General features: G+C 32.1%; 11 protein-coding genes and 2 long non-coding RNA genes across 17 annotated transcripts; 6 read left to right on the top strand and 7 right to left on the bottom strand.

Annotated features, from left to right (window-relative positions):
• The first annotated feature begins 33,669 nt into the window (after positions 1–33,669).
• On the top strand, positions 33,670–56,042 carry LOC129915286 (homeobox protein slou). The gene is made up of 4 exons (XM_055994772.1): positions 33,670–35,850; positions 38,991–39,228; positions 54,747–55,057; positions 55,124–56,042. The coding sequence occupies exons 1-4, from the start codon at positions 34,759–34,761 to the stop codon at positions 55,337–55,339; spliced, it is 1,857 nt and encodes a 618-aa protein (XP_055850747.1). The 5' UTR covers positions 33,670–34,758; the 3' UTR covers positions 55,340–56,042.
• Positions 56,043–74,872: 18,830 nt separating this feature from the next.
• LOC129913247 (mitochondrial import inner membrane translocase subunit TIM44) lies at positions 74,873–153,540 on the top strand. Of its 2 annotated transcripts, none has more exons than XM_055991827.1 (3): positions 74,873–74,882; positions 151,947–152,025; positions 152,089–153,540. In XM_055991827.1, coding segments are annotated over exons 1-3 (1,287 nt in total). In that variant the 5' UTR covers positions 74,873–74,880; the 3' UTR covers positions 153,295–153,540. The 2 variants fall into 2 exon arrangements, with proteins under 2 accessions (XP_055847802.1, XP_055847801.1); XM_055991826.1 differs by lacking the exon at positions 74,873–74,882 and adding an exon at positions 151,664–151,816 and having other exon boundaries at positions 151,948–152,025.
• Positions 78,913–79,572, bottom strand: LOC129913248 (agrin-like). Its single transcript, XM_055991828.1, has 3 exons — positions 79,363–79,572; positions 79,132–79,290; positions 78,913–79,001 (listed from the first exon to the last, which is right to left on the bottom strand). Exons 1-3 carry the CDS (start codon positions 79,556–79,558, stop codon positions 78,922–78,924), a joined length of 435 nt encoding a protein of 144 aa, XP_055847803.1. The 5' UTR covers positions 79,559–79,572; the 3' UTR covers positions 78,913–78,921.
• On the bottom strand, positions 121,288–146,234 carry LOC129913246 (leucine-rich repeat serine/threonine-protein kinase 1). Of its 2 annotated transcripts, none has more exons than XM_055991825.1 (30): positions 146,087–146,234; positions 140,400–140,559; positions 138,279–138,444; positions 137,837–138,220; positions 137,602–137,780; positions 137,461–137,550; positions 137,146–137,406; positions 136,923–137,081; positions 133,262–133,538; positions 132,889–133,196; positions 132,551–132,817; positions 132,302–132,488; positions 130,570–131,081; positions 130,389–130,506; positions 129,903–130,330; positions 129,604–129,843; positions 127,294–127,417; positions 126,987–127,220; positions 126,310–126,915; positions 125,833–126,243; positions 125,585–125,773; positions 125,340–125,521; positions 125,125–125,281; positions 124,879–125,064; positions 124,683–124,815; positions 122,496–122,736; positions 122,182–122,424; positions 121,807–122,119; positions 121,622–121,741; positions 121,288–121,557 (listed from the first exon to the last, which is right to left on the bottom strand). In XM_055991825.1, exons 1-30 carry the CDS (start codon positions 146,103–146,105, stop codon positions 121,339–121,341), a joined length of 7,113 nt encoding a protein of 2,370 aa, XP_055847800.1. In that variant the 5' UTR covers positions 146,106–146,234; the 3' UTR covers positions 121,288–121,338. The 2 variants fall into 2 exon arrangements, with proteins under 2 accessions (XP_055847800.1, XP_055847798.1); XM_055991823.1 differs by lacking the exon at positions 146,087–146,234 and adding an exon at positions 140,645–140,994.
• A 3,491-nt stretch (positions 153,541–157,031) lies between the features above and the next one.
• Positions 157,032–163,038, bottom strand: LOC129914474 (uncharacterized). The gene is made up of 4 exons (XM_055993743.1): positions 162,899–163,038; positions 162,555–162,687; positions 158,565–158,791; positions 157,032–157,897 (listed from the first exon to the last, which is right to left on the bottom strand). The coding sequence occupies exons 1-4, from the start codon at positions 162,941–162,943 to the stop codon at positions 157,631–157,633; spliced, it is 672 nt and encodes a 223-aa protein (XP_055849718.1). The 5' UTR covers positions 162,944–163,038; the 3' UTR covers positions 157,032–157,630.
• A 1,556-nt stretch (positions 163,039–164,594) lies between these two features.
• On the top strand, positions 164,595–194,348 carry LOC129913945 (phosphatidylinositol 4,5-bisphosphate 3-kinase catalytic subunit beta isoform). Its single transcript, XM_055992949.1, has 11 exons — positions 164,595–165,235; positions 174,278–174,919; positions 189,014–189,750; positions 189,811–190,011; positions 190,264–190,470; positions 190,530–190,940; positions 190,995–191,171; positions 191,294–191,600; positions 191,663–191,833; positions 193,881–194,000; positions 194,058–194,348. Exons 1-11 carry the CDS (start codon positions 165,089–165,091, stop codon positions 194,184–194,186), a joined length of 3,249 nt encoding a protein of 1,082 aa, XP_055848924.1. The 5' UTR covers positions 164,595–165,088; the 3' UTR covers positions 194,187–194,348.
• On the bottom strand, positions 185,437–186,631 carry LOC129913946 (pickpocket protein 28-like). The gene is made up of 2 exons (XM_055992950.1): positions 185,799–186,631; positions 185,437–185,698 (listed from the first exon to the last, which is right to left on the bottom strand). The coding sequence occupies exons 1-2, from the start codon at positions 185,978–185,980 to the stop codon at positions 185,437–185,439; spliced, it is 444 nt and encodes a 147-aa protein (XP_055848925.1). The 5' UTR covers positions 185,981–186,631.
• A 6,778-nt stretch (positions 194,349–201,126) lies between the features above and the next one.
• On the bottom strand, positions 201,127–213,135 carry LOC129914660 (retinol-binding protein pinta). Its single transcript, XM_055993994.1, has 4 exons — positions 211,913–213,135; positions 201,847–202,039; positions 201,536–201,765; positions 201,127–201,474 (listed from the first exon to the last, which is right to left on the bottom strand). The coding sequence occupies exons 1-4, from the start codon at positions 212,107–212,109 to the stop codon at positions 201,279–201,281; spliced, it is 816 nt and encodes a 271-aa protein (XP_055849969.1). The 5' UTR covers positions 212,110–213,135; the 3' UTR covers positions 201,127–201,278.
• On the bottom strand, positions 205,255–208,230 carry LOC129914661 (uncharacterized). Its single transcript, XR_008772225.1, has 3 exons — positions 207,587–208,230; positions 207,346–207,531; positions 205,255–207,085 (listed from the first exon to the last, which is right to left on the bottom strand). It is a non-coding gene; the product is annotated as an uncharacterized LOC129914661 (long non-coding RNA).
• Positions 213,136–224,961: 11,826 nt separating the features above from the next.
• LOC129916092 (ras-related protein Rab6) lies at positions 224,962–226,393 on the bottom strand. The gene is made up of 3 exons (XM_055995874.1): positions 226,324–226,393; positions 226,192–226,255; positions 224,962–226,124 (listed from the first exon to the last, which is right to left on the bottom strand). The coding sequence occupies exon 3, from the start codon at positions 225,826–225,828 to the stop codon at positions 225,199–225,201; it is 630 nt and encodes a 209-aa protein (XP_055851849.1). The 5' UTR covers positions 225,829–226,124; positions 226,192–226,255; positions 226,324–226,393; the 3' UTR covers positions 224,962–225,198.
• A 7,352-nt stretch (positions 226,394–233,745) lies between these two features.
• Positions 233,746–239,707, top strand: LOC129916536 (TATA box-binding protein-associated factor RNA polymerase I subunit B). Its single transcript, XM_055996538.1, has 4 exons — positions 233,746–233,992; positions 234,054–234,249; positions 234,307–234,418; positions 237,305–239,707. Exons 1-4 carry the CDS (start codon positions 233,794–233,796, stop codon positions 239,351–239,353), a joined length of 2,556 nt encoding a protein of 851 aa, XP_055852513.1. The 5' UTR covers positions 233,746–233,793; the 3' UTR covers positions 239,354–239,707.
• A 2,325-nt stretch (positions 239,708–242,032) lies between these two features.
• Positions 242,033–282,653, top strand: LOC129916537 (protein phosphatase PP2A 55 kDa regulatory subunit). 3 transcript variants are annotated; one of them, XM_055996539.1, is made up of 5 exons: positions 242,033–242,557; positions 249,987–250,194; positions 278,269–278,420; positions 278,534–279,337; positions 281,962–282,653. In XM_055996539.1, exons 2-5 carry the CDS (start codon positions 250,038–250,040, stop codon positions 282,328–282,330), a joined length of 1,482 nt encoding a protein of 493 aa, XP_055852514.1. In that variant the 5' UTR covers positions 242,033–242,557; positions 249,987–250,037; the 3' UTR covers positions 282,331–282,653. The 3 variants fall into 3 exon arrangements, with proteins under 3 accessions (XP_055852514.1, XP_055852516.1, XP_055852515.1); XM_055996541.1 differs by lacking the exons at positions 242,033–242,557; positions 249,987–250,194 and adding an exon at positions 257,046–257,995; XM_055996540.1 differs by lacking the exons at positions 242,033–242,557; positions 249,987–250,194 and adding an exon at positions 258,039–258,283.
• Positions 251,277–252,667, top strand: LOC129916541 (uncharacterized). Its single transcript, XR_008772493.1, has 4 exons — positions 251,277–251,675; positions 251,736–251,970; positions 252,020–252,482; positions 252,547–252,667. It is a non-coding gene; the product is annotated as an uncharacterized LOC129916541 (long non-coding RNA).
• Positions 282,654–288,358: the final 5,705 nt, after the last annotated feature.

The raw sequence follows: 288,358 nt of genomic DNA, 5'->3' as shown, positions 1-288,358 counted from the left end.
CCAATTAATATAGACAATACCAAAACAACCCTTTTCAGCTTGTTGTTAAGCAATATTGATATTCCATTTTTACCATCTTCTTTCAGCAATAAAATACTTCCTAAAATATCTGTTCTCCCAGGATATTTTTTACCCTTAAAGAGTGTGTGTATTCGTTAAAGCAAAAACGCAATTTTGCAATTACGATTATCGCCTGAAAAAATAAGTAAACATCAACCCCTATACAATTTACCATATATCGCTACTAGAATTCTAAGTGTTTTGTTGAAAATCAATTTGGTTTAAGGGTATACTCAGTTTGTGGTTCTAATCAAAACAACCCTGCTGCAAAATCAAATGCATATAACAAATAAATGCAAACCGAATGTTAGGTTGAGATTTATTTTCATCCCCTTTTTTATTTTTAACAAATTTCATCCCTTTACACAAAAGTTATGTACGGGTATTTTGGTTGAGTGTGCCAATTAACTACCATCGGACTTCAATTCAATGTAATAGCAAAGTAACTGTTATCCTGCTCAATTTTCTGTTTGCCTAGTCCATAAAGGTTGAATGGAATTACGTCGTAACTGTAAAGTAACTTGGCGCCTTACTATCCAATTTTACAGCAGAACCAAATGTAAGTAGACCTTCAATTAAGGAAAAATATCGAATAACATTCTGAATTTTATGTTTGCCTAATATTCCTTGGGCGTTACCTTGAGAAGGGTTAAGCAACTGATGGACACGTGTCTAAAATTGTTCTTTGACATTCAGATTTCAAGGTCATTTAGTTGGAAAGAAATCATTAGCAGAGATGAGATATTCACGAAACGATTTAGTGTAAATGGCTTGCACCTCACACACACACACTATAGAAACTTACATTTTCAATCCTTGAAAAGGTTCTTTAATGAAAAGCGAGGATTGTATACGTGTACGAATACGAAATTGAACGACGAGCTGGAATGCCTAAAGACACTTCTGTGAAATGTGAGCGCCTGTTACAAATTCTGGTGGAATTCCGTTTTACTGGGAAAAAGTCACTCGGAGAACCGTGGAAGGTGGATGTTTGTTTAAAAAAATCCAACGAAAGGTGGTGAATGCTTTTTATAAGGACATTCACGTGGTTTTCTTCTAGAGGATGAGTGCGAATAAGGTTGACATCTGGAAGGGTGTCTTTTACCTCGAGAAAAGTATCTACATTCACTGCATCATAGCTGTTAAAAATTATGCGCGCCTATTAATAAATCTGGTGGAATTTAATTTTGTCGGTTAATAGAGGTTTGTGGGGATGGAGGAAGCTGCTTGCTCCATCTAGTTTGTTTTAAAAGAAACAATTAAATATTTGTAGTTCATATTTCTGCCGTTGGTAGTACATTTTACAACCGGATACGTTATATTGTAATGGTTTGAAGATTTGCTATATCGTAAGTGAAAGTTCTTATACATTTTTGTCTTTTTGTAAGGTTGATTTTCAATACAGCGGGAAATAGCTTTTTAACGAAATTTGACGCACCATTGCGTCAATTTTTTTGATGTATTTCCGGTATAGAAGGTTCTTGTATAACATTTTTTTTATATAGCAAAAGCACACTGAGAGTGTCACAAAAAGTATTACATGTCACAAGGAAAGTTGTGAGGTTTTTGAAAGTTGTTATTTAGCAATGCTTACTTAGCGACGTCGTCATCGCCATTCCGATTTAAGCCTGTTAATGGCTGAAGCTGTATCGAAACGTCGTTCTCAAATAAATAAATGAGGAAGGAATTATTAGCAACTAGTTAAAAGATCTCAAAGGATTCTAGAGACAGAAGATGCATTCGAAATTCTTGAGGATTCCTCTAGAATTTTGAATGCGGACGAAACGGGTCGACTCTAAAGATTGGAAAGGTCATTGTCCCAAAGGAAATAAATAACCTGTAGAAAATCAAGACAGCGAATGAAAAAGTAAATTTAACTGTATTGATGACTTTTTGAGCGGATGGGAGTGCGGAGTGCACTTCTTCTTTTGGAAGTTTTGCCACATAAAAGATCACCTAACTGTCTGAAATCTATGCAAAATAGGAAGCCTGGCTGGGTTTTTGGCAAAACGTGGATGGAGGCGGGGAGAAACTTTTCTTCAATAAGTGAACATTTAGGTTTTCAGCAATAATATTAAAAGTGCAATTCTTTTTTTGTGGATAGACAACTGCCCACATGTCCCTAGAGCTAAGTGACCTGCAGTAGCGACCACATCATTTTGTATGCAAGCAATACTGTTGCTGATATTGAAGGTGATGTAATTAACAATTCCAAAATTAATAATGATGGTCATCCTGGTGACAAATCTGGCGGTGGATCTGGTGTTAATTTTGCTGGCGGCTCTGGAAGCAATCCTGGTGAAGATTCTGGTGGCGGGCGTTTCAATTCATGGTGATTCTGGAAGCCATTCTACTAGTCACTTGGAGGGAGTAATAATTCACTTAAAAGATGATCGATTACAAAGTTTTGCCTGACGTTATTGCTGAGACTAAGCGGTTCTTTTTTTATTTATTTGGGTGGATGTCTTGCGGTCCGACGAAACTATGGTGAACTTATTTGGATTCGACTTATTTTCAGCGCTGCCACCCCAAAGATAATTGAGCGCAGTATATTTCATGAAAAAGCGCAGTAGATTGCAATATACCGCAGTAGATTTTTAAATATACAAACAACATTCAAATCACAGAAATATATTTTACTACAACACAAATCAAACAATTAGCTCAATAGTAAAAAAAAAAACAAAACAGCTCTATCTTCGGTTCCACGTCATTGCACATCATTTTTTTCGCCCGAAATCTTAACAGGTATTGCAAGTTTCACTTTTCACCAGTAGCCAAAATAAAACTGAGCTCAAAGATGTCGGTAACTTCTCGAATTACCTGAAAAAGAGTTAACCCCTTGTAGCCCCATGTGACATTTCTGTAACAAACAGAAAAATATCGCCCAAAAGCTGTAAAAAACATATTTTTATTCTTTTGAAGCTTCTTACATAATCTTTAAGAATTGCTTTATCGAAATAATGCGCCATATTTTTAATAAATAGCACCAATAGTTTTTAAATGGCAGTTAATGTTGAAAGTTTGGCTTTTTTTGAAAATAAGCAAATTTGTGTAAAAACAACGAAATTCAGAAAAAATATTTTTCCTGCATAAACTAACGCGATTTTAATTTTTGGATTTTTGAAAAGTGCCTAAAAATAAATATTAGATAGTTTTTTGTTTGAATTTTTGCATTTGTATATAAAAATAAATTATTTAAACTTATTTTTTTACTCCCTTACGGCCATATTATTCACTAGTTTAAAAAATACATCTGGATGTAAAGAAATTGAAATGTCAAAATTAAATCGAAATCCATGATATTCACTATCACACAGAGATAAAAATAGTCATTTTTAACTATTTTTTAACTATTTTCATAGTTGAAATCGGAATAACTATTTTGGATTTGGATTTATTTTTGACATTTGACAATTTTACATCCAGATGTATTTTTTAAACTAGTGAATAATATGGCCGTTAATATCGAAATAACTAAGTAAATAATGAATTTATTGAATTTTTAAAAAATATGTGGTTTATTTTAGGTAAAGCCCTGTCAATTGACATTATTAAATTTAAAATTTACGATGTTGGGTTACAAGGGGTAAAAAATACGGCTAGTTTCCCGAACATAAACAACTTTTCGCCCGCAACTCAGAAGTAACAAGTGAAATTCAATCTTTCGTTTGGAGTTTTGTTCACGTAAAACTCACGATAGGGCTGCATTTGAATTTTTCAGTGAATACATTTAGAGTGAGTTAACGTGGCTCAGTATTTGAAATCTTAAAATGGACAACAATAGGTACTATTAAAATTTTTAAAAGGGGAGTAGATTCGTTTTGCTGCGCAGTAGATTTTCATTTGGGCTAAAACGCAGTAGATCTACTGCTAAAGGAGTAGGGTGGCAGCCCTGCTTATTTTATGTTAGACGGCCAAAGAATTCAGAATTCAATCTTAAAAACCTACACTTAAAAGTCAGGTTAACACTGCAGGGGTTATATAATGATCTGGGGATGCTTTTCTGCACTTGGAGTTAGATCAAAATGTTTGCATTATATTACGTTGGAGTTCTGAATTCTGGATTTAATATTGCCATTCACCGATGAGGGCATGCAAGTTAGGACAACGATCCCAAGCACTTATCAAAATAATTTCGTAACTTAAACTTAATCCATTTTGGTTTACAAAAAAGTATTAAGGGCGATTTTGTTCACTATTGCTCAGCATGAAGCAAACTCTCAAATTGACAAACTTGAGAGTTGACTTCAACTCGAGAGTTAAAACAAAAGCTGAGAATCTATTTTTTCACTATTTTTTCTTAACTCTCGAGTTTAAAAAACAAAAGTTGGCCAACTTTCAGTTTTGAAAATATCCTTGAGAAATTTGTGACATTCAATACTAATTCTGTCAGTTTTGAAAACCAAACGAGTAGTTGAAGTTTTAATTTAAATATAATTAAGCAAAAAAAAAAAAAAAAAAATAAGCATTGATTGCAAGGAAACAACAAAAAGAATTTCAAAAGTGATTTATAATCCCGAAGAACAAAAGTTTATTGTTCTCTGAAATTGATTTTTTAGTTTATTTTCAAACAAATAAAAACATTAGGTATCCTACATAACTATACTTACTTCAAATGTTTTGCAAAACAAACTTCTCCATTAATTTTTTGGACACTACGATTTGAAATGGTTAGCAAATAAAAAATTAAAAAAACAATGGCGTTGTTAGTGTATAGTGTAAATTTAAAAAAGCAAAAATCAAGACAATTTTGCATTTTAAAACCTTCATATAAATGCACATTAGGGTGTCCGTTATTTCCCAAAGTGATGTTTTCGGGGGAGACACCCCCCAGATCGAAAGTTTAGGGCCTAAATAAGGGGAATTTAGCAAAAAAAAATTTTTTGGAGGTCATTAACCCGTGCCTCTAAGGTCATACTTTCCCCATACAAATTTGTATGGGAAATTTTTAACTCATACATACAATTTTTTTTCTCTTGAGTTAAATCATCTATTTTTAAAATGTTTGATAATTCTGGTTGATAAAACTGGTACTTTAAAAGATCACATTCAAAATTTCCCGTTAAAAATTTGTTTTATATTTTATTTCGGTTTTTGAAATTATTAGCTGTTTTCGTTGTTTTTGCTTTCACCAATCAAATAATTTTAAATGCAGTTTTATTGGTTTTTAATTCTTTTCAAATACTTCATTCAAAAATTTGTGTATAAATCAAAAAACGGCAAAAATTTAAAAAGAAATTAAAATTTTTGATTTATACACAAATTTTTGAATGCAATATTTGAAAAGAATTAAAAACCAATAAAACTGCATTTAAAATTATTTGATAGGTGAAAGCAAAAACAACGAAAACAGCTAATAATTTCAAAAACCGAAATAATATATAAAAAATTTTGAATGTAATCTTTTAAAGGAACTATTTTCCAACCAGAATCAACAAACATTTTAAAAATAGATGATTTAACTCGAGAGAAAAAAAGTTGTATGTATGAGTTAAAAATTTCCCATACAAATTTGTATGGGGAAAGTATGACCTTAGAGGCACGGGTTAATGACCTCCAAAAAATTTTTTTTGCTAAATTCCCCTTTAGGCCCTAAACTTTCGATCTGGGGGCTGTCTCCCCCGAAAACATCACTTTGGGAAATAACAGACACCCTAATGCACATGCACATACAAACATATGTATGTGCAAAACTAATATATTTTCTATATTTATTTTTCTCTTCACATAATTAATAAAAATCGTTCACTTACAAAATTGTCTCTGAGCATATGCGACAATTAACCGGTACTAAAGTAACCGAAAATCCAATTAGTAGCGATCTGTTGAGTGCAAGATGCTTAAAGGAAACTCTCGCCCCATTCCACTTGGGCAAATGACAAATAACTTAGTTAATAAGAAATGTCACTCATTTCCCCATCTAGTTTGTCGACTCATTCACCGGCCGTCTCACAACCCTCCCAAGCCAAAAACTATTTTGGATACCACAATCACCAAGGAGACAAATGATCTAATTAGACGCGAGATGGCTTTCCGAACACCTTCTTCTGTCATTATTCTTGATGGTAGGAGTGGAATTGGTTTCCACCGACGACGATGCTCTTGCCTCTGCTTGCTATGCCTTCTTACATGGTTAACATGTCAGGCAATAAATTCACCAAGCATCAGACAAAGCATCTGGAGAGTAATCTTTGAGAGATGCGAGTTGCGACAGGGTCGTCGTGTTCGTCGGCGGCATTTCCTAAGAAGTTAAATCATCGTGTGTCGCTGGCATTAGAATAAATGTGAGAAGTCGATGAAATTTGTTCCTGTCTGATGTTTGGTGGAGAGGGCGTTTGTGGACAAAATGTGACAGACAGTCAAACAAGAGCAAGATCATGAGGGAAGTAAATCGTTTTTGGTTACTGTCACGGTATTCTTGTTGTGATCCTGAGAAATTCCTCCAGAACTAATTAGCTGAGTGGAATTGAATTTCATAAATACATTTGAAATTTTTCTTTTAATGAATGTCCCTATAGAATATTATGACTTGTTCTTATGAAATCTTTTTCAAAAAGAATCTATGAATGTACGTTTTGGTAAAAATTAAGGTATTGACTCAAAAGTTACTAACGACTCTCTAATATTTTAATATTTGTATTCTAGTGATTTTATTCATATTTGTTATTAAAAAATTTACAAGTGGTCTTTATTTACACGTGTAATCAAAAAATAAAGGGGAGAGTGGGGTAAAAAGGAACAGGGGTAAGAAGTAACATTTAAAAAAAATGGGGTTCCTCTCAATAAATTGGGTAAAAGACAAAACTATCTACTGGCCCGGCACATTTACTAATTTACTATAATCTATAACATGTTAAAACTTACCCCATATACTTTTTTTTTAATTATATTTGTGAAATGTTTACCAGAACTGTTGCTATGTTTTGTTTTTCGTTTTCGGCTGGTGAGTGGTGGTGGATGAGAAAAATCCAGCAAAAATAAAAAGGCCTTATCCAAAGGCCCAACCCCGAAAAAAAATAACTTTGAGAAAGTCTGCGATTTGAACTCATATCCCGGAAAACAAGCACTTCTTGAAGAAATTAACAAAACCTTGGCCAAAAGTGGGTAGCACAACACCCAAAAAAGAAAAAAAAAAAGGTGAAGAAAAAAGTTTTAGCTTCTTCAATCCGAAGAAGATGAACAATATTTTTGCCTTATTTGCTCCGAACCATTTTCACAAAGATTGCCTGGGGAAAAATGGGTCCAATGCATATTATGCAAAAAGTGAACAAAAGGATCAGTTCCAATTTTCACAGCACACAAATCTGTGGCCACAAGCCTTAACCGCCTAAGTCGAGATAGGATTTTTTAGAGATCGTCTCACTAAAATGCTTGCCATTTATTAATTTGCTGCACTATCAGCTGAAATTTTTCTTAACTCGACTAAGGTTGTTTTGCCCTAATATTTTTTTGTATCAAATAAATTATGCGAGTGCAGGTTTACCTTAGGGAGGCAATATAAAATCGTTAATTCGTCGTTTTCCTATCTCGACTTAGGCGGTTGAGGCTTGTGGCCACAGAAATATGCACACAAAATTTAAAAATTCGGAGGCTATTTACACGTGTAAATATTATAATATAAAAATATACTAAAACGACCTCATTAAATAATAAACTAATGGTAATCCACTTTAATTTTTTCACTTTCTCAAAATATCTATGTAAGTAATTTATCGATCCTGTAAACAACTTCTTGACAATTGACCTACTCTTTCATTATGCGGTTAAGGGTCAAACCAAACTGTCAACTGAAGTGTTTTATTTGTAGTAAAAAGGATGGTGAATCCCTTGAAAATAATTCAAGTATGGCACACTCCTTTGAATTCGAAGATTTCAAATTCCAAGTGGTGTGTCAGTACCAACCTCTTCTTCTTCTGTTTGGATGAACAAACGCTCCGCATATAATCTATTACGTTAAACAAAATACCTTCTTCAGAAGCAAAGGGACCCGCACCAGATGTGGATGGGTGACTTTTAATTTTCTTGTTTGGTTCATACCCATATCCCAAGAATATTGCACTCAATAGTTTTGTTCTTAGAAAACAATTTTGTAGAGATAATTATAAAAAATAAAATCTATTAGCCACTGTTTGATGTAGAATTGATATTGAAAAAAAGGAAATTTTACCACAAAAACACAAAGTTTTCTAAATTTAGTCCCACTTCTTAAATGAAGAAGAAAAAAAATAGAAACAATCTGTTTGACAAATGATTCTTCTTATTGTGATATTACGATATTACGTACTGCAACCATAAATCTTAACCATGAACTGAAAAAACATTCGATGCAAAGATAAAAACTTCAAGAGATGATTTATTAATTACTCCACATAATGTGGAGCTTGGATTTTTTGTTTATTTTTAATAAACAAATTATAAAAAGAGGGTTCCACTTTGGAAGAAATTTGTCTCATTCCATTGAAAGATTAAGTTCGGATTATGGTTTTGTATAGACGAGATGATTTACGATTTGTGATTTAATCACGGCAAAGGCAGTCCTTATTTTGAATATTGTTTTGTAGAAGATTGTGTTGTTTCATTATTTCGTGATTGTATATGGAAATTTTCTGATAATCCCTATTTTTATAATTCCGGTCTTCACTTCAAAAGACTGAAATATATTTTAATTAATGAATATTTCAATTGTCTGTTCAAAGGTTATTCAAAATCTTATATCGAAAATTTGCTATTTATGAAAAAGTTGGCTTCTCAGGTTTAGCATGACAATGACAGTTTTGTTCGCACCTTGAAGCTCACCATTAAATTTGTTGAAATGTTGGCAAATATCAATAAAAAAAACATCAATTTTGAGATACACGTTGCATTCATCAATTGATAATAATGATCTATTTTTCCTTCCGCTTAACCAGCGAATATTGTTATATGAACATCATGCCGGTGTACATCGACTTCATTCGATTATTTAAGGCTTGAGGCGAAATGATATTTACTATTTTTGTCACTTTTTCTATTATATTGTTAGTCCAGTCATTTTATACATTTGGAAATGCAAAATGACCGAGAAAGCTAAATTTTGGATATGTTGTAGGGGATGCTTAAAAAAGCTTAGCTTGAAGTTTTCGACCAAGATTTCGTATGAGCTTTTTCCGCAATAACTTTTTTGACAATAACTCGGCTATTCTTCGAGATACGAACATTTTACAAGGAGCTTTTTTGTAGCTTTTACCATGTTCTGCAATTCATGCATACACATTTTTTGCGTATCATGAACCGTTTTCGAGATATCAATCTAAAAAGTCAAAAATTTACGATATGCGATTTGTTTTTTGACATTATCTATTTTTTGGTGATGAATTTACAAAAAAATATTAAAATCAAATTTGTAGACCCTGTTCAGACCTACAATTTCGTATTTTTATTTTTTTTCCCCTGCGCTTAAGATGATGACGGAACTCGAAATTCTCAATTTCAATTATTAGCGAATCATCAGTGTTTGAATCTAAAACTAAAGAAGGAACTGCGTCCGTTTTTAATTTATTTCTCCCATGAATTCTTTTGGAAAATGACTTTCACAAATAAATAGTTTTTTTTGTCCCTCAATGTACTTCACTAACTTGCCTTCAGATTTTCTTCTGAATAAAGCATTCCGGTGAAAATTCAAATATCTTATTTCTTGTTGAATTTTTCAGATATTTTCTGCAGTTTCAGAATGTAAATTTTAATACCCCAACGTCGCAAAAGAAGTATAACTTCAAAAATAATAATAAATATAGGATTGCTATAGTTGGTCTGCAAAGTACCACATTCTTCATCCTGATGGGTCTAAGACAATGTCACTAGAAAGTCTATTCCGATTAAAAGATAACTTCGATGACGATGACCCTTTCACTAAATCATTACAAGTGAGACAGTTAGGTCTTATGTATCCGTGCGCTTTACACTTGTAAAAGTGAGGGATTTTTTCTACATTCATTGACTGTGTGCCCATTACTTTGCAGAATTACATCTTTTGTTTTTCAGGTTGTCTAATTCTGCTGGTTCTTTCACAGCTTCTTTTTTAGATATTGAAAGTTCAGCCGCCCTTGCTTTTGATAAGGGGTTCTTAAAAGTTGTTATGCTTTCCCGGGATATAAAGACTCTGATTTGAAGACTGAACTGACCATACACTAGATCAATCAATTTTTGTAGGGCTTGCTCGGAAAGTTTTGATGATAAGGCTTATTTCTTGCAGGTTTTTGTTTTGTTGCCAAAAGATCCATGTAATTTCATTATGTAGGCGTAGTTCGAGCGTTCGCACTACGTAACAATGTTAAAACATCCATCACCAAATTACCACCAATTCACAGCTTTAACTTCTAAGCTTCTAACATAAAATGGAAAATTTTATTTTATGCCTATTTTTTTATTCCAGGCTATATTTTATAATTGAAACATGATTCACTAGTTGGGCGTTTATTTTTTTGACATTAAAGAAGCCTTTGGGTTTTATTATGTTCATTTAAAATAAAACAACGGCATCAAGGGCCTAGAAAGATTTTAGGCAAAAGGTAGTAAATTGTTTTCACGAAGTCGGTCTGCGTACAAGGCATCCAGTTCTGTCTTCGATGTTGACAGTGAGACATAGGAGTCAGCTTAAGCGGCCCATAGACAAGACACTTGTGTGCACACTTTTGCGCACATTTGTGTGTATACCGCACCGATCATGACACCGACACCAAAAATCAAAAAGTTTTGATTTTGTCGCTCCGGTGTGCACACAAGTGTGGTGTGTATGGGCCGCTTTACGCTATCGAGCATCAACCGAAGACACACAGGTTTTTCTCTTTATGGAAGCGACAGACGGCCTCGCGATTCATCCAAATACATAAAGAAAGATTGCGAGCGGTTCTTCAACTCCGGAATGGTAACACGAAATACTGAACCTAGACGCATCAAAATCAACAATTACACCAAACACAAACACTCATCTTAATGGACATACAAATACATAACACTAACATGGTAAAAAAATTAAACTTCAGATTAGTCTTCATTATATTTTATGCCTATTTCTTTTCTTATTGAAAAATTCCCCAATGGCACAATCATCATCTGTGTTACATATTGTTTCATGGTGGTTTTTCAACGGTTCTTTACATCATTAAATAAACACTCATAATAGTAATATTAACAAATTATAATTTTCGGTCCAAACAAAAATAGTGCCAATAAAATTTCTTATACCAAAATACTAGCCACAAATTCATTAGGTAGGTAATTGCCAAAATAACTAAGAAAAATGCTATTTTAAATAACAAAACTAATTTGCTTTGCATTTAATTTCGAAACGCTTAATTAAACTTACCATATAGCTATCCAAAAAATAAACACACAATATAAATCATCTAGATATTTTGCACTAATTGCTTTTCAGTATTAAAAACGCCACTCTTCCACTCTGCTGTTCTTCGTATATTTTATTTGGCAAAAGTTCAGAAAATCTTAAAACGCCCGCCCCGCGAGAAAAATAAAGCTACAAAAACGATTACACTCTGGCAATTTTCTATCCACCCACTTTTAATTAATAAGCTATCAAGGAAATATGTGTACAAGTACATAAATAATTCAGCTTCCATAAAATTTATTCCCGGGTCCCGTCCCGGCAATTTCCAGATTTTACCCATTACTTTTGCAACCAAGAGTAGCGTGTTTGGTAGCGAGGTACTGCAGTAGTTAGATGGAATGGAATGAAGAGATATTAATACCACACAGACACAAATACGCATTTTAGCGCGTAATTAACTTTGAAATTTATAAGCGAACGAATAGGAGCAAAGCATGAATACGGTCGGTTCAGTGGATCGTGTCAAGGAGAAACGGTGTAGCAGCAGAAAAGCGCTTTACTTTGCCTCTAGCAGCAGCCAAAAATGATTGAGAAATGAGTTGTGGAACCAGAAAGTGACAGGCCGAGCATAAATAAGACGAAATCAGGCAATTTATCTCCACTCATCCATTTAATTCAAAATGGTATTTTCCCTGAATGCCACAGAGCATTAATAAAAAATTAATTTTGACGTATGTGACAGGCCGCAGGCTCGCAGCTCTACCAACTATTATATGACTCTTAAATGTCAAACCTTTTGCTGTGCGTATTACTCTTAACTTTAATTTCAAACAACAACAATTTCCGTTTGTGAGCGATGATAGCTCTCTAGCATCTGGATTCGGGATTCTGGAAGCGACAAAGTTGTGGTTTCATTATTATGTGTAAAAGGGTAGCTCCATTTCAATATTGCTCGCGACTCCCCATCCAGATAGCTACATAATCTGAATATTGGAAACGGATAGCAAATACTGTGCGTTCCCGCTCATGTTTTATGATCCATGAAATTAATTTATGAGCGATTTTAAATGTGTTTTGTTGTTGAAATTCGTTCGTCGGTTGTGTTATGTGTTGGGAAAGTGTTATACTTCATGAGCTTCTGAATGGGCTGGCTGCCTGATGAGTTGTCGTCGGTCGTCGTCGTCGGCGACACTCTTTGGATGTTTTGATGTGGTGCGAAAGTGGCTTCAAATTGCCTCTTTGAAATGGGACAGAATTTATAGGGTTTTGAACTGTACCACCCTTCCTTTTGAAGCTGTTTGTTTTATATAATGTGTTCGTTAATACACACACCTGCGTCTGCTGGTGAGGAAATTAAGGAACTCTCTTTCATCGAATTTGAATTTAATAAAGTCATTTTATAAATACACGCGTATGTTTTTATGACCGGAAAGGCGGACATTTATATGTATAATCCGACTGCGTAATAAGATGCATTTCCGGAAATAATTGGTTTTAAGTATTTATAAGTTAATGTCGATGATAATATGATGATGATTAGTTGATCATTGTAAAGCATTTGGTTTTCAAGTTTAGAGGATTTTGAAATAATTAGGAAAACCTGAAGTTTTAGAAATTTTTTACGAATCGTATTTGAATTCTTATTTTCGATCTTGCATAGTCATATACATAGTTGGATCATTCGGTTTGATCGATTCGGTTTGAATCCGGTCATATAAACATAATACAAAAGAGCATAGAAACGAACACATTACATGATTTGGCTTGGCTTGTCTTTGTTCACTTTACTTTATCCTTTAACGTATTCAGTTATTAGTTAAAGTTTTCCGTTTGGCGTGCTTCTCCATCGTAAATCGGACCTAATACATTATTTATTACATATTTTAAAGTTAATGCATATGAAAGAAGGAAAAAACAAGAAATATTGAACACAATGAAATAAATAAAAAACACCAATATTACTAAACGGTACAAAACTAACTGGACCAAAAAAAAAGGCCAACATTCACACTGTTAGAGATCAGAAGTTCAACAAGAATTTTTCATAGACGATGCACGTGGAGGTTTGTATTTCTATCCATTGCAAGATCTAGTAATTGGAGCACTTGTAAAATGCATAAGATGATCGGCAATCCGGAATACAAAGGAGAAAAACAACGAAAGAACGGTTTTTTTGGAAGACTGGATGGGTCCATGTGCATTAAGCAGTGTGCACCCCAGAGAAGGCCAAAGCAAAGGCTCCTGCTTCAAATCATACTTTACTCTAAACGCCGCGGCGCGCCGAGTAGCAATGTGAGTGTAGCAATGCTTGGACTTTTATTGAAAGAAAAGTTTATGAAATGAATATAAATTAATAAACGCCCTTGAGTCCCATGAAGTGAGTCCTTATCTTATTCTATTTGCAATTTGAATAATCAATGCCTTGTTTTTAGTCTCAAAACGAAATGCTTTAAATGTCTAGCCATCTTGCCACAGATTAGTCATTAAGATTTTCATATGAAAGATGTTCATTTATTACTAAGGCTCTAAAGCCCAATGATCCAAAGACATACAGTTTCAGACTTAATAGTTCCTGAAATTCATTTCGAAACCATTTTAATATATGTCATTCATCAAGTTAAACGGAAAACGAAGCAGAAATTACTTCAAGGAAAAATATATCTAACAACGAGGCAACAAATGTTACAAAAAATTAAGATGAAGAATTTGTACTGGAAAATGGGCCTTACTGCCACGTTAAACAAGTCAATTCATTTCAACCGAATTCTTTGCTTTGTTAGAAAGCAATGTATTCTGTATTTTGAAACAGCAAATAATAACGGACATAAACTTGATGGCAATCGCTTAAACGAATTTAAAAACGAAAACATAAGCGTTTAAAGTTTTTAGAAAAATATAAAATTTTCTTTGGTGAATCAAATGTGTTTCACTGGATGGGTTTTGAAGGAGTTTTTGAGGGGTGCCAATGGTAGCTGAGGTCCGGTAAAAATACTATGATCTGAAACCGATCATCCACCATACTGGGGTGAATCCAAACATGGCCGCGGATTCCCATGGCTGGAAGGATATAGGCCACGCAGCATTGACATCAGCAGTGCCGTTGAGATGATGATAGTTCGTCTATACGTCGGTTTTTTTAAATTTTTGTTCTCGGTCTGATTTATTTATTGTCACGCGAATTTTTAATTTTCACACCTCAAAATTGATCCTCATGTGGGCAAATTTTTTTTCCGCTTCCCATTAAAATTCGGGTTCCGCTTCGCATTTGAACATCGGAATTGAATTGAATATATGTACTTATTTTACTACGAGTAAGTATATAACTCAATTTTATTTATTTTGAATTTCTTAAATGTATTCTTGTTTTTACTTATTTCTTAAAAGTTTGTACTAGAAAAAAAGAGTGCAAAAACTTTGTGAAGACCCGCGATTTCCCATTTTTATTTGCAGTGCAGACTTTAAAAAAAAAAAAAAAATGTGCCAAAGACACCTCATCTGATAAGATACAGTATTAAAAAGAAAAATTATTTACCACCTCCCACTTCACCCAAAAGTGAATTTCGTTCCGAAAAAAGGAGAAAATGTTGTTCTCACATTCATTGAGAACTAGCTTCCCAAAAAAAAGTGAAATTATTTCCTATGTGAATTATTGTCCCATAAGAAAGCCGCATCCCCCTTCCATATTCTTCTCACTTCTTATTACTTAGGAACTATGTAATTCTATATTGTAACTGAAATAAGGCCCGTCGGGCGTTATTTCGGTTTTTCCATGGAAATAAAGCCGCATTTCAAATGGGGCCTTATTTCGTAGGGCGTTTATTTCACGTCACCGTTTGAAACTGTATTTTAAAGCTTAAGAATAGTAATTTTTGAATAAATTAAAAAAAAAATACGTATTAATTATCCCTGAATTAAAAACAATTTTTGATAAACTGGTAATTTTGCTGATTTTTCATGGTTTTAGACTGGCTCCAGAACCTTGGCTATTATATGTAGGAGACTGATACTTATCAAATATTAAATATAGATATTTTTCAACAAAAGAAATCTTAAATAAACTTGATATCTTCAATAGACGCCAAACTATAGTAACATGAAAATGACGTTTTGCAAAAGTTCAAATGCGGGTAGCGGGGAAACCACGCAACTTAAAATTAAACCATCATGGATTTGCTTCCTCACAGTCCTAGACAACATCTCTACCAAGTTTGAGCAAAATCTAAAATGAGACAGCAATTCCGATTGAATTGACAGTATCAATGAATCATACGGAATGACAGTAAACGGTCCTTAAAAATTGTTGTAATCGAGAGCGGTGAAATTTTTTTTTAACTTTCTTATTTGACCTTTTATTAATGCAGCCCTATACTAGTTTTACAGATTCATCTACTTTCCTTGGATTCCGAGATTTTACCAATTTTATGCTGAATTTGACTCGACTATAAGATATTCTCATTGCTAGTGAAAAAAAAATATATGAACATAATTAACAATATGAATACATATAGCTACACAAAAATTATTCGCCAAGCTTGGTGATATAAAATATCTACTCGGCTTCTCAGAATAGATAATCTTCTTTCATCGACCATTCGCCTGAAATCAAATGTTTTTAATACTTTAAGAACTAAACGAAACGAATATCGTAATGAAATATGAAAACCTTTTGCCCGAGTGCAATTCGTTAATATAAATAACTGTAATACCAATCTCACTCACAAATTACCTTCCATTAAATGGATTCCATTCTGAATGTTGAAATCTCTTCTGATGGAGTATTATTTATGCAGAGCAATTCGATTGAGTATGAATAATTGATGTCACATGTAATGCCATGATGATAGGTGCTAATTTAACTCTGCTCCAATGCCCCCGGAGCCCGAGTTGTAATACATTTCATTCGAGGTGAATCCATAATTCACCCACTCAATCCTGCCATACTTATTCAAAAATATATTCGATTTGATTTGTAGCATCAACATCTTTTTTTTTTGTTTGTTTGCCTAGCTATATATGTTACATCAGCGTGATACCATCTAAGCTGGTTTCGACTATTTATGAGGTGGTATTTAATTATTTATAGGACACGACAACACACTGACTCCTGGATAAGCTAAAGGACTTAGAGGGAAAAGCATCAACAGCATTTGCTGGGAATAAACATAAAAATAAGTTCAATGGAAGCTCAAATCCCTCCTCACTCTCTTCCCGAAGAATAAATAAATAAAAATACCTATCTCTAGGAGGTTTCTAGTATTGCATGAAAAAAAGTCTAGGCTGATACACACCGCACCAACACCACCGTCATAAAAGCGTTACATACATCATATTGTATACCCTTTCGTAAATGGATTGTCATTTGTGTTGGTAACATTGTGGATGATATGATGGTTGGACTTCCGTTCCCAAAACATTGGTGGATATAAATTGCGAGAAGAGCTTCTATATCATATCAAAACACGTTGTACCTCTACTTAACTAACAGTGAATAAAGCGAAGAGCATTTCATCAAATATTCATTTTGTAATCTAAGCTTCCGCGTGAGAGCCGTCCGCTGCCACTACTATTGCATTTTTCATAGGGTGGCCAGAAAATAGTGATGATGGTTTAGATGTAGAGTGTAAGCTTCTTGAATGATTGAAGTTTCTCCCAAACGGCTTTCATGATTAATGGTGATGGTTATAGTTCTATTTTTTTTTATTTTATGGAGGCCTTAATTAAAGGGTAGTATTCCCAGGAATTTAGGAAAAAATTCACATGAATTTTAAATCTCAGCCAATAGCTACTTAATTCATTCTACTACAACAAATTAAAAAATAAAGTTAAAAAATTGCTTTTAATACTAAAATAAAACTACCATAGTCAAAACTGGTTTGTCCCGTTTTAAAATGAAAATTGAATTTTTAAAGACTAATCAATTTTTGACCCCTGAACCACAGTTGTTTGGTGCGGTTGTGGTTCGGCGAACTAGTAATTTTCTATCAAAATTCCGCTTTCAAAGTTCTGTTTTTCAAAATGCTGCTTTTCAAAACTATGCTTTCAAAACTCTGTTTTCCAAAATTCTGATTTTCAAAATTCTGCTTTACATAATGTATTACAAAACTGTTTAAGATCGCGTGCTTTTTAACATTTTCCAAATCCTTTTTTATTTTTTTGCACAATTTTGTAAAACAGAACAGAAATTTTGAAAGACAGAATAGAAAAAAAAGAAGGATTTTGAAAAACAGATTTTCGTAAAAAAAACAGGATTTTAAGTCAAAATTTTGACCTGCCCCTTTTGTTAAACATGACTCACTACTCACTATATATAGTAATACATTTGAAAGTTTTTGAAAGGCTTTAAAAAATTCCAATACATAATCTCTGGAAAAAAAACAGCTGACCAAAATCATCTGACGTCATAATAAATACACTGGGTAACTCGCTTACTACCCAAGTAGTAACGCGTTGGAACTCAACATATGATGCTGTTTCCAAAATTTGATTTCATTCAACTAAGCTAAACGATTTATGCAAAAACCTGCCAATTGATGAATTTTCGGAAAATGACATGCAGTATTTGAGAGAATATTGCATTGTCATGAAGCCATTAGCAGATAAATTAGGCCATACGCAAAAAGAAAAAAAAAAACAAACTCTTTGGTGACTTAATTCCAACTTTGTCAACTTACAAAATTTAAGAAGATGCGAGTTTCTGAAACTTTAATACTTTTGGATCCTACAACAGTAGTCCAAATGGAGGAACATTTAATACAAATATTAAACACCTATTTTTCTTTGAGACCCGAAGCAAATGATGCCATAATTGCAGCTGTTTTGTGTCCAAATATAAAAATAAAATGGTTTAAGGTATTCAGCGACATACCCCCTGAAGAATATTAAGTACCGATTATGGTACTTAAGTACCTAAATAATTTTAATTTTTAAAGAGGAAAACATGATGATATCTGCGATAAAGTTGAGTTATTTTGTAGAAAAAAAGTCAAAAGTTTTTAATGAAGATTTCAGAATGAAGATCAAGCTCATGACAGTTTGGGTAGTGTGAAGGTTTTAATATGGACTCCGTCGGCGTCGATTCGACGAAGGATGACTTTAGTGTGCTCTAAACAATGATAACCTTCCGGGGATGTACATAGATAAAAATAAAAAATAGGTATGACAACGGAGGTTAAAAACCTGCCTTCGAATAAAAACACAACCAAATACCTACCAAAAATTTTATAGAGTATAAATTAAAATTTCTAAGTATAACATGAAACACATTTTTCTTTGCCAATTGCTTTTGCTTTATGATCTGTTGATTGAATTAAAAATAAGATATTTATAAATAATTAAAAAATTTCAAGAAACAAAACCTAATTGTAACTCCTTAATTACCTACAATTTTTACATATTAATTATGTTGTTATTATTTTATGCAACTATTCCGCTTAAAATAATGAGATTTATTTTCATTTAATTTGATGCAATTACAACACTTGGCAGTTGGCACTCACACGAATGTATAAAATGAATACAAAAGTCAAAACCGTATGCCATCCACAAAATTCTCCCTTTCTCAACCAGCCAAAATGTTTTTCATCACCTCGAGCCAATTAATTCCTTCGTTTTCAACGACAAAAGATGAATCATCTGCGAATTCGGCAATAAAGCCACATGATGTGTTGATATTTTCATTATTGCTTGCATATACACACACGTCTCTGAGACTAATTTTCGAAAAACAAAAAAACAACAAGGAAATTTCATCGATGAAAATTAAAAACTTGATAAAGAAAAATATTTTGTTTTTTTTTTTTCAAAATATAAATGCTTACATATTTTTGAATTAGTCAATTAAAAATTATAGTTCCGGTGTGGTTGAAAAGATGGTAGCGGTAGGTACCTGTTTACGTTCTGGAGAGACGTGTGTCGGTGTGTGAGAAGGAAAGTCGTAAATACGGAACAAAACTTAATTTGGTTTGAATAAAAAAAATGTCTCCTTCAATGTTTTCAAACTAAATGATGTTTATCGTAAACGACTTCATTTGATGTTATTTTTGTGGGGGATGTTAGCCGCTTGAGTGGGTAGGTACATCTATTTTTATTTCTCCTAAATTAGTCTGCATTTGAATATTTTATTTTCTATAACTAGAAAGCCAATTAGGAGTCTTGTGTCTTTTGTTTTTCAAATGATGAAGAACTTGCTACTTAGTAATATTGCAATGAGGCTTGACAGTTTGTGTGTAAAGACTCTAGGCAGGGGCAATGCAATCAATTGCATCACAAAAACAAATACATTTTGGAAGGCAGATTAAGTTCTTGTACAGGAGCTTCATGATTCAGCAACCCGAACTCCTACATACATTTGGTTTTCAGTTATGAATAGCGTCTAAAGAGTGCTTTCTTTTGATGTCTCATTCGATGGATTTGGAGAAAATTTTTGAAAATCCCGTTTTTTTATCCAAGGGGTACCCCTTGGATAATATATGTTTCTATGTTTTCTAGTTTTTGAGAAAATTGAAAAATTATTTTATCAGATTTTTCTTTTCTCAAAATACAGGGTGTCCCACAGTCACCGCCCCAAATGAAAACCATGGATTCCTGAGGTAATTTTAAGTCGAAAAACATAAGAGGTAATTTTCTCGTTTTCGTCCCGTTTTCGAGTTACCACGGATTTTATGAATTTTGCTCTCTTGTCCTTTAACTGGCCTTATCTTTGCCAAACTACGTTTGATTTGAAAGATTTTTTTTGCAACCAATCAAGAATTTATTACAGTTTAAGTTTGTCTCAAAACTTTTTTTTCTGCGGACAACCGTTTCTCCACAATTTTGCATCAAACACAATTTTTTTCGTTTTTTAAGTTGTTTTTTACACTTTCATATCATTTTAGTCAAAAAAACACGTTAATGAGTATACATTTTTTGTGCTTTTTATTAAAGCCCAGTTCATTTTCATAAAAAAAATAAGTTTTATTTCATAAAAAAGGCTACTGAAAATAATTTTAAAAAAATAAACAAACTGAGTGAATTAAAAAAAAAATAATTTTTAAATAAAAAATTAATTTAAATGAGTTAAAAACTTTTTCTGAGCTATTGTGGTTAAGAAAAGAACAATAAGATAAAGCTCAGAAAAAGTTTTAATTCATTTAAATTAATTTTGTATTTAAAAATTATTTCTTTTTTAATTCACTCAGTTTGTTTATTTTTTTTAATTACTTTCAGTAGCCTTTTTTATGAAATAAAACTTATTTTTTTTTTATGAAAATAAACTGGGCTTTAATAAAAAGCACAAAAAATGTATACTCATTAACTTGTTTTTTTGACTAAAATGATATGAAAGTGTAAAAAACAACTTAAAAAACGAAGAAAATTGTGTTTGATGCAAAATTGTGGCGAAACGGTTGTCCACAGAAAAAAAAGTTTTGAAACAAACTTAAACTGTAATAAATTCTTGATTGGTTGTAAAAAAAATCTTTCAAATCAAACGTAGTTTGGCAAAGATAAGGCCAGTTAAAGGACAAGAGAGCAAAATTCATAAAATCCGTGGTAACTCGAAAACGGGACGAAAACGAGAAAATTACCTCTTAAGTTTTTCGACTTAAAATGACCTCAGGAATCCATGGTTTTCATTTGGGGCGGTGACTGTGGGACACCCTGTATTTTTTGTTTTCATTTTTCAATTTTCTCAAAAACTAGAAGACATAGAAACATTATAGTTTTCACTGTTTGATAAGGAATCAATTGAGGCAGTTTTTTGTGTGAGTAATTTTTTTTATTAAAATTCACAGTCTGGACAAAAATAGTATAAAATGAGTTTTAAAAAAAAATTTTTCGCCTATTTTTAACTTTGAAATCGATTATTTCAAAATCTATTGGTTATAATATATTGATTTAAAACTTAAAATTAAAGGTATAATTTTGCCTTTCGGAAATAGTATCATTTATTAATGTAAGTGTTGCCGTTGTTGTTTAATAATTTTTTTTTATTTTGATAAATTATTTTAGGAAACTGTACCTCCCACCTAAACGGGGAGGGATAGACCCCCCGCCTGAAGAAAAAAATGTTTGTATTGATCTCCTCTACAAAAACCCGTAATCAAATCCTGGCGCCCAAGTTATACTACTACTACCAAAACAACATTTTTGTTCTATACCTAAAAGTTCGAATTTCTTTATCTGGGTTGAAATCGTAATTTTTTTTTTCTAAGCCAATTTTAAACTAATTTAAAAAAAAATACCTCGTTTGATTTGGAAATAAATATTATTTTAGAATATATTTTTAAAACAGCATGTTGTTGTGAAATGTATACTTTAATTTGATGTCGAAGTTGGGTAAATGACGAAAAAAATGGATTTTTTTAACTTTGACAGCTTATAAATTCTAGGTGGCTTAACCGAGTTACATGTTTTATACATTGTTGAAAAGTATATTTATCTCCTATCAGAAACTGTTAAAAAATCGAAAATGGGTAATAATTTTACGAAGCTAGATTTTTTTCAATGGGTGACGGTCAAAAAAACAGTTTTTTGCCCATAACTCCAGATTTTGGGGGTGTTAGGGACATTTTAAATACCGTTTCGTAATCAGTGCGACTAGCTCTACAAAACGTGATAGGTCTCCGCCCGCGTATATTTTGAAACCTCATTTTTGTAACACTGTGTAATTTTCGAAAATCTTAAAAAAACAAATTTGTAATTTTTTAGCTTAATGCATGAGCCTGTTTACTGTGATCTCATATCTGTAAACCAAAACTTGTTCCGGGACTTTGATCCGAAAATATCTGCTTTCGAATGAAGGAGGAACAAAAATGTTTCGATGGCAAATCCTACAAACTTTTGGTTTTCAGTTATGAATAGAGTCTAAAGAGTCCTTTCTTTTGATGTCTCATTCGATGGATTTGGAGCAAATTTTTGAAAATTCCGTTTTTTAGACAAGGGGTATCGGGTACCCATTGGAAAATTTTCGAAAATCTTAAAAAAATAAATTTCTATTTTTTTTAGTTGAATGCATGATCCTGTTCACTGTGATCTCATATCTGCAAACCAAAACTTGTTCCGGGACTTTGATCCGAAAATATCTGCTTCCGAATGAAGGACAAAAACTAAATTTTTCCATGGAAAATAATTCAGCAACTCGAGCTCCTAAAAACTTTTGGTTTTCAGTTATGAATAGAGTCTAAAGAGTCCTTTCTTTTGATGTCTCATTTGATGCATTTGGAGCAATTTTTTGAAAATTCCGTTTTTTTAGACAAGGGGTAATTTGGATAATTTTCGAAAATCTTAAAAAAATAAAGTTTTAATTTTTCTAGCTGAATGCTAGGTCACTGTGATCTCATATCTGTAAACCAAAACTTGTTCCGAACATATCTGCTTCCGAATGAAGGAGGAAACAAAAATTTCGATTGCAAATAATTCAGCAACCCGAACTCCCACAAACTTTTGGTTTTCAGTTTGAAAATTCCGTTTTTTTAGACAAGGGGTACCCCTTGGATAATCTTCGAAAATCTTAAAAATATGAATTTGTAATTTTTTTAGCTGAATGCATGAGCCTGCTCACTATGATATCATATCTGTAAACCAAAACTTGTTCCGAGACTTTGATCCGAAAATATCTGCTTATGAATGAAGGGAAGAAAAAATATTCTGATTGCAAATAACTCACTTGGTTCTTTGAGATATAGCTTTGCTGCTTAAATGCCTTGTTGGTCCGAAGAAACAGCGATTGGCAAGAGAGATTCTTCGCCTCAGTCTTGTCTTCTGGAATCTTAAAAACCGCGTGAAAAATCTACATAGCGACCTTATCCATATTGCCCGTAATATCCCTGTTTTTATAGATTAGAAAACTTTTTTTATCTTACGAATCCTTATAAAAGAAAATAACACAAAAATGGTGTTGAATAATGAGTTTTTTTAAGCAACTTAAGTCTCATGAGTCCTATTCCTGATAAAAATGCCTGATAATTGACTTGATGTTTTCTCATTCAGCAGAACAATATTGCATTGAGGTTAGATGATACATTGCATCTTGTATATTTGTTTTGTGCTTTTTTCATCCCTGATCCTATCTATTAACCTTTCCCAGTTCTTTTCGTTACTTTTTTTAAATTACTCTATTTTTTTGTTTTGTATTTGACCCTTTTTGTAAAATTTCTTTTTTTAAGTCCTTTTACAAAAAAAATATTTATTTTGTATTTTTAATGTCACCTAATTAAAATGATTGACCGCTTAAGTTTTGTTTTATACAAAACTACAAACAAACTGCTCTGGGGTGGGGTTCATTAATTAACCGCATGAATAGTAGAATATTGTGTATTATGTTGCTGAAATAATTTTGATTACTTTTATGTGCTATCTAGGTGTTATTGTTATCAACAGCTAATATGAACACATCAGGGACAAGCGGGTGACATGAAGGACATTTTTAATATAATAATATGAAAAGCTATTCCCCTGAAATGAAAATCACAAAATTATTAGGTATTTGGTGGTTTGCCATAATAATCTAAACGACCTCATTTTTCATCAGCAAAGTGATTTTACAAAATGATTTCCATAAATCATTAAAAATGAGTTTAAAAATTTTGCGAAAGGCTATTTGAATTAAAGTATAAACTTGTTTAAACTAAAATTCATAAATAAAATCATTATTTTATAATTTAAAAATTTAGGACGGTATTACATTATTGTATTTATAAGCAAATTGGTTCCAAACTTCACATTGAATAGTGATTGTACAAATTTGAATTGTCTTGTCAAATATGTATTTTAAGATGATTGATATGTATTTTAAGATGATTGCGTTGTTTCATTTTTAGCGTGGTTTGCGACGTGCTACTGCGTCTTGTTAGCTTTCTTTGTTGCTGTTGCTGGGTGAGCCTCTTTGTTTGGAACTGGTGGATTAGAATTGGTCGAACTCGATGTTTTGGCCTGTGACTTCCTGGACTTCCTCCTTTTTTTTTCGGGTATCGGTTTTTGCGGCTTTGCTACTGCCGTCTGTTCTTGAGAAGTCCGGTAACTCCGGTAGAAATATAGCTTTCCTGGCTGGCAGCGATTTCATCTTTCGTGGTAGTGACGAAATACGCTTCCACGGCTGAGCTGTTTCCTGCGTACTATCTTCACTTGAGTTTTCCATTTTTAGTCTTACTTCTTTTAACTTTTACAAGGAGTTGACTTTGTAAAAATGTTTCCTAATTGTTTGATGTTCTCTCTGGCTCTATATAACTCTTTTAAATGAGCATCAACTTCATCCTCTTTTGTCTCTAATTTTCTTATCGCCACGATGCGATGACTGGCAAATCGAAACGAACGACTTCAAAGTCAGCGACACCGCTTAGCCAAGAATAAATTTATGTTCAATTGGCAATTGGAGTTTTTGAAAACCTTTTAATCTATATCACAAGTTGATTGGTAAGTATTTGTTGATATTTTTGGATGAAATAACATTTAACTTTGATGATCCTGATGAGTGAATAACGTTCTGTTGAAGAATAAAATGTTTTGAGTTCCAGAATTTTTGCTGACTGCGTCTCTCGTAATCTCTCAGAGAATGCACCACCAGGTCCAAATGCAGAGGACAAGTGTACTGTCAAGGAGCTATCAGAAGTGTCACATCGGACGTTACAGGTTTCAATAGGCGACCAAACCGAAACCCTGCTTCTAGTGTAAGACAGGGAAGAAAAAACCCAAAAAATACCAAAACGATACACACCATTTCTCTTAATCGGTTTTAAAGTCGCCTATGCTATGATAGCGTAAATAGAAGCCCTGTTCCTTTGGGAGGTGGCAAAGTACTACTAGTAGTTTACTAGCGAACGCACTTTCAACGAACTCAATACAAATCTTATCTACTCGGGAAGAAGAGCATGAGTAGATGATAGTACTAGATTAACCAAAACATCTACCACGAGTAGACTACCACCTCCAATGGAAGAGGGCTAGAGATGAGCTATGTGTATCGAAGTATTTCGCTACTCGGCATTCCTGCCAAAATTTTTCGCTCGTGCAGAATGAAAATTGCAGAATTCTCGCTGCTCCGTCAAAGTCGGCCAGAACCTAGAACATCATCGAAGCCTTTGAGGTCGAGACAGAGGCGGCGAAAATGGCTTTGGCTGTGAATGAGACGAAAAAGAAGTATATGTTGACATCGAGATGAGAGGAAAAACACCGCCGACTCGGTCAGAAGGCAGAACATCGCAACATTTTTAAGTAGTCAGAGACTTTGTATATTTGGGTTCCATTATAATCCCGCATCATATCGTGGGCACAAAGCCAAAACCACGAATCTGCAAAATTGTAGTTTTGAGAAAAACGGCTTCAAAGTGGACTGTGAGCGCCATCTTAAGTAAAAAACTAAAATAAGTGAGATATCAAGCTGGAGTTTTCTTTTGAATACCAACCAACCATTTCCAACTGTTAGAAGACTGGAACTGGAAGATTCAAACGAGAAGACTCGAGCTCTATCAATCTATGTAAACTGCAGGTTCTTATCCCGCATTTATCCAAGTAGATATGGATCCCGTAATTGATTTTGGATAGGAAAAATAAAAAAAAATTCGTAATGTGTGTGATGGGAAATTTAGTAAAAAGGCTTTTTATTGTTTGCCCTTTTTCTGTCTGCATTTATACTTTTTACGTGTATGTATCTGTTTATACCAATCCAAAACAAAATCCGATAAGAAAAAAGAAAGAAGAAAATTAAATAGATACAACATAATTGTGGACGCTTTTAAAAACGGGACCCTGAAGAAAGAAAGAAAACACCTATCCCTCCTGCTCCTCTTCACAATTTACAGTTATACCCAAAAATAGAAAACTCTTAATGCATTGCCGCGAGGAATGATACTTTTCTTAAAGCCGGCACATCGAAGTGAGAAAAAAAAGAAAAAAAAAGTTCAAAGTTCATTGCAGTGGTATATAGCTATTTATAAGGTCACTCGATACGATATGAGCCGTCGTCGCCGCCGCCATTATGCGCTGACAAAAGCTCTTCGATTTTCCCCTCGTTCCGATTGGTTGCACAGAAGGGCGTGACTTACAATCATTATGAGAGCAGCCCCAAATCAATCTACGCAGACTCGTTTTTAGGAGAAATAATTCCTCCCCTACCTCTCTCCAGATCCGAATCTGAACTTTTAAATACGCTCCATAAATGTGTATAGCTTTTTCCTGTCGCTTGGTACCTAGATAGGTAATGATGCAATCTTCTAATGTCATTTACCCTACAATGACAGCCATTTATGGCAATTAGCACTTTAACTATTTGTTTGGGCAGGTGAGTGGGAGGTTGAGATCTAGGTTGTTAGTTAAGAATTAGGTTCAGTCCAAATGTTTTTGCAGGCGTTCGGGTAGGTATCGTGTTTGAAATGAGGAAGGGTGGATTGGGAGAGGTAAAGTCAAAATAAGAGCGTATCTGGATGTAAAACTTTAGCCAGCAATCAAAAGAAGCAAATGTTGCGAACACTCATTTGCCTGGATACATACCTACTCCTCGCATACAAACATTATTTGAATGAGGCAATCACTAGATGAGATGGGGACGAGCGACGCAAAGACGACAACGGCGTGGTAATGCCACGGCAATATAGGGGTGGCAAAATTTTGGGGGTGTTGTTTTCGTGTAGCAATCATTTTGATTCGAAAATCAGCTTAGACGGAGGAAAACGCTGGATGGATGGTGATGGTGCTGGTGGATGGTGTGTTTGCAATGAGTTTTGTGGTTTTCTGCTGTTGCTCTGAGCAGGTGATTAGGGTTGATAGCAGAAAAGCACCTACACCTCTTGTCCATACTCCTGGCTCTACAAGCATCAGGACCAATATTGAATATTTAATTGCAATTAGCACGGCTGTTAATGGTGGCGTTTAATTAGGACGCGAGAATGACGTGAGAAATTGTGATGATGTTGTTGTTAGGTTGGAAAGGGTTATTTCGTTAAACATACCTACCGTTATGTAGGTAGGTAGTTATGTATGTGTAGAGCGTATAGATATTAAGTGTGCAGAAGTGGTTGTAGAGTGTAGAGTTATAGAAGCGGTGCCTATGAATTTTGGTCTGTTTGTTTTTTAATTAAGCCACTTGCTAACTATTAGAATTAAGTATGCTTTTTCGTAGGTTACTCTAGGTAACTCCAATAGGAAGTAAGGTAGACAACAAAGATAGCAACATGTCAATTTTAACAAATTTTAAAAAATTGTTCAAACCATAATTTTTTAGAACAACATTTTTTTCCTTAAATGTTAGAGATGAGCAAAAAATCACGACCTGTGATTTTTAACCTGTGATTGACAAATCACAATCACTACCTGTGAACAGTTCTCAAATAAACTGTGATTACCTTAACCGTGAATTGGGTATTTACTTTTCACTTTACAGTTCGCATTTCGCTCAAATAGAGCATTTACCCCGAATGTCATTTTCGACAAGTTCGTTTAGGATATGGCGTGATCTCATAGATCAATCATAAAAAAGATCTCTATGTTTTAAGTTTACACTTTACACTAGAAGCGAGGCAAAAATGTTTGTCAAAAGTAAATGTCACAGGTCAAAAGTCATTTTCAATGCGTTTTCGTGAATTCCGCGGAAAATAATTCACGTTTACACTTGACCTGTAGCAAAAAGTTATTTTTTCCAAAATTACAGGTCAAAAGTCATTTTCAATGCGTTTTCGCAACAGTTACTGTGTAAACGTGAATTGTTTTTACCGGAATTTACACAAGTGCATTGGCAATTATAACCTGTGATTTTTCCCAAAACAACTTTTAAACAGTTCTTGTTCTTGTGTAAACGTGAATTCACTTCACAAATGCTTTGGAATTATTTTTAACCTGTGATTTTCCCAAAACAACTTTTGCAATAGTTCTTTTGTGAACATGAATGTTTTGACCATAATTCACGCAAATGTTTAGGATTTTTTTAAACCCGTGATTTTGTTCAAAATAATTTTTGCACCAATTCTTATGTAAACGTTAGTTATTTAAAGCGGAATCCACGAAAATGCATTGAAAATTACTTTTGACCTTTGATTGGAAAAAATAACTTTTGCAACAGTTCTTGTGCAAACGTGAACTGTTTTTATCGGAATTTACACAAGTGCATTGGAAATTATAACCTGTGATTTTTACCAAAACAACTTTTCAATAGTTCTTATGTAAACGTGAATTGGTTTGACAGGAATTCACTTCACAAATGCTTTGGAATTATTTTTAACCTGTGATTTTTCCCAAAACAACTTTTCAACAGTTCTTGTTCTTGTGTAAACGTGAATTCACTTCAGAAATGCTTTGGAATTATTTTTAACCTGTGATTTTTCCCAAAACAACTTTTGCAATAGTTCTTTTGTAAACGTGAATTGGTTTGACAGGAATTCACTTCACAAATGCTTTAAAATTATTTCAAACCTGTGATTTTTTCCAAAACAACTTTTGCAACAGGTCAAGTGTATAGGTGAATTATTTTAAGCAGAGTTCGAAAATGCATTGAAAATGACTTTTATTTTGGCCAAAACAACTATTTGCAACAGTGTAAAAGTGAATTATTTTAGCCGGAATTCACGCAGATGCATTGAAAATTACTTTTAACCTGTGATTTTGGATAAAACAATTTTTTGCAACGTGAATTGTTTTTACCGAAATTCACGCACGTTCGGTAAAATAATTGTTTTGTTAACCCCTTACAATAACGTATGGCTCCAGAAGAATCACGGTTTGCACCCGAATATTTGCTGTGAAATCGCAGGTTGCCCTGATTAGAATAAGGGGTTTAAAAGTTACTTTTCCCGTGAAATAATAAATTTCTTCCGTAAAATCAAGAGTCGCCTAGACAAAATAATGTTTTCCCCAGTATAATCACTAATGGCTTTGGTAAATCGCGGATCTGTTTGCTTAAACCAGTTTTCCTTGTAAAATCAGCTCCATTGTTTCAAATATACTCGTATTTGAGCTTCAATAGTACTTCCTACGTAAGTATCGTACGAAAATACAAACGTTAAAAATGCTACGTTTTTTTTTTTTTTTTTTTTGGGATTTTCATTAAAAAAAATTGAAATCACGGTTAAAAATCACAGGTTAGAATCACCGTGAATTAAAAATCACAGTCACAGGTATACCTGTGATTGAAAAATCACGACTTAGCTCATCTCTATTAAATGTTATAATGGCAGGTGGGAATTGTTAATTTTGGTCTGGAACAAAAAATGTATTCTCTTTAAAACAAATTTATTATTCTAGAAATACCCAATAAAGCAATCTGGATGTTAAATGACTTAGAAAAATTGTTCCGGTTTTATGATCTTACTAGCTTTCGAACAATCTCTTTGAGATAATAGAATTTTAGACTCCGTATCATGATTATTTTTTTCCAGATGTTCTTTCACTTTTGAGACAAAGTTTATTTTATTAAATTAGTCAAGGAACAATTTTTGGCTTGCTTCTTGGTTTTGTCAATAAATTGAAAGCTCTGTAGAACGTTTTAATCTCTATAACCTCTATTGGGTTCTCGTGTCAATTTTGCCCCATTTTGGGTACGATATCAGTTTTTTTTGAAAACTTAATTCTTAAGGGGTTTAGAGTTTCATGATCTTTCCTAGTTTTGAGCTTAGTATGTTAAGCAAATAATTTTATAAAAATATATTTTATCTTCCAACGTCAACATTATTTTAACGTCGTGGACCTCGGATGAATTACAATTATTGATTTACAAGCTTTCAGATGTTTCCCGAAAACTTCTGAATTCTGACGATGTATTTAAAAATTTTTTGGGTCAATTTACTGCTTCAGTAGTCTTCACACACTCAGAGAATAAAAAAAATTATTATCGGGATAACTATTTAAAATAGTTAAAAACAATAATTATATGTGACTATTTAAATAGTCAATAATGACTATTTAAAATAGTTATCCCGGTTTTAACTATTAAAATGGTTATTTTTTTCTCTGTGCAGTAAGAGTATAAAAGAGAAGCCTACACAAAACCATAATGTGGACCGTTCGGGACACATTCGGGACACGTTCAGGACACATTCGGTACACGTTCGGGACACTTTCGGGACAAATTCGGGACACGTTCGGAACACGTTTGGGACACATTCGGGACACATTCCGGACACTTTTGGGACTCATTCGGGACACATTCGGGACACGTTCGGGACACATTCGGGATACGTTCGGGACACGTTCAGGACACATTCGGGACACGTTCGGGACACATTCGGGACATATTCGGGACACGTTCGGGATACATTCGGGACACGTTCGGGACACATTCGGGACACGTTTGGGACACATTCGGGACACGTTCGGGACACATTCGGGACACGTTCGGGACACATTCAGGAAACGTTTGGGACTCATTCGGGACACATTCGAGAAACATTCGGGACACGTTCGGGACACGTTCGGGACACATTCGGGACACGTTCGGGATACATTCGGGACACGTTCGGGACACATTCGAAACACGTTCGGGACTCGTTCGGGACACATTCGGGACACGTTTGGGACACATTCGGGACACGTTCGGGATACATTCGGGACACATTCGGGACACATTCGTAACACGTTCGGGACTCGTTCGGGACACGTTCGGGACACATTCGGGACACGTTCGGGACACATTCGGGACACATTCGAGAAACATTCGGGACACGTTCGGGACACATTCGGGACACGTTCGGGACAAATTTTCCAATTTAAATAAAAAACACAACCTTTAGTTTGAAAAATAATTTTGTAATTTTTTATTGTTTATAAAATGTTTTTAAATTGTTCTTAAAAAGGCTCGAAGGACCAATGAAAAATCATCCCCCAAAATGCCATTATCTCAATCCGGGACACCCTGTATAGCAGGTGCTTTAACGATGAAATATTTTTAAAATGTTCTTTTACAGCTCAATATAAGTTCAAGTGACCTCAACTCCAAAAATTAATAAAGCGTTTCGCCTAGGTACGACAGTGGGCTCATCTTTATTAATTTTTGGAGTTGAGGTCACTTGAACTTATATTGAATTATATTCAATCACTCCACTTAAAATAAAAATAATTTAAATAATTTTTTATTATTTTTGTTATTTTTTTCTTCGTTCTTTTACAGCTGCTTATTATTATGTGTTAACCCAGTTCGTGTCATTTTCTTGACTTTATGTAAGTATTTTGGTTTTCAGTGTTCATGATTATTGCTGATCAGTTCTTAAGCGGTAGGTTGTACTAAAAATTGAATTTTTATCAATTAGGTATACTTTTTTCTTGTAAATTTGATTATTTATTAATGCATAAACACTTTTTGTAAGTTTTAAGAATTCAATTTTTTAACAAGTGTATCTTTAAATTCAATTGCGTTCAATGCCGGTCATATGGCCAGCGTTACCCTCATTGCTGTGACCGGTATTGCCTGGTTGGTCTGAAAATTCCGACTAAAGCAATATTTATTGTGTATTATTTATTATTTTTAATGAACTGAACCCGTTTTTCGTTATTAAATTTTAATATTAAAGAGAAAATATTAAAGTTCATGTTCATTTAAAAAAAATAATTCTTCCGTTTCTGTTTTATTGGCTTTTTAGCTTAATTGAATTATCCCTTCCCACCCCACGTATAGAGGTAAGGATTATTACAAACAAGAAACCTTTTATATATTTATTTTCCTGTTGCAAAATTTAATGAAAAATAAATAAAATAAAATAAAAAAACGAAAATAATATAAAATGGATAAAATTGAATGTTGGTTTCAAGTTTTTACGGTGAACCTTTATGCTAAGTATAAAAAACGACAGTGATTATATTTCTGTGGCAACAATAAATAACTACATAAGTCAACTTATGTCAAAATTGAGTTTTTTTTACAAAAACTGAACCGATTCCGTCTGACATATTTTTTATCTTAAGCGGTTTATTAATTACATATAAAAGAAAAATTTCATAAGCATTGATTTCTAATGGGAAGCCAAACATTCAAAACGCTTTTATGAAAAGTTGTAAAAACTGACTTATGTCGTTTTTCCTTATTGCCATAGATTTTATTAATCATTTTTAGTTAGTTCTATTTTCCATCGGATCAAGATTTCTATAGGTTTGTACACATTCCACATTAAATTAAGCGGATTTCTGCATGATTTTTGCCAAGCTGACTTACGTCTTAAATTGAGCGAACAAATCTTCTTAATCTCTAGAATTCTAAAATTAAGAAGAAATCTGCTTAATTTAAGCGGAAAATCATTTTATTTTTTTTGTGGAAACATTTTTATAAAAAAAACTGGCAGTCACTGAGGATTGAACCTACATCAGTTGAGTCACTTGACGAGTGCCTTATCATCAGCCTATGGCCTATCTCGCTGTTTTAAATAAGTATGATAAACTGCAATTAAAGCTGAAGTCTGACTATAATTTTTAAATTTTTATTTACTGTGATTTTTTTAAGATAAAAACTCACATTAAAATGAAATGAAGTTCACCTTAAAATTTAATAATTTAAGCGGATTCCAATTATTTTAAGCGGAAATCGTATTGTTTTAAGAGGCTTTGATTTAAGGTGCCCTTTATTTCTCCGTCTAACTGTATACAGACAGAACAACCATATCTACTTAACATTGTATAATTAGCTTCATCATATCAATTTATTGTGTCCATTAATTATGTCAATTAACTAGGCAGTTTACCTAAAATATTAATCGGCTTAAGCTTATTCAACTTGCCTCATTTGAAATTATCAACATAATAAAATCTTATTGACCCTGATGGTTCTTACGTATACATAGGCAGGTATATACCTATCTATCTACCTATAATATAATTATCCATCAAAAGTGATATCCAGACTCATGTGGATGTGGCCCACCTGCCCCCATCATTTCCATTAAGTACCTAGGTAAGTATATTGCGATTTGCAAGTATTTTTTTTTATTCTTAGTTTCTTTCAACAAAAATTAATTAAATGAAAATCAACTCCTCGAGCATTTAATTAGTGGCAAATAAAACGGTTTTCACTTTTATGCCATTTAACATGAAACCGCATTATACATGAATCAACACTGAGAGTGAGAGAGTATAAAGAGAGAGAGCGGAAAAAAACAGAGGAAAGATCTTATCGAAAAGAGGGAAAATAAAACAAAATTAAAAAGCAAAACTAATTAAAGTATAACATTAAATAGGTACCCATACACCAACACCAATACATCCCCACAGATTTAAATGTTTTAAACACACACACACACCTAAATATGGAATAATGTATGGATACTAACACACACATCGTAAGATGAAATTTCCATAAACGGAACCATTAATATGACTACATAACTACCATCGTCGTCGTCACTGTTAAGTGGATCATTTACTTGACACAATTGACAAACATAAAAAAATGACAAAACCGTTATACCGCAAATTGGATGCGATATGAAATTGGTTGTATAAAAGCACATGAACACACACCCATGCAGCTATAATCGTTCGAAAGATACAAATTCTCTCCCCCACTCGACCATCAAGCAAACAACCAACCCCGACCAACCGTATAAACAAATAAAAACGTTATACTACTAAATAATTTGATGATGCTCCTTTAAGACACAAAAGTACATACGGCCATAGAAAATCCTTGAGAGGAAGCGGCAATAACATAAGATATGAAACCATAGATACAATATCTAAGGGTAGGTATAATGCTTGGGTGAGAGGCAAAAATAGTTGTAGTAGTAGTTATGTTGTCAGGCCATTACACTCCTAACGAGGGGAAAACAAATTAAATCATTAGAGACGACATATCCCGCTGGCCGCTGCTGCCACCGTTCCGTTGTGCTCAATTGGATGCAAATACCACCGCCATTCCGGATAGAGCCGATAAACCAAAAGGCGGAGTTCTTAATCCAGCATCCAGCAACACAACGCACAGAGTATCTATTGGACTTTATATCCAACCACGAGGGGAACTGATGGTGAAAGGCGTGTCTCGGATTTGTATTCTAAAAATACCCCATCTCGGTGTATGAGATGGGTTGAGATTGCGAGAGTAAAACACACCCCAATCACAGAGAAAATATTGCTTCTTCTTCGTCGTCGGTTGCTGGGAAATTCGCCCTCTGCCAGTATATCTGAATCAAACGGCTGAAGAGGATTCACTTTGTTGGGCGAAGTTGATCCATTCTGTGTTAATACAGATTTCGGAAGTTCAAGGGATGAATGTTATCCCGGTCGGATGAGTTGATTTTTAGTCGTTACAGTGCGTTCGATGAGATAAGAGTGAAAAGATTTTTCCGTAAGAATAAAAACTGATTTAAAAAATTCCGGGAATAGTTCTGGGTTATAGAAAAGTGAGAATTCCTCCCGTGAGTGATCGATAGATTGTTAAAAAATTTTCTTTGAAACAAAAAAAATAATAACAAAAAAATCAAGTGAAGTGTACTATGGTAATGATGCAAACAATCCATTCGGATACCTCACATACGGGCGGCGGCCAATTAAGTCCGAACTCAAGTCCCGATTCTCCTAAATCAAATACCTCACCCGACACTAACCCTAAAATGACCCAACAAATGAATAGCTTGCTGTTGGTGCAATCACAACATGCCAGTGAAGATTTCAAAATTGATCGCTTCTCATTTGACCGTTTGAAACAGTTGACCGATCATAGGATACTTAATAGATTGAGTCCACCATCATCCGGCACTGATACGCGTAAAGAAGATAGCTCAATGTCTTCTTCTGTCAATAACAATAACAATAATTGCATTAGTAGTTTTAGTAGTAATAACAATATCAGCAATAGTAATAATATAATTATTGATCGTCGATCTCATTCGCCATCGCCTAGAAAACCTGTTGAGCAGCTTGAAATTGGTACGAATGTTAGGAAACTCATTCGACCTGAGCCGAGCCATCATGTGCCCAGTGGACTTTTACATCATCCGCAGCATCTGCAACATCATCCTCATCAAAATTCATCATCGCATCCACAACTTCCGTCACATCTTGTTTCACCGCATCATCAGTTTCAATTTCGTAATTTACACCACGTTGTTCAGTCGCCTTCAATTTCCCCAAATTTAACAGACACTACACCCGCTGAACAAAATAGTCCAAAAAGGCATTCACATCAACAGTCACTGTCGCTGTCGCCAACGGAAAATATTTCTGCACAAACGTCGTCATCGACACCTGCTGATATTATTGGATCAGTTACATCGACTACAATTACTACCGTTACGCCTGTTGCCACAACGTCCAACACAGGTGCTGCGAATGACCTTGATATGGAAAGGATTAAGTTGGCAGCTGCTACGGTTGCAGCGGCCCGAACAGCAGCAATATCAGCGGCTAATGAGAGGGATCTAAGTGATTATGGATTTCGGATACAATTGGGTGGGCTTTCTGCGGCGGCAGCAGCAGCCGCAGCAGTTGCTGGTCAAAACAAAATGTACACTAGGAGTGAAACTAGCGAAGAACTTAACGTGGATGGTAATGAGGATAGTAATGATGGATCTAACGATACACCGTCGGTAAGTTTACTTAACAAACTATGAAATATTACCAAATTTATATGCTAAGAGTTACAAAAAAGGTGTTTGTACGTACATTTAATGTTTGTTTAATGTAGTCTGCTTGAGTAATAACCATAAGTTTAGGCCCAGTAATCTAGGCGATAACGAAGGATTTCAAATTTGCAACTTCCCGTAGCTACTCCTTCGCTATAGTAGCCCTGCATATATTTGTACTTGCTTTATCTTGCTCAATGATAAAGAAATGAAAACAAAAAAATATCTTCCATCGTAATTTTTAGCCGGTAAATTCTGAACGTTTTCTTCGAAAATCTTTGAGCCTGCAAAATAGCTTGACAGAATTTCGCAACAAATTGTGACTAGAATTTGTAGAATTTCTTTGTTATGGAGAAATTATACATTGCATTCAATCCATATTTTACAATTTTTCTTGTATTGGCATTTTTTCCGTTCAAATCAAAGTGGACTTAATTTCGTCTTCGTCCACCCTTTGGAGGGATTTCTAGAAAAACTGCAAGGGAATCGTAAGGCATGGTATAAGAAGAGAAGGTATGATCATTAGAAAAAACTCAGTATCGAGAACTGTCAAATGAAAGAAAAAAAGATGGCTACTTAAGGTTTTGACAGCCCAGCCCATTGAAATTGTTGTTGTAAACAAATTTGTCTTGGAAATTGTTGTTGCTTTTGACTTTGCCAAATGCCAAACGTCAAAACACTATTACCCCATTTTGTAAGATGGCGGCTCTAATGATCATACCTTGTCTTTTTATACCATGATCGTAAGGTGTGTCGGCTGTAATTCTTCTGGTGATTGATTCAAATAAGAAAATCAATCAAAATTCTTGTGAAAAATGTTGCGCGTTAAATGACTGGTGATACACATTTTTGCAAAAAAGTTTGTTGTGGAGGAGATTTTGATGGCAACGCATTCAAATCGCTCGGCAAAAATCCTAGCTAACACTGACTTTTCACAAGTCGATTTTTGTCGCGCTGCGACGTAAGTCGACTTGTGTGAACGTTAGCCACAGGTGACTTAAGTAAAAATCACCATAGCAAAATCCTAGTCGGATTCAGCCTTGTGACATATTGTGCGGCTAAAATCGATTCGTGAAAAGTCGGCGTTATTCACCAAACTATGGCCATCTATAATAATTATTTGTTTTTGTTTTGCTTCTCGTTCCAAAACATAACACGTGTTTTTCTCACTTACTTGCTGTGAGAAGTGTCAAGGCTGTGCGCTTCAATCCATTGTGGATTTTACCAACAAGCTCCAGCCTAACGCTATCCATAGCCTGCTGATTTCATGATTTATATGCCCTTTCACTGGCGATAGCATGCGCCACCTTGCACCTTGTACATATTTTCTTCTCCAATCACCATCAATCCAGACGGGACCAAACTTCACCCGAAGAACTTTTTTCTCGAAACAATCCGCTTTCGTCAAAGTTCATGAGAGGGCAAAGTAGCAATTAGCAGCAGTTGACAATCCTTTGTTTGATTTTAACGCTGGTGTTGTTGCCTGTATTAATATCGGGGCCAAGGTAGACGAAGTCCTTTACTACCTCGAAGTTATGGTTGTTCATGGTGACGTTTTGTACAATACGGAAGCGGATCAAAATTCTGGTTTTTAAAATTTTGTTTTTCAAAATTCTACTTTTTTCACCTTTAAATTTTGTTATAATTTTCTTCTTTCCCATAAATGGATCTATCGACAAAGGACCCCGCACATTTTGCATGGGAAGTGGCCCTCGGTGAAATTGTCTGAAATTTTAGTATGTTGTTCTCTTGAAGCTCTTGATCAAAAGTCGATATGGGCAAAAAGTAAAAAAATGAACAGTTTTTAAGATAACGGGTATTTTCCGATGACTATCTCAAACCATTTATAAGGGATAGGAACTCTCTATATTGTGTTTTGCGTCATTTTTTAGTGGAATTCATAGGTTTTTAGGGTCGCTGAATCCAAATCTGAAGTCCATTTTGCCTTATTAGGTCAGGTTTTCAAGATAACCTCAAAAAGTGTCACAGCCTCAAAAAATTTTTTTTTTGATCTAGGAGTGCGACTATATTAATTATATGTTTTTTGGGTAGCTGAAACCAGATTCAAAGTCTATTTTGTCCTATCAAATAGGAAATCAAATAAAACGGTTTAAATCCTTTCCACATTCCACTCAATTCTGAAATTTTGTATGCTTTTGCATCAGGAAATTTTAATGATTAATGATTTTGAGTGGATTCTGAATTGAAATTGAGAAGAGAATTATTTCTCCTCTGATAAGCGTTCTATATGTCATTTTAGTGCCAATGAAACACTTTCGTCCAATCGAAAACGGCATAATCAAATGTCCCGTTTTCCGGTACTGAATACTTAGCTCAGTAAAATTTTGTACTTTAACCAACAAAAAACAAACAACCAAAGTATTCGTTTGTTGTGGTTTAGAAAGAAAATTGTTGTCCAAACTAATTAATTTTTGACTCTTCAATAACAAAGGATTACGTATAATAAATAAAAGCAATCGTTTGTTGTTGTTTACAAGTACTGGGCTACCAAGAAAACACGACACAAAAACAATAGGATATCCGCTTAAAATAAGTGGAATCCGCTTAAATTCTGTTAAATTTAAGGTGAACTTCATTTCATTTTAATGTGAATTTTCATCTTAAAAAAACCGAATAAAAATAAAAATTTTAAAATTATCGTCGGACTTCAGCTTTAGTTGCAGTTTTTCATACTTATTTCCAACAGCGAGATAGCTTGATGGTAAAGCATCCGCCTAGTGACCCAAAATGTGTAATATCGATCCCCAGTGGCTGCCAGTTTTTTTTTTTTTAAACTGTTTCCACATAAAAATAACATGATTTTCCGCTTAAATTAAGTGTATTAATTTCTTTCAAATTTGCACAGCCAAGAAATTAAGAAGATTTAAGACGGAAGTCATCTTGGCAAAAAAACATACAGAATTCCGCTTAATTTAATGCGAAATCCGCTTGTTTTTAGGTGGTCTTTTTTCTCCGTATATTGAGCTCATAAGGTATTTTGAACTAGGTACAGTTCTTATACTTGAGGTCTTTTCATGCATTTAGTTTAATATCCGACTATTAAAACATGATAACAATAATTTTATCTTTACATTAACTACTAGGTATGTCCTGTGGATCTTACCCGTTCTGTCACAACCAACACACCTACAGATAAAGAAGCCGCCAAACGTTTAGCATTCTCCGTGGAAAACATATTAGATCCAAACAAATTCACAGGGAAAAAAGAATCCATATCATCACACCACTTTAATCCTTCGCGTCAATGGAGTTGTAGCAGTAGTAATTACGATCGGGACGAACTACAAGATCGGCTGGATGAAGAAAGTGAAATCATGTCTGGTAAGTTTAAAGTTACATTTTATTATTTTCATAATTATTATACTGGCAAAAACAAATTCGAGATCAAAAACTGGGGTCGAATTACGGCACACGATTACGATCATACGTTAACGTTTTGATTATTTCTGTCTCTATTTAATTATTAGAAAACGATAGCGACACATAGCAACCATTCGTTAACGAACGTATGCCGTAATTCGACCCCTGCTTTCGGACTTTTTAAGACACTTCGTTTTAACTCTTCTCATAAATTACCTTAGGAGCAAAAAAATGGAATCAAAATTTTCGTTCTGTAAAAACGATAATTGGTCAGGATGTAATTGACATATATGAATGTCAATTGCACCATTAAAAAGCTTGAAACAACAGCTTTAAATTAATGCTAGGAACTTAAAAACCCGTTCACTTTTTAAAGATCCAATCAACATAAATGAAGTATGTAAGGAAAAAAGACCTGAATTTGAAACAGAGAGTGTCTGTAAAATTCAACATTAAAAAAAAATTAAGTGGAATTTATTGACAGGCAAAGTCAATAGAAACGTTAGGAAAAAAAAGACTGAAATTGAAGCAGCGAGTATCAAGAAAATTTAACATTTACAAAAAAAAGAAGTGCAGTTTATTGACAGATAGTGATGATACTATCGTATGCACTTTGATGTTTTTACCAACAATTCAAAGTACAAAATTCAAGCTTTTAAATGAGACCATGAGACTTGAAGAAACATTATTTTATCCATTGCAATTTTTGTTTTTAATACAAATAATTTATTTGATTCCGTTTTTTTGCTCCTAAGTGTAGTTTCATAAAAATAAAAAGTTTTGAAAAATCAATACCTACTGTCTTTTCAAAAAAAAAAAAAAATCATTATGATGCCGCCATTTAAGCTTACATTTTTAGAGAAAACGTAGCCAACCTAATCCGATGTGAATCTGAATAAATATATTGCATTAGTTTTCGAAAAACCGATCTGAATGCGGGTGGAAATCCTTTTTTCGAATTGTCATTTTCAATTGGTAAAACAATAATTGATATAATGTGGTGTGGGTGCTCCAATAAAAAAAGCCACACTTCTGCGGTTTATTCAATTTAAATTTTTCAAAAAGAACTCCATTGTGTCTTATGTTTTACGTATGTTTCCCATATAACTTTGTTTCCTCTCCCCCGTGTGGATGGTGGGGGTTCAAAAGCCAAAGTGGTTTTGCATTTCTAGCCAGTACTTTATTTTTCTACCGATTGAATGAACTCGAATCATTTTCCATTAATTTTCCTAAATGACGCAGAGTATTTCTGGACTTGTTGTTGTTGTTTTTTAAGATTGTGCAGGACATCATCCTACACATACACACATAAACTTCATTCAATTGATGTGCAGAAACAAAAGTCTAGCTATGTTTTCAATTTGCGATTCGTTTTTGAAATTTTTTGTTTTTTTTTTTTACAGGATGGGTGGTTAAAAAAAAAGAATTTTCTTCTATTTTGTGTTCTGTCGAATTTTTCTTCATTAGTGTGGAAATATATTTGAGGCATGGGAGAGAGGGATTCTTTTTTTTTTTAGTCTTGTTGTTTTGTTGATATCAGTCAGTGGTAGGTAGGTACTTTTGACGAGATAAAATATCGACACAGGTATAGAATTGACTTGAAATGGATCCCCTCTATGTGTTTGATGGATTTTTTGGGCTTCTGACCCAGTCATAGTGGTTTATAAATGAAGAACAATTTGATTGATGTTTTAATTAAAAAGTGTACTCATGCTGTTAAACATTAGATGTGATGGAGTTGAGAGCTTAAGCCAGTGGCCAGTGATTGATTTTTTCATTTGCATTTAAATTGTAAACAATTTCAATGACTAGTAGGTATAAATATTCAATAATAATTGTAGAAATACAATCGATCGTAAACTTGTTTGCAATCAGATTTTATCCTATAATAAAATTGAAATATTTTTTTGTCAAGTCAAATATGGCGAAAAAAGGGGTAGGTAAACCTCGAAATAAATGCTTAATTTTGGTATTTGATACATAATTTACCTCAAAATTCTAGAAAAATATCATTTCCGCAAGTTGCGATTTTCAAGGTCAAACTGCGAAATGAAGATTTACAAAGTTAACAAAAAATAAGCTATTGTTATACAGGGTGTCCCGGAATGAGATAAGAAGATTTTGAGGGATGATTCTTGGGTTGTTCTACAGTAACTCTCTATCTGCAAAGTTGATACCCTTTAGCGATGATTTAAGAAAACGCCAACTTTGGTATGCCTTTACTCATGTTAATGTTAATAACTCCGTTTATACTTATGATAAAAACTTCATTAATGTCTTGATTTTTAGAAGTAAAAGGCATACCAAGGTAAGCTTTTTCTTAAATCATCGCTAAAGGGTATCAACTTTGCAAATAGAGAGTTACTGTAGAACAATTTTTTTTTCTTAGAATATACCCAAGAATCATCTCTCAAAATCTTCTTATCTCATTCCGGGACACCCTGTGCACCCGATACACATAATAATACATGACTTTGACACTTTGAGGTATTTTTTGAAGCGTTACTGTAACTTCCATCAATGAGATAGACAGGTCCCGAAAACAATTTTCGCATGATTTGCTTTGTATTTTCGGACTTATTCGGTGTTATTTCCGAAATGGCTTATTCTACAACAAAAGTGTATATATGACAAAGATGTAAAAGTTTTTTATTTTTAAAAATTTCCTTTCCAGGATGTTATATGAATACATTCTTTTTTTCGTCGCCAATATGATGTTATTTTGGTCAATACCAACGTGTCAGAACGAAAAAATAAACCGTGGAAGGTGAAACTGACTACGGTCAATACTTTTACTAAATGTCGAAATTTCTTGGGTCAAAACAAAAATTTTTGTGTGTATACGACTCAACTTTTTAAATAAAAAAATTATTTTTTGCACCGTTACCAACTGTACCTGCCATAGGACGCTTTTTTTTTGTTTCTGCATATTTCGTACATGGGCAACCCGATTTCAACGAAAACAATAGCGTTTAAGAGATCGTAAAATTTTTAAGAAACACATTCATGGATTTTTAAAAAATATTAAATTTTTTTTTTTTGAAAAATCAATATTTTGAAAACAGGTCAGTGAAATATTTCGAAATTTCGTTTTTAAGTGTTAATAACTATTTCCAAAATAATGCGTTTTGCCCAGGCACAAGTTGGGCTCATCAGTATGTAAGTGTTGGTAATCATCAACTACAAATTTTGCTTCTTCTTCTAAAAAAATTCTTCTTAATAAATTATTTCTTCAAAATGGCACTCCAACTTTTTTAGGTGAATCTATTAGAAAGTATAACCTCGAAAATTATTCATCTAAAACTCTGTCACAATACCGTCGCCACCTGTGAAGAATTTCGTCGTTTTCCACAACTAGTTGTTGGTCTTGAGTATTTTTAAATCTCCTCAGCATTTCTTATTCTTTGAACCACTTTTTGAAGAAGATTGCGCTCTTATTCGTGTTTTCTCGTAGTTCTTAAATAGCACCAGCAATCGTACGATTAGGGTTGCCAACCGTACTCTAAAAAAGAGTATTGTACTCTATTTCACGTATGTGTACTCTATAATCTATAACTCTGATAGAGTACGTCAAAATACTCTTTTTTTACTTAAGGCTGAGTGTGCCACCACATAAACATAAGCATTTTAACGTTTACAAATTGGTGGATGACTTTCATATTTCTAAAGATAGAATTGAATGAAAAAAAGAATGAGGCTTAAAATATTCGACCTTATAATTTCTAAATTTGAACAAATGTAATTTAGAGAGTACAAAACACTATAATTTTTGTCGTTGTTTTAGTACGACCTATTTGTTTTGTGTTTGTTTCTTAGTCAAACTTAAAATTTAATTTTTTACTAAAATTAAAATTTTTTTTTTAATTCAAATTTTGTTCTCTATTTTACTTGGTTTTGTTTAAGACCTCAAAATATTAGATTTTTTCTTGTAAAATATCAAGGTATTTAAAATTGAGTAAACCTTCTTATATATTTTTATTTCGATATTGTAAGCCATATTATTCTATCTGTTCTTGCCACTTCAGTATTCACTGAGGGAGTATTTTCGGTCTTGAATATGAAGTGGCGAGAGGAGTGGAATAGGGCTTCGTTGAAATTGATCAAAAATGAGCTCTTAATGTATATGAATTTGTAATTTGAACGTTTAGTCATACACATATTTTAAAAACAACAAAAAATTGTTATGTACTATAAGAAGCAAAAAAAAAAATACATTTTCAAGACTTGAAATAAATGATACTCTTCTTTTTTCAAATGTACTCTTTTTTTTCGTCTCGGAAAGCAAATATACTCTATTCCTTGTTAAAAAAGTTGGCAACCCTACGTACGATGTTTGAATTTGGCCGCACTTGCTACCAGTGTCGTATTGAGAGGGGAGGCTCAAGCCCCCCCAAGCCTTCGAGATCATGTTATTATTTAACTGATTTCATCATAATGTACAGGATTAACTTAAACTTTTACGTAAATCTTAAAGATTTAAATGCAGCTGCTGCTAAGCTGCTTAGATGCTCGTGTCCCCTCCAAATTCTGAAACGGCTGTTGCTTGTGTTTGTTTGAATAAGAGGAAGAGCATAAGCTGACGTTGAGGGTTGGCGTAAATTTTTTTCTGATTTTAGTCCAATTCGGTATTCTTCAGATAATTTTTTTAGTATTTTCAAATTACCGTTAAATTTTGCAAAATTTCTTATGCAACCTCAAAACTTCGTATTTTATCGTCTTTTTTTTTCAAAAATAATATTTTTCTTAAAGATATCGAAATAGAAATTTTTGATATTCCAAAATGTTAGTGGTCAACATAATTAATGGTTGCGCTTCTGATTTGTATTAAAAAAACAGCACAATACGAAAAATATATATTTCGGATTAAGGCTAGGCGCACACATGCGGTTTTAGTCGCGTGATTATTCAGTCGCAAATTAGATGACAAGAATTTCAATGACTGTAGACACAATTTTCAAATTTTTAATCGCGGGAAGCATGTGTTTTCACAGGCATTGAAATCCTTGTGATCCTTTTTGCGACTGAATAATCGCGCGACTGAAATCGCATGTGTGCGCCTAGCCTAAACGTCAAAAAGAATTTTATTGAAAACAAGTTTTTGAAACTTTCAGGTTCAGCATTTCACTTTTTGCGCATTCACTTGCCGAAAGTAAAATTAGGTGTTCTGCATTTTTTCACTCACTTAGATTTGCTGATGGAATTCAATTCACTTTTTTTCTGTTCGTGAACTTGTTACCTTTTTCAATGAATCGTAACTTAACCGAATTCATTTTTCTTTTAAAATTTGCAATTATATCGAACATGCTCTGCATTTCACTTAAGTACATATTTGATTTGTCTCGCAAAATGTGTCTTCTTATTATTTCTATTAAATTTTGCTTTTTCCATTAAAATTGCCAGTAAAATTGCATCCATGTTCAAAGCAGCAGTAATTTCAATTTCGAAATCGATCGAAATGAAGAATATGATATTTCATTTCACGTGAAATTGAAAAGTGATTTCAATTCACTTTCGGTCGAATTGCGGAACATGGGTGTTTATGTTTATATCGAAGATAGTGAAGTGTATAGCTCAAAAACTAGACATAGTAGGAATAAGTCTCTAAACACTTTTGAATTAAGCACATGGCAAAGTTCGAACGAAATAAAGTGTTTTTTAAGGATGACTCAACTCCTTGTAGTAGCTGTTTGTGTAAAATGTTTGGGACACAAGAATTTGAAAAAAAAAAATACTAGGTAGGTACTTTGAATGTAAAAGGAGGAGACAGTAGTACGAAGCTGTCGAGAACAGTAAAATGCTACTATACCAGTTTCAGTACCGCAGTACAGCGCTTCACTCTGGATCAAAGATGAATAAAAAAGACAGACAAATTTTACGTATAGGTAAATTTACCCTCTAAAAAATTTTTCAAAAAGTTTCCAGCCCCCTCCAATTTTTTTTTCTAGATACGCCACTGCTTGCTACCTTACCTTGTTGACAATACGATACTCTATTGATCAACTCATCATTTCTCTCCACATAATTGTGTGAAGAAATGATCATAATTATTTAGACACTCTTAATTAAGGCAGCGAAACATTTAGTAAAACTCTAACCATTCTTTCACAGACAATACTGAATTTCTCTTCCTGAACGCTATGGACGGGCGGGGGAGAGAAAACAATCTTTTTGCGGTCGGTGTTTTGAAACTTATCCCTTATCCAAACAAACTAACTTCTGAAAATACTACATAGAAACATATCTTTCAAAACGAAACGAAACAATTGTGTCTCCCATTTCAAATCATCATTTAATATGCATGTAACCCCCCATGATGTTATTAAACGGGGGTTGTTTTGCTGAGCAATATTGCAAAATGGATTCCATCTTAGGTAACACATTTTTGTGTGCATGAAATTGGTATAAGCAGTTGGTACAACCTGCTAACAACACAACTTCCATCTTCAATTTCCATTAACCCCCCTTTTTGGGTGTAGAAGAAGGGACCTCATATCAAATTGCTTGAGAACAAACTTCCTATTAGGAAATAGCTTCCCCTTTTATAAAGCGTATATTCATATCCAAGCAACTTTAGCTTGAGAGTGTTGCTTGCGGTTGTAGTAGTTGTAGGGTTGTGTAGTGTAGCAAAGCTTCAGCATCGTTTTGTCGCCACCACCGTTTTGTGCGGTTGTGCTAAATTGTGTGCTACTGATTTAATACACCCCGCACCGACGCACGACCCCCGACCGATCCATGCTGGGGGTAGTATGGTCATGTACCAGTTTACAAAAACAACGTCATCTATGTGTACGTGTTTTCAATGTACATATAGACAATGACGACAACGATGTGAGACTGAGGATGAGAACTTGAGGAAACTTGTGTATTCCAATTACGGATGCGCTGGTGCTTGCCTTCTTTCAGCCTCTCTGCTTCTCTCCTCTGGCATCTCTTTTGTTCGCATTCAATTCTTGTAGCTGAATTTGATTTTAATTTTCCCTTCGTTGTCGATTTTCCTAGAAACGAGACGAGAACTATTGAATGTCCTTTCTGTTTATGTGTATGTGTGGGGGAGCCACGTTTAATGTGACTGGAAATTTGATTGTGTTTGTAGGTTCTGGTTTTTCGTTTATGTCTCAAGAGGGAAAACGTTATAAATGTACCAGTGCTTTTATATTGCTTGCTTTTTGAATTTTCATATTGAAGAGTTGCCGTTTAAAGGTGTTTGTGTATGTGTGTGTCGCGACAGCGACGGAACTCAGAGATACATGCTACCATCATACAAACACTGTTATACTCATACAAACTCCATGTATACTATGGTATGTGTTTATGTCTGCCATAGCGAATTTTCATTGCATAGAGTAAAATATCATTATTATTCTTATGAAAATGAGACGACAAATACACCCTTGGGGCTTTGTGAAACTTTCACCAAATTGGGAGGAGAAGAGAAAGAGGGTAGAAAATTACGAACTGAATATGATGGCATATCATATGACCGGAAAGTGAGGGAATATGGGGGGTTTTATATGTGCTAACAATCAAAATTTGCCATTAAGAGATGGTTATATTAAGAAGGGAAGAGCCTCAGCCTGCCTGCCTGCATTGAAATTACTAAGTGGCAAATGGGGGAAACAGGATTGGGGTTGGGTTGGGGGGCCTGTTAAGTTGGAAGTGGAAGCTGATGCTTACACTTACCCAGAAGGATAATAGCAAATGGCGAATGGCGAATGGCAAAAAGCCCTGGTAATGGTAATTAACACTCTGATTTCGTAATTAAGTTTATGACTTAAAAACGACTCATAATTTAAATTGTTGTTTTACCCTTGGGGGTCGTTGATTATGTGATTTTATCTGTTGAAATAGCTACGTATACATGTACAATTAAGTTTTATAATGTGTTACGAGTTTGCCTCTCTGGTACCTCTTTATAACCTATGAATAGAAGTAGGTGGGTTGGTGAGAGGAAGGTAGAACGAAAATTAGGTAAGTTAAATTAATAGGTACACAGAGAAAAATATGACCCCCTAAAAACTAACAGATTGCCATATTGTTTTACCGTCCATACATTTCATAAGGAAATCTTATTAAAATCAACGATTAATAAGGTTTTTTTAAGGAGATTTCTTATTATTTTTATAGAGAAAATCTTATTAAAATTTGACTGAAAAGTTGATTTTTTTTGCAACTTAGCACTAGAACAAAAATCGCGATCAATATTTTCATGGCAGGTTGGTTCAGGTGGTAAGGTGGGCGACTGATGATTTGAAGTCTCCAGTTCGATTCCCAGCCTGGTCATCGTTTTTTTTTTATTTTTTTTTGCAGATTTTAAAACAATAAGGAAAACCCGATTGTTTTAATAAGGTTTCCTTCTTGGATGAAAACCATAGAGAAATCTTATTGTTTTTGTTCTATTTTATGTGGTCTATTTTTCTCTGTGTAGGTGCCTCTTTCGTAAGGTACCTAACTGATGTTTTCACATTGTTAGCCTAGAGCATTAGACAGCAATTAAAGTATAAATTAGGTAGGTATTTGTTTTTGGTCTGCGGTCCAAAAAAAATAAAGTTTAGACATGTTTTGTCTGTCGCAGTATTTTGGCTTGCGGCAAAGAAGGTACATACATATTTAGGTACTATTTATTACGTCTAGTTACAGATACATTCGTAAAATCAAATAGAATAAATCAAATTAAGATAAAAATTAAAATTTGTATCTATAATTAGAACTAACGGTAATTGCATTGCGACAAAAAAGTTTTTTTTTCAAAAAAATAAAAATTTTGTGTTTTGAAACTATTTTTTTTTTTTCGTAAATAGACTTTAAATAAATAGAGAAACAAGATAGTACAATATTTTAGCGAAAAAAAGAAGTTTTAGTGATTTTTTATGGTCACAAAAGGTTTTAACTACTTCTACCGTTTGCCTGTGTTGGCGGATAGGTTTTGTTAAATAGTGCTGATTCTCAGCAAAAGTTTTAAAAAAAATAATCTTCCCCGAATATGTCCGTATTTGTTTTTTAGTGTAAAATAAGACTTTCAGCGATGCACATCAGATAAAAAAATAAAAAGTTCTTCCAATATCTGCCATTTTGTTTTATGATTTGTTTTATGCATATGTTAGTGGTTAAAAAATACTTAACGTATTTTCGCTGCGATACTTACTTAATGGCTCCAAAATCTTACCATCCCGAAAGTAAAATTTTGAAATTTATTGAATGGTCAACAAAAGTGAACTGGTGAAATTGTTTAGTCAGCTATAATTTTTTAAAAATTATTTTGTTTGCATCCTAACTGCGGGTCACTGTGGCGTATGTGCAACTTTTTATATTGGAATATGTTTTTGATTAATACAAATTGTTCTATCCTTGATCAATCAGTCAGATCAGTTTTACTGACCATTCAGATTGCTTGGGATTGTGAGTAGACTCTTCGAAAGCTGGGTTCAGAAACACAAATGACGGTGATTCCGACCCAGAATCAGCTGCAACTATTACCGGAGAAGATTAAGTGCTCATAAAAATTCTTAAGGCTGTCCTAAAAGTTTTTTTGAGTGGTCACAGAATAGATCTAAATATGTTCGCTTTGTTCTGTAAATAGACAGCAAAACTTTATTTTGCGAGAATGTTTTCAAGAAAGTCTTGCAACACAGATGTCTTAAACATACTTTTATTGACCTCGGACCCTTTCCTTTCTTTTTTGCGGCCAAGGGAAACTACCCACAAGTACCATTTTTTGAAGAGGCCCTAAAATTTGTTTTGCCAATTGACTTAGAAGAGGCTGAAATGGAAAATAATTTCATGGAAAATGTGGCTCAGTAAAAAAAGAAACAAAAATGCATACCTTTTCATTTGATTTAGGTACTTGTTGACATTGTTTAACAACGCAGTGGAACGACAACCTCTGCCGACACATCAAGACGTTTTTGTTTTTTCGAAGGTGCCCCTTCTATCCTACTTCGCTAATTCAAAATATCCAGTTAATATACAGTTTGTATTAATTAGGTAATATTTTGAATTACAAAAAGTGTAAAAGAGAAAACCCACGACAATCACTAACAAAATTTAACAAACATTTAATGCGTTATTAAATCAGATTACATTTTTTTTAACCATTTGAAAAAAATATCCTTGAGCGATCCTTACTTAACAATCTTGTTAAATTAAATCGAAAACAACCCCCTTAAATGTATTACTACATTTATTGTGTTCTTAAATCGTCTTAGCACATCCTTTTTTAGCTTACTTTTCAGCAAAAGACCCTTTGAAGGAAGCCAATTCAACCCCTTTTTTAACTTTTCTTCGAAGATAAATAAAATAAATCAAAAGTTCATCGAAGCGTTATAGAATAATTTTCAAGTTGAGTTCATGCAACACTGAAAGCTATTTAAAATATTTGAAATAAATAAAAATAAATGGTGATTTTCTTTCGATGATGAATAAAGCAGTTATTATACAAAGATACAATTTATTAAGTATTTTGGGTTCTAGAAGAAAACCACAGCAACTGGCTTGGTTGGCCAGTTTATTAAGTTTGTCGCAAATAGGCGAGTTAAAGCGATCAGCATAAATACATCAGAAAAGAAAATTAGATAAAAAGGTATTTATCCTGGTGAACGATTTTAACACCAAACATGAAAATAAGTCAGTTATTTTTGTAGAAAATTCTTATGCACAAGAAATTTTTTAGTCGTTAATGATTTACTTGTCTATATAATTATGACAGTTTCCATTTTGAGTATTTCTACCGAGTCCGAGAAGTTTATATAGTTTCCACATAGATTAGACGTTATCTGCTGAACTTCGATTTGCAGACAATCACTATAAAACATTATATGATTGCAAGTGGATGAGAATCAAGAGCAGGGGCGTATACAGGTTTGCTTCTTGGGAGGGGGTCATGCCAATTTTTTTTTTTTTTCAAAAGTTTTGATAGCAGGCATAAACCTGAAAATGGGCTTTTTGAATTATTAAACATTAAAATTTGTGCGTCTTGTATTTCGAATCGAAAAGTTCCGAATGTAGTTCTAAAAATTACCAAACAAAAACGGTATGAGATTCGTTTAAGTTTAGCGTTAAGCCTTAAAGCCTAGAACGCTGCTGATGTGAAACGAAATTTTTCGTCGGTCTCCACGAGGACAACGAAATACTTGCGAAATCTGGACCGAAAAATACTCAAAAATTGCAAAACATAAATGAAAAAAAAGCAAACACGCATCGCAGAAAGACATGCAATTACAAAATGAACAACAAAAACAAACAAAAAAACTCAAAATGTCATTTTTCCACACACAATGAATGTCCCCGGCAATTGTTTGTGTGCGAAAAAGAAGTTTAGACTTTCAATTTCGTTGTGCCGAACAGCGTACTACAGAACGAAAAGTTGAACGAAATTTTTGGTTTACCATTTCGTTGTTTCATTTTTGTATGGGATTTTTCGTTTCTTATCAGCAGCGTACTAGGCTTTAATTTTGACCAATTGAGGCTATCCTCTCCTAAAAATAAAATGTACTGTAAGAGTATACTTCGATTGAATAATTTGCCTTAAAACAACTGTTCATTGTTTTCCGCTAGCCCAGAAAGTTAATATAAAAATCGTTTTTACTTAATAACAGTTTTAACTTTTGAATTAAAAGTTTTCCTAACCTCAGGCAAACGAATCGCAAAGTTTTGTAAAAAAAATTGCATTGAAAATATAATTTTTTTTAAATTTTGTTTTAAAATTGTATGGGAATTTAAAATACCTCTATTAAAATAGTAAAGACAAAAAAAATAATTTTGGCTATATTTTGGAATTCGTCCGTTTTCAGGTATTAATCAGCGGTTTACAATATAAAAAACATTCAGTTGTATTTATTAGATTAAGCCCTGCTTTTTCAATCGTTAGATAGACTATCAGAAGAATAAATGTCACTATAAAAAAAAACTTTTATTCCTAGGAATAAGCTCTAACTAAGGTTTATCTAACTATTCAAAAAATTAGCCCTAAGTGATATTTAATAATAATATTTAAATTGCCTTAGATAAGGTTGCTTACATTGCTTCTATAATTGGCTGGCCATTGATGATTAACAAATCGATAGTTGTTTCAAAAAATGCAACAGATCTAGCTAATTTAGTATGTACAAAATACTGTTATATTCTGTAAGCAAACAAAATTCGCCAAATTTTATCAGACGAACGTATTGAACTGGAACATTGCTTCTTCTTCTTCCTTTTTCTCGGCGCTGTTATGATCTCGATGTCGAGGGGATCATAACTATCCCACGTAACTGCTTCACACTAGTGATCCGCCTGTGGGGTTCGCCGGGTTGACCTCAGAAATCGGCGGCAAGCCTCCCGGTTTTGTATTGTTCCATTTCTAAGGCCAACTGAATGCTGGTGGTTTTGCATTTGCTTGTACCAGGAGTTTTTAGGCCTACCTTTCTTTCTATTTCGTTCTATTTGAACTGGAACATTGCAAAAAACTAAAAATATTTGAGAAATGATATCCTTCTTTAACATTTTGCCGATGACGAATTTTATCAACAGAATTGACCTCCACACAGCAAGGCCACAGAAAGCTTCCCTATTTAAAACATATTTTATTCACTTCATCATATAAAAAAATAGAAGATATGGCTGCTTCTTTTATTTGCTGGTAAGCAGTGTCTTGCCCTTAAGATATTATTTTTGTGTACCTACTAGATTCAATTTCTTTTAAAAAGCTTTGAATATAATACTTATACGGATTTTGTTTCCATACAAAACACTACAGCTCAACTAATATTATCGAACGAATCAAAATAATCCTAATCCAGCATAGCGTTCGCTAAAATATGACCACATCCCCAAAATATGGTAAAATAGTTTGTTTGAATACCAAACATTTTTTTTACTTTTAATTTTCGTTCATGTTCTAAAACTTCAACATTTTGAAAATAATCTTACTCAAGAGATTTCAGTATCACATAACAAATTCTTTTTTAAGTTCTGAGTTCTTGGGGGGGGGTCATGACCCCGTGACCCCCCCAACCCCCCCCCCCCCTTGTATACGCCGTTGATCAAGAGTCGCCAAATTCTTAATAAAGACGGTCCTTTTTAAGGCGACCATAAATAAACCCGAAAGTTAAAGAAATCATTTAGCTTAGCCAACATCCCAATAACCGTTATATTCTTGTTTTGCCCAGGGTGGTCATCCGAAAACATCGAGATTCAGGTAGTAAAATCAAATTAATCCAATTTTTTTCCAACCCATAGTTTGCTGGTCTCCAGACCAAGAAAAAATTTTAACGGTGTCACATGTTTGTTTGTTTGTTTTTTGAGGTCCCTACACAAATTGTCAGATTGTTCCTACTGATAAAGCTGCCTTGAGTAAAGCGCTGCTTGATTTTGAACTTTTGGTAAAACTAGATTTTTTTGAAATCAAATGAAAACTTGGGGTCTTTTTCAAAAACGTTTTGGAATATTTAGCTTTATTTTTTTGCTTTTGCCATTGTCAACACTTTTTTGTTTCTCTATGAACACTTAATAAGAGACTTTAATGTTTAATCTAATGCACTCCGAAAAAGCATCCATCTTAGGTGCTTCAAGATTGATGTTCCACAGTTATTGGAACGGTTCCAAAACTTAACGAATCCATGGCCGTATTTAGACATTTCAAAAACTAAAATTAAAAAAAAAAAACAAAGAGAATAAAAATCTGAAAATAACGCGGCTGGGCATTCTCGAAGAAGAAGCATATCCCAAATGAAAATGACCCAAACGAAAGAGGAAAGCAAATTCTCAAGTAAAACTAACAACGCGAAAACTACATTCGTTGGACCTTTGTCACCTAGTGTCACCCGTACCCCCTCGTTTTTCTTCTGGTGTTTCTCCAGATGAGAGATGATTTTTGCAAATATTTTAAACTCTTAAAATTCGATATTCCTGGAATTTGCAAAAAAGCGGTTTTACAAACTTGCAATAAGCCATCTTTCTTGGACTTTACAAAAGGTAACTTATTGAAATACCCTCGAAAGATGTTTCCTGTGCTTTATTTTACATTTATTTTATTTGATGTAGGATAAGTTTTGATTCTGTTTTTATCGCATGTCATTAGTTTGAATATTTGTCGCGGCAAATGCTATGGTAAATTTTCCGTTTTTATTCTGTATCTACAAGTTACTTGCTTATCTTTCTCATTGTAAATCATGATATATAGACACATTTGTATATGTCTACTTATTTTCTGCCGCATTTAATTTGATTTTGCGGTCGACGGGAGCGAATCGAACTGGAACCATTCCGAAAAGCACACAGTATAAACAACCCCAAACGAAGTCAGCCCCACTGCTCTGTGATGCTGCTGCTGATGGAATACACTTTGGTGGTCGTTTGTGCGCGGGTGAACTCGTTGAATCAACCGACCGTAAACGCCAGACGGCAACGACGGCAAGGTACTGCACCTGAGATTGCACATACAATCGACACCGGGGGGATATTGCAAGAGGTTGACCAGCATTGGATTACTATGTAGCAATTCTGCGGAGGCAGAAACAGGTATAATGTTTTGGTTTGACCACCACTTTTACGTGTCTATAGGCGTTTCACTTATTTATGATGGCGTCAAACCACTGACAAGTGTTCCAACCTAGTTAACTGTTATATGGACTTGTTTCTCTTTCAATTAGCGGGTCGAGGGAGGCAATTTCCAATAAACACTCGTAAAGACTATACGTTAGTGAATACTGATGGATACGGATCCTGCGGACTGCCTCTGAGTCCTCACGGCCGGCAGGACGAATCATGGTAATGCACGATTGATTCCCGATTGAGTATAATTAAATTATATGCGAGCGCATTATAAATTGCGTTAAATTGATGAGACCACAATTAGGGGAAGAGTGGTTAGCTAGCTTCGAGTTTATTGATTACGGAAGGGCACACACACATCTACTTAAGTGGTTTGGTGTTGATGAACAATTTAGAGATTTTATGTACAGGTATAGTAAAGTTCGGTAGGTCGAGAGGCTTATGACACCCTGTTATAATCTTAAAATTATGCTGATTAGTGGTCATAATAGTTAATAGTATGAGATGCTATCACTATCATTGATATTTTCATTATGAAATAGGCGTGCGTTAAACTTTAAAGTTGCAAGAAAGAATGGAATTTTACCTTTATACAGGGTGTCTCGTAATTAGATAAGAAAAATTTGAGATGTCTGAAAGTTTATACCACTTACTTAGCGATGATTTAAGAAAACGCTTACTTTGGTATACCTTTACTCATGTAAATGATAATTTCTCTATAAATACTTTTGATAGAAGCTTAATTAAGGTCTTCATTTTAAGAAGAAATGCTATTCTTTTTTAATGCGTTTATAAAATGTTAGTATCATTTTCGCTTGCTGATATATTACTTTTTGAACGCTGTTCATTTTTTCTTGCCCATGATATTTTTTGGCTTTTAGGCCAATTTTCTTCCAAATTTATTTTTTAATCCATCATATATATTATTTTTTTTTTTTTTGATATTCCAGCTCAGGATATCAACGACATGGACCAGGATGAAATGTGTGATGACGCAATGAGCAGTGATATCGACGACAGAGCCAGTGAAACTGATTCAAAAAAAGGCGGAAGTCGAAACTCACGCGGTAGTTCGAGTGACGGAAAAGGTCCTGGGGGAAGTAGTGGTGGCGGCGGTGGTGGTTCGAAGCCTCGCCGAGCTAGAACTGCATTTACATACGAACAACTTGTTTCACTTGAAAACAAATTCAAAACAACGCGATATCTGTCTGTTTGCGAGCGACTTAATCTAGCTTTGAGTTTAAGTTTGACCGAAACACAGGTAATTTCACAAATTTCTATATTCTATTGTTTCCATATATTAAACCTCACATATTTTTTTGTAAAGGTAAAAATTTGGTTTCAAAATCGCCGAACGAAATGGAAGAAGCAAAATCCTGGCATGGATGTGAATAGTCCGACAATTCCACCTCCAAATAGCGGATCATTCGGTCCAGGCGCTTATGCAAGTAGTTTACTGTATCCTCATGCTGTACCGTATCCACCTTATGGACCTTACTTTCACCCTCTTGGTGCTCACCATTTGAGTCATTCACATTCATAAGTAAGATGGCAGGACAGGGATCGATATGCTTGACATCCTGCTTTACAAAGGCGTGTGATATTCAGCCAGCCAACCGTAAAATGTGATGATGATGTTTTAGATTCGTATCATTAGTTGTAAGGATGATTATATTATTTTTTGGGGTTCCACAAACCCGTGGTGCTTTACAGTGGCCAACGCTTATAATTCTCCCCAAAAAGACTAATTTGATAGATGAAAACAGGCTGACTCATAATGGGACAGCTTAAAATTTTGTTTTGTTGGTGTATCCTTACTGACATAAATTGTGGTTAAGATTTATTCTACAATGCGCTAACATCACAGTGTCTTAGTAAATTGATTCTTGCCCTAGTTATCCGTCGGATCTCGGGTATGAAGTGAAGTAAACTAATCTTTTAGACAGAATGTAGCGACACATGGCCATTTTATACTACTTGTCGGGTCTTGTGCAAAATATTTACATTAAGATGTAATATGAAGTTTTATTCATTTTCAAAATATTGTATAAAAAAGGTCATGTAAAACTTCATTGTAGCTGAAAAGTTCAGCTTAAGCCAAATTTTTTTTGTTTGTTTTGTAAAAAAGAATTATGTTATATGTATCTTCTTATAAATATATATGTCTAAGCCGTAAAATTATTTTAATTAAAAAAAATATAAAAAAAAACGATTTATGTTGTTCTCTGATGTAAATATGTATTATCTTTATGTGTAGCATTAAAGCAAAATAAAAATTTTAGCAAATAAGTGAAAATACAATTTAAATTACCTAAAATCTTTTCTTTTCTTAAGTGTCCTTACTTTCACGGGCAGAAGTAAGTAAATAAGGTAAGCGAGAAAGAATGAGCGCAACTTTTCGATTGATAATAATTTTTTGGGCGAACAAAAGCGCAAACAATTAGCAAATTAATAGTTAGAACTTTTAGTAACCGCACACCTTCACCGTGTAAATGTTAACTGGAAGGATGTAGTGTGTTCTGAAGGATCAGATGGAAAATGCTATGTTAGACGGCCAAAGAACGCTGAATTCTGAATATAACCCTAAGTACACCAGAAATACCGTTAGACATGGTGGAGGTTGTCTATTTCTGTCTGGAAATGCTAATTTTATTGTTTGCTGCATCCCATTCCCGAGAAAAGCACCACCTCACAAATAAACAAACGTGAAACTAGTACCGACACATTCAAAAATCTTTTCAATCAGGCTGAGGCTATCGCAAATGAAATTGGTGCAATCATCACGGTCCGCAGAATCACCGGCCGTCAAACAAATCGGGCGAACATTCAGACTCATAGTCAGTTGAAGAATATTACCGACTTTCAGTATATATTCCTTTTCTGGATTATAGTTAAGTGAAATGTCATCCAGGTTCCCAAAGAATCGGGCAGTTGCAAAAGTTGCTGTCCCATTACTTCAGCGACGAACATGTAGAGGATATTTTGCAAGGCGCTGAAGCATATAAAGAAGACCGCCCTTGCTGTTAGCTTGAAAGAGAGAGCTAAAAATTTGGCAACAGATGAGAGAAAATATCCCAGTATCTCCAGCAGATGCCTACAAAAGAGCAACGGTGCTGCCAAAAGTTATAACTCTTTGTCAATTGCTGTGCACGTTTTCAGTGACTACTAGCACTTTTGAGCGATCTTTCTTTACTTTACGTCGATTAAAATCATTTCTTTGCAACAGGATGACAGAAGAGCGTTTGAATGGATTGGCTTTTATGCATATTCATCAAGACATTGCGGCCGAAATGGACGCTGATGAAGTGCTGGACATCCTCGGCAGGAAATATAAAAGAAAACTGTTTTTGATAAACATTAAATTTTTCTTTGGACCTTCTTATACATAAATAAATAAACTTGACTTTGAAGTATGATACTTCACTTTATTTCTATCTGTTATTTCTGATTTTTTTTTTTTTCAAAATCCGCCCCTTGTGCCCCCCAGAAAATCCTGGATCCGCCCTTGTTTAAGAAGGTGATATTAATTATAAGATTTGTTTAGAAGTTGTAGTCCGGTACATTCGGGAGAAAGATTAGTCAAAGCTCAAAATAAGCTGTGAAATCACCTGAATTATTTTTTAGCCAAACACAGTTTTTGAAAATAGCAAAAATAGTAAATTAGGTAAGATCGATTTAAAAAAAAAATAACACACATTTTTGCTATGTAGGTCAATATTGATTTTGAGCTTTTATAAAGTTTTTTCATGATGGCGCTACGCAGGAGTTACGTAATTTCTCGATGGTGACAGATGATGAAATTGCAAATTTTATGGACTCAATTTTAGGTGAGAAAGACGCTGACGGTGGAGATGACTTCGACGAAGACGACGATCTTAGAGATCCGGATTTCATTTGCCCAGAAGATGATTTGTTGATTGATAAATGTTCGATAATCTAACATTATAGTGCATCGAATGCAGATACGTCATCATCCCCATCGACGCACGTCCATTGTTTCAAGAATGATTATGGAATGGATGGTTGCTGCAAATTCTCATCGATCAAATTTTGTCTCAAATACCGGTCGAGATAGTTCTTGTAAGATATGCTGCACAAGATCTCAAACAAAAACAAGAATTGCTCCAGAGCGTGCTACTGAGCGGTCAAAGAAAGAGGTCCACGTATAATATAAATTAAACCTACATAATAATAAGAATTTTATAATTATATAAATGAGTTCTTTAAACAAAGTTAAAGTGTTTCTTTATTAAGATCACAACAAATCTGGAGACGAAGAAAAAGTTTTTAAAGTCGTGCAATTAAATAAAAAGAAAAAAAAGTCAGTCACAAAAACAAAAATATCGAGCCATTCTATCTGGTGCAAATTTCCAAGCGTACGAAGACAGAATCCAACAATTTTTCATATTCATTTATCTTCCGGAAGGAGCTTATATGAAGTCTTGATGCCTCTTACGATGCCTGATCTTCCAAGTACAAAGGATTTTTCAACCCTGATGACATTGCTGCGTAATCATTTTTCACCAAAGAAAAATAAACGAGCTGAAAGGTATGCAATTTATAAAAGTAAACTGGAGGCCAAATTTTTCTGCAAAAAACTTGCAAGTCTACTCCTAAAAATTCCATGTAGGACTTACATAGGTATATGATTTCAAAGTACAGACATACTGTTCCCAATCTAAAGGCTACTTGGACTTGAAAGCCTCGGTGTTGATTGGCTTGTTAAACATAGTTTCTTGCTCCAAAAGAATGGCGTAACGCCTGCACTACCTACCACAAAATCTTCTGGTACATATCTTAATATCCAGGTTTGCTTAACAGTTGGCGTTTAAAACATAATTATAGATACAAACGCGCCAATGTGATTAGATTGCGCATCAGTTTATAAATTTATAATGAACTTACTTTGTTAAAGTCAGACTTCGAACATTAAAAATATGTCTAACCCTTCTCATAAACCACTAATTTTAAAAAATACGAAATAATGTCCGTTTATAGTTTGAGCCTAAATCGTCGTCACTTTTGTAAATGCCCCAAGGACTGCTCTAATATTACTGTAATTTAAAGCACAGATGTCACCATTATCGCACTCACCCCTTCATTTAGTACAACAAACTATACTCGTTTCTGTACTATGATGATACCTACATGGTATCTATTTTTGAGGTAGTTCTCGAAAGATTCCAAACTGTTAGATGTGAGCCATCATCAAAATGCAATTTATCCTCCTAATGTTGCGAACAAAAATATCGTATTAAAAGACTAGATGCGGAACCAATAAATCCCTTCTTTCTCTGAGTCAAATTTACCCTCCACAACCAAGTCTTTGTGTACTCCGATGTCGTTATTGTTCCATGTTGCTTGTGTCAAATTTTCTATAAAGGAAAAACTCCCTGATGACATTAAGCAATGTCATGTCATCTCCCTGTTTCATATGATTGTACATTAATAGTCCTTGGGATTTCCTCTCTTAACAATATTATAGCAAATAAATAGAATAACGGTTCGTAATCGAGATGGGATATTTGTCATAAAAAAATAATACTCAAGCTCGTTGCATTATGTCATACGAATGAAATATAAACACTTCGGGCTATGAAATAGGCTAGAGGCCACTTGGGACCTTGTTTATGTCAAGTGTTGGGCTTTGTTCCTTGTGGAAAGGGAATATAAAACGAATAAATAGGAAATTAGTATGTGATTGTCGCATGCGGTCCTTAATCGAATTTACTTCAATTCCAATTAGAGTGGTTAGCTTTTTCAAATAATTGTTGAATGCTTATGTTGAATTTTTGAAGAGGTCCTTAAAAAACAAACATAAACTGACATTAAACTCTTACTAAGGGCCAGATGAACAAATATTTTACCTTGGTTAAGCAATATTATTATTTATATAATGCAGAATGGAACAACAGCTTGAAATTAGTGCACCTGTTCTGACTAAATTTTTATATTTTCGAGATCATAATAGCTCCGAATTAAAAGAAAGAAGGAGAATATTCTCTTTTTATCTTAATCCGCATTTTAAATAACATTACTCTTTGAAAAATATGCACAACATACCGCAATTAAAAAAAACGTTGCTTTCAGCGGTGTTCTTTGAACACATGCTAGAGCGAATTAATTTTCTGCATCACATTTAAGATTTTAGCCCACCCAGTACTTTTGAAGTTGTTGTATTTATGGATAGCTATTTCAACAAAAAGGATACCTCCAAAAATGTTTCCTTAATTGACAGTATAAGCGCCACCAATTAAGTCATCAAACATCAAGATGATTTTATGCTCAATGGATATTTCCTTTGTCGGCACCATAAGCAAACATAACGGGCCTGGCACTGAAAATAAAATTCATGACTGGGTCGCACGAACTTGTTCTTACGATAAAAGTAGCTGATTAAGTTAAATGAAACAGGTTAAAGAAAAAATCAACGTAAAAATCAATTCTTTATAATCTTGCGGCCTTTTCTACAGACCGACAAACTTTCGATTATTTATGTCATTTCTGCCTGTTATGTCGAGTTGTTTTTTTTTTTAAGAATCCTAAACTAGTCCTATAAAACTTACGTATACCGTAAGTAAAAAGGAAATTAAACAGATCTAAAATTACTTAAGTCAAGCATAATTTGAGATTATCTTTTCATCTTTTTTACTGTTGCAAAAGGACCAAATGAGAATGAACTAAAGAAAAAAGAACATTGGAATAGAAGAGCATCGCAGTGCGTCATCAATATAAAGAAGATGGTCTCATTAACAATAAAGATGAACAAGAAATTATTTCAGTTGATCTACAAAAGGTAAGATTTACTTTAAAAATATAATTGGCGGTGTAACTCAAATTTATCTCGTTAGGTTATATTGCTACCACGCTGTGATATGTTTAAGGAAGTTATATTCACTCTCCGCATTATTGATTGTTTTTAATAAATATTGGGCAGAAATAATATACAAGCTTCCTTTTGCCGAAATTTGACATGAAGCTATTGCAGGAAGATCGAAGGCAGATATTATATCTTCATTTTACGCTTTTTTGTGAACGAAACCTCGACAATTATGTAGTACAGAATAAAAACTGAGCATTGTTTAATTTATTTAATTTGTAAACTACGAGGAAAACGTTCAAGAAATAATAAATTTAAAAATTTTTTGACATACGTTTATGTCGCCCAATTCCTTTCACCATCAGGTTGAAACTTCATTAAAAAACAAAAAAAGTTTACGACATGATTGATTTCAAAAACTGCGTTCAAAGAAGCAATTCCGGTAAAGTTAGTTGAAGATTTTTGGGATTGTGAAGACTAAATTTCACAATACAAATTTAAAGACTAGACGCTTATATTTTATGAAATGAAAGGGTGTAGCAGGATGCAGGAGTGCCGAGTTGGTGAATTTGGCAAGATGTAACGCTGAGGATAACGAAGCATCTACAATAAAATTACACAGCTGGTAAATATCTTATGATCATGACACATGACCTATTTCTTATATATTTAACTTATGTCGTGAAATAAGCTGCATTTAGTTTTGTCGTCTTCAGTGCAGTGCTTGGAAACTACAAATACAGATAAAGAGGAGAACTTTACTTTAGATGAAACGACTGGTCAGTTTGTTTCTCAAGATGCAAAACCAGCAAAAAGCGATATTATCCATGAGGACAATAATTGTATTTTGGATGAAACAAACTGGTTAACTAAAACAAAATCCCTTTCAGGACTCTAGAATCTAGATTGACCCAGTTAGTGGTCTGTGTTCGAACAGAAAAGACAAGAGAGATAAAGGAAAAGGAAACAAAAACAGGTGGATAAGAAATCAATTGAACGTAGAAGACAAAAATGAAAAAATTGGGGGCTATCGTGCCTAAATTTTTTCTGGGAATGTTTCCCATATTTTAAATATAAACATGGGAATTAAAAAGATCATCAAATGTTTCCATCGGAATTTATAGGAATCGGCAATACATTTTCGAGGAAAATAAAGGTTTCATTTCATAAAATTTTTTGTTCCCTGGAAATAAATTCCGAGGAAGATTCACAATCGCACAAAAAACATAACTCCCCTGGAGATTCACGATAGGGCCCTCAGTAAAAAAAAAAGGAAGATAGGTGAGGGTATAAATTGGAATGGAAGTACGGAAACAGAGAGCAATGAAATACAAATGTAATCCAATAAAATATGCGAACAGTAAAACTAGAAAGTTAAGTGTTAAGTTAAGAAATAACAGAAGATGAGAGAAGTAAATTTTTTTATACTTTGAGACGTTCTTTCTGAGGACTGACGAAAACTCCATGTCAATTCAATGGTTGCACTTAAGAATGTTGAAAAACAAACCACGGGCATTCCAAGCAAAAGATCATATGCGCTCTAATATAACCTTAATGTTAATAGTGAGATGAAATCTGTGTGCAAAAAAAATGTTTATGAATACACTTTGTATTGGGGAATAGTCAGTTTTAAATTGGTTCCAGAGTGCTAACTGCTAAAAATGAAATCAGCATGATGAATCAACATGACAAATTCTTTGAGTGTTTATTCTTCTTGAATGAAATCCAAGTCACTAGGCATATATTAATTTTCACAAACATAAAAAAATTATTATTTATCCAACGCAATAGTGCTTTCACAGAAAGACTTGTTCAATTCCTGAACAATTCCTCCCTGTTTCTGTCAACTGTTGTCGCTTCGGTTATTGTTCCTTCAACAAATATTTTTATCCATCCAACTTCATGTGTGATTAATAGGACAATTTTTCCGTAAATGTCCAAACTCAAAATGTAGACGTAGAGGCATCTCTACCTACTAATCGGATTAGGAAATCCGTTTTTCACATAATTGAATGTTTTTGTTGTCAAAGTGAGGAACAAATTTAAAATTTTACACTCGACTTACTCCCACCTAGAAATAGGAATGGTTCCATTAATGGGAAGTTCTATCTGAGGAATATAAAAGTGTGAGCGAGTTATTAATTTTCACTGCTAGCTCTAAAGTACTTTTATCTGGTTCCTGTATTGACACAATACTCGTATATCTCACATTAAATACCAATGGGATCTGGGATTAGGTGTAGATATGCGGAAAAGTCGGATCTGCATAATTCCATCTAGCAGAGCAATGTGACACAATCGGCAGACGAACCAACGCAAAATAAAAGGGATCTAGATCTAGTAGGGTGTTTGCTTGGATATAAGGATGTGTTTTTTTTTTTGTATGTATGTAAGGAGGGGTGCATTTGGTGACACTTTACGACTACAGAACGAACGACTTGTTTAAGAATATTCCTTCTTATTGAAAATGGGCCTTGTATTTATAATTGAAGAGGTGGAATAATTTATTCAAATACGAATCTTCACTTCAGTGATTTCTAAAAAGTTTCAAAACATGTGCACCATTCTCCACCAACCCTATACGAATTGACTCTGACAATTAAGGTTGTTTACGAACAGTTTTTTTTTTTTCGTTTTCTTTTTGATCGGAATTAAATTTGGAACTGAATGTTTTTGTTGGGTGTCGGTGTGCTTGTGATTGAATGATTAACTTTAGGGATGAACTGAAGAGATATTTGTTGTTTTTTTATCAACGAAATCGGAAAGGATTTACCGAAAAGTTATTGTATTTGTTTAATTGAATTTCGAAATTCTCAGCCACTATGTCTATCAGAAATAAATTAATAATGAAGATGTCTTCTTTAGGTATTATAGATAACAGTGTTTGGGATATCAAACATAAAACGTGACCATATTCATTAGGATTCTTTTCGCTTGGTGATGAAAATTTAAATTATAGGAAACAATTTGATTTTGTTTTTATTTCAAAATTATCTTGGATTTGATCGAAAATCCAAAAAAAAAACATGTTTAATTGGAAATATCTCACTAACCAAATCTCCCAGAAACTTTTGGTTTTCAGTTATAAATAGAGCTTAAGGAGACCTTTCATTTGATGTGTCACTAGATAGATTTCGAGCAAATTTTTTAAAATGTATTTTTTTTCGGCAAAGGGTACCCCTTGGATTTTTTTCGAAAATACAAATAAATAGATTTTGTATTTTTTTGCCTCATTAAATAGGGTTGTTGATAATTCAAAACCCTGTTTCGAGACGTTGGTCAAAATATATCGGTCTAGGAATGTAAACAGAAAAAAAAAATATGTTTGATTGGAAATATCTCGGGAACCAGACATCCAAGAAACTTTTCCCTTTCAGTTATGATTAGAGCTTAAAGAGAACTTTGATAGGACAGTTAGGAGACCTCAAGCGGTCTCCAACATCTCTTCGAAAGAAGCCTTAGGAAAATACTACACTACTTACCAGAAGAACAAATGGAATCAATTTTGCCAAAGAACATTTGAAAAAAAAAAAATGGCGAAATATCTTGTGGCCGAAACAAAAGTAAATTTGGTAGGATGGTAAGAGGTGAGTAAGGCATCCAGAAAATGCTGCATATCAACCACAATACACAACTTAAACTGTGAAACGGAGAGGTGGGAATATCATGGAGCAGCTCCAATTTGTCGCATGGAAAAAAAAAATGGACCAGCATTTGTATGCACAGATATTAGAGGAGGTTATGCTACCGTATGCCGAGTATGAAATGTCTTTAAAGTGGCAGTTCATGCACGACAACGAACCGAAGCATACATAGCGCAGTCAAAAACTGGTTAGAAGAGAAAAGGGTGGATCTAGTGACCTGACCGGCTCAATCTCCAGATTTAAATCCATTGGAAAACTAATGGCCCATTGTTTTGTCTGCCACTGTATGTGGACATTTTTAAAAAGTGATTTCCTGGTCACTGGGCAAAAAAAGTCGCCCAACAGCAACACTGGTTGGTAGATAAAAGTTGATTTTAATTTAAAAAAACAGGAAAAAAATGAAATACCTATTTTATTTAACATAGCGAAAGTGTTTAAATTGATTTGAAATGCGAAAATTTCTATCAATACCAGTTTATTTTTTTGTTTTACAATTTAGCCATCAATCTTTTCAAAAAAGTGAATTTTTCAAAAAGATGAGGTCATTATCATCAGTCAGTTTTAAAAATGTTTGTAATGCTTCAATACACCATTAAGTTGTCAGTTGTCATGAATGCCAAGACGACAAATGACAAATGTACCTATTTTCATACAGGTTTTTTTTTTTTAACAAAAATCATTTCCAATTTGCATACCAAAACCAAAGCACTGAGATTCCCTTTCGTAGTTATGTATTTTAGCCCATTTTGCAGGCTGACAGACAAGCGTAACAAATCAATGATACTCTCTCACCCTCTCTTAATGGTAGTTGCTTTTATACGTAGTATAGTTTATTTGGTGAGAAAACATTTACCTAAATGCCACAACGCCGGCCGTTAAATTAATGGAATTATTATTCGCTGCATTATCATGTGTAACCAGTTGCGTTGTGGTAAAGCAGGTCCCATAGGATATAACTGCGATCTAATAGAGCTTTGACTTTAGGCAGCAATTCGGGAGGCCACACAGTCAGTCCAATTGCGTTTGTGGCACGTGTTTGCCACGTGCTCCAATTACGCGGTTAACTGCTTTCAAATGAGCGATGCCATCGTAAAAAGTTGAGCTGTTTTCATTGTGAAACAAAGACCCATTCAGCATATTATTTCATAGTGGCAGGCACAAGGGTGCAGACTACTGATGCGTTACTTTTTCTAACCACTTTATGATTGAGTTAAATAAAATGCAATTTCGGTGAGAGGCTATCGTTTTTTTTTCATTCAATTGTTCTTGGATCAAAGATAAAGTTGCAAATATTTAATCTACCTATGTATTTATGTAAACATTGTATATTTGTATATTTCGAATTAAAAATTACTTAGGTTTGTATAAAAAATATTTTCGTGTTTTGTTTTAATTTTAAGATATCACAATACTAATATTTTTATTTTCAATTAAGAAAGAACTTGAACTCGAATTCTCTAAGCCCAAAGTTGGTTAATTCTCTTCAGTATTTCTAAGTAGAAGAATCACTTCAGCAGTTGATATATCTAATATTTATGGTGAATGTTTCATTGCTGGTCCTGCTAAATTTTTTTGTATGATGTTCCCTATAATATTTGCAATTTATGTTTCTAATCAGCTTCTTGAGCTTGTCTGTGAGGTGGCCAATTGGAACTAATATTAGATCAACAGTCATTTTATATGATATTGATGGATTCTTGAAAAACCTTCGAGCCATATTACCTTCATTAATGACTGAATTTCTATTTTCTGTTCGCTTATTCCCGTTTTTCAATCCTCGTTGTGTTGTTGTTTTTCATTTATTGTAAAGGCAGTTTGTAGGAAATATGCAAGCATCATTCGAAAAAAAAGGATCCACACGTGGAGGCTTGATAGACCAAAACTTCTGTGTTGAGGTATCAAGAACCAATTTGTTCATTTCTTTTGAAGTTGATTTAATATGTTTGCGAAGAACTGTTACTAAGAGCAGAGAACACTTTTCCATCAAACATTGTTAAAAGTAATTTTTAACAAATTCTTATTTTCTTTACATAAAGAAGTCTACTTCAGTTGGAACTTAATTGTTGATTTGAGTCTGCTTTTTATCTTTGAGCTTTTTTGAAATCACAGCAGTTTCTGCTGATCTACATTAGTAGTTTATTTCCTAAGATTATGAGGGACTATAGAAGGCGCAAACAAATCACTATCGGTTCTTCCACAGTCGGCAAACTTTTGTTTGTATTGGCTCTAGCCTGAACTGCCAACAAAATCCCAATTAAATAGAGTTTATAGATCAGAGTCATAAAATATTTCATTGCGAAGCAAGCTTACAATTCCCTGATTAGTGTGATACAACAAAGCTTTTAATTCTAATTTGGTGGAACTTTTGGTATGACCATGTTTTTTGGATAACATTCTTTTTTGCCTTCCAGTACACGATAAAAAGGAGGATAGATTTTTAAACTTCTGAATAAGGCTGTCGTTGTGGTGTCTTGGTTGTAGGTTGTAGCCTTATGTTGTGGGTGATCTTGCTGTTTCTTTCAACATTTTGGGATGGCAGCATCTTTCTTGCCTGCTGCTCGCAAACTTGTCTCTGCCGCAAACAACAACTGTTATGCACAGTAATTTGAACTTAAAACGTTTTCAAACCTATGTTATTTTGATCTTAGGCTAGAATCGTTTAAATCATTTAAAGGTCTGCCTGTCGAAGAAAATACCAGATGGTATTGAGGTATTGAGTCAGATTCGTCACTTTTACACAGTGCTAGAAATGAAATAAATTCCTTATGCCACGATTCGTTCTTCTAAAAAAAACAAAATAATGTAAGTTTTTTTGTCTTTTGCAATTATTTTACCATTATTATTGGTTCAATTTTGGCACACTGCTATTAAAGTTTTTGAGATAACATCCAAAAACATTCTTTGATCGAGCTGTAGAGTCTCCAATCTCAATAGCTCTTTTTTTTAAACAAAATCTCGGAGCAGTTGACTTTGCCTTTTGTTTTAAATTTTCTGCCACTATTCAATTTAATCCGTTTTCGATGTATGGGGTTGATCTGAAAAAATAAAGTAATAATTTAAAATAAATTTCAAAATAATATTGTTTGAAATAGGTACTTACTTCCTTAGTGCCTGGCTACACGGTGATTTTTCAATCGCCTAAGCAGTGAGTTTGTAGACAAGAGGGATGAGGAGTGAAGGGGGAAGATGCTCAAGAAGGGAACTGAATTTTCTGAGGGTAGTACAGTTCCATTGCTAAATTTTTCCTCTTTTTGACGTTTGTTCCTAGAAAATGTAAAAGTGGAACGTTATTGGGCACAAAAGTCTGTAGCCACCGCATGTGATTTTTCAATCGATTGAAAAATCACTCTGTAGCCAGGCACTTATGTTTGAATTGATTCCTTGCATGTTTTACCTTATTTTTTTAATTGTTTTTTTTTTTATAACTCGATAACCGTATGTTCAGCTTAAACGAACTCCTCTATGTCTCTATAAATTATGTCCAATTGACTATTTAAAAAAGAAAAATATCACGCACATGTTTGTGTCGTCAATTAAAATACAATTCTACAGACCCTTCATTCTCAGAAAACTCACTGAAATATAAAATCAAATTAAATCAAAATAAAAAATGAAATAACAAAAAAAAAAGCTTAAGTGGATAAAAAAAATTGCAGAAAAGGTTTTCCATTTCATCACCCATCAACTGCCTTTGCCATTCCCATGCCTTTCAATAATAATACAAAAAAAAAAGTTTACCACTTAGCAGGACAATCACAACCAATTTAATTTCAGTTTAAAACTTACTCCTTATGACCTACACAATTTTAATTTTTAATTCAACCATGTCTAATGCGAGCCCTCGAATTCCTTTACGTTTTGGCCTTAAGCAATTCTTGGCATATCCTAAAGGGGATTAAAAACAGAGTGGGAGTAATATGTGCTATTGCGACAACAAGATAACAAAAAAAGGAGAATAAAAAATAAGAAAATAGGGTAGGATTTAATTCGTATGAAAAAGCAATTCAAAAGTGTTGAATAAGGCTAATGAAAAAATGTTTCGGTTATGCTAATTGCTATGGAATATTTTGAGAAAGTGTCTGCATACGAATGAGCAAAGTTCATAGACAAAAAAAAAAATTAGGGCTATTCTTCTTGACGACTATCATATAGTCGAATGTAATACTACCGCTTCGTCTATCGTTCTGATGTGCAATGGGTCGACATTAAGCATTGAAGTCGACATTAGCGTCCGTAGGTTTCTAAACCCTTTTCTAGGAGTGTTTTTCTGGCAAAGCTATCCGCAGTAGGATCTCCCAAATATCAACACTGAACAAAAATTTATATGCTTAAAGTTATAAACTTCGGGAAATTCTATTCATATCGGCAGCTGCGTATTGTTTTCGTAATGCATGTCAACGCCAACTGTGGACACGGATAGCAAAGCCAAAAAAACACAGCTTCTGTCTACCAACTCTTACAATGAGCATATGGTGCCTATATGTACCCCAACGCTCAATCTAAGATTCGGTTAAACCTCAGTGGGGAAGCAAAAGAGAGGGGGGAGGAGTGTTCTCACTTAGGCACTTCCTCTTGGATCCACGCGGTAGTGGAAGAGTTCCAAATTTGAAATTAACGGTGGCATCTATAGTTCTAGTTAGGATAGGGTCTCGGGAGCAAAATGTTTTCTTTTTAGAAAGGTCTCAAATGGACACCCTAAATTAGGGTGAACTACTAAGTGAACACCTTATACAGCTGTTTTCAAAATAATACATAGTAGTGCCTGCAACAAAATAAAATTTGTTTTATTTACGGTGCTTCTACGGTTAAATACTTATTTTCTTTGATGTCAAAGTTTGCAACGGTCAATTATAAATAAATGTTTCGTATTCTTAAAAAGAAAAAGAATGTGCAAATAGTTTGTCACTGACCTTTGGTTGTTCTTTTTATTTAATTAGACCTGTTCAAAATAATAGTAGTTAAAGTTATTTTTGAAGAATTTAAAAGCGGTTTATAACTTAGAATATTAATTTTTGGTTTAAGTAATCATATAATTTCAACAATTTTTCAAAAAAAAAAAAACGATTTGTTTCTGATATAATCAATTTTATGTGTATTATGTAGCCAAAGCAAAAAAATTCAACGAAAGACCCGAAACGCGCGGTAGAAAAAGAAAAAAGACCGCCGAAGACGACAGGCGTATTGTCCAGATGAGCAAAGTTGAGCCTTCTGCATCGTCTTTTGAAATCCAGAAGGCTTTAAGCCAATTCAGTGACCATTCGGAGACGACTGTTAGAGGCAAATGTGTACGCTCGAAGTTTACGAAAAGTTCCGCTGTTAACAAAGAAACATGTTAAAAAGCGTATCCAGTTTGCAAAAGATCACATAAACTGGCCAGCGAAAAAATGCCTAGTATGTTGTGGACTGATGAGAGCAAATTTGTCCTATTTGGTGGTACTCAGCATTGTATGCCCCAACCCCCTGAACTGCGCAGGCTACAGCCTCCTTAACTACGCCTATAATATCCTCTTTACCGTAATATGTGAACGTTTGAAGTTCTTCGTCAATAATCTGATAGGTCCCTCCCTGGCCATTGTCCACTGCTTTCATTTTTGTCTGATAAGGCCTGCTTTATGGTGAAGACGCATAGACTTTCACGAAGGCAGATGATTTCAAAAGAAAAATTCTTCGAGTGATATTTGGTTGCTGCACTGATGGTGATAGGAGAAGGAGGTACAATAGTGAATTGCACGGAAACTGGAAGCAGGTGACTAAGTACTGAACTGGCTGGAGAAGTTTGTTGGCTTATGCCCAAATTGAAAATAGATTGTAGCCGCCTAAAGCGCCTGCCACAAAAAGTAAGTAAGTAATGTATTTGTTCAGTACAAAGTGTAGTAGACGATCCGGTTTTGGTACCAAATCCGTTCATCTGTTGTATCTAAAAAGTAGAATTTCCATAAACAGTCACCACTACTATCCGAGCTTAATTATCAAACATTCGACCCCAAACATCAAATTCAAATTTACTAGTTTGGAACTTGTGCGTCGTCGCATCGCTGTCACGTAAAAAATCAAAATCCCTCCTTTGTTCGAATGGACTAACTTCAAAAAAAGGAACAAGTGGTTTTGTGCATTATTACCATGACAGCTTAAAGTGTTGTGACTGTCATTATTCATCACATCAATTAAATGTTACATGTTCACATTTATAGCCCAATCAAGGCAAATCAACGTATATCACGTTAGCGGGAATTTGCCACTTTACAGCCAACGATGTCAATCTATTGTCCAATGCTCGCGTATATGGAGAAATGTATAACCTATGCAAAAATCTATCATTTACGGTTGACATAATACCCATCAGTGCGTTATACAGGGTGTCCCACAGTCACCGCCCCAAATGAAAACCATGGATTCCTGAGGTCATTTTAAGTCGAAAAACTTAAGTGGTAATTTTCTCGTTTTCGTCCCGTTTTCGAGTTACCACGGTTTTTATGATTTTTGCCCTCTTGTCCTTTAACTGGCCTTATCTTTGCCAAACTACGTTCGATTTGAAAGATTTTTGTTACAACCAATCAAGAATTTATTACAGTTTTAGTTTGTCTCAAAACTTTTTTTCTGCGGACAACCGTTTCTCCACAATTTTGCATCGAACACAATTTTCTTCGTTTTGTAAGTTGTTTTTTACACTTTCATATCATTTAAGTCAAAAAAACACGTTAATGAGTATTGCTTTTTTGTGCTTTTTATTAAAGCCCAGTTAATTTTCATAAAAAAAATAAGTTTTATTTCATAAAAAAGGCTACTAAAAGTAATTAAAAAAAAAAAATAAACAAACTGAGTGAAATAAAAAAAATAATTTTTAAATAAAAAATTAATTTAAATTATTTAAAAACATTTTCTGAGCTATTGTGGTTAAGAAAAGAACAAATAGATAAAGCACAGAAAGAGTTAAAATTCATTTAAATTAATTTTGTATTTAAAAATTATTTTTTTTTTAATTCACTCAGTTTGTTTATTTTTTTTTAATTACTTTCAGTAGCCTTTTTTATGAAATCAAACTTATTTTTTTTATGAAAATTAACTGGGCTTTAATAAAAAGCACAAAAAAGCAATACTCATTAACGTGTTTTTTTGACTTAAATGATATGAAAGTGTAAAAAACAACTTAAAAAACGAAGAAAATTGTGTTCGATGCAAAATTGTGGAGAAACGGTTGTCCGCAGAAAAAAAGTTTTGAGACAAACTTAAACTGTAATAAATTCTTGATTGGTTGTAAAAAAATCTTTCAAATCAAACGTAGTTTGGCAAAGATAAGGCCAGTTAAAAGACAAGAGAGCAAAAATCATAAAAACCGTGGTAACTCGAAAACGGGACGAAAACGAGAAAATTACCACTTAAGTTTTTCGACTTAAAATGACCTCAGGAATCCATGGTTTTCATTTGGGGCGGTGACTGTGGGACACCCTGTATACTAGATCAAGTTTGCCTCAATGGCATCGGGATTGTTTTCTTCACTATACTCGTATACCTAATCATGTACCTTTTTTATTGGCATATAGTAGCTTCCAAATGGGCTACAAAATTAGGGAGATTTTGTCAGTGCAGGTGGAATATACTTATCTTTTTTTTTCATTTGTTTGCCTACTTGAATGAGTGATGATGTGTCATGTCGTACCTATCCTACTCTGTGTGTTACTGTGCTTTAATCAGTCCCTGTTGTCATGACGGTTTTATTTCTGCATCAAAAGATGTTCATTTGGTGGAAATCTTTAATGATACAACATGTTGCTGAGGAAAAAAGTTTTGGTGCGTAAACATATTTCATATTTGTACATACATACATTCGTATAAGAGATAAAAAAAACATGTCTAAGCGTTGTCATTTTGAAGTACAAATAATGGAAAAAGAATATTAGCAGACTTTTTACATGCTTTACAAAAACAATAGCCAGCTGCCGATAGGAATAGAAGCTAAACCAAGCAGCGGATAGAATTTTGATGAATTCTATAAGTTTACGTTTTCCTTTCTCTTGGTGCGTGCACATACGTTTTTGTTAGGTGTTGATTTTTGGGAAATCCTACTGCGGATAGCTTTGCCAAAAACACGCCTAATAAACGTTTTGTTTAGCAAGTACATTTTTTAGGTTTTTTTCCATCTTCAAAATTTATTCAGATAAGGGTATTTTCATTGTATCGGGTGTGACACAGTAACATCAGTTTTTGTTCCTGGGTGGTGAAAGTAATTAATAGCTGCAACACCTAATATATTCAGTTATTAATACATATATGTTTAAAATACCACTTTTTAACCTATCCTTCAACATCTCAAACTCTTAGGATTAGATGTAACGGGTGTGACGTTTGAAAATCGATTCAGCCTGGTTTGGGGACTTTAAGAAGCTATATTGTAGATTTTTGAAGGAAAATTCGTATTCAATATGATAGGAGATTAAATTACGTTTCCGGTAATGAAATTAATAAAAAATATGTAGCTTTATAGCAATTCAAAAATGTAACGGGTGTGACATATTTTTGTGACGGGTGTGACACCTTTTATAAAAGGTTTTTCGAATAAAATATCTTCAGGTTTATTGAAAGAATTTTCAACCTTAACAAAAATTTTTGCTGGGCACGCGTTGTAACGTATCACTGCATTGTTGTTGTAAGTTATTTTTATCAAGCGATGTGTATCCTTTTATGACTTAATCGTTGCTTGGGTTTCGGCTCACATCAACTTTTGAAGAAAAATTCGAGGAATAGACCTTGAAGATCTTAAGGTGAAAACCTTGATGTCCCAGGCTTGCAATTCAGAGACATAGGTTCCGAAAGGTTCCGTATAGCCTCTTTGAAGATGAACTTAATGTAAAAATCCTTGAAACACAAATAGACTATGTAGAGCTTCCAAAACAACTACATATTTTTGTAATGGCTACAGTGTCATGTTCAGCTAGGAGACTTAAATAACACAAAAATGACAGCGCACTGCGCAGCGTTATTTTATATAAATACCGAACATTTGGAAAGAATAGAGATAGCTAGAAGCTAACTAGGAACGGAATTGCTTGGAGATGTGTGTTTGTTTAAGCCAGGTACTCTTTAGCCTTAAAAAAAACCTTTATGAGAAAAAAAGGCTCATAATAAATACTTACACTGCTACTAGGAGTATTACAAAAGGAATTTACTCGTTTTGATCTTTTTTTTTATTTATAAGGTCAATCTATAACAAGTAACACCAGTTAACGCAATAATGTACACCTTCTCATTTTCACCCTCAAATAAGCAGAAATGAACTTTACGCTTAAAATGCACGTGCTTCCTACGCTATTATGTACTATCTATTAGCACTGGTTCACTTTGGGTGCTTCATTAATCATTAAATCCTTTGTAAGCATATAAAAAAGGAACAACCAAGACATTTTTCTGAATATGGCAAATCAGCTTACACGCTCGTTTACGATACTGAAAAAGATATTGACAAAAAAATAAAAACCAAACCCAAGCAAATACCATCCAACTTTTAAATTCGAAGTTCTTTCTTCCTTCGCCCCCTAAGAATAAAAGTGTGTAAGTGTATGTATAAATCCTTTTCAGTAAGTTCGCTTATTTTTAACACTCACAGAGCTAAGAATTATATCCGTACGTTTGGTGCACGTGGTGATTTTCCCAAACTCTACTTACCTCTGACGAAATTTCGATCAAGGATACAGGATGCAAACAGCAAAAAAAAAAAACAGCAACAACTCAAGCAGGAGCGATGTTCTCATTATACACAAAGGTTCAGGGTTAAATAAATTGTCAAATGACATACACAAAAAACTCTTAGATGTGAGAATCTTACCACTCGACAGGAGACTTTTTGTCAGTTGGTATTGGAATGGGAGACCGTCAGGACAATGATGGAGGCAACGACCCTGATGATGGTGACGGTAACTGCCAAAAAACCACTTAAAAATTACAGATGAGATTTTAAAATTCACACTTATATGTACACATTTTTTTTCGAACATGAAGAGGGGGTAGCTCCAGATGAAAATAAAAAGTCTTACCTCGAAGGGATATATAATGCCCACCCAATCTACATAGGTCTTTATAGGAAGCACAGGAAAGTGCTTTGCAGTTTGATACTTTTTCCAATATCTTTTGTGTGGGCTTGAGATTAAAAAACAAAACTGGGATATATACAAGGACCTTTTAAAATGCGGTGCAGCTTTGAAGGACTTTCAGAATTTAAAATTGTATGACGATGATGGTGGTGGTGGTGTGAATTGAGGGTGCAATTGTTTTTTGTGTTAAAAACATTAAGTAGCTACTTAACTTCGATCGGATTAGATTGTTCGGTTGATATTATTTTATTATTGTTTGAGAATTCTCTCTTTTTGATTTTTGTTTATTTTGTGTTTAGTGTAAGTTTATATGATTGTAATAGTGTGTGTGTGAAAACGTTGGATAAATCTTTAAAATTGTTTGAAATTTGATTTCAAATGGCTCTAAGTCCATTGTGGCGAAAGGCGAATGCAGGAATTTTTGGGGTGCTGGGATTTGGACTCTTATTTTATACTAAGGTAAAAGTTTTGCAAATTAACTAACCCATAGTGGTGAAAATTTGTGGTGTTTTGAAATGATAAAATAAAATACAAAATTGAATTTTTTTATAAATTTTTTCTAAGCATTAAAAGATAACAATTTTAGAAGAAGTAAAAAAAAAGAGAAAATTCATTTTCAACGGTTTTTATTAACTTTTTAAAAGTAGATGTGGGTCCCCTGGACCCACCACTATAGTTTAGGGTTAAAATAAGTTAAAAAATCACAGTGTGTTTAATATGGCCCATGTGTTAGTAGTTATATGGCCCAGTAGGCCATTTTTGCACGTTTTCTTTATTGAATTTTGGTTGTTTTTATTTGAAAGGTTGAATTTCGAAACAATGTTCAAAACCACGATAGATTTGGCTGAGGGACTAAGGAGGACATGAAAAAAAAACATTTAATGTTCCGAGAACTACATTGAGGAGTGCCAAATTAGGCAGAAAATCTTTATTTCCATCAGAGTTGGAAGAATACCTACCTACCTGCAAAAGAAACAAATTTATTTTGAAGCATAAATTTCCTTAACTTTCTTCGTTCTTCTGCCATTCTTCACTTAAAAATATGTTCTTAAGACACCACTTAATCGTATCTTAAAATTGCACGACGAAAAAATAAACAGTACCTGCAATGGTTTTTTCTAATAAGCGCCTTGATTAAAACGACTTATATAAATAACCCAAAATCTCATTTCACCCAACCCTAAAGTCAACCATAAACGACCATGATGTGGCAACAAAGACGTCCCATGAGCACTACAAAGACATAACTCCTAGGGCCATACAGCTCCCCGTCTGTGAAAAACAAATTAAGTAGTTCATTAACATTTACAAGCTTCTTACCGTGGTTTTACTTCAAAGAAACTTATTGGACACCAATACAAAATGCGAACCACTACACGTAAGACAGGAGTCATTCGTTCGTTTAGACAGAAGACATCTATTACAGCGCACAGACCGTAATCTCAATTACCAGCCAAACAAATTATCCTTCTCAACGAAAAGGATGTTGAGCAATTAAAGCAATCTGGCTTCTTCTAACCGCGAATTTACAATTAATACATCCTTGAGAACACCTCAGGAAAGAAAATTGACAGAAGAAGGATTATAGGTATGGTGGCGGTGGCGGTGTGGAGATAGACACAATTTTTCCTAGTTAACCAAGAGTCTTGTTGTTATTTATAATCAAAGGACGAAAAATATACTCTCTTCCTCTTTTAAAAATGGAATCCTTAGGAGAGTTAAAAGATGTTTGCATAAATGTTTTTTTTTTGCAGCAAAAACAGGATTTCCAATTTAAGCATAAGAAATAAAAAATTATTGAGATTTAATTAAAACAAAATAATACTGTAGGTACTAATTTTGAGGACAAGGAATTAATAAACACGGTCTGAGGACAATGGAATAATTCTTTTATCAGAATTTTGGTTAACACTCGAAAATACCCATTGATTTTTTTTGTTTTCTAATTTTGTATTAAGAGTGGCAAATTAACTTTATTTTATATTATTAAATGTGGCGAAGATTTTTTTTGTAATTTTCATTAATTTGATAAACATTGACATTGTCACTCACAATAAAGTTTTTTCAAAGTGAAAATTCATGCTTGGCCAAAAATGTGCTGTTATTTCTTAAAGAAAAAAAAGTTGGTTTTCAACTAGAGATAAATGCATTAACCTTAAGCCATTTTGTTATAAGGCAATATACTTGTATAATCTTTCAGTCTTATCTCGTCGCCTAAAACCCATTGTAAGATTGTAGCGGTGCACATTGGGACGACTCATGGTAATAATTAAAAAATACAACTATTTTAGCGGTACTTTAAATTAATTGGTATAAGTGATCCCTAATGAAAGCTTAAAATGCATTAAAATTTTTTGCATTTATCTATTGATTAATAAATTTAGACACGTGAACATAGTCTTCCGTTTTTTTTTAAGAGTTATGAGGTGATTTTTTGTGTTACATTTAATTGCTCTGCAAATGTATTTCGCGTGTGAAAATTTAATTAATAATGGAGAATATAAATAATCAAGATATTTATATTAATATACTTTTTTAAAAAGGAGATAAAAGGAGACACTTATTAAATCTAAATATTTGCATATTGTTATCGTTAAAATAATGAGGTTAAGATTTTGAAAAATTCTAAAGCAAACTTTTTCTGTATAGTTAACCCACAATACTCCGGGAACTAGCAATGTTGGAAGGCCTCATAAAAGCTTTGAAGAATGCTGTGAACGGACTAAAAAAAGACGTTTTCATGAACTAGTGTCGCGAAGGCAACACACCCAAGATGATCTAAGCTATGCTGCTAAAATCGCGACTTCAAAGTCTCTTTGCAAAAAAGCTTGTTATTATTCCTAGACTTGAGATTGTCAAATCGGAAATACACTTTGCTCAGAACTGTCGTCAACAGTGTAAGCAAGGACTGTTTTCCCAGCTACTACTAGCTTAAAAAATATAAAGCAGAACTTTTGCCTAAAGTGACTTGTGACTTCTGTATCGGAGACGGTTGCTGAAGTTAATGTTCAATTCCTTTTGAATCAGACAACGCAAAGCATTGTCCAAATATCAAAAGAAAATCAATGTTCAAACTGCTTAGAGAAGTCGGGATATTCTTTTGACCTTATTTTGAAGTGGGGACTCGTTGGCAGTTCTGGCCACAGCAATTACAAGCAAATTTTTGTCACTATGGGAAACAGCTTTTTGTTATGAATACCAGAGTTATGCGCGTCAATGTTATGAAAAACCTAAGTTATGAAAAACCCAAGTTATGAAAGGCCGATGTTATGAAAAACCGAAGTTATGAAAAACCGCAGTTATGAAAAACCGAAGTTCTGAAAAACCGAACTTATGCAAAAGCAGAGCTATTAACAGTAAAGTTATGAAACGTGTTTTTTGGGTTGGCAACCATTCCATTGGGAGTAATGATATACGGAATGTACCAAAAAACTAGACTATGTAGGAGCGTTACCGCGAAGAAAAAAGCAGAAATTTTTTGAGGGCCATTTGACAAAAGTGTGGGCCAAATATTTTACTAACAAACTTTCCCTTAAAACATAAAATTGCAATTTATTAAAAATTGTATTTATTCTTTTTTATTTGTTTAATGCATTAATGGCCGATTTCATTAACATTTAACAGGCTTTTAAATGACGTTTTTTTTATATGGAACAAACGTCATCTTAGGATTAAAAGCCTGATAAATATTTAAATGGGCTTTATTGGCCAAAGATGTACATTTTAAACTTTTAATTCACAGACATCTTTTAGCTTTGAGCCACTTATTAAAAATAAATAAAAAGAAAAGAAACGAGAATAATGAATTCAGTATACATACCTATTTATTTGTGGTGGAAACACATTTAAGTTGCGATGCATCGTGATGGTTTATACTTAATTTTGTAAAGCCTTTGAATTATTACTAAGCACGATATGAAGATAAATCTAGTAAAATTTGGATTCGTGGGCCATTTCTAATTGGCCCGAGCAAAGGGCCAAAATATAAAATTGGGGGCCAAATGGCCCGATCGGGCACTTTGTGGCAACGCTGTAGTGTAGGTTTAGGCAAGACAAGAACAAAATTGTATGGATGGGAGTGTCTATTAGCCTGGAATCGCAATTTTCTAAAAAATTTACTTAATTTGGAAAAAAATCAACGGTTGCACCAACAATAACGTGCCGTATCTTTTTGTAAATATTTTGCAATATTTCAAAAACTTGACATGCCAAAATGCCAGTGCAATTGGAAAATTGATTTGGCACTGGTGTTCAAGAAGCGTTTGAGTTTTTTTTTTTTTTTTTTTGAGAGAAAAGAACAAACTTGGTTATCGCATTTGTTGCGTTTTGAACAAACGAAATTTTGCTGTATTTAAAGTAAACACACAGGTTTTTATTTTTCTCTATCACAATTCCTTTACATATTTGTAAGCATTCAGTTACATTTGCACATACATACATTTGATTAACACCAACTTATTATTATTTTTTTTGTTTTGTCTTGACAAAAATATGTAACCATCGATATTTTTTTGCTCGTCAAAATGCTAAGCAATATTTTTTTTTTATTAAAATGTTTACTTAATAAATTTATTTCTTAACTTGAAGGTTCTTCTACTTCTTCTTCGTCTTTTGCATCAGCTGGTTCGCATGGTCCAACACCATAAACAAATAGAGCTAAAAAAGAAAATAAAAAGATTTAAATTTGATGATAAAAGTTCAGGAAATGAGTCGAAAAACTTAAAAATCAATCAATAAATATTTTTAAAAAATTAATTATTAACACTTAAATTTAGATCTAACTTACTTTCTCCAGTCTTACAAATATGTGCATCCATTTCGCATTGATTTGAAAATGTCTGCCCCTGAGAATGTTCATTATAATATCCACAAACTGGTTCATCGTCTTCGGGGCATTTAGTTTTGCACAACCGCTGACAATCTTCCTTCGAAGTAACTTCCAGTTCTGCAAACAATTTAAATTCATGTTTTAAAACAAATACACAAAAGATAAATAAGCTTTTTTTATTCTATTTACGGTGTTCTTTGTTGTTTTGATGATTGCAGTTGACATTATCTAGGAAACATTTGTTCCTAAAAGTATGACAATCAGTACCATTGATTGCCCAAATAACATCGTTATCTGTTGGACATTCGTGCGTTATGTCACAAGATTTTGAAGAGTTACACAAGATTAAAATAAAAAATATAACAATGATTTTGGGACTCGACATGACTTAGTCTTTTGTGATCATTAAAACAAATACTGAATAATTGAAGAAATCAGTTTTAAAATCGCAAAAATAATTAACATCGAAAGTGAAATCCATATACATCCAAACATATAAAAGTTTAACAAGATTCAGGTTTTGATCCACTTTTTTATTCAAAACAAGTTCGATTTTAATTGTTAATGCATATTAACATGAATAGAATCCAAGTAACTGTTGTCACACAACTTTCGTTGTTTCCATCATTTTTAGATGACTTATTTTAGAATAAATTTTAAACCAGAATTTAAGTTAAAATTCGACTCGTGTCTTTTTTGTTTGTAAATAAAATCACAAATGTAAAACGAAGAACCAAAGAAATTTGCATTTGGGATTAGGATAGCACAAAAACAATGAAATAAATGAATCATGTTATAAATGATTTAGTAGATTTCTTATTGAATAGTTTAACTAATGTTGTATTAATTCTGGTTAAATAAACAAATTTGATTTTTAATTTGGACGCGGGTCAAAATTCTGACTTGAAAATTCTGGTTTTCTAAATTCTGCTTGTAGATGTTTGAACAATAAATTAAGCTTTTTTTATTTTTTCATAGCAAAAATACACCACAGAAATGTAATTGTGCCTTTAATTATAAAAATGGACTTAGGGTCAGTTTGTTGAGAGTAGGTTAGATCGTCAATTTGGTTATTACAGATTCCCCTTAATTGAGAATTAAGAATCTTTGATTATCATAGAGCGTTTGTTAAATTTTTTCCACCTTGATTAATAAATCATAGTTTTTAAATAAATCGTTCCATTTTGTTTGTGATATTTTGAATTTTAATTTGAAAGCGCTAACACATAAGGAAGGTGAGTAAATACTTATTTATCTATCTTTTTATATTAGTTTATTTATGAATGTGTATTATGTTTTCAGAAATGTGTCAAATCGCTCAAAAAGGACATCAAATTTCTCAAAGAAAAATTGATTCGATTGGCGTTGCAGAAAAAAGATCTTAGAGAATAAAAAACAGGCGCAATTCCAAGCAAAAGGACGCAACTTTGGAGCGCTGGGCGGAAGATGGAGGTTAGGAATGCAGAGACAAATGTGACCGATGAAGATATTTAATATTTGTTAGAGGATATCTTAAGCACCGAAGAGCCACCCACAGAAGAAAAACCATACCTTAAAAATGCTGCGAACCAAACGACACAAGTGCCTTAACAATCACTGTACCAACTAAAAATTTTCCTATCTTTCTATTTCTTGTAACAAGAGCCGTGCCAGTAGTGAATCAATGAAATGTATGGTCGATTTCGAAAGTTGATATAAATTAGGAACATAATTAGCCCCAAAACAGATCCTTGAGGGACACCTAAATTTAAAATAAAAATTAAATAATTTTTCGAGAAGAAGTACCTACAAGCCCGTGCAGTTAAATTTTTTGGTATCCGTCTGAAGTCTTGATAACAAGTGATCTCGCTTTGAAGATGGAAAATGCTATGGTTCCATGGTATAAAAAGAGAAGGTATGATCATTAGAAAAAACTCAGTATCGAGAACTGTCAAAACTTATGGCTACTTAAGGTTTTGACAGCCCAGCCCATTGAAATTGTTGTTGTAAACAAATTTGTCTTGGAAATTGTTGTTGCTTTTGACTTTGCCAAATTTAAACGTCAAAACCTTATTACCCCATTTTGTAAGATGGCGGCTCTAATGATCATACCTTGTCTTTTTATACCATGCTATGGTTCCACAAATGACGGAAACACTTCTAGACGATTTTTTTAAGTAACGCGAAATCAAATCCGAAATTACAGGGTTCGGCTCAAATTTAATCAACAAATTTCATAGAATTTTAAGAGTTTTATCATTCGGGTTTCGGGATCTTGTTAAAAGATATATAATAATTGTACACAAAATTTTTTGAATTACCGATTGGTGCAAGAGTCAGAAGAGGCCTAGAAGCCCGCTATAAGGAAGTTCGGATGATTAGATTGCATCACACCATTAATATCAATTAATAGAAACACACACGAATAAATCGAATAACAATATTGGAGACATAAGGGTGTATAAATGGCTAAAATGGTAGGTACAGCTACTTTTCAAGAACTTCAATCAATTGTCAATGAAAAAAAAGAATGTGATGAAAAAAGGTCTACATCCTCACCAGAGTATAATATTCTTAAGAAAAAAAGAATTTCTTGTACAAATAAATAATAAAAAATGATTTTGTTCAAATTTTCTTGAAATGGCGGGCAGGCGTCAATATCTTTCTTTATTCAAAATTTATATATTAGTTCAATATTTTTTCTTCTAGTTTGAAACACGGTTGCAAAAGCTTGATCTCTTTTGTAGCTTAAACCTCCTTTAAATCGAGAGCCAGTATTAAACTTATGAATTTAGAAAAGATTCAATTCGCAAGGTAAGGTTTTCTTTAATCAGAAACTAGCAATAGTTTGACTCACAACCTACTTTTGAATTGTGAATTGGTAGAATATTTTACAAAAAAGAAAAATAATTGCCACGTGGAATTTAGCGTGATTGATCTGCTTACAAAGTGAAATTCCGATACTTGAAATAATTTTCCAAGTCATAATAATAGGAACTTAACTGAGACTTTCTGAAGCACTTGCGTTCTGAAGCTACATAATATTTTTTTTTAGCATTGCTAAAATGCATTGAAATAAAAATCTTTAAAACAGATTTCACAATCTATGAAGTCTATGAGTCTTTGAAAAAAGGGTAGTAAAATAGCCCATGAAAAAAATATTAAGAGTAGGTAAAGTAAAACAAATCAAAATGTTTTAGAAAAATTGTTGTCCCCTAAAACCTAAAAAGTTCTTACAGATTTTTGATATTAATTACTATAATAACTAATAATATGTATGTAGTATAAATTAATTACATAGATACGCATTACGCATACTTTTTTTTATATATTTTTAGTCTTATTTTGTAAGTTTTTAAATTTATTTGCATAATTTGTTTCAATATGTACGGAAAGTAGTATACTTCTCCTTAAAAACCTTTTTTTTTACTAATACCTACAAACCGCATCCCAAAATATTTTAAAATCGAAATTTTAAAAACCTTTTATGCAACATACACCTACCTACCTTCTGGCGGATCATTGATGATTCCATTCCGCATCCCCTTGAAAGCACATGAAATCCAACAAAGTGCAAAACTTTTGACTGAGTAAACACAAATAGCTTATCATGAATCCGCCAGATATGGCGGATATCTATAACCGAAGGAAAGCTGAAAGCATAGTGCTCCGCCCCATCGAGTTCAAAATAAATAATAAATTTTATTGTTTTGCGGCTGTCATAGATACGCCTCATACCTATGTACCTGTGCTACTGTTTATATATGGTGCTGTGCACAGATTTGTTACACTGTTGAAAATCATATCGTTGTTTTATAGACAACTTCTGAAATTAGGTGTTTTTAATTATGTGCTTATTTAGATTTTGTAACACAGTTTTTTAATTAATTTCAAGTAGATTTGCATTAAAAATCTTATTTTGAACACAAAAACATTTAAATGTAATCAAAAGTATTAAAATATAAGAAATTTGTATTAAAAACAAGCACCTAAATTCTAATATTATCTTAATAAGAATTGAAATTATATGTTTTGAATACAAAAGCAATAAATTTCATATAATTTTTGGCGTTGGATGTAACCCAAAAATACTTAAATGACAGCATTTTTAACAGTGTATACTCTCTACTGTCTCTACTCAAGTCCCTCAGTACGAATATCGAAACAGAATTTCCTCAATCGTACTTGAAAACAGGGATGGATAGCAGATGAGTGATGGGTTGTGCGCGAATATTTTAACAGTAGGTATTCCTTTTCATGATGATGGCGGGTGCCCGGATTTATTAAGCATTTGGTTTTGGTTCTCTTCCTCCTAAGTATATAGTTCCAGTAGCAGGCTGTTTTAACAGGGTATACCTATAAGATTTTAACAAAAAAGCCTTTGGATCGGTTTGCGATGTAGATGTTTTATTTTTGTGTGCCGTTAATAATACGTGTTTGTTTGCGTTTAAACTTTCTTTCAAAACATAATTTGAAAATGATATTACCTAGAAGAGTTGCTATTATAATGCCTTATGCATAAATTTGTTCCAAATTGAAATGTTCAATCACAAGGACTCGATATCTATGACTTCTTGCGAGTAACTGGGTACCTAACATAAAATATAAACAGGTATAAAAATAAAATTGAATTATACAAAAAATGCAGAAAAATTTTTAAAAACAGCAAAAATTTCGCTCTTTTCAGCGTTCCACAAATTTTGGCTAGCAAATCGAAATAAAGAAAACACAAGCAAATACCAAAAATCAAACAATTTCTTTATAATTCAAATCAAATTCACGCCATATGCGAATGATTAAATAAATATGAGTAGGTTATCTGTAAACACAATCAACGTACAATTGTCATCATCTCTTACAAAAGAATCTGTGTTTTAAGGGTGCTAACCCTAAAATCATGTGTACCTTTTGCCAACAATTAAAGAGAAATAATACCTACAAAAAAACATGAGTAGACAGTTAACAAACAATGATTGAGTTTAAAAAATAATGCTTTGTCTACCCGCTGCTCTGCAGCCCTTCAAACTATAATAAAAAATTTGCCTCCGGTATACTTTGATACAAATACTATTTTAATAAAAGGGGAATGGTACTTTAAATTGTTCATAGGGTTGAACTGAGCAATTTATAAGATATATGGTATTTCTATGCACTTAATCACAACATAAACTGACAGAAAAAAGGCAAATTAGCTAACCGGTCTCTCGTAATTTGATGTGCGGATATTTCTTGTGATATCGAAACATCTATTGATAATTTAATTTGAGTATCTAACAGTGGTGTGCAAATAATTCAAGACAGCTTTTTAAATGAAACTAAATATAATCGGATCTTTTCGTATTGCCTGAGAGGCGACCGACGAGCGTCGAGTTACTTAGCTCATAAAGTTAGAGATTAAAATTTGTGTCAAATGAAATGTAAGTTGATACTGAAAATGACAAAAATAGGTTCCTTATTTTAAAATCGGAACTTCTATATGGCAACCCTATTAAAAAAAAAACTGCCACATAACTAATACTGTCATATTTTTGTAGTTTGGTCAGATGAGAAAGTTTTTTAAATGCTGAAAATATGAAATAATATTAGGGGAGTCAGAAAATATGGCAACCCTATTAAACTAAAAAAAAAAACTACAAAAAATTTTCTCTGGTACAATTTTGTATATATTTAAGTGTATTATACACCAAACTCTAGCTAACACTCTCTTCAATCTTAAGTGTCGAGGTCCACCTTTAAAATACGGACAAGTACTCGGCAACCCTAGGCAAATACTAAAAAAACACTAAAAATAGTAATACTTATGCCAAAGTGTACGATATTTGAAAGAGTTAGGGGCTAAAACAAACATTCAATTTTTGATGGAACCCTCTTCTATCTTCTTTCCAGGGACTTGTTCGTAATTTAAAGGTAGCACGTGACTTTTTTAAGATAGAAGAGGACCTCATCTAAAATCTGACGTATGTTTTAGCCTTAACTCTAACAACTATCTAATCCTTTTCTTAAAAACATATTCAAACATTTTCGTGCACAGCCCTGTACAACAAGGGTGATAATATTTGAAACCACGTCCTTTTTGAAAAGTTTTTCAAAAGTGTGCTTCTCAATTTGACATAAGCCACCGACCGTTGTAAACTGAACGAATGACACTGTCTGCCCCAAGGGTAAATTCCTAAATGCCTTGTAAGGATACGTGTCTTTATATTTTCTATTTCAACATTTGTTATCCCTGGGTGATGGCTATAATTTAAAATTAGGTATAATTTACTCTGAATACAACACATGAAATCGATGCAATGCATCACAAAATGCATATAAATTTTACTTTATGGAAATTAAATGAGGTGGCAAGATTCAAATATGTTCAAAAATTATATCGTGTTTTGCATGTTCAAGGTACTTGTCTCATTGATTTAGGATATGTAGAAAAAATTTACAATTACTTGTGTGTACAAATTTATAAATTGTTTGTTCAAGTGGAAATTGCTTTCCATTTGCCATCAATTTAATTCAATTTTTTACCTTTTTCATTGTATCTCAATCCTCATTTTTTACCCTTTTATAACTACCTACCCTTCTTTACTTTTGGAGTGATTTTTTTGGTAATAATTTGATTGAAAACATCAAGTATGTATATTGACATATTGGATATTGGTTATCTGAAAATACACTATATAGGCTTTGAAGATTGAATATCTTTGAGCGATAAAGTAAAGGGATTAAATTCAGTGTATACCAACACTTTACACTTCTGAGGGTAAATATTTATCTAGGTCAACTTTAATAAAAAAGGATGTATTTGAATCTGGTAAACCAATGTATACCTATGTGGAAAAAGAAAACCATTTAGAAGGACATCTTATGGTAGATTATAAGAAAAGTATACGCAAATATAATATTAACTTTAAAGTGTGTTTGTAAAATACTTTCCCGTATTTACGCAACTTGTTATGGATTGTATTTATCACCTAGAACGAAAAAGAGTTTTGCCAAATAAGATAGAATATTATACGTTTTCATCAAAATTAAATCTAGATTTGGGACAGGAGATTTAAAATAGTGTTTTCACCGGAATGAAATGATTTATGAGAAGTCTTATTGTGACATCCTTTTAAAAATCTGATTCTGCATCCAGAAATTCTCAATTTTAACAATTCTCAATTTTCAGCTGTGTAAACGGGTTGGTGTCAAAATCCCGTAAACCCACAAACAGAACCCCGACAATCCAGAATCCCGAAATCCAAAATTTCGAAAACCCAGAATCCCGAATGGGATCCCGAAATACCGCATAAAAAAGGAAAATTTAATATTTAAGTTAGTTGTTATTTAATTGGTATTGTTGCCGCCAGCAGTAACAAAAGGAATTATCCTTTTGAAAGAGGAATCTCTAATAAAAAACTACGATTTTTATTTTAATTTTAGCTTTAATTTTTACTTGTTGGTTTTTAAGTTTTTTTTTTAATATTAAATTTTTGTTTTCAAAATATTTGTTACAAATTTTTTATTACCTATAAAAATGCCTTCTGAATTAAAAACTTTTAATTTTTCATTACCTATAAATTTCGATTTAAATATTATAAATATTGGAACACTTGGAACTCAAGAAAACATATTAGCTTTCGAAACAGTTATTTAATTTCATGTTTCTATTCAAGTTTCAGTGAACCCCTATTTTGAAGAGTTTTAACTTTTTCTGTTTTATTTTCGGGATTTTTTCCCTCTTTGGATTTCAGGATTTTGGTATTTGGAGGTTCTGGGTTTTCGGGATTCAAAATTTCTGAATAAATAATGTAGTTTTACCGACTTAATTCTAGCTGTTTTTGGCAGAATCTTGTCCAATTTAAACAAAGTAAAGTTTTTTTTTATTAATTTTCCTATTCTATGAATTTGAGCCTCAAGGAAATCACTTGGATTCTCAAAATCTTTTGTTAAAAAAATCAATACATAAAAATTATCATTGTTCATGAAGATGGTGAATTGTTGTGTAGGTGTGTATTGAAAAACATATGTACATTAGTCATGACCTCCCAAAGGTATTCCATCGAACAGTCTCGTGGCAAACGAACAAATTCGATTTGTAATTGATACTAAAAAGCCCTTAATTGGCACTCGCAATCTCTTCAGGGGTGAATTAATAGAATATTTGACACCAAATGCGGTCGTTGAACGACAGTTTTGTTCGTTGCTTGAATTAGCCACCACCCGCCCGGGAAATGGCAGCAGAAATCTCTTCCTTTTGGCAAATGTAACGACAATGATGGTTAGAAAATGTCCATGTCCCATGTGCAAGTGTGATTTAATCCTACGCATTTTCGAGCGCTGGCTGTTAAACCTGGGGCTCTTTGTATGGTCAGCAGGGAATTTCGCAATTCTGGATGAACATTTGGACGATACTTGTTTTGTGACCTGTGAAAGAAGGGCTGCTGTGCGGTACGCTCCCCATGTGGTTTTGTTTGATTCTGTGTCTTTGTTTTTGTTGTTGTTATGTTGTCGTTGACATTTGAATGTTTTGTCTGCGGTTGTTAATAATTGAAAAGGTAAGATGATCATGGTTAATAAATAAGTATACGTTGTCGAAAATATAAATGTACAAGGGATTATTGGAAAATGATATAAGGTAGTGGGGAGCTTACCTAAAAATTTGATTAGGTATAAATTTCATTTTCCAATTACGTTGCTTTAGGGTACAAATTCGTTTGAATAGATTTATCTATGTTATGTACTATAATTTAAAAAAATAAATATTTATGTGAAGAAGTTTGAAGTTTTTTTATTATGAATAACAAAAAAAAAAAAAAAACAGACGCAATCAATGAAGTTAAGTTGTTAGTTTTCGTAGGTAGTAGTTTTATAAAAGAGAGGTCTCTTTAAACCTATTCAAAACTGAAAACTAAAAGTTTCTCAGAGGTCTGGTTCCAACCAAAATTTTTTTCTTTCTTTTCCTTACATTCCGAAGCCGATATCTTTTGACCAAAGTCTTGAAACAAGTTCGGGTTTACAGATATGAGTTCAGAGTGAACATGCCTATGCATTTAGATAACAAAATTACAAATTTATTTTTTTCAGATTGTTGAGAAAAAATCAAGGTTAACCCCTTGCCCAAAAAAAATCCATTTTTATTAACTTCCAATAAATCCATCGAGTGAGACATCAAAAGAAAGGTCTCTTTAAGCTATACAGTACCTTGCCATATTATTAGGCCCAAGCGAAAAAAATACAATTTTTTGCTTCATGTTGCTGAATTTTTAAAGTTTTTGTCGAAATATCCTGAATTTTTTGTTGTCTCATTCACTTACTCTTATCATATAGATACCGATTGACTTAAAAAAATTTAAAGAATTCAAAAATTTTGATAAAAAATAACATGCAAAAGGGAATAAGCTCCAAAAGAGGTTTTCTTTGAAATTCATGACCGGAATATTTCCAGACGGGTCCAATACTTAAATTTTTGTATCGAGGAATAACGTGACATTCCTAACTTTATGACAAAAGCCCCATCTTGCATAAATAGTGAAGCTCTGATCGTCTGGTTATTACGTAAGATTCTTAGATTTTTGGTAGTTTATTCTTTCGTAGAAGACCAGGCGAGCAGACCTTCACAGTATATTATTCCAACTTTTTTTGAGTCAATCCGTATCTACATAATAAGTGTAAGTAAATGAAACAAAAAAAATTGAAGATATTTCGACAAAAACTTTAAAAACTGAGCAACATGAAAATTTGTAGTTTTTTTGCTTGGGCCTAATAATATGGCAAGGTACTGTATTCATAGCTGAAAACCAAAAGTTTCTTAGAGGTCTGGTCCTTGAGATATTTCCCACCAAACATTTTTTTCTTTCTTTTAATTATATTCCGAAGCCGATATCTTTTGACCAAAGTCTTGAAACAAGTTTAGGTTCACAGATATGAGTTCAGAGTAAAACTTGCCTTTGCATTTAGGTAACAAAATTACAAATTTATTTTTTTTTCAGATTTTTGAGAAAAAATCAAGGTTAACCCCTTGCCCAAAAAAATTCCATTTTTATTAACTTCCACTAAATCCATCGAGTGAGACATCAAAAGAAAAGTCTCTTTAAGCTCTATTCATAGCTCAAAACTAAAAGTTTTTCAGACGTCTGGTTCCTGAGATATTTTCAACCAAACATTTTTTTCTTTCTTTTCCTTACATTCCAAGCCGATATTTTTTGACCAAAGTCTTGAAACAAGTTCAGGTTTACAGATATGAGTTCAGAGTGAACAGGCCTATGTATTTAGGTAACAAAATTAAAAATTTATTTCTTTTTGGTTTTTGAAAAAAAAAAATCAAAAAAAATCCATTTTTATAAATTTACTCCAATCCATCGAGTGAGACATCAAAAGAAAGGTCTTTTTAATCTGTATTCCCAGTCACAGAACATCCGTATGCTTGAAATGCAATTCGAATTATATTTTTCATTCACTTTACTTTACGTCAAACATATGTATATTATGAGGTCGACGATGCTATCCAAATATTTCGAATTTTTATTCGTCCGACGACGTCCGACCATAGCACTTGTTTCCATTGATCAATGGTCCAGTTATTGTGTTGCATGGCGAATTCTCTTCTTATTCAGTGCTGGGTTGCAAAAGTCGATACGATTGTACTTTTTTCGATACACTTGGCTTGGCTAAAGTACACAAATACACTATTACTAAATTCGATACAGTTCTGTCCTTCCGCTTAAATCAATATAAAAGGTATTCTGGATCAATTTTTTCTTTTCAATTCATCTAAGATATTGTAAAAACTGCCACATTAGTCAAATACACGTTTGATTTGAATAGAACATTAAACGGTCAAGGGTGAATTTAAAGTATTTATTTAATTTTCTTCAAAGAAATAAAATTTTTTTTCATTACATTACTTTTTTGTTTACATGTGAGATTTATTAAAAAAAAAATTGACACAGGTTAGGTTTTTTTAATTTTTTTTTTTTTGTTGGAAAATTCACCTCAATTTTCATAGCCATTGACGATAAGATTAAAGCCTATATTTCGAAGTTCAATACACCTGCAATAATTCTGCATATTTACATATTTCACTGCATATTAACATTATCACGAAAGACCAAAGTTTTGAGTTGTAATGAAACATCAGTGTTTTGCAGTTGTAAACTGTAAATAGGATCACAGTAACAAAGAACAAAATCAAAAATGACCTTTTCGATTTTTTTGAAAAAAAAAAAAAATGAATTTAATTTTTGGTTTATCTTAAAGTTTTTCGTTCATTTAAAATAAATTTTTCGAATTGTTCTTTAATAAAATTTGAAAGATTCAAAAAGTACAATTCGATACACTTTTTATTTCACTTTCGATACAATGCTCAAAGACGATTTTTCAACCCTGATTCAGTGTTCGCGGAAGATGTTTTTTCGCAGCCACTTTCCCTTAAAAACTATTTTCACGCAGTCTTCGCTGAACAGTAGATACCGAAACTGGTAAAGCCAAACGTTTATTAATCTTGTTCCCGATTTTAGGAGCGATTCCAAAACGGTTAACATTATTGATGGTTAGTATTTTATCATCAACCCTTTTTGACGTTTTTCGAAATTGAGAAGATCGTTTTTGTCAGTATTTGTGCTTGTTTCCCGATCTCTCCTTAGTGTTTTCAAAATCGTTCCTTTGGAAATTTTTAAACTTTTGGCTATTTCGTTTTTCTTTCTAAATGGTCGTTTAAAATGATTGAGGTTTTAAAATTTATATTAAATGCTCAGATTAAAACACAAACTTAAGAAACTTTAACAAAAACATAGAAAAAAAATTGTTTTGAACCCGAAATAAATAATAAATATGAAAACGTTTTTTTATTCAGAGTTTCCAAACTTTTTACCGGCAGTGTACATTTGTATATTTGATGAATAAAATGTTTGCAATGAAAATGAATCTTCTTTAGTTAAAAAATTAATACTCATTTCATTTTCATTAAAATATTTTGAAATTTTCATATTCATATTCTAGAATCATACAATATTTTCAAATTCATATAGGTTTCATTACATGCATTCAAATATTTTGAAATTTTTAGATAAAATGTGCGTATAAACAAATTCAAACTCATTAATTTAAACGAGATTTGTTATCAATTTTAGAATATACAATATACATATTAGGGTGGGTCAAAAAAATCGAAATTTTTTTTTTTGATATGGTACTCCGAAAAATCGATTGCTAGACCCCTCTTGAATAAACACACCAAATATGAGCTCTTTATATTAATGGGAAGGTCCTCCGCTTTGCAATTTTCCATTTTTACATCAAGCTTCTACTAAAAAAAAATAATTTTTTTATTAATTGACTTTTCAGCAAATTTCTTTTCATATTCTTGTAGGAAATTGAACGCTCTACAAAAAAGGCCTTATACACTTTTTTCGTTTATCTAACCGTTGAATAGATATTTGAGGTCCAAATATCGAGAAAATCTTTAAAAATTCGTTTTTTGTTCTTAATTTTGTAACAAATTGAAAAATTATAATGATCAAACGCGCAAGACATATTCTTGTTGGAAATTGATTGCTCCACAAAAAAGGTCGTAATAACTTTTTTCATTAATCTAACCATTCTAAAGATATTCGAGGTCAAAGTTAAAAAAAAATATAAAAACATTTTATATTTTTAAAAAATTTCTAATTCACTGAAACTTTATTATTTTCAAATTAGCAAGATATATTCTTGTAGGGGCTTAAACGTTCTACAAAAAATTCCTTGGAATGAAATTGATTGCTTTAACCGTTTAGAAGATATTCGTATCCGAATCGCAATGCATACGGGTCATAAGAAAACTATTGAAATCAGTGAGCATTGGTTTGGATACGAATATCTTCTAAACGGTTAAAGCAATCAATTTCATTCCAAGGAATTTTTTGTAGAACGTTTAAGCCCCTACAAGAATATATCTTGCTAATTTGAAAATAATAAAGTTTCAGTGAATTAGAAATTTTTTAAAAATATAAAATGTTTTTATATTTTTTTTTAACTTTGACCTCGAATATCTTTAGAATGGTTAGATTAATGAAAAAAGTTAATAAGACCTTTTTTGTGGAGCAATCAATTTCCAACAAGAATATGTCTTGCGCTTTTGATCATTATAATTTTTCAATTTGTTACAAAATTAAGAACAAAAAACGAATTTTTAAAGATTTTCTCGATATTTGGACCTCAAATATCTATTCAACGGTTAGATAAAAGAAAAAAGTGTATAAGGCCTTTTTTGTAGAGCGTTCAATTTCCTACCAGAATATGAAAAGAAATTTGCTAAAAAGTCAATTAATAAAAAAATTATTTTTTTTTAGTAGAAGCTTGATGTAAAAATGAAAAATTGCAAAGCGGAGGACCTTCCCATTAATATAAAGAGCTCATATTTGGTGTGTATATTCTAGAGGGGTCTAGCAATCGATTTTTCGGAGTACCAATTCAAAAAAAAGAATTTCGATTTTTTTGACCCACCCTAATACATATATATGTATTTGTATATCTTTGACACAAAATTGACGTTTCATTGTTTTGCTCTATAAAAACACAAAAATAAAATGCACAACTTGGTTGCACGCACTTGCTCTAACTTAAAAGATTGCCTAGAAAACTAAAGCTTTTCATAATTATTGGCGCATAAAAGAACTTAGGTACTGGTTGTCAAAAATTTTCAAATCCAAATTTGCAACAAGATCGAGCTAATTTGCTTAAAGGCATCAACAACAGCAACAAGAGATCGCAGGATTATGCAAAACGCTGTGATAGTATAATTATCAAGCTTTCACGCAGTTCAACAAGCACGCAGCCTTAGTGACATTTCACAAGAAGCCGGCAACCGTATAAACAGCGCATTCTTATGGGTGCTTTCACACGAACAAATTGAACGAATGTTAACAAACCGGATAAACGGACTGTTTAGCCGGTCGCCGCGGGCTTCGTGTGTAATGCGGCTAAGGCTGCGTGCTTGTTGAACTGGAACCGATTGGACTCAAAGATATTCTATTTCTGTACTGTCTGGAAGCTTAATAATTATGTTAATGTTGAAGAGAGCCAGCTTTTCCCCTCACTACATTCGGTACATTCGGGACGTAGATTTTTGAAACTAAAAGACCGTCTATAAATTCACTCAAATGTTAATACTTCCAAGTTAAGGAAAGTCGCTTCAGCAGTTTGGGTTGCCACTTGCCAGTAGCTCGACGGACACACAGACTTTTGGGATCGTCCTTTTTCGCATTCGCTCTCAACTTACCTAAATATCATGTCTTATTGTTACGACAAATTCGATTTTTTTGACGAATCCCAAACTTGTCCAGTACTTATATCACAAAGTAAAAAAAAGGTATCCAATAGAGACTCTCATAAATGCAGCCAACATCCAGTCAGTTCCTAGCGGCAGAGTTTTCCACTCACTAGCAGAGAGCAATTACTTTTTATGGAACTGAACTGAGAATAATTTTCATTTTGATGGGACATTCATGAAGTCCTGTCCTGTCACTGTTGGTTGCGCTACAGCTAACGAGGACAATATGGTGGCGGGTGCCATTGCTTTTTCCGTAGTAATCAAATTGTGTGTCCTGTTTTTTTTTTTTAGTTCAGTTAGTGGCAACAAAAATCACGTGTAGAAATGTACTTGTATATACAACTACGAACACATATAAAATTGACAAAATTGCAAAAGGAATAGAGTTAACTCCTCTGGTGACTGTGTTAACTATGAAAGCAGAATACTACAGAAAGAAAGTCGAATGTCCAATGCATGTGCTATTAGAATGCACAAAGCAAACATTTTTGATTGTGCTTCTCCTGATTGGTTTTATAGTGTCCGTATAGAATTGTGTTAAACCCATACCCATGTAACAAATCATATAAAAGACATTTTTATTAAAGCGGTAGCTAAATCTAATTTTCTTAGAATAACTGCTGCTACCCTTGCTGAAAGAGAGGTTACGAGTATATTTTAAAACTTTGCAACCTGAAACCATTATTTTGTTCACACTTTGAAATTATATTCTGCTTTATGGAGACTGAAATTGTCCCTATATTAAATTTCAATTGCCCTATTAAACACTCTTCCATCGTCTTTTTATGTAATGGTTGTCTTTAAAAGAAAGCATGAAATTCATTAGGCTCATTAGTTGTACTAAGAAAGTCTATTATTTTTAATGGGTCCGACGTTATAAGTAAGTGTGAAAAACATGAAATGTATACTTATATGTATATTTTAAATATATGAATGTGTAGGCAGAGATTATGTTCATAACGTCACAGTTATTCAAGTTTCAAGTGAAATCTGTATCTGTACATATTTGCCAATTCGTTATGGTTGACAATTAAGAATTTGAATTGTTGGTTCGATATAATCTGCTCCCACATAAAACGCCGGTAAAAGGAAACCAAAAGGAAAATTTCTCTGAGTAAAGAATTAAATTTGGATTTTCTAAAATTACTGAGTCACGTGAAACAAAAACGAAATGTTAAAAAAATACTGCTCATTATTTATTATACATGTCCCTAAAATTGCGTGTGTATTTTTACTGGATAAATCTTTACAGTTAGTGATTATGGAAAAAGTACCAAGAAGACAAAAAAATGGATTGCATGCTGTAGATATTTCGAAAATGAAATTTCGAAAACAAAAATTCTGTTTTCTCTTTTTATAAAACGGAATGAAAACTTTTGAAATGTTAGCTCTCAAAGTGTAATTTTTTTACCTGATGTGGAGCACATGCTGCATGCTTTTCACACTCTCGACGTTAATTTTCAGATAGGTATGATTTCGAAGTTTCATTCGAAGTTTTTTTTTCACATTAACAATTTAATAGTCAATTTTGACTATTAAAATAGTTATTTGTGAGTTGTGACTATTTAAATAGCCGAAAGAAAAATATACTTTTCTGAAGGTTTTCGGTGGGTTGGACTCGAATCCGAAGTAAGAAAAAACTAATCAGCTCCCGTTTTTGAAATATTACTGTTTGAAAATGCAAAAAAACGTTTTTTTTAGTAATTCGGACCTTTTTCTTTTATATAAGGAAAATTGTTTTATCATATTTAGTAACGGTTTCTATAAAAACTGTTTTCCATTTTTCAAGACCTGTTGAAATTTTCCGATATCTTTTTTACTGCACGAGAGCCAAGATATCTTAAGATGAAGTAAGTGGACTTGGCTTCATATACCATAAAGGAGATAATGTTATAATTTTTATGGAAGATGTAATATGCCAAACAACTGAAGATATCTCGGGCTGTAAAAAAAGATATCGGAAAGATTTAAACAGGTCTTGAAAGAAGGAAAACAGTGCTTATCTATATAAATCGTTACTAAGTATGTTCAAACAATTTTCCTTATATAAAAAAATAAGCTCCGAAGTACTCAAAAAAAAGTTTTTTTTTTGCATTCAACGGTAATATTTAAAAACCGGGAGCTGATTAATTTTTAAAACTTTATTCGACTAGATCGAATTCGTTGTAAACAAGTAAAATTTTGGCTCATCTGAAAATGTTCAACGACTATAAAGGAATACAAAATTCATTTTTTTAAATTTTATTTTTAATTTAGGTAAAGCATAAAGTTAAAATTATTATGGGCAAAATAGTCTTTTAGTCCTAAATTCTATTTAGGTTTTAGGATTGAATTGTAAAAATTTTCAATATATTGTTGAGTTACTCAATCCAATCCCAAGCCTTTACAATTTCTGCTTTTAACTTTTCGACACAGTAGCATCTATACATCTTCTTTCTCTATTATGTTTAGATCAGGAGAGTTTGGAGGCCATTCCAACAAATTCACATTTTGCTCTTTAATCCACTGTTTTATAGCCCTTGTGGTGTGAATAGGAGCTTTGTCATGCTGGTACACTCATGAAATTGGTCTGAAGATGCTGGAAGAGTGTGGAAAAGATTTTTCCAGCAGGCCTTTCTAGATATTCGATTTTCGGGCTCATTATCGATGTTAGAAATTGAAGTTTGCAAGTGCCGTAGTAAGAAATCATTCTCCACAGTTTCCCAAATTTCCAGAACAGCTATGGTGGCGACTGAGATGATGCTCCTCTTTTCGTAAGACATGAAAATAATTTTATTCGTGTGGTCCCTCGAAATTAGTTTTTTTTTTCATTTCTTTCTTTTAAATTTTTAGCACTCTTAAAATCCACTCTTCCATCATTTTTAAACCTGTTAAACCTGTTTCACGAAAGGCTTTGATTTGTCCTTTTTCTTCTCCCGTTATAGGCTTTCCGCGACCCAATTTTCGGGAACGATTGAGATTTTTCAAATTGTTCTTCAAAAAATAGTCAAGTACGAAGTTTTGTCCATGATTCCATCGATAAATTCTAAATTACCAACACCGGCAGCGGGCATACAGGCCCAAACCATGACGCTGCCGCCCGGGCGCGCCTCCGTGATAGCACTGTAGGCTTGATGTTTCTTAATTTTGAAATAATTCTTTAACACTCCAAAAGTTCTTATTTACTATCTAACTAAGACCAGACTTAAAATCGAGAAAAAAAGTTATAGGTATTTGAAAAAAAAAATCATTGTACCTATTTTATTTACAAACGTATGTATGTTTTGAGGTTTACCGAATTTTAAATCTGTCTACAAACAAAGTCAAATTTAATTAATAGAACCATTTATTTTCTTTAGGAAATCGATCGGCCTGCTACGTTGCATTATGATGTATTAAAAAACCATGAAAATCCCAAAAGACTTTATACATCCTTGTTCTTCATCCCCCAGAGATCAGAAAACAAACGAAAACGTTCATTTTACCGTTCGCTAATGTGAAATAAACTGAGAAATGAAAAGACTTTCAAACTCCTGATAAAGAACGTGCGGTTAAAGAACCAAACAAGGACTGGCAAAAACCATATTTTATAAATTATGGTTAGCAAGATTTTTTTTTTTCAGCGATGTCAGGGAAATGGAGGCTGACAGAAACAACCCCTAATTTATTTTCATAAACAAAAACAGCGCCTGCCTGTCCCAAATGCCAGTGCCACTGCCACAACCAATGCCGCCGAAAAAGCCTTATACAGAGCCGAGGGTAATAGATATAAGTGCCCCCTTTTTAAATTATGTGATTGCATGTTTATGTACTTGTGTTATTGGTTTGTTGACTTTTGAAATTAGTTTTGAATTGAGGTAAATAAAGTTTTTGAGTGGTTTGCGAACAGGGGTGCAAAGTGGATTTTTTTTTGTTATAAAAATGATAAAGTTATGCTTCAACTATATGGCGTTTGAGAGTTGGATTTTGTGTTGATGTGCGATGATATTATGATGAGAGGTTGGATTCGTAGGGTGACAGATATATCATTTTCAGTTTTAAGGCATTTGATTTTCTTTAGAATTTGTTTGAGCGTATAAGTAGGTAGGGATAAGATTTTCACTACATTAATTTGTTCTTAAAATTTAAATCGTTCGCTGACTGGGAGCCCACAATTAATTTCAGAATTAATAGATCAATCTGGGTATTCTTTCCTTAATGTATAATATAAAAATATAGTATCAACAAATTTTGCAGTGTGTTTGTTCTCGAAGTGGCGTTGCCGGGAGTTTGACTGGCTCCCCAATGAGACCATTTATTAAGTCTCTAAGACTCACTGATTCCAGCTACTGTTAGTGTCCTGTGGTACAACTGGTCGCTGGTGGGGATACCGGTGGAATGGATAGTGATGCCTCTGTTGTTGGATCAGCCGGTATTTCTTTTTTTATGCTACCCCTGGTATAGCATAGAAGTCGTACAAACCAGCTGCGTTCCCTTGCAAACAGGAAGTTTTAGCCGGATAAGTAGGCAATCCCGCCAGTAGTTGTCACAAAACCTCTACTGGAGCCAGAAGGCTCCAGGAATGGGCTGGATTTAAGGATCGGTTTTCCAGCCGCCTTTGCTAGGTTTTATACCCGGCTTTTTATCTTGATCTTCAAGGGCGTGTCTTATTGAGGAGGGACTCAAACCTGGCTTAGAGCCGTTCGTTGGCAGACGCAAGGGTCGCTTCTCAAAAGAGCATGGCTTCCCGTGAATTGTCTCCGGATGCTGTTTTTCCGTCGTCATCCTTCCAAATCAGCCTGGTTTAGGTGTTGTTTGCTCCCTTTTCCGTAAGTCTGGGTGAGAAAACCTTTGGCTCTCAAAAAGTCGTGGATTTCCTCGTCTTCTTCTTTCATCTTGGCCGGGTTGCACTGCTAAAAAGGCTATTCCATTGGCTTTTTCTGGAGAGTTTTTAAATCAAATAAACAAGAAGTTAAACAGAAAAGCTTCCAAAACACGCTTATATCTTGAGGTCTATAATAAATAGTTTCGATAGATTATACAGTCATCAAGAATTCCATTTCACCTCATAAATTTTGTCCTTACAATAACAAGTTCTACTACGTTCACAATACATTATTATCTACAAATTCATCAAAAATATGTTACCCGGAAAATATTCAAATAAGTTTATATTTTCTACACTCCCACTGACCCTTCAAGGTTTTAATATATTCAAACATTGATTCAGTATCAGTTATTGGGCTATACATCAAAAGTTAACCGTTGTCTGACAGGTTTTAATTTGTTCAAGAATGTGTGTATTCCCAATTCGACAACCTCTAGAAACCAAACACATACTCTTCGGACTTCCCTTGACACTCCCCCGAATTGAAAAAAAAAAAATCAATTTAATTATCGTTTAATATTTACTTTACAAATCAGAAAAACCAATTTCCGGGTCTGTTCCGCCAATGATTTCTGCTTGCCAACTGATAACATTTGGACCAAATGTGAACAAATGCGGCGCTAACCACCCTGCCAGACATCCTTTTGTTATGTTACACATCCACATAATCTATATGATCCTCCACCCTATGGGAATGGGATATGTTGCCATCATCGTTCTCGTCGCTAATGACATATGAATGACCAATTGTTTTCCAATAAATCGGTAATCCATCTTCTGCACAACTGACAACTGACTCTGTCGACTCTTGGCTAGTTGTTGGAAGAGATTTTTATCCTTCAATTCCAGCATCCTGCCAAATTGAGGGCAACTTGTGGAACTTTACCCCAGAGTGTAAAAGGTCTTCCAAAGATACTTAACGTATCTTTCTTCTTTTTTTTCAATCGTTTTGTTTATACATGAATTCTTTGTTTGGGGGTGCGTGTTTCGCATTCAGGATGTGCTTTTGTGTTCTTGTGCCTGTGATGAAAGTTCAACCCCCAAAAGATAAAATGCCAATTATCTGCTGAACGGAAAATTGTCAATTTCTTGGTCAATAAGTGAAAGAAATAGGACTTTTTTTTTCATGTCTCGAAGGCGATTATCCCTATTATCCCAAAAGGTTTTTTCTCAACTTCTTAATGGCAAATGTTTTTTTATTCACATTTTATAATTAGCAAATTCATTAAAAAGTCGCTCCACCATTTCGTATCCAATCCAATTAAAATTTTCTGCACTTTAGTCAAAGTTTTCATTATTTTTTTTTTTTCGTTTTGTGGATGATTTCTCATTTGATCGTTAAATACGGAAGAAAAGCTTATTTTGCTAAGGGGTGTAATAAACTGAACGGTATAGAAATGAGCGGCCAAATAAAAATGTTTTTAAAATGCCTCTAGGTGAGGCACATTAAAAGATTTTTTAAGATTTTTGAGAAAAAGTGCTACAATTTTGTTTGGATTTTTGCTTTTTTACTGATTAAAATTCAAATGATAGCCACGGAATATGAAGACTGAAGGGGCATATCGGATATAAGGGCTTTTTTCTTGTGAGGTTATGTTCATATTCAATTCAACAATCCCACAGTGTCGCCCATGATGAAAAAATTGTCAGAAATTAATCTTCGTGATTAATAGTCCGGTCAAATTAGACTAAAATAAGGGGGTGAGGTTACATTAATTCCCAGCAAGCTGAAAATTGGTAGGATTGTTGGAAACACCATCATAAATTAAATCTAAAAAGTCCTCATCGATCCGAGGCCTGGAAAAAAATGTACGGGGGGTCAAAGGTCACAAAAACTGATTTTTCACGATTTTCAGCAAAACGGTAAGTCTTATCAAAAAATTTTCAATGCGAGAATTGTAGACCAGATTATTATATATAAAAAGTGTCATGACACTTTTTTTCCTAGGACCCACCGTTTCTTAGGTATAACGATTTAAAGAGTTCAAGTTGAGTTGTAATCGTCATAAACAGGCCTATTCTGAAAAAAGAACTCCTAACTGAAAAGTTCTTGAAATTTCATTATTTTTTTTAGCTTGAATTTCGTTCTTCGATGGTTAAGAATATGAGGAAAGCAAAAAAAAAATGAAAATTTTCGCCATTTTTCCGATTGGGGCCCTTCTCCCGAAACCATTTCCCTGGGAATTTTTGTTTAGAATATGTCTGAATATATACAGGGTGTGCAATAGAGAATGGACAACCCTAAAATGGCTGATAGCTATACTTATGACTGTTCTAAAAACAGATAGGAAAAAGTTCTATCGCAACCCGTTCATAAAATATTGGCTTTTTTTCTTTCAGTGTATTTTAAATTTTATGATTTTATGTTTTCGTTCACTGCAACCACGAATGAACGAATTTTATATATTTCTTTTTTTTATAATTTTCTACAATAATTGTATGAGTACATAAACGCTTTAAAAACTGCACAGCTATTGCACATTTTCGTAAAAAAAATGTTGAAATCTGTTTTTTTATACAAAATATAAAAAAAGGATTTTATGAAAAATTTTAAGCACCTGTGGTATAAAATAAATCTATGAAACCTAGGTGGCCAACTTTACTAAAAATATTCCCCTTAAACGAGAGTATTTTTTAGGAAAGTTGGCCACCTAGGTTTCATAGATTTAGCCAATATTTTATGAACGGGTTGCGATAGAACTTTTTTCTATCTGTTTTTAGAACAGTCATAAGAATAGCTATCAACCATTTTAGGGTTGTCCATTCTCTATTGCACACCCTGTATATATTCAGACATATTCTAAACAAAAATTCCCAGGGAAATGGTTTCGGGAGAAGGGCCCCAATCGGAAAAATGGCGAAAATTTTCATTTTTTTTTTGCTTTCCTCATATTCTTAACCATCGAAGAACGAAATTCAAGCTAAAAAAATAATGAAATTTCAAGAACTTTTCAGTTAGGAGTTCTTTTTTCAGAATAGGCCTGTTTATGACGATTACAACTCAACTTGAACTTTTTGAATCGTTATACCTAAGAAACGGTGGGTCCTAGGAAAAAAAGTGTTATGACACTTTTTAGATTTAATTTATGATGGTGTAACCTCGGATGTCTAAATTGACCGGACTATAAAGGATCAGAACAAGTTGATGGTTCATTGGTTTTTCCATTTGCGTAAAAAGCTTTCTCTGTATGTTTTAAAAATTTTTTTGTAAGCCTCCTGCGCTTCTTGACTGAGTTGCCCTATAAGAAATAAAGCCTTCTTTTATAATGCCTCCATGGATTAAAATCTTGTGCATTTACGAGACATAGGGTACCACAAATATTTCTCAACAAAGAGAAGGGCTTCTTCCAAGGCTTAAGTTTCGAACAATGGTAGTTTTATTGTGTGTCCACTTGCCATTGCTTTTAGTAAAACTCGAAATCTATTGATAAGACCAACATCAATTCCAGTAATACTTTTCGATACTTCCATGTTAAAAAAAACGTCTGGCAGTATATCCTATTGCTATTACCATTGTGTTTTTGCTCATAGTGGTATTATTTAATTGCCTTGATGCTAACCCACTTAAAAAGCATTTCATTGTTGAAGTCTTTTTCGTCAAAGCATTACATTTGCCATCGATCATTGTAAATAACATTTTATGATGAGCTTCAATCCTTCGCCCTTCATTTTCATACAATGTTGGTTGCAAAATAAATTTGTTTTTAAGTTGAAGGATACTAACTCAGCAAAATTAACTTACAAACAAGAAGGTATGTCAGAAAAGAGTTTTGACGAATGCGACCAAGGACTTAGAAATACAAAGTCAAACAACTAAAGAACAAAAAATTTTCAACGTATAATATATCTGATGGTGGTGCTTCTCGTTCAAATGACCGCAAACCCACAATTTGATCCTATTACGGCACTTGCTTGATTGCCAAGACCAAAATGTCCAAATATCAGAAAAAGTGATGAGGAAAACGTTAAAATCACCAAGAAATCTGAAACAGTTCCTATACGAAATTCAAGTCCGAAATGGAAATGAAAAACTTACGAAATTTAAAACTAGTTTTTCACACAAATGGGCATGTTATGGTCTTCCGGTTATAGAGCCAGTTTAATCAAATTGGAATCAAGAGGAAATTTAGGATTCCCAAATTTCTTGGAGTTTGGAAAAGAAGGAAGAAGAACGAGGTTTGCTTTTGGGAAAATTCTCGTCCGTCATCGACTAATTTTTGAAGGTTATTGAGTTTCAAAACCAAAAGAAAACTCCTGAAATTATTAATAGAAAGGGAAAGAGGTGACAGTTAAATTAGTAATTTGGAAGACACAAAAGTCATTTTGGAATAACTGTTAATGTTTACCATCAACTTTATTTAACTATGATAAAGTTGGTCAAGTTGTTTCCGATATTTTTGGAGCAAAGCTATTCTCGAGCCACTTAATGGACTCCATTCAAGGTCTTAGCATCCCAGTCTTGCTTTTTTACTTGGCTCCACTTTTATAGTTGTGCATTGTTTAATTGTTTTCCTTAGTCTCAAAATTATATAATGTGCAATTGACATAAACCTTAGTCTGTTCTTCTACAATGGTCGGAAAAAGTATTTTGACAAAATGAACATTTTTCTAACTGATGAGAATAATCTGTAACGGTTAAACATAAAATAAGGAAGTTGACGGTTATTTATTAAGTATATTATGGTGAATCTCACGATGGTCAATGTCAGTCATATAGTTGGTATTATGCTTCGTAGCTGCATTTTTTGTATAAAAAGTATTAATTTTTGAGGGAAAAAAGTATTTTGACAAACGTTCTTTTCCAACGTTGGTAAGGTAAGGCAATGCATTTTACGTGTTTCAAGCACGTATACAACTGACAGACTTGTTAAGGCCCCGATTTGTAAAAAATTGGGCAAAACGGCGGAACTTAACATTGAAATTAGTGCATCTTCTGTTGCAAGTCATAACTTCTGTGTGTCTGTTAAAAAATCTGTGGAGAACTGAATTTATCGCGGGAAACTAAAAATTACCAAATATACAAACACAAAAATATAATTATACTATTCAAAATTTACCACAAATGGACAAAAAAATAAAAAAAAATGCACTAAAAAAAATTTAAGCATTTTGAAGAATTCACTTTATCGCGGATTGACTCCAAAAAGTCTGAATTTGGAAATGCCATTCTTTCATCAAAAACTTTGTTAGCAAAAGTACCCTTTGCATTGAACTCAAAGAAGACAATTTTACCATGTTTATGGGAAGATAATACAGTATTTATCTCATAAAACAAAAATTGAAAAAAACTTAATTCTCAAAGGGACATGTTGTTGTGCTTTTCGCTTTTGGAATAAACTTGACCAAATTTTTACGGAGCTTCAACAGTTCCTTTTCGTTTCCCGGATCATTGAGATAGAAATTTGTGGGAATGTGGTCTATAAAACTTTGTTTTTGGGTGAAAGAAGCATAGGTACCAATATGTTCTTTTGAGAATTCAGTTTTTTTCAATTTTTGTTTTATGAGATAAATACTGTATTATCTTCCCATAAACATGGTAAAATTGTCTTCTTTGAGTTCAATGCAAAGGGTACTTTTGCTAACAAAGTTTTTGATGAAAGAATGGCATTTCCAAATTCAGACTTTTTGGAGTGAACCCGCGATAAAGTGAATTCTTCAAAATGCTTCAATTTTTTTTAGTGCATTTTTTTCATTTTTTTGTCCATTTGTGGTAAATTTTGAATAGTATAATTATATTTTTGTGTTTGTATATTTGGTAATTTTTAGTTTCCCGCGATAAATTCAGTTCTCCACAGATTTTTTAACAGACACACAGAAGTTATGACTTGCAACAGAAGATGCACTAATTTCAATGTTAAGTTCCGCCGTTTTGCCCAATTTTTTACAAATCGGGGCCTTAACAAGTCTGTCAGTTGTATACGTGCTTGAAACACGTAAAATGCATTGCCTTACCTTACCAACGTTGGAAAAGAACGTTGGTCAAAATACTTTTTTCCCTCAAAAATTAATACTTTTTATACAAAAAATGCAGCCACGAAGCATAATACCAACTATATGACTGACATTGACCATCGTGAGATTCACCATAATATACTTAATAAATAACCGTCAACTTCCTTATTTTATGTTTAACCGTTACAGATTATTCTCATCAGTTAGAAAAATGTTCATTTTGTCAAAATACTTTTTCCGACCATTGTAAGTGTAAAATTTACAAACATCCGTTTACTTTGTCTGTAACAGAGATCTTCAAAATTCGTTCATCACTCGTTTTACCAAATCACCGAACAAATTTATTCTTACAATATCCTTCGTTTTAGAACTAATCGCTTCCTTCTAAGTTCTAAGCTGCAGTTGTATGCATTATATGCCATACAGGGATGGGACTTTTTGAAAAAAATGTAGAAGTAGATTTGAACAAAAAACGCAGTAGATTCATTTTTATCGCAGTAGATTTTTATATTTTTAGAATTTCATAAAAAATAACAAAAACTAAACATTCATTTCTTTTTAGAAAATATAACAAAAACGGACCAAAACAAAAATTTATGCATTTTTGTATTAATTATACGTAAAAACACACGTTACGTATTAGAATGAGATTGACTGCATTCAGAATAACGATCAAACAAATAAAATAAATAATATGCTGATAGTATTTTTACATGAGATTCACGTGGAAATTTTCCACACGGAACATTTTTGTTCGCATGCAATTTTAATAACGGCAAAACTAGTTTTTTGTTCGCCACTAAATTTTAACCTCGCAGAGTGTTGCCAGAATATTTAAGAAGCAAGGAGTCGATTTTGAAAAATCTTGGAGCCAAAAATAGCCTTTTATATGGCATACAAAACGCATATAGTTTTGTTTTGCTATGAGATTTTTGATTCTTTTTTAATTTTCAGAAAAATTTTGGATATCAGACCTCAAGTACAATTTTTTTTTCATACCTATTTGATACCTATTTGTATATTCTGGTTTTTATGCTCATTGACGGGCATGAAATTAAATTAGTAGTAGTTAATAATGAAAAGTGTATGCAAATTGGTTATCTCTGTTCACATCTTTAATGGATTTTTGTTGTAAAATGCTTTGATTTCAAAGGAGCCTTAAGTCGCCAAGTTTAAAATTAAAAGGGCCAAATTCCGATAAATCGGAAATAAAAATTTTAAGTAGCGGGTGAAATGTTCAAGGAGCTTGTTTGGCGATAAATAGCCGGCTCTGGCAACACTGCCTCGCACATTACCTGAACGAAATACGAGGAGTTTTCTGAACGTCAACAACTTTCCTCATGGAACTCATAATAGAAATAAAAGTAATATTCCATTTTTTCGGGTGAAATCCTGTTCACATGAAACTCATAATAGGCTGATAATTTTTTTTTTGTAAAACAAAAAGTGCAGTAGATTTTATTTAAAGGCAGTAGATTTGTTTCTTGAAGAAAATGCAGTAGATCTACTGCAATTGCAGCAAAGTCCCATCCCTGTATGCCAACAACTGCAGTATTGGTAGGTACTATGGAGCATGAAGTTTGTTCGTAAAGCCATTTGTCGATGGAACAAGATGCCAAAAACAAAAAAATAACAGAGTTTCATCCTTGGAATATAAACACACGATACACGATACACGAATATCTCTATTCTCTATGATTCAAATTACGAAAGAAGAGAGTAAATAGCAATAGCCACCAAAATGATGAAAGCAGGGTGGAAATTTTCTTTGAACGTTTCTCAATTACACGCCTTCTTAAGCACAATGGAAAATCTCTTTCAAATTGTTGTCTTTCTTCTCGTTCTTTTGCATTTATCGTCATCTCTATATTTTGCAGTTTTACTTTGCTTACATTGAAATCTTTATCTGTTTATTTCGTTTATCCATCTTGTGTTGTTGTGTCCTCTGAAATAAAAATTAGGAAAGTAGAAAAAAAATATAATGTCCTGCTGTTGGGCAGATAGTCATAGTTGTATATAGTAAATTATTTAACTTGAGCTCCAAGACTGATGGAAAGACATTTGAGGATTTGCTTGATTATGATCCAACGCCATTTAAAAGAAGAGACAAAATCCAATGATGTTTATTTGGCGCAAACAAAATAATTTGCAACATTATTTCTTGTTCTTTTTGTAGTGTTGATGATATTCATTGCTTTTTATTTAGTCCTTTTGGATTATGCATATTTTAGCAATAAATTTGCAGACCTAAGACCTGAAAACAGATATAAAATAAACAAGTTTTTCACAATTTTTTCACAATTTTAAATTTTTTTTCGCGAAAGTAAAAAAACGCAATGGGCCGCAAGGGAAAAAATTCTTCCCTAGGTAAAAGGTGCAACCTACAAACAAATTTCAGAAATGCTGAACATGAAGGCTAGTACTGTTGGTGATATTGTTAGAAGGTATCGGGATGAGGGACGTGTCGACTTCATCAAGCACAGGGGCCAACCGAAAAAGTTAACAGCACATGAAGAACGGTTAGTTGTGAGAAAAATAAAAGTTAACCCCCTTTTGAGTGCACCAAAAATTGTGAGCGAAGTTTTCATTGATCCGGGAAGCATTTGTCGGAATCAACCGTTCGTCGCACCATTAAGGCCAAAGGAAAAGGTTTCAACGGTCGGGTAGCCAGAAAGAAGCTTTTTATAAATTTGCGCAAACGCCTCATTCGTCAAAAATTTGCCAAAGAGTACCAAAAAACGATCCAGTCTGGTGGGAGGATGTTATTTTCGCAGATGAAAGCAAATTTCATCTTTTTGGGTCTGATGGCAGAGTCATGGTATGGCGTAAAAAGAATGAAGAGCTGAAAAGCAAAAATTTGAAGCCAACGGTAAAACATGGGGGAGGTCATGTTATGGTGTGGGGTTGCATATCAGCCAATGGGCAATTTGGTCTTTATTGATGGGATCATGAATAAAGAGTATTATTTAGAGATCCTAAGAGAAAATCTCAAGCAAAGTGCTGAGAAATTGGGAATTTCGCGATCCTTTAAATTTTACCAAGATAATGATCCCAAACATAAAGCCCATATTGTCCGCGAATGGCTGTTGTTATACAACTGCCCCAAAGTTGTTGCAACCCCACGTTGCAACAATCTCGTTTGGCAGGTGTTGTAGACAATAAGGGATATGCAACTTAATATTAATTGTGTATACTTGGTTTTTCGCTAATTTTCTTTTGAGGAAAAATAAAGAGTCGTTCGTGGTAAGTGTGCGCATTGCTATTTTCTCGAAACTAGTGTAAAAATTTAAATTTCTGCTGATGCACAATTAATTAGGTATCTGATCTTCGTCGAAGTCCGTTATATTAATTCTTCTGTTGTTTTTAATTTTTCTAGAAAAAGCAAAAGAAAAAAAAGGTAACTTTCCTTAAAATTTTTCACAATTTTCAAACTCTGACAGTGATCTGGCTTTGACTTAAAGTGAAGGCAATTGATTTTTTTTATTGAGCTTACTATTTAAACTTTATGTTCCAATTGAATTGTTATTGTTTTTAGTATTTATTTATTAATATTTTATCAAAAACAATAAAAAACTGCATTTGGGGTAAGTGTATGCAAAAATTTGGGGGCAAGTGTGCGCATGCAAATGCATGGGATTCCACTGAAAATATATGTATTTGCATAAAATGCTTCAAAATGCATTAAAATTTCACAGTTTACAGAATAAATCAAAATAATGAGAAAATCGTATAGGAGCGGGGGTCTTACACCCCTCATTTGGGTTTTAAATGTCTTTAAAAGTTGAAAAAAAAAAAAAAACAATAGATATTCATCTAGATTACTAAGCAAAAGTACCTGCGCACACTTACCGTACACTCTGCGCACACTTACCCCTTCGAAGGGGCAAGTGTGCGCAATATGACCTGTTTTGGTTTTCTTAGAAAAACATAATTAATTTTATAAATATTAGTTATATTTTAATTGAATTTAAGAAGTCAAAACATGTATCTCTAATAATCAATTTACTTTTTTTATGTACATCCTATATTTTGCTTTTAATACTTCTTCAAAGTCAAAAGTGCGCACACTTACCACAAACGACTCTATGGATTTAAAGGTAATAATGTCCGAGGAAAAAAATGTGAGGAAATTGTGGTAATTGTACTTGTTAACAGACATCCAATTAATCTTAACAAAACATTTAAATATACAACCGAATATTAATGACAGTCACTGTATGTAATTATGTATATAAGCTCAAACAGGAGCTTCATTCCTACTTATCAACAAGTTTGGCATATGTAAGTATGTAATTGTAAAGGACTGAAAGAATCTTGACAAGGAAAATCCAAATAAACTTCCTGATGTTTCATACAGAGAATGCGAAAATAATTTTGCGATATATCAAAGCTTCTATGAACCTGAAGATGATTTTTACACGATTTAAACCAGCTGATTTGTTGATTATGATTGGTTAGACAAAAACGATAAAAAGTTCATTTCCGTTAGTGAAAGTTTTCACCAAGCCTTCTTTAAAAAAGTCTTAAAATGAGCTAGCTAGATTAGAACGTCAGACAAATGTTGGAGAGAAGATTGTATTGGAACTTGTGGCTAGAAAAATAAACTCTGGACGTAATGTTACAAAGGGCTAATTGAAGGAATCATATTCCATTCCTTGTTGGTACAGTTAGAAAATATAAGCGCTCTTTTCCAGCAACTATATTGCAGCATAAATTTTTCACAAAATTTGCTGTCCACAGAGAAGCAACAGTTCTTATATTTTACCGAAGTATTAATGGTCCGTCTGTCTTTGATGATCCACAAAGCATTCGTCATCCTATAGGTTCAGAATTCGGAAACAACAAAGCAAGAAATAATCATCTATAACAACAAAACTAAAGGTCTCCAAAGTCGACAACGAAAATGCTAACGAAAAAATATCATCGACTCTGTCAAAGTCAAAATAAACAAATTCAAAATTAATTTAAAATCAAGAAAAATCAACAGAAAATAATTTTTAAAGCAAGAAATAAATGAATTAAAAGTGAAAAAACGGTTAACACTGGTCTTGGAGATTGGAGTCAAGAAAAATGCACAGGACAGTAAAAAGTAAGTGACAAATGAGTGAAAACTCTCAAATTTTTCGCTAGAGCTGCGTAGTGGAAAACGAAAAGAAAAACGAAATTTTTCGTTCAAGATTTCATTAACGAAATTTTGTATGGAAAATTTCGTTTCGCTTCAGCTGTATACTAGGCTTAAGGAGAAAATAATTGAAGGAACTAAGCCACTAACTTTGCAAGCAGAATATAAAAGTCAGGACATTTTCGATTGGCCACTTCAAGCTGTTCATTGAAGAAGTAATTTTTAAAAAAGAAACACAAGTGGACGTCTTGCTTGCTGTGGTCGGAATTAACAATGTGTCAAAACCTCAAAAAAGCAAAGAAAAACCAGGAAAGCTTGTAGCAGTTGTTCACTACCGACTTGCGAAAATCAGTAAATCAGTCATTAATAAAGACTGATGTTCTATTCTTCTTCTTCTTCTCCATTATCGACGACAGTCATGATATCGAATGGGATCACAGCTCTCCCACTTTAAAAGACTGATGTTCTACTATCAAAAAAAAATATAAATTTTTTTTAAAATCCTTTCATTTTTCAGTTGATAAAAACTAGGCTTGACATTCCGTGCCACCTGTGCCCGTGGATAAAATCTTAACCAAACGAAACACCTGATAACATACCAAGACAGAGTAACCGTCTCTCAAAGGACTCAATATTAAAATTTCTCATGGCAACTGACTTGAAGGCATAGAGGTTAAAATGAAATCCTTTGCAATTCAAGTTGGGGCAGAAGAAACCTCAAGAGCTTTGTGCAATTTTCCTCTCTATAATTCTTTCAACCATTCATAGATTATGGCACTTGTCTTTTCCCCTCCCAAAATAATTTAAATTTTATCAAATTATCCGAGAACGCATTAAAAAAAAAAAAAGTTTAGTATAATTTTATCGAGTAAAAAATTGGAATTAGCATCTAGATTTGAATTATTTTAAATCTGGTTTAACGTTTAAGGTTGTTTTTGATCTATACCAATTGGATAATTTTATCATCTTCAAAGTAATTGAAGATTTTGAGTGTTTTGCTTTAGATCCCTAGTACAATTTTTTTTCAAAATTTGAATAAATTTTATTTGTTACTAACACATATATACTAATACCTACGCACACATATGCATCATCCCCCAAGTCTCTTACCATCTTAAAGCTAACCCCTGGTAGATGCGTCCTATTAAATATGTGCTAGTTGGTTTCTAAGCAGATAAGTCGACCGGAAAATTAACTTACACTTTACTACATACTTCATGCACACCCAGTGTGAAAGAAAATTTATTCGCATGTCCTTACATCCCTATTAAATACGAAATCTATTCGCTTACTCCTCATTGAACAGAAAGAAAATTCTATGCTCTCTATTCTATTAAAATGGCATAGCTCTGGTGCCAACAACAACAAAAAAAAAAGGAAGAGACTATCGTTCCACTTAGTTAAGCCCCATAAAAAGAAAAACACACATACATACAGGGTCATGTACTATACTTTATACGATAGCCAAGGACTCTGAGATAATTTGTCTTGGTTATGGCTTCAGTATATAAAATTGTCAAGCACAAATGAAGATCCTTGAATGAGTTGTGCAATTTCCCATGTAAATGGCAGTAAATGCGTCTCAATCTCAAGCCAATTTCCCAAAGACTCACAGATACAGAAATCATCATCAAGATTTAATCGAAATCACCAAATCTTAATGGCAATCCTATACTCTTCTTTTTTTTATATATCTATATCAAGGATGATAACGAGAATATCCTTTATACGGAGGAGAATTCTTGAAGCAAAACGAAGGAAGACCATTTTTACAGGAACAGGAACGACCGACCGACGACGACGATGGAAAGTTTTTGGTATATCCTATCTGCATATAGGAGTAGCAGATACCATTACCAGGATACGATGAATAATAGAGTTAGTGAATTCGATACAGAAAGTCTTAGATACACCACCCGTTTCAATGCAAATAGAGGTCAATCGTTGAAAGCTTTGTTTTCATTATTTATTCAATGAGAAGATAGAAATGAAATAGCATAGTCGAGTCGAGTCGGGTCTTCGTCGTCATCCTTTCGACTATAAATTGAAATAAGGTTGTACAGTGGGTACACTGTACATATGAATCCTTTTTATGTCGAGCCCAAGTATACTGAGATTGGAATGAGATTTTGAAGAAATCTCTTTCGAAATTGAAAACCACTTAAGCCAATCAGATCACTGTGAATGAAGATGATAGCACAGGAGACGATGATGATGATGGTGAAGGATGATGACGAGGGGTGTCAAACTGAGGATTCAAATGGGATTCAAATAATTAAATTTAATTGATATTCAGTTTCAGGCAAATGGTTTATATTGTCTTTCTTTTATGCTATAGAAGCTTGAATGATGTTTTAGGTTAGGTACGAGTATATTGGTTGGCTTTGTTGCAAATTTTAATTTTGTTTTAATGGAATTTTCTGTAAATGAAACGATTGATGTTTTGGTTTAGGATTGTAGGTACATTAGTGTAAATTTAGATTTGCTTTGAGTTTTTTAAATCCTTGAATAAACAAAATGTAGGTAACTATGTATCTAAGCTTGGAAAAGAAATACAATGTAATGAGTAAAGAAAGTATAATCTAGGGCTTTGGCTGGTTCTTGAACCAGGTTCCACTTCAAGCGCGTTATAAAATAGCCCAGTCTATACTTGAATTCAGACACACAAGTCCCAATTTCTCTACAAAACTGCATTAAAACTTGTTTTAAAATTTGTGTACCTACTGCTATAATGTACATATTTAATGCCCCATTTACACGAGTGACAACTTGCCAGCATTTGTGTCATTATTTTATTATTTGATTTTTAGTCATATTAATGTCGTTTTCTTTCACTCCAATGAGAGTACCCTTTTAGTACTTATTTTTGCACTTTTGAAGGTTTTGTGTTCTTTGACGACACAAAAGTGTAAAAAAAAAATTACTCCGGAGTAATTTTAGTACTACGGAGTACCCCACTTTTTTAGTCAGATTTACACCGATTTGCACACGCACTTGCACACACACTTATGAATTTGAAGTTTGACATTTTAAAATTTTGTTTGAAAATTGAAAAATGCGAAAAGTTTTTCTTTCAAACTCTTTTGTTATTAACAAAAAACTATCATTATGAATATATTTTCTACTGTATTATATTCCGCCAGATATATTTCTTCCATTTTTTCGTTAATTCTTCACTTTTTCCAAAATTAAATTGAAAACCGAATAAAAAAAATTTTCCGCCAGTGTTCTTCATCAATAAAAAAAAAAATCCTGTGCCATATAACAAAAAAATACCATTTTTTTCTGCGTTGATGGGATATTTTTATTTTACAATTATAAAATCAAACTAAGGGTGTGTGTCAATTAGGCTGAAAAAACCGGTCAGAAGCATAATGAAAAATATACCAAAAGTAAAACTAAGTCCGCTTCTACACCAGGGGCGTATACAGGTTTGCTTCTTGGGAGGGGTCATGCCAATTTTTTTTTTTTTTTCAAAAGTTTTGATAGCAGGCATAAACCTGAAAATGGGCTTTTTCACAGTTACTGGAAAGTTTCCCATAAAACATATTGTCAGTAGGTACAATACAGGCCATATGGGAAAGCTTTTTCAAATTAATAGGATCTACCGATTGCCCAAAACACTTACCAGCCCTTTAAAACGACATACGGAATCATAATCCATTGTGGATTTGGGCCTCAACAAATAGCCAGCCAGATTTCTTCTAAGCCAGCTGCTTCGTATGCCAAGTTGATTGAGGTCCCTTTCCACTTGTGTGCGCCATCTTAGACGAGGTCTTTCTCTACTACTGCGTTTTCCATCCAGGGATACCTCAGTTGCTCTAGAGAGAGGTTTGCTGGTGAATTGCCTTCTCAAACCAAAGTAACAGAGCGGTTGGCAATATTCTCTGTTTGATTTCAGGTATTGTTGTCTGTGTTTCTCGCGGACCCTAGGGAGACGAAGTCCTTTACTGTCTCAAAGATATGGCTGTTCAGGGTGTGGTCTTTTCCCACCTTGACGGAGCAGAGTGCATTTTCCATCGTCATTCTGTACTGGTAGGCGAAATTTGGCAGCGATGCCAAAACTAGAGATGACTCTATACATCTCGTCTCTTTAGATACTGTCAAACTCGGCATTAAAATCTATTAACAGATGGTGGCTATCGATTCGAAGTTCCTGGGATCTGCCGTAATGTGAATATTTGGTCGACGGTGGGCTTTCCTGAAGGAACCAGAGAGGATCTTATAAGCGGTTTTGAGGAGACTGATTCCTCTGTTGTTGGAGCAGTTCAGAGTGTCTCCTTCCTTAAAGATCCGGCACAGTGTCAGAGACGGCTATTTATTGCCAGACTCCTTGAACATTTTAATCGCTCCTACAAATTGTGATTTACAATTTATAAATGTTTAAATCATTTTATAAAAAAAGGTTACCATGGAGATATAAGCAGAGGCAACCAATTTGCCTACATTTCTCGTGCTTTTTTTTTTCCTAAGAACCCAATGTTCATTCGTTTTGTTTCGTTTGTAGAGCTAACGTTGAACTTCCTTACAGTATTTCCTTGTGTTGGCGATGATGGTCTGGATATCCGTATCAGTGCATTGGCTACTACTAGGCAGTGATCAGAATCATTGTTGGCTCTTCGCAACGTTCGGGCGTCCTGAAAATCTAGCGTCGATAATACAATTTGGCCCTGTTCTGTAACTTTATCACTATGGCGATAAACGTTTTCGAACGTCTTTGAAATCCATTTTCTTCGATAAATAAATCAAAACTTCCTTCAAATTCTGAATTTATGAATTAAGAATACATACATATATGATTTTCTTTTATTTTATTTTGATAAAATGGATTTTATAGCTATTCAAAGATTGTACACAGCGAAAAATATGACCACCTAAAAACTAACGGGAGCGTATCGGAATCCCGCTTTTTAAAATCCCGTTTTTCGAAAATCCCGAAAAAAAAGTTTCAAAATCCCGTTTACTAAAATACCGCTTTTTTAAATCCCGTTTTCTGAAATCCCGCTTTTTAAAATCCCGTCAAATCCCGAAAATCCCGATTTTTTTTACAAAATACATGCTTAATTCACAAATAAAAAAATCATGAGAAATAGACAAAAAATTAGTAAAACTGATTTTTTGCCCACACAATATGTACCTTCAGCACATTATGAAAACGTTATTTCTTTTATAAAAACATAAAATGATTAAAGCCTTAAATTGAGTTCACAAGTAAAAGAAATTTCATTTATTTAAATATCAAAATTGTTGAAATGCATCCAAATATAAGTTGAAATATATTTAAATGAAATTTCTTTTGATTATGTAGTGTGTACTTAATTTAAGGTGTTGTGATCATTTTATGTTATTATTAGTATATGGGATTATCACCATTTGATTGTTCTTCTGAAACTTTAAAGTAAATATTAGTTTGTTAATTGATTTCTTTTTAGTATCACATTCCTTACTTTTTCTTATTTTTGTATATTATATATTTTTAGTTAAAGGTTTTAATTAAATGCGTTTAGAACAATGTCTCATTTTTTAATTTGTTTTAGTATCCCGATTTTGCAAGCAAAACTAGTTGTTTTATTTTAAAAAATCGCGCGATTTTTTAAAATAAATCAACTAGTTTTGCTTGCAAAATCGGGATAATAAAAAACGGGATTATAAAAATCGGGATTTTAAAAAGCGGGATTATAAAAAGCGGGATAATGAAAAACGGGATTTTAAAAGCGGGATTTAAAAAAACGGGAATATAAAAAGCGGGATATCTAACCCAACCCAAACTAACAGATTGCCTTATTGTTTTAAGCCTGGTACGCAGCTCGCGCTAAATTTTAGCTCCCATACAAATTATCGAAAAATTTTATCTGAGCTAAAATGGATCCCATACAAATTATCGATAACTTGTATGGTAAAATTTAGCGCGAACAGCGTACCAGGCTTTACTGCCCATATGTATGTTTTATAAGGAAATCTTATAAAAAGAAACGATTAATAAGGTTTTTCTGTAAGGATTTCTTATTATGTATTTTTATAGAGAAAATCTTATTAACATTTGAGTGAAAAATTCTTTTTTTTTTTTTGCAACTTGGCACTAGAACAAAAATCGCGATCAATATTTTCATAGCAGGTTGGTTCAAAACCCTACAAGTGCAGATTTTAAAACAATAAGGAAAATCCGATTGTTTTAATAAGGTTTCCTTCTTGGATGAAAACCAAAGAGAAATCTTATTGTTCTGTTCTATTTTATGTGGTCTATTTTTCTCTGTGTATCGTCATTGATAAAAGTTTAAGTTACAGAACAGGGGCACGGTTGACGGTTGATTGATCTGAATATTTCCATGTCCTTTTATCAATGTTGTATATGCGTACCGCTTACTAGGTATGACAAAATTTTGCGCAGAGCAAAGTTCCGTCTGAGTCTACCTCCTTCTATGAATTCGCTTCGTACTTCACGTCGTACTTCTTGGGTGGCAGTGGCAGTTTTGTCTGCCTAACAAAGGTCTAGGGCCTTCGCTAACTGTCAGGTTGTACGTGGTTTGTTTAGATAACATTTCACGTGCAAATCCGAAATTCATGGTCCTAATTTCGTTTGCATGGTTCGTCTCAGTAAATCCGTTCGTATCCGAGGATTGTTGTTGTCGAATAACTATTTCCGAAGTACACCATATGAATTTTGATAATATGCTAGTCTTTTTTTTAAAACTAGCAACTCACACTCGTATATTGATTTCGATTACAAATTTATAAACATTTCATTATACTAATCGACCATTTGAACGATTTATAGATTTTAAAATCCTCATCGTGCCACCAATTTACACATCTGTTAAGCAATAAAATTCAATTACGAACCTGTTATTGAAATCGTAGTGGCGGGCAAATCATTACCAATTCCCATTGCATCATGTTAAGCAGACCGTAATCAAATTTCATTCAACCCCTTTTTTGATTGTCAGCAGTAATTGTATCGTCCATTGGCCAATTTACCATCAGTCTACAGCTACTGGTGTTGTTTTTACAACCCACAAGCTACCAGCTACCATCAACTGTCTTTAGCTGGTCTTGCTATTCGAGATTCGAATCGAATAAAACAAAACGAATCAATCGCATCTCGTTTTTTGTAATCGATTAGTTGCGCCCCGTTCCGTTCACACTAGACCAGAATACCTTTATAGCTAGCGCAACAATAAGGGTGGTATATTGTGTGTAATACTTTGTATACAGTTAAATGTATAGGGTGTTGCAATTACTGATTTTGTTTATGGTTAAGTTATTCTAAAAGTGAAACACACACTAGCGGAAGCGGTGGTTATATTTTATAGAGGCAGAGAACAAGGACATGCTTAATTGGACACATGTGCTCAAATCACCGCCAATATCCGCCCAAAAAAACAATGCCATATCGATGGCCAGAGGAAAAAAAAAAGGCTGCAGTACGTTTTCCCCTTACTACCATTTAATGATGCATGTGCAAATTCGGGTTAGAGAGATAATTTCCGTGGTAAATTAAGTTTGTTTTTATGAGATCAATGTGATATTGTAATTACAGAATACTTTGAAGCAATCCAAGTTTTTTATAAATTATTTCTTGGAAAAAATAAAACCATGAAATAAATATTTGAATTAAATTAGTTTTAAGGCCGAAAGGCATTAGTATTAAGAAAAATGAAGTATAACTTAGAGTGCCCGTATAGGGCCAGTAAGTTAGTTGTAAGTAATTGATAAGTAGGCTAGTTTTTATGAATTTTTGTCTAGCTTTAAGATAGTTTTAAGATGATGAAAAATAAAAATGAATTTAAAATTGAAAAAAAAAAAAATACTTTGAAGCATTTTTTTTTTTTCATTGATATCAATTGATACGTTTTGCAATCTATAGAACATCAGTTTACCGGTTAACCCTTTGTTTTATTCAAACATCTGCAAAATGTATGTAGCCCAGGGAAATTAGTAAATTAAATTGTATTTTTTGCGGGACAAAATTTTTTTCATGGAATGTGTTCGGGTGGTTGTCCTTATGATAAAAGTCAATTTGTTGGGATAATTGGTGGTTGGGAGCAGCCGCCATCTTGGAAAAGAGATAGGTATCGTTTTTATTGAATAGCTCCATTGTTATTCATTTTAACAAAAAATGACAAAGGTAAGACTTATTAACCCTCTGTAGACACACCTCTTTTTTGTGACGTGATAGGCACACGAGTGCGAATTTGGTTTATACTTTTTCATGTCGCTAGAACTTTTTTCGGTCACAATATTTTATAGAAAATCAAGTAGGAAATTGATGTAGAATATTCCGAGGAATTCGAATATTGTATTCACAATTCCGAAAAAAAATATTTTCACCCTTATAAAGAGACTTTTTTGTGACCACTTTTTTGAAAAATCGTAATTTTTTTATTTTTGTCCTGCCAAATTTTTTGTGTGCCGACAGAGGGTTAGCAATAAAATTATTTAAAAAATTATATAGTTGATTAAATAAAATTTTATAGCTGGTCAAAGTGCGGGTTTGTATCGTAAGGTCTGGGGAAAATGAATTTTGTTCATATATCTGACGAACTTTTGATTTGTTTGGATAATTTTTCAAGAATGATTTATAGTACTTATAATTATCTATAAAATGAGCCCACAATCGTTATTGTAACCATCGTATTGTAAAAGTAATCTAAGAACTCCGAAACTCTCCATGTACTAGTCAAAAGTGAGCAAAAACTAGTTTTTTGCTAGTAGGCCGAGCTAATTTTGGGAGTAGAAGTAAGAAGTATAACCAAAATATGAGTACGCAGTATTGCAGCCATACGCATAGCCGTAGCTAGGATTTCATTTCGGGGGGGGTTAGCTCAGACCAAACAAAATTTTTTTTTAGAAATCACAATACTTTGTATCAACTATATGTAACTGCAGTCGATTTTAAATCCCGCTAAATCAAATAGTCATTTGAACTGTGTAGAAGCGAAAAATTTGCCAATATCCTTTTTAAGTATTTTTAGGAGAGGAATTCGTAGTTAAAAGTTTAAAAAAGCCCTGCTTGCGGTAAACGTAATTTAAAAATGGCCGAATATTCAGCGGCATCTCTAGTTTTGTAGGTACAAAGAGTGATAAGTTGGTTGATATAAATTGCGAGCGTTAGCGAGCAAGAAAATTTTTTTTAAGAAACAAAGTTTAGCCAATCTAAGGCTTTATAAAAAAAATTGTTTCGTACAATTTAATATATAAAACATTGAAAAATGGACTTTTTCTTGCACTGAAATTTTGTAGCAGAAAATTGACAGGTACATTCTATCTATTGAGTTCTAAATGAAATTAGCAATACTTAAAAACCAAAATTTTAAATAATCCAAGTTGTTTGACATGAGCTAATTACACTGGTCAACAAGGTTTTTGTTACAGAAACCAGGGTATACTTTTCTATAGGCTGAGCTCGAATCCGAAGTCAGAAAAATTCTATCACATCACGTTTTGGAGATATTCCCGTTAGAAAATCGAAAATGCCGATTTTTACCAGTTTTCAAAGTTATTTTTTAGCGTTTACTTATTTTTTTTTAAATTAAATTTGTAACAGTTTCTAAAAGAATTGTGTCAAAATTTGAAAGCGATTGGTACAGAACTTTTCGATATTTGCTATTAAAAGCAAATAAATATGAGATGCCCCAAACACTTTGATTTCAAGTTATGATTTCTCGAGGAAGAAAATAGATATTAAAAAGATTTAAACGGATTTAGAGAGACAAAACTTAATTCTTTTAGAAACTGTTACAAATTCAATTTAAAAAAAAATAAGTAAACGCTAAAAAATAACCCTGAAAACTGGGAAAAACCGGCATTTTCGATTTTCTAACGGGAATATCTCGAAAACGTGATGTGATCGAATTTTTCTGAATTCGGTTTCGAGCTCAGCACACAAAAAACCCATAGAAGAGTATACCCTGGTTTCTGTAACAAAAAAGAAGTTTAATTTTGTTGACTAGTGTTATACTTCACTTTGAAATTTAACAATAAATTGAAATTGTTTAATTTTATAATTTGAAACAAAAGAATAACGAAATGTTGTAAATACAGTGCTTTGAAAAAGTATAATCGCACCATATAAAAATGCTATTTATATAAAACCGAGTATTGCAGCGACACCCTACTATTTTTTTTATTAAAGGGGATCAAAAAACAAGAATATTGAGAAGAACAAAATGTCCCGTTACTTTCTCTTATAATTTTTAGAAATAAAAACAAGTTTTTCTTCCATTGCAAAAGTATAATCGAATTTTTTTTATTTTGAGTATGGCCAACAAAATTTTTGTTACAGAAACCAAGACATACTTTTCTAAAGGTTTTTTATGTGCTGAGCTCGAATCCGAACTCACATCGCGTTTTTGAGATATTCCCGTTAGAAAATCGAAAATCCCGCTTTTTACCAGTTTTCGAGGTTATTTCCTAGCGTTGGTAGGCACTACAGTCTCTGAATAAATCGATACATTTATTTTCGCTTACATACTGGATTTAAGGTTAACATAGAACAAAAGTGGGTAATAAGCAACTGAAGAAATCTCGGACAGTAGAAAAGATGTCTGAAAGATTTAAATAGATTTAAGGGTAATATTTCAAAAACGAGATGTGATCGAATAAGTCCGTCTTTGGATTCGAGTTCGGCCACCGAAACCCTTTGAAAAAGCATAGTTTAGTCTCGGAACCAAAAACCCTACATAAGTACTTGTAGTATTTAAAGGGTTCTTAAAAGAGCATTTTAAGGTGTTAACATAGCGCTTAAGGAAATGGTCAAAGAGATAAAAACTCTTAGTAATGGACCAAACATTTTTTGTTTTTCTTATACAAACTTCATCGACAGCTTCTGCAACGATGCAAAATTGGTAGTGATTTTAAGGGAGATTTTCATATAGGTAATCAAATCACTAAAATACAAAAACAAATCATTAAGTGCTGCACATATTAGACTTGTATATGTTTATAATATAGGTATCTTTTGATTTCCTGAAAAAAAATTTCGGGGGGGGTTAAACACCCAAAACCCCCCCCCCCCCCTAAATACGGCTATGGCCATACGCGTCCTAATATCGATTTCAAATGTCTGACAACTCTAATTTTGTGCTTTATACGGTTTTCGGGGGGTTAAATAACGTAAGTTTTCCAGTTAATATGAATGGGATAAATGTATACTATTTGAAATTATAAATGCTGATGCTGTATCATTTTTCCTAAATCTGGACACCTCAATCTCGGCGATGGGGTTAAAAGAGCTCACGATATAAGCTTTTTTAACTAACCATATCAGGCTTTTCAATTCAAATAAATAAACAAAAATCTAAACAAAAAAGCCTCTAAAACATCGTGGGTACAACGCCAAAACCACGAATCTGCAAAATTGTAGTTTTGAGAAAAACGGCTCTAAAGTTTTGGAAATGCATGGGAACTCGTGCTACAGAAATTGATATTTTAGGCTTTTAGGCAACAGATGGATGATTGGGGTCGAAGCAGTGGATAGAGGGGCCGATAACAAGTTAAATGACGTATTAAAGTGAAAATGTCCAAAAATGCAGATTCGCGGTTTTGGCTTTGTGCCGACGACATAATCGCATAAACGGCTTATACCTATCTTGAATTCTATTGGTCACATCCTCCAGATTGGGTTGAAATTAATGTATCGTTTTGTGACCGTAATAACCCTTTTTTAACCCTTTCAGAGCACTTTTAGCCGCCAGCATCTTGAAAAGGTTGACCTTCGACCTGGCAGGCAAAAAGAATGTTTATAGGACTACGGTAGCTGTAGTTCGTATGGCATTAGTAGTACCTATACACGCGAGTCTCTGATTATTGACCTAAATATTAAACTTATCACAAAGAGAAACGAAAAAATCTTTTAAATTATTTCAGAAACATATAGAAAACATTTTATTCGAGACAAAACATCCTTTAGCAACCTTTAATACTCTAGTAAATAAATAAATTTAATGTAAAACAATAATAATAAACACAATACATTTACTGTTATGTCCAATTTTTTGCACGCCACAACAAACAATGAATATTGTGTTCAACATCGGGTGGCAAGATCTTTGGACTTTTGTGATGTTCAAAATGTGATGTGCTTGGTTGGCCAATGCTATCTATATTATCCATATAACGTGATATCAGTGATCTGTAACGACGGCCAATTGTGGCAATAAGTGGTGTAGTCTTACTTGGCACAGGTACAATAGCTTTAATCTAATACAAAATATAAAAGTCGATTAATATTAATATGAAGAAAAGGGAGATAAATATCGTTTACCTCATTTTCATAAGGGCGAAAAACAGTTATCGGACGCAAACTATTCACCTCAGCTATGATTAGGCAGCCCCAAGTCGTACCAACGTATAGTTCATTTACATGAGCTGCTAATGCTGAAATCTTTAAAAAATACAAAAATTTAAAAACCATAAAACAATCTCGAACCTTAAAACAAATTTGTTTACCTGACATTTAATTAAACTTAAATGTTCATCAATTGAGATGCTTTTAAGGCTTTCAGAACATGGTAATAACTTGGAACAATCTAGTTTATTTTCGATAGTTTTCGTTGATATATTCCATTGGTATACCATGAATCCAGGATACAGACAAGAGTAGACATATTTCTCATTCGAACATAACCGCGCAACTTTTACATCTTCTATGATATTGGGTTCATCACTGTGACAAACAGCTTGATGACCCGATACTCCAGACTTGCTTAGTGGAAAAATATTTATTTTGCCTCCTGTTTCGCCGCACCATAATTCATAGGTTCTATAAAGAAAAGAGTAATTTTAATTCCTTCTCTTTAAAAACTATTGGAAAAATATACTCACTCATCAATTAAGACAGCAACAGCACTATGAAGAATTTGTCCTGAACATATTTCGGTGAGAACAAAAGATCCTTCGGCAAAAGCACAATTTGTTGGCACTTTTGTCGAATCAACTAGAAATACCCGACCATTATGTAGACCAACCGCAACTCTTTCAATATTTTTCAAATAAACAAGACTAATAATAGGACTTTTTATTGACGGATCAAACATGTAGGAAAATACATGTGTGTAATTAGTTGTGCTATCATGAAAATTTAATTTTTATATTAGTCACAAATTTATTAGAAAAACAATCATTTATTGTATATTTACCTGTACACATGCAAATTTCCTGCTGAATCTCCTGTCCAGAAAGTATCCTCTATAATGCAACAGCAAAGCATATTTATTTTGTAGCCTTTCCGTTTAGCTTGTTCCCGTGGCGATTCCAAATGGATTTTATTCTCACAGAGAATACTACTGTATTGAAGATAGTTACCAAATGGGGATGTGTCAAGTATATCGATGCGTGAATTGTTGGTCGGAAGCCAAAGCTCAAACCCATTGGTATCATCTGTAAAAAAAAAGAAAACATAAATAAGGAAAAAAAGTTGTCTGGGCAGTTTACAAATAACACTATGTGACACAAAAAAAATCATATTTTGAAAATACTTTTCTCAAGACTTATGCCTGATTACAATATTGGGTGACGACGAGACGAGAGCGAGACGAGAGTTTTTCTTGGTCATTTAATTCGTAAGCCATTCGGTAATGCAACGATTTTTTTTTTGGTAATTGTTTATTTTTGACAGAAGAAAACTATTTGACCAAGCATCGAAAACTGGATATCAATTTTACTCTCGCAACGCTCTCGTCGTCTCGCAATATTGTGAATCAGGCATTAGTACACTCTGTAAAGCTTTTCAATACAGTGAAACGGCATATTTTTTTTTATAATATACCCCCAAAATCTGGTTTTAGGGACAAAAATATTTTTTTCGACTTTCAGCCATTGTAAAATTCGATCGTCGTTAGTTTTCAACTGGAGTTAAACAAAATAATTCCGCTTAATCCGAGCTCGAAGTTTGTCATAAATAATTCTGTGTAGTATTCTGTCCATGATCTCGTAAAGGCCCTAACTACAAAATTTTCGATTTTGAGTTTTTTGCATATTTGGAATTAGGGCATTGTCTCTGATTTATCCTCATTTATTTTTTTAGCCTAGGTCTTCAAATACGTCAGAAAATTAAAAATGAACTTTTAATTTTTTTCATTTTTATATGCAAATTGCTATATTAGATTTACTGTTTCCCTCTATAACTCAGAAGTAAGAAAAGTGTAGTTAGGGCCTTTACGAGATTATGGGCAGTATTGGCTCTTGAGAATAACAAAAATCCATTGCGCGTTTTTACGACACCAATACAAATATTTTCAAATTTCACCCACATAAATTTGTCAGCAAACTTATAAAACAAAAAAGATTGATGTGGTGAAATCTTTTCTTATTAAAAGATTCGATCTTTCAGAATTATATGCAGATGTTCAAAATAAATTAAATACATAATCAGTTAAAAATTTGGTGCCGAGACTCAGCAATGATCAGTATGGTCTAACATTCTGTCAAACAATGACCTTTCATCTTCGAGTAAGGCGCAAACTTTTGTTTGTGGACAATTTATGTTCAAAATAAGCAAAACGTAATAAAGACATGTGGAGGTCTCACAGCTGTATCGGACCAAATAAAAAATCTAAATCTGGTGCCAAAATCTGCGCAAGACTTAACTCTATATATATGCTCAAAATAAGCAAAACTTCAGGGACTATCCTAAAAAGGTATCACATGTTATTGTACGAGTAGGCAGAGCCGTTGTTATTTTAATACTATTTCTTCTATTTTAAACTATTTGTTAGAAAATTTGTGCCAAATGGAGGTCCTCTTCAGTAATTTTTTTTTGTGTCGAGGCCAACCTACCTTTTTTTTCATATTTAATGTTGATCAACATGAAGAAGAAGAATAATATTTTTAAAATGCGGCAACCCTAAGACGTTCTCAAGGCAAACTTGTGTTAATGTTCATGAAATAAATTTACCAAGTTTAATTAAATGTCAGTGGTGTTCTTGTAGAAAAGTGATATTTTCCAAACATTCTTTTTGGGCCCGTCATTAAAAAATATTTCAAATTTTTTTTTTGAAAAATCAATTTTCATAAACATTTTGAAAACAACGGCTCTAACGATTTTTAATTTTTTTTTCTAAAAATTCTTTTTTTGTGATCAAAATCATTAAAAATGTAGTATCATTAATATTAAAAAAAAAGTTTTTATGTATTTTTTATCATAACAGAAATATGTTACAATAAAATCAAATTATAATTTTCCCCAACTTTTTTTTACAAAAACTTTGAGATAGGAGCTACTTTTACCATAAGAGCGAGTACGTGCGACCCAGTCGTGCATTTTATTCCTTTAACAAAGATATTCAAACAAACAAACAAAATATCTAATATTATTTAGAGCTTACCTTCACCTTTAAGCAGTGTTTTAAAAGCACCACAAACAACTTTTTCACTATGTGACAATGCTGTTACATCCAACAAATGTATGCACTCTGGAGCTGTAAGAATAGAAACAATTTGGCTGCCTGATGGTCTTTTCTAAAAAATTCAAACGAAAATTCATAAATAAACTTTATACAAAACTGAATACAAAAAACCTACTTTTGGAAGTTCATCCCAACAAAGAACCATTAAATCGAGACAATAAGTTGGAAATTGAGTTTCTCTCTGTGTCAACTGTGGACGGCTTCCTTCTAAAATACATTCTTTGATAGATTCTTGACCCTCAAAAGGTTGTCGCAAGCTTATATTTTCATAGATAAACATTCCAAATGAAAAGCAGTCAACCTAGAAGAAAAAATGGTATTAGAAAAATGTACGGAAACAAACTTAAATCGAAATCCTTACCTTTTCGGTATATTCTTCCTCTCCATTATAACGAATTATCTCTGGGGCCATGAAGCCTTCGGTACCACCAAATCCTTTGGATCCACTTGGCGCCGTCATTCTGCTAATACCATAATCAGCTATTTTTATATGAATACTATTTCTCGGACTATCCTCACTGTAAAATAATTTGGTTTTGTATTTTTGTATAAACAAAGAGTTTAAAAAAATCAAACCTGTGGGGAAGAGGGAAATCCCAGACTAGAACATTTTCCGATTTCAAATCACGATATATAATTCTTCGGCGATGAAGATATTCAATTGCTCGTGCAGCTTGTAAGACTAGAATTTGGAATGTATGTGGACCAATATGGGCTCCACTTCGACGATATTGTCGTAGAATTGAATCTAATCCACCCTTGAAATTATAGTTCGTATTCGTTATTTGAAAAGTATTAAACTTTGAGTTTTATCAATTTACCATTGGAGCGAGATCAAGAACTAGGGCTAGGGGTTTGATACAAATTCCCACCAAAGGAACTATATTTGGATGTTTAAGTGTAAGAAGAACAGCCAACTCCTGCCTTGCTGTGCAATAGGCCTTGCATGAGTGCTGCAAAGGATCACGATCCCATTTCCCAAGTGCAACTTTATAAGCCATAAGGGCACTCTAAAAGATTACGATATTGTAATAACACATTTTCTATTATTAAATTTATCTGCACTTACATCTTTGGCTCTAGGACCAGGTGGAACCGGTTGTAACATTTTCATCGCAACAGATCTAAAAGATCTGGAACCTTTTACTTTACACGTTGCTTTGAAAACAAAACCAAAAGCACCGCGACCAAGTAGAGAACCTTTTACTATACTTTCTGGGTTTATAGTATACTTCTCTGGTATATCAGAAAAGATCACATCTGGAGCAATTTTTATCATGTTTACTTCCAAATGTACTGGGCAGGATATTTTTGTTTGATTATACACCGAGAGTATGCATTCTTCAATCATCCAGGTATAGCAAACATTTGATGTATCTGGAATATTATAGAGAGGATGTCCGTCGACAGATGTATTCCTTGATGATCCAGCTGAATCCGGCCCAACGCCAGAATCAGCATCAGATAGACACAATGAATCCTTAAATGGTTATTCAATTATATTAAGCTGATAAAATATAAATACAAAAACTTTAATTTATTTTACCTCAGATCTTCTTTCTCTTCTAGCACTAAAATAATCCGGATCAAGAACACCAGCAGCAGGACTTCTTCTACGCATCCCACCAACATTTCGAGATCTAACAAGATTTTCTTGTGTGGCATCCAATAAAATGCAATTATCACTAATTTTTCGCAAGCATTTTGGACACAGTACCAAACGAGTGATTAAGAATCTGCCCTCGGATGTGTGAACAAAACGTGTTCCTAGCGATGGATACCAGTCTTCTAGAAGCAGATCAATATGATCTACAGAAAGTGCCAATAGCTTGGAAATAACTGGCAAATTAGGTTCAACCGAGGCAACCATTTGCTTGACATTATCATCGAGTTCTTGGCTAATGTTGACACTCAATAATGGAAAATATATTTCCAATATACTGGATGTTGCCAAATTAACATCATTCCATACACCATCTAGCTTTAGTTTGAAACGATTGCTAGTACTTCGAAGAATTGAGTTATGAGTAAATGGAACTTCCCAGATTTTCATAAGCAATACATTTCCAAAATAAAGTGAGACACCTGTTTGCCAGAGGTTCCATTGGGTTTCTTGTTCCAAGCATGTTTTTAAATCAAATTCAACAGAATTCTACAAAAAAAAAGAGAAGGTGTTTTTCTATCTCTGCGTTTTATAAAATTTTATGAAAAACAATCATTTACCTCGTTAACAGCACTATAAGCCATTTTAATTGCTTCCATAATCTGTTCATCAGCAAGAAGCCTTGTCAATAATCTTGACCAAAATCCTGACGGGAAATAAGTCATGAGAAGTATTCTACGAATGCCACATTCATTATCTCTAGGGAATGGTTCATAAAATAAATTGTTAAGGTTGATGTCGTTAGAGACTGAACAACCAAGATTTACATTACGTCCACGAGTTCGTTGTGAGATCTATAAAAATTAGAATGAAAAAAAAAATTATAACAATAATGTTAATTTTTAATTATATAAATGAAAAGCTTGCCTTTACTGTTGTTCCTGCATTTGGATTTACGTCTTCATTGAGTGGTAAAAGCGATGGAATAAGGAGTGTCCTTGAGTCCCAAGTCAGAGCAACTTCGAATTTGTTGAGCAAATTTACAATGTAACTAAAAGAAATTAGAGGATTGGATTTTGTTTAGTTTCTTAATATTTTCAAAAATTATATTGTATATTGTCTTTTCGAGCTCGAGAAATAAAAGCAAAAATAATAATAATAGTTTATTCCAATAAAGGAAAAAATTTTTGGCAAGACTGACGTGTGCATGAATAACCAACGCCTAGTGACTTACAACTCTCAACCATTCTATTATGCGTGAAATAATTTTGCATGTTTTTCTGGAACGTTTAATTAAATTATCCCACACCTCTTAACACTTCCTTACAAGTTTTATTAACATTCCTTAACATTTTTGTAATCGGTTCATTTCTGCCATAATCAGTTCTACGAAGAGCTTGATGGAATTGCGGGGTCTGAGAGTGGGAGTTTATGTTAAAATTAATTTGCTCAAGGGGAGTGGAGGTTTAAATTACATCAGATAAAATTTGGTGAACGAAAATATTATTGTCAACCCCAATACGTTTTTCTAAAGATTATAATTTAATGAGTCCCAATCGTTATTGATGTGAAGGTGTTGTTCCCTCTTCCATACCTACCAGAGGAAATCGTCGTGCGTTGATCTCAGCACACTTCAATTGTAATGTTCACTTTGATTGTCCATTCGGTATCATTATTCGGATATTGTTTTGGGTCAATCAAAGTGCAATAAGACGATTATCCACTGAGGAAGTTGGGCTCGCGACTATCGGAATGACAAGACAAGTTGAGTCTTAATTAAAATGTGAACGAGTAGAGTTCTTTTAAATTTAATCAATGCGTAATCCCAAGTATAACATTCTTACATGTTATAACAAAGGCAAGTTGAAATTGTCGTCAACCCACGGAAGTCCTCTTGAGGCAAGCATGTTCAAGTATGGGCCTCACAACTGGAACTGTGGTATAAAGAGAAAACTCTGTAGACCAGCACTTGACGAAACCTAAAATTAAATGAAACCATGGGTCGAACGTCCGAAATAGTTATTACTTCGTTCTTATTTTCAATTAAGTTCAAAGTATACAATCTAAACTCGGTTAAATAGTGGTCCTAGATTTGCCTTTCAGAACCTCGTGTTGTCTGTCTGAAAACAATGATTTACGATGAAAGTATACAATGTCGAAGATAGTACTTTCGTAAGCTTTTGAGATGGACGATGATTTGTCAATTGGTCTACAGTCAGCAATCGGTCTTATCACGAATTCCATTCGTATCTGGAATTTTGTACGATTCCCGAAAAAAAAAAATGATAACAAAATCCTATCGTAGAGACGATTTGTATGAAATTTTCCACTAGGAACGGATTTCATGATTGCTATGTCGGGAATCTTAGAAAATTTCCGACTCCAATGGAATTTGTGATAAGGTCGAATATCTCCTTTGCACTCATTTTTGTGAATAGTGGTGATGTATGAATCCTGTCAAACATGGGTTCTCTGTCAATTTGGTTTACGGACGATAATTTTATTAGGTAACGTCATAAGAAAACGAGTTGTGTGCTTTAGTTTAAAAAAAATTATTTTTAAGCAAAACAAAGATATTTCTTTAAAGGTATTGGGCTGCCTTGCCCTATGCCTCTGAAGCAAAAAACTAATTTTTCAGTTTCACTCTGGGCTGCTGACTCTTTAAATTTTTTTTGTGTATATGTGAGTCATTATCACATGTTTAAAAAGATTAATATTACCTAGGACTAATAAGCCAAAAAGACAACTGCATTAATTAGATTTTGATAAGTTTTTGATTAGTTCAAAGGTGATATACAATTTCATGGCAAGGAAACTACATAACTAATAAAAGTTTGAAAAAAATGAAGGCTGGATTTGAACTTAAAACTTCTGTCGTAACAGTAAATCGCACTAACCATCTCGTTACGGAGTACTTCGATACAAAGTATTTTAAACAAAAACCGTTTTTTTGACTACTGTGAAGTGTGAAATAGTATAATCTAGTCCTAAAAAAAACAAAATAAACATATTGGAACTCTATACTCAGCAAATTCGTCAAGTCAAACGATTAGACCGAAGGATATTTCGCAAAAAAATATTTTTTCAACATCTAACTACATAACAATACAGTTGTACATGACTGAAATCTGAAATGCGGTAAATGAAAATCTACTATTACAAGACCGAACATAGCACACAAATCTCTGGATTAAAATTATTTATATCCATATCTATTTTTCAATTGTTAAGTAGTACCTTCTATTATTATTTGCTGATGAATTCGTATTTCGAAACAGCAATTGTAAATCCTCTAATTTCATTACACCAGTTCTTGCAAATGGATTTATCTCTCTCACTGTCACAACATGAGCCAACATATCGCATAACCATTGTGGATCAAGAAAATAAAAATCTCGTAGTGTCGCATCGTCATAGTGTAAAACAACACCGTTGTCATGAAGGAACATAGTTGCTTGATTCAATTCCGCGACATCTCTAAAAAATGAAAGAAAATTTATAGAATTCCAAGTACAATAAAGGGGTCTTTATCTTACCTAAAACTTTTATAATTATGTATTCTCATTTCGTCTGTGACAATCTTTTTATAGCGTTCTGCATCCAAAACCGGATCCATTCCGACAGCTTTTAGATTACAAGATATTAAATTAACAATATCCTCCAAAGCAATATAGCTGGCTGGAATTTTTTGCAAAAGAAGTGGTTCTTTGGAGCCAGGCGAACGTAACATAAATGCAGTATCATAAATTATGTTGGACAGTAAGCGAATGTTATGAAGGGTCCTACAGCTGATTTCAATAGAATCAATTACACGAGGCAATCCAATTTTTTCAGCATCTGGTATTGCAATGAATTTTTCTCGAATAATTTGTTGCAGTTCTTCAGCTTTTTGAGGTGAAAAACTTTCACCAACTGCATCAAAATAAGTTCCAACAATGATAACTGGAGAGTTGGGTGCTCTAGCCTTGATAAAGAAAAAGGTTAATATAGACATCAAGAGATTTGGTCCTATTTGTTAATACCTGAATATTTCCAAGCCATTGTAATATCTCTGCCAAACCCTTGTGACCGTCAGTTATTTTCCATAAAACTAAATACAAACTTCGCTTTGATAAGAAATACTGATGAGTTGCATAATATCTGAAATTGTATCAAACAGTTGTCATTACATGTGCCTACAAAAATCAATTCAAACAAACTTACTCTTTTTGTCCACCAAAATCCCAAGTTCGAAAAACAACTGGACCTCGTGAACCCGGCCCTTTTTTACGCTTCTCACATATCCATGTACCAATATCAACACCAACAGTCGATATATTCACTCCACGATTAGTCTTCGAGAGATTCTTTGTATGACCCATTCGGCGGGCCCAGTGATTTTCGGAAGCTCGACTTTTCTGTGAACCACCTTGGGTAAGGATATCTAGTAAAGTTGTTTTTCCAATACCCTGTACTCCAACAACCATAAGTTTCATTCGTGCGTATGGTTGTGCGTCCTCGTAAATGGATTTCAAATATCCAATAATGTCCATTGTCTTGTATTTCTTACTTTCGATCATACACTTTAGAGGATCTTGAAGTAGACAGCCACGAGTATTTAAATTCCATAGTCTTGATAAAAGTCCAAGGTGAGGTGGCAGATCTGTAATATCGACATTGCCGCTAATATTTAGTACGCTGAGACTGCTTAATTCGTGAAGTGATGTTGGAATTTCCTGCAAAACAATTTTTTTTTTAAGTTAAGAAAATAAAATTTAATAAAATGTCAAGTAACTTGATAGAGGTAGCGTATATGTAGGAAATTGTGCAGAGTAGATGGTTGTTTGGAGGAATAGAGGGGATGATGATAATAAAGACAGGGACATGCACAAAGACAGAGGAATATAGAGGAGCAATGCTCATCCCATCGATATACATATAAGTATACATGGCGGTTTATCGAAAAGGTTAGAAGAAGTCGAGGAGAAAAGGAGTATGAACGATATGAAACGTTTTTTGTGCTGAGCTATGTGGTAAACAGAAGAGAAGGGCAAGCTAGTGGCACTGTTTATAAATTTAAAGTGGAATTCAGAGTCGTTACTCAAGTAAAAATTTTACTCGAGTGAACATTTGCTCTTGCGCTTGGCCCACTTAAGCTACTCGTTACGTTAAGAAAACCTAAGGGTTTTTTTATTTTAGCTTATGAATACTAACTGAGGAAATTTTGAAGTAAATGCTTGAGCAAACACTCAGAAAACTCATCTCAGACTTGTGCTTGAGAAAAAATTTTACTTGAGTGACGACTCTGAATTTCGCTCTTAAAAGCTGCGTTCGATTCAGTAGAGGAAAATATTGATCGAGGGGTTAAAATAGAGAGGAGTTAGAGGCGAGCTTAAGGAAAAAGTGGGGGAAGTCTACGAGGAAACGGTGAGTAGAGTAAAATCGGCAGAAGTTATGGGTAAAAAATTAAGGACGGAAGACGGAGTAAGGCAAGGATGCCCGATGAGTCCGATTCTGTTCAACTTGTTAATCTAGGTAGGGGTGAAAGTGAGGGGAAAAAGAATTTGCTCACTGGCATACACAGATAATGTGGTTGTAATGGAGAAAATTTTAGAAAAGATGCAAAGTATGATAAGAAGACTGGATAAGTACTTCGAGAGGAAAATGCTAAAAGTAAACGTGATGAGATTTAGGAAAGGAGGAGGGATAAACACAACAGATGTAGACTGGAGATGAAATGGAAAGAAGATAGAAGAAGTGAATGAATTTAAATTCGTATGTGTTCAAAATTTATGGAGGACAGGAGGCACATGAGAGCTTAAAATGGGTTTCTTCGACACCCGGTTGCGGTAGGTGATGAGGTATGGGGCGTAACACTTAGAGGAATCAATACAAGGCAGGCAATACAATGTTAAGTAATAATTTTTTGTGAAAAAGGTTTAATTATGTTTCTTACCTTCAGACAATTATTACTTATATCTAACATGGATAGATTAGGAAATATTAGTTTTGATTTTGTTACTCCTACTACACTCCAATCCGAGTCGTCAGTTTCATTAAACAACGTCGTAACATCATCAGTTGAAAGTTGAATTCGAGTTAATAGATTATCAGCCAATATTAGAGTTCGAAGTGATTCCAATCTAAAAATTTTAAAACATGAATTTAAAAATTTGTTAACCTCTTAAAAATGTGTTTATAATACCTAAGATGTCTTCGATGGCGACAAACACTCTTCAATACCGTACTACGGAATGAAGATGGTTTATTGCTTGCACCTGGTTTTGAATATGGACTTTGTTCCATTTCAAAAGAACCTGATTCATTTTGTGATTTCTCAACATAGCTGTAACACAATAAATGGGGATCACTATCTGTTATTCTTGGAAGACTTGGCCAGCATGATATTTCATTGTGACTAAGATCCAATTGTTTTAAAGTCGACGGATAACTGGTAACGTGTCCCATTGATCTAGAATATATTATTTTTTTTATTATTAAAGATCTGCATCTTCAAATGCGTTGTAAGATATATGTTTTTACCTCAAACTATTGTATGACATGTTCAGTCGAGTCAGATTGACTGCTAAACATGGCAATGCCGCTGGTATGCTTGTAAATAAGTTATTGGCAATGTTAAGATTATTTAGTTGAGAAACTCCTTCTTCTTTCTTGGATTCATTCCATTTAAGATCGTTGTCAGTTATTTCTAATGCATTTGACCAAACGTTTCTATGTATCAATTGTTGGAATGTTAAAGTGCGGGGATTGTTTTTATGAGTATCTGATGATTCAAGATGCGAAAATGGTTCACAATCAATTTTGTCAAGACTAAGTTGCGATGGTGATGGCTGTAAAAAGTAATGTATATTTGATAAGAAAAAAAAAAGAACAATTATTAAAAACATTGGTTTACCTGCATTGGTGGAATGGGTAGATCCTTGAGAAGATTGAATGCAATATTTAGTTCGCGAAGCTTAGGTGCTTTCCACATGTCGAAAGGGAGTTCTTGTAGTTTATTATTGGAAATGTCTAATATAGTTAGTGAAGGCAAATGAAAAATTTCAGCTGGAATTGTTGCTAGTCGATTATCTTGTAGGAATATCTCATCCAGTACTGGACATGAATAAGTCTTTTCTCCTTCAGCTGGTTGAGGTAGTGATGTAAGCTTATTTTGAGCTACATTGAAGTACCTAAATATAAAACATTTTGGTTAAAATTGTTAATTTACGAATTCATATAAAAAAAATCTGCTATTTTCCTAAAGATTCGAAGATTGGCCTTTTATAACAGCTGGCTGGGCGAATGCAGTTTTTCATTCCCTAGAACAGATGAAAAAGCTTACGCAGTGGTTTTGTTGCCGTGAAAAAACACCTTTCAGAACGCTATGAGGGATACTATCCACAACCGTTTTCGCGTGAAATTTTCAGCGAACTCAGCAACAAGAATTTTTAAATTGCATTTTTTCGGCAAGGGGTAACTGCACAGGCCTGTTGAGTGTGAATTCATATCTGTAAACCAAAACTTGTTTCGAGCAGATATGTATCATGTATCTGTATATCAGATACATTTATCATTGGATAGCCCCATAAGTAAGCATATACCTATTTCAGATGAGAAAAAACTTTAACCCTCTTGGGGCGCCATCTAGCGTCAAAATAAAAATCTAAAAAAATTAGGGGATTTTTTTTTATTATTTTGAAACAGTTTTTCCACTTAGGAACTTGATTCAAAAATAACGAACGCCCTAATGTATCTCTATTCCAATGTAAGAAAAAAAATGTTTGGATGCAAATAACTCTGGAATCAGATTTCCAAGAAACTTTTGGTTTTCAGTTATGAATAGAGCTTAAAGACACTTTTCTTTTGATGTCTCACTCGATGGATTTGGACGAAATTTTTTAAAATGCATTTTTGTTCGGTAAGGGGTTAACCTTGATTTTTTTTTTCGAAAATGAACAGAAAAAAAAATTTAATTTTTTTAACTAAATGAATATGCCTGTTCACTGTGAACTCATATCTGTAAACCAAAACTTATTTCGAGACTTTGAAACGAAAATATCTACTTCCGAATGTAAGAAATTTTGTTTTCGATTGCAAATAATTCAGCAACCAGAGCTCAGAGAAACTTTTGGTCTACAGCGATGAATAAAGCCTAAAGAGACCTTTTTTATGCCTCACCCGATGGATTTGGAGGAAATTTTTTAAAAAAGTATTTTTTTTCGGTAAGAAAATAAAAAAATATTGTAATTTTGTTTTATAATCTTGTTTGAAGGAACCTTTTTCATTGCATTAATACTTCAGTACCTGGTTGACCGAGCTTTGCTCGGTATCTTTAAATATTTTAACTTTCAGTGATAAAAGTCAAATGTGAGGCCTCAGTTATAGGTTATAGCTATAAGTAAAATCCATCATTTAAAATTGAACTATCAGGAATCTGAAATGTTTTACTGGTGAGCGTTCATAGCAATCAGTAAATTTACGTCATTAAATAATAATGTTTATTTGACATTCGCTCGCCAAACTATTTTTTTACTGATCATTGCATCAGTAATTTTTTTAATGATGGCACTGGAACAGTAAAAAAATGAAACGATATCAGTAAAACGAAATGGATTTTTTTTTGGCATTTGGAAAACAGTTGTGATTTGTGAATAAAATTTAACACCAAATGCTTCTTTTTGAAAAAATTAGAAAAAATAAGCTTTCAACTTATTTCATCAATATTTTGTTCAAAACAAAAATTTAAAGTATTCAAAATAGCTAAACAAAATTTTTACTGATGGATTTTACTGATAGCTATAACTGAGGCCTAAACAGCAATTTTTTGGAGTGGGTTTAAGTTTGCAATGACCAGTTTTTTCGCGGGTTTCAAAACACCACATTCCCAGTAATCCAGTTTATTTACGTTTGAATGTACATGCGACGATCAGCAATGGATAGAAGGGTTACAGGAATCTGCATTATCGAAAATGTCTACAGCAATGAGATCCCTTTTTGTTAAAATTTTAATTTACGGGTCAGAAAGTTTTGGATGGTGAATATAAAGTTAATTTTTTTTTTCAAAATTAGCCTTGCCGGTAAAGCTTAGTATGAAGAAATACTATTTTTACTCCTGTCTTTGTTTTATTCTGTATCAGTGGATTCTTTACTTCTTTCTTTTTTTTACTTATATGTTATAAGATTGATATTAGGTCAATGGTGTTGCTTGTTGTGAGTTATTATATTCTTATACGTTAACAATAGTCGCATTAAAACAAAAAAAAACGTAAAATAAAGATAATTAGTGATACCAAATTAACAAATTACTTAAAAGTTTCAATACATGATCAAAAAAGTCATGATCTTAAAAATGTTGTTTAGTTATTGTAACAAAAAGAAAAAGAACAATGCGTAAAACATGGAACCATCCCTCAAAATTTTATTGAAATCATTGAATCTGTCTCCGCGAAAAAAAAACTAATATAAAAGAAAATAATTCCAAAATGTTGTATTTGCCTAGAGGAAAAAACCCTCAAAATTTCATCGAAATCAATAACCAAAAAACTTATATGTGAGAAAAATAAGCGTAGCTGTGGGCGGATATTTCTAAAAGTACTTACAAAATATTTTATTCGCCTAGAGGACCAAATCCTCAAAATTTCATCGAAATCTTTAAAGTTGTTACCAAAAAAAATTCGATGTTAAAAAAGTGGGCGTGGCAGTGGGCGGATTTTTCCCAAAAAAAAATTCCAAAACTTTTTACTCGCTTAGATAAACAAACCCTGAAAATGTTATCGATCTCGTTAGAGCCGTTACCGAAAAAACTTATATGTTAAAAAAGTGGGCGTGGCAGTGCGCGGATTTTTCAAAAAAAAAAACTTCCAAAACATTTTACTCGCTTAGAGAAACAAACCCTGAAAATTTCATCGAAATCGTTAGAGCCGTTCCCGAAAAAACTTATATGTTAAAAAAGTGGGCGTGGCAGTGGGCGGATTTTTCCAAAAATACTTCCAAAACTTTTTATTCGCTTAGATAAACAAACCCTGAAAATTTCATCGAAATCGTTAGAGCCGTTCCCGAAAAAACTTATATGTTAAAAAAGTGGGCGTGGCAGTGGGCGGATTTTTCCAAAAATACTTCCAAAATTTTTTACTCGCTTAGATGAACACACCCTGAAAATTTCATCGAAATCGTTAGAGCCGTTTCCGAGATCCCAATTTTATATATATTTATATATATATATATATATATATAAACAATTTTAGCTCGTTTAAAGTTATAAGATACTTAATTCCAAATCTATTTAGTTTAATTTGGTAACCAAATTAAAATAAAAGTTGCCCGTTATTTCCGGTCTCTGATTGTAGGTATTAGAACGTTTTATTGATATATTTTTTTTTTCTTTGTGGCACTATGGCAGAATACAAGACAGAAACCAGAAGGTCTTAAAAGAATTTATCAATACGTATCTCACTTGGGTTTTCGTCACTAACTTGAAAAAAAATTTTCTATATCTAAGAAACAAATTTTTTTAGAGACCATTGTATGTCAAATTATTCATGCGTACCTATATTAAAAACACATTTTTAACTTACTTCAAACTAACCAAAGAGAATATTTCTATTGGCAAGCTGGTTAAATTATTGTGCGAAAAATCAATTCTTGTGATTGCAGTCAAAGCAACTTCATTGATTTTTGGATGTCCTTGTAGTTTAGGATTTAGTTGTAGTACTCCATTTACCATCCAACTTACTCTGTATAACAAAAAAAAAAATAGGTTTAATTTTTACATAGATTGTTAAGCCCACAAATACTTACCGAATTAAAGATAACTGAACGTTGTTATTATTATGCCAATCGATAATGGTTGGAACGTTTGGAAACATCGTACTATAAGTCACGTTAGTTGCCGATGGATTGAAAACGTTAACTTCCACAGGTGTTGGTAATCCTTTTTTATTGATCTTATAATCTGAATCTGGGTGTACACGTTTGGCTAAGAGCCGATTTAAAATATTCTCATCTCCACTGTTTACAGCTACATTAAGAGCTGAACCAAGATCATCACGAGCACCATAGCTGTCGAGGTTTACAATTAAATATAAATAAGTACTCAAAATAGAAATTATTTACTTAAGCAACAGCTCCACCATAGGAAGAGATTTTTGTTTGCATGCTTCTGCAATGGGAACATTGCTGAGTCCATAAATTTCTTCACTGCATCTGGAAGTCAGAAAGTCAAAAAGCGTTCTAAAGCCGTCTCTATAAATTTACTTTGGATCGTTTTGGTCTTCAACTGGCTTTGCAACAATGTTTGGATTAGCTCCATGTTGTAAAAGTGAAGTGACCACATCTAGAAAACCTCCACGGACTGCTGCCAATAAGGCAGTTTCTCTAGCAGCACCACAGAGAAGGTTTAAATTAATTGGACATTTTTCACATTCGGTATCCTCCTACAAAAATATTATTTTAAACAATTTCATTAACAGAAATGTTTTTCATTATTAACCTTGACAAGATTATCTCCTTCTGCGGATATATTAAGTTTTGACATAATAGCTTGAATACCAAATGAAATTCTTTTTCGAGTTGGAGTCATGGGTGTGCTCTGTGGACTATCGGCTAGTGTCTTTTTACATTTAACCTTCCAGTTAAGCATCATATTGACAAGAGATTTATTTCCTAAAATGCTTGCAATATAAAGGCTTGTCTGGCCAGTTACATCTTGTTGATTTGGATCGAATGGCAACCGCCATTCCCAAATGCCTTCTTCATCTCTGAACGTACTATACAAATAGTCCGGATAGTTGTAATTTATAAGAAGTTCAACTAAATTAATGTGGCCATTTATACAGGCCGCATGGAGTGGTAGCCATCTCTCCATTGTTGGTTGCTGTTAAATATGAGGAATTTTTATTAATTAGTTTAATAATTTTTCTTCGATTTCAAACCTGTATTAAGTCGGCAAACGTGTCCAGCATAAGTTTAGCCACATTGTAATGACCATGGTGAACAGATGAATAAAGTGGAGAATACTTTGTAACTGCATGAGATCGGCCATCAGATCCAGCGTCTAGTAATCGTTTTGTGATGCTTTCGAACCCCGACTGAGCAGCTCTATGATAAAAAATGAAAAAAAAAAAGAAAATAACAAATAGCGAACAAAAATAAGTTTTAATTATTTAAATAAAATGCCTGACTGGGAAGTTATGGCATTTGGTTTCTCGTATAGGAATACAACAAAGAAAAATAAACAAAAAGCATTGCAGCCGTTTATTTAAATATATTTTTTAAATTGCAAAAACTAATCGAATTAAAATTATTCCAAAAATTATAATAAAACTTTAAAATAAAAACTTCTTTTATCATTAATTTATAAAGCTAACCATACAGTTTTTTTTGATAAATAAATAAGTGGTGGAATTTTTTGTAAAAATTAAATAAATTCTCCTCTTTTATTGTGGGGTTTTATGTCTTTCCACTGTTTTAAATAATTAATCATTATTATATTTGCAAATGACAATTGTAAGTTTTTTCTCCCGAACCAATTGGATGAAAAAATTTAAATGTGTTTAAAATAAGCTAATGAATGTGAGGAAATGAAAAATATTTTTTTTTCGGAAAAATCTTCCGCATAAGAAATTCTTCTTCATCATAGAAGAACTGTATACTTATAGCGTTTTCGTTTTGTAATTCTTAGAACGAACAAATTTGAATCTTTTTTTGATTCAGAGATTTGTGTGCTACTGTATTTGTAATAGAAAAATGTCCAAAATTACCACACCGGTCAATATGATTAAAAAAAAGAATTAATCTGACCCCATTTACACTTTTTTTTTTTTTAAATCGGTTACCATTTATTTGATATTTTTTTAGTTTACTTTAGCAAGCAAACACCTTTTACTTAATAAATCAAATACAAATTATTTAAATTGGTCGTTACGATTTGAAACTTAAATTAAGTGAATCCTTTGAATCTTTCTTTTATTTTCAAAATCAGAACTGATATTTTGTTCCAAACGAACGATTTCAGAATTACTCGGGACTCCTTCGGACAGTTCCACAGGAGCAAACGAAAGCGCTATTAGCATAAACTAAAAAATATTGTGTGTAAGAAGTAGAATAAAAACACCAACAAAATTTAAAATACCCCAATTGAAAAGAACATACATATAAAACAATTGAAATGAAATAAGACCTCAATTTGTTTTTTTTTTTTTTAATATATATATATAAATCTTTATTTTCACGTTGCATTCGTGTCTACAAATCAATAATGCGTATAATAATAACAGGTTAGCTATAGGATTTGGGTGTGTGCAAGGTGGGATATACTTTTGGATTCAAAAAAAGGTTGACATCAAAAAAAAACTTTGAATATACTCAACCTCTAATCTATTTCAGATTCAAAGTGACTTCAAGAAGGTGTCTTGCAGGGAGCAATAGCTCTCAAACCTATACCAAATTATCAAAAAAAAAAAAACATACACGAATGAAACAAGGATTATTATAATAGCAGTTGTTGTTTTTTTCAGGCTTATTTTCTTGGGATCTTATTTCACATAGCCAAGACTGTTGCGTGTTTACACCAAAGGCATAAGATAAGAAAGTTATAAATAATCAAATAAATAATCTATAAATATTCCTGAAAGACTTTTTTGAATCGATAAAATTCGCACAAAAATTTCTGACAAACGAAAATGTAAACTGTATTTAAATTATAATTTAGTTTTTAAAGGTTGAAATTTGAAATAATATAACAAACGTGTTGCAAACGATACATGCATATGATTTAAGTTGTTTGCTGTTCCTTATTTAGCTTCATAATTTATTTCTATCAACTGAGTTCATAAATAATTCAATTTAACACAAAATTTATTACATTATACTCTAGAAACCATATGCCACCACACATACAACTGCTAATTTTTCTGTAAGCTATTGAATTACAAAAGTTCAAAAGCCTCTGCATCATATATTCATAAGTTCAACCCTTAATATGAATATAATAAATCCTATGTCTTATGTCATCCAACCGTATACATTTTTGTATTGAATTTTTGTTTACTTACAAAAAAAGTAAAGTGTTTGCTCCAGCCGGGGCCATATTCACTATAATCTGGCGTTCATTTCCAAGGGCTTCCAATAATACCCGTACGGTTCTTTCATCTCCGGCAACCACTGCATGTCGCAGTTCTTTATGCTTAATCAATCGCACTTGTTCTCTAGCATCTGTTGGATCGAAACAATAAGAAAAAATAAATTATTAGCTAAATTATTAAGTAATGTATCCCTGAGTGATTTTATTTTATTTTACCCAAAGAATTTGTGATTTCTATGACCTCATCAACAAAGTAATCACAAGCATCCAATGCGGTTTCGGTGCCAGCTTTCGGCCTATCACCGAAATTCCAATCCATAATAATCAAATTGCTTTTTTTTCGTTAGTTCCACACTTTTCTGCTGGTCGTTTTAGAGTGGAAATTGTCTTAATCGAAATGCAAAACTAAATAACTAATTTATGAGATCTATAAATCCTTTCATTTCGATTTTAGGAACTTTGATTTAAGAAAAGAAAAATTGAAAAAAGATTTTTCACAACGAGACGTTCGGTTTTATTTTATTCCCACCCGATGGCAATTGCAGACTGTTCATAGCAGACTGAAAAATCAATAGTCTGCGGCTGTTGTCGCCGAAGCGAACAGGAAGAGTATACCGAACGAATTCATTCATAGAAATTGTAGGCATACAAATGATCTATTGCGCAGGGGCAATGTGAGATGGCTTCCTAAAGAAAGTCGAAACCAAAAAAAAAAAAAAAACTCATGGAGTAATATATTTTAAATTGAAGGTGGAGGAACTTCAAGTGCGAAGGGAGATAGAATGGCCTCTACTTCTGTTGTGCAGCAATTACTTTGAGAGGAGCTAAAGAATAAAGTTATTTGCGGTTGGCGCCAATATGAAGTATAAATATTACAAGAGAACTATATTTGCGGTTACGGATGCCAATGATACTCGTACATTTGAACGGTAATTCAAATCAGATTAAATTCAAAAGGGTTTGTCATTAGGTTTGTTTATATGTTGTATCGCAAGTAACGATATAGGTACCACAGAGGGTGATTTTTAATACATGCAGAAATTATTCATGGCAATTAAAAAAAATAATAGTCGTACAAAATGTGTGTATCAAATTCTTTAATTTTAGAAAAAATATAACTTCTTGTAACTGTCTTCAAATTTATAATTTTACTTTTCTCGAAAAACTGCTTGATACGCTGCTTTACTCTATTCAGCTGCGATACACAAGGTGTTCCAAAATTAATTGTCCAAACTGAAAATGAGGGAAGACCTTATGGGGTTTCAGAATTTGGTAGCTTGTTTTCGATTAAATTCAGTTCTTGATAAATTTTGAAAACCCCCTATAGTTTTCCTTTGTGTTCAAATTTGCTTGATTTTTGATTCAATAACAAAAAATTAGCGTTTCAGCTCAGAAAATGAAACAAGGCTCCACAAAATGAAATAACACCCCAAAATTTGAGAGATTTCGTTGTTGTTGCTTTGAGTGCTTTTTTTTTGGCCTTATTTCATTTTTGGTTGCCTTCTTTACGGGATCACATCTAATTCACTGAAGCGATTTCTTTTTGTTTTTTTTTTTGTGTCGTTTAATATTTTCATAACAAATGCATACAAAATTTTTATTTTGAAAAAAATTTTATACAAGGTGACTCCGCAGGAATTTGCCAAAAAGAAGTACTTTGCAAGATGTACTTCGCAGTAGATATTGAAGCCCAAAGGAAATCAGTTTACGAGAATATCAAAAATTTGTTTTCGTTTTTTTTTGGACATAAAATAAAAAAAATCCAAAATAATTAAGTATACGTGGGAACAAGTAAACCCGCTAAATAACCCAATTAGCGCAGAGTGAGCCTTGTTAATACCAAAATTCATGAAACCTTTGAGTAATAAATTAATTTGCAGAATTCAAATGGTTCCTAAAACAAAATGTATGGCCTAGTTCTCGGATATTTGAAAACCTGCTACCTCGCAGCGCTAGCACATAGATAGAGCAGCTCAGTGTCCGAAGGCTGTCCAAAAACCACTTTGTCGCATTAAGGAATGAGATCAAGAATTTGATCTTTGATTCTGAGATTTTATCTGTGACTTAAATATTCGGGAAACAGATCAAATAAGGAAAACCAGAGTTATGCCCACCCGGGAGGCGGCAATTTAATACAAAAATTGACAAAAGCGTCTTTTATCTTGTTTTTAATAAAGCTGTTTAAGTGAGTTTTCAGGTGTAATCAGTGAAAAAAAACTATTAATTCAGGGTGAATGCAATGCTTTGTCACTTTATTCTAACCTCATATAACTCCGAATGTTTAAAAAAATATAAGAGGAAGGTTAATGTTTCATAAAATAATAATTAACCAACAAATTTAGTCGCATATGGGAATGTTTACTCTTCCCGCTAGTGAATTATGAAAAGCCCATCCTTGCCTCTTCAGTTCATCCGCATTTTCGTTGCCTTCAAAACATTTGCGACTTTAAACCCAGATAAGTGTAATTTTGAGGTTTCCGCTCAACATTGAGGGTTCCTTTTTTCACTGCTGAACCAACTTAAAGGATGTCATGGCCAAAGCGATTGCTTTTATATCTGCCTATATGTTAGGTTTTGATTTTGCTACGAATTTTTCCTGAGCACAGGAGCAAAATTTGCTAGCCGAAAGAAATTTGAAATGTTTCATGATTCATTCATTTTTCAGCAGTAAAAATGCACGTGTCGAAATCTCTTGTCGCAAATTGGTTCATTTTATCATTTATAACTACGGTGACCATATTTCTGGAAGCGAAACCCGGGACAGATAAAAAATTCGTTGGATCGTTTTGAAAATATTGATTTTTCAAAAAAATTAAATTTTTTTTTCTTTATTTTGATATCAAGATTTCCTAAATTATTTTATGGGAGCGTTTTTGTTGAAATCATTTAAGTCGTTTACGAAGTCAGAAATCAAGAAAATGGTTTTATAATAATGTCTGTTAATAACTTCTAAAAAAAAATATTTTTTTAATCCAAATCGGGAGAGCTGTTTTTTAACATTTTAATTTTATTTTAAATGATTTTGAAATTTTATGATCTTTAACACAACTTTTAACATGTTCTTTATTCGAAAAAATTTTACCTAGTGTAGCAACTGACAAACAGAAGCTGGAACTTAATAACTGACGTACATTAAAAAAAAACTAAAGCCTACTCTAGATGCGAAACGAAAATTCTCATACAAAACCAGCACAAAATTTTGCTTTTCGTTGCACAGTACGCAGCTTACGTAACGAAATTCTTACCTGTGCTAGAATATATGGAGATTTTTCAATCGTTTGTCACTCCCATTTATTTGTCCAGGCAATTTTTCTTGCAGCGAAAGTTTTTTTTTACTTTGGAGACTTATAGCCTTTTCACACCAAACCCAAAAACGCGGTTTATGGCAAAAAGTTTTCAAAAACCTGAAAAGCGTTCACACCACAAATTTACAGGTTTTTGTTTGACGTTTAAAATTTTTTGACATCCAAATGTCAAGTTTTCTATGGGATTTAATTTTGTTCTTTAAATCAGCTTAAGCTCACAAAATTGATCAAATAAAATGAACTCTGACAATTTAAATATAATTTTATTTATTTGGTCGTTAAATTGTGTAGTTTCATTTTAATTATTTCCGGAGAATAATATATATTGGACGCCCCTCAAATTCTTTAGAGATTTTGATGTAAATATGACAGTTTTTTCGGCTGCGTTTGAGCTGTGGCTCCTTTTCAGCCCAAAGTTCCAACAGGAACTCTTCATCTTCGGTCCCACACATTTTTTTTTGTTTATTTTTTCTGTTCTGCCATTTTCTATAAAATTAATGAAAGAAATAAAACAAGAAATTTGATTTATATTATCAAAAAAAATCAACAAAACACATTTGTAAAACAACTAGTTATCTTTGCCTGTCAGTTCTTTTTTTTTGTGTCTGCTGTCAGCTCTTTTTTTGTCTGCTGAATTGTTGCTGAATTCCTCAAAAGGTTTGTTTGGTTATTTCGTTTGGAGTTGAATGTTTTCATTTTCAGGTTTTTGGCGAGTTTAATCAAAAACTTGTGTTTTACGAAAACTTGTGGTTTATGTATAATGTATGGAAAAACTTGCGTTTTTGGTATAGGTTTTTAGGGTTTTTCGCAAAAACCGCGTTTTTGGCTTGGTGTGAAAAGGCTATTAGAACAATTTTCGTTTTGCTTCAGCTGCGTACTATGCTTAATGGTTTATCCTAAAAATTAGAAAAATTTTAATTTCCAGTCACTGTTTTCTTGTTTTCCGTACAAAGTATTTAAAATATTGAATACAAAAATCAGAGAATGTCCAAATACGGGACAAATAACAAAATACGGGACACTTATACGTCCCGGGTTTCTTAAATAAAAACCAGGGACAAGCTGTAGAAATACGGGACAGTCCCGGGTAAACCGGGATGGATGGTCACCGTATTTATAACTGAAGATTAGCTTTATCATCAAAAAAAAATGTTAGTTTACTACAGTAAAACCCGATTAAGTACTTTAACTTAAATGTCCCGTTTCGATAGGCACTTAAGCGGGTAAAATACTTAAAAGAACCCGCTTAAGTGCTCATCATAGGCTCTTATCTGTATATTTATTAAAAAAATTGAAAAAAAATGTTTGATAACTGAAAACATATCTTCACATCAGAACAAACAAAATTAATTTTAAAGTTTAAATTAGCTTACTAGTTAGTCTCCACCATTGTAGATTAAAGCTATTACTTTTTTGTTTTTGAATTCTAAAGAGCTAAAGCAAACGAAGTTTTAATTATTGTTTGAAACTCAATTCAAAAGAATTAATTAAGCGAAAGATGAGTTTTATATGAAAAAAATACTTAAAATGTTGGTTAGAAAAAACGCAAAGGTACTTATGCGGGTAAGGCACTTATACAGGTTTTACTGTATATTACATGGGTTTTTTAGGCAAAGCTATCCGTTGCAATCCGTAGCATGATTTTCCAAATATCAACATTCAATATGGACGCACCAGATGAAGGAAACAACAAACTAATTGAGGTACTTTGTAAAATTCTATCCGCAGCTTGATTTGGCTTCTTTTCTTATCGGCATCTGCGTGTTGTTATTGTAATACATGTAAGCTCCAAACGCGGATAGAGATAGCAATGCAATAAAAAACCATTGTAAGTGATTTGATCTTATAGCACGAGATAACCCTGACGATTCGATTTAAGTTTATCAAAATAATCGTACTAAAAGATAGGTAGGTATGTAGTCTTACATTCACTAGACAACCTAGACTATTGTTAAATTACATAGAGCTCGGAAGTTCTGAATTAATTAAACCAAATATGGAAATTGTTGAAATATTATTTTAACACAAACACATTAGGTCTATTATTTGTTTTATTTAAAAAAAAAAACAACTAGATTTGAAGAATTTCTATTGATAAATGATAACGTTATTTTGCGCCAATTTCAAAACTTTGTTTACGAACACGAGAAAAAAACATGTCAAAATATTTTCGTTTTGTTTATTATTCAAAGGTCAATTTTAAGAAAACTTCAAAAGATACAAATAGAGTGAAACAAATATATATGCTTGCAGAATCAGTTGTGCTTTGTTTAGCAAAAACCAATCAATTTTTAACAAAAATAAATGGTACTTTGTGAAAAGAATTTTTTATTTACAAATTTTTTGAACAAACCTTCATCAGAATCACTCATGATTAGAATTGTTTGTTTTCACAGTATTTAACTTTATAACTTTCAACTAATTCTACATTTTATAATAAGATATTTTATGCAAAAATTTAAATTACATATTGGATTGAAAATTTTTGTGTAGCACCTTCACGTATATAAAAATACTAGAATGTCAGAATAAAGAAAAAGAATAAACAAAGAACAACGCAAAAGCAAATTAGAAGGGAAATTTATAGAGAAAATAATATCCTTTTTACAGGGTGGTTCAGATTTACAAATGTTTGGAGAATTAAGGCTTGACCACACCGGAAGGATATGCGGTAGCGGTACGGGTAATTGTATGAAAAAAAATCCAATCTGGAACATCGATATTCAGTTTTGGAATTTTGTTCGTACAAGTACCTGTACCGCTACTCGGACCGCTACTGCATAGCTCCCGGTGTGGTCAAGCCTTTACAGTTACCCGTACCGCTACCACATGCTCTTCCGGTGTGGGCAAGGCTAAAAGGCTTGGCCAAACAGGAAGGTATATTGTTTTGTTGTTGTGTTGCTGCTGTTGCTGTGTGCTGTGCCGACAGACTTTTTCCCCATGTGTTGGAACAGACGAATATGCTGGGGTGAGAGTGAACCTTAGAGGATATAATATATGGAGTGCTTGTGCTGTTAGTTCCGTGAAGCTTTTATAGAGGGATCTAGTTTCTTTAAGTTTTTCGATGAGTACATGCCTCCATTTTATTTTCAATTGATGGCTGTCATCAACAAGCGTGTTTATTTACAGCTGCGGAACCGGACTCGCACTGAAAAATGAAGGCAGCGACCCCTATCCATGTATATGGCGTTACAATGTATTAGGTATAGGAACAAGCACTCCATATATTATATCCTCTAAGGAGTGAACCGCCAAGCATACTAATGTTGGGTATATGATGAATACCGCTGAACATTGTTGGATCAAGGACTTGCTTGCTTGCTTGCAGGGGTTTGAAGCAGATCAGAACCCCCCAGATGAACGATGTGATATATGTATTCAGCATCGCTGTGGGTGATGCACAATTTAGGGATGTGACCAACCTTGGTAGTGAGAGATAATCGATCGTATGTGGTAGTGGTAGAGAATATTTAAGTTTCGATTCAGCAAATGGCTCTTAGTTGTTTAGCCCGGAGATTTCTCTGGGCTTAACTTTTTGAACAGTTTTAAATCTTTGCTACCAAACTAAATTTTTCATAAATTATTTAGAACTCGGTTACAAACGTGAAAACTGACGTTTGGAATGACAAAATGTATTTAACTAATAACTACAACTACAACGGCCACTTTTTGCAAAAAGTCAAAAGGTTTGGTTTAAATAACAATTTTTGTATTTTTTTTCCAGAATAGCGCTAGAAAGAAATACAAAATTTTCACTTTTGTAAATTTCACACTTTTTCACTTTTTAGGCCATTGTAGTTAAGGCTGAAGCCCCGCGATATATTTTTTTGTCCAATTTAGCACAGTGGTAATAAAAAACACCTATTCTGTCAACTACTGCCAATATCAGTAATTCCAAATAATAAATAATTTTGTATTTTTGTTATTTCTTGTTATTGCTGCAATGAGATTTGGCAGCTCTGCGTTGCATACAGATTTTTCTTTCATCTTATAACTTTAAACGAGCTAAAATTGTTTATATATATATATATATATATATAAATATATATAAAATTGGGATCTCGGAAACGGCTCTAACGATTTCGATGAAATTTTCAGGGTGTGTTCATCTAAGCGAGTAAAAAATTTTGGAAGTATTTTTGGAAAAATCCGCCCACTGCCACGCCCACTTTTTTAACATATAAGTTTTTTCGGGAACGGCTCTAACGATTTCGATGAAATTTTCAGGGTTTGTTTATCTAAGCGAATAAAAAGTTTTGGAAGTATTTTTGGAAAAATCCGCCCACTGCCACGCCCACTTTTTTAACATATAAGTTTTTTCGGGAACGGCTCTAACGATTTCGATGAAATTTTCAGGGTTTGTTTCTCTAAGCGAGTAAAATGTTTTGGAAGTTTTTTTTTTTGAAAAATCCGCGCACTGCCACGCCCACTTTTTTAACATATAAGTTTTTTCGGTAACGGCTCTAACGAGATCGATAACATTTTCAGGGTTTGTTTATCTAAGCGAGTAAAAAGTTTTGGAATTTTTTTTTGGGAAAAATCCGCCCACTGCCACGCCCACTTTTTTAACATCGAATTTTTTTTGGTAACAACTTTAAAGATTTCGATGAAATTTTGAGGATTTGGTCCTCTAGGCGAATAAAATATTTTGTAAGTACTTTTAGAAATATCCGCCCACAGCTACGCTTATTTTTCTCACATATAAGTTTTTTGGTTATTGATTTCGATGAAATTTTGAGGGTTTTTTCCTCTAGGCAAATACAACATTTTGGAATTATTTTCTTTTATATTAGTTTTTTTTTCGCGGAGACAGATTCAATGATTTCAATAAAATTTTGAGGGATGGTTCCATGTTTTACGCATTGTTCTTTTTCTTTTTGTTACAATAACTAAACAACATTTTTAAGATCATGACTTTTTTGATCATGTATTGAAACTTTTAAGTAATTTGTTAATTTGGTATCACTAATTATCTTTATTTTACGTTTTTTTTTGTTTTAATGCGACTATTGTTAACGTATAAGAATATAATAACTCACAACAAGCAACACCATTGACCTAATATCAATCTTATAACATATAAGTAAAAAAAAGAAAGAAGTAAAGAATCCACTGATACAGAATAAAACAAAGACAGGAGTAAAAATAGTATTTCTTCATACTAAGCTTTACCGGCAAGGCTAATTTTGAAAAAAAAAATTAACTTTATATTCACCATCCAAAACTTTCTGACCCGTAAATTAAAATTTTAACAAAAAGGGATCTCATTGCTGTAGACATTTTCGATAATGCAGATTCCTGTAACCCTTCTATCCATTGCTGATCGTCGCATGTACATTCAAACGTAAATAAACTGGATTACTGGGAATGTGGTGTTTTGAAACCCGCGAAAAAACTGGTCATTGCAAACTTAAACCCACTCCAAAAAATTGCTGTTTAGGCCTCAGTTATAGCTATCAGTAAAATCCATCAGTAAAAATTTTGTTTAGCTATTTTGAATACTTTAAATTTTTGTTTTGAACAAAATATTGATGAAATAAGTTGAAAGCTTATTTTTTCTAATTTTTTCAAAAAGAAGCATTTGGTGTTAAATTTTATTCACAAATCACAACTGTTTTCCAAATGCCAAAAAAAAATCCATTTCGTTTTACTGATATCGTTTCATTTTTTTACTGTTCCAGTGCCATCATTAAAAAAATTACTGATGCAATGATCAGTAAAAAAATAGTTTGGCGAGCGAATGTCAAATAAACATTATTATTTAATGACGTAAATTTACTGATTGCTATGAACGCTCACCAGTAAAACATTTCAGATTCCTGATAGTTCAATTTTAAATGATGGATTTTACTTATAGCTATAACCTATAACTGAGGCCTCACATTTGACTTTTATCACTGAAAGTTAAAATATTTAAAGATACCGAGCAAAGCTCGGTCAACCAGGTACTTAGTCTTTAATTATATTTTTATATCAAAATTGTTAGTAATCTGTAAGTTTTATATCCGTAGATGAATAAATTAATAAATAAATAAAAAACTTTGACCAATAATTCCACAATACTTTTTGTTTGGGGTTTTTATTTCAATCAAACTATATACACTCCGCTTCAACTGAATAAGCACACAAATTTTCAAAGGTATTTTTTCCATTTTTTCCTAAGATTAAGCTTTCATGTATTATTTGATGATGTTTACAGTTAGTCTGCGATGTTGAGAAACCAAATCAGAAAGAATAATTCTCAAAGTACCGCTATTTTTTTTCGTGTTCTCTTACAAAGCGTCCCATATGGAAAAATGCAGTTTTTTTTTGCGTCAACTGAATAGACACACGGTCTTTCAAGGTCAATATCTTCGTTGTTTATGAGAGTTTTGAGGTGTTTGGCATACCAAATCAAAGGTTGAAATGTTCTCAGTGAGATTTTGTCATTTAATTCAAATTAAAAAAAAAGTAGTAGATTAAAAGCTTTGAATACTGTCGACAGAGCTAAAATTAATTTGTTAACGGAACAAGTACTGACCGGGTCTGCTATAGCTACCAAAATTGATCGGAGTTTTAGTGTGTTGCCTATTCGTACCTCAAAAATGAAAGTTCGTACAGCAAAAATATGAATTAAGGTAAAAAACGGCAAAAATAGCAGTTAATCGACGAGAAATTTTGAGATCTGCCTCCAATTCATTTGACTCTGGGGCAAAAATCAAACAAAAAGCTGGTGTTTCTGCAAGTGTTTCAATACTCCGCAGAGTAATTAACAGCACGGATCATTTTAACCCATTAAAAGTCCAAAAGAAACCAACTTTAAACAAGCAACAAAAAGGTATTCGTTTAGAATTTTCTAGACTCCATATGAGCTGGATAAATGAGTGACTCAAAGTGGTTTTTTCGTTTGAAAAAGGTCAATTTTGATGGCCCCGATGACTTCAATTATGAATCCATCAAAATTGACCTTTTTCAAACGAAAAAACCACTTTGAGTCACTCATTTTTCCAGCTCATATGGAGTCTAGAAAATTCTAAACGAATACCTTTTTGTTGCTTGTTTAAAGTTGGTTTCTTTTGGACTTTTAATGGGTTAAAATGATCCGTGCTGTTAATTACTCTGCGGAGTGTTGAAACACTTGCAGAAACAATAGCTTTTTGTTTGATTTTTGCCCCAGAGTCAAATGAATTGGAGGCAGATCTCAAAATTTCTCGTCGATTAACTGCTATTTTTGCCGTTTTTTACCTTAATTCATATTTTTGCTGTACGAACTTTCATTTTTGAGGTACGAATAGGCAACACACTAAAACTCCGATCAATTTTGGTAGCTATAGCATACCCGGTCAGTACTTGTTCCGTTAACAAATTAATTTTAGCTCTGTCGACAGTATTCAAAGCTTTTAATCTACTACTTTTTTTTTAATTTGAATTAAATGACAAAATCTCACTGAGAACATTTCAACCTTTGATTTGGTATGCCAAACACCTCAAAACTCTCATAAACAACGAAGATATTGACCTTGAAAGACCGTGTGTCTATTCAGTTGACGCAAAAAAAAACTGCATTTTTCCATATGGGACGCTTTGTAAGAGAACACGAAAAAAAATAGCGGTACTTTGAGAATTATTCTTTCTGATTTGGTTTCTCAACATCGCAGGCTAACTGTAAACATCATCAAAAAATACATGAAAGCTCAATCTTAGGAAAAAATGGACAAAATACCTTTGAAAATTTGTGTGCTTATTCAGTTGAAGCGGAGTGTACGTACCAGACATAACAAAAAAAGTAGTTTTTTTCTCAAATTTAATACCTCCGCCAACCCTGTTTAAAACGCCTTGTGTAATCATGTCATATCTCATGCAACTTTTTTCTTTCCATCCAATTTTCATCACTGAACTATTTCATCCCCAAACCACAAGAGAAAAATGTCAAAAAAATTGTGACATTTCGACAGCATGATAAAAGCAGTGTGATAGATTTTTCCTTCTCCCGAAAATAATAAAAAATTACATAAATTCTTCCGGATTTAAAACATAATTATTTCTTTGTTTTTATTAAAAATATATATCGAGTCAATAGTAAACAAATAAAATACACAAAATGGTATGTTTAACAAAATTATTCCAATTAGACAAATGTTTCTATAACTTTTTCGCTTATCAAAATTTCGGGGTTATTGAAAAGGGCACATTTTAAAAAGAACCTATTTCATCAATTTCTATTCTTATTTTCAGTATAAAATATTGACAACATATCGAGGAACATGTACCCGCTTAACAACACAATGCTATTTACAGGGACTCCAACATCAGGTATGTTTTCATTTATAAAATAAAAATGATTTCAAACAAAAACAATAATTCCGTCATCTCCAGAATTGGTATTCTGCACGGAGACCCGGTTTTTTCTCTCAATTCATTGACAACATCAAAAATGAAATGGACAAAAATAAAGAAATGAAAGAGAACATCAAAAAGTTCCGTGAAGAAGCTCAAAAACTCGAACAATCCGATGCGTTGCAATCGGCGCGGCAAAAATTCAATGCCGTCGAATCGGAAGCTCAAAAAAGTTCGAGCATTCTTAAAGAACAACTTGGCAGCATTAAGGAGAAAGTTAGCGATGTAATTGGAGAAGCTGGCAAAACAGATTTCGCCAAAAAAGCCAGTCAATTGGGAGAAGAGCTGTCGAAATCCGCCAAAGGCGTTACCGACACGATTTCCGAAAAAGGAGGTAAACTGGGAAAGTCTGGTGCTTTCCAAACTATTTCCGATACAACGAAGATGATTAAACAAGAAATGGAAACACAAAGCATACAAGGCCGTGTTTATAGAAGCCCCGAAAAGCTTCGAAAACGTGTCGAAGTTGTCACCAATGCCGATGACCGAATAGTCGAAGCCAACATGGATGCGACTGGCGTCGAACTACATAAAGACTCTAAATTCTATCAATCTTGGGAAGACTTTAAAAACAACAACACCTACGTGAATAAAGTTCTAGATTGGAAAATGAAATACGAAGAATCAGAGAATCCCATGATCCGGGCATCGCGATTGTTGACTGACAAAGTCTCCGATGTTATGGGAAATCTATTTTCCAAAACCGAACTCTCTGAAACACTCACCGAACTCTGTAAAATCGATCCTAATTTCGATCAAAAGCAATTTTTGCGTGATTGTGAGACAGATATCATTCCCAATATCCTCGAAGCCATGGTCCATGGTAATTTGGAAATTCTCAAGGACTGGTGTTTTGAAAGCACTTACAATATTATTGCAACTCCTATTAATCAAGCAATGACAGCTGGTCTATATTTGGATTCGAAAATTCTTGACATTGAAAATATTGACTTGGTTATGGGTAAAGTCATGGAACAGGGACCTGTTCTAATTATTACCTTTCAGTCGCAACAAATAATGTGCGTGCGAGATCGTATTCACAAAAAGGTTGTCGAAGGTGATCCAGAGAAAGTTATGCGGGTGAATTATGTTTGGGTATTATGTAGAGATCCGAATGAATTAAATCCTAAAGCAGCTTGGAGATTGTTAGAGCTGTCGGCTAATAGTCAAGAACAGTTTGTTTAGGAATTAAAAAAAAAAAAACCTATTTTTAATTTTTATATTAATTTAGTTATGATTTAATCAAAAAATTATTAAAAAAATACAAATTGTTTTAAAAAATAATTAGGCTTGTGTACATATAAAAAACTGTATTTTAGAGAGTGATTGAAACTACAAATTAAACGCCGAAACAATTTTATTTTGTTAATTGTTGTTAATTAACAATAACTATGATTTTTTGGATTAAAATAAGTTGTTGCAAAAAGTTAAGTTGAATAATTTTACTTATTGTTGAGTGCACCTATCGTTAATTGTAGCAGTTAAATATCTAGTACAAATACTAACAGCATGTTGAGATAAAAAACCGTCACGATTTAAAAAATTACAAATTTCGAACAAAAAATTAGTTTTCCTTTAGTTTTTTGTTATTTTTACACCGTCAGTCAATAGAATAAATACACCTTATAAACGAAAAAAAAAAAAATAGAATTTTTCACCTATAAAAACATAACATAAACATAACTTTTCATAGATGCATAGCATATTCAAGGTTTGCGATTAGCCTGACTTATTTGTTATTTATAAGAAAAAATTATCGAAGTTTCTTGGACTTCAGATTCTCAATAGTTTAATAAATCTTTATTAAAATCGCTTTTGCTTTATAAGTTTTAAAAAAGGGTTACATTTACATTTCGCCGATTTTGGGCTAATGATGCAATTATACTGTTGAAAAAAATACGGATGTAATAGAAAAGACCTAAAATCGATATTTTAAAATCTTCGCTTACTCAAAATCAGATCATTTGTTTTGATGCTCATACATTTCATACTTAGTTTTTTGCCTCTCCTGAAAAATCGACTTTTCTGGGTTACAAGGTATTAGAACTACAGAGACGATATAATTCTGTTAATAAAGGTTTAAACTTAAATAATAGCTTTATTTTTAGAAGACCCCTGAGTCCTTTTTTAAATCATCTGATAATTAATTCTAAGGCCATACGAATTTTCTACCGTATTCGATTACACTGTTCAAATCGATTTTGTAATGGGAGCAAAATTTATTTTTTCTTCGGAACGAAAGCATTTGGAATGTCCTTTTTCCCATACTTACTTTAAAGTGGGTGAACTTATTCTATTGACCAATCAATATAAGCTCTTTTTTAGAATCATTGCAATAAAGGATATGCATTTACCGTTACAATACTTTTCCACGTTCTGAAGCTGTATTCACGAAAAGGTTTTTGTAAGAGAAAAAATGTCTTCTTTTTCGTTTACAAGGTGAACCTATTCTATTGACCGGCAGTGTATATAAAAGTTGCAGATGTGTACAAATTCTTCCCGAGTGCTTATAGAAAAATTGAAGATTGCAAAGTTGATATATTTCAAGATTTCAACAAAATATTACAAAAAATATATCACATCATTGTTTTTACTTTTTCTTAAACGGTTTCCCTTTTTTAATAAAAATACAATAACCATTTCTGTTTGTTCTTTGCGAAGTCAATTTTGTTAGGGCTATTTTTTAACTATGTTTCCTAAGTGATCAACGTTCAATCGAGCTAGGTTTTCCAGGATGTTCTTTTGATTAATTCAATTCGAACTCTTCTATCTTTTGGAGATATTGCAATCGCATAATTTCCAATAGACCAACAATTCCTTTAAGTTCATCATCGGTTCTTAACTGTAAACTGTTTTTTAAGAAGCTAAACAAAGCCATGTAGTAAATTATACGTATAAATTTCCATAAAAAATGAAATTTCAACCAATTCAAAGACATTTTCATTCCTCAAATAGTTTTTATTTGTTCTTCAATTCCCACTACATAAATCAATCATTTTCATTAACTTTAATAGTTGTGAGAAATATTCAAATATCATCGAAAAATATCTTTTTTTGTTCAAATGTCTACATTTTCAGCTAAAAACCTAATGAATCTATTGGGAGTAAACCAGAACTTTCAACACGAATCCCGTAAACAGGATGCTCCAAAGTTAATGGTCGGAACTGAATATGGTAAATTGTTCATCTTGTGAAAAAAAAAAAAAAAAATTGGCTTGATTACACTGGTCAACAAGGTTTTTGCCACAAGAACCGAATCTGAAGTCAGAAAAATTTGATTGGCCTTCGTTTTTGAAATATTACCGTTAGAAAATGTCAAAAAACGTAATTTTGGCTGTTTTCGAGGTTATGTTTTTATGTGGAGTAATTAGTTGTGAATAAATTTGTAAGAGCTAGTTTTATTCTTTCAAAAAATGTTTAAATCTTTCCGATATCTCTTTTATTGCCCGAGATATTAGCTGCGTTCCTTTGGAAATATTTATCTACTTTTTAGTACTTAAAACTACTTTGAACTACATACTTTGCTATATTGAAAAAGTAGTTCAAAGCAGCTTTAAGTACTAAAAAGTAGATAAATATTTCCAAAGGAACGCAGCTATTTAAAATTTAAGTAGCGGTCTTTGAATCAGAAACAACACTGGCCAACCAAATTACACTTTTTTTGCCACAAGAATCAAAATACAGTTTTCTAAAGGTTTTTGGGTTGCTGAACTCGAATCTGTTCTTATAATAACCGTTACAAATTTGTTTATAATGAATTACCCCACATAAAAACAGAACCTCGAAAACAGCCAAAATTACGTTTTTTGAAATTTTCTAACGGTAATATTTCAAAAACGAAGGCCAATCAAATTTTTCTGACTTCAGATTTGGATTCAGCACCCTAAAAACTACTAGAAAAGTATATTTTGGTTCTTGTGGCAAAAAAAAAGTTAAATTTTGTTGACCAGTCTTATGGAATACGAAGTCGATCGTTCAAGAAGGCGAACTTAAAATTTGTATTATTGTTTTTTGTAAACCGCTTTCACACCGCAAATTAAAAAAAACAGTGATATTATTTTACAAATTTAAGACACTAAATAAAGTCAGTTTCAATAATGCGCGAAGGTTCACAAGAGATGATACCGTAGGTATTTAGGTACTTCAGCTGTTTTTTTATTTTTTCGAAATAAAAATGTTTCTAAAGCATACACAAATTACAATTGAGTAGGTACATTTATAACTTAAAAATTTTATTTCGGAATTAAAGAAAAAAAAGTACGTGTTTCCACAGAAATTATAAAATAAATCTAATGAATTCAGCTGTAATCTGGCTGGAATACTGGAAAATACGAGGTAAATCGAAATGGACATATCAATTCTTCAACGATGGACTTCTTTACAACGAAAGTAACGACCGAAAAAAAATCAACTCATCAAAAATTAAATCAGTTCAGTTAAATTGAAATCAATTGAGCTCAGCGCATCTAGACCCATTTTCTTCACTATTGCTCAACTTGAAGCAAACTCGAGAGTTGGCGAACTTGAAAGTTGAAACAAAAGTTGAACATTTGTTTTTTCATTTATTTTTCTCAACTCTCGAGTTTAAAAAACAGAAGTTGGCTAACTTCCAGTTTGAAAAATATCCCTGAGATATATGTGACAGTTTATACAAATGCTGTAATTTTCAAATTTAAAAAGCAATCGAGTATGTCATTTATGTATGTCTGGTGTAACTTTTAGTGAAGAAAACATCTAACATCCCAGCTCAAACTTAATTTTGTAAAAGAACAGGCCAAGGGGGTTACTTTCACCAAACTGCCAAAATTTAAAATTTCAACCCTATAAAATCACTGCAATTGAAATAGAAATTGACAAAAACTTCTACTTCAGGCTACAGTTACACCATTATGTTCATGTTAAGAATACAAAACAAATTATCATTTTATTTTAGCTATATAAGCCGTGTTGTGTAAAAACACATTTATTAACTTGATGATTCAACAGTACACATTATCGGTTGTATTAATAAAAAATATTATTTATCTTAAACTATAATTATTCCGAATTAATTTTATAATAATGTTAAAATTACATTGGAAGTTCCGAAAGGAAACTGATTTTACACGATTGATTTTATAAAACGATATTGTTTGTAATTAAGATTTGGTTACATAAATATTATTCAAATCTATTTTAGATAGTCATGATTGTAAAAATTGGAAAAACACTATATTTTATGTAGTAGAGCTTAATTACTTTTCGAAATTGATAATAAAATTAAATTAAAAAAGAAATTAATTCAAAAAATCGAAAAAAAAATATTTAAGAAATAACATAAAAAAATTTAACGAAAAGCGTTCAACGCTTCTTTTTCGTTTAATTGTAAAAATAACAAAATAAAAGTTATACAAAAACAAAAAAAAAGTAAAGTCAATTAAAATTCACTTTGAAATGATACGCTTTTATGAGCGTACTCTATTGAATACTTTAAATACGAATGCGCTTCCAGCGCTTTAATATGTATTTTGTCTCGTTTTTATTAAGCCTTCATGTGGTGCTTGAAATAGCTACTCTTAGAAAGGCGAAATGATTCTGCTTTGATGGCGTCTTCCATTGTGATAATTGGCTTTTGTGGACAGTATTTAACCGTATGTGCGTTATCACCAGTCGCTTTGCAGATCGGACAGATGTAAGTTCGAAGTTTTGGACACAATACCTTGTCGTGTATGTCACGGACATTATGGCTCTTGACAACAGCATGTGGTTGATTGTTGTTTTCACAGAAAACACAATGTCTTACTGGAGACTGGAAACAAGATTTTACATAATTAGAAAATTAAAAAAGAAACCTAAAAACAGAAACACAACAATTTTAAGAATGAACATGAGTTATTCTAGTTTTTAAAAACTTTTAACTGATCTGATAAAATTGATATATGTAAATATGGCGAAAATGGCCAAACAAAGAGTTCCAAAAGTTCAAAGGAATCTCCTGTAACACACTGTTATTTGTATGTATCAAAATCATTGCAGCATTGAACATAATTTGGGTACAATTTTTTTTAACCTCATTGGCCGTTTTAACGTGATACTTCAAAGTCCAGAAAATAAATTAACACAGAGTCTAACAAAAAAAAAATTACTTTACATTTTATGTGCTATTAAAATTAAATTGGGATAAATGTTTTGAAACAATTTGAAACTATTAAGAAAAAAGAGCTTTAAAATCAAATTGGCTTTTGAGCGTTTTCGTGAAAAGTTTAGTTTTACTTTGCATTATTCTCAAAAAACACGGTGCACAGTGGGTCAACTTTTTAAAAATTGTTGCAATAATAATTTTTACCCGTGTGCTTAAGATTCGAAACTAATTTATTTAATGATTTACTGGGAAGGACTTGGTTGATACATGTAGCCTAATTTTCGTTTTTTTTTTTTAAATCAATCATCAAACATTTAATTTATTGTTTACTTACATATCTTCCACTTTTAATATTATTATTGTATCTTTTTTTTGGTTGTTTTCTATTGTATTCTGCGATATTTGTAGTTTTCGGTTTCCATAGATTATTTCGTACTCCATCAGGGTAATTGGTTGTTTCATTGTTATTACAACGTTGATATCTTAGCTCATCACAACTAAAACCGTTACAAGCAAACTCTTGCATGACTGCATCAACCTGATAGTTTGATTGCGTCGGCTCTGAAAAGATAAAATTCATAGTTAAACATAATTAACATATAAGAAAGCATATGATACATAACAGCAAAACAAAAACACAAGGGTTTCTAGAAAACAATTTTCTACATATTTCTCCTAAAAGGTATTTTATTATTTATTTTTCCAAAGTTTAAAATTATCAGCAATTGAGGGAAAGCGATTCGAACTGTTTTATTGGATTTCAGAATGAGTGTATCCTTGAGTGAAAGCAATCGAAAACGACATTATTAAATGTATCAAATATATTTTCATGTTTAACTTCAAAAAATAAAATAGCCCTGATGAAGTCGAGAAATTACGACGAAACATAGGGAAAAGTATGAAATAAAGTATGCATAAAGAAGGAAGTGACGAAAAAAGCCCGATTCAACATAAATAGTTCAAATAATTGGTCAAACTATCATTCATTCAATAAATAACAGTAGTGAAGTAAATTTGTTGATAAATTTGTGCAGTTTATGAATATTGTCTAAACTTGAGCAAATTCAAGATTTGGCGAAATTGAAAGTTGACTTCAACTCGAAAATTGAAACAATCTCAAGTTTGAAAATTAACAGTTGTTGGCAAACTTTCAGTTTGAAAAACATCCCTGGGATATTTGTGACAGTCTAAAAATAGTGTCAGTTTCAAATTTGAAAAGCTATCGTGTACAATTTTTTTTTCTATAAGGCTGAATTGTTTCGTCTTATAGAAACAAAACAAAAAAATTTTGTTTTCGAACATTTTTTCTTAAATTTCATAAATTAAATGACACTAAATGATTGTCTTCATAATTTAAGGAAAAAAAAAATATATGCGAGTGAGGGACAGTCTTCCATTGTTTAAGCGATAGGTGCAATTTTCTCACAAATTGACTTAAAAAAAAAAAAAAACACATTTGAACACCATGGCAAATGCTACAAAGATCATCCAAATCGAGGCTGTTCAAGTAGTTTTTTTCTCAATCAAGCTTACGATGAAATTTCACTGATTTGAGTTAACTGTCTTCTAAAAATATGCATTTTAAATTTTTTGTTTGTTGCGATTAAACGATTTTTACACATAAAAAAAATAATTAAATATAATTATCTCCGTCGTCGCACTACAAGAGTTAAGAAAACATAAGAGTTTTCTCAAGTTTGGGATTATTTTAATCTCTATGGAAAACAGTTATTATTCCTTTATTTTAATAAGTTTTCTTCATAAAACAGTTCAATAAGACAATCTGTTAGTTTTTAAGTGGTCACATTTTTCTCTGTGTAGAATTAAAAATTTGGAAGAGATATTTGATCCGAAGTAATAATACTTCCTCTAAGAACTCATTGGAAGCGATCGAAAGCTGCCCCGAAGAAGGGTGTTTTCATAAACGTCTGCCTAACTTAGGTCTGCGTTAGTCGTGTTCATAAAGTCAGATCTGCGATCGGACTAACTTAGTCCAACTGCAGTTCTGCTGTTCATAAACGTCAGTATGTCGTCAACATCGGGCAGATTGCGCAGCCAAAATTTTATTGCTGCAGAACTCAAGAAGAAATTTATTTGACTCTTGATTCGATTTTTTTTTGTTAATAAATGTAAATATTGTTAAAAAAAATGAAAAGCAAACATATTAATTAGGGTGGTGCAAAAAATGTTTCTTTTTACATTTTTCGAAAAATTTAAATTTTAATGACACCGAAAATTTCTAAATCGTGTTTTTTGAGATTATGAGTTTATATTAATTTTTTTGTATTAGGGTGGCTCTAAAAAATGTTATCTTCTACAGTTGCTTGAAGAATTCCAAAAAAATCAACGTGGATATTGTTTTGAACAAATTATCGAAGAAAAAAAAAATTTCCATTAGGGTGGTTCAAATTTTTTTTTTTAATTAATTACAAAAAAAATTATTTTTCACTGCAGAGAAAGTTTGTAAAACATGGTTTATGAAATATAATGTAAAATTGGGGTAGCTCAGAAAATTAGGGGGCTCAGAAAAATGGTATTTTTAACATTTACGCTTAGAATTCAACCAAATTCAATTTAATTAATTCGGCATGAATTTAATATTTCTACAGCAAAAACGCACTTAACAAACATTTTTTTTTTCAAACGCATAAAAAAACTTTCTTGAACACCCTAATTAAAAAATTTTTTCCATAGGTAATTTGTTTTAAATGTGAACAACTCGGTGTTTTTATTATATTTTTTTAGAAGAAAATATTTTTTTTAGCCACCCTAATGTAACACGGTTTACAAATTTTTTGGGTTATTAAAAACAATATTTTCGGGGACTGAAAAAGAAATATTTTTTTGCTTAAACAAAACTCATTCTGTGGTAATTTTTTTATATATTTTTTTTTCTGACGTTTATGAACACTCAGTGACTGCTGAAAATTGTACCAACGCAGGCCTGCAAACATTCTGCAGAATTGGTGTGTTCATTAATGCAGCAAAGCAGAAAGACGATTGGACAGACGCAGATTTCCGACGTTTATGAAAACACCCGTTAGCTTTCCTAATACACAGGGTGTCCCACAGTCACCGCCCCAAATGAAAACCATGGATTCCTGAGGTCATTTCAACTTAAGAGGTAATTTTCCTGCTTTCGTCCCGTTTTCGAGTTATGACGGTTTTTATGATTTTTGCTCTCTTTCCATAACTGGCTTTATCTTTGCCAAACTACATACGTCTGATTCGAAAGTTTTTTTTTACAACCAATCAAGAATTTGTTACAATTTAGTTTGTCTAAAAACCTGTATTTTTCCATTTTAAAGAGAATAAAAACAATAAAGAAAAAGTATTATTATAACTTAAAAAAAATGTGCATCCCCCCTTCCCCAGCAAAAAGCTATCTACGCCACTGTATTGAAAGTGTTCGGAAAAATGTGCCTCCACCATACACTTGATTTTTTTTTTCTTTCAAAACAACAACAATAGTTACAAGAAATCTATGTCGAAATTTAAGAGGCCCGCATAACTGCTAGACTTTAGCCATGTTTTAAGGAATACAAATACGTATAAAAGTGTGCACTACATTGCGATCCTGTATTGCTTCATAAATGAGGCGCTCAGCGCCAAAACGGCCTAACCCCAAAAACATTTTGTTTTGAGTAAAACGGGTTTAAAGAAAATCATATTTTCAGGGTTTCGTTTTTAATGGCTTGTAATAGTTATACAATAGTATTATTTTATTCTTAGTTTGTAATTTTTTTTTAGTTAGGAGTGTTGGCTAAGAGTTGTATTGTTTTTATTCCGAAATTACGTTTGTTATAGTAATTTAGGTAATTTTGTCTGTGAAGCCAAAATGGCTTCCACTAGAGTGACAAGAGTTTTTGGTTCTAATTTTAACTCTAATTTATATAATTTAATGGGAATTTATTTTCATATTATACCTACCTAAATTGTTTTATTGTGGTCCGATCAGTGTACTCAGTTTATTTTTTTTTTTTTGAAAATGAGGGTTAGGCCGTTTTGGCGTTAAGCGCCTCAAGTAATAAGTTTGGTAGTACACAATAATTGTCTTAAGGCCAGATTGCCAAAGCTGATTAACTCAGTCTTAAGCATGATCTTGCACAAAAAAAACTGACCTTGAAGCCTACAAACCCGATCATAGTCTACCCAGTATGCAAGCCTCCGATAAAACTATTGGCCTATAGATTAAAATACGGATCAATTAGATTAAAAACGAATAGGTTTTTCCAACATAATTCCTTATAGCTACTCTTAATTAAAACCCTTATTCATCAACTTTTATTAAAATATAAAAAAATGTGCTTCTCATAGCTCTTACCAGTTTTGTAAGCTGTTAACATGGCAAACATTTTAAGAGATCTGGAAATTTCATCTTCTTCTTTAATTGTACTTGTGTCTTCCAAGTACTGTTCTTGACGACAATTCATCCCATAAAATGTTCCAAAGTTTTCCTGAAATTAATCAAACATGGCGTGATTTTTTTTTTCATTTAAAAATGTCTCGCAACGGTACTTTTACAAATGCAAACACACTTTCATACAAAAGAAGACTACTTTTTTGCATTTTTTATTATTGTATGAATTTGTATTTACGTGTGTATTTATTTTACTCAAATAAAAATTTCAATTTACATTGTAAAGTTGTTAAAATATTTATTCTTACATTATTATTCTCCACGTTATTTCTATACATGTCGTCAGGATACATAAAAGAAAACAAAAAAACACTTGATTGAAATTTTAATTCAATTTATTTAAAATGATATATTTGCGGTGGGTATTTATTCTCTTCAATTTAATTTATAAAAAAAGGTCTCAAGAGATCCGACAAAGCGTTGTGTTCAAAAAAACTTGTCCAAGTAAAATAATTTTTTTTTTTACTTTTTTTCATAAATTGACAAGTATGGCTATCATAACGGTAAAAGGGTCCTTTTTTAATTTTTTGTTGCATATTTTTGGGAGTTGTGAATTTCCCAAGTTTGTACCCTTAAGGCTGTGTGTCAATTGGGATTTTTAAAAAATTTCTTAGGCTTCAACTACATTGGCCACTTTTTGCAAAAATTCAAAAGTGAAGCCTAGTAATTACAAAAGAAGTAGACAAAACGGCCGTTATGAATTCTGTAAGTCGGCTATTACACGGTGACGTTTGAGGCTTGTCTCTTTTTGAAATTAAAAAAAGAGGACGCCAACATGATTTTTCTCTTACCCACTCATGGAATTTCAAAAAGAGGCGCGCATGCAACACATGCATTTTCAGTGACAGCGAATTAAGTGAAACTAATGGAAACTAGCATCACCTTTAAAAGCTTCACATTTGGAACAAGCTCTTCAGATTTGGGGTATTCATGAATTATTGTAAACTATGGTAATCGTGTAAAAATTTTGAATGGGTTTGACAGTTTCTATACCAAATTTTTCATTTTACCAGGTTTAACCAGAGTTTACACCGTTGCATGAATACTCCTATTATAAAATTCTTGAATTTGTCGTCTGTTAAAATGTATTTCTTAGGGCCATTTGTACAAAAGTGGTTTAGCCTTGGTTCAGAAATTAAACTTGCCGAATTCGGCAAATTACCAGTGGTTCAATTTTGGATCAAGCATGGATTTGGTTATTTTAACATAAGGGGTATTCACGATCCGATGCAACTGGTCTAGTATCATTGCAAAAGTGCAAAAGTGTGAAATTTTACAATAGTCTTGTACTTTTGCTATAGCCTAACCCTATTGCAAAATAAAAATACAATGGAGTAAAATTATTTTTGACAGATGGCAGCTCACCGTCACGTCGCCCATGATAAACAGTTTGTTTTTTTTATTCTGTTTATAATGGTTGTCGCTTATCATGTCCCGTAATTTAGTTTCTTTTGATGTAAAATAATTAGTGAAAATTAATTAACCCGAACAAAACAAAGAATTAAATTATAAAAAATGGAAAAAAGAAGAAGCAACGGTGGAGGAAAAAAAAAAACATCATTTATACTTCAATATTTACTATAGATAAGAAGAGGGGCGTTCACGATCTATTGTAAAAAAAAAAATTACATTTTTACTAGGCCTGTTGCACCAGATCGTGAATACCCCTAAACATTTATGAACCTTGAACAAGTGTTACAAAAATAACTGAACCACGAATTAAATATTTGTACAATTTGCCTTAATTTGCCACTGAAAATTTACGCCAATCTATACGTACCAACAAAATTTGCCCATGTACACCACGTATAATGACAATATTCAAAATAAAAAATCAAACAAACCTAGCCACTAGCCGTCGCTATAAAAAAAAATCTCAAAAGAAAGACAAGAATGACAAATAGAAAACAAAGAACAAGCCTCCCAAAGAAGACAACCAAAGAAATACAGAGTAGAAAAGAAAAAGAAAAGAAAAAAAAAAACTTGTACCGAAAATTATGGTGGAGATGGTCAGAAACAAAACAGAAAGTTTATTATTTTTGTGAAAATTAAAATTATCAATTTTACAAAATACAAAAAATAAAATATTCTATTTAAACACTCAATTCCAAGAAAAATAAAGTAAAATATAAAAAAACAGTATGTTCAATCGACACACAACCCAAATGACTCATGCTGGACTAACTACATTTCAATTCACCTAAGAAGGAAGAAAATAAGAATAGTTTTTTTTTCTTATAGAGCACTAAATAAAAAAAAATAAAACAAAAAATAAAGAAAGTGAAAAAGTTCTTCTCGTAAAACACACAAAAAATACGCTATCTTTGTAAAATCTCGTAGCACACAACCGTGCTCTATTGTCCCCAAAAATCTCATCAACAACACCTCTCCTCCATCATCATCCTATTGCTTCAATAGACTTCAACTTGCTCACTACAATGGCGCCTTCACCGAGTCCAAATTTTTCCATGGATTGTTGGCTAAACGATCCACCCGATATGGTCCATGTGACGTGCCTCCTTCCGAATGGAATTCTTATGATTCAGGAAGTTTGTGCGACAGCAACAATCCGGGAAATAAAAATGGTGAGTCAGAGTGACAAATAAACAAACCAAATTCCTTTTAAACTTAACATTGAACTAATTTGCATTAAAAATACTTGTAAAATCAAGACATTCATTTGTTTTAAATGTTTATATACCCCTCCCCACCCCCCTCGAAAACTTCCTAAGAAGTTTTTTAGCAAAAGTACCCAGGGACCTCGAGGAAGACAATTTTGCCATATTTATGGGAAGATAATACAGTATTTACCTACCTCACAAAACCAAAATTGAAAAACAAAATTGAATTCTCAAAGGGACATGTTGATGTGCTTTCCGCATTCTGGAACAAATTTTTACGGAGCTTTTACAGTTCCTTTGCGTTTCACGGATCATTGAGATAGAAATTTGTGGGAATGTGGTCCATAAAACTTTGTTTTTGAATGAAAGAAGCATACCAATATGTTCCTTTCAGAATTCAGGGGTCGAATTATGGCATACGTTCGTTAACGAATGGTTGCTATGTTTCTAATAATTAAATAGAGACAGAAATAGTCAAAACGTTAACGTATGATCGTAATCGTGTGCCGTAATTCGACCCAGTTTTTTTCAATTTTTGTTTTATGAGATAAATAATACTGTATTATCTTCCCATAAATATGGCAAAATTGTCTTCCTCGAGCTCCCTGCCAAGGGTGTACTTTAGCTAACAAAGTTTTTGATAAAAGAATGGCATTTCCAAATCCAGGCATTTTGGAGTCAATCCGCGATTTAAAGTGAGTTCCTCAAAATGCGTCTGTTTAGTGCATTTTTTAATTTTTTGTCCATTTATGGTAGATTTTGCATAGTTTAATTATATTTTTGTTTTTCATATTTGGTTATTTATAGTTTCCCGCGATAAATACATTCTCCACATATTTTTTAACAGACACACCGAAATTATGACTTGCAACAGAAGATGCACTAATTTCAATGTTAAGTTCCGCCGTTTTGCCCACTTTTTTTACAAATCGAAACCTTAACAAGTCTGTCCTTTTTATACGTACTTGTTTATTTATTCATCTACGGACTTATAAATCTTACAGACTACTTACAAATTTCATTAAAAGCTTAATTAATTCAATAAATACAATATTTTTGCTTTATAATCATTTCTATTCATTGCCAAGTCTATTTCATTACAGTAGTTATTATAAAGCTTAATGCATCTAGTGAAAGATTCATTACAACCATAGTTAAATCTATGTCTAGGGATATTAAGAAAATCACGTTGACGCATTCTTCTTTCTGGAATATACACTAGCCCAAAAAATTAAAGGAACAAAAAAAAATCGTGATTTTTTTTAGTGATTTTCGATAGGCTGTATCTCAGTAAAAAATAGCCGCATCATGATAAAATAAAAAGGATGTGAAAGCTCTATTCTTCTAGTTTTAGGATTAAATATTAAAATATTTTATTTCTAACGGTAAAATAGCAAAATTGTTGCAAATGTTCAAAAACCAAAATTTTCTAATTTTTTTTTGTTTTTACTTCTCTCATAAGGAAGTGGGAAAATTTTTTCTGATAAAATGATTATTATTTTTAGAAAGGCTTTTTATTAGGCTTTAGAATTCCGTTTGTTTCAAACTTCTACGATTTTTTTTACACTGCAATATCAGTCATCAAACCAAAAACCATACTTTTGACTTTGACTATCAATATCTCAACAACGGATCACTAAAGAGAAAATTTAAGGACACATTTAAAAACTTCATTCAATTCTCTACAAAGAATATAAGTTTGCTTTGTAAAAAAAAAGGTTTTCTTATTTTTGAGATTAATTTATGAAAGCTATCAAAATAGGCATTTTTACGGTTTTTTAGAAAATGTACCGCTATTTAATTTCTATGGGTGTAAAGATTAAACTGAGGCTTAATTATTGAAGCTTAATATGCCTGAAATTGATATGCAAAGTTTCAGGCTTATTCATCAAGCAGTTTTTCTGTTGTGATGGTTTGAACTTTTGAGATGAAGTAAAACACCATATTTCTGCAGTTCTAAATGACTTACTTCTTGTAACTTTTTTATGAGCAAAATCAATTTTTTTTTAGTTTATTTGAACATTTTATTGATAAATATCGTTTAAATTTAAAATTAACCAAGTAAAAATTTAAAGTTTTCAAAAAAAACTTAAATTTTGAAAAAAAAGCTTTTTATACCATTTTTGGATATTTTTCCTAATTTTGAAATTTTTTTGTTTTTCTTTGGTTTATCTATAATTTAAACGATATTTATCAATAAAATGTTCAAATAAACTAAAAAAAAATTGATTTTGCTCATAAAAAAGTTACAAGAAGTAAGTCATTTAGAACTGCAGAAATATGGTGTTTTACTTCATCTCAAAAGTTCAAACCATCACAACAGAAAAACTGCTTGATGAATAAGCCTGAAACTTTGCATATCAATTTCAGGCATATTAAGCTTCAATAATTAAGCCTCAGTTTAATCTTTACACCCATAGAAATTAAATAGCGGTACATTTTCTAAAAAACCGTAAAAATGCCTATTTTGATAGCTTTCATAAATTAATCTCAAAAATAAGAAAACCTTTTTTTTTACAAAGCAAACTTATATTCTTTGTAGAGAATTGAATGAAGTTTTTAAATGTGTCCTTAAATTTTCTCTTTAGTGATCCGTTGTTGAGATATTGATAGTCAAAGTCAAAAGTATGGTTTTTGGTTTGATGACTGATATTGCAGTGTAAAAAAAATCGTAGAAGTTTGAAACAAACGGAATTCTAAAGCCTAATAAAAAGCCTTTCTAAAAATAATAATCATTTTATCAGAAAAAATTTTCCCACTTCCTTATGAGAGAAGTAAAAACAAAAAAAAATTAGAAAATTTTGGTTTTTGAACATTTGCAACAATTTTGCTATTTTACCGTTAGAAATAAAATATTTTAATATTTAATCCTAAAACTAGAAGAATAGAGCTTTCACATCCTTTTTATTTTATCATGATGCGGTTATTTTTTACTGCGATACAGCCTATCGAAAATCACTAAAAAAATCACGATTTTTTTTTGTTCCTTTAATTTTTTGGGCTAGTGTATATTTCAAAAATTTGCAAAATATTCAAACTTTTAATTCGATAAGAAAAAACATCATGAACAAACAACAAGCATTGAACAGAACGTCTTTTTTCTAGAGAATCCAAGCCAATTAAGGAACATCTTGAATTGTAAGAAGGAGTATCAATTCTCCATTTTAATTGCTTAACTACAAATCTAGTGAATGCTTTTTGAACTCTTTCGATCCGATTGATACCAATCAAAGTCGAAGGACACCAAACAATTGAACAGTACTCTAGAATTGGACGAACTAAAGACATATAAACTGATTTTAAAGCATAAGGGTTTGTAAACTCATTGCAGTTTCGCTTTACGAAACCAAGCATAGAGTTGGCCTTTGCAATAATAAAATCATAGTGTAATGAAAATGTCAACTTTGAATCAAAAATGACTCCAAGATCGCGAATCTCAGACTTGCGATCAAAAATCTCATTGAAAATATGGTAGTTGTGCAACATTAGGGCCAAAATACGATGAGCTGTGAAAACATTACATTTGTTTATATTGAGCGGTAGTAAATTTTGCTTGCACCAAATAGCAAGTGTATTTAAATCACTTTGAAGATTATAGGAATCAGCTGCATTTTTAATACACATATATAGCTTGATATCATCTGCATAGATTAAGCAGGATGCATTTTTAAGTAAAAATGGAATTTCATTTACATATATATTAAAAAGAAGCGGACCTAGGTGACTACCTTGTGGTACACCCGAAAGAACTTTAATCATCTTAGAAGTAGTATTACGAATTTGAACACATTGTTTTCTATCATTAAGATAGCTACGTAGCCACCTCAAAATCATGCCATTTATACCGATAGATTCTAGTTTTACTATCAAAATTGAGTGACATATACTATCAAAAGCTTTAATAAAATCAGTATAGATAGTGTCAACCTGATATTTTGACTCAAAAGCATCTGTAACAAATTTACTATAAAGCATAAGATTTGTTACAGTAGACTTTCCAGGCATAAATCCATGTTGTTCATCACAAATATATTCTTTGATGTTAAAATATAAATTATCTCTAACAATTAGTTCAAACAGCTTTGGAATTGCAGATATTTTAGAAATCGCTCTATAATTTTCTACCAAATTCTTTTTGCCAGCTTTATAAACTGGGTTAATGTACGAGAACTTCCATTCATCTAGAAAAACTCCAGTTGATAAAGAAAGGTTGAAAATTATCTGTAACGGAAATGCTAACGAATACTGACATTTTTTAAGAACAAACGAAGGAATGCCATCAGGACCTGGAGTTAAACTTGACTTAAGTTTAGATAATCCATCCAAAATATCGTACTCAGATAGATATAAATTCGATAAATTTAAATTTCCTTCTAAATGGCAAGTAAATTGATTAGTATTTGAAGATGAATGATCTACATAAGTAGTTTCAAAGAATTTCGCAAAAAGCTCACATGAACCTTGTAAATCGTTGGATGACTCACCATTATATTCCATATTTTGCTGCAATGTACTACATTTTTTTTTTATTATTCAAAAAAGTCCAAAAAGCCTTAGGTTCATTACAAATTCGCGATTGAATGTTCAATACATATTGCTTATGTAGATATTTATTCAGAAAATCATATTCCATACGAATTTGAAAAAAATATTTTCTGTCCACCTCGGAATTTGATTTTCTGAAATTTTTAAAAGCTTTATTCTTTACATTTTTCAAATTAACTAATCGTTTATTCGACCAAGGAACTTTGAATAATTTACATTTTTGTCTTTTTGGAATATTTTCATGAAAACCAATTTGTATCACATCAATAAACTTTTTATACGCACTTTGCAAAGATAATCCAGAGAGAACATGCAGCCAATCAATTGTTTGAAAGTAATTGTCAAGTGTAATGAAATCTCCCTTACAAAAATTTAAATTAATTTCATTTGATACTAATAGCGAATTTGCAACACAACTTTCGAATTTAAGAATACAACATATAGCAACATGATGTACAGAAATATTTAACATAGGAAATGATATTTCCATAACTTCAAAAAACATATTATTTATAAAAACTAAATCAAGAAGTCTGTTTAAAGAATTATGCACATGATTAATTTGAAAAACATCCATAGAAAGCATGGAATCAATAAAACTATATTCAATATCTTTACTCATATTATAGGGAAATATACATTTATCTTCATGGGAGTATGTCCATGTTACATCACCCAAATTATAATCACCAACAATAAAAGGATATTGGTTTTCGATTAAATTACTTACGATATGTTCAATATTAGAAATATGTTTATCATATATTTGAATTGAGCTTTTTGGTGGTATATAACTAACTACAAATAAAATTTCTTGCTTATGAAATTCAGCTTTTACGCACATTTGTTCTATACAATCTTCTATAACACTGGACAACAAAATTGAACTTATTTTTTGCCTTAAGAACCAAGATATACTTTTCTAGAGGTTTTTGATGTGCTGAACTCGAATCTGAAGTCAGAAAAATTTGATTGGCCTCCGTTTTTGAAATATTACCGTTATAAAATGCTAAAAAACCTAATTTTGGCTGTTTTCGAGGCTATACTTTTATGTGAGGTAATATATTATAAACAAATTTGTAACGGTGATTAAAAGGACAAATATTTTTCTTTTAAAAACTGTTTAAATTTTCCCAATATCTCTTTTATTGCCCGAGATATCTTAAGTTTCAGCAAATAAACCAAAGAGAAACTAAACTTAATCTAAAGATTAAGTCACTGGTCACAGAATTTTTGCCACAAGAACCAAAATATATATTTCTAAAGGTTTTTGGGCTGCTGAAATCGAATCCGTAATCAGAAAAATTCTATTAGCCTCCGTCCTTGAAACATAACCGTTATAAAATAAAATTTTTTTCTGCACTTTATAACGGTAATATTTCAAGAACGAAGGCAAATAGAATTTTTCTGATTGCGGATTCGAGTTTAGAAACCCAAAAGCCTTTAGAAAAATATATTTTGGTTCTTGTGGCAAAAAAAAGTTTAACTTGATTGGCCAGTGCTGTTTCTTAGTCAAAGACCGCTACTTAAACTTTAAATATCTCGGGCAGTAAAAGAGATATCGTAAAGATTTAAACTTTTTTTGGAAGAATGAAACCAGTTCTTATAGGCACCGTTACAAATTCATTCATTATGAATTACCCCACATAAAAACATAACCTCAAAACAGCCAAAATGACGTTTTTTGGCCTTTTCTAACGGTAATATTTCAAAAACGGAGGCCAATAAAAAATTTCTGACTTCAAATTCCAGTTCAGCACATCAAAAACCTTTAGAAAAGTATATTTTGGTTCTAGTGGCAAAAACCTTGTTGACCAGTGTAATAGGCAATGAAATATATTTACTATTATAAATAGATCTTACTGCAACTAAAATTCCACCTCCTCGTTTTAAATAATCATTATATATTCTATCTAAACGATACACATTATATGAACAATCAAACATCTCAGAAGAATTAAAAGTTGAATTTAACCATGTTTCAGTAAATATAATAACATCATATTCATGCATAGAACTTGAAATAAATAATTGATTTGTTTTGGTTCGAACCCCACCAGCATTTTGGTAATAAATTTTTATTGCAGATACATTATTTGAACTTGTAACCCGTAAAATGTAATACCTTACTTTACCAACATTGAAAAAGAAGGTTTGTCAAAATACTTTTTTCCCTTAGAAATTAGCACTTTTTATGCAAAAATGCAGCTTCGAAGCATAATACCACCTATATGACTGACATTGACCATCATCAGATTCACCATAATATACTTATTAAATAATCTTCAACTTCCTTATTTTATGTTTTACCGTTACAGATTATTCTCATCATTCATCAGATAGAAAAATGTTATTTTTGTTAAAATACTTATTCCATTGTACATTTATTACATCCTCAACCTCTATGGTTTAAATAGTGCAAATGTTAAAAAAGTGCTTCGGGAAGTAAATTGATGTAGCTGATTTAGTAAGCTGTGAAATAGGCCACAGGTTGTAAGAATAAAATATATAACTATCCTCTGATCTGTAAAATTCCTGTAAGACCTAAACTTTTCGAAAAAATCGTTTATAATAAAAAAGTATTTCTGAATTCCAGCATGGCTTCGTGAATGGTAGGTCTACTTCCACCAACCTTATAGTCTTGAATAGCTCCCTTGAACGTTGTTTTCAATGTGACGTAGTTTACACGGATTTTTAAAAGGCTTTTCATCACTTAAATCATTCATTTAAGCTATCGAAATTCAAAAAAAATATTGTTTTTTTCTCCTCGATTTTAAAATGGTTAGAATCTTACCTTATAAATAGAACACAACGTGTTGAAATCAACAATATTCTTTCAGATTCTGTCAATGTTACTTCTGGCATTCCGCAAGGTATCCATTTAGGACCACTATTGTTTTTTATTTCCATTAACGATATTCGTGATCTGTTCAATTATTGCAAATGTTTAATGTACGCTTTATATGTATCAGAATCGAGTCAACTCTCGATCGCATTAATTTACAAATAGACTTGAATAGGCCTTTTGATTGATGTGAAGTTAACGACCTTCATCTAAATGTTTATGTGTGTATGCCTTTTTATCAAAGTCAATTTCCAATAATTGTTTTCATATATCCTAGGTGAAACACCTTTATCCAGAATAATTGAAAAAAAGATCTTGGGGTTATATTCGATATTAAACTTTTCCGATCGCATTGACTTTATTGTCTCCAAAGCTAGCTCAATGCTTGGTTTTATTTACAGTAACTCAAAAGATTTCTCAGATCCTTTTACGTTACGATCACTATATTTTAGTTTCGTTCGATCTATTTTGGAATACTTTGTTTAAAACTCATTCTATGATAAAAGAAAGGATCCAAAAGCGTTTCACCAGAATGGCTATCAAAAATCTTCATTAGAATATTGATATGGCTTTTAATAGCTCGAAGTGTTTGTTATTGGGAATTTAATCTCTTGAACCTAGAAGAATATATTTTGAAATTATGTTAAGAGATATTATTAACTTTAAAATCAATAGCCCTTTATTGCTTTCTTTAGTTTGTTGGTATGCTCCTGAGCGTAATCTTTATTCTGTTCGAATGTTCAATGAAGCTATAACACGTTGTTTAAGACAGGCCAACTCAGTTTGTAACATTAAAAATTTCAGTATTTTTTTAAGCAGAAATTTATTTAATAAAAATATTATATCCTTTTTGTTTTATTTTTTTTATTATAATTGTCATTGTATGCTGTAATCTATAAGAGATTTATTACTCTGCTTGGCGAAATAAATAAATAAATTAATTAATACGCTAGTGGCAGAAGCTACCACTGCCATATCTAACATAGACATTTACCATCCTCCCCTTGTATTTTTTTTTTGGATTTTGGCGATCATTTACTTGAAAATAGTAATTCTCAAGACACTTCGTATGCCTTTGATTTTGATAAGGATAATTATCAGCAGCTTTGCTTTGTCAAGTATCCCATTTTCTCTCACTACTTTATGAAGATTATTCTGTGGGACCAGACGGTTTCCCTGCAGCACTCCATTTAAACCATCGCAAAATCAGGTGTTCCGCAAGGAAGTCATTTAGGACCTCTTCTTTTTTATTTTAGCTATAAATGATGCCCCATATACATATATTCACCATAGTGAAATTCTTATATTTGCAGATGACATGAAAATTTATAAAAGTATTGAAGAGGACATTGTCTTTTTTTTTTGTTACTTAAAACTAATTATTTTGTTTGTATTTCTATTGTATTTACAATATTTTTTTCTTAGTATACGTTTTTTGAAGTTATTATCTGCTTACTAATTACTAACACTGCACTAAGTGATGAGTCGGATAATACAGTTTTGTGTTGGCAAATGGTCGATAGACGGTGCTTGCTATAAGCCCTCTTCGGCTATGATCTGATAGTGTGAAAAAAAAACTTTTTGGAATTGAATAAATATTTATCTTTCTTTTTCAGGAGCTCCTGGCCGGTGCAAAAGCATATCCACTCTATGAAATGCTCAAGGAACACTCGATGTATGCTCTGCGAGGCATAACCAAATTCAATACTTTGGAAATCTGCAAAGACTCAAGTCGATTGTGTGATTTACAACCATCTCTTTGTCTCTTAGAACTCGCTGAATCAACAGAGTACTCCAGCGACCAAGAGCTCTGTAATTTAATAAGTTATATGATTGGCAAGTCTGTGGATGACTTTCGAGCCATGAAGAGTCCTGAAGTTAGTGACTTTCGATACAAAATGTCTTTGTTAAGTGAAGAAATTGAAAACGAAAGAGCCACAGTGTCTTGGAGTGAGAAATTATTATACGAGCATCCATTAAGACTGGCGAGGACACCTCGAATGCCAACGATTAAGGGGCGTTTGCGTAGTGATAGCTTTGTGGTGTCGGTAAAATTGGAAAATGATGAAAGTATATTTAGTTTGCGGGCGAATGATACTGATACACCAACAAAGCTTATTGAAATGGCATTGGCAAAGATGTCTAGATCGATGGTTAAATTGAATGGTCAATCGACTTCTTCGTATATTCTGAGAGTTGGCGGGAGAGATGAATATTTGTTTGGAGAATTTCCTTTGATTCAGTTTATCTACATTCAGGTGAGTCTTTTGAATACAACTACATTTTGTTTATTTTTAATATTAACCTACTCCTCTCGCTCATTCTAATAAAAATAGAAATTATACCGGGTGTCTGGTAAAAAATGAATAAGCCTGAAAGGGCTGGTAGCTACACTTATGACTTTTCTAAAAAGAAATAGAAAATTCTATCCCGACCACTTCATAAAATCTGAGCTTTTTTTCATTCATTCTATTTTTAATTTCTTCATTTAACGTTTTCGATCACCAAAACCACGATTGATAAATTTTTATTTTCCACAATAATAAGTGGACACGAATTTTGAACCAATTATGCTGTTTTTTTTTTTTACTTTTTGTAATAGCAAATTACTATTTACAAACGTTAACACTTTATGCAATTTGCAAGAAAAGATTCTTTGTTGTATTTCCTTATGGATAGAAATTAAATTCAGTAAGTATAAATAATCTTAAAGCATTTTTAAAGCATAAGCTGCCAACTACAGAAGAATTTCACATGAACATGACGGAAAAACAAGCACATAGAAAAATAGATGAATCTAATAGTGACGATGACAATATCCCCTCGTGATTGCTAAAATAAATTAACATTTAAGCAAGCTTCGTTACTCATTATTCGATTTAAAAAAAATTTGAGTGAAAATGCATCTTTTCTAAACTTTTGGAACCACAAATCGCAGGTAACATGAGTTACCAACATAATGTAGCGTGAGTTACCTAAACATTTTAAATTTTTTCCTTGAAATATTGAACAAATGTTTGGTTTTGTCACTAATATTAAAAGCTTTTAATTTTTTATGTATGGAATCTTCAATAAAAACAAATTAAGATTCTGTATAAGCTAGCTGTTGGTAAATTGGGGGAAGTCTGACCAGGTGCAAGACTGGGGGTTTTTGCTAAGGAAGATATCCCTTGCAGACCTACGGCTATGAATAACTATGGAAATCTATTGTCTGCTCACACATATAAGCGTGAAAAAGAAACGCAATTGGTGGAAGCTGTTCAATCAATAGAAATGCGTCAGATGGGGACTCCTGCAAAGATTATCTAAAAATTTATAAAAAAAGAATGGATGAAATCCAAAATCCTGGAGAACGTTCTGTTACAATCTAGAAGAAATTCCGATCCATCTAGATTAAAAAAAATCCTCTCAACTAATCGAATGATGCCTAGTTAAACTAGGAAGTGAAAGACCTTAAATATTAAACTCATCTCGTTAAAATGTGAACTCATTTCGAAAGTAGTTTGTTTGCCCTAAACAAAGATTAAGTTTTACTGCATATTGTGCTTGATACCGACACCCTCGCTCGATCAAAAAATGATTGAAACATTTGGTCATCTATAGCAGAAATACCGTCGTAAAGGTAAAGTACATTTTTGCATGATCAAGAATTAAGGCAAAAAATACTACAATGTCCCAAAGGTAGTAAACATTTTTGGTCATTTGGAAAAAATATACGCAACACTACCTCGTCGTCGGTTCCAACGCTCGTCTTCAATGACACTCCATTTGTTAGCTCTGTTGACAAAGCTAACCTACTTGCGAGGCAGTTCGCTGCCAACTCAACACTGCCTGATAGTGTCATGACTCCGCCAGTACTTGAGCGCGTAAACGGATCCATGGGACAAATCTTCTTTCGCACTCGTACAGTAGCAAGAGTTCTTAAAGATCTTGACATACACTACACGGATGTGGAATGCGTTACCCGCCTCTGTTTTCCCATCCCATTCCAAAACTCAGAACTTCAAAACTAATGTTCATCGGTATCTCCTTTCAAACCCCTCCCTATTTTCCTAATGCTCGTACTGTGTTCACCATATTAAGGGTACATTAATCCCTTTAGTGCGCGCTTATTATAAAAAAAAAAAAAAAGGAAGGAAGCTCTCCACATATCTGAATCGTCCAGATCCAATGTCAAAGTAAAGTTTTGTTCCGAAGCACCAATTCATACCAACCTTTGAAAGGGGAGTACCGACAATGTAACGCCACTTGAAAAATACTTAATTATACCACTTCTAATTTCAAACAAATATCAAACAAAAAAATATTTGTCAAAACAGACAAACCGTTTGTTTCGAAATCTTTAAAAATTAGCTAGAACTTTGTTTTTTTAAAAAGAGAAATAAATTTCTTAAAACTCAAAAATAATTTTAGGTCGAGTTCTAAGGATTTAAATAAACTAGCCGACCCCGCCCTCGAAAATTCGAGCGCCAATTTCTTTATTTTTTTTTATTTGCAACAATTTTAAACACAATTATACCAAAATAGTTTCATTATTTTGTATAGTATTTGTTGTTGTTTTCTTGCGATTAACTACACTTTTTGAAGACAAAATACACAGGTATATATAATATACCCACTTTTTGATATTTTTTAAACCTGATTTAGATATTGTTGAACTACGTTTTAACTGCGCTCAACTACGTAAAAAAAAGTATCGAAAAAGAAAATGCAAAGTGTAATCGCCTTAATGCATTGTGTTTGCACCTTGCATTTTGCGATTCAATTCAACCTGTTTCATGTTCCATTCATTCAAATTCCATCATTCAATCATTCAACCTCCACCAACTTCACTCAAATTTGTCATTCACATCATTGTATGCATTGACTTAATATATATGGACTGCGAGAAGCATATTCAAATTGGTTCCACTTGTTTCTTCGCGATACTAGCGCCCTAAAAAAAAGCGGAGAATAAGTGCAACATTTTTGACGAAGTGCGAAAGGAACAAATATAGAAAAACAGAGAAAGCACTACCTTTTAACGACAGATGTCATTCACTAAAAGTTTCCTCTCTTCGCCGTCTAAAGTTATACCGCTAGTAGAGCTAGAAAGATGTGGAATCATTTTTTTTCAATTTTTGTATGGAAAAGTCAAACGACTAGCAGTCCATATATAGTAGGTCAATGATTGTATGTCTTTGTAGGTTCTCGTCTTAGCTTAGCTTGTAGAAGTTTAAATTTCCGGAAGGGAGAGGGCGTTATTTATCGCACTTCAAGTTGGAATGATATTTGTGAAAATTTTAATGAATGCGTTCAGCTATTAATAAGAGATTAAAGATAGGTTCACATTTATTAAAGGTGTGTTCAGGTGTTGATTTTCACAGTATACAGTAGTAAAAAGGTAATCCGTGGTACTGTGTGGCAATGAAATTTTAAGCAAAACATCCCTTTGAAAGTGAGAATCGACATTTTTTAATCAAACAAATCAATTCTTAAGGCTTTACCACACCAACTGCGTCGCACGATAACGTTTTTTTTATGTTTAAGCCATACCTACAATGACCTAGAAAGTGAAAAAGTGGGAAATTTACAAAATTAAATTTTTTTTATTTCTTTCTAGCGCTATTTGTTTTTGGAAAAAACTATAAAAATTTTGTTTGAAACCAAAAAATAAGCTTTTTGCATCATTATTTTTAATTTTGTGGTCCTAAAAAATATCACAAAATGAGTTTGATATCTATCACTTTTTTTACTTTTTGCAAAAAATGGCCGTTGTAGTTATACCTTTAAAGTCTTAACTACATTGGCTAAAAAGGTGAAAAAGTACAAAAGAGAAAATTTTCAAACGCATTTTTGTATGGTTTTTCGGGCTAGAAAATTAAAACAAAAAATGTGGAAAGCATATTTTTTTTGTATAAAAACAATTAAAAAGTGAAAATTTTCAAACTCATTTTTTGACAGTTTTGACAAAAAATAAGCTTTCAGCATCATGTGTTTTAATATTTTTTTCAATTTTTGAGCCAATGTACTTAAGGCTATAACCTCAAAAAATGTCACGAAAACAAAAAAAATTTTTCTCTAATCTGGATGTGCGAATATGTTCATCATATAGTTTTTGGATCGCTGAATCCAGATTCGAAGTCAATTTTGCCCTACCACGTCAGGTTTCTGAGATATCCTCAAAAAAATGTCAAAACCAAAATAAACAAAATTTCTTATCTGGGGTTGCGTCTAAGTTTTTCATATAGTTTTTGGGTTGCTAGAACCGAATTCGAACTCTATTTTGCCTTATCACGTTAGGTTTTTGAGATATCTTCAAAAAATATCAGATAAGAACTTTTTTTTAGAGTTTAGACATTTTTTGGAATATTTCAGCGACCCAAAAACTATATGAAAAATTTAGTCGCAACCCCAGATAAAAACTTTTGTTTTTTTGGTTTTGACATTTTTTTGAGGCGAAATTGACTTCGAATCTGGATTCAGTGATCCAAAAACTATATGATTAACATATTCGCACATCCAGATCATAGAAAAAATTTTTTGTTTTCGTGACATTTTATGAGGTTATCTCAAAAACCTGACGTGATGGAGCAAAACGCATTTCGGATTCGGTTTCAGCGACCCAAAAACTATATAAAAAACTTAGTCGCAGCCCCAGGTCAGAACTTTTATATTTTTTGTAATCATTGTGTGAGGCCCGTACTATTACACGATGTCTCTTGAGTCAAGGACTCAAATTTGACATTTATCTTTTGAATTAAAATTTGTTGTTGTTGTATTGCACCAAGAAGCAAAAAGAAATGTGAGGGAATGTTGAAAAAAGAAAAAGTGGAAAATGAAACGTCAAAAAAGAGTCTCGGACTCACGACCCACGACTCTCCGGTCGGATAATTTTTTCTTTCATCTTTTTTCTCTTTCGCACTCATTATGTTTAAAAAGAGTCGCGCCTCTTGAGGCTTCATGTAATAGCTGACAAATTCTTATGTTCTTTCAAGAGAGAAAAGGACGAAAATAGATTTCATTGGTATATCAAAAGTGTTTACAAAAGATTGGACCTTAGTAATAGACTCGATTTTAATAGAATTCGATTTTAACAAAAAAAATCATGGTAATAAAACAAACATCTTACTTCTAAACTTAGATATAACTAAAACAATGAAAGTTAACCATAGTTTACGTGCGATCTTAAAACAACGCACCAATGTGAACCCACCTTAATGTTTTTTGATTTTCGCTGAATGCTTTCATTCATTCACTCAGTCATGAATGACATTTCATTCCAGTCGATTGGAAATTCCAGTTGTTTTTGTTTTGTTTTGTTTTTTTTTGTTTTGTTTACTAAAATATCGAATTTTAATTTAATTAATTTACCTACTTCGGTTAAAAAAACTTAAAAAATTATACATTCTGCACGTCTCGAGAGCATTTCCTATCGTTCGGTATATAATTTATGCCCCTTCGGTTTTTGTGGGCCGCGTATTTTGTACCACAAAAAACACGTTCGCCGTTTTATTATATGATGATGATGATGCACTAATTCTTAAGAAGCAACAATTTTAAGATAATTTAAAAACATTGTCAAGAAATCGAACTTAAATATAAAAACAAAACAAAAGTAATCATTAAATTAATTACTGATACAAATGTAGATTAATGATTAATGTGATTACAGACGAAAACATTTATCTAGATTATTGAATAAATTTTGTAACTAAATCGTGAGCCAGATTACTTCTTTTGCCAACATTGCTCCACATTTTGTATCTGTTGTCTTCCTTTCAAGTTTATCCACAGTCTTATTGTAAGAAAGTAAACAAGTTCCACCAAACTCAGGATCGACACACCCATAAAAAGTCCCAGTAATCCTCCGCAATTTGCAATAAAATCTACTATACTGTACAATTCCGAACGTAGTAAACCGTTGAAGACATCTTCATTAAATTTAATTATCAAAAATGTAAGTCGAAAGGAACTAAAAGAAGAAATAAGCATATTAATGGAAAATCTTAATATTTTTTTTTACTAACTTCCCATCGTTGTTACCGGCAACTTGTTGTTCAATTTCTACTTTGTATTTGATATCAAAACAAGTTGGCAAACAATTACCAATACATGCACTTTCACCATAAGACTTTGTTTTTGACATAAATTTCCAACTACCAAAATTATCTTCGATTTGATTAGCGCATAACAATTTTTTTGATCCACAAATGGGATGAGCTGAAGTTCCTATTTTTGAAAAAAGATATGATTAGTTAAAAGTTATTGTTTTTGGTTTTTAAAAAAGACGAACTTGGCATTGAAAATTTAACACATCCACATTTGGCAAGGGTTTGATTTGCCAGACATTCCAATTCACAGTTGGCTTGAGTGTATTTCGTAAAATATCTCAAATACCGTTCATTTTGATAGTAGCATTGGCGCCTTTAAAAAAAATTTTTTTTATTTTTATAAGAACAAACAATGTAAGATAAGACTTTTAAAAGATCATTCTCTCTCTGTGTGTTGATGGGGTCACATCATTTGAGAAGTGCTATCTTGTTCTTATTTTTTGATTAATAGTTAAACTAACAACAAAAAAGGACAAATTATTTATTATCTCAACTTCATACTTCTGTAATTAATCCGCTGCTAAAAATGAAGTGTGTGTTGTGTTGTGTAAAAATACGATTAAAAAATAAACTAGCCCACAAGAACGAAATTTCTCTAAAAGAAAGGCGGGCTTCCCTATCGGCAGATCAATTGCCATTAAAAAGTCCCCCCTCCGCACAGCCCATTCAAAATGAGCGTCATGACACCCTGGTTGTAAACTCTCCAACTACTGTTGCTGCTGCCTCTGCTACCTCTGATCCCTCCACCTCAACGTCTGCTGGTTCTTCTATCGATATAGCTTCTAATACCTCTTCTGCTGCTGCCGCTCGTTACGCTGTCAACAAAGATTATAACGATGCATCCATTATACAGCAGTCATCTGCATTGGACGGTAATACTCTGAAAGAACATATCACTCTCGACATGCTTTTTCATGAGATTAAAAAACTGCAACATCTTAACAATGCTGCTCATGAAGATATCAGAAAACTTCAACTTCTAAATAGCGAAGCAACTGCTAAGATCAGCAATTTGGAAGATATCAATGTTGAACTCACGTCTAAGCTTAGCATCTTACAGTCTAAGCTTAATGTTCGGGAACAAAGGGAAAAACAATTGGCAGTTGACATTGTTGGTGTGCCTAATGTGTGCAATTCGAATGCCGGAGTGGAAGCTCATATACAACAAAACGACATCGAAACATGTTTTGTAAAACATTTAAAGGTAAATCAAAATGATTCATGTAACTATCTTAGTGCTGCTGATTCTCTAACATTGTTTGTGTGAAGTTTACTTCTCTCAATTGCAAAAATAGTATGTTGATGCGAAATCTGAGAGAAAACAAAATCAAATTATAGTGATAGTATAGCGAATTGTTTTTGCATTGATCATCCTATTATGAAATTGAATTCAGGCTTATCAGTAGTACACCAAAATATTCGAAGATTACGTAAAAACTTTGACACCTTTTTTACTACAAGAGGCTCATCTTGTTTGGATCATATTGTTTTAAGGCTTCATAAAAATAATGATGTGAGTTAAAAAACGGGAGTTTTTGAATTAGGCATAACTGATCATAGCTTAACAAGCATCCAATTTAATTGCAGTCAAAAAAGATTAAAACAAACACTTAACCAAAACAAATTTTTCTTCTCTTAAAATAGCTTTGACTTATGAGTTTTGGGACGAAATTTATACTACTAGTGACCCATCTTATGCTCTTGATTTGTTTCTCAAAAAACTTCAACAATTAATTTCTACCCATAAATAATAGAAAAAAGTTAAACTGTCTTAAATAATGGATGAATAGTAATCTTCTCTCAAAAAAATAAACAAACAGAATAAACTCTTTTTTAAAGTTAAAAAACATCCAAATAATATAAGACTCAAAAAAAATTTTAATTGCCTCTTTAAAGAATTAAATACTGAGATTCCCCTCTGTAGAGATAACTATTTTAAAAATAAACTTCTCGAAAATGTTGGCAACTCTAAAAATAAATGGGAAATTGTAAATGAAATTTTAAATAATAATAAAAAACCAAAAGTTGATATTTCTTTAATAAATGGTGACTCTAAAGTAAGCGATTGCATGGGTATTGCGAACTTGTTCAATGAATTTTGTTGTAATGTTGCTCAGAACAATATTTCGTCCATTAATTCTAACAATTGTGAATGAACGGCCCTATTGTTCAAGAAAATATTTGTTCAGGAACTTATTTCTTTGAAAATTGCTCAGCTATAGAAGTTCATAAAGTTATCATGTCTCTAAAAATGTCTAATTCAACACCGGGTGATTTGGTTTCTGCAAAGCTGATATTTTGAGTTGTATTTTCAACCAAAGTATAAATAAGGGAATTTGTCCAGAATCACTGAAATTGGCAACTGTTATTCCGCTGCACAAGAAAAGTGAGAAAACTAATCTAAACAACTACAGACCTATGTAATGTATATCGCTTTTGTCGGTGTTTTCAAGAGTGTTTGAAAAAGGTATAAAATGAAGACTGTTAGCATTTTTGGACAAATACAATTTTTTTAGTATTTCGCAATTTGGATTCAAAGAAGGAAAAGGAAAGTCAACTGAAGATGCCGTTTCGAAGCTTTGTGATAAAATATATAATTCGTTGAATGAATCTGAGACTTCAGCTTCGCTCTTCATTGACATAACAAAAGCTTTTGATATGATAGACCATGCATTATTACTCGACAAACTCTATAAAGTAGGATTTCGGGGTTTTGTCTATGACTGGTTTGTATCTTACCTCAATAACCGGAAACAAAAAGTAAAAATTAAAGATACTTTCAGTGAAGAAAGAACTTTAAATGTAGATGTCCCACAAGGTTCTGTATTGGGCCCAATATTGTTTTTAATTTTTGTTAATTCCCTTTTCGTCCAAAATTTTAAGGGAAATATAACGGCCTTCGCGGACGATACGGCATTAACGTACTACACAAAAAAACCACCTCAACCTCTATTGTAGTCAATCTCTTTTAAAATTGTTTATAATGGTCTATTTAAAACAAAACTACAATATGGATTAGTCTGTTGGGGTGGCACTCACTGCAGTAAAATTGATCTTTTACTTATTAAACAAAAACACGCCATTCGTATTTTATGTAAAATAAATCGTAGAACTCCAAGCTTTGTTCTGTTTAAAACCCTAGAGATTTAGCCTATAAAGCATTTATACTTTTATAAAGTCTCAAAAACATTTTTCGAAAAATCTGGATATTCTGTTTCCAGGCAATACAACCTTTATAATTTACGTGTGAACAACTATAATGTAGTACCTATACCTAATATCAAAAAACGCACTTTTCTCTGTTCTATAAAGTCACTGCAGCCCGCTTTTTCAATTATCTACCAGATAATATTAGATGCGAAAGAGTAAAATCGGTGTTTTTGAAAAATATTAAATATTTCCTATTTACTTTAAATCATAATGATAATTATACATTTCTTAATATAGTAGTAACAACATAAATTGCATACAAAATTTACAAATTCAAATATTAAAGAAAAAAAAAAAAAAAGATTTTATATCTTTAAAAAATTAGTATACAAAATTACAATAATTGATCCCCATCAATTTATTATAAATGAATCTAATTTGATGGTGCATTCAACTCTTGTCGTTCGACAACTGAATGTTCCGAACTATTTCCTATAATTAAATTTACGCTATTTTTCATATTGTTATTATTTTAATCTTGTAAATCAATGTTAGCATTAAGTTTTTTATGTGAAATAAAGAACATATGAAATGAAAAATGAAAATATGAAGACTTTCAAACCTTTCTGGTGTATAATGTCGCAATCCTTCAGAACTTGTCATAATTTGAGGCTTGATTGTTAACAAAACAAGTTGATCAAAAGGAATGCTAAGTACATTCTTTGATACTTGTGGTTCTTCTCCTGGAGTTTGAACAGTTAATTTAAAACCTTCAAACAAAGCTCTACATTTATTATCTTCGTCTTCTATTTTATCTATTGGTCCAAAAAAAAGGCTTTCCATAACTCCTGTTCCTACGGCATGAAAAGGGAACGCTTCCAAAGAATAAAGAGCTTCTTCATTGTAACCATGTTCAAGATCCCATTCAATTTTTCGATCATGATTGTCAAAGTTATTATTACCAAAGAAGTCATTTTGACGGGAATTATAACTTGTTTTTGGTCGAATTAATTTTTTTTTAATTACATATACAAAATATTGAAATAGCCAACTTACAATTCACTCCGATAATGTGCAGATTTAATTGAATTGAATGAAAAACAAATTCCTATTTCTGTTAAAACAGGAACAAACATATCTTTGCAACTTTTTGCATTTTGTTTCCAAAAGCATCCATCCATAGTTTCGTCTAGTGTTGGAGCTAAATTCGACATAATTTGGATGAATTTTGATGCATTGGGAATAAATTCGTTAAAAAACGTTGTGTAATATAATCCGGGAATAGCACATCCGGTTTGCGATACAAACTCCCAGAAGTATTGCCTTAAATGGTTTTAATTTTTCCAAAAACTAGTAATAATATAATAATAATATAATGAGTGAGACTGCAAAAACGCTTAAGGGTTTTCATTGAGTAAGGAATAAAATTGGTGTATACTGAAAATACCAACTTTTTTCCAGTTGAAGGCCAGTTTCATAAGCTCTTAAGCTTGCAATTTTCTTTTGATCAATTTTGTGCATCTTTGCAGCTCTCACCCATTTAAAAAAAAATTATCACAATGTTCATACTCATCTTCTGTTATATTTGTTGCTTCTTTAGTGAGATTAAAAATTTTGTTGTGAATTTGGATCTGCGGGCAAATTGTAATCGTAGGAAATGGAATTTCCCAAACAGGCGTTAATCTTCCGTCTAAGGTCACTAGTACTGGATTCTGGTTGCGTTCGTTCCAAATATTGTAAATTAGGTAACCGCATGTTGAAATTGATACAATTACAGCACAAAACCAGATTATTCTTTAAAAAAGAATTATATGATATTTAGGAATTGATGTTTCTAGACTTTACGAAAACATGATTATATCAATAACCACCTACCACACTTTGTTATAATTACCTTTCCACAGTTGATCGTTTTTGTTCGCCAACATATTTGAATCCATGAATTGAGCTCTCTTTCAAATAATCAATGAATATTCCTTTAAAAGCTTGATATGGGGTTCCATACTTAATGCGTTTTCCAATTGAATCAGCATTTGATCGAGAATCATAACTCTCCATCTCCATAGAAATTGTCATTTATTTCACTAATTTATTGTTTAATAAATTAAGAAAATTATTTTTTCACCATTGAATATACTCCGTCCACTTGAAAGAATACAAGTTTTATGAAGAAAAATATTTTTCGGTATGTAAGTTTTATTATGAGTTGGAATATAGTTGGAAATAGTTGTTGATTGATGATACCACGGGGATATGAAGTTCAAAACTTAAAATATAAAATAATTGAAAAACTTTGATACAAATGTGTATAGTAATTAATTATCTTATGAATGACGCACTCAAGGGGTTAATTTTTTACCCTTAATATGATGAACACAGTATAAGCAGAAAATAGGTAGAAATGACGCACTCGAGGGGTTAATTTTTTACTAGACTGATTCAAAAAAAAAATTTTTTTTTTTGTTCAAAGCATTGTTGAAAATATTGTTGGAAATGACGAAAAAAAATACTGTAAAAGTTTCAGCCATTAATGTTAACATTTAGTACCGCCGCATCACAAATTTCTATTTCCCATACGATTTGTATAAGAAAGATTGTGTATTTGTGTTTAGAATTTTTTATCTTTTTAATGGTTCATCCAAAAGGCTTGAAAAAATCATTTTCTTTTGTAAAATTGTCCGCTCTACAAAAAAGCTCTTATTAATTTTTTTGATTTACCCCCGCGTTTCGAAGTTATTCAACTTTAAAATATAAAAATTTTCCGATTTTTTGACGAAATTATTAGGTTTTTCAAAAAATTTGGCAAAATTTTCGAATATTTGTATTCTATGTTGTGTTTTGGTTTCACAGATCCTTTTATATAACTCTCAAACACCTAATACTATCATATTAGATTTCTTCAATAAATTCGAATTATTCATTTTTTCAACTAAAAATTATTTTAATCAATTTTTCACGTCCGTTTTTTTAAAATTTTATAAACGCAATTTTGTAGAGCGTTCAATTTTATACAAGAAAATGATTAAATATAGCCTTTTTGATGAACCATTAAAAAGATAAAAAATTCTAAGCACAAATACACAATATTTCCCATACAAATCGTATGGGAAATAGAAATTTGCGATGCGGCGGTACTAAATGTTAACATTAAGGGCTGAAACTTTTACAGTATTTTTTTTTGAATCAGTCTATTTTTTACCCTTAAAATGATGAACACAGTATAAGCAGAAAATAGGTAGAAAATAGAATAAACATTAGTTTTGAAAGTATGCGTTTTAGAATGGATTATTGTCTATACAATTTTCCACACTAGACCTGTACCACCAGCCAATCTGAAAAATACATAAACAGACGGAAACAAGATACTGCTAGATTACAGACTGATTGCGTATGCGGATGAAACTCCTATGGCCTGATCAGAAAAGCTTTCCAGCACCATAAAAGATCTATTATAACATGCCTTAACCCTCGGTCTGGTCAGGCATATTTCGTTTTTAAATGTTATACATTTGATACATTTCTTGTTGAGATATCAATTTGTGCTTTCCGGTAGCTTTCTAAAATTTTATTGGCTATCGATATATAAAACTATCTGGTTTAAAAAAGCTCTTAAAAAGGATATTATAAGGACTTTAAAAAAGTACACCTTCGAACCGGCATCACATGGGCCTAGCCAGACCCGTATAGATTTATTATGAATATGTAATGTATTTTTTACCTTAGAGACTGCATTTTATGTTTACGAACTACATATACACATTATGTCTATTTGTGATATTGTGTGAAGCTACTCTTTGGCGGATGACGGATGAAGTGCACATTTCCTTGTTCATTATCACATTTTATGGATGATTTACAGGTGAAAATCATCCATAGATCATCGTTTCAAAATTCATATAAACTTTGATTTTGCCAAAACATTTATGATACTCGACCCTAGAGAGGTATTCGTCAGAGCGGAAAATTCTTCGATTTCACACGAATAATGCTTTGAGGTGATCTTCCGACAGGTAAAAACTCTCCGATTCTGACGGATACTTTGCTAGGGCCGACTATTGACCGCATGAGACCATAACGGTATCATGGGAGAACAAAATTTACTCAATGCATTACATTAAACAAATATCGAATCAAAATTGATATTCGATTTTATTTTCCCCAAAAATAGCATATTTTTCAAAATAATATGCAAAAATAGGCTTAAATCACATTTCTTCTTTTATCAAATCTGTTTTTTAGGATTTATTTTATCTTTACGGGAAAAAATACTAAGATAAGTTAGTACAAACAATATAAAGCTTTGGGAGAAAAATCTGTTTGAATTCATCACATATATTTGTATAGAAATGCATGTTAATCTATAGGGGTCCAGCCAGGCACATGTGCCCGTCCGAAGGTTTTAAAATAGGTGCCAGAAGGAGGTTTAAACAAGCTAAGAGGATAGAACGACCAGTGTGCACCGGATGTCAATTCCCACAAAACAGATTCTCTTGTTTAGGAAGTAGAAGATTTCTTATATAGAACCCCCTTTCAAAGGTATGCCATTAACATTCTCTAAGGAGGCAAAATATTTAAGTCTGGTCTTAGATAAAAAGTAAAACTGGAAACCGAATATTAAGGAAAGAGTCAAAAAGGCCACAGTGGCACTGTTCTCATGTAAAAAAAGCCATGGGAAATAAAAGGGACTTCAATCCCGCATTACTCTATTCCATATCGACATATATGGCAAACAAATGGCTGCAAGTACAGCTATTCGTCTCAAAGCCTCTTCACAGTGAATCAACAATGATATTGGTCACTCTATTGTTCTGTACTCATTCGGATCACTCCCAAGTAAATTCGACTATACCATCCCACAGATGCAGTTGGATCAAAACCATCCCTTCTGGATCAGTCTAAGAGAACATGGAAGATGTTTCGATCTACTTTAATACCGACCGATAAAAAACTCTCTATCCTTTTGTTTTGCTAATCACTGTAGCGTGTTCCAAACAGAACTTGTACATATAAACCCATTTTGAAATAAAGCTTTTTCTCAGATTAGCGAAAAATGTTTATTTTTTTTGAAAAACATTAACACAAATATATGTTTTGTTTTTTAATTTGTAGGAAAGCCTATCACGTGATGGTGTTCCATTAATAGTTCTCAAACCCATACACACTTTACCAACATATATTAATCATAAGCAACTCAGCATAGAATATAAACCAAAAACCACGGAGAACCTCAACTATAAAACGAGCACAATAAGAAAACGTCAAAAGTTTGCTTCATCTTGGGACATACAAGAGCCATTTCGTTTAGAATTGCACGGCATCGACAACGTTAACTGTGATTTAAATCCAACACCAGAAATTGGAGTACATTTAGGTCTATTTCATGGTGAAAGAAGACTTTGTGCATTGCAAAAATCTACAGAGCTTCCCGTAGATAACGATGGTAAAATTGTGTTCAACGAAGCAATAGCATTTGATATCTTCCTGCAAAATGTGCCTCGAAGTGCTCGACTATGCATTTCTATATACGCAAAGACTGTTAAGTTGAGTGGATCTCGATCGAAAAAAATTAGCACTAGCAAAGAGAGTAAAGATAGCAAAGATATCAAAGATAGTAAAGATAACAAAGAAAGTGCTAAAGATAATCGAGAGTATCGGACGAGTCCGTTAGCTTGGGTAAATACAACTCTGTTCGATTATAGGCATCAGTTAAAAACTGGTCAACTAACTTTGCATACATGGACGAATGCTGATGATATACAATCGGATGAAATATTTCATCCATTGGGTACGGTTGAACCAAATCCTAGGAATGAAGACTGTGCTGTTGTAAAGTTAACATTCCATAAGTAAGCTCAATTTATATTTATTAAATGCGATTTATCATAGTTAAAATATTTTCATTTTAGTTACAACTGTGAAAATGGAATTATTTATCCAGAGGAAGAAACAGTTCTATTGCATGCGGAAAAATTAGCAGAGACGGAAAATCTTAATCGATCTAAATCACAAGATAAGAAGATAATACAAAAGGTTCTAGCAAGTTATTCTCGAAGTGACAAACTTGATGAGATGCACGATCAAGACCGAAATGATATTTGGTCAAATAGGTAAATATAAAAAATTAATTTTAGAGTTGTAGATTAAATTAATACAGTTAAGTTAAGGCGGGTTTAAACAAAATGACTATAAATGACATTAAATCCCTCGTAGTTTTTGATTAATTTGAGCTCCTGTACGTGTTCAAACTACTATCGTCTAAGTGATATCTTGTGAATTTTGCGACAAAAAATGTTTTCATTGTGAAGGATGTAGATTAAATTAAATTCTAAATTAATAACTTTACTTCTTCTTGTTCTCAGATTGGATTGTCGCAACGAATGCCCAGAAGAATTGTCAATACTACTGCACTGTGTAAATTGGAACGAACGCAATGAAGTAGCTGAAATTTGGAGCCTTTTAAAAGACTGGCCTTGCGTTTCCGTTGAGCGATCTTTAGAACTTCTAGACTACGCTTATCCGGATCCAGCAGTTCGAAACTTTTCAATACGATGTCTGCGGCAATTAAAGTAGGCGGCTTAACTTTTTATTATTCTGTTTACAAATTCACACTGTTTTTTTTTTACAGAGATGAAGAATTACTTCTTTACCTATTGCAACTAGTTCAAGCAATAAAACATGAAGCGTATTTAGACTCAGATCTTGTATGTTTTGTTTTGGAGAGAGCTTTACGAAATCAACGTATTGGACATTATTTCTTTTGGCATTTACGCTCCGAAATGCAAACACCTTCCATGCAAGTTCGTTTTGGCCTCCTTCTTGAGGCATACCTTAAAGGTTGTAAATCACATGTCCCACTTCTTCATAAACAAGTTCAATGCTTGGAAAAGCTAAAGCAGGGTTCTGAGTCAGCAAAGAAAGGGAGTAAAGAAAAATCGAGGCATTCATTGCAAACCTTTCTAGCGAACGATCGAATCGGTGCAGTATTTAAAGGAATTCAAAGTCCGTTAAATCCTAGTTTTCGGTGTAAAGGAGTAAAGTGAGTATTGATGACATTGTATAACAAATTACTTATTTAATTATTATTTTGTAGGCCGGATAAATGCAAGGTTATGGATTCAAAAATGCGACCGTTGTGGGTCGTTTTCGAAAATGCCGATATGCTCTGTGATGATATCTATATTATATTCAAAAACGGCGATGATCTAAGACAAGATATGTTAACGCTTCAGATGTTACGTGTCATGGATCAGCTGTGGAAGAACGAAGGGTAAGTTAAACAGGGTTATGGCCAATAGAAGTTTTTATGGAATTTTTTCCCTCCGAGAGACTTATGCTTTTGAGATTTCCATTGCGTCAATATTTGATAGATTTTGTTTTTCTTGATTTCAGACTCGACTTTCGAATGAACATCTACAATTGTATTAGTATGGAACGTCGACTTGGTATGATCGAAGTTGTGCTAAATGCTGAAACCATTGCGAATATTCAAAAGGTCAAAGGCATGTTCTCTGCAACGTCACCCTTTCAAAAAGGTTCTTTGTTTAGTTGGCTCAAAGAGCACAATAACACGGAAGAAGAAATGAATAAAGCAGTTGAAGAATTCACTCTTAGTTGTGCGGGATATTGTGTTGCTACATATGTATTAGGTGTTGCCGATCGTCATTCTGATAATATTATGGTTAAGAAAAACGGACAGGTAAAATTATGATAATTTTTCTTATTAATAAAAAATGTTATAATATTTTTTTTTCTATTAAGCTTTTCCATATCGACTTCGGTCATATACTTGGACATTTTAAAGAGAAGTTTGGCGTGAGACGTGAACGAGTTCCTTTTGTCTTGACACATGATTTTGTATATGTTATAAACAAAGGACGGACTGATAGGGAAGCCGAAGAATTTCGGTATTTCCAAAAACTGTGTGAAGATGTAAGTATAGAGCAGTTTTGTTTTTGGTTGTAAGTTTTTATTTATTGAGGTGAATTTCTCTCACTTAAACTCAATTAACTTTTAAATTAACGAAGATAACATCGCACAAACTATCATGAAAGTGAATGAGTGTTTCAGTCCAGGCCCTGAAAGTCCAATTAAATTTTATTTATTCATTAATGACTGGGTTTCGATCATAAAAAAATCGTCCATCCTTATTTATGCTGCTAACCTTAAGCTTTTCAAACGTATAATATATAAAACTGACTGTTTACTTTTACAAGAAGACTTAATTTTATTTAGGGAATGGTGCAGTAAAAATAGTCTTGTTCTTAATGTTGACAAGTATAAAACTATGAGTTTTACATGACACTTGTCTCCATGTTTTCAGATTAAGGAGTTAACTTTTAATGATCATTTAAAAAACTATATAATTAAAAAACTTAATAGAATCCTATGATTCATAAAGAGATTTGGTCGTGATTTTCGTGAACCTTATGCACTCAAGCTTGTCGTTGTTTCTGTTGTGAGAACAATATTCGAATATAGCTGTGTAGTCGAATTCTTTTCGGGGGATCCCCATTAAATGTCAGTTTTGCAGATTTCTAGATGGTCAAAATTTCAGCTCGATTGGATAAGACTATATGGTGCCGACACTCGCTCAAAGTTCCAAAAATCTGTTTTTTTCACTCTTTTGCGAAGAAAATTAGCTTCAGCTCCCAAACAGATGGGGCTATTTTCACTTTTTATATATTTAATTAAAGGTAGTGTTTTTACACATAATTCAAACGCTAAATTTGTTTAGTCTTACTTAAAAAAATCAATATTGCGTTCAGTTTAAATTTTCAGTACTGACCTTAAAAAGAGCTGAGGTATAAACTCTATTAACAATAGCTGTGTTTTATTATTTCCGTGATCCAGATTAGATCATTGTATTTGTAAGAGTGAATAATTAAACACAGCTAATGAAACTTTCTATGTTATAGATTAATGTAATATTTCTGAAAGAAATGCTTCTCGTATAATTTTAACTACAATAGTTAAATAAGTCTTCCTTCTCTTACTAGCCGTAGAAAGTATTTGCAGTTTTGTTTTATTGTTATTATTATTAATGGTTCAATATCATCCCCATCGGTTCTAATTAGGTTAAATTAGAAAAAAACTATAGTGCAAAAATTTTATTTTTGTATAGATTCTGTAAATGATAATCTAAATGCATTGAATTCAAAACTATATTTTTCAATAACTTAGAACAATTAACGTAGGTTTATAAGTATTATGTAATGTATTATTCACTTTTAGTCTTTAATAACGAAATGAAATAAATACCTAATACCATTATGTTCAGATAAAGTTAAGTTGCATTAAGCAAGTCGGCACGCAATAAACACTCGCTCTTTTTCAGTATCTTTGAAGCAATTAAATTGTCTATTTTATTCCCCCAGACCAACGGCTATAATTTATTTAAAAAAAACGGCTATCATTTATTAACAAAAATAACTTGCTGGGGATAGACACATTGTTAAATATATTAAAATTATGTGAAATAAGTATTTAGTTGGATTGAAATAGAGTTGAAGTTCAAGGCCGTATACGAGGTCTGAGAATTCCTCTTTATATCATAAAACTGATGCTCTGGGGCAGCAATTTTTTATATGCGTTACCAAGATAGGTAACAATATTACCGTAATTTCCGATCGGTTCAATTATAAATTCGGGTTATATTCTAATTTTTTTGCAATAAATAGTGTTCTATTTATAACTGGCTTTAGTTCCTCATTAATTTCTACTTTTTCCTCATAAAAAGTAATATTCAACCAAATGGAAAACTTTTAAGCATCAAATAAGATTTTGACCAAAGTATCAATTAACAACTTTACGATAATGGTGTTTTTTTTTTATTAAGATTCACGAATAATTTTTTTTTCCTTATTAATGGTTTTCGACTCCCAATTGCTTACACAGACCTATAAAAATAGTTATAATTAAAGATTTAATAATAGGTATTAATAAATAATAATACATCTTTTACCTTTTATTTTTACAGGCATTTCTCATTTTACGAGAGCACGGTTGTTTAATCCTTTCATTATTTTCAATGATGATATCGACTGGTTTACCCGAATTGTCTTCTGAAAAGGATCTTAACTACCTTAAAGAAACTTTGGTAAGTGTAAAAAAGCAAACAATAACTATCATCTACTTATCATAAACTTTTTTTAAGGTTCTGGAACTGACTAAAGAAAACGCACGCGAACACTTTCGCTCAAAATTTAGTGAAGCTTTGGCCAACTCGTGGAAGACTTCATTGAACTGGGCATCACACAATTTCTCAAAGAATAATAAACAATAAGTATAGAATAACAAGATTAATAGAGAACAGAAATGGATTGATTTAATATTAACTACACATTTTTCCATTTGTATTCTTCATCTGCATTGTTCGTAAGCTAAAAAAGCAATAATGATTAAAAAAAAAAGAACTTATGTATTTAAAAAGTTCATTTTCGTTAAAGTTTTTATTTTTGATTTCAAGTTAGCACCAAAATAGACATAAAATAAACGGATTATTGTAAACTGCTTCAACTAGAATTGGATAGTAATAAAAAAAATAATTTAAGATTAGAATTCAAATTTCAAATCATGGTTAATATAAGTCTAATAGTGTTAAGGAAGCAAAACAGACATAATTTACTACTGTTAATTCAATTTTTATCGAAAGGAATGAATTAATAGAATGGATTAATTTTAGTTATCCATAACTTGATTAATTTCAAATGTATACAGATTACAAAACTCGATCGATAAAAACATGAGAGAAAATGAATTTATGGTCAGTTTCGATGAAACATCTTTGTTTACTATTGTGCAGATAAAACAATGTATAGAAGTTATTAAATCACAATTATTTACCTCAGATGACGACTCCAAATTATTGGATTTTCTTAATTTATGCCTCACATTCGGATGTTTTCTGTACAATGAAAAGTACTACTTACAAATAGACGGTGTTGCAATTTATATGAAAGTTGCTCCAATAATTGCAGATATCTAGATGAAATATTTTGAATTTAATACTATAGAAAGAAACGACTCCAATAAAACCTGTTATTTGGAAAACCATATATGTGGACGATACTTTTTGTATCTTCAACAAAAATGAGGTAGATACAATTCTTAACAACCTGAACACGGTACACCCAAAAATACAACTCACAATGGAAATTGGAGAAAATAACACAAGCGTTTTTGGATGTAAAAGTTATGAAAAATCAAACTCAAAACATAAATAAAAAACGTGCTTTTCTTCCATATAGAAAAGACGTTTATTAAGGAATTGGAAGAATCTTATCAATCTATGGGATTATGCCGATTTTCTTACCACCAGCGATTTTCAAATCACCAAAGGATAAAACATCCCTAAAAAATCTACTCCTGGATTTACTCTGTTCCTTGTAGCTGCGGCTTGGAGTATACTCGTATAGGCGAGACCAAACGTTCAATAGCAACACTCCTTAATGAACACATCAAAGCAATTCAAAAGAATGAAGTGACTAAATATGCCATTTATGGACATTTGGCCTAAAATAATTATCACTTCAAAGGATTCGATTCAGCGAAATCTATCTCGAGGAAAAACGCAAAATATTCAATAGAGGCAAAAGTGTCAATTTATCCACAGCATGGAATTCATGCTCAACGAAGTGAAGAACAAAAAACAACAAAGAAGCAAACATCAAAACAATGCACCATTTGTTGTGATTAGCTTTGCTTATTCATAATAACAACATTTAATGCAGTTTCAAAAACAACCATCGGAACAGCCAGCACCAAAAGTATCAGCAACATTAACACTATTTTGTGTTAATATTGCTGATGCTTTTTTTAACCAGTAAAATTTCGTGTGAGAAAATAAAAATTCAAAAAGAAAAACAACAATAATACCCACCCAAACCATCACTCATCTCATGACCACCATAATAATTGTAACCTTATCAAAAAGTCAAGCCGGATCATATTTTATATGAAAAAAGTTAAATTAACCTGGTAAGTCCGTACAAATATTTAATTAAATAAAATTACAAGTTATCAGAATCTAAAATCATTATCTAAAAAAATAATAAGTATATTCAAATACAAATAAATTGCACGACTGGGGTCGCACGTACTTGCTCTTATGCTTAAAGTAACTATAATGTTAAAGCTTTTTATTCAAGAAATTAAAAATTTGATATTTTGAAGAAATTTCATAAGTAGTATAAAAAAATTAAATCTGTTTGTATAATTAATTAAACTCCGTTTTAAATTATCTTAAAAAAAAAAAAAAACAAATATGCCATTTTATTTCTTGTATAAAAAGGTATTTTTAGAAAAAAATTTTTCGAAAATTGTAGGAGCCGTTTTTAAAAAAAATAGTTTTTTATATATAAAAATTTTTTAACATTTTTCAAAAAAAAAGGTGTGATGCCATTTTGAAGAAATAATTAATTTACACATTAAATCTAAATTTTAAAATTTTTCATTGATCCGTTTTCAAAAAATTGATTTTTCAAAAAAAAATTTTGAAATATTTTTAAAAAAACCAAAAATGCGTTTTTTGAATATTTTCTAAAATTTTAATATTATCTTTACTTACACACTTTTGTATAAAAATTTTCATTTAAATCGGGTTAATGTTGTACGAGATATTCAGAAACGAAAAATACCGTTCTATGACAGGTACCGTTAATAACGGTACAAAAAATATTTTTTTTATTTAAAAAGTTGGCTCTTATGTGTAGTACTACAAACAAAAATTTTAATAAAAATCGTTAGAGCCGTTTTTGAAAAAAATTAACTTTTCTATTTCCGTTATATGGCAGGTACCGTTAGTTTTGGTCATAAAAAAAAAATTTCAATTTCCCCTCTAGGGAATCACCAAAAACTGCTAACTACCAAGTTTGAAGAAAATCACTTCACTCGTTTAGGCTGCAGCTCCAGATAGAGACAGACAGACAGACAGAATTGCCGGACCCACTTTTTTGGCATTCTCCATCATCGTAATGTCATGTAAAATTGTTATCTCGAGTTCGATTTTTTTTACGAATCCTAAACTTGCCCTATAGTACCTATATCGCAAGTAAAAATGCTATAAGGAAATGGAGTGAACTACAATATTTGTAGCAGGGAACAGGGATCCCCGAATTATTTAAAAGCTCTTTGAATAATAAAAATAACCAAAAGTCATTTTCTGAACCCCATGTTTTAGAAGGGAAGCATTCCGTTGGAAATTCCTATTTACGATAGCCTCCATTATTTAGTATCACAAACAATGGAAAGGAAACGAAATCACTCCATCTAATAAATTCATCGTTAACAAATTCAAAAGAGCACCCAACCATGTACCGGTTTATGATTATGTGATATACGTATGTATTTTCATTTTACGGGGCTTCCCACGGAATGTTTCTCTTATTTCAAACATGGGAACGAAAATGATTAAGAAAAGTTTCCCTCCGAATCTATTTGTATCGGGAATAAATTTCCAGGGGAATTTAGCTGTCATTTCATACGTTATTTTCTTCCCTGAAGATTCACGATCCCAAAATAAATTCCGAGGAAAACAAAATTTTCCTGGAGATAGAGACAATTAATTACATTCGACGCTTTCGTTTATGAGGACTTAGATACCCAAAAATGTGCGCATGTTTGATAAAAAAAAAAATAAATAAAATTGCGATTTTACTTAACTAATATGCACCGTATTGTACCTAATTGAACTTAAATCGGCATTGTCATGCTTTTATATGACTTGACGAATTTTTAATTGTTGGAACGTCACTGTCATAATTCAAAGCATATATCTTTAAGGTTTTTTCGATCAAGTGTTTCCCAAATGGGTAAAGGCCTTTAGAACAATAACATTGATTACATATTATCAAGCAGAAGTAATTAAAGAAAGTAGCCGATAATAATTGTGCGTACGTGCTTCAGGTTACATTCTTTGGTTTAGTTTTAATCTTTTCGAGGATGAATAAACAATTAAAAATAATTTAACACTAAATTATTTTTTAATGCCTTGTTATAAATATCTAATCACGATCATCTTATCTTTGTTTGGATTTGGAACACTTAATCCAATTAAGCACATGCTCGAAGTATTACGCTTTATTAGTTTTTTTAAATATCTCAATAATCTAACCATGAATTAAAATATAGTATTAGACACGAGCTGTTTTTATTTGCTTTGTTTATTTTTGTTTAGTACATGAAAAATTGAATTATTTACCATTTAATAAATACTCTTCTCTCAACCTAATAATTTAATTTTTTTTTTTCGAAAAAAACAAGCATTTTTATGAGCATTTTTAACATTTGTCAAAAATATTTTAAGGGAACATTATTGCTTTTTAACTGTAAATTGTTATTGTTCGTTAAATCGACGAAAAACTTTTTTATTTTCTGAAATTGCTCTAAAAACATCCGTAAATAATTTTAACATTAAGAAAGAAAAACATGACGATATCTTCTAAAAAAAAATTAACTTAGATTTAGTTAATTTTTTTTAGAAAAAATATCCCTCATTTACTTGAACACTGTCATAAGGCAAAAAAACTGATTTTTCAGAAAACGAGTGTTAAATTTAGTATCTATCTATTTTTATTATGTAAAAAGCTAGTTTCTAAAACAAAACTAGTACTCCTTTTCCGTCAGTTTTTAAAGTTGAGAAATGACTTTCTGCGGGATTAAAGAATACTTTATTCAAATAACTTATGCATTCATAACTCAAAACTCGTGATTTTTGAGCTATGACAGTATTCAAGTAAATGAGCGATATGGTTTAAAGATTACCTGCGAATCTATGTATACAAAAAATTGAAAATCCATTGAAGGCTCAGCTTATCGTTGGCTGAAATTATTATAAACTGACTTTTTAGTCCCATATCTGCCCACCTTCGCATGACCATTTAGGATTTTTAAAGATGAGAAGCGCGTCCACAAAAATAAACTCGTATGATTAATAACCCAAGATCCAAGTGTAGAATAATTAGTATTATAAATTTTGAGATTTTTCAATGAAAAAATGTTCCACATCCGCCACAGTGAACCTCTTGAGAAAATCAAAAATTAAAAATAATTGCTTTGTAAACATTTTGAACATGGGATAATTTAGACGCAAAAGAGTTAATTTAATTATCAAAGTTAAGCTAAATTAAAATTCGGAGCAATGGAAACATAATATAGAACATGACTTAAGCCTCTTTTACAATCTGAATGGAAAAGATATCTGCATCTAAAAAATATACCCCAGCATTCAAAAAATGCCCTAAATCATGCATAATATAATTCCATTACTACAAAATAAAATTAAAAATATAAAGTATAAAAAACACTCTTTCACTTTTGGTTTTTGGTTATTACATTGCATTACTTTCACTGAATTTCACAGTATGTATTTTATTCAAAGGGTGTTTTGGTCCATACTACTTGTAAAATCCTAATTTTCATCAAAAGAAAACCTTTTCACGTAAAAATTTAACTAGTTTTTGTTGATTCTTAATTTGTATGCCAAATAAATTAATATTTCGCTGATGTTTAAACTATTTTCGGAGGTGAGTGGGGCTAAAATGTAACACTTTTTGCTAAAACCGAAAAAACACTGGGGCCTATTGTGTGGGAGAGATGCACAAAATCCAATTTCTTCAATGATAACTTTTACTTTTTTTTTTTTTTTTTTTTTGTTTTATTTCATAAGTATACAGGGTGTCCCACAGTCACCGCCCCAAACGAAAGCCATGGATTCCTGAGGTCATTTTAAGTCGAAAAACTTAAGAGGTAATTTTCTCGTTTTCGTCCCGTTTTCGAGTTATGACACTTTTATGATTTTTGCTCTCTTTTCCTTTGACTGGCCTTATCTTTGCCAAACTACGTCTGATTCGAAAGATTTTTTTTGCAACCAATCAAGAATTTATTACAATTTGTCTAAAATGATATGAAAGTGTAAAAAACAACTTCAAAAACGAAGAAAATTGTGCTTTATGCAAAATAGCGGAGAAACGGTTGCCCGCAGAAAAAAAAGTTTTGAGACAAACTAAAACTGTAATAAATTCTTGATTAGTTGCAAAAAAAAAATCTTTCGAATCCGGCCCAGACGTAGTTTGGCAAAGATAAAGCTAGTCAAAGGAAAAGAGAGCAAAAATCATAAAAACCGTCATAACTCGAAAACGGGACGAAAACAAGAAAATTGTTACTTAAGTTTTTCGACTTAAAATGACCTCAGGAATCCATGGCTTTCGTTTGGATTCCGTTTCCTTTTCTATTTTTTTTTCTATGCTTTATATTTAAATTAAGCGTAACAAGTGGAAAAGTGAAGCATCAAAGTGCAAAGTTCTATAGCATTAATTGCATAGAGTTTTAGAGGTTAATCATGGATATAGTTTTATTCTTCGTGTTAAATGAAAATAAAAATAACTTTAAATTGATCAGCTATCACCAATGTAAGTAGAGTTCAATGAATTGTTTTTAAAAATTATACATTTTAAAATATCAGAGATATTTGAGGTTAAAGTAGGAGGTCTCTTTCTTGAGAAAATACCTATTTTCATGGAATTGCGCAGCGGGCTTTTATTTTTGCCTTTAGTTTTAGGTTAAGAATATCCCTATGTATTTTAAACAGGCATTAGTTTTAAAAGAACCTCCATTTCACATTTCCATCCCCCCAATTCTTGTTTGCATTTATTACCAATAAAAAAAAAAATCACGTATACACCACAGTGTACAGGGACAACGTGCAAATTATGTGAATCACAACTTAGTCGAAATTAAATAAATACTTGCACTCAATAATTTATGAAAAGGTTTATCTTCTTGTCGTCATTTTTGTTAATAAATAAACAGAAAAAAAAATCCTTTCAAATAAGAATCAAAAAATTTAAAAATATTTCGTAAATTCTGCTTTTAAAATGTTTCAAAAACAAAAAAAATATAACAAAAAAATAATAAAACAAAAAAAGTATAAATATTATAGTTTTGGTACCGTACAAACCAAAATGTCCTTTAAGGGATACAAACCTGTAAAGCGTCTGTTGCGCCTCACCACAGTGTCAATTCTATATATAATTATTCAATGGTTGTGTAAAGTGTATTAAAACAGAAAGTAAGTACAAAAAAATTAGACCAAGAATTTTGGCAGATACATACATACGTGTCAATGTTTTTCTTTTTCTTTTTAATAAAATAAAAGTTATTCTCAAAATCCTTCATGCTGATATTTTTTGATTTTTAAAAAGTTTTGGATTAAAATAACAACTTAATACACCTTACATATACTTAATTTTTTTATTTGTCTGGAAAGCTTACATGTCTTTTAACAGTTACTTAATATTCTACATACATGTTTTATAAACTTATCTAATAAACCAAGTTATTCACAACGAAATTATATTTAATAATGTCTCTGGTTCGTTCATTTGAGAATAGATTTGTATTTCTCATACTCCGCAAAATATTCGGCATTTTCTTCTACGGCAGTTTTCCACTTCAAAGCCAATTCTTTATAACTCATTCCAGTACCACCGAGGTCCCTTGGCAGTTTAACTTTTGCTTCGGAGGTTCCCTTACGCACAACAATCCGAGATCGCATTTTAGCAGTCATAAAAAGTCTAAAAAAAGTAGTTTTTAAAGTCATTGTGATTATAGTTTTTTTTTTTTCGTTTTTCTCACCTAAATGTGTTGAGCACAAAATTAACATGTGTTGGCGTATTTACAAATTCGAGCATCTTTGGTTTGCATGGATAAACCTGCCAGCTGTCCACAGATCGTTTTATCAGTTTTGGAGTCAGCTGTAACGCATGACCGATTTGTACACCATCCATATCAAAAACGGCCACAATTCCAGTACTGGACATACTCGCATCAGATCTTAATAGCAAATCCAAAATCATTTTGCTGACCTGTGAAAACATTTTGATTTAATTCACTTAGCAAAAAAAAAAAAGAGGCAGTTGCGTGTGAAATATTGCACCATTTCGTACTTTAAAAACATCATTTTGAGAATGAACTTTGGGATTGTGTGCTGATGTTCGTATTATGACAACTTGTCGATTGAGTTCGTCTTTTTCCTCGAGGGGCAGGAAAACACCAATGTTAAGGAGGTCTTGGATTTCAGGTAAAAAAGGATCTCTGTTAGCAAACCACTCAGTTCGCTCAGCTCGCATTATATAGAAGCTGAAAAAAAAAAGATTTTTTTTAATGAGAAGAAATAGTTGTTTATGGTCTGTAATTTTAAATCCATATTGGTTAAGTATTTTCGATCAACGACGCACATTAAAATAAAATGCACGACTGAGTCGCATATACTTGCTCTTATGGTAAAAATGGCTTAAAATACTAAGGCTCTATAAAAATTCATAAAACAATATTTTTAATTTAATTTTATAAAAAAATTTATCAAAAACTTAAAAAATAATATACAATTTATTTTTAAAATTATAAATATCTATACCTACATATCTTTCTTTAAGTGTTTTTGACCTTCATAAAATTTCTTGTATAACAAAATTTTTTAGATATTTTTTTGAATTTAGAGTCGATTTAAAAAAAATTAGTCCTTTTTAAGGAAAAATAATAATAAGGCTTTTTTACAGAAATAAAATTGAACTTTTCTATGGTTTTTATGTGTTCTGAGCTTGAATCCGAAGTCAGCAAAGTTCTATCACATCAAGTTGTTGAGATATTCCCGTTAGAAAATAAAACACGCCGCCGTGCTTGCGACATCTATTCCGGTTATATGATAAACTAAGATAGAACCTGAATAAATAGACCCCCAGTTCTCAAAAAAAATTCTTGAACAAGAAAAAAAACACTGTGATAGTTCAAAAAACCGACAGAGGGATCTTATGTCTACTAAAGATAATTCGAGTATGCTGAACACGATGGCGTTCTTAGTTTTTCTGGATTAGGTCAAATAAGAAAGATTTTTGCGTTTGAAATTTTGTTTGCACATGCCAAAACTGAGGGTATAAAACACCATATATTTTCCAATTTTTGATTTTTTATCGATGAAAAATGATGGAAAATCTATTTTTTCGCAAGTGTTATTCGTAAAAGAAGTTATTTGAAAAAAATCTGCCGAATGTCATTTTAAATCATTATTTTATGGCAAAAAAACGTCGATTTTTCTTCAATTTTTCTTACATTTTTTAACTATAAATGTACAAATGTATGCGAAAACTCAACATTTTTTTGTACACACCTTGTATGTGTTAGTACTCTGGAATAATATACATATGTAGATGTAGATATTTAATTAAAAAATCAGGCATTGTATCAATATTTTTATTTAATTATTGTTTAAGTTCAAAAAATCATTTTTCTTTCAATTTGTTTTAAAATTAAAACATATTTACTATTACTTCCATCTGCATTATATGAGCTTACATACACAACACATAATATATTTGTCACAGTCCCCGTTTAACTGAAGAAAATATTTAAAGATCAGAAACGTGTTTCAGATAAGCGGGTTTTTCTCTTAAGAGGGTTTCTCTTAAGCGGGTTTTTATGCTACTTGAGCCCATGGGCGTTTTGCCCCCACTTCCCCTACATATGTATTGCATTTAAACTTTTTGTAATTTTTTTATTTTATAAACTTAAAAATTAAAAAAAAAACAGTGTTTTACTGCTACTTTTTCACTCTTAAGCTTAACCAATATTGTAGATAGGTAGGAACTGCCTATTCGTATTTGTAAACAAAGCCATATTCTATCCTGAAATACAACATCAAATCGTTGCCACCGAGTGCTGCATTTAAATTTAAGTAATACGAAAAATATTAGAAAAATTGAAGAAAAATCGACGTTTTTTTGCCATAAAATAATGATTTAAAATGTCATTCGGCAGATTTTTTTTTCAAATAACTTCTTTTACGAATAATACTTGCGAAAAAATAGATTTTTCATCATTTTTCATCGATAAAAAATCAAAAATTGGAAAATATATGGTGTTTTATACCCTCAGTTTTGGCATGTGCAAACAAAATTTCAAACGCAAAAATCTTTCTTATTTGACCTAATCCAGAAAAACTAAGAACGCCATCGTGTTCAGCATACTCGAATTATCTTTAGTAGATATGAGAGCCCTCTGTCGGAAAAAAAAAGTTCCATTTTCGAACACAGTGAAATTATTTTGCTGACAAGTAAACCTTTAATTTAAGTATCTGACCCGGTCACGCTCTGCTGTGTCCTACCGCGTATTTATTACTAACTTCGCCAATTCTTATGTTGTGTCAAAAACAGTCTTTTTTAAGCATAAATTAATAACCAGAGGACCGACTTTTAGAGGTGGCGAACCTAAAGGGTATTTTAAAGTTACTAAATTTTCAAAAATGGACGCCATATATTTTTTTGACTTCAGATTGGAATTTAGCGCATCGAAATATATTAGAGAAGTATAATTTGGTTCAACAAAAAACTTAATGGGTAGGTACTCAGTTTTGTTCAACATTGTATTTTTACTTGCTCAATAGGGCAAGTATTGGTTTCGTGTCAAAAAAAAATGTTGAGGTTTTAATCAAAACTAACATTACGATGATAGAGAAGTCCAAAAAAGTGGGTTTCGTCATGACGTCCCACAGTGGGGAGCCTTGTATGGAAAAGTGGAAAAAACTCTGTAAAATTTAAACTCCTGGACCGTTTTTGATGAAATTTTTAAGGAATAATAGGAAATAAGGAATAATAGGAAATAAGTGAAAAATGGCTATTTAAGTTGAAAAAACTCGAAAGCTAGTACTTTTGCATGAAATTTAACAACGACAACGTGACTTGCAGTAACCAAGATATATTTTTCTGAAGGTTTTCGGTGTGCTGAACTCGAATACCAAGCCAGAAGTAATTTATCAGCTTCTGTTTTTGAAATATTACCGTTAGAAAATGCAAAAGCAGTTTTTTTTACTATTTCGGACCTTATTCTTTTATATAAGGAAAATTGTTTGAACATATTAAGTAACGGTTTCTATTAGAACTATTTTCCTTCTTTCAAGACCTGTTTAAATCTTTCCGATATCTTTTTTACAACCTGAGATATTTTGAGTTGTTTGGCATGTTATATCTACCATAGAAATTATACCGTCATTATCTCCTTTATGATATATGAAGTCAAACCCACTTACTACATTTTAAGATAACTCGGAAAATAAAAAAGATATCGAACAGATTTAAACACGTCTTGAAAGAAGGAAAATAGTTTTAATAAAAACCGTTACTAAATATGTTCATACAATATTGTTTATATAAAAGAATAGGGTCCGAAATAGTCATTTGCATTTTCTAACGGTAATATTTCAAAAACGTGAGCTGATTAATTTTTTCTGACTTCAGATTCGAGTTCAACACATCAAAAACCTTCAGAAAAGTATATTTTGGTTTTTTAAATGACTAGAAAAGAACGATAGGTTTCATAGGATAGGATTTATTTTCTCCCACGATACGAAAAAATTAAGTTCAAGACGATTTAATTGTTGCCCTCTCAATCCAAAATGCACTTGAAAACGCATAGATACTTTAGGCTTTAAGTGTATATTGTGGTTAAATGGATCCATAATAAGCTTCCAAAAGCAGACATTTTGGTAAATGCCAAGGGAGGTTTTCCTTATTGTTCTTTTTAAAATGCCATCCTTACTTAAAAAACCGCCACTAGGTTCGGCAAGTAGCAAGTATTTCACAATTTATACATCCAAATCAAATTTCCATTAGAAATACCAACAATTGTATGCTATCACCTTCCTAGATCCTAGATAATTTCTGTGTGCATTTTACTTAAAAACAAACAAAAATAGTCATTTTAAAAACAATCTTTTTGTGACACATGACCTTAATTATTTTTTTTTGTTGATTTCTAATAAAGAATTGAAAGCTTGTTGTATATTAAAATAAGTTCTTGTGATAACAATAAAAAGTAGAAATTTCTGTTACTATAGGAATTTTTTTAAGTATGAACTTTTTCGGTGCCCCCTTTTGCATATCAAAAAATTGTATACATATTACTAATACTGTAGTAAGAAAATTATCTACCTTTAATTCATATCTCATGTTGCTTTTAACATTTTGTTTGTTTTGTTTATTTTATTTTTGTTTTTTTTGGGTTCTTACTGAGTGGCAATTTATGTGTTAACTAATTTTTAACAAATAAATATCCATACCGGTTTCGCTATTGCACAAAGTTCGATGAAGTAGACAGATAGATAGATATTTTTATTCAATTATTTAAAAATTATTGTTAGATTGTTACATACATTTTCCGGTTTGCAAAATAAATTTTAAAGCATGACAGAGAATGTCGTCTGTCCGATTGACAAGTGATTTAATTTGCATATTCAATTTTTACATCTCCATATCACTTTGTATACAATTTTAATTTGTAAAAAGTACAGCCTTATTTGTTTTAGTGCAATATAATTAACTTGTAGATATCAGCAATTAATATGAGAATAGATGTTACTTTAAGTTTAGTTGAAACAAAATGAGCTTTGAGTTGGGAAAAAACGGCACTTTAAAAGACTTTGAGTCTTTTTAATCAAAATAAAAACAAAATTTAGTTATATAAAAATGTATACCTTCTTCAAGGTTTTCATCGATGATTCTTCTTCTATAGGTCATGGCATCGGCTGTGTCTTTTGTAGATTTGGGCACTTTGGTTCATTTGAGTGATCGATCACTTAAGTTCAAATCACGCTACTGAACTAGTTCTGAAATCTGAACTAGTTCATTTTAGTTCAATTTATTTTAATCACTCCGGTTTTGTTAGAATTAAAAAACAAAATTAATTTGTACAAACTGTATACAAATTTATGTAAAATTGACGTATTTTATATAATAAAACAAATACAACCTAAAAATAACAGATATGTGCATATTTTATTTTCTATAAAAATTCTTAATTTCGTTCACATGCCTGTCGAGCTCTCTGGATCCTGACGAAAGTCTAGAAGAAGTACGTTTTGCTTTCATTAAATCGAAATCATAGTAATGCAAGGACCAAGATGCTAATTGTTTTTTGTTCTTGCTCCAGAAATAAGAGTAAGTGGTGTTTGAAGAAGAAACGCTGATACTGGCACAAGCGACCTTTTGCTTTACATCTTAATCTTGAGGTAGAGCAGAAGAACTGATTTCGCTCAACAAAGAATTGGATGCAATTTCATATGCACTTTGGTTTCTGCACCTCTTCTTTAAGGAGACAAGGACCAAATTTGAAAATTCCCTATACAGATGGGACTTCCTTTCACCCAAAAAATATATTAAAAAAATGATAATGTAAGGTGAGCGCAGCTGTTTTGTAATGTCATATTACGACTGCTCTAGGTTGCGGTTTAGTTTGTTGAAATAAATCTTTTTAGCTATTCCCGAACTAAATTATTGAACTAAGTAAGTGAACTATGTTCACTAGTTTACTAAGATGAACTAGTTCATTGAACTAGTTCGTTCGCGAACTACACAAGCCTAGTCTTTTGGGATCAGCAACCACTTTTTTTCACTTACGTAATCAATTATATACTTAGATTTCGTTGAGAAAACTTTTTCCAAAGAAGAATCTGCTAAGCTCTTTTCATATTGGACATGAATCATAAGGAACAAATGGAAAACAAACAGTTTCTGTGGTGCATTAAACTAATTTAAGCAGCTCCCAGCTCGTAGATTTTCAAAAAAAGGCCAAAAAAGAGGTCCCTATTAAAAAAAATGTGAAAATAGAATAGTGAAGTACGACAGTCACACGAAATACCTCATTTGCGCCATTCTAGGGCTGCCAGATAAAATTTTATTAATGTCAGGACAACAGATTTCTAAAAAGTCGGGACAGCAAAATAATACATGAAATCGAAAATAAAAAAAATAATAAAAAGAATTACGTAGCTGATTACAAGCTTTTCCATGCATACGAGATACGACTTACTCATACATCTTGTGGACTTTTTGCAAAAGTATGAGTTGGTTAATTTTTTTTTTTTAATCTTCGTCCCATAAAATAAAATCACATTTATCGCTCAAAAACTGTCTATTAAATGTACTAATTCAATTTATGTTTTCAACAGTTTCTAATTTTGGGTGTATTCGACCTAAAATATTTTTTCTTGTATAATTTGTGTGACTTTTCTTCTTATTTCGTTGAAAAGAAATAGTTTTGAAAGTGTTTTTTTTTTTTATCTGAAATGGTGTAGTTTTAGAAAAATCTAAGCTTTTGGCATTTACACATTTCATTTTTCTGAACTCTAACAAAAGTTCTATTTCTTTTTTATTTCAACACATAAGAAAATGTCTTTTAAAGCAAAAATAAAGTAAGAATACATATTAATTGTGATTGTTCTACATCTCACTTGCATAAGTAACTATTAAATTCTTTTATTTGAGTTCAAACAGAAAAAAAAAATTATTTTCATCCATTTAAAGAGTAATATTATAAATTGAGGTTTGCTTTTCATTGAATTTCATCATTTGCTCCCGATCGCTCAAAACTGTTGCCAATTTTGTTTTAGAAGTTTAAACCAAGATCTATAGGTAAAATAAATACTATTGACATTGAATACAAAACTATCTGAATCCTCTTACCCACAAGAGTAATTCATTAAGGAGTCTCATTTCTTCTTCCTAAAGGCTCGAACAAAGACTAATTAAAATGTCGGAATGTCGGGACAAAACCCGGACATTTTGTAAATCGGGACAGATATCGGGACAGGGTCTAAATGTCGGGACTGTCCCGGCAAAATCGGGACGTCTGGCACCCCTACGGCCATTCCCGAACCACAATTAACACAATTTCTTAAAATTAAAATTGTATGAACATAATAAGAATAATATAAAAAACATTACATGTGCATTATTTCTTCAAGAAACAACACAAAATTTATCAAAAACAATCTTATAAAAATCAAATCAGCGCTAAGCAACAGTAGCGTATATTTTTTTACAATTGAGTCACATTTTGCTTGATTTGCAAAAAAATGTCAATTTTTTTAAACAAACGTACATAATTTTAAAAAAGAGGAAAAAGGGTAACCAAAATATCAAAAAGAGGGATTTTTTGACAATTTTATAAAAGTGGAGGGAAAGTGGATTGGGTTAAAAAAAGAGGAAAAACACCTCTTTAGAGGCGCAAAGGTAGCCCTGGCAGCTCCCCTCTGATTTTAAAATACATACATAGTTCCAATAATTTTCCATTTAAAGTAGTTGTGTGAGTTTAAATTTTTTTCAAACACTTCTATTACTCCAGTCAAAGCGTCATTTGACCTTGCGATGAGAGGCACTGTCTGTTTTTATTTCATGGATCGATGGGGGTATATTTAAAAGGCTTAAACCCAATTTCTCACCATCTGATCATTCTTTTTAGCGGAGTTATTCACAAAAATGCATTTTTTGGGATATTTTACTTCTAAGCTAATATCTTTGCTCCAGATTATCGTAGACCAAAAAATAAACATACATTCTCTTCCTTATAATATTTTCTATCGTTGTATGTAATTTCATTGTATTTGAGTGAGTAAATATAAAATGGCAGCCATTTAAAGTCAAATTCCTGTTGTTAAAAAACACATTTTTGTCATTATTTCGAAAAAAGCTTAAATCATGATTAACATTTTTCTAACCTATTTTGTAGCCCTGTTTATCTTCTGCGTTTTACAAAAAAAATGAGCTCTTTATCACCAAAGATGGCCGAGGTATTGATAAATGAACGCATGCAAAACCGGTGCGAAAACACCCAAAAATATCGTTTTTTGGGAATAACTCGACTTCAGAATGTCCTACGGAAAAAAATAAAGCAATGAATTGTTCGTTACAACATTTTCTATCAATTTAGTGCACAATCTTTTTGTTGAAACAAATAAAAAATAAGTAATATTAAGTCAAAGTCGTTTTTTTGTTTAGCAAACTCTTGCCTTATTATTTTGCAAACGGTGCGAGTATTGGCTAAGAAAATAAAATATTATTGTAGTCCTTTAAATTATCTACAATTCAAAAAAAAATTTAGCTTTCTACGACCCACGGGAGCCGAGCTATTATAATTTTAAGAAAGCATTAATCCGTACGAAAATTCAAAAAAATTTCCCTTGTTTATGATTCGAATACTAGTTCTCAGTGAGAGGGGTTGTTTTCATTGTTTCTTGTTATAAGAGAATTTGTCTTATGTTTTTTCATTGGTCATTTGGACCTTTTTTAAAAAATTAATTACTCGGCTCGTGTGGGTCGTAGAGAGCTAATTTTTTTTTTTAATTGTAGATAGTTTAAAGGACTACAATAATATTTTATTTTCTTAGCCAATACTCGCACCGTTTGCAAAATAATAAGGCAAGAATTTGCTAAACAAAAAAACGACTTTGACTTAATATTACTTATTTTTTATTTGTTTCAACAAAAATATTGTGCACTAAATTGATAGAAAATGTTGTAACGAACAATTCATTGCTTTATTTTTTGCCGTAGGACATTCTGAAGTCGAGTTATTCCCAAAAAAACGATATTTTTGGGTGTTTTCGCACCGGTTTTGCATGCGTTCATTTATCAATAGCTCGGCCATCTTTGGTGATAAAGAGCTCATTTTTTTTGTAAAATGCAGAACATGAACAAGGCTACAAAATAGGTTAGAAAAATGTCAATCATGATTTAAGCTTTTTTCGAAATAATGACAAAAATGTGTTTTTTAACAACAGGAATTTGACTTTAAATGGCTGCCATTTTATATTTACTCACTCAAATACAATGAAATTACATACAACGATAGAAAATATTATAAGGAAGAGAATGTATGTTTATTTTTTGGTCTACGATAATCTGGAGCAAAGATATTAGCTTAGAAGTAAAATATCCCAAAAAATGCATTTTTGTGAATAACTCCGCTAAAAAGAATGATCAGGTGGTGAGAAATTGGGTTTAAGCCTTTTAAATATACCCCCATCGATCCATGAAATAAAAACAGACAGTGCCTCTCATCGCAAGGTGAGGCCCTTTTTTCCGACGCTTTGACTGGAGTATATGTCCTATAAAAAAGTTCTTTGAACATGAAATAAGAACAGGAATTTTGTGGGACGAAATTTATAGGAAAGCTGATTTTATCAGATCTGAAAATAGGTATTAGAAAAGTTTTTTTCGGGATCCACCTGGCGAGATCCGCCATTTTTAAAAACGCGATTTGGTCTTTATCTCCGAAACTAATAGTTAACCGAAAAAGTTGTAGAAGTAAAATTGTATTAAATATAATATTCTTTTTTTGTACCTAACCTACATAATTTGTTTTTCTGTGCGAGCATTATTTTTGAGGTTATGTCATTTTAATTTTTTTATTTTTTGGTATTTTTCTTATTCCCTGGGAAAGTTACATAATTTTTTGTCATCATTAAATTTGTAGGCCGTCAAATTTCCAATAGGTTGGTTTACTTTTAAAGATCATATTTTTAAGTCCAAGGCTCAATTTCCTTTTAGATTTTTTTAAAGGATGAAACAAAAAAAAACAAAGTATATTTATTTGTGCCCATGATTATGAAAGTGGACTAAGTCACTTTTTGCATTGTTTGAAGAAAAACTTATGTAATAATTTTCTTATAACGATTTAATTATATTTCTTTTTTTTTGAAGAAAAACTTATATAATAATTTTCTTATAACGATTTAATTATATTTCTTTTATGAAATCACTAGAGGAGCAATAAAGAAGTTTATTTACTGCAATTTCGCTTTCAAATGAACTTTACCCCTTAAATAATAATTATTTTTAGGCTAAATTTGATGCCATTTTTAGGAGTGACTTAGTCCATTTTCATAATTAAGGGCACATTTATATTATACCAATTTTGGAAAAGTTTTTTTATCAAGAATAATTTTTTAAATTATTTTTAAAATCATTATAGTAACTACTATAACTATAAATAAATAATTTAAAAAAAATCTTAGTAAAATCAAGTTACATACATACTTTTTGCACTTTAATTTATTTAAGAAGTTGTTTTTTTATTTGCAAATTTAACAACTTTTTATAGCAAGTTCAAGAGACCCATAATCGTACATTTTATTTTTTTTTTTTTTTTAATTTGCCAATTAAAGTTAAATAACATTGGACTTACCACTTTATTTTCTTCTTTGTCTTTTCAAGATCATATTTGCAACTTCGTAAAAAAAACGTCAAATGATTTTCATCTCGGCAAGCATTAACATTTGGATTTTCATCCAACCACTCATGAATTTTTTCCAAACAATTAACCCTTTCTGGACTTTCACTTGTCCTTTGTTTAGAATTATTATTAGGAGATGGAGGAAGCATATCGAATATCAAATATTTTATATTAACGGACAAAAACTTTAACTTCACTGGTATTTGAATCTAGGTATATTTTAATTCTACCGTATCCGTAATGTACCTAGACCGTTTCACTTTATTGCTTGGCGATATATTGCACAGTGAAACTTAGGAAAGAACAAAATTTAATTATTCATTGGGCAGTTCTAAACTAATTTTAGGTTTTTTTTTTCAAAGCGATAAAGGTAATCAGTATAGTAAATAGTTAATCGATAATCAGTTTTATATATTATATTAGGAAACGGCTTATCCCACAAATAAACACTACTTAAACAGTATTCCAATAGATAAAACACTAAAAGGTGATATCGATGTTATACGACCACAAAGTCACACAGTACAATTGTTGTTTCCTGGAAAATGCATTTAATTGGATTAAGAAAATGCTATACTTATTACAAAAAGGAGGAGGTGGACGACGGTTAACGATAAATTATGTGATTATAAAACATTGTCACAGCCGCTGTTCAATCAACCATAACATCGCAATTTGAACTTGAACCCAAACTGCAAACTTGAACTTTTTGTTAAGCAGGTTTAATTACTATAACTAATAGGTGTAGGCCTTTTAAGCTGGTAGGTATCTATCTATTCACTACAAATTTTGTTTTGTGGTTTCTTTAGCGAATGTTTTTTTTAAGCTAAACACTTTACTTTGTTAGGTAGGTTAGCATTTTAACACGCGCGTGGTTCGAAGAGAAGAGGATTATTATCTCTTCTTATAGACAAATGAGCGGTGAGCATATAAAATTGAACTTTGATTTTTGTATGCTGATGCAGTTTGTTGCAAAAAACTTTTCCTTTGTAACTAAAATGTCCACATCCCAGAAACAAATAAAGGTTGTGAAATAGTAATAATAATATTAATAAAAAATAGTCTATTTTTGTAAAAACAACAACTAAAACTGAAATAAAGGTATTTGTTTATTGCATTTAAACTAAATAATAATAACAAAACAAAGCAAAAAATCTTATCAATTTGAAACCGAACAAAAGTCAATGTATATGTAGGTTGATGGCAGATTACTGTATGACGACGTTGACCTAAATAGCGGCGGACAAGCTGGATACGTTGGTTGGTGTGCTCGGACTCAGTTAGTGGAATCGTGAAGTGGTTTTCTCTGGTATAGGTATATTTCTCTTTAGTTGCGTACATAAATTAAAACACGATCAGTATGAATCAATTCTCTTTGGGTGCGTTCGTAAATAACGTAGTGGAAAGAAAAAAAATTGATTTTAGGAAATTAATTTGAAGATTATATAATAACTGGGGAATATCGTATTCGTATATCGCGTCAGAGTCAATAAACATTGTATTGAATTAATAGTTAAAATAAATTCAGTATTTTACTGATAAAACGATAATGATCAAAATGTATTTTTAAAAATTTTTATAACTGTCGGCATTGAAATTTAGATAACTCCAGTGTCAGCAAAGTATTTTCATAATTGGAGGGAATCAAGAAAGATGATTTGCGTAGAAATGTAGGAATATTTTCTGACTGAATTTACTCTTACTTTACTACTATATACTATCATCTAAAAAATCAATTCGTCTGTACTTGGTGCAAGATCGTACACTGTAAGAATTACGAAAAGGCTTTCATAAATATAACGAAAACACACTTGTAATTCAGAAAATAGGTATTATGAAAAAGGTTATTGAATGTTCGGAAATTTATTTACACTGCGAAATTTTAATTTGTCATATTTTATTGCATGGTCTTAAAAGTTTTACTTGTGGCCATATAAATAAGAACTTTCAAAAATATTTAAACTAGACGTTAAAAAATTTCTTGGTCATAAAACTATAACTTAGTCTTATTTATTTAATCCGTTAATAGCCTAACGTTAGAATTTAAAACTATTTATGTACATACAATTTTAATAATAAAATTTTACCTAAAAAATAAATAATAACTATAATATGTTAAAAAAGTTTTCTTTAAATGTTTTGCTTTTGACATTGTCGTTTACAGATGAGATCAAAAAGTAATATTTATTGAAGACTGAAATCAATTGATTTAATGGGCTATTCACACCATAGTTTGTTCTGCTGAAAATCGGACATAAAGAAAGAGTTATTAAGCCAAGTTTCTGTTAATATAATTATGTCGTGTTGGAGATTGTTTATATTTTTGTAGACCGTGTTGATCTTTGTCCTTAGCCCATTGACGTTTTGATAGTAAATCAGAACTTGTTGGAGCTGCTTCTTCGAAGATATTGCATTGTCCGGTTCATTGGAAAAGGGTTATGGGATGAGATTTTCGTATTATGTTGTTTGTTTTCAAATTCATGTATTATTATCCCTGTTGGCCAAAGCGATGTTGAATTGAGAAGATGGAAAATTGAATCTGGGACTCTTATCTTAAAGGATGCATATTTCGAGTAATTTCGATGAATCATCTTCTCAACTTTGAATAGCGAAGATGTACCTGTCTTGTTTGAAATAAAATTTTTTATATCGAGGGCATTTGTAGTTGGGTCAAGTTTAGATATAAATAATGTGCGATGGCCTTCTACTACTTTCAATCCACTAGTAATGGGTGAAATTGAATGATTGACAAGACTTGGTTTTCGCGTATTATGAGATGAAGAAGGTTTTATATTAGGTAAAGATGATGTTGATGGTGTTTGTATGGGATCTGTTTTCGATGCTGAGGTTTCAGATACTATAGTTGATTCTATTAATGTTGCTAAGGTAGATATAGGTAGTGGCGTCGTAATCGATTGAGTAGGTGGTGGTAAGGTAGCGGAGTTAGAACTCGAAGTAGCAGGCTTTTTCGGCGAGGGATTTATTTCACATGATTCGGTATCAGTTTTGTCAATTTTTCGCTTTAAAGTTGATGTGTCATTTAAAGAATTGCAACCAGTGATTTCGACTTCATCATTATGTGATTCCGTAGTATGTTTTATAGAGGAAGTAGTTAATTTGTCGATTTTTTCGTTAAGATGGAGTAATTGTGCATGCAACTTTTCAAGGTTATATTTATTTTGTAAAACGTCTCGAGTAATGTTAGTGTGTACAAAAGGATCACACTCGTCACAAAAATAATAAAATGATTTTCTTTTGTTGAAAAGCTTAATACTGCTATACGGAGCATCAATACATTTTATATGAAATGATCTTCGACAATTTCCATGACAAATTATTGAATCAATCAAATAGTCCGCAATTTTTTCGCATATAGTACAAGATGACATTTTTATTTTTATTGTATTTGAGTTTTGTCCTTTAATATTTTTTGAGCAGTATAAAATTTACGTTACGTAATTTAAATAGCGTAACGTAACATGCGATGAGAAAGGTTGGCGTATAAGCTAGATGTTGGTTGTGGAGATTATGTATTTTTTGACAGTTCGATGTTTGTTACTCGATGTGTAGTTGTTGTTGTTTATATTACCAATAGAAAAAGGCAAATATATTTGTTTATGTAGAATCAAAAAAAAACTACCGGCAGAACATCTACTAAAAGTGTACTCACCGGGAAAAGATGAGACAAAACTAAAAAAGTTTATGGTATCCAGAACAGACGGGAAATTGCTGATATATGCTTAGTTCATGCACAAACCATGAATTTGAGGTTGTAATGCTGTTTATGGTATGAGATGATAGGTGGCAGTTGAAACAGATGGCAGATATGAGTGATGACTGATGACAGATAACAGCTGATGAGTATATTGTTATTGTTGAATGATGTTCTAATCTCAGTTGGCAGCAAGTAGCAACATGAAAATTTAGGTAAGAAGTTCGGATACAATGTAGTCTCAATAATGCTTCAATAGGCAGAACCAGAGATACCCAAAAGAGATGAGAAACTTCTGACGTCATACGGGTTTGCCTACAAGCTGCTTTAGACATTTTTGGATAAGTATGCGTGAAAAAATAGACATTTTTGGTTAAGTATGCGTGAAAAATCGTACATTTTTGCTTAGGTGTGCGTAAAAACACCGTGGCTACACTATGTGTGTTTTTCACATTTATTCACGAATACAAGAGAGATTACAACAACACGAAATAAACAAATGGGTTTTGGGGGGTAAAACGTACGAAAGTTTCCCATCTCCTTTGGGTATCTCTGGGCAGAACATATGCTAAAAGTTTCACTCACCGGGAGAAAGAAACAAAAAATCATCAACGGGAGCAAAAAATGTTGAGAGCGGCAAAGTATATTCTCTTTTCACACAAGAAAATAAATGAAATCAGTTATATGTACAGATATAACTATGGGTCAATTTAATTATGAATTTGTAATTTAATTTTGATTAATTTTTAGTATTAACACTATTAACAAAATTAACAAAAATGAATTGCCAGGTTATAATGGCACACAAAAGACCACAACTTGGATCAAAAGTCTGGGTTAAAAATCGATTTTATAAATTAATAAAGCGGAGCGAACTAAAAACACTTGCGAATAGGCTGACTATTACTCGGAGAGTGATGAAATATAAGATAATGGATTCTTGTAGGGGAGTCAAATTACATAAAAGTTAAATAAAAGTTACTAAAAATAAAAAAGGATATTCAAAAACAACGGCAACACTTATGGAACTCCACATTTAATTCCAAATTATGTTATTTAAAGTACATATGTATATGTTTTTTTAATAATTGGTTTCAAAGTAAGTTGGAGAGAAAAACTTAAAAAAACACATTCAGTCGTATTTATTAGATTATTGTCTACTTATACACTACATAACTCTTTTCAAAATGTTGGAAATATGCTTTATTTAATAAAAATAATAATCACATTATTCGCGGTTAAGACAATCTACTCTTTTGTATAAGTTTGACAGCTTTAAGACAACAATAAACAAGGTTTTTGATCACATTTTCCAAATTTAAACAGTTGTATAAAGTTATACAAAGTTTGTAAATAAGGGGGATTCAGTTTAAATACAAAATTTCTTAGTAAAATTAACTGCCCTTATTAATTTTTTTAACAAAGAAACAAAAATCATATGATTCTCTGTCCATTATTGCATGCAACTGATTATTTAATTTCGATTAGGGTGTATTAGTATCCAGGCCAAAGTTGTAATTCATATTATTTGCACGTTCTCAATGTGCACTGTGGCGTATACGTACTTTTTTAGTATTTTTTTTTATTTGGTTTATTTTTAACGACATGTGCAAGATAAGGGGAGGAGTTAGGTCTATTCCATTGTTGCAACACGCACACAAAAATGGTTGAGCATTCTTAGTCACTAGACCTTGCTCCTTCATGGAGTGTGGTGCCACAAATTTATTTTTATTTATAGAACAAATGAGATTACCAATGAGAATTTGAAATAAAATAATTTCGAACTGATTCGCAATACAATGTAAGCAAGGATATGAATTAAATATCAAAATGCACCCAATACTTTATTGAGAACAGAATTACTTCTTTTTCTTGCTCATTTCATTTAAATCGATCGATAACAATATCCATATTTCCGTGAGACTTGAAAATCCATCCAGTAAAAATTTAACATAGAGATGTCATAGATTGTTTTTACTTCGGATTTGTATTCAAAATACTAAAATCTATTAGAAAAGAATATTTTTGTTCATCGAAAAACCAAATGCTCAGTTTGATCGAACTTTAAATTTTTCATTATATCATGTTTTTTAATATTTATTTTAAAACATAGTTGGCAATCATAACACCCAAAAATATTAAATTTTTTTATGAAAAATAAATAGAAGAGAGGTCAGAATTGTGTTAATAACAAAAAAAACTCCATTAAGTAGTGGAGTGAAACCTCATTTTTTTTTTGTTTCTTCTTGTATACATGGAGGTATCAGTTTTACTGCTCAGTAATATAAAAAATTATAGTTTTTAAACATGATTTGGTTCAAAAAGCATATGATGTCTGATTTACAATATTGCGAGATCACGAACATAGAGGTATTTACACCAAAAAGCTGATAAAATGTCTAAAATAAAAAATGAACATAACATGAAATTTTAACCGTTATGTCATAGATAAATAGGCACAGCATCATGTGACAACCATATTTATTAAGCCATGTCGATCTTACTTTTATTCTTAATTCAAAAGTTAGTGATGCTTTCCGGATCGACTTTTTGTGCGATTTTGTTTATATGTGTTTTTTTATACCTAAGGTGGATTTCCTGTGTTTCTTTTTTATTTTGAATAGTTTTTTTTTGCCTTCATATGTATATAAAGGTAGCCGTGTTGGTACTCAGTATTTTACTGAGAAAACATTTTATGCTGTAAACCAGGCATGTCAAACAATGGTTACGAAGGGCCAAAACAGCGAGATCAAAATTTTGATGGGCCGCAAAAAAAAGTAAAACTAAAATTTTTATAAAACAAATTTATAAAAAAAAATAGGAAGAATGATAACAATAATGTATTCCATTTACAATGTTTTTTCTAAGACCAAGGTTATTTAAGCTGGATCTTACAGGTAACTCATACCTCTTAATGACTTAAATAACAGCTTGCATCGACAGGTACATTTAACAGGAAAAAAAAAGCGAAGAAAATCAAGAGAACTTGTCTTTCAAAGACATAAATCTGCAAGCCTTTTTTCATATTCAGTATTAAAGTTAAGATTTTTTTGTGAATTATTTTTGATACTACCGACCACCGATGCAAACATACACGGAGAAAAAATAAGGTATTTACCACCTTATTTCTGGTACATTTAACTATAATGTAAAGTTAATATAGGGATGACTCCCCAATAAGATCAATTTTACCTTACTGTTCTAGTAAATTCGTAGCTTCTGATTTACTTTACAGTAAAGCATTTTTTAGTATGAATTTCAAACAAAAATTACTAGAAATAAAGTACATATTTTACCTTACTGTAATGCTGAAAATACTACTTTTTAAAGTAACTTGAACTAGTATGGAAGGTAAATAATTCATGAGTAAATAAAGCCAATTTCATATTATTAATAATAGTTTCCTAAAGAAAATTGTAGTGCATGAATCTTCCAATATTATAATAAAATAAAAGTAATAATTATTATTGAAAAACATAACTTGGGTAAAATTACGCGCAATTGCTCCTCAAAGCCGTTTAGGAGGAAGTATGTGTGACCCAGTTATGTTTTTCAATAATTGTTATTACTTTTATTTTATTATAATATTGGTAGATTCATGCATTACAATTTTCTTTAGGAAACTATCATTAATAATATGAAATTACCTTAATTTGTTAAGAATATGCCAGCTGCAATTGCGGAAAAAACGATGCTCAAAATAAGACAAAGTAAGTCGTTGAAACAAAACTATATTTTCAAAAGGAAAAAAAACGCAATGATTTCAAATTCTGGTGTAAGACTTCGTGTCCAGAAAATCAAAGATTAAATCCTCTTGTACATGAAATAGTGCTCATCTATTAGACATTTCATGTTCAGACTTGTCGACATGCAAAAAATCATTTACATTGGGGGCTACAAAGAGAATAATTATAGTTTGTTTTTGTTAATGGTTTAATTATTAAAAAAATTTCACACAGTTACAAATTATAAAAACAAATTGGAGACGACATGTCCACTTACTTTTTACAATTATTCCGCACTTAACTATAATAAAAAAAAAAATAAAGGGATAACAAAATGGCGCACTTTTCAATGACAGTACCCATGAGTTTTTTTTTTGTATCTAGGGTACTGTACTGTAAGGTAAAACTTGCAAAATCTACCCATAAATCACTCAAATACTTTTAACTAGAATTTTAAAGTAAAAAAAGTGATACAATTTTGTAGTTGAAAATAAATTTTACTTTACATAATGAAAATATTACTACAGGTAAAGTTTGTACTACTATATTTTGTTCACTATAATTTACTTGTAAAAATTACTTTACGGAGCCAGTAAAAGTTCAATACGTAAGATAAATTTTATTAAAAATCTAAGGTTTTTTACTTTAATTATCTTACTAGTCATTTGGAGTAACAAATACTAGATTCATTTTTCTCCGTGTACCTAAATTTGACATATTGCATGCTGGTGTAAAGGTTTTTATCATCAAAACCGAAAAAATTCCCAAGACCCAGAGCCGTTTGGTAGGTTAAATCAGAATATTCGCTTTCTAATTCATTTTAAGAAATCTCTTCCCCTGATTTACGCCACGAGATTTTATAAAATTTATAATTTTGTTTTTAAGTTCCATACTTATGTATTTATTTGTTGATTAGAAAAAAAGGAGGTGCATGTATGTCAAAAGCTGGGAGCACAAAAAAAAAACTTAAAAAACACAAACTCAAAATTATTAAAAATGTAGACTGGGCCGCAGAGTTATGAGTTGTGGACCGCATGCGGCCCACATGCTACATGCATGTTTGACATGCCTGCTGTAAACAATAAAGGCTTGGCCACACCGAAGGGTACATGCGGCAGCGGTACGGGTACTTGTATGAAAAAAATTCCAAACTGACACATCAACGTTCAGATGTGGAATTTTTTTCATACAAGTACCCGTACCGCTACCGCATGTACCCTTCGGTGTGGCCAAGCCTTAAAGGCTTGGCCACACCGGAGGGTATGCGGTATAGCGGTAACGATATTTGTACTAAAAAAATTCCACACCTGAACGTTGATGTGTCAGTTTGGAGTTTTTTTCATACAAGTACCCTCACCGCTACCCGTACCGCTACCGCATACCCTCCAGTGTGGCCAAGCCTTAACAATTGATTACTTTTATCTAAATTATAAACTTAAACTCAAAATTATTAAAAATGTAGACTGGACCGCAGAGTTATGAGTTGTGGACCGCATGCGGCCCACATGCATGTTTGACATGCCTGCTGTAAACAATAACAATTGATTACTTTTATCTATATGTATTAATTATCCTTATAAGGTATAAGTTTAGATATAGGTCGTTTCAAATCAAAAGTCCCATGGAAAATTGAGCAAAAATAAAAACAACTCATTTGCTTACTGGAAGGAAGCATTTATGAGGCAGCTGAACTTTTCTAAAATTACGATAAAATAATGAAGAACAGTTCTTGATATCCCTATTTTAATTAATTGATCCGTCTGTGAGATTCACTGGGTTAAGCTCAGAAAGCGGAGGCAAGTCTCCCGGGCTTGCATCACTCCATATCCGCGGGCAATACAAAAAAACATACAATTATTTAATTATTTATCATTTGAAGGCAGTTGGGATAACTTTGCCGAACATATTGGGCACGTTCAAACACCTATCGGATAGGCTATCTGGGATACCCGTATCTGGAATATCTTTTTGAACAAAGAGGTATCCAGATAGCTTGCCCAAGCAGCTACTAAAAAAATATGTAAAAATTGAGAAGAGGAAACTTTTTCTTTTGAGCAAATTACATTTTTTTTTATTGTTGAATAGTACTTGCACAATCGCTTTGACTTTATTTCTTGTAATTTTTTCTTATTTTGAAGCTGAATAATCGCCCGAAAAGTAATCAAAATAAAAAAAAGCCAAATGTATAATCAGCTGATCACTCGGATACCTGAGGTATCGTATACCAGAAATTCTGGGATACCTTCAGATTATTTTTTGACAGAAAATGGTTCGTTTCCTTGCTAATTTTTAACATTGTTTACAACAACAAAAAGCTATCCGATAGCTTTATGTTAGCTCTTTGAACGTGCCCATTATTATAGGACTAGGTGAAGATGGACCAGAAATGTCCAGTTTATATGATAGCAATTCATAACCTAGAATTCTATTCACATCTTTTCATTTGTATAATTGGGCAGTAAATATCTTATTTTTATTTTTCAATTATTTTGTAGTCGTCACCATAGAAATCATTAATAAACCAATTCAGATTTTTCGTTGGTTTATTTTTTTCTCTAGCATTTCTTTCATTCAAACAAGCATGATTTGTTGTTATTTTTGAGTTGATTTGTCGCAATGAGCAAATAAAATTGAGTTTTTTGTTTATTTGTTCTCAATTTTATTGGAAGGGAGAAAATAAACTCATGTCGTTTTCGATTGGTTTCACTCGAGGATTCACTCGTTCTGAAATCCAATAAAACGGTTTGAAGCACTTCCACTCAATTCTGTTTTTTTTGCGTTTGTGTAAAATTTTAAATGTCAAAAATTTGAATTAATATTTTTTCTGGCAAACGAATGACATGGTATTAAAGTTGAAAAATTATAATTATGAGGACGACGACGAAGAAGATAATGATAATAAATAGTTCCAACGCTTTAATGCACATATTTCTATTTTTTTTTATTAATTTCAATTTCAAAAAACAATTAATTCTTGAATTAAAAAAAAAAACACTGATTGAGTTTTTTTTTGACATTTGAAAATTCATGTATTAGTATTTCTTGAGTGGATTCTGATTTGAAATCGAGAAGAGAATTCTTCTTCTCAGAATCGTTATTGCTGTCATTTTCATGCCAATAAAATGGTTTCAGAAGGCTTCTGAATGATTCCGGACGATTCCGGAGAGCCAATCGAAAACGACATCAGAGTCAGGACTTTTGATTTGAAACGACCTATAAAATAAAATCTCTAAACCAACAAATAAAAAACTTTTGTTTATCCTTAGCAATCATTTGTTGTTGTTTCCCGTGCCAAATATTACTGAGCTAAGTACTGAGTTACCAAAATTTTAATCGATTAAGTACCTAAATTGCTAAAGCCATTTCAGTAAGTTAAACCAAAAAGCGGACTGATTTTTAACTAAGTAACTTACTAAATGGCCTTAGAAATTTACTAAATCGTTTAATTTGCGCTAATAATAGCGTTTTCGTTTGGTCGTCCGGGACTCTCCGGAATTCATTCGAACGATTCTGAAACTGTTCGCTTCGCATTCAATGACAGTTCTAATTCTGAAAAGAAAAGAAAATCGATTCCGAAGTTTGAGGCAGAATCAAAACGAGAATCACGCACCCATGTTCACACTTAAGACGTCAAAGTAATGGAATGTTTTTTTTGTTCTTCATTTCTGAATATTGAGATTTTTTACTATTCCAAACTTTAAATTATATTGAAATAAAGTAAAGAAAACAAAAAAAAAACGATAACTTTTTATGGAATGAACAAATTAACAAAAATAAAACTTTCATCAGGCGTTCGGATTATTTGGCGTTTCACAAATACAAAAAACCCCAAAACTTTAGAATCAAAAAGAAGTATCCAAGTTTGTTCGTTTGGAATTCCGGATCGGACAGTTCCGGATCGTTCTAAGAATAACCAAACGAAAACGCTATAACTTTATTTAAAACAATTTTTTTTTTAATTAAGCAAGTTTCTGTTTTTTTAATTTTGATCATTTAAGGTGAGGGTTCAAAGTGTTTTTTTTTCACGAAAGCTGAAAATGAAAAATTTACAAAAAATTAATATAGTACCTAAAAACTTAGTAGGTACATACTACATAATTTTCGCAGTATTTTTTCCTATCAGGTAAGAAAATAAACTTCCGCCATTTTGTTTTATGATTTGTTTTGCATGGGTTAGTGGGTAAAAAATATTTTATCCATAGTCAACAAATTTGTTTTGATTATTTTTTTTTTGCTTCCTAGGGTCACTCTGGCGTATGTGTAACTTTTTTATATTGAAATATCTTATGTTGGTTAATACAAATTGTAAAATATGGCAAGTAATTTTTTGTATTTGTTAGAGCGAGGCGAGATTTTTTCTTGGTCAATTAAATCGTAAGCGATTTGGGAATGTTACGATTTTTGGGGTAATTTTTTATTTTTCACAGGAAATGGAAGAATGTTGTGAAAAGAGGGAAATTATTTGGCCAACATCGAAAACTGGAAATGAATTTCACTCATCGTCTCGCAATATGTATTGTGAATCAGGAAATATTCGTTATACCTATTTTAGATAATTTTTGAAATTTTAATAGAGTAATCCTGCAGTTTGTAACACCTCATATTTTTTTCTCATACGTCATAGCGATAGGTAGCGGGTTTGTCGAAAACTTTAATACCTAATTTTTCGCACTTGCGAAATTCAAATTTGGTACACAATCTTTGATATAGTTTTTGGAAATATGTATGTCGGTTTGTGTGGCAATAGAAGTTGTAAATTAAATTTCCTATATGTATTTTATTTGGATCCCGGTTTTTTTAAGATAAATTTGTATGTATATATTTGTGAAATAACTCAGCTCTTTCGTCTAGTTGTTATTATGTACTTAAGTATTTGAATCTTTAAAAACAGAAATTGTTACTTACTTTAGTATTAATGAACTCTGAATAAAAAAAAAAATGTATTGTCAATTCATATCCACAAAAAAAAAGTAAGGCCTTTTAGCAGACGGTGGTTCGATAAACAATTTCGTTGTCATATTCAATCGAACTAGGGTGTATTTGAATATTTTCGCCAAGTCATGATTTTTTGCTTTCAAAATCTACCTCTACCTAAACCCAATTACTTAATTTTGTATATGAAGTAACAATCTATTACTCATTGATCCATATAATAGAAGAAAGTTACTAAACAAAAAAAAGCTGAGCCACCCACTATCGATGAAAGTTGTCTTTTACTTAGGTAAGACATTTTAGGAAAAAAGTTTATTATCTATCAAAAAAAAAAAAAAAAATTAGGTTAAACGAGAGTTTCCTATTTAGTCGCAGGTCTCGGCGCTGCATTGATACCTAGTCCATCAGGAATAAAATTGAAATTTTACTGCTACTAATGCTGTTTCACATCTCAAACATTTATCACCTTTGGGAGCAGAAAGAAATTCTATATAAAATTAAGTACAAATAAAATAAGAGGAGGAGGATCACAAATATATGTGTACAATTACTGTCCATCTCTTCTGAACCAAGGACGAGAAATTATGTTCATATGTGTTAGTGTAAAAAGAACATAAAATACAAACACAATCTTATGTTTAAGAGCATTAATTTTTTTTACGGTATAATACTTTTTTATCTTTGAATTTTTCCGTTTTTCATGAATTATCTTTATTTGCTCCTTAAATGTGCTTAAAATTTAATTGAATTTTAATGTTTTTTTTTTTTTTGTTGTTGGTTGTTTTGTTTATCAAGCGAACATATATTTAAATATATAAAAAAGTAAAAAGAATAAGAATACTAGCAATGTTTTTTTATTTTCGTAATGTTTAGCAAGCGCAGCCTCCTTCTGGATCTTTTGTTTCATGTGGGGAATCTTTAAGTACAACCTCCTGCATATCTTCAGGAGGTTTATTATCCATAGAATCCATACCAGGCAGAGCAGCAGCAACTCTTCTAAATAACTGCTTTACATTATAACCAGCTTTAGCGCTAGTCTCAATAAACATCACGTTTAGCTCTTTTGCTTTGCGTTCGCCCTCTTCGGTGGAGACTTGTCGCTTATCCGACAAGTCAGTCTTGTTGCCTACCAACATGATAATGACGTCGCTGCCGCGTTCGGTGCGGACATCGTCAATCCACTTGGAGGTTTGATGGAACGAATTCGCATTTGTTATATCATAAACGACAACAGCTACAGTGGAATCACGAATGTAAGATGGAATGAGGGATCGAAAGCGCTCCTGGCCGGCAGTGTCCCAGAGCTGGAGACGAACCGTTCGATCTTCCAAGTACATGGTTTTCGATAGAAAATCGATGCCAATGGTTGCTTGGTAAGTGTTGTCGAAGCTGTCATACATAAAACGGGTGATGAGGGAAGTTTTGCCTACACTTTGTTCGCCGAGGAAAACCAATTTAAATTTTCTCAAGGGATTACCAAAGTCACCGGATGAAGACATTTTTTGAGTGGTTTTTTTTCTTCTTCTAGATTTTTTTAATAAATTATTTCGTTTTCTGAGGACTTTTTTGTTTTCTTTTGTCCTTTTTGTGATTTCTTTTTTTGTTCTTTTTTTGACGATAATAAACCTTTTTTCACCTCGTCACAAATCACGCAAACATTTAACTCTTTTTTTTTACGAGGAGGGCGCAGTTTTTTGGTTTCTTGTTCGTGTTCGTCTTTGCCGAGAGAAAAAGTCGATAGAACTTTTCGCCTACGTACACACCAAACCACTCACTCACGAAGAAAGGGAGAACTCTAGAAAAAATAGATGTTATCATTAAAACTGATGATGTTTTTTTTGTAATAATACTCTTTTCAATACCTTTATCGGATATTTTGACAAATTTTCTTATTAAACTTGACTTGAAATTAATAGATTATTATTTCTAGAAGAAAAAGAAAAATTAATAATTAATTAAATAATTATTTGTTGGGAAAGTTGTGTGTTGTATACTTTTTTAAAAACGGCAGAAGAATAAAGTGAGTCACACAAATCTATATTTTTTTTTTTTTGGGTGGAGAGAAGAGGGGTAAAGTTGACGTTTTGTGATGACAACTCTTGACGTTTTTTTTTTTTTTTTATATGACATTTTAAGGTTTTGTATACATTGGTATTGTTTTGGATTTTGAATGCATTCAGGGACTATAAAAAATCTCCAAAGTCAACAATGAAAATTCGGGATTTTTTAAAATCAATTTTTGTATTTTCTTTAGGGGTATTGGGCGCATTCACGAATCTAGTGACAACGTAGTCGACTCGTTCTGATTGGCTGAAAACAACTAAAAAATTAGTTAAAATTTCCCCTTCGACGTAGTGTAAAAATTTCGACTTCAAAGTTAGTTGACATTAATTTGTCAGCTGCCTACTAGGCATGATAAACAGTTTTAGCCATATTTATAAAATAATCTTAAATGTTGTTTAACGTTAAACAAACTCTAAATAGCTTTTAAGTACAAAATGTGTATTTATAAGGGGTATTCACGATCCGATGCAACTGGTCTTGTATCATTGTAAAAGTGCAAAAGTGTAAAATCTTACAACACTACAACAACAAAATATAAGGGGTATTCACGATCCGATGCAACTGGTCTTGTATCATTGCAAAAGTGCAAAAGTGTAAAATCTTACAACACTACAACAACAAAATATACGGATTAAAATTTTACAACAGTCTTGCACTTTTGCTATACCCTAGACCTATTGCAAAATAAAAATACAATAGAGTAAAATTATTTTTGACAGATGGCAGCCCACCGGTGAGTGACGGCCGTCGCGTCGCCCATGATAAACAGTTTGTCTTTTTTATTCTGTTTATTATGGTTGTCGGCTTGTCGGTACTCATGTCCCGCAATTTAGTTTCTTTTGATGCAAAATAATTTGTGAAAATTAATTAACCCGCACAAAACAAAGAATTAAATTATAAAAAATGGAAAAAAAAGAAGTAGCAACAGTGGAGGAACAACCCTGTTAAAAAAAAAAAACATCATGGATTTCATTCATGCTTCAATGTTTACTATAGATAAGAAAAGGGGCGTTCACGATCAATTGTAAAAAAATAAAATTTTACATTTTTACTCGGCCTGTTGCACCAGATCGTGAATACCCCTATAAAAAAATTTTCACATTTAAGCAACGTTGCTTAACGATTGCTTAACTTAAACGCCATTCACCGCGTTTAGAGCTTGCTTAGAGCCATTTTAAGATTGATTTGACCAGATATGAATTATTAATAAGATCGTGAGCTCAGTACCATGGTAATAATTTATCTAGGGTATGGGGTGAAGGCGTATGAAATTATTCCCTAAAAGGAGTTTGAATTTAAAATTAAAATTAAAGAATGTTAAAAACAATTTAAAATGGTTAATACAAATAAAAAAAATCAATGCTCTCTGACTTTGCTCTGTGCATTTTATTAAGGAACCCGACGAAAGCAAAATCATCGTCAACGACCTAAAGTGTTTTTTTTTGCAGTCAAGCCTGGTACGCTGCTCGCGCTAAATTTTAGCTGAGATAAAATTCCCATACAAGTTATCGATAACTTGTATGGGATCCATTTTATCTCGGCTAAAATTTTTCGATAATTTGTATGGGAGCTAAAATTTAGCGCGAGCAGCGTACCAGGCTTCAAGGTTGAAAATTTTTGTTTGGTAGCGGTACGGGTAATTGTATGAACAAAATTGAACATCTGAACGTTGAAGTGTCAGTTTGGAATTTTTTTCATACAGGCTTGGCCACACCGGAGGGTATGCGGTATAGCGGTAACGATATTTGTACTAAAAAAATTCCACACCTGAACGTTGATGTGTCAGTTTGGAATTTTGTTCATACAAGTACCCTCACCGCTACCCGTACCGCTACCGCATACCCTCCAATGTGGCCAAGCCTTAAAGGCTTGGCCACACCGGAGGGTATGCGGTAGAGGTACGGGTAGCGGTAACGATATTTGTATGAAAAAAATTCCACATCTGAACGTTGATATGTCAGTTTGGAATTTTTTTCATACAAGTACCGTTACCTCTACCCGTACCGCTACCGCATACCCTCCGGTGTGGCCAAGCCTTAAGGCTTGGCCACACCGGAGGGTACGCGGTAGCGGTACGGGTAGCGGCAACGATATTTGTATTAAAAAAATTCCACACCCGAACGTTGATGTGTCAGTTTGGAATTTTTTCCATACAAATACCCGTACCGTTACCTGTACCTCTACCGCGTACCCTCCGGTGTGGCCAAGCCTTTACAAGTACCCGTACCGCTACCGCATGTACCCTTCGGTGTGGCCAAGCCTTTAAGGCTTGGCCACACCGGAGGGTACGCGGTAGAGGTACAGGTAACGGTACGGGTATTTGTATGGAAAAAATTCCAAACTGACACATCAACGTTCGGGTGTGGAATTTTTTTAATACAAATATCGTTGCCGCTACCCGTACCGCTACCGCGTACCCTCCGGTGTGGCCAAGCCTTTAAGGCTTGGCCACACCGGAGGGTATGCGGTAGCGGTACGGGTAGAGGTAACGGTACTTGTATGAAAAAAATTCCAAACTGACATATCAACGTTCAGATGTGGAATTTTTTCATACAAATATCGTTACCGCTACCCGTACCTCTACCGCATACCCTCCGGTGTGGCCAAGCCTTTACTCTTCATTTAATCTTGACTTTTGCGTCTTCGTGTAGAAGCAGACTAACAAATTGAATACTCGAGATATAATTTATGTCGGAAATTGTGTGTGATTGTCTTCTTATTTGCAAATTCACTGTATGTATGTATTATGATATCTAGTTTTACTTGCACTTTGTTTTTGGTTAGATTTTTATTACCCCGTTTGTATGGCGATTTGAATCCGAATTGAATCAGGATTTAGGTCTATATATACCTGAATCGAATTGAATCCGGATTTGTCGATCCGATCCGACTCGGGAAGCTGAATCGAATCAAAAATATGCATATATACCAAACGAATTGAATACTCGAGATATAATTTATGGTGGAAATTGTGTGTGATTGTCTTCTTATTTGCAAATTTTACTGTATGTATGTATTATGATATCTAGTTTTACTTGCACTTTGTTTTTGGTTAGATTTTTCTATTTTACTGCAAATATATTTAAAAGAAAAATTGTGTTTTCGATTCTATTTCAATTCGATTCCTCGATCTGGTACTTCCATATACCTGGATCGAAATTTCGATTCAGTTTCAATTCGATCTTTAAATCGGTCATACAAACGGGGTATATATTTTAAGCCTGGTACGGTGCTCGCGCTAAATTTTAGCTCCCATACAAATTATCGAAAATTTTTAGCCGAGATAAAATGGATCCCATACAAGTTATCGATAACTTGTATGGGAATTTTATCTCAGCTAAAATTTAGCGCGAGCAGCGTACCAGGCTTTATAGTCTAAGAGCCCAGAGCAGATTTTGGGAGTTTTTGGATAACCGAAAATGGGTCAAATGTATGTGTAGGTAATAGCGTCCTGATGAAGAATTCGAAAGTCTGGCAGGTTTATTTCACGGCATTCTATGGTTTATGGGGAGTTGAAAAATGCATTTTTTCCGATTTTTGTGTCGAGTATATAACCACTTTAATTCATATAGAGCCGATAGAGGGCGATACCTTGATTGCAAAAAGTTCGGTCCCAGACGTTTTATTCGCGGCATTACCCCCGCCAGACGTCCTTGAAGATTCGCGAAATGGCGATTTTCATACAAAAGTCAGAATATTATTTTTTGCAAGATATATAACCGTCTGGTGGTACCAATTAAAAAATCATAACTACCCCCTGATAGAAAATAAATTAGTGCCAGACGTTTTAAATACGGCATTACCCCCGCCAGACGTCCTTGAAGAGTCGCGAAATGGCGATTTTCATACAAAAGTTAGAATATTATTTTTTACAAGATATATAACCGTCTGGTGGTACCTATTAAAAAATCACCACTACCCCCTGATATAAAATAAATTAGTGCCAAACGTTTTAACCACGGTATTATCCTATTTCAGGACTCTTCAAGGACGTCTGGCGGGGGTAATGCCGTGGTTAAAACGTCTGGCACTAATTTATTTTCTATCAAGGGTTAGTGGTTATTTTTTAATAGGTACCACCAGACGGTTATATATCTTGTAAAAAATAATATTCTAACTTTTGTATGAAAATCGCCATTTCGCGACTCTTCAAGGACGTCTGGCGGGGGTAATGCCGTATTTAAAACGTCTGGCACTAATTTATTTTCTATCAGGGGGTAGTTATGATTTTTTAATTGGTACCACCAGACGGTTATATATCTTGCAAAAAATAATATTCTGACTTTTGTATGAAAATCGCCATTTCGCGAATCTTCAAGGACGTCTGGCGGGGGTAATGCCGTATTTAAAACGTCTGGCACTAATTTATTTTCTATCAGGGGGTAGTTATGATTTTTTAATTGGTACCACCAGACGGTTATATATCTTGCAAAAAATAATATTCTGACTTTTGTATGAAAATCGCCATTTCGCGACTCTTCAAGGACGTCTGGCGGGGGTAATGCCGTGGTTAAAACGTCTGGCACTAATTTATTTTATATCAGGGGGTAGTGGTGATTTTTTAATAGGTACCACCAGACGGTTATATATCTTGCAAAAAATAATATTCTGACTTTTGTATGAAAATCGCTATTTCAGGACTTTTCAAGGACGTCTGGCGGGGGTAATGCCGTGGTTAAAACGTCTGGCACTAATTGATTTTATATCAGGGGGTAGTGGTGATTTTTTAATAGGTACCACCAGACGGTTATATATCTTGCAAAAAATAATATTCTGACTTTTGTATGAAAATCGCCATTTCGCGACTCTTCAAGGACGTCTGGCGGGGGTAATGCCGTGGTTAAAACGTCTGGCACTAATTTATTTTCTATCAAGGGTTAGTGGTTATTTTTTAATAGGTACCACCAGACGGTTATATATCTTGTAAAAAATAATATTCTAACTTTTGTATGAAAATCGCCATTTCGCGACTCTTCAAGGACGTCTGGCGGGGGTAATGCCGTGGTTAAAACGTCTGGCACTAATTTATTTTATATCAGGGGGTAGTGGTGATTTTTTAATAGGTACCACCAGACGGTTATACAGGGTGTCCCACAGTCACCGCCCCAAACGAAAACCATGGATTCCTGAGGTCATTTTAAGTTGAAAAACTTATGAGGTAATTTTCTCGTTTTCGTCCCGTTTTCGAGTTACCACGGTTTTTATGATTTTTGTTCTCTTTTCCCTTATCTGGCTTTATCTTTGCCAAACTACGTTTGATTTGAAAAATTTTTTTTACAACCAATCAAGAATTTATTACAGTTTTAGTTTGTCTCAAAACTTTTTTTTCTGCGGACAACCGTTTCTCCACAATTTTGCATCAAACACAATTTTCTTCGTTTTTTAAGTTGTTTTTTACACTTTCATATCATTTAAGTCAAAAAAAACACGTTAATGAGTATTAATTTTTTGTGCTTTTTATTAAAGCCCATTTTATTTTCATAAAAAAATAAGTTTTATTTCATAAAAAAGGCTACTGAAATTAATTAAAAAAAATAAACAAACTGAGTGAATTAAAAAAAAAAATAATTTTTAAATACAAAATTAATTTAAATGAATTAAAACTTTTTCTGAGCTTTATTTATTTGTTCTTTTCTTAACCACAATAGTTCAGAAAAAGTTTTTAATTCATTTAAATTAATTTTTTATTTAAAAATTATTTTTTTTTTTAATTTACTCAGTTTGTTTATTTTTTTTTTAATTACTTTCAGTAGCCTTTTTTATGAAATAAAACTTATTTTTTTTATGAAAATAAACTGGGTTTTAATAAAAAGCACAAAAAATTAATACTCATTAACGTGTTTTTTTGACTTAAATGATATGAAAGTGTAAAAACCAACTTAAAAAACGAAGAAAATTGTGTTTGATGCCAAATTGTGGAGAAACGGTTGTCCGCAGAAAAAAAAGTTTTGAGACAAACTAAAACTGTAATAAATTTTTGATTGGTTGTAAAAAAAAATTTTCAAATCAAACGTAGTTTGGCAAAGATATAGCTAGATAAGGAAAAAGAGAACAAAAATCATAAAAACCGTGGTAACTCGAAAACGGGACGAAAACGAGAAAATTACCTCTTAAGTTTTTCGACTTAAAATGACCTCAGGAATCCATGGTTTTCGTTTGGGGCGGTGACTATGGGACACCCTGTATATCTTGCAAAAAATAATATTCTGACTTTTGTATGAAAATCGCTATTTCAGGACTTTTCAAGGACGTCTGGCGGGGGTAATGCCGTGGTTAAAACGTCTGGCACTAATTGATTTTATGTCAGGGGGTAGTGGTGATTTTTTAATAGGTACCACCAGACGGTTATATATCTTGCAAAAAATAATATTCTGACTTTTGTATGAAAATCGCCATTTCGCGACTCTTCAAGGACGTCTGGCGGGGGTAATGCCGTGGTTAAAACGTCTGGCACTAATTTATTTTCTATCAAGGGTTAGTGGTTATTTTTTAATAGGTACCACCAGACGGATATATATCTTGTAAAAAATAATATTCTGACTTTTGTATGAAAATCGCCATTTCGCGACTCTTCAAGGACGTCTGGCGGGGGTAATGCCGTATTTAAAACGTCTGGCACTAATTTATTTTCTATCAGGGGGTAGTTATGATTTTTTAATAGGTACCACCAGACGGTTATATATCTTGCAAAAAATAATATTCTGACTTTTGTATGAAAATCGCCATTTCGCGAATCTTCAAGGACGTCTGGCGGGGGTAATGCCTCGAATAAAACGTCTGGGACCGAACTTTTTGCAATCAAGGTATCACCCTCTATCGGCTCTATATGAATTAAAGTGGTTATATACTCGACACAAAAATCGGAAAAAATGCATTTTTCAACTCCCCATAAACCATAGAATGCCGTGAAATAAACCTGCCAGACTTTCGAATTCTTCATCAGGACGCTATTACCTACACATACATATGACTCATTTTCGGTTATCCAAAAACTCCCAAAATCTGCTCTGGGCTCTCGGTCTATTACTGCAAATATATTTAAAAGAAAAATTGTGTTTTCGATTCTATTTCAATTCGATTCCTCGATGTGGTATAGGCATATACCTCTGGATCGAAATTTCAATTCAGTTTCAATTCGATCTTTAAATCGGTCATACAAACAGGGTATCTATTCTTTTTCTTGCCGCATCCATAGATAACTAATCCAATGGAAAGAAAATCATCATTGGAAAAATCGTCGAACCTAAACTCTGTGATAAGTTGTCTATGGTTCTTATTTTGTTTATACCCACGTGCTCCTATGAAGATTGTTAGCAAATATTTTTTTCATAAATTAAATCAAAAATTCAACACCTAATCATATCATTACAATATAATCGTGTTCTCTTGCACAATCCACAATGAATAAACAACCTAATTTAACTTGTACAATATGCGGTGAAAAAGATTTCCATCTCAAAGAAGGATTTTACTATTGCAATGAATGCGGCACAAAATCTGAACAAGTGCGCGACATTGAAGTGGAAAGAGCCGAGGACTTTGATGGTCCTGTTAAACATAAACATCAAATTAAGATAAAAGAAAAGGGAACAGATAAACGTGTGAATACTTGTTAAAATACATTCTGAACCATTTATAATACAACTCTTTACTTTTCTAGCTGAACTCACATCTTGGGAATGTTATAATTACATTCTTCGCGGAATGGTTGAAGAACTTATTGAGCTGGGAGCCAAAGATGAACTCAAACCAATGGTTTTTCAAATATGGGCAGCATTTTTGAGGAACAGAGAAGTTGCGTTTTTTAGTCGACGCCATCCTGAATTGCCTAAATTAGGAATACGTTATGAAAAAAGGTTTGTCTAAGAAAATTGCATATTCATACTTTATAAAAAACTATTTGAATCTTATAGGGATGCTGCTATTCTTTATAATCATGCCATGAATCGCCAGAAAGCAAAACGTGAAAGAAAAGAGAATGGATCCAATGCTTCTGGATCTAAGCGAGAATGGAAAAGACGATTGGTAAGTATGTTTTTATGTTTGTAGTTTGTTATATTTAAAAGTCTACCAAGACTTTCTTGGACGCTTTATCAGAGATAAGTTTTTCCACTGTTTCATATAACCTCTGACGTTGAAGACGGACTGTTGCGTCTATGTTTATTCGTTGTACGTTTCCTAAAGGTAGTTTAACGGCCATTGAAATACTAAAATATTTTCATCCGCTTGTGGGGTTCGCCGGGTTGACCTCAGAAATCGGCGACAAGCCTCACGGTTTTAAAGTGTTCCATTTTTGAGTCCAACTGAATACTGGTGGAACGTTGTATGATAAGAGACGTTTTCTTTGAAAGTGATATAATCCCACTTTTGAAAAAAAAAATGAGAATGATAAAATTAGAAAGATAAAATTAAAGATTAAATTAGAAAGAGGATGGAAACCTCTTATTTTGTTATTATTCACAAACTCCAAACAGCATTATTTTAATTTTATTTTATTAACTAAATAAATAAATCAGGTTTTAAATAAATCAGTTGTTTCAATTTTTTTTTCTACTCTAAGCCTAATACGCAGCTGAAAAAATACCATCGGATCGGGTATTATAGCAACGTAAAAATAATAAAAATACAAATCCAAAAATTCAAGAAAAAACACCAGAAAATAAGTTTTAAAGCAAAAACAAAACAAATTTAATTTAGTTTCGCTTCAGCAGCGTACTAGGCTTTAAACACTTAAAAAATCAAATTATAGTAAAACAATTTCTATAAAAAATATTAACTCATACTTAAGTTTTGTTTTAATTTTTTGTTTTTTATAATTTTTATTATTAATGAAAGTGGTATCTGGGAATTTTGATAAATTTAATTGCATTTTAAAATTTGACATTTTAAAGATCTTAAATGCATCACCTTAATTCCCTCACAATTAGCTATGGCTGAGTTCATCAACGCCTCAAAATTTGCATCAAAAATATTTCTGGTGCAAACGTGATGCTTTGTATTTTCTTTCCATACAAAAAATTGTGATGCAAAAGCAGTGATGCGTTTATGAATTCAGCCTAAATTTTTAATTTTAACATGAAAAAATGGCCTTTTTTACCAAAGTAATCTCATATTGGCTTTTTGACGGGGTTTTTAGGATCTTTCCTTTGAACAACATGCCCATAACAACTGAGGGTCTTTTTGAAAGTTGGTATTTTGTAGGCTTCCTCTGACCTTCGTATTTGAAATTCGATCAAGCTTTGTAACTCCTGCTGTCATACAAAGCATCTTCATCTTGCCGTTGACTAATACTCATAATTTCTATACATTTTCCGATGTTGTGAACTCACACGTCAAGCGCTTGTTGTAGGGATATCGAATATTCGAATATGATGGCTTCATTTTCAGCAAAAAATAACTGATACACTTTTGTGTACGTCACTTTGCTTTCAAAGAGGTAATCAATAACTGTAATAAAAAGCGTTTTTTCGTAGCACCAGCAGTCATGGAAATTTAGAAATTTCAACCATCTCCCGGTCCCGATACAGGTCTTCCTTATTCTTTGCTTGTATTTGGGAACACTTCTTCTTCGCTTCTTTCTTACAGTTTCTATATTCCACTTCAAGGCCTGACTTTTGATCTGTATTATCATAAAAGAAAAGTATGCGCTTTATTAAATTAAATCTTTTCCCGATTTAACACATGAAATGGGTTTCTAGGTTAGTTTTTTTTTGTTGTTTAGCATTCTAAGATATTGTGGTATATTTGTGGCTAGATATCTTTAAAGGACATAAACAATTTTGTTCAAGCTGTTTTTAATAACCCCTATTACAGAGTCCCTCGTAGCAAAGTTCCGAACGTAAAATAAGGGAGAATACAAAATTTTTCACTTGCAGTCGTTTTATAAAGAATTTGCAATTTAATTTTTTTTTTCGGGGCTTAGAACATTGATCAATATTCCTAAGAGCTTTAAATATAATAATCGATCACTCAAAACAACTACGCATTGTTTAAATGACATCGTCATGGTTTTCAGTGGAGTGTTTCACTTCTCCCATTGATATATGAGCTGCGTTCCTTTGAGCACATCTACATATCTACTGCTTAGTACTTTAATCTATTAAAAAAGTAGTTCAAAGTAGTTTTAAGAGCCTCCGCACACTACAGACTTTCTATCGCAGCAGATACATTTGAAAAAATAATTTACTTAAAATTATACAATCAACTTTCAACATTAATTTAGAAGCAAAATTTCCACTAAAAACTTGACTTTTTTCAACAAACAGCTAAGTTTTTTGAGGTTTTTACCAACTACTTCAGTCCTTGAAACCAACTTATTGTAAAATATTACAAATATTTTTTATTAACTCACAAAATCACACATTTAATAAATATGCATTATAACAATAATTGTGCCCTTAATTATGAAAGTGGACTAAGTCACTCCCAAAAATGACATCAAATCTAGCCTAAAAATAATTATTATTTAAGGGGTAAAGTTTATTTGAAAGCAAAATCGCAGTAAATAAACTTCTTTATTGCTCGTCTAGTGATTTCATAAAAGAAATATAATTAAATCGTTATAAGAAAATTATTATGTAAGTTTTTCTTCAAACAATGCAAAAATGACTTAGTCCACTTTCATAATCATGGGCACAATTATAAAAATATACCAAACTCTCAAAATGTTTTCATAATTTAAGTGTAAGTTAGAAATGTTCCCATAATTTTGGCCAAAGCTGTATATTTATTGGTTTGTTTGTTATTGGCCATTTTTTTAATGCCATTCATAACACACATTTTTTTACCGGAACTTCCATTACATTTAGTTTGAACCAATATTAATCGCCCTATTAAAAATATATACATAGTTGTTTAATTTTTGGTATTTGTTTATAATTTCTCTTTAATTTGTTTTATTATTATTTATAGAAAAAATTGGATCGATCGCAATACGAAGTATCCATGTCCCAGTCTATGTGTTCTCAATCACTTATGTCGCAAACATCATACACTGACACAAGTTTCAATTCATCCGGATCAGCACCCAGTAATCGCGCAATTCAATTAAAATTTTCATCAACAGCAAGGAAGCAGTTAAAAAAAAAGATCCCTCAAGCGCATTTAAAGAAACACGAAACCGATTTCAATAAATCCCTCGAATGCCACAACATGAGTCTTAAATTTAAGGAACTTAAATTTAGAGATCGCACTAAAGAGTTAAGTTTGAAATTAGTATATGCTATCCTCGCAGTTGCCCTTAACCTAATCGAAGATGACATTCAATTAACTGATTTATTGAGATTTGTTTCTGAAGGTCACACATCCACATCCAATCTTCAGCGATTCTTTCCTTCAGACACAAGTGAATCTTGCAAAGAAGCTTTATCAATCTATCGTTTATATAGTAAGAGTACAGAATTTGCCGCCGCACAATTACGAGCGCAGTGTGCACAAGTCGGCAAAGCAATTAACTTAAATTACTTTAAAACACCTGATATTTTTAAAATTGTCCAGCGATACACCACCGAGCTCTGTCTGCCGGAAGAAATTAATAATTTTATTGAACGATTGATTAATTTACACCCACCCAAAATGGACTGGGTTGGTCGAGGTACATCGCCTCCCTACGAAAGTCGTGCCATGGCCTATATTATTTTTACATTGAAACTCTTATTTGGAATCGAAGGACGCAAAGAAAAGCAGTTATCGCGTTCAGCTCGTAGAATCAATGCAGAATTGGCCACAATGGATCTAGAAAGCTCTCAAGAGCTCTTTGTATGGGATGATTGGGTTGAATTTATGGAATTGAGGAAAGTGGTTCTTTGTAAACATAATTTAGCAATTTGTAAGCAATTTAAACAAACTCCTTCGAGAGAAATGTACTTGCAAAATTTAGAAGAAAAGTCTCAGGAAACTATCAATTTGTCCAAGGATATGGTCAAAAAGCAAAGAAATATGAGCGCCATTTTTCAACACGTTCTCAACTCAGCTGGCGATAAAGAAAACAATGATGTAGAAACACTCAATTTTACACCTTCCTTTACACCATGTCATAATTATTTAAAACGCTTGAAACTAGATCCAAAAGTTAATTCAACTTTTCCTCAAATTTTACATTTAGATCATTCGAAACGTTCTCTTATTCCATTTCTTAAGCCTAAAATATTAAAAGAAACTTTCTCCAAATGCGATAAAAAGCTTGTTGTAGAACGAGTTGCTTGTACATCAAAAATAAATTATATAGGCATGTTTCGAAATCCTTTGGTGACATACTCGGCAAGATGTTCTCATAAGATTAATTTCACTGATGATAAAACACCATGGAATGTTAAATTACAAGCTGATAAACCGGCCGATAGTATTTTTACGGTGTGTGAAGAGAAATACACTAAAAAGGTGTGGTCTGCAATGAATAAAAAAGCCAAAGATGCTGATAATGAAAAAGACATGTGTTATGTATTAAAGAATGAATTTTCGGCAATTGATAATAATTTGAAATTTTTTGAAGAGGATAATATGGAACCAGGAAATATTCGTTTTGAACAACCGCGGCGTTATTTGGATAGAGTAAATTTATTTGCTGATCTAAGTGATGATGAAGATCATGACATGGAGCAGAGTCATCAAGAAAGTTTTTGCAATGCCTCGACTACTACGACGACAACGACGGAAACAAAACTTAAAATTTCCAATTTTGATTGTTGGCTTTTGATTGGAAAAGCTCAGGAATTAAATGAGACACAGGCAAATGAGCTAAAGCGTAGTTTGCCGTTGACATTCTTTTGGCTATTGGAAACTTGTGCGCTAACGATAAGAGTTGATTGGAGAGAATTATATGATGAGTTGATGGTGTTGGAAACGTTTTTTGCATATGCCATTGAACCTCTAGAAAATTTTACAGATAGAATAATTTTTACAAGTGGATGTGAAATTAGAGAAAAAAACAAGCTTGTTCGGCATTTTCAGACTCATTGGTAGTCATTTGCTTAAATTTTGGCAAGCTTATTTGTAAAAAATAAAAAAAGTTAGACGTCGGTATTTTTATGCCCGTCGTACACCTAGCGCTCAACGCATTCAACGCAAATTTGAAACCTTAAATTCTAATTGATGGTGCTTTCAATTATATTCTAACAACGAGTTTTAGACAGTTGGATATAGCTGCTAAACGAATTAATTAAAAAGTATACGTATAGTGGCATCGTTTTTTATAATTAATTTGTTAAATTTGCGTTGAGTGCGTTGAACGCTAGGTGTACGACGGGCATTATAATATTGAATAGATTTTTTGTTAACATATATTTTAATAAAGATTATACTAAATGGAGTCCAATATTTTGTGTGTATATTATTTAAATTTTCTAACATCGAATCTTCTTAAATTGAAATATCTAGTGGAGGTTCCAGTTAAGATTCATCGACATGAAAGCAACTATCTCAAGTGAAAGTGGCATCTACTCTAACTCGTCTTCATTACAACGGTAAATATTCTGTGGCTATTACCAAAAAACCAAAAATGCTCTATGGCGGAGGTGAGTTACTTGTATCATATTTTTCTATTACAGAATGCGCGAATGAGGAAGTGAAAGACAGTATCACAGAAACCCAAATAACTTTTTCGGTAGATCATAATTTTAACTATGAATAGCTGATATATTTTAAGTTATACTACCTAAACTTACAACCCAGTATTATTTTTAATCTAAAAACCAATTCTTATTTCATAAAAATATCCAATAGAAATGGCCTTAAAAATAGTGTTGTTTGCTCAAACGCAGGCTACTTACAATTACTTTTCTGAGTATTACTTAAACTACTTTAATCTTAAAAAAAAAGAGTACAAGTAATGAAAAATTAGGTATTCGTGTAATATTTGCAGAAATGTGATACCATTTTGAAGTGTGAATTGAACACGACAACTTTAACGGTAACTTTCCAAATTTTCGTAGTATACATATTTTATTACACTACTACTTACTATTACCGTTTTATTAATGTCATGTAAATATATTGAGAAGCTCTAGCTATTGCAACTGTACTTTTATGTGTCACACTATTGCGCACGGAAAACACATGAAAAAAAAAAACGGAGAAAAAAATATCAGCTTGAGGAAATTAAGAGAGCTAGTGCTTTTACTTTTACATAGAAATTTGGCAATAAAACAACATCCGAAATCAAATTGAGCTCCAAAAAAAGTATGCAGTTTAATTTGTTATATAAAGATGCATTTATAGAAAAAAAAATCAAAATCTTTAGAGCCAAAATTTCAAAAAAAACTTCGTTTTCGAAAATTTGAATTTTTCAATTTTTTTTTAAGAATCCAAAACCGAAATTTTATTTTTGGTAAAAAAAAAAATAATTCCAAAAATCCCTATGGATATTCTTTAAAAATGGTTCATACCAAAAGCTTCATGCCGAGACCTACATACCGTTTAGGCTGTAATTCCTTACAGACAGACAGACGGACTTCTGGGACCCACTTTTTTGCATTCCTTATCATAGTATTGTCATGTCTGATTATTATCTCAACTTTTTTTTTACGAATGCATAAACTTGATATTGCAAGTAAAAAATAATTTTCAAGTTGTAGACAGAAGTTATACCTATTTGAAGCTTTGAAAAAGAAAATTTGTTAACTTGGTTTTATAAAACCTGAATAAAAAACTCAGTTATGTACCGAGGATTGCAGCTTTATAACAACTTACAAACAAACATAAAAAATGAAACAAATATGTATACCTACTTAAAAAAAAATGTAACAGATCTTATAAAAACCGAACAATTTATTAACTAACTTAATCATTAAGATTTATTATTGCTCAAATTGTTAAAATTTTAAGTTATTTTATAATTAATAAATATACCAAATAATAATATATGCCTCCTAAAAAAATATATATAAAAATTGATGAAATGTATGTTAATTACAGATTATCTACTTAAAATGTGCCTAGTATCTATAACAGCAAGTAGAACTGGGGTTCTCACTATCCAAAGAATCCGCCCAGCTCCAAGATACATCAAGATGATAATGGAAAGTTGTACCAAAAATTTTACAAAAACGCTAGAGGTTACACACACACACACAAATACCTCCTTATTAAACTCCGATTTCAACCGATGCAAACAAAACATATTAAAAGTAATTAATTAAAAGTATAAGTTTGCACTTGTGAACTGTTAGATTTTTCACACTACCTCCCCTGTTTTGTTCAAAATCATCATGAAAATCAATTAACCTGAGTCTTTGAACAAATACTAAATCTATAGCTAGATTACTTTTCGTTTTAAAAATTGCACTCTCGCTCATCTGTCTACGTGAACGTTGTGTGCCTCTGTGCATCAATCGCGTGTAAGCGTTTCTCGTATTGCTATACTTTGCTCGCAATAGCAAATATCGTTGTTGTCGTTTACCTTAACTTACCTTGGGAACACAACATCAGCTAAAAGCAAGCTATTGGCTTTATTTTAAATAGCAATATGGCCACCACCAACAAATTCTCTGTGCCATAATACATCGCATTGCAAATTGAACTGAATATCCAATTTGAGTTAGCTAGCTGCTAGCTAGATAGTCCTAGTCTCTCTCACTCTCTGAAGTGATGTTAAAAATGTTGTCTGCTTGCCACCACTAAGTATATCGTATCGGGTCGGTATGTGAAACTTGCTATAGAGCAACAAGGCGACAGGTGACCAAATCATGGTCGCCAGACTTTTTCAGTTTCGATGCTATAGCAAAACGGTCAAGTTCTCAAAAGCCTATACTATATTATGCATCGTTGTTTGTTGTTTTTTCCCCGTTATGTTTTAAAAATATAATAATTACATACATTGAATATTTTTTCATGTGTTGATCATATTACTAAAAACTGTTTTGTGTTTTTGAATGAAAACAAGCGTATTGAAATTTATACATATTTTAATGTCAATACCAGAATGATGTGATAGTGAAAAAATATGTTAAGCGGAATAGACTGATAACGTCACGGTATTAACGTTGAAGAAAATACGTAAACAAAAAAATTGTGTAATGCGTTAAAGGAATAATAGTTTCTTTAAAAGAAATGCAAAATACTACAAAAACAAAAGTGGATAAAAAACATAAATAATAAAAAAATAAATCAATACATAAATCTTGTTTGAGGGGCAGATAGATAATAATTGTATAGACGACATAAAGTGCGGTAAGTTATTTGGTGAGACATTGAGTACTTGTTTTGGGGGTTAAATATTTAGTCACACAAAATAGCGACTAATGATGAAGGCGAGGAGATACATAGGTAGAAGGGAAAAGAGTGTATGTATGTGAAACATTTTCCTCTCACTATATTTGACTTTTGAAATAAGTTTTATTAATGCTGAAATTAAAATAAATACGTCAAAGGAAATTTTGTCACCAAAATTCAATGGTTAAAAATATTAATTTCAAAAAGCTTAACGGTGGTTTTTATGGACTTTGTTTTATTAAGAAATTTAATATATCAATTTTTTTTTGATTACTTTGAGTGAACAATAAAACAAATAATTCGCTATTCGAATAATATCTATTTTTTTCAATGACTTACCTACATACATACATAGATTGTATATTATGTATATATGTAACTTGTTTATATTGTTTGTATTTAGAATTTTTGTATTCAAATTTAAGGGCCAGTTTCACATTTCGGTAAGTGGCACTTAAGGGGGCTTTATCGAAATCAGTATCACTTCCTATGTAAAAATGGGCTTTGTTACGATCTCGAAACTGTTGACTGATAAACTGGGGTGGAATCGGCTAAGGTGATTTTTGATTGTTGACAGTCATTTTACAAAAGATTGGTCTGCGTAAGGTGATTGTCAAATTTGATAGTCAAACTTTTTTGATTTTTTCGTGTGACAGCTATTTTGTTGTCATTTTCATGTAAAAGCGTTTCATATTTTCTTTAATTGTCTAGAAAAATGAATGTTTTGTAAATATAACGTCCGACTCTTGAGGAAAAATCGAAGAAATATTTATATTGGAATTACCAAACTCAAAGTAAGTAGACACATAACACTGCTGCTTCGATCCCACAAAATTGAATAATAGCTTCCTTATTTCTATCTAAAGGCAGTTCTGTATAGGGACCTCCACCTGTCTGCGCAATAGACTTTTTATTTTCAATTAATTTTGTTTGCACTATATTTTCTAGTTGTCCAAATCTAAAATAATAAAGGATGAGGGCAAATCCTTTATTAACACATCCACTTTCCACTCTGCTTTGGTTTTTGTGGGTGGCCCATTTATGTTTAATTTTAACGTAAGCCTTTCCCATAACATTCTTTGGGATTCCCGTGAAAAGGATTTGACCAAGTCCGGATTCTACTCCATGAACTCCGTCATCAATTTCGTTTGCGTTTTGTTGTTATTAATGACAATTATTATAATTTTGTAATTATACCAAATTCACAAAAATGTTTACTTACATCTTTTCACTCAGTTGTAGTAAACTTATCAAAAAAAAAACTTTTCCCGGCAAAACGAAAAATAAAAACCTCAACTGCATTTTTTTTATATGCAATTATAGGTTCTATATTTAACTTTCAAAACGTATTCTTTTTGACATAACAAGTGTTTGGATGCTATATAAAGATGGCAATGCTACTTATCATTCAAAGTGATGCCAGCGTTTTAAAAACTTTTTTTGATCATCTTACGCAGACGGAAAATTTTATTTGATCAAATTTGATTTTCACAAATATGACTGTCAACAGTCACTTTAGCCGATTCCACCCCTGGTCTTTAGGATGTCAAGTTCAAGCCTTAAAAGTTATCTATATTAAAATAAAGCAAAGTACTCATCAGCACTCGATTGAAATTACAAAAAATTACTTAGTAGTTTCACACCATATTAAACAAAACTGTTTTACAATTATGAGAACTAGATGGTGCTACTAGTTAATCCCCTTTGACATTTTTTTCAAAAAGTAAATATCAGCGTCAAAAGAAAGTGTAAGCACACCTTCAAATTTCATTTTTTAGATTTGGACTATTCAAATTTTAGCGCTAAGTTAATTTTTACTTGTGATATAGCTACATTATATCTAGTTATCATTCGTAAAAAAAATAAAAGTGTTTCAAAGGACGGTCGTTATTAAATTCTCTAATTTTTGCAAATTTTTATTTTGGCGCTAAATGGCGCCCAACGATGGTTTGATTTTTTCTCTTTTGAGGTCATTTTTTTTAGATATAGCTTTAAAATAAAAAAAGTTTGATGAGGTTCTTGTCTGCATTAAATACCGTTTTCTAAGGTCATGCATGCTTTTTTTGGGTTTTATTTTATCTTCCATGCTTTTTTTTTTATTGTTTTAATTAATTTTTGCAGCGCCGTGACTTGAATTTAGTTTTTGGATTTGGTTTTGTTTTCAAAAGGATTTGGATTAAATACATACAAAATTTTATTTAATTTGATAAAATTCTTTATTTAACAGTTTTGAACTCCTAATTTTAAAATGCACACTTGGAAATACGGTTAATAAATACATTAAGTTTTATACACATTAGCTGTGTTTTTTGACATTGCTATCCGTATCCCCAGTTGGCGTTTACATGTACTACAAAAACAACACGCAGCTGCCGATAGGAATACAAGCTAAACCAACCTACGGATAGAATTTTGACGAAGTGTATAAGTTTTAGTTTACGTTTTCCTTTCTCTTGGTGCGTTCATATAAATTTTTCTTCAGTGTTGATATTTGGAAAATCCTACTGCGGATAGCTTTGCCTATTTTCTGTAAAAAAATTTACTTTCACCGTTGCGGAATTTGAACTAGGCTCGTGAACACATAAAAACTCACTCTTGCGTAATTGGGTCCCAGATGAAATTTTAGATTGTTTGGAATTCGACATTAGTTAAACCCTTTGTTCCCGAAGCAAATTTTTTTCTTATTTTTTCACAAACAAATATTAAAACCCTTAATATTTCCTGACTGTACGCCAGATGAAAACAAACCATTATTGTATCTACTGCTCAGTTATTTGTGAGAATACCCGGTCCAAATCAAGAGCTCTAGAATTTACTGAGCAATAGCTCATACTCTAATTTTTGAGTTTTGACTATTGGAACAGAAAAAAAAAATTGAATAGATGGTTTCGTGGTGTAACCACTTGGTTTGCTTCCTTGATTTATACTTTACAACATATAACTACATTTTTCATTCTTATTACTTCTTTGTATAGGTAAATCTTTATTACGCTTTTTGGCCGCTATTTTTTATGTTAGTACATTTTTAATAATAATCTTTATTGCGCTTTTTTGCCGCTATTTTTTATGTTAGTTCATTTTTGATAATAAATCAACTTAAATCATATTCATAATCCGTAAGATAATAATATAAGATATATAATTGTTTAAAATATGAGAGAACAAAATGGCAGCAAAAATGTTCTTATATCCAACTTGACCAACGTTACGTACATATCTACGTGAACATAATCTATAAATATGCGCTGTGATAATTTTTCACTACAAAATTGCCAGTAGCTGTCGAATAAATTCGTAACTCCAAGATGCAATACTAAGGTACTTTATTTCTTCAAAGGTACTTTATATCTATGAGAGAAATCATGACATCGAGAACTTTTTACAATCTATTTTTATTAGATTTATTTTAGGACACAAAGTCTGTTTAAAATAATTTATCATACCTTCTTATAGGTAGGTACGTACTATGCATTTAAGTGTTTTTTTTTTTTTTTTTAATTTCTGCTAAGGTAGGATATTGAACTTAGTATATTGAAACCGGAAGATATACGAGAAGTTTGCTAAATTTTTAAATTTATCGAAATACAAAGCTTTTTAATAATATTTGCTGCATTTTAGATAATGACAAATGTTCAAAAATATCTTTGGGGGTACTTTTGCCGCAATTTGTGAATTTGACGGAATGAATGAAATATAATTAGATATTATTACCAACATTGAATATGTGTCTGGTGTTATTTTTATACAATACTTTATATTTTAATTTATATACTCGTAGCTACAAAGAATATGTTTTTGTACGTATCTTTTGTATAGCCCAGTCATTTTAGTCATTTTTAAGCCCAATCTGCAGAAAAATTCCTACTGGGCTGAATTTTGGTATAGAGCTTAATGACGGCTTTGTTATGAAGATGTGAAAAATCGACATTGATATCGTGTCCGCGTTAAGAGTTATAGGGGTCAAAAGGTCACGAAAAGTTTTTCGCAAATATTTCGCGATCTATTGATCGGAGGTCATCAGAGGTTATATAAAGATTGATGGTCTTGAAATTATCTACAACATATGCCTAGCACATTTGTCTGTAAGATGAACCGTTTCGCGAGTAGAGCGCAGAGAAGGTGACTAGATTGCACTCACATACGAAAAAATACATATTTTTGGTTTATTTTGCTCGAATTTTTAGGTTTTTATAGAAGTAGCTTAAATTTTTTTAGTTTTATTAACTTATCTTATTACGTAAATACGAATTAACTAAAAAAAATAAAAATGTACACATTGGGATTAAAAATATTATGCAAAAGGGGGAACCACGTTTTTTGGAAATGTTGTATGTTTCCCTTTTTTGTACAATAAGTGGCTTCGTTATTAAGAACACACATGGTTCAATTTTAGTTTTGAGCTTGGTATAAACCTTAAATTACCATTAATTTTTTTCAGCAGCTAATTTTGTACTGTTTTAAGGTATTCTGCAACTTTTCTCTTGAGAAGCTCCAAACGACATTTTCTATGGAATTCATGTTTGGAAAATTGATATCAAGCTCAAAACTAAAATTGAACCATGTTTAAAAAGTGTGTTCTTAATAATGAAGGCACTTATTGTATAAAAAAGGGAAACATACAACATTTCGAAAAAACATGGTTCCCCCTTTTGCATAATATTTTTTATCTAAATGTGTACATTTTTATTTTTTTTAGTTAATTCGTATTTACGTAATAAGATAAGTTAATAAAACTAGAAAAATTTAAGCTACTTCGATAAAAACCTAAAATTTCGAGCAAAATAAACCAAAAATATGTATTTTTTCGTATGTGAGTGCAATCTAGTCACCTTCTCTGCGCTCTGCTCGCGAAACGGTTCATCTTACAGAAAAATGTGCTAGGCATATGTTGTAGATAATTTCACCACCATCAATTTTTATATAACCTCTGATGACCTTCGATCAATAAGTCGCGAGATATTTGCGAAAAACTTTTCGTGACCTTTTGACCCCTATAACTCTTAACGCGGACACGATATCAATGTCGATTTTTCACATCTTCATAACAAAGCCGTCATTAAGCTCTATACCAAAATTCAGCCCAGTAGGAATTTTTCCGCAGATAAAACCTAAAATTACTGGACTATGTAGTATTTTTTTTCGCGATTCAAAAACGTAGGTATTTTATTTTAAAATTATGGGCTCTTCTATAAGCCAGCAGCCGATAACGATTTGGCAAACACGCATTTTGGTGTATTGTGATTAGAAAACCACGATATTCGCTTCGATGCATTAGTATAAAATAAATGATGTACCTAACATTAACATATTTTTAAGATGGCGAATCGGTTTTCTTAGACTAAATTTTACAATGTCATATCGCTGGGTGAGAATTATAGGGTTGTATGTCAACTCACCTTAGTTTTGAGAAAATCGATCTCAAAGTTTTTTAAGGCTGGTTTTCGGATAAAATAGTTACATAGCAGTAAAGTATTGATGCAATCTTATAAAGGACCCTAAAAAAATCATAAAACCATGAAAAAAAACATTAATTTCACCAGAAAAAAGGATTCTATGAGCATTTTTAAAAAATGACATAGAACCTTTTATGAAAAAGTTTGTAAAAAAATTTGAAAAAGGTTCTATGTTCAACATAGAACCTTATAGTTATAAAGAGCTTACATGTAATGGATTTTATATGAAAAAAAAAACTAACTTCATCGTGAAATAGGCTTTGATTTAATTTAATTTTATTTAAGTTTTGCACAAAACAGTCAAATTCTATTTTAAATAAATTTATAGAAAAACACAATCCCTGCTTTTGTTGAATTAGGTACACAGAAAAAAGACACGCTAAAAACAATTAGAATTTGTATTAAATCAATCGGATTTTTGCATGCTTTTTTGCCAAAAAGACAGTCGTCTTAAAACGGTCATCTACGGTTCAAAATGTAGGTATGCCAAAAAAAATTTAAAGTTTGTTTAACATTTTAATTTTAATAGAAATGCACATAAAGTTATTAAAAAATCATTTCAATCTTTATAGGTATCTAGACTTTAATTTTCTTTAAAAGTAAATTCTTGTTAAAATGAAGTTCATGAAGTTCACTTTGATTTTAGCAAAGTCTAAACAAATTTTACTTATTTTTATTAGAAATCTTATTAATTTAAGACGATTGGATTTTAGAGGAGTATCATCTTGGTTCTAAGTGCCTTTTTGTCTCCATGTACATATAACGAAAGTAAATTTGCTTCAAGTTAAAAAAAAAGTTTTATTCGATGAAACTATTAATAGAAATAAACTTATATAATTGTAAAGATGAATAACGAAGAGTTCACTTCGGTTAGTAGAGTAAAATCTCGATTATGAAAAAAAAGTTTTCAAAAAATCACTTCCAATTCTTGGCACACAAAAAACATTACTCTAATTTAATTATGATGTAAGAATATCTAGGTAAGGTTAACCGAAAGAACTATTGCAAAAGTTAGAGTTGGATAGTACATATTTTGGTTTAAAGAGTACAGAACGAGATACAAAAATTCTTTGCTGTTTAGCAAAAGCCCTAGATTGAAATCCGCTAACTTGATAGTCGATAGTTTATAGTCAAAAACGACGAATTATGGAGCAAAATCGTCGTTTTTGACTGTCAACTATTGACTATCAAGTTAGCCGATTCCACACCTGTTGTTCAATACCCGCAAAAACATCAAAAGATCTTTTATTTTTACTTTAATTAAAAAAAATATCATGTCCATAAGATTTCTTTTTGAAAAATTTGCGTAAAAAAGTTCTATGTTACTTAAATCAATGTATTTTTTTGTTTGAAAAAAATCAGTAAAAGGGTTCTATGTTGCAATTTGAATAACATAGAACCTTATTATATTAATACATTTATGTGAAATCATGAAAGTTGTATGTCTTTTTTACCTGTACCGTCTATATGTCATTTTCGTTTTTACAAAATACAAAAAAAAAAAAAACTTGCTAAAAATTTGTCCTCCCCTACTATTGAATATATGCGATCAAAAAAACTATTTAAAAAAATAGCACGTATACGCCACAGTGTACGTGTACAACGTGCAAATAATGTCAATTACAACTTTGGCCAGGATGGTAACACACCATAATCAAAACTAGATAAACATCTGCGCTCGATAACCGAACAAAATGTTCATCTTCTTGGCGTCTGCCAGTGTTAATAAATAAACAGAAAATCAAATAATAATTTAAAAAAAAATATTTCTTCAGCCTCGTTAATTTTGCTTATTTTTGAAATGCACATTACAAAAATAAAAAAATAAATAAATATAAACCTAAAACAAAATAAGTCCAATACAAATAGATAGATAGAACAACTATAGATAGTATTTTATTTTTATTATTTTCACATTTTTTATTTGTTTTCAGAAAAACAAAAAAACGGTTATCTTAATCTAAGATACCTGCAACGACTTCATTATGGGGAGATGGGGAAGACAAAGTCCTGCGCCCGAACCTGAACCTCCACCACCTCCAATACCACCCAGAACATTTATAAGACAAACAAGCTTTACTAAAATAGGAAACATGATCAACACAGCAATGAATATAAATGGAACAAAAAAAATTGGTAATGGTAAGTAATAAAGGTTATTTGAATAAGATCGTTCTTGTATCTTAGAATGTCTAGAAAATTCAGAAGAGTCTGGAAGCATCTTCTGGATGTAAAAGGTTTTCATTGATCAAAAAAAAAAAATAATAAAACACTTCCCGGAAAAAAAATTTTCTTCTCGATTTCAAGTCAGAATCCACTCAAACGTAGAACAAAAATTCCTGGTAAGAATCATTCCATGAAACAAAAATTCAAAAAAAAAAAAAAATAAATTTCGTTCAAGATTTCGTTGTGCTATTTTGTATGGAAAATTTCGTTTCGCTTCAGCTGAAATGAAATCGCTTAAACGATAAAAGCTTTCAAAATTTAATTGGAAAAATCAAAAAATGATATTCGGGTTTGATTTTTTTTTTCGTCGTTGGTGTAGGAGGGCCCTTAAATCATTGAAAATGGTAAGGTAGTTTTCTTCAGCGATAGAGCTTTTCCAACAAATCCGACTGAAAATAAAAGAACATTTCCTGAAAAAATGGAAATATTAGGGAACCCGGCCGAACAGCTCCGATTTTGATGATCTTTTTTTTAGCCACTATTGCCGTATTGATTTACTTGAAGATTTTTGGCAACAAAAACTTTTTGTTTTCAAAAATTTTGCTTAAATTTCATAAATTAAATGATGCCAAAAGATTGTCTAAAAAAATTATAGGAAAAGAAATATATGGGAGTGAGGGACAATCTTGGGAGTGCGCGAACGATTGATCGCAAACTAAAATCTCTTATGATAAAATCTCGCATTTTTGAAAAAACCACGCAAAACAAAATTGCGCATTTTATACATCTCACAAAACAAAATCTCGTATTTTTAAAATCCTGCGAAGTAAAATCTCGCTTTTTGAGAAAAAAATCTCGCAAGTACATTAAGTTCTTGCTATATCAAAATCTCGCATAAAATTAGAATTAGTTTTGAGCGTAGTTTAAATTGCTTTTTTGGCAGTAAAATGTGTAACAACAAAGGTCGAATAAGACAAATTTATATGCATTAAGTCTTTTTGACTCCAACATCTCTAGTTGATCCTGAACACTATGAATAGCTAACATAGGCGCATAGAGGAAGGAATACCTAGAGAACCGACTCGTACCCCCCTTGCCTAAAACACCCGCAAATTTCATTTGAGGTGAATAGAAGAGAACTCTCTTATTTTTCTCTTTTTTTCTTATCCGTGAATACGTGTGAGTGGTGGATTCAGAAAAAAGATGGCGGTTGTAGCTCAAAAAAAAAAATTCTTAAGTGACAGCTGACAGCTGTCAATTTCTGATAATTATTTTGTTTTGGTTGCAAAATAAAAGTTTTTTTCAAGTTAGTTTATAAAAAATGTGCAAAAGTTAGATGAGAACAATGATAATTAATTAATAATCGGTCCAATTCTGGAAATGTGTTACCCCATCCAGCTAATGCCACAACCCAAAATATTGGTCGCTTGTCCCAATAAGAAAATAATCATAGCAAGGTGAGTACCAAAATATTGTCATGGTTTTCTCTCAATAATTTCCTTTTTTTAATTTTGCAGCCCTCAAAATTCTTACAAATTCCAAAACCTACAAACCATAACAACAACAGCAGCGGTCTATCGAATTCAACAACGCAAAAAAAATAATATTCAGGAATAACCACCATATAGCAGGACTGGGATGATAATAGTCTTGTATGTGGACACATTACTTGTTCCAGCGACAATATTTTGGTGGTCAGTTGCATTCTAAAACCAAAGCAAGAATAATCCTTCGTTTAATTTCAGTGCTGAGGTTGTTGTTAGAGTTAATAAACTAAATAAATTATATATTTTCTTTTTAGGTGACAAAAAGCACCCTCGAAGTAATAAGACTAGAAGCTGAATTAGAATTAGAAGTAGTCGGTTGCCAAATGCCTTGGGGCGTCTTGATGGGATGTCCTTTAAAGTATCCTATTTTAGTGAAGCATTTAAAGTTCGTACAAAAGAATCAAAAGATGATTTTCCCAATCGACACGATTGGGATATATTCTTTCGTGATGCTCATTACATGGACGAAATGAAAGCTGGCGAAAGACCAGACACAATTCATTTTGCAAATCTACCAATTCGTTGGTTTTGTCCACGTCACAGTGAAAATGATGAAAATGTCAAGCCCAGCGAAAGTATATTCAAAAGAATAATTGAATAGTTTGGTGTTGTTCGGGCAGTAGATATTCGAATATGTGATGTTTTTCGACAAAAGATGAGCTCGACTGTCAATGGAATTCAGGTGCATAATTTTGAACAGGATCTTCTTTTCGAAGGGTAAGTTGAAACAAAAAATAATTGTTGGCAAAAATCTAATAAAATTTGCATTTATATTTTGCAGATATGTTCAATTTGAAGAGTACATTGGATTTGTACGTGCAATTGAAGAATTTAGAGGAATGAAGCTTCTGCGCAAGTTTGTTTACCTGCAAGTAAACACACTAACCATCACATATTTTAGCTCTAAGCGTTAGTTTTTGTTTCATACACATTGACGTAATGGGACTGAATTTAAAAATGAATACAAAAAATAAGGAAACTTAAAACGAAAAGTAGCGTAATTTTTTTTCATTTTAACAGCCTTCCAGCCCAGTAAAGATGGGAAATCTGGTATTGAGGGAGTTAGAAAGATTACACCCTGTATAGCAGATTCTATGACCCCCAAAATCCTCGTATGGTTTTTGTTTTGAAACAAATACAAATTAAATGAAACTTTCATTAAATTTTAGCATAATTATGTATGTATATATTTAGTTCATCCATTAGGATAATTGGAACGTCCTGGTTTTAGCTGCTTACAATGCTTATTTTTTTTTTTCAGTTACATATAATATAATCACCCATATAGGAATATATAAATGTGTTATGTTACATTGTACAAGCGCTAAGCTTAATTAATAATTATGAAATATATGAATTAATTGCTTGGTAAAAAGTACAAATTTCTACTTTTATCTAAATTTTTGTTTAAATATAAATAATTTATGTATAAATGTGTATTTAAAATGTAGTTACGTTGCACTTGATAAATATCTTTATTCTAATGTTTCATTTTAAATGCAATGATATATGTGCGTATTGTTTTTTTTTTCAAATATCGAATTGAGTCTACATAAAAGTAAATGCATGTTTCTTTTGTGTATGATGCAGCAGGTCTTTAAACCACACCAGTTAAAGCTTAAACAAAAAAATTGTCCCTAATAATTACCTGTCTTTCATAATTACAATAAAGTAAAAAGTTAAAATTAATTTAAATAAATAAAAACATATCGAATTTCTGTAAGCCGTTTAGTTTTTGTCGCATTGGCTCTTTCGCATTTCATATACTGATACGAAGCACACACTGGTTCTGTGTGCCTGGCATGTGGCGATGCTTGCAAGGCCAATCTTTGGAGGTGACATGCTCGACAAAGTAATCTTCCGTCCAGCGGATAGCACCGCTTATCTGGTTCATCAGTCAACTGCATTCCACATTCCTCACATATGTAGCAATCTACAGGGAAGTCTTTGTCCATGGAAACAACGCGAACAGTTTCATCAGTTCCCTCAACAGGTGTAATACCTAAATAATAACTAAACAAATTATCAAATGAGTTTTTCTTTTAAAGAAAAGAAAAATACCCTTTCCACAGCTAGCACACTTGGGGGCAAACATTCTATGATAATCGTTGACACAATAGATCTTGTGATCTACATCAACAGTAAATGGAACACCATCCAAGCACTCATTGCAAATACAACAACGGAAACAACCGGGATGATAGGATTTTCCCATTGCTTGCAGTATCTTGTAACGAAAAAGAAAATTAAACTACAACAAATATTTATAATTTAATTCAGACTTACCATTTCCATGATTATATGTCAGCATATTGCACATTTTTCTGCAGTTTGTTGAAATCCCGAGTACTGAAAATCAAGTAAGTTCTTTCAATTAAATGTTATATGTCTTTAATAAATGCTTGCATTTAAATTACCATATAATCTTCTTCGCAATAGACTCTTCCGTGAACATTGTAAAATGCTTTTCCACGCAAGACGCAATGCACGACCACAAGAGCAACAAATAAAATAATTTTTTTTTATTTTTTTTATCTGTCAAAATACGCACCTTTGAGCTACTTTTGTGTGGTGGAAAATTAGGCGCTGTTTATACTTTTCATGGTTTAGTTAGGGTGCGCTTATACTTTTTTTTGAAATTTTTATAGTTTTTAGCAATAAAGTTCATAAATATTGTTTGATTTTTATGCTAAAAGCAATAAAAAGTAATATTTAATATATTTTTTATTGATTAAATGTCAAAAAAAGATTTTTTTCTGAAAATTTAATTTTATTTTGCAATTTTTGAATTAACCGAATTTTTTTGTTCACCTCAGTTGCGCACTGGGCGGATTGAGCAAAACTCCACAGTTGAATGTGTTAGTGCCATTTAAAATGCACGGGGAAACTACCACATATAGCCACTGTGGAGTTTTTTCTCTCATTGCAGCTTGTAGGGTCGAAGAGAACAACCCCCCGGAGTCGGTTCTCTAGGTATTCCTTCCTCTATGCATAGGCGCCTGAGCCTGACAGGTAACAAACCTTTACGTTTTCTATTTTTCTCTTCAAAACAAAACAAAAAAAAAAAAAAACAGAAGAGAGAGGTTCTGGGCTATGCTTGGCTAGTTAGTTATATCATACAGGTTTATAATCTCGCATTGAAATAAAATATTTATTAATTCGCGAGCACGAATTAATAAATATTTTATTTCAATGCGAGATTATAAATTTCGGGATTTTAGTTTGCGAGATTTTAATGTTGCAAGATTTTAAGATGCGAGATTTTAAAATGCGGTCAATCGTACCCAACCCGACAATCTTCCATCGTTTAGGCGGTAAATGCAATTTTCTCAGCAATTTTGGAGTCAATCACAAAAAATTGTTTTTGAACACAACCGCAACACTTACAATATTTAAACATACATTTTTAAAAAGCTAGGAACTTATTACTATTTGTGAAATTAAGACTAAGTCAATGAATGCAGCGTTTTTGAAAAACTGGTCCTCAAACTCAGAATTAAAAAAAAAATTATTGCAAAAATTTTAACATGTCGTTTTCATACCTTTTTCGTAATAAAATAAACATTTATTTAAAAAAAAATGTTGGTTTTTTTTCTTTTAATTACCTAGAGAATCTTTTGAAATCATTTAATCCAGAAATTCAAGAAAAAAAATTGGTTTCGTAAAAAAAAAATTTTATTTTAATTAAAAAAAAAAAAAAAACGGCAACATCGGCAATTTTTAACCTATAAAGGTTAAAGTATTTTTAATTACCGACGTTGGAAAAAAAGATCATCGAAATCGGAGCTGTTCGGCCGGGTTCCATAAAAATAAGCTTTAGTTACTATACTACTATTAGGTAGTGGGATTGAGTTTTATTAAATGTAATGGGTTAGATATATTTGTTCGAAATAAAGTAATAACCAAACCGGAAAGGTATGCGGCATCAGTACGGATAATTGTATAAAAGAAATTCAAAACCGGTAAGTCAATAGGTGTGTTTTTTATTACCACCGGTCTTAACTGGACAAAAAAAAAACGCCTCGGGGCTTAGCCTGAAATCTTGGCAGCACTGTATAATGAATGTTCCGAAAACAGCAGACACAACAAAAATTTAGAGTTGTCATATTTTTCGCTTTCGTCTTTTTCTTGTATTTTTCATGTATGTTTTACAAACAGATATGAAAATGTATGCTAGCAAAACTAGTTAAATACATTTTGTCCTTCCAAGCGTCAGTTTTCACGTTTGTAAACAAATTCTAAACAATTTATAAAAAAATTAGTTTGGTAGCACAGATTCAGAATCAAATTTACACGTAAAGCCTTAACTACAATGACCTAAAAAGTGAAAAAGTGGGCAATTTACAAAAGTATTTTTTTTTTATTTCTTTCTAGCGCTATTTGTTTTTGGAAAAAACTATAAAAATGGTTTTTTAACCCAAAAAATATGCTTTCTGCATCATTATTTTTAATTTTGTGGTCGGAAAAACTGTCACAAAATGGGTTTGAAAATTTTCAAAATTTTTGACTTTTTCCAAAAAGTTGCCGTTGTAGTTATACCTTTAAACAAAAACAACTCTTATGGTTAATTTCAGACAATTCTTTTAAATATTTATCAGGCTTTTACGTCATAAAATGAGGTTGGTTCCATACAAAAGACGTCATTAAAAAATTTTAAAGCCTTTTAAATGTTAATAAAATCGGTCATTAATCCGTTTTATTTTGTAATCATGATGTTATGAATCATTCAATTTTAAAGTTCAAGTGACCTCAACTCCAAAGCGTTTCGCCCAGGTACGACCGACAGTGGGCGAAACGCTTTTGGAGTTGATGTCACTTGAACTTTAAAATTGAATTATATTCAATCGCTCCATTTAAAATAAAAATAATTTTTATAATTTTTTCGTTATTATATTTTTGTTTTCCTATTACCCAATAGAAAACATTGAACCACACACCCTATTTTAAAAACACTACATTATCATTCACCCACCTGTAAACTTGGCATCCATTTATATTTACCCCCTTCTGACAACTAGGTGACATTACAATCGATCTCAGAAACTTGGTGGTTGGTACAATTTGAAAAAGTCGCAAAATACCAACACTATCAAACACTCATGTCAAATTAGAAATGTATATGTGAAACCCCGCCATGACTAGCTCCATATCCATATACGCTACCACTGCATTGTCATGCGTTGACGTCTCACAAATACACACATAACACAAATTCATATATATATCTCTGAAAATATGCCGACTGTCGTCGAGATTGTCAGTGAGTGTGTTTTCAAAAGTGTGCGAACCCCGGTCTGTGTGAGTTTGTGTTTTTTTTTCCCTCAAAAAAAAAACGTTCGTTTTGTGTGTAACGAGTGTTAGCATTTTTAATCGCAACAAAAATTGCAATAAAAAAAATCTACCTTTTTACCTTCTTTTAGTTTTTTTTTGTATATTTTTCTCAAATTTGTTAATCGAATTTTTTCATCGAAATATTATATTATTTATAACAATAAAACGGAGATCCATCGAAAAGAGCTCACATCAGAAGATAGAAAAAGAACGAGTATAAAAAGTGAAAACTGAAGAAAAAAAAAAAAAGAGAATTGAATTTGTTCCCCTCCTCTCGCTCGTTTTTGAATTTGTTCTTCCTCCTCCTCCTGGCGGCTGGCTGATGAATCTGAATCGTATCGCGAAAAAAATCGACGACGATTAAATAAAAAAAAAAAGAAGAAAACTTGAAACAGCACACAGAAAAAAAAACGAAAAAACAGAAAAATAAAATAAAAAAACCCTTGAAATAAAAAATATAAATGAAATATTGATCTTGTACTTGATTTTGATAGTTTTGTCGAGTTTAACCAATAAATAAATAAAAATTATTTTGTTTCGCTCAGAAGAGACATTTTCTAGTTCTGTTTGATTCTACCTACAAAAAAAGAAAAAAAAAAAAACATCGAACTGCGAAAAGATTTTTGTAAAATTTTGTTAAGAAAAAAAGTTCACCACTTCGCCGCTGTCAGGAGAGTAATTTTGATTTTTTTTTTTTTGTTTTTTTGTTGGATTTTTTTCTTGTCCCAACTTTAACTCAGCGCTCCTGCTGCCACTATTTGGCATTGCTAGAGCAGAGCCACATTGCCGCCGCCAACCCCCGTTTTGCTGAATGATTGTTTTATGAGGTGGAGACTGGAGAGGAAAAGAGGCGACTCGACTGTCGACTGACTGTGCGAACTGTTAATTTGACATGGCCGGTAAGTTAAGTTGTGTTGTGTGTCCGTGTGTCGTCGTTGTCGTCGTTTTCGTAGTAGAAGAAGCAAGAAGCCGCTGCTGTGGCTGTCGTTGTCGCGTACAAATAAAAAAAAAAAAAAAACTACATAATTTTTTTTTCAGATTTTTGTTATAATATTTCATAGTTTTGTGATAGCTTTGACATAAATTTTTAAAAGAGTTTCAAAAAAAACTTGCAAGATTTTCAGAGAGTGACTAAAAAGATTCCAGTGTTTCTGAAATTCCTGAAGATTCCATGGTTTTTGTTGGGGGTGAGTGTCTGTGTGTGATGATGAGTGGAATCCGAATCAATTTCACTTTCACAAACGACGACGAGAACGGGGCTCATTTCGTTGCTGTTTGTTCTATTTTACTTTAATTTAGCCTCCTGCTACTTGTTCTACTTGCACTTCTCTACTTTTTCTATATTATAACGAGGTGCTCCTTCTATACTTCTATACCCTTTTTTTTTTGTCTTTATTTTTTTCGCTATAATTCTGAGAATGGTGTGGTTTTTTTTTTTTTTTTTTTTTTTGTGGTGACTCCTGTGCCGAGTGCCATTATAGCCTTTTAGCATTTTTCTCTGTGTTCATTTTTTTTTATTCCTTGTTTGCTTGCTGCTTCTTATGTCAAAAAATGAACCTTCATCCTGCTATAATGCGAATGCCTATAATGCCTAACCCACCGCATGGTGTGTTGTCTTTCTTTCTCTCAAAAAAGATAGGTAGAATTTAATCTAATTTTTTTCTTTAGATTTTGTTTGCAATTTTTTTGCAAGTAATATTGCAAAAAAAAAAAGAAAAGTTAATTGACCAAGTCAACTTAAAACTTTATGTTTGATTGAGATTCTATAATGTACCTACATTTCTAGAGATATTGAAAAAATTGCACAACAAGCGTGTAGTTACATATATCCTCTAGATATGTGCAAATAATAATTTATTAATTTTGTAAATATTTATTTGTGCATATTATTTAGCAAGTGATAATTAGAATTAAAGTTACATACTAAATTCCACACAAGTAGATAGTTATAAACAGGTTGGTTGGTGGTAGTACAGTTTTCAGATTAGGATGAGAGGTACTTCATAGGGTAGAGGGGGCGCATCCATAATTTCAATCTTAGATATTAGCAGTGTTTTATTGTGAACTAAGTGATTAATAGGGTTTGTAAAATAACAACTAAAGATAAATAAAAGTTTGATTTGGTTTACAGAGTAAATCTTTTTCTAAAACTTATAAGTTTAAGTATAAGTAGCTACAGGGCACATTTTGAAAATAAAAAAAAAACTATTTAATTTTAGGGTAATTCCATGGAAGGGTTTTGGCAGACTTTTGTATGTTTTCGCTTTAATTTCTTTAACTTCACTAAGTTTAGTAGGTATTTTAATACATAAACAACTAGTACCTATATTAATTTGTTTCATTGTTGTAAATACTAAAAGTATTCCAATTTTTGGTTTGTCTGAGATGTAACGGGTGTGACGTTATAAAGTCACACCTGTTAAATCTTATTTAAAGATATTTTCAGAGAGTACAATAATTGGAATACTTTTAATATTAAAAACAATGAATATTAATGTATTGAAATCAGCGTTACCGTTAAGCGACTTTAGTCGCTATTAGCGACCTTTTTGAAGCCTTAGCGACCAAGCGACGACTTTTTATTTAAAGCGACTTTTTCACTAATTTCATAATAGCGACTTTTTTTTTTCTTTCTAAAAATTGTATTTCTTTTTTAATTCTGAACATTTAGAGCTTCAAATTTGTGTTTCTTTTTTCGTTCTGAACGTATTCTGAGCTAGTTCAGAGCACCATCGATGGACTCAGAATAAAATAACTGAGCAGACCGAGTTGAATGCTGAAGGCTGAACACAAGCATTTAGCAAGTGAAATTGAAAAAAATTTCAAACAAATAAAATAATGGCGCAAGAGTGCAGTAGTCGTTCAAGTTTTTTTATTTTTATTTGACCCTTTTGGATCCAGCGTTACTCTCATGTAACATATTTTTAAAAATTCGTAAAAAATATTCCATTAAATATTTTTTTAGGTTTCGATGGCTTAATTGAAAGATAATAAATGCCTATTTATTTATTTAATATGTTAAATGGTTACATTAGAAATAAACTTAAATACAAACAATGGAATTATTAAACTACTGGATTATTACAAAAATTTAGTCAAATATCATACCTTTAATTTTTGTTAATCGAAAAGGGACTGATATTCACATTTTTTTCTTTTTTTTGCAAACATTTTTTTTATATATGGTCATAGTTTTGAAAAAAAGATATAGAAAATGTTAATGCAATGAAAAAAATATGTTAATTTTCAATGAAAAAATTTAGTGAGAACAGCATTTTGAAGGCAATTTAATCTTCTTTTTTTTTGGAACAATGTTTATGTCTATCTCAACCCAAAAAAAATGTATAACTAAAAAAACAAAAAAACTCAAAAAATCGATTTTTTTGATATTTTTTTTATGATTGTTTCGACTATTGTGGTATGGAAATTTTTTTTTTCAATTTTTAAAAAACATTATTCCAATAGGAAATTTAATTCTGTATAAAAAATTTTATATGCAATATATCAAAATTTTGCTTGGTTTACGAGGTATATTGAAAAAACCAAAAAGGGGGCTTTTGCACCCCTATCTTCAGTTTCCACCCTCTCATTTAATAGCACTCCGCAATTTTATCTTCTTTTACAACCCATTCAACGATTCCTGCAATAAAAACCCGTGAACGTCTTAGTTCCTTTCTAAACTACATAATCAATAGCCTATTAAGATCCTACAATGAAGACTGTTTTTTTTTTAGTTTCGAATTTCGTTATTGTTAATGAAAACTTTGTTTCAAGACAACTTATGTTTATTTTTCTATGTAAAAACATATGAAAACGATTTAGCGACTTTTTATTTTTAAATAGCGACTTTTTCGACAAAAAAGCGACTTTTTTTTCAATTTTTCAGGTTAGCGACCTTTTTTTTCTAAAAGCGACTTTTTTAGCGACCTTTCAAAAATTTTCAACGGTAACGCTGATTGAAATACTTAACTTAGTGATTATTTAAATACCTAAATAAGATCGAAAAACATACATAAATCTGCCAAAACCATTCCATGGAATTACCCTAATACAAAATGAGCTAGGTATGCTTTTGATTCACCAATCGAATCGCTATAAAGAATCGAATATAAAGGATTTGAAGTGACAATAGTTTTATGAGAAATTACACCCAACTTTCAAATGCAACAAACAAAAAACTTTAAGCCTAAATAAGTATACCTACCTAATAAGGAAACGCATTAATACAATAGAATCAGTGCATTCGAAGTTTTACCTATAAGAAAAAAATTTCAAATTACTTTTTTAACGCTAAAAGCGATCAAGTCATACTTAAGAAGCCGAATTATTAAAAAAATTGAATTCTTTCTCGTTCTTAAATACTCATAGTAATGGGAAATTAGAGCAGGAATGTGGTAAATCTAATACAAAAAACTTTATTATCTCAGCCTAACTAGATAATGTATTATAAAGAATCTGAAAAATTTAAGCAAAATTTGATGTTTTAAAAGCGGTGGATTTTGGCTAAAATCTGGTAAATCTCAGCTGAAATGGGTAGAATTGAAATCTGGCAAACAGCAACCGAAATTAGATAAATCTCAGCTGGAACTAGGGCCACATTACATAAAAAAACGAAACGAAAACGATTATTCGTTTTTGAAAAACGAAAGAAAGTGTGCGACTAATTCAGAAAAATTTTTTTCGTTTTTGAAGTTACATGAAGCAAACCGTTGGCACACACGAAAACGTCTGTTAGTTTACGCGATACAAAATCCCACCCCTGGTATGGTTCAAGCCAAAATCTAGTATATCTCAGTTAAATCTGTTGAATTTCAACCGAAATCAGTTAAATCTCAGCTAAAACTAGTAGGTATCAGCCGAAATGTTGTGAATCTCAACCGAAAGTTGAAAAATCTTACCTAAAACTGTTGAATTTCAATTAAGATCTGGTGAATTTCGGCTAAAACTAATAAAACTTAGCTGAAAATGATAAATTTTAGGCGAAATAAATTGGAGTAGAGGGAACTTGAACTTAATATTTTTTAATACAGTGCAATATACTATTATATACTCAATGTCGGACGAATGACGGCTCAATGTCTTCGTTCCGGGGCGGCAATTATAGCCGTGCTTTATTGGTACTCAGTATTTTACTGAGTAAACATTTTATGCTTTAAACAACAACAACCGATTACTTTTATTTATTATCAAAAATCCTTTATTGTTGAAGGGTTAAAAATGTACCTATAATTTTAGAAAACAAATTTCTCTGTAAACCAACAAATAAAATACTTTTGTTTATCCTTAGCAATCATTTGTTGTTGTTTCCCCTGCAAAATTTTACTGAGCTAAGTACTGAGTTACCAAAAAAAAAAAACGGCTTATGGTGTCACCCCCACAATAAATAAGAAAAAGTTAAAATGTTAAGTCGAATTACGGCACGCGATTACGATCATACGTTAACGTTTTAACTATTGCTGTCTCTACTTAATCAATAAAAAAAAAATAGGGACATATAGCGAACACACGTTAACGAACGTATGTCGTAATTCGACCCCAGGTTTATGGGACCTGAATTATGTGAATTTTTTTTAAACTACCGATCTTTTATTTAAATGCAGTCGGTTCCCGATAGATCAACGAAATCAAGCATCACTGAGCGCTGGTAGTTGAAAAATGGGCTATCGTCTAACCAACTGCGTGCTGTTGTCATGTGTTTAGAACTGAGTCAAATAATAAATTTTGTATTGAAAAGCAAACAAAAAATAAGTTTGTCGTTACGAAAACGAGGGGAGGCACGCGACAAAAATGATAATTTGCCATTAAATATTATTTTTTTATCTATATATTTGCAAATACTTAGAATTCAGAAGTGGACTAGTTAAGAACGTTGCTTACACGGCTATCGACTATAAAACATTTTTATTTTTAATGATTTATAATTTTTGGTCAGAATCACGAAAACGATCTTTTTAGTAGAGAATCACATTGAAATGGAAACCTTAAAAAATGTACAAGTTTAAAAACTGGACCTCATTAAAATGTCTGCTTATTTATCTGTATGAGACATAAGCTCGTAAAGCCCGTATAGCTCGTTTTTGTATCTTCTCCTCAACTCTCCGCCGATGTACACTAGACCGAACATTACCCGAAGAATATTTCTTTTCAAAGCAACCAAAAGGTTGTTATCTACTCTTGTCCTAGACACCAGAGCTGCGATGATTAAGGTCTTGTGCAGGTTTCACTTTGTTCTTTGAGAGAGGGCTTTACTGCTTAAATGCCTTCTTAGCCCGAAGAACAGCACTTCGCAAGAGCGATTCTTCTTCGCTTTATTTGTGGATTTATGTCATATTGCGAGGTTATAGTGGAACCCAAGTATACTAGCCTCTTGACTACTTCAGAATGATATCTGTGCATTGTGATGCTCTGACCAAGTTAGCGGTGTTGTGCCTCTCTTCTCGATGACAGCATTTACTTTGTTTTCCTCTCATTCACAGCCATTTTTTGCCGCATCCATTTCAATACCAGCAAACGAAAGACTGATAGGCCGCTTCTTTCTGCCGATAATTTCAATGTCATCTGCATAAGCCATAAGTTGAACGGATTTTTGAAAAATTATGTCTTTAGTGTTGAAAGAGGTTAGATGATAGCGCATCGTCTTGCCGTAAATTTTTGTTTTAAACATTTAAGGCTTTGGTGATGTTCTAGCCGACTTTAACGGAGGTGCGAAAATTCTCCATGGCCATCAGGTTTGGCAGGGATGCCGAAACGCGTACTGTTTCTACAAAAAAATAAACTTATTGAGACTTGTTTTTTGGAAATTTAATGGGCCTTAATTTTTTTTTGATTTGCTTGGTTCTGAAAATATCAAGGAAATACCAAAAAAAAAGCGAGCACAAGCTTTCATTGCCGAGAACTAGATCTAGCTATATAACACAGGCCTAGCGTGTTTTTTAAAGTTCGCACATCTTCGCTGGCGATAAATTTATCGCAATCAACTGTCAAATAATGGAACTTAAGGCAGAATAACGATCAGATTTTTCTCACTTGGGATTTTATCGCATACGTGTTGATAAACTAATTCCTAAGTAAATCTAAATACTAAAAATATATAAATACACAAACAATTACATAGTCGTCTAACGTCTCAACTATTGGAATTATGCTAGATTTATTCCTCGTAGAGACCGCGTGTAAACATCAAATATTGTGTCGCAATCAAGTCTTCCTTGGCCTTATTTTGCAGAAACTACAAACTACAAAAAAAAAAAAAAAAAAAAAAAAATTGCTGTCTACTGCGCGAAATAAAAAAAATCGATTTGCAGGCTCACCAACTAGTCATGTTGTTGAACTTTCATACTCGTATATGACTGCGTTTATGAACTTGTCCATTATTTAAATTAAAAGAAAAGTACTTTATTTGTTTTGTTGTTTAGTGGTGTATTACTTTTGTACAACTATGTACTTTTTATGTTTTTAATACACTATCTCAACTATCTGATGCTTTGTTGTTTTATAGATTTATATGCAGTCACTCAATATATTGACATAATAATTATTTATATTTTCCATATACCCCAACCTACCTCTAGAAATTAAGTTAACTCTATTTTCTTGTTGTCTGCTTCTGCATCTCATAGTTCAAGCAAAAGCAAATAGGAGGTAAATGTTGTTGTCAAAAGTAAAACAATAATTCGATTACTCCATTTTCAATAATGGGTAAAGAATGTATGCTGCTATTCTATGTCAGTGAGCAGAGCAACCAACGTCATTCCGATGTCATAACCTTTTAATTGACCTGTAAATTAGGAAAAGTATACATTTTGGCTGCATAATACAAATACTATCTATGTTTGTGAAACTCGCTCTTGAGATTTGTTCTCCTTTTTTTGTTGTTGTTTTGTTTCAGTTTAGCAGGTCAAAGTAAATTTATCAAACAAGAATGTCACGAAATTCGAAAGAGAACAAACAAAAAAACTTGTTTTCATGATATCATTTGTGGTGATTGCGTTGTATGAGTACCACATAAATAAATAATAAAAAATTAAGTTGTTTGATCGAAAAAATTGCAAACATAATCGGAATCATCATCTGTTTCGGCTTCTGTGTGATTCTGATAAATTAACAACATTGTAAAATGATTGACGAACTTGAGAAAAAAATTATCAGAAAGTTGAACAATTTTGTTTTCATTTTTATAATTTATTATTTGCATAAATAAAGTTTGTTTACTATTTTTTTTATGGATTTCCATTCTTTGCTTTCTGTTGTTGTTTTTTTTTTTTTTAATTAAGCGGGGTTTGTCTATCCGTGTTATTTTCTGAACGACATGTTTTATCTCTCAGTACATTCTTCAGTTAAGTTAGTTTAATATGAAAAGAAAATGTGTACTTTATTGTTGATAACTAGGGAATGACAATGAATATGAAGGACCGATTAAAAAGGAAGTTAATTTTGAATTTGAAAAGACTTTAAAATATTTGGTTAGAGCTTCTCTGTTTTGTAGGTAGTAAAAAAGCTTTTGGATGAGCAAAATGCTTTCGTATCAAGGAATCATAAAGTGTTGTAGTGCCAGTATTTTTTTTTTAATTTCATTATCATTTAAAAAACTGTATTGTTTTTTCGAAATAAAATGTTTGTGATAAATGAAAGTCAATTTTAGGTCAAAACTATTCCGAGGTCTTAAAAGAGGGATAATTTATTCAGTAGTCATAAATTATAAAGTTTGGTGTAAAACACATTGTAATGTTTTCAGTACACCATTATCATTTAATTTTTAAAATTAACGCTATAACTTTTATTTTCTAAATAAGATGAAATCCATATTAAAAAAGTTTTTTTAAAACTCTCGGATCGAAATTTTTTGGGATGACAGAAAGTTTTGCAATAGGACGATAATTGGTAATTTCATTTTTAGACACTTTTCTGAGCTGGTGTGTTTAAAGCACTTTTCCACAATAAAGGAAATGTTTACAATTATTTGAGACATTGGGCCCTATCCTGAATCTCCAGGGGAATTTTGTTTCCCTCATAATTTTTTTGGCAATCGTGAATCTCCCTCAGAATTAATTTCCAGGGTACAATAATCGTATGAAATGACAGCTAAATTTCACTGGAAATTTTGTTGCCGATACCAATAAATTCCGAAAGAAACTTTTCATGATCATTTTCGTTCCCATGTTTAAAACGTTTAAAACATTGGAATCATTTCCAGGGAAGTTTTAATTTAGGATTGCCCCCATTAATAAAAAAAAATCAAAAAGGATAGGAAGATTGAGAAACACTCTTTTTCAAATTACAAAATGGAACCCCGGGCTAAAGTAGTTCTGAGGATCGTCAATTTTTTAAGTTATTGAATTTTGTTGAATGCAAAAATATATTGAACTTAAGCGTGGAAAATTAAAATTCGGATAAAATGAATATGAGGTTTCCTGGGATCCGAATGTTAGAAATGCGTCTTAAAAAAAAATTATAAAACATATTTGAAATTTGTCGCGAATAATGACTTGATTTCTTATTGAAGTAAATAAAGTAAGGGGATCCGTCAGCATTTCGTTTACTGCCAAGCAAACGTTTTTCGGATCATGCTCATTTTGAATTTTAGCTATATAATCTGAATACAATTCCTTGGAATAGTAAATAAACATTTTTTAAATTCAGAATAGATCATAAAATCCACATAAGCTTGGTATATGCTATATTAATGAAATCAAATACACTACTATACAATATTAAATTGCACATATCGTTGTTTTCGATTTATTTATTTTTTAATGTGAGAATATTGAAAAATAGGGTTTAAAAGGATATTGGGCGTTATAGCACTAGATTTGTATCTAGATGCTCTGGCTTCACAGTCATATTGAATAATGGGCTCAAAGTATATACAAACCCTATTTTAAATTGTTTTACTTGAGCAAATGATAAGATTTCAGAGCCTCCGAAGAATAAAAGAGTCACAATGTCCCTTTTTCAATTTGTAGCAGACAAACAATACAAATAAATTAATACCGATAGAAGTTATTTGTCTATAAAACTGTTCAGAGCTAAGTTACAGTTACAACAATTAACCCTGAAACATCTACATACAAGATATTTGAGTTTGTTTGTATTGATATCTATTTTGTCTATATCACATGATCACGTTTTCCTTTTCTCAATTTCTGATTACGTATATGTTTTATACAAATCAATTCCACAAATAAAATAATTCTTAACGCAAATATCCACTGCTTGGTGAAACCTAATTCATAAGCTGAACCTGTTAATTTTACAAATAAACGTACGAGAATGATTGTGTTGACAGACGAGGATCTGATTAGTTAGTAAATCATAGCACATTTGCGCAATGTAAAATGTTTTTTAATTAAAAAAATTTTGTAATGAATAGAATTGAAAAGTAAAAACTGAATTTTTATTGAGAATTTGAAAGCACAATTAAACAATCACCTAATTGATATCCAAATAACAAAATATAATATAATGTATGTATGTAGTTGTTTAAAAAAAAATAAAAAATTATTAAAATCAACTGATCAAATTCTTCATAATTGTCCACAGGAGTTTTTCTTTCTTATGCCATCATTATCCTTATGGCGTTTTTAATTGGCAATCTGGAAGCAAAAAAAAGCAATCTGAATGCGTTCAATTGGGCAATACTGACAGTTCTGATTCTGAAAAAAAAGAGAATTTCTCTTCTGGTTTTAAAAACAGAATCAGAAGCAGAATCACTCACACATTCATCGATTTAAATGTCAGATGTCACACTTGACCAAAAAACAAAAACAAATTAAATTTGGCGCGAATACACATATATGTGACACATTTCAAATTCAACCAATACATTTACACCAAACTTCAGATTCTTTGGAATAAAAAAAAACTGTTCAATTGGGATTCCGAATCGAAGAACAATTCCGGATTGCCAATTAAAAACGCCATTAATGTCAGAATTTTTAATTTGTAACTGCTCAAACAATAGTCTATTTAATAGACCCGAGCTCCAGAGCAAAAATAGAACAAATTCGTTCAAGACTTTTTATTGGCGATTATGATTCCTTGGCATACAAGAATACTCCAGCCAAAAGTGCTACTAAATCCGTTGGTGCAATTCTGAGAAAACGGCAACACTGGTCGGTTTTCAGTTTTTTTGATTTAACTCGAAAACCAAGCCTGACTTTGAAATGGTTCAAAGACACTTTTCATAGCAAATTAAATTTTCTGTCAAGTTAAGATGGTTAATAAATTTTAAAAATTATTTTTGACTAAAATTCTAACCTAAAATCAAAGAAAAAAAAGTTAAAAAATTGACAATTTTATTTTTTCTTACTAAATCAAGGGGCATTTTGTGTATGTAGCCGGGACGTCCAAACTTTGTACTAATGAAATAAAGTAGAGGTAAAATCCTTTGATAATATGCAATTTTAATTTTTTTTGTCAAGAAACAACTTAAATGTACCTATTCAAAAATTAGCACTTTTTCTAAATTTCTGACTTTTTTAGTTAAAAGCAAGTTTTTAAAACTCGATAAAATCGTATTAATTGGTAACTTTTTGACTTTTAAAGTAAACATACTTCGAAGGATTGATTTAATATAAACTAAATATGGCAAACAAAAAAATTTATTTGCATCCTTATGGCCTTTTGTGCAATTTTGTGTATGTGCATTTTTATAAATACGGGTTGAATGGATGGACGGAGAGCCATTAGCTTTGATCTATTGCATAGAAGAACATTTAATACCAACTCTTTTACTGTTTTCAATGGCCTGAAAAACAATTCTTGAAAAATCTGCGACCAACGAAAAGTTTCTCTTGAAAAACGAAAACAATACTCTAATGAGTTTGAAACAAAATAGCTCAGGCAAATTAGTAAACCCAATTGCACTTTTCGCGGGATAAATTTTTTTCATGGAACGTGTTTAGGTGAATGTCCTAATAGTAAAAGTGAATTTTTTGGGATGATAAGATATCGGAAACAGCCGCCATCTTGGAAAAGAGGTCGGTGCCGTTTTTATTTTATAACTCCATTTTTACTCATTTAAACCAAAAATGTCCAAGGATAGACTTATTATAAATTAAATTATCTAAAAAATGATATACAAATGAATTCCGTGAACTAGTTAAATTCAATTTTATAGTCGGTCAAAGTCCAGGTTCTTCTCGCAAGGTTAAGACAATATGACATTTTTTCAAATATCCGAAGAACTTTTTATTTGTTTGGGATTTTCTTAAAGAATGAATTATAGCACTTTTAAATATCTATAAAATGAGCCCTTTCTCGTAACTGTAACCAACATAATGTATGAGCCACCTAACGTCGAAGTTCACATTCTACTAGTCAAAAGTGAGAAAATAACAAGTTTTCTTCTATTAGATCGAGCAAATTTTTTAAATGGAGGCATAACCAAAATATAAGTAAACAGTTTTTTAACTATATTCGTCTAAATATTGAATTCAAAGTTTGAAATCTTTAATGTTAACCTTTATATGGTTTTCGAGGTTTTAAATGAAGTGAATTTTCCAATTAATGTGAATAAGCTAAAGTGACATTATTTATAATTCTAAATATAAGAACTGATGCCCTGTCATTTTTCCTAAACATGAACACCTCAATCTCAGCATTACGATAAGTATAACTCAAGATATGAGGCGTGTAAGCCGTTATGTTTTCGAGACTATTGTGTTTAATTTTTGATTGTTTATTTGAACTATTGAAATGTTCAGTTAAAAAATCGTATATCATGACTTCGACGTTTGGTTGCTTCTGCAATGTGATGGTTACAAAAACAATAAAGGGTTCATTTCATCGATAATTAAAAGTACTATAATTCATTCTTTAAGAAAATCCCAAACAAATAAAAAGTTCTTCAGATATTTGGAAAAATGTCATATTGTCTTAACCTTGCGAGAAGAACCTGGACTTTGACCGACTATAAAATTGAATTTAACCAGTTCACGGAATTCATTTGTATATCATTTTTTAGATAATTTAATTTATAATAAGTCTATCCTTGGACATTTTTGGTTTAAATGAGTAAAAATGGAGTTATAAAATAAAAACGGCACCGACCTCTTTTCCAAGATGGCGGCTGTTCCCGATATCTTATCATCCCAAAAAATTCACTTTTACTATAAGGACATTCACCTAAACACGTTCCATGAAAAAAATTTATCCCGCGAAAAGTGCAATTGGATTTACTAATTTGCCTGAGCTATTTTGTTTCAAACTCATTAGAGTATTGTTTTCGTTTTTCAAGAGAAACTTTTCGTTGGTCGCAGATTTTTCAAGAATTGTTTTTCAGGCCATTGAAAACAGTAAAAGAGTTGGTATTAAATGTTCTTCTATGCAATAGACCAAAGCTAATGGCTCTCCGTCCATCCATTCAACCCGTATTTATAAAAATGCACATACACAAAATTGCACAAAAGGCCATAAGGATGCAAATAAATTTTTTTGTTTGCCATATTTAGTTTATATTAAATCAATCCTTCGAAGTATGTTTACTTTAAAAGTCAAAAAGTTACCAATTAATACGATTTTATCGAGTTTTAAAAACTTGCTTTTAACTAAAAAAGTCAGAAATTTAGAAAAAGTGCTAATTTTTGAATAGGTACATTTAAGTTGTTTCTTGACAAAAAAAAATTAAAATTGCATATTATCAAAGGATTTTACCTCTACTTTATTTCATTAGTACAAAGTTTGGACGTCCCGGCTACATACACAAAATGCCCCTTGATTTAGTAAGAAAAAATAAAATTGTCAATTTTTTAACTTTTTTTTCTTTGATTTTAGGTTAGAATTTTAGTCAAAAATAATTTTTAAAATTTATTAACCATCTTAACTTGACAGAAAATTTAATTTGCTATGAAAAGTGTCTTTGAACCATTTCAAAGTCAGGCTTGGTTTTCGAGTTAAATCAAAAAAACTGAAAACCGACCAGTGTTGCCGTTTTCTCAGAAATGCACCAACGGATTTAGTAGCACTTTTGGCTGGAGTATTCTTGTATGGCAAGGAATCATAATCAGCAATAAAAACTCTTGAACGAATTTGTTCCATCCAAAAGGGTCTATTCAATAGACTACAATTATTCGTTGATTTATAAGATCTATTGTGCATTATATTGCACCTCCTCTTTTTACTAAATTACATTCAGAGAATTAAGTATTTTAGTATTTTCGTTGCCTATGCATTTTCAAGTCCCAGTTCCTTCCTTGGCAAATCTCATGATGGCTTCTTCAGCAGCACTTTCAATTGCTTTGTTGTGTGCAGTCTATTATTACATGTGATTTCCTAGTAGTTTCAAGATCAGGGGTCGAATTACGGCATACGTTAGTTAACGAATGGTTGCTATGTATCCCTATCGTTTTCTAATAATTAAATAGAGACAGAAATAGTCAAAACGTTAACGTATGATCGTAATCCTGTGCCGTAATTCGACCGAAGTTCTTTTGTGCCAAGCAACAGCAGCATAGTTAATTATAGGTTTTACCATCATTGTGTACAATAATAAGGATGTGTGGTGTGCAGCTCCACGAATTGTTTGCTAATCTTTTGCATATCATGAAGGCTTTCGTAGCTTTTCCAACAGTTATTTCTACGTGTTTGTTCCAGAGGAGTTTGTTAGATATATAGTGTGATTTCTAGACTTTTTACCTCCTTGTTCCTTCTGGGTTTCTATTACTGCTCCAGCTAACCTTATAATGTTTACGAAGTAGCAGTCTTTTTTAATGGTATTATTGCTATCTTGTTAGATTGATGTTAAGTCCAGCCGATAAACATCATTTCGTACTGTTTTTCAATCCTTGAATAATATCGCAAAGATTTTCTTCAAACTTGCCACTGGCTGATGTTACTATTGGCGTTTTTCTTTTTTAGCTCTGAGGAAATTTCTGAGCGATCGATAAATAGCTCCGACCAGATTATATTCGGGCTCTCAGATTTAATTAAGAAACACACCTAATAGCTCAGCTGTCATTTCATATAGAAATTATTTAATTTTTATATTGTTGTTGAAGTAGACGGCCAAATATCTTGGGAATCAATTTTGAATTGTTGTTTCTATCTTTGAAACTGAAACTGAAAAAAGTAAGTGAAAATTGATTCGCGCAGCATTTCCCTCAATATGCTCGGTCATTTTATCCTGAGCAGATCGATGAAGCTCAGAAATAAAACATTTTGTGCTCTGATAAACCTATCTGAGATAAAAAGTAAACACAGATATTTTTTTTGAAAGTTGTGTAATCTGCTCAGAGGCAAAAAAGAAAAACGCCATATATCAAATTTTTAGTAGCTCATCTTCAACAATACTCCACAGCAAGGGTGATAGGACCCCTCCCTGAGGGCAACCTATTGTTGTTATGATAGTTTGTACGTTAAGACCTGTATTTACCTCAGCTGTTCTTGTGCTTAGGTAGTGTTTCATAGATTACTGGTTGAACAGAATGAAAATTCGCTTGTAGCAAAGAAAAACGTCGTGGTACAAGATGTCAAATAAATTCGCTCAAAATGTAGAAAAGATGAACAGAATTATGTGGCGTACAAAAATGTCAATTGCCTTGAAAAAAAAAAAATAATTTTAACTGAGTAACCACATTAGAAACGTCAAAAGTCATTCCGCTTGTAGCTTGAAGTAAAAGTCGACTCGACTTGTACCACAGCGAATTTCCTTGCCACAGCCACAGCTACGTATTCTGGCACCAATATACTAATTTCATACTTTTTAACTTTGACAGCGACACAAGACACAAGCCACATTCTGGTCTACCAGTTAATCTCTCTGAACAGACAGCTGTAGCTAACTTCAAGTCTGTTTTGTTAGGTTTGAATGGTATGGCAGCCGAGCTTGATGACCCAATTAGCGCATTAGGTATACTTTCTATAACATTACCTTCCATTCGAGGCAAGCCTGGGAAGTGTTTACTGACTATGAGAGTCGAACTTTGTTGACTTTGTTTTTTTCTTTCGCTAGAGCCTGGAGTAGCGGTAATGTTTTCACAAAAACTCAAAAAAACTTTCTTTTGGCTTTCCTGATTTCTTTATTGTATCTTGTTAACTCTGCCGAATAACCTTGCCCTTGCCACTCCCCAGTTCTTTTTGCCTCATTGAATAATTTCCGTTCCTTTGATTAAAAATAATTGATTCAAGATAATACAATATGTAAATCAATAAATTCATAATACCCAATTTTTAAACATTGGAAATCCTTCTACATCTAATACTTCTCCTATCCGTTCATATAATTATGTTTCCTTGAATTATTTTCATGTTTGTCAATTGAATCCATTTTTCAATCTCTAAGGTTTTATATTATTTAATTATAACCATTTTCCTCTTTGTAAAGACTTGATTTTTGAGGTGAATAATTTTCATAAAGCACTTATGTGTCCTTATAGACCTTCACTTGTTCTTATCTCTATATCAAAATACTTGACAGTAAATTTTTTTTGTAAAGAAAATAACGAAACATTGTTGGATGGGAATTATAAACAATAGCAATCGTTGGTTAATCTTCTTATTCCTGTCTAGGGTCATGTATGAGTATATTTTTTTTTTTTTGTGTAAAGGATATTTGATGGCATGTATATAAGATTCTAGAAAACCACATAAAAAAAATGTTTGTATTTTATCCAAGGTACAAGTATGTACAAAATTATTTTTTTTTAAAGCTACTCTATCGATGTTGATTTGTAATATTTCGTTTGGGAGTTAAAACCTTTAAAAACAATGTTTTATTAATGTTCACATAAATAGTCCTAACATTCTAAAGCAACTGTTACTATAAAAGCAAGTACATGCGACCCAGTTGTGAGTTTTATTTAACATCTTTTGGTTACCCTAGAGCTTAGTTTTGAATGGACTAGGTATTCCAACTTTTACGATGATAAACTGATGAGAAAATCAATTATTTATTTTAATTTTAATCGCGTGCACCCTTTTATGTACCAGAACTAACATTAATAAATACATGATTTGATAAATAATACAAAATTAAATTGTAAAAAGAAAAAAATTTTGTGGGAAAAAAGAAGAAAAGAAGAGTCGTTTGAACATATTTTTTTTTTCAAAAATAAACAAACACGAATATATTCTGTGCATTCAGAAGTCAAAGATAATTTGCTTTGTATTACCTCAAATAATAAATTCTAAACACAATCTTAGATAAACAAAACTTGGTAGGTATTAATAGACAGAGAAACTACTAGACAACGACACATTCAATAAAAATTGAGATTGAGTTCAATGTGCGTAGTTATCAAATTATGTAGTTTTTCTTTTTATTTATATTTCTATCTTTGTTTATTTTTAATTAATAGTTTTCATTAGTTAATTGAATGAAATAAACACATTTCCTATACAGAATATTATTATATTGATATTTTCTTTCTATGTAGGTATATCCCAATTAAAAGAAAATTAAATCCACAAAACTAAACTTTTATTCTGGAAAGATTTCTCCCACTGTCTCGCAATTTCTGTCTTTTGTTTTGTTCTTAATGCAATAGTTTGAATAACAAATATGTAAAATGTAAAATCTATTGGAATTGTATTTTCATTGGTATTTTATTTTCGATATTTTCATGAAATATCGATGATAAAAATGGAAAAAAAGTTAGGCACTGAGATTAAGAAAAAGATTTGTCTCCGATAGTCAATATATGTACATAGCGGTGAGATTTCGTGAGCGATTTCATTAATATTTATGTATGGGGTGATAATAAGATAGGAAAATACAAACTAGTCGGCTCGGCAGCTTGTTGGTGGGTGTGATTGTGAGAGAGCTTCGATTTTATAAGTAAGCTTTGTGTGAATACAGTTTAGACAATAAAAATTTGTTAAAAAACAACACTTTGTTCTTTTGTACTTAGAATTAAATTTTGTTTATTCAAAAAAAAAAAAAACTTAGTAGCTTTGAATTTCCTTAGTAGCTTTGAATTTCGTTTCCAAATAAATTTCTACTCTTTTCCAAATCGTTCAACTGAAAACACGTGTTTCTTTTATTCCAATTTATTATATTAATCCATGTATTTATAACAAAATTGAAAACAAAATAAGTTAAGCTTGAAAATATAGTAATGCAAAAGTCGTCATGGGAAGTAAAAAAGAAGTGATTTTTTTAATGTACGTTGATTACATTTCATACAACATATAAGGCCCCAACCCATAGAATCCGTTGCGTCCGTTCCGTCAATCGATCCGTTGAAGTTGACGGATGGGACAGAAAGGGGTGACCCATAGAATACGTCGTATGACGGATTGCTTTTTGACAGCTCACTTCAAATTCGAAGGTGTGTTCGATATTTTCTCGCTGAATGTGCACTAAGGAAGTTCTGATGCCAAAAATTGTTAACTATTATCGTTTTTTTTTTTTATAAAATGAAATGCCCGACTTGATTTCATGTAGGTATGTAGGTACTTGCTCTTCATTTAAAAAAAATTTCAATAACAAATTATCAGTTGTACGTTTGACTTTGGTATTGTTAAATTGAGCTCTACAACAGAATTTAGATATTTAATTGATATACATTATTAGATATATCATTAAATGTTATTTTTATTACATTTTCTTCACAAATGAACAATTAAAGTTCACAATTCATAAAATCGGAGAAGAAAAGAACACAGTTCTTGGTTCTGAAATTCCCCGGTGTGCACTCAGATACAGAAAATCGAACTGATTTATTTTTGACAACCAATGTCAAAGGATACGAAGGATGAAAAAGTAGAAAGTTGGGCTACTTCTTCCGTCGAATCCGTCGGCCTCCGTCCGATCCGTCGTTTATGGGTCGCTTTCCATAAGAACGTGTGTATTTTATCGAGCTGTCAGTTGAAAATTTCGACGCAACGAACGCAACGGATTCTATGGGTTGGGCCCTATAGGTCTAAAAACTAGTCAGTTATCCGCTTTAAGGTTAAATCATCATAATCATGAGAGTTGGATATGAGATATGAGAAAAAAAATATATGAACAACTTTGAATCAGGCTAAGGGTCAAGATATGACATAAAAGGCTCTCATATTTCAAACTTCTGTAATTGGCGATTATTGTACCATTGTATTGTATTGAAAATGAACATTTTAGAAACAACGTGGAAAAAAGGTTGATTTTTGATGGTTTCGTATCTTAAAGTCACATAATTCAAGATAGTTCAATTTTGAAACAAAGACGTTTCAACTTAAATTTTTTTTTCTCTCAGTGTAGGAATTTATTTAAAAAGAAAAAAAGTTTAAACCTAAAAAATCCTCTTTACCCTTGATTACTTTTTTTTACAATTCTTGTCATTTTAGCTATACACCCCTATTATGTATGTCGTTAGAACTAAAACCACCAGAAAACGACTCGCTGCAGGAGGATTAGTTTGTGCTGAATTAGAAATTTAACTTCGCACCTTTCTCCGCTCTCACCCTGCTTTCCCATGAGACGATAACTGTTTCATTAACAGATCAATTTTGGATTCCAAAGTCTATTTGTGTTGTTTTAGTACAAAAGACTTACGAAATAAGGGTGACAATGTTCTTGATTGTTTCTTGGGGTAAATTTTTGCAAAAGTGCTTTAATATATTCCGCAGTGCAGATTCCAATGAAGGACATTGATGCTGGAACCTTCCATCCAGCTCCTCCCACAAAATTCTATATCACCATATCATGACTTGAAGGACTTCTTCGTCATCTTTAGGTTCATTCTCCTGTTGAAATACGAATCCTTGGCCAATTAATCTAAGTCCATAGATTAAAGCGTTTTCCTCCATTATCGTCTTATACGTCTCCTTGCTTATTCATCCAATTACTCGAGTCAATTCTCCCACTCCATTCGAAGAAAATCTCCCACTCCTTTACAGAACCGCCACCATGCTTGACGATGGGGACTATGCAGTCAGGTAACAATTTTATTCAGCGCTGCGACGAACGAAAATTCTACGTTTTGTAGCAAATACCTCGAAATTGGATTCATCACTCCAAAAGACTGTTAAAGTTCTCTTCCGTCCAGTCTCTATACTTTCTTTGTTCAGATCAGTTGGTAAATACTCCCAACCAGGTCATCGCCTGCTTGTATAAACTGTTTTTTTTTTTTAACTTCTTATACAACATCCGAATCTCATTCCTGCTTAAGTATCCTTCTATTTCCTCGATCGCTTCTCTCTCGTTTTTCCTTTTTTTCGCCTGAGAAGTCCATATTTCTCCGTTCTTTTTCGTTTGTAGGGCTCATTGAGAGCTGGTCTTTCTTTGTAGCTCCTCTTTGAAAGCATTTTTTTAGCTGCATGTTCTTACTGGCATTCATTTAATAATAAATTTCAATTCGTAATACTAACCTGAATATACTTATACATAATATACAATAATCCTTAAAATCTTAATTAATTACTCTAAGCTATTGAAAAACATAGTTTTAAACTTAATGCTTTAAAATTGTCATTTACAGACTCGATACAAAAGTAAAGTTTATTGAATATTGTTATCAATTGATTGAGGGGGCTATTTGTACCATAGTTCGATCTACTAAAAATAAGGCACAATGGTTGGCGTAAACTTATATTTGTGCGACTATAACTGAAATTTAACCAACTTAGAACCGATGGGGATAATATTGATCCATTAATAATTCCAACAATAAAACAAAACTGCAAGTACTTTCTATTGTCAGTTAGTGAAGGAAGATTAATCAATTTGAGCCTTTGAGAGTAAGGGGCCTATTTATCGTCATCTACTACATCAGCTACATTTACTACATCGACGACTCTTAAAACCAATAGTAAAGTTCCATTGAATCTTGGAAAATATTGTTTGTGGTCAGAATAATTCGGAAGTACTAAAATTTTATTGATTTTTAAAGTCGTTTATGTAGCTGATTTAGCTTGAAGACAAATAGGCCCCAGAGTGGGCTTTTGAAACCCCATACGGAAGAGGTGGAATCTCTGATGGCTTAGCAATGTTGCCACTGGTTCTCTATATTGCTGTTGGCGGCGGGGAATTCTTTAGAACTTATTCGAGACGCGATCGGAAAAAGATCGCATATCCTTGTGTTAGCGATTGTGCAGCCGTATATTGGGTAACCCTTTAGTAGTGTTTTTCTAACTGAGTTTAAATCGGAAGCTTCTCCCCTATAAAACCGGGTTTCCCTCAGGCGAATTAGTTTCGTGTGTAATAGATCTTAGACTTTAAATTAAAAAAGATTTCTTTTTTTTTTACTTTTAGGTAATGGCGAAGCATCTTGGTGCTTCTCACAAATCAAGGGAGCCTTAGACGATGATGTTACAGATGCGGACATCATCTCTTGTGTGGAATTTAACCATGATGGTGAGCTTCTCGCCACAGGCGACAAAGGTGGTCGCGTTGTTATATTTCAGGTTGGTAACAACATAAATTTATCCTTATGTCTTAAGTCTTGTAAGCAGATTGATCTGCATACTAGGCTATAAAATAAAAAGATTTTATATAAACTTAAATTTTGTATTAACAGAGAGATCCGACATCGAAATCATCGTTGCCCCGGCGCGGGGAGTATAATGTCTACTCAACATTTCAATCGCACGAGCCCGAATTCGATTACCTGAAATCGCTAGAAATCGAAGAAAAAATTAATAAGATACGATGGCTTCGAAGAAAAAATCCTGCGCATTTTCTGTTGTCAACAAATGACAAAACAGTCAAACTTTGGAAGGTCTCCGAGCGTGATAAATCGTTTGAGGGCTACAATACGAAGGAGGAGAATGGTCTTATTAAAGATCCTACGTGTATAACAGCCTTACGAGTTCCTTCAGTTAAGCATATTCCTCTAATGGTAGAGGCGTCACCCAGACGCATCTTCGCCAATGCACACACCTATCACATTAATTCGATATCTGTTAATTCTGACCAAGAGACGTATCTCTCTGCCGATGATTTGAGAATCAATCTATGGAATCTTGAGATAACCGATCAGAGTTTCAATATTGTGGATATTAAGCCAACCAATATGGAGGAATTAACAGAGGTCATAACTGCTGCCGAATTTCATCCAACCGAATGCAATGTATTCGTGTACTCGAGTAGTAAGGGCACAATTCGTCTATGTGATATGCGATCATCGGCGTTATGCGATAGACATAGCAAACAATTTGAAGAACCCGAAAATCCAACAAATCGGAGCTTTTTCAGTGAAATAATTAGTTCTATCAGTGACGTTAAGTTAAGTAATTCCGGCAGATATATGATCTCAAGAGATTATTTAAGCATTAAAGTGTGGGATTTGCATATGGAAACAAAACCAATTGAAACATACCCGGTAAGTTATCAAAAAAAAAATATGTTTTAACTTGAATTATATTATTTTTAGTGGTATGTATGTATGTCTTTCGGTTTTCAAAGCAGTATTATCTTGTTTATAAATTTAAAAACGAAAGAAAATATTCTGACTTCACCAAGTTAAGATTGTTAAATTCAAATTAAAAAAGCTCTTAGGAAATCACTTTGTTAGAGATTTGCGGGATAATCGTATTTGAAGCTATAGTCAGTTTGATTTTTTCCTGTAAAATTAAATATCACTCTTCGCCAGTTATATCCAATTTTAAATTGCATGCGAAAGCAATGACTATTTTTTACAAACGATATAGGTACTATAGGGCAAGTTTAGGATTCGTAAAAAAAATTGAACTCGAGATAACAATTTTACATGACATTACGATGATGGAGAATGCCAAAAAAGTGGGTCCGGCAATTCTGTCTGTCTGTCTGTCTGTCTGTCTGTCTCTATCTGGAGCTGCAGCCTAAACGAGTGAAGTGATTTTCTTCAAACTTGGTGGTTAGCAGTTTTTGGTGATTCCCTAGAGGGGAAATTGAAATTTTTTTTTTATGACCAAAACTAACGGTACCTGCCATATAACGGAAATAGAAAAGTTAATTTTTTTCAAAAACGGCTCTAACAATTTTAATTAAAATTTTTGTGTGTAGTACTACACATAATAGCCAACTTTTTAAATAAAAAAAATATTTTTTGTACCGTTATTAACGGTACCTGTCATAGAACGGTTTTTTTCGTTTCTGAATATCTCGTACAACATTAACCCGATTTAAATGAAAATTTTTATACAAAAGTGTGTAAGTAAAGATAATATTAAAATTTTAGAAAATTTTCAAAAAACGCATTTTTGGTTTTTTTTAAAATATTTCAAAATTTTTTTTTGAAAAATCAATTTTTTGAAAACGAATCAATGAAAAATTTCGAAATTTAGTTTTATGTGTAAATTAATTATTTCTTCAAAATGGCATACCCACTTTTTTTTTGAAAAATGTTAAAAAAATTTTATATATAAAAAATTATTTTTTTTTAAAAACGGCTCCTACAATTTTCGAAAATTTTTTTCTAAAAATACCTTTTTATACAAGAAATAAAATGGCATATTTTTTATTTTTTTTAAGATAATTTAAAACGGAGTTTAATTAATTATAAAAACAGATTTAATTTTTTTATACTACTTATGAAATTTCTTCAAAATATCAAATTTTAAATTTCTTGAATGAAAAGCTTTAACATTATAGTTACTTTAAGCATAAGAGCAAGTACGTGCGACCCCAGTCGTGCAATTTATTATTTTTGAAACATCAGCTTGGAATCGGCTAAGGTGATTGTCGCTTTTTTTTTTATCTGTAATCGATATTTAGAGAGTGAATTAATGGGTTTTGCCAATTCCGAAGATATTTTAAAACAATTTTCGAACGGGATCCAGTTTTTCAATAAACGTATACTTCTTCAATTGTAAACGAGCCTAAAAAAAAACTCAAGCAAAACCAAAATGTCAGTATGCTGTTTTATAGCTTTATGCGTTCTAATAACAAATTTAAAATATAAGAAATTGACAAATTAACATTATGAATATAAGGAATGATGGTCTATTATTTCCCTTTAGCCTGAATACCTCAATCTTGGCGATGCGAAAAATAGGACTCAAGATTATGTGAACCTAGTTTTGTGAAAACTATTGACATTAAAAAAAAAATTTTTTTTGACGAATTGATATTTTATTATCAATTAAACAAATATAACCGTGACATTTTAGCTATCAAATATTTATTGATATTGAAAAATATCAGAATTCACTATTTTTTTTTCAGTGTATCCAAAATTTTTTTTTATACCTAAATTCATTAAAAAAAAGCTCTATTGCTGTTAATTAGTGGTTTTAGTCAAGTACAATTTCATTAAGCAAAAATAATTGTCATGAGCGGTTTTTGAAGGTAAATACCCCTATGTGCGTTGATTCAATCTCATTCCAAAATAGAATTAAAATTTTTAATCTGACTAAGAAACAAGCACAAAACAAATAGGTCGTACTACAGCATCGGGTTTTTTACTCTCTAAACTATATTACAATTGTTCAACTTTAGAAAATCCAAGGTCGAACATTTAAAGCCATGTTTATTAATTAAATAATAAAATTAATTTCATTCAATTTATCTTTAGAAATGTAAAAGTTATCCACCAATATGTAAACGTTGAGCCGTTTTTGTCGTGGTACACTCACCCTTAAGGATGGGCTATATAATCTATGTTAGATTTGGGTCTAAATCAACAAGCTTTTTCAGTGAGCTCATTCCCTGACTAACTCTTTCCACTTTGAGGTCACATTCCACTTCCGTCACACGTCTCTGTTCAGTTGGTGGTTATCAATTTTAATTGTTTGACAAAAATTCCCCACCCGAAAGTTGATGTGGAATTTTTTTTTCATACAATCACCCGTACCGCTACCGCATACGTTTCCAGTGGGGTCCTTCCTTAAATTATTTAAATAAAATTTTATTTTATTTAAAAAAAATCTTTTTTTCTTTTGAATTAAAAAAACATTTTGTTTTATTAAAAAAACATTTTAAATATGTATTGAAACTCACATTTTCTTTTAATTTATTTTTTAGGTCCATGAATATTTACGGGCAAAATTATGCTCCCTCTATGAAAACGATTGCATTTTCGATAAGTTCGAGTGCTGCTGGAACGGTAATGACACATCGATTATGACTGGAAGTTACAATAATTTCTTCCGCGTATTCGACCGCACCACTAAAAAGGATGTAACACTCGAAGCATCTAGGGATATAATTAAACCAAAAACCGTGTTAAAACCGCGTAAAGTTTGCACTGGTGGTAAACGAAAAAAGGACGAAATCAGCGTAGATTGCTTGGATTTCAACAAAAAAATATTACACACAGCCTGGCATCCACTAGAAAATATAATCGCTGTTGCAGCAACCAATAATTTGTTTATATTTCAGGATAAATTTTAGCTAACACTTTTGTTATTGATGTTTAATTATAATTATTATTTTTATTATTATTGCTATTACAATTACAATAATTATCATTAATTTTTATTTTTTTTTTTCATTTAACATTGCTTACATTACATAATGCAAAGAAAGAAAAAAAAACAATCACAACAAACAAAATGCTGCAACAAAAATCAATTCCTTTTTTTTAATTGTAATCAAACAAAAAAACAAACAAAAAATATAAACAAACGAAAGTAAATTCAATTATTTAAGCCTAAAGGAGAAAATAAAAAATAAAACTAAAAATAAAAAACAAAGATAACAAAAAAAAAAAAAAACGAAGAGAATAATTATGTTCCACAAAATTGTGTGTCTTCTCAAGTGTCTCCAATATGTGTTGTCGAATTGAAAATAGACAAGAATTATTCCAATATTTATACAAAAATAAAATCTACTCAAAGCACAGCTCTGGTGGATTTCACAAAAACAAAACAAAAAAATAATGATAATGACAGTGGCCTGCTTTTTTCATTGGAATAAACGTGGAGAAGAAATGTTGATAAAAATAACGTTACTGTATACTTTTATTTAGTTAATGTGATTGCATCGCTTGTTATGAGCTTGCAGTCATTTTAAACTTCTGTTTATTGGTAAAAGGCTAAAACATCTTAGGCACATTAAGTAAGTACTATAGATATTAATAAAACATCTGCAGATTCTATTTGAGTTGTACAAATTGAATGTTTAATTGAGAATATGCGCAATATGCATAAACACTAATCCGATCCGTATGGAGCCTGAAATCGAATTTATTCGCTCCGACCTAGTGTACATACAAATGAGTGAACCTTCAAAAGGAGATATGGAGATATGATTTTGGGCATATTAATAGATCTATTTCCAAGACCGTTTTAAAGATTTGATTGGAATTGCCCAAATTGAGCATTGGAATACGGAATACAAAAAGTGAAACTACATAATTACATCTTCTTTTCAAAAGTCAATTCCCAAATTATTTCGAAACATTATTTAAAAGGCTTATTTTAAATATTTAGTAATTATTTTAAATTAAGATAACTAATTGACAACATAGTTAGCTTAAGAACTAAATAAATACATTAAATTTATATTGAAAAATGTAAATAAAAAGATTAACTTTGTTGTAGGCAGAAAAAAGTATGTTTTTTTTATGTAGAATATTATAGAATTCTAATTTACCTATTGGAATCTTTATTAGATCTATTGCTAACTTTCTGATTTTGTTTTTTGCAATTGAACAAAATAATACTACTAATAGTTTTACCTGTAAAATTATTTAAATTCAACTTCCAAGGCGTTTTATAGAAGATGTAATTAAATCGCAGGAATATAGAAATAAATGCTAGCTATAGGGGAGCTCAAGCACACATATGTAAGCAATGAAGTACATACATTACGTTCGTATTTGTGTGGATCAGAACCAAAACTCATTATGTATATTCACTTTGCAAAAAAAAAAAAAGATTTAGACATGCGGTTTTGTGCGTATCATTCAAATACACACGTTGGACCCAAGTTTCAATCCCAAATTACATTTTATGCCATAGAAATCAGACACGCAAAATCTGTGGTTAACTCCAAACCTATTGAATTTTCGCTTCTCTCGATTTGTTTTCTCGATTTACTCGAAATCTTTTAAAATCGATAAAATCAGCCGTATTGTGAGTTTCACGTGGACAAAATTCCGCCAGACAAAAAAAAAAAAATAATTTCACTTTTCCTCTATTTTGAGTTTTTTAAACCTTTTCACATTATTAAGTAGATTTCTATTACCTAGGTATTCCAATGAATGGAAACTTGGCATATATTATACAGAGGTATAAGTCTTCTCAGCATTACATATACAATTTTCAAAAAGTCTGCGGTTAAGATGGCTGGGTCATGAGGAGCGTATGAACACCGACGCACCAGCCCATCGAGTTTTTGTTTTCAACCCTGATGGGCAACGTGAAAGACCTCATCTTAGATGGCACGCTTAATTGGAGAACAACCTCAACCAACTTGATGTGCGTAACTGGAGACCGAGGGACCGAGGTGACTGGAGTGGTTCGTTGGCTGAGGGCGAGCTCCATCCTGGATTGTGAGTGACACCTTAAGTAAGATATTTAATAAAAATCAAACAAGAGAAAGCAAAAAGTTATTAAAAGTAAAAAAAAACTATACAAAAAGAATGAGCTTAAGATCTATCTCACTTTTCAGTGCATTTTCTTAAGATCTACCTATCTCAGTAAATTAAAAGATTTCAAGTTAATGTACTGAAAAGTGAGATATGTGAGAGCTTAAGCTCATTTTTATTGCATACGACCCAATGAGCCCTATCGTGGATCTCTTGGGGAATTTTTTTTTCCCGGAATTCATTTTGCTATCGTGAATCTGCATCGGAATTTATTTTTAGGGAACATTAAATCGTATGAAATGAGAGCTACATAAGTTCCATCGAAAAATTGATTCCTTATAATAATAAATTTCGAGAGAAGTTTTTTATGATCATTTATAACGGAAAACGTTAATTCCCTTCGGGAGAAACTCAAATTAGCATTTAAAATATCGGGCGAAAAAAATATTTTGACCAAAAGAAAGTGAGATATTTAACTTTTGTAATAAAATGTAATATGGCGGCCAAAGCTGAGTTTTGCAGGTGCGAAAAATTACCGTTCGGTTTTCCACCAATTCTTTATTATATATGAGAAAAAGGGAGTAGTACGAAATCCCAAAAAAAAAAAAAAAATATCACCATGGGGCAAAATCTCCAAAATTATTATCCGACTTGCCAATATCTCCAAGAGAAAATCTCCATGGACAAAATCTCCAAAGAAATAATTTTTTTGCCAAAATCTCCACGAAATCTCCAAATCCCCAATGTCCAGTTTCTACTACAAACGCCGCCGTTGCTCTTGCGGCATGGACATGACATTATTTTACGTTTTACCGTTATGACATGATAACGATTGTGTTTTTGAAGAACAATTTATGAATGCACTTGAAGTTTGTCAAAATTATAAATAAATGGAAGTGTAGGTTGATTTTCATAACAAAAGTTACTACAGATGGGATTATTGTATGAAGATGAAATAAAAGATGAAATAGCTAATTCTAAATGGATTAGGCTATCATTTCCATTCAAAAAACAAACAAGCAAATCATTATGTCCTAAAGAAATATGTTCAATTAGTGAATCATGCGATTAAATCGCGCGATTTGATCGCATAATTCACTCCTTGAACATATTTATTTGGAGATTTTGGCTTGGAGGCTTTTGCCATGGGGATTTTCATTTTGGAGATTTTGCTGCTGGAGATTTCAGTTTGGGGATTTGGGTTTGGGGATTTTGGTTCGGAGATTATGTCTTGGGGAAAACGTCACCAACCCTGTGAAAAAAGGTTGGAGATGGTACAAATCTACTAAAAATGCTCTGGACTTGAAATAATGAATTAAAAAATAGAAAAATTAATAATTTGAATACGATAACTGGCCTATAAAAGACATCTAATTGATTTTTAACTTAAAAATGTATTCTTCCAAAGAGTGCATTTTTATTATTGTTAACAATTTTTTACCTTAACGTCCATATTATTCACTAGTTTAAAAAATTGTGATTATTCAATAAATTTTGTATTATTTGAACAATGTGAAAATGAATTTTACATCTGGATTTACAAAGTTAAACAGAACTCCAGAGAGCAGTTTAAATTTGTTTGGATTTAACGAGATTGGATTTAAAAAATTGGATTGGATTTAAGATTGGATTAAAATAGTGAATATTAAGGATTTGGATTTATTTTTGACATTTGAATTTCTTTAACTAGTGAATACTATGGCCGTTAAATACAATTTTTTAAATAATAGTGCAGTTTAAAAAAAAATTGTAGCAACTACTCGTAGTTTCTGAATATGAAAAATACCTATAATTTATTTAAATGATACCTACATAACAAGACAGTTATAGTTAAGCCATATTTATACACCTTAAATTAGTTCTTAATTCAACACAAAAATTATAACAACCTAATAGGTACATAAAACCAAAATTTTGCAATAAAAGTAGCAACAAATAATATTTTAAACGAAAAATAAACCAGACAGATTCTTCTATAGTAAGAAAATAACACAAATAAATTTGTGTATTGTATATATTATACATTTATACAAAATATTTCTTTATGTAATGTATATTTTATTTAATCATAAAAATAAATGCATACATAATGTAAATGTACATAAACATTTTACATGTTGCATGATAAGTTAATTTCGTTATCATTAAAGCTGTATATTTTGTCATTTTCGGTAAAATGATTTTTTATATATAAAAAAAACAAAGCATGCAATATAAGTTTTAACTGAAAGTGTTAAATTGCGTACATCTTTTATATTTTAAATAGAAGCAGATAAAAGATTAAAAAGTATATTTGTTATAGCAAGAATTAGATTATAGGTTTATATAAACAGCTAATTATTATTACTATTATTAAAGTACATCGCATATTTAGTTTTGTAAAGTATAAATGTTATAAAAATTGGCGATCTTCATATTATCAGATATTATATAAATAAAGAAAACGAAAAGCATTTAAAATAGTTCTCAGATGTTTTATTTTTAAGTCAATTCATATAAAAAAGAAAAGAAATCAATTTTCAACCTGGCCACTTCATTGGAGGATTAGGCCCTGTCGTGAATCTACAGCAAATTTTATATCCGAGGAACAAAAAAAAAAACTTATAAAGTATGCAATGAAAGCTAAATTGCCCTGGAAAATGTATTGCCGCTAAAAAAAACGAGGGAATCTTTTGAGAATTGTTTTCTTTCTCATGTTTGAAACAAGGACAACATTCACAAAGATTTTTTTTTAAATAAAGATAGACCTCAGAAGTGTAATAATTCCAAGGATTGAATTGTCCATGTTCATTAATTATAATTACTATGAACATTGAACAGAACAGGGGTCGAATTACGGCATACGTTCGTTAACGAATGGTTGCTATGTGTCCTTATCGTTTTCTAATAATTAAATAGAGACATAAATAGTCAAAACGTTAACGTAATCGTGTGCCGTAATTCGACCCCAGCTCTTGTAGTTTTTCGTTATATAGTTTTTCCAGCTTAAATACGCTGATAATTTTAGCTTTGAGTTTTTCCATGATTTAAATGGTTTGGAAAAAGAAGATTTAAAGCTATATTTTTATAAAATGTTATGTTTAGTGATTGTACATATGTGCCCATGATTATGAAAGTGGTCTAAGTCACTTTTTACATTGTTTAAAGAAGAAAAACGTACATAATAATTTTCCTATAACGATTTAGTTATATTTCTTTTATGAAATCACTAGAGGAGCAATAAAGAAGTTTATTTACTGTAATTTTGCTTTTAAATAAACCCTACCCCTTAAATAATAATTATTTTAAGGCTAGATTTGAGGCCATTTTTAGGAGTGACTTAGTCCACTTTCATAATTAAGGGCACATATTTCAATTTTATAACTTTGCGTGTAAATATACATAACAAAATACAGAAAAATGTTACAGAGCACCTTGTTTCTATTATTTTTTTCATCACTGTATGTTATTCGCCAGATGTTTTTCTGATGACAAGCCTTCACTGAGGGAAAAAATAAATTGAAGTTGAAACGTCTTTATTTCAAAGATAAACTACTTTGATTTATGTGACGAAACGATCAAAAATTAACCTTTTTTCCACGTTGATTTTAAAATGTTCATCTTCAACGCAAAATCATTCCGAATAGTTAAATCAATGTGGTTTTCATTGATTTTATGTTGTTTTATGGTGGCTTTTCCCTCAGAAAGGCAAAAAAAAAAAAAAAAAAAATGAAAAAGTTACAAAAGTAGGTATCTACAGTTATTTTACACCACCCTGAAAATTTCTTTTATTATCATCATCTAGTTAATAAAACTGAACGGATTGGGCCGATAGCTATGTAAAAAAACAACAAAAAAAGAACACGTATACGCCACAGTGTACTTGGAAAACGTTCAAATTAACACAAA

Source organism: Episyrphus balteatus, chromosome 3 (assembly GCF_945859705.1).
Source record: "Episyrphus balteatus chromosome 3, idEpiBalt1.1, whole genome shotgun sequence".
Classification (NCBI taxonomy): Eukaryota; Metazoa; Arthropoda; class Insecta; order Diptera; family Syrphidae; genus Episyrphus; species Episyrphus balteatus.
Note: the sequence above shows the minus strand (reverse complement) of the source record. Positions and strands in the feature narration are given on the sequence as shown.

Bases quoted from the DNA above. Each gene is read 5' to 3' on its own strand.
- LOC129913248 (XM_055991828.1), bottom strand. From the start codon at position 79,558: ATGTCGAGTCCCAAAATCATTGTTATATTTTTTATTTTAATCTTGTGT. The intron at 79,291-79,362 runs GTAAATAGAATA...AATTGTTTGCAG, and splicing joins TCAAAACAACAAAGAACACC to AACTGGAAGTTACTTCGAAG. The intron at 79,002-79,131 runs GTAAGTTAGATC...TTTCTTTTTTAG, and splicing joins TATTTGTAAGACTGGAGAAA to CTCTATTTGTTTATGGTGTT.
- LOC129916536 (XM_055996538.1), top strand. From the start codon at position 233,794: ATGAATAAACAACCTAATTTAACTTGTACAATATGCGGTGAAAAAGAT. The intron at 233,993-234,053 runs GTGTGAATACTT...TTACTTTTCTAG, and splicing joins AGAAAAGGGAACAGATAAAC to CTGAACTCACATCTTGGGAA. The intron at 234,250-234,306 runs GTTTGTCTAAGA...TGAATCTTATAG, and splicing joins GGAATACGTTATGAAAAAAG to GGATGCTGCTATTCTTTATA.
- LOC129913246 (XM_055991823.1), bottom strand. From the start codon at position 140,747: ATGGATTGGAATTTCGGTGATAGGCCGAAAGCTGGCACCGAAACCGCA. The intron at 137,551-137,601 runs GTAAATTTATAG...TCTGACTTCCAG, and splicing joins GAAGACCAAAACGATCCAAA to ATGCAGTGAAGAAATTTATG. The intron at 131,082-132,301 runs GTAAGAAACATA...ATTGTTTTGCAG, and splicing joins TAAGTAATAATTGTCTGAAG to GAAATTCCAACATCACTTCA.
- LOC129916537 (XM_055996539.1), top strand. From the start codon at position 250,038: ATGGGGAGATGGGGAAGACAAAGTCCTGCGCCCGAACCTGAACCTCCA. The intron at 250,195-278,268 runs GTAAGTAATAAA...TTTTACTTTTAG, and splicing joins AACAAAAAAAATTGGTAATG to GTAATGGCGAAGCATCTTGG. The intron at 279,338-281,961 runs GTAAGTTATCAA...TTTATTTTTTAG, and splicing joins AACCAATTGAAACATACCCG to GTCCATGAATATTTACGGGC.
- LOC129916092 (XM_055995874.1), bottom strand. From the start codon at position 225,828: ATGTCTTCATCCGGTGACTTTGGTAATCCCTTGAGAAAATTTAAATTG.
- LOC129913247 (XM_055991827.1), top strand. The intron at 152,026-152,088 runs GTATGTTTTCAT...CGTCATCTCCAG, and splicing joins TACAGGGACTCCAACATCAG to AATTGGTATTCTGCACGGAG.
- LOC129914474 (XM_055993743.1), bottom strand. From the start codon at position 162,943: ATGTATCCTGACGACATGTATAGAAATAACGTGGAGAATAATAAT. The intron at 162,688-162,898 runs GTAAGAATAAAT...GATTAATTTCAG, and splicing joins ATAACGTGGAGAATAATAAT to GAAAACTTTGGAACATTTTA. The intron at 157,898-158,564 runs GTAAGTAAACAA...TCTTGTTTCCAG, and splicing joins ATATTAAAAGTGGAAGATAT to TCTCCAGTAAGACATTGTGT.
- LOC129913945 (XM_055992949.1), top strand. From the start codon at position 165,089: ATGGCGCCTTCACCGAGTCCAAATTTTTCCATGGATTGTTGGCTAAAC. The intron at 189,751-189,810 runs GTAAGCTCAATT...TTTTCATTTTAG, and splicing joins GTAAAGTTAACATTCCATAA to TTACAACTGTGAAAATGGAA. The intron at 194,001-194,057 runs GTAAGTGTAAAA...ACTTTTTTTAAG, and splicing joins ACTACCTTAAAGAAACTTTG to GTTCTGGAACTGACTAAAGA.
- LOC129913946 (XM_055992950.1), bottom strand. From the start codon at position 185,980: ATGACAATTTCTATGGAGATGGAGAGTTATGATTCTCGATCAAATGCT. The intron at 185,699-185,798 runs GTAATTATAACA...TCTTTTTTAAAG, and splicing joins AAACGATCAACTGTGGAAAG to AATAATCTGGTTTTGTGCTG.
- LOC129915286 (XM_055994772.1), top strand. From the start codon at position 34,759: ATGGTAATGATGCAAACAATCCATTCGGATACCTCACATACGGGCGGC. The intron at 35,851-38,990 runs GTAAGTTTACTT...ATTAACTACTAG, and splicing joins GATCTAACGATACACCGTCG to GTATGTCCTGTGGATCTTAC. The intron at 39,229-54,746 runs GTAAGTTTAAAG...TTGATATTCCAG, and splicing joins AGAAAGTGAAATCATGTCTG to CTCAGGATATCAACGACATG.
- LOC129914660 (XM_055993994.1), bottom strand. From the start codon at position 212,109: ATGCTTCCTCCATCTCCTAATAATAATTCTAAACAAAGGACAAGTGAA. The intron at 202,040-211,912 runs GTAAGTCCAATG...TTTTTTTTTCAG, and splicing joins ACAAAGAAGAAAATAAAGTG to CTTCTATATAATGCGAGCTG. The intron at 201,766-201,846 runs GTACGAAATGGT...ATGTTTTCACAG, and splicing joins CTCAAAATGATGTTTTTAAA to GTCAGCAAAATGATTTTGGA.